Source organism: Chrysemys picta, chromosome 8 (genome assembly GCF_011386835.1).
Source record: "Chrysemys picta bellii isolate R12L10 chromosome 8, ASM1138683v2, whole genome shotgun sequence".
NCBI classification, from domain to species: Eukaryota; Metazoa; Chordata; order Testudines; family Emydidae; genus Chrysemys; species Chrysemys picta.
Window position 1 is genome coordinate 33,909,945 of NC_088798.1, and position 276,221 is coordinate 34,186,165.

General features: G+C 43.2%; 5 protein-coding genes and 1 long non-coding RNA gene across 23 annotated transcripts; 4 read left to right on the forward strand and 2 right to left on the reverse strand.

Annotated features, from left to right (window-relative positions):
• The first annotated feature begins 44,073 nt into the window (after positions 1–44,073).
• MTF2 (metal response element binding transcription factor 2) lies at positions 44,074–98,709 on the forward strand. Of its 2 annotated transcripts, none has more exons than XM_005311903.5 (15): positions 44,074–44,370; positions 65,637–65,835; positions 65,970–66,051; positions 70,491–70,586; positions 70,979–71,079; positions 71,462–71,610; positions 85,206–85,301; positions 85,582–85,650; positions 86,450–86,573; positions 91,526–91,593; positions 91,991–92,161; positions 93,952–94,060; positions 94,201–94,259; positions 94,378–94,482; positions 96,318–98,709. In XM_005311903.5, the coding sequence occupies exons 1-15, from the start codon at positions 44,366–44,368 to the stop codon at positions 96,673–96,675; spliced, it is 1,791 nt and encodes a 596-aa protein (XP_005311960.1). In that variant the 5' UTR covers positions 44,074–44,365; the 3' UTR covers positions 96,676–98,709. The 2 variants fall into 2 exon arrangements, with proteins under 2 accessions (XP_005311960.1, XP_005311961.1); XM_005311904.5 differs by having other exon boundaries at positions 44,145–44,370; positions 96,321–98,709.
• Positions 98,710–117,961: 19,252 nt separating this feature from the next.
• TMED5 (transmembrane p24 trafficking protein 5) lies at positions 117,962–128,837 on the reverse strand. Of its 4 annotated transcripts, none has more exons than XM_065555565.1 (5): positions 128,482–128,837; positions 126,372–128,055; positions 125,623–125,720; positions 124,410–124,587; positions 117,962–122,032 (listed from the first exon to the last, which is right to left on the reverse strand). In XM_065555565.1, exons 2-5 carry the CDS (start codon positions 126,474–126,476, stop codon positions 121,814–121,816), a joined length of 600 nt encoding a protein of 199 aa, XP_065411637.1. In that variant the 5' UTR covers positions 126,477–128,055; positions 128,482–128,837; the 3' UTR covers positions 117,962–121,813. The 4 variants fall into 4 exon arrangements, with proteins under 4 accessions (XP_065411637.1, XP_005311965.2, XP_042696518.2 ...); XM_005311908.4 differs by having other exon boundaries at positions 126,372–126,417; positions 128,482–128,834; XM_042840584.2 differs by having other exon boundaries at positions 127,954–128,055; positions 128,482–128,761.
• Positions 128,838–128,914: 77 nt separating this feature from the next.
• On the forward strand, positions 128,915–199,266 carry CCDC18 (coiled-coil domain containing 18). Of its 14 annotated transcripts, XR_010590008.1 has the most exons (29): positions 129,112–129,340; positions 133,551–133,701; positions 134,629–134,803; positions 134,999–135,169; positions 137,501–137,610; positions 139,587–139,715; positions 141,111–141,207; positions 143,048–143,169; positions 143,649–143,958; positions 148,889–148,992; positions 149,114–149,274; positions 150,571–150,791; positions 152,479–152,589; positions 153,559–153,690; positions 154,500–154,634; positions 155,633–155,710; positions 157,494–157,610; positions 162,675–162,842; positions 163,255–163,397; positions 163,892–164,055; positions 168,817–169,030; positions 170,925–171,024; positions 172,871–172,987; positions 173,443–173,586; positions 174,608–174,811; positions 177,336–177,473; positions 186,761–186,961; positions 191,500–191,597; positions 198,604–198,740. XR_010590008.1 is itself a non-coding variant. In XM_008165799.4 (28 exons), exons 2-28 carry the CDS (start codon positions 133,568–133,570, stop codon positions 199,129–199,131), a joined length of 4,428 nt encoding a protein of 1,475 aa, XP_008164021.2. In that variant the 5' UTR covers positions 128,915–128,934; positions 133,551–133,567; the 3' UTR covers positions 199,132–199,266. The 14 variants fall into 14 exon arrangements, 12 of the variants coding, with proteins under 12 accessions (XP_008164021.2, XP_065411631.1, XP_065411630.1 ...); XM_008165799.4 differs by lacking the exons at positions 129,112–129,340; positions 191,500–191,597 and adding an exon at positions 128,915–128,934 and having other exon boundaries at positions 198,604–199,266; XM_065555559.1 differs by lacking the exons at positions 129,112–129,340; positions 191,500–191,597 and adding an exon at positions 128,988–129,006 and having other exon boundaries at positions 198,604–199,266.
• LOC135973226 (uncharacterized) lies at positions 190,730–193,156 on the reverse strand. Its single transcript, XR_010590010.1, has 2 exons — positions 192,305–193,156; positions 190,730–191,369 (listed from the first exon to the last, which is right to left on the reverse strand). It is a non-coding gene; the product is annotated as an uncharacterized LOC135973226 (long non-coding RNA).
• Positions 199,267–205,979: 6,713 nt separating the features above from the next.
• LOC101936064 (retinol dehydrogenase 8-like) lies at positions 205,980–216,809 on the forward strand. Its single transcript, XM_008165798.4, has 6 exons — positions 205,980–206,225; positions 207,509–207,670; positions 208,982–209,161; positions 210,618–210,711; positions 212,439–212,622; positions 216,218–216,809. Exons 1-6 carry the CDS (start codon positions 206,129–206,131, stop codon positions 216,449–216,451), a joined length of 951 nt encoding a protein of 316 aa, XP_008164020.1. The 5' UTR covers positions 205,980–206,128; the 3' UTR covers positions 216,452–216,809.
• Positions 216,810–225,888: 9,079 nt separating this feature from the next.
• On the forward strand, positions 225,889–243,720 carry DR1 (down-regulator of transcription 1). Its single transcript, XM_005311917.4, has 3 exons — positions 225,889–226,946; positions 235,023–235,186; positions 241,538–243,720. Exons 1-3 carry the CDS (start codon positions 226,727–226,729, stop codon positions 241,682–241,684), a joined length of 531 nt encoding a protein of 176 aa, XP_005311974.1. The 5' UTR covers positions 225,889–226,726; the 3' UTR covers positions 241,685–243,720.
• The last annotated feature ends 32,501 nt before the right edge of the window (positions 243,721–276,221 follow it).

A 276,221-nucleotide genomic window follows, 5' to 3' on the forward strand; every position in this document is an offset into this window, starting at 1 on the left:
CGCAATGCAAATGTAGACGCTGAATGACCTATGTTGATCCTAACAGTCCTCCAGCAACTGTCCCACAATGCCTAACACTGACCAGACCAATCTGTCCTCAATTGTGAAATCCACTGCCTAGAGGTCACTGAGACTGGAAGCCTTTTCCTGATTGCCCAGCTTGGCAAGCACACCTAGCAGCTCTCCCTTGTTGTGCGCAACTGCTAACCTGATCAAGCCAGCTACGTGCTCTAGATGCACTCCTGCCTGGAATAGACAGGGGTATTGAATCTCCTGGGAATGTTGGGAGAAGAGGCTGTGCAGGCACAGCTACGAAGCAGTCATAGAAACATCAACATTTACAAGCAGATTGCCTGGGGGATGCAAGTGAAGGGGTATGACTGGGATCAGCAGACATGCTGTGTGAAAGTGAAGGAATTAAGGCAGGCATGCCAAAAGACCAGGGAGGCCAGCCATTAATCCAGTGCTGAGACACAGACCTGCTGCTTTTACCACTAGTACCCTGCAGACCACCGTGGATACCTCCAAGAAGCCCAAGCCACAGAGCCCTGCCATGAACAGCGAGAAGGAGAAGGATGATGGGAGACATGCAACCAAGGAGGTCCAGCTATGCCGCAAGCCAGAACCTGTTTGACGCTTGACCACAGTCCAGATGGTCCTAGCAGTCAAGTATGGGCTAGCGGGATGCAGGGAAGGAACCTTGGGTAAGTGCGTGAATGCATTTCCCATTAGTATTTAATGTACTGAAGGTGCCAGACTCTAGGGTAGTAGGACACAGCTATTGACTTTTCACCAATTTACTAGTACTAGAAGAGGCCACAATACCTGCTTTTCATTCCCTTAGAGTTAGTCTGGAGCCTGGAATGTGGAGCAATTTGTTTATGTACCCAGGGATGTCCTTTGAATCCTCATGAGAGATCTCAATGAAACTTCCAGGGAGGTACTCTGCAATCCTCTTCTGAAAGTTTCTAAGGTTGACAGCCTTATTTATCCAGTGCAGGTTCTACTGCAGTAAACAGGCTAGCAGCATACAGACCTGAATGGTTTCTGGACTCCAGCAACAGCTGTGCTCTCACTGCCTTTGTTACCCTGAGGAATGAGGTATCATCTAAAACAGAGGTGGGCAAACTACGACCCGCGGGACTGTCCTGCCTGGCCCATGAGCTTCTGCCCCGGGAGGCTAGCTCCGGCCCTCTCCTGCTGTTCCCCCTCCTCAGCAGCCTCAGGTTGCTCACTCCGCTGCCGGCACAATGCTCTGGGTGGTGGGGCTGTGAGCTCCTGGGGCAGCGCAGCTGCAGAGCCTGGCCTGACCCACTGCTCTGTGCTGCGTGGTGTTGGCAGCGGTATGGCCTGGCTCCAGCCAGGCAGTGCGGCTGTAGCTCTGCCAGCCACCAGTGCTCCAGGCAGCGCGGTAAGGGGGCACTGAGCAGGGGGGGTTGGATAGAGGGCAGGGGAGTTCGGGGTGGTGGTCAGGGGGAGGGGGTGTGGATAGGGGTTGGGGCAGTAGGGGGGGGGAAGGGGGCAATCAGGGGACAGGGAGTAGGGGTGGTTGGATGGGGCAGGGGTCCCGGGGGCGGGGCGTCAGGGAACGGGGGGGTTGGATGGGGCAGGAATCCTGGGGGAGCAGATGGGGGGGGCCCACGACCTCCTCCCCTAACTGGCTCTCCACACAATTTACGAAACCCGATGCGGCCCTCAGGCCAAAAAGTTTGCCCCACCCCTGACCTAAAATCACCACCACCTGTGGGAAATAGTGTTAGTACTCAGTGCCATTGCCCTATACTCATATCGTTTCATGCAACCGAACAATTCCCTTCTCATTTCTCCACCCCCCCCACTTTTGGCAAGCCATACTCCCCATGACTGGGACTGGAGAGCAGTGCTGTGCACAAGCGCTCTGAAACTGAAGTGTCAATAAGCATACAGTATCTTGTTTAAAACTTTAGGGGAGAGTTGCCTGATCTATTGATTATATATTAATTATATTGATGACTTAAGATCCCAGTTAGTGCTCTGAGATTTGACAGGTTCTTGTCCCATAATCAGGCCCGGTATTATTAAAATTACTGTTCAGTTGGGAACCCCAATGTGCACCATTTACAACACTCACACCTAGGAAAAACCCTCTGTATTTGTAAAAGTTTTATTAACACAGTTAGCAAAGTTGAAAACACTCCAACACAGCAGGGTAGATAGAGATAATATAGAATGTGCATCTGAGCATCCATATACTCACACCATCCCTTGCAAAACAACCTAAAGTATTAGTCATTATCTTCCTCATCAGACTCACCATTACCATCAACCAGTGGTCATCATCCTGGCATCTCCCAAGAGTTACATCTCCCAAGGCACACAGACCAGGTTATAACTTTTATAATGTGTTAGCTGACACCACTATGCCTAATGAATATTCAGTAGAGGTTTCTCCCCTTTTCCTTATTTGTATTTCCTCACCCTACTAATGTTGGAGTGCCATTCTCCCATAGGTTACTAATCCTTTTACCTCAAGCTTATTATCATAAACATCAATTAGTTACCATAGCATCTTTGTGGTTGGCCATCTGCTGATTTTCCTAACTTTAAAATATCTCAAACTGGCATAAACTAGCATCTTGTGGTTACCTGTCAGCAGTTTAGCAGCTGTCTATATTGTGATATCTTATGATCTAGGGTTCCTCTTTGATAGCTGCTTATGCTAAGGCTTTCTGGGCCTTATGCCTTGATTAGTTTAGCTCAACTATTATCTTACAGGCCTTGAGATTGTAGGCTCATTGCATTACTACTTTAACTTATACTTACGCCTTATGTATAGGCTACAAGTCCCACCGCCCCCTTGATAGGGTGATTATTAATAAACCCTATCACATAAATTTAGGGCCTTACTAGATTTCCATGAGAAGGCTAAGAAATTTTTTAGGCTGTGATTAACTGTCTGGGATGACTAGTTGCATAAGGGTGTTCTGGTACCTGCTATACATTTGCTGTAACCGCAGGCCAAATGAAAACAATTATTCAGTTCTTTGTATTGTTACCTGAGCTTGAGTGATTACCTGAGGTTGAATGGTTCTTTTGGTGCATATATAATTTGGGATTGATTTCCCACAGGAAATATGTGGGGTAGTACTTGATACCTTTTGCTTAAAGCCATGATTTTCTGATGCATACACCACCATACAGTAAAGATAACAGGTACAGGGGACATTGCCATATGATCAAACTATATATATGCCTTTTTGGTATAATACAAATTTTGAGTTTGAGATCTCGCACTTCAATTTACCATAAAAATACCTTTGATGGTTGATCACTACACAGTACTGGCCCTCTCCACCAGGAATATATTTTTTTCAACATATACATTGACACACTATACCGACACTGTTAGTCCAGGCTATAAACATAATACTGTCCCACATGTTGGTTATTGGTCTTACCCAAATTCAGTATACTGCCATCTAGATATGAGATCATACTGCTCCGTGTATGACACCAGTGCACCAAAGGGTGTTCTTACATTGGACTGGTTTCAGAGTAGCAGCCGTGTTAGTCTGTATCCGCAAAAAGAATAGGAGTACTTGTGGCACCTTAGAGACTAACAAATTTATTTGAGCATAAGTTTTTGTGGGCTACAGCCCACTTCTTCGGATGCATAGAATGGAACATATATTGAGGAGATATATACACACATACGGAGAGCATGAAAAGGTCGGAGTTGTCTTACCAACTCTGAGAGGCCAATTAAGTAAGAGAAAAAAAACTTTTGAAGTGATAATCAAGATAGCCCAGTACAGACAGTTTGATAAGAAGTGTGAGAATACTTACATGGGGAGATAGATTCAATGTTTGTAATGGCTCAGCCATTCCCAGTCTCTATTTAAACCTAAGTTGATTGTATCTAATTTGCATATCAATTCAAGCTCAGCAGTTTCTCGTTGGAGTCTGTTTTTGGAACATTGGACTGTTGCTGTTGTCTCCCAATAACAGTTACTACAATGTCAGAGTTCACACCAACTGACACAGGAGTCCATTTTCTCTATTTCCTCCACATGGGGGTCAAAGGGAAGGGAGCTCTGAAACTTGACTTTCGCTGTGACTGTACCGATAATGGTACCTCTGTGTGTTTGATTTGTAGCTGCTCCATTGTGGCCTTCTACACTCATGGAATGTGTGAGCCAGGTAAGGAGGGGAAAGAAGAGGACTCGGGATGACATGTACAGTGAGACCCTTCAAGCCGGTGCTGTACTGGGCCCTGAACAGAGGGCCTGGAGGATGAATATTTCAGACTGTATGAAGAAGGAAAGAGTGGACAGAAAACAGGCCCAGGAGCCCCAACAGGAAACGGTGGGATCGTACATCCTGTGTTTGCAATATTCATGACAATAGCGCGGAGCTTTATGGGTTCCATGTGTCTGCCATCTCTGACAGAAGCAAGTGACAAGCGGGTTTGTGGGATTTTAACGCAAAGGCATGAAAATTATGGCATAGGGATGGCATTATGGGATGGAAAAAGGTGTGTGATAGGAACTTGGTCTCTCACTCCCTGTGATCCCTGCCCCATCATGCAAAAGACTGTGCACTCAACAATGGCAAGTTGCACACTGGGATACCTACCCATGGTGCACCTCACTGTGCATCGTCTCAGGCACTCCTAGTGAGTACACGCAGCGCTAGTGCAAGGAGCCAAGTATGTATACTCACTGTGGTGGCTCTATGCTGATGTAACCTGCATCGACCAAAGTTTGTAGCGTAGACATGGTCTAAGAATCTCTCGATTTCACATTATTTTTCTCTAGTTGTATTAGTTTATATTTTTCCATGTTGAATCTCATTGTTACTTTCTGCCCATTTTTTTACTCTCTCTAGCTCCCTTTCTTTACTATTCCTAGGGTATATCTTCCCACGTGTTTGCTACGTCTCCTAATTTAGAGTCATCCTCAAATTTAATTAATGTGCTTTTGACTTTTCTTCATTGTCATTAGTGAAGATATTGAATAAGATGGGACCTTATACAAATCCTACAATTATCCCATTAGATACCTTCCCAAAACTTAATGCCATAATGTCTATTTATTATTTGGTGGGACAAATGATACTTTCAAGCATGTTTTTCAAAGTTTTAAAAAGGCATGGGTGCACATAGCAAACAAACAAAAAAACCACACACCAACAACAACCGTTTTTTTTAATGGAGGCAGGGGAAGCTATTCAATATTTTTATCAATGAACTGGAAAAAATACAAAATCATTACTGATAAGTTTGTAGATGACACAAAGATTGGTGGGGTGATAAATTATGTCAAGGATAGGATCACTGCTACAGAGCACGTTGGATCATATGGTAAGATGGGTGCAGTCAATCAACATGCTTCTTAATACAACCAAATGTAAGGTAAATCATAGGAGAACAAAGAACACAGGCCATACTTACAAAAGGGAGCGGGGGGGGGGGGGGGGGCGGAAAGACTGCATACTCTATCTCCCCTTGTAAGTATTCTCACACTTATTGTCAAACTGTCTGTACTGGGCTAGCTTGATTATCACTTCAAAAGTTTTTTTTCTCTTAATTAATTGGCCTCTCAGAGTTGGTAAGACAACTCCCACCTGTTTATGCTCTCTGTATGTGTGTATATATATCTCCTCAATATATGTTCCATTCTATATGCATCCGAAGAAGTGGGCTGTAGTCCACGAAAGCTTATGCTCTAATAAATTTGTTAGTCTCTAAGGTGCCACAAGTATTCTTGTTCTTCTTTTTGCGGATACAGACTAACACGGCTGTTACTCTGAATCCTGGAAAGCAGTGACTCCAAAAAGGACTTTGATAACCAGATGAACACCAGTTCCCAGGGTGATGCTGTGGCAAAAAGGCCTAACATGATCCCTTGATGTATAGACAGGGGAATATCAAGCAGGAGTGGAAGATGGGCTTGTTGGGTTTAGTGTGTGGGTGCTTGGTGGTGTCAGTGGCCTATGATATACAGGAGATCGGACTATATGATCTGGTGATCCTTCTGGCCTTAAACTCTGGGACTCCAATTATTTTTGTATATGGCATTCATGAGACCACTAATGCAATATTGTGTCCAAGGATAATGTCCACATTTTAAAAAAGATGTTCACAAATTGGAAAAGGATCAGAAAAGAGCTATAAGAAATTTTCGCAGTCTGGAAAACACACCTACAGTGAGAGTCTAATCTATTTACAAGAGATTAATCTATTTAGTTTAGCGAAGGGAAGGTTAAGAGTCAACTTGTTCACAACCTACAAAGAGGGAAGATATCAGATATTAAAGGGCTCCTTAATCTAACACACCTAGGCATAGCAAGGTCCAACACTGGAAGCTGAAGTCAGCAAAGTTCAAACTAGAGATAAGATGTAAATTTTTAACACTGAAAATAATTAAGCATTGGAATAGATTACTAAGGGGTGAGGTAAATTCTTCAATATGTGGATTTGTTAAGTTAAGACTAAATCTTTGTAAAATATAAATATTTATAAAATATACATTCTAGTTCAACCACAATTTCTTGGGCTAGATGCAGAAATCACTAGGTAAAATTCTATGCCCTATTTTATGCAATAGGTAAAATTGGATCATCATAATGAACCCTTCTGGCCTTAAAATCTATGGACCAACTCCTCAACTGGTATTAATCTGCATGGCTTCATTGATTTCAGTGGAGCCACACCAATTTATGCCAGCTGAGAGTCTGGTCCTATGAATCCATGAACAAGAGTGAAAGCATGTCCCAGGGCCTTGCATAACACATCCTTTATAACACTTGCACTAATGATTGAAAATAAAATAATCTTACTCCACTTTTGCCTTCATGTATTAGTCTTCCATCATGCACAGACCTTTATGTAAGGAATGTAAGAGTTCTGCAATGAGTAATCTGAGGTTTCTTATCAGCATCTTGCATAAGCAATAAAGATCAGTGAGCATGCTTAGGAAATAACTCATCCCCTTCATGGAGTATCTAACCTCAAGATTTAAAAGCTTGTGTGTGTTAGAGCAATGTAATCATCTGTTGGTTTTTAATATTTTCTTAAAACCTGATAAATCTGAGGTTACTTGTATATCATGTTAATTTTTCTCTGAAAAATCCCACATTCTGCAGAACATGTCAATGTTCTGGTTACATTCTAAATCAGATATCAATATTTACAATCTGTCTACTTATATTTTCATTGTGGTTTCAATTTGATATGATATTCTTCACTTCTTTTCAAAGTAATAGTTAAGTAAATTTCTGGCATAGAATAGCTGCTGTGTTTCTTCCCCAGAGGTAGCTGCATTTCAATTATAGATTAATTAATTCCTGTACACACTTTCTGTAAAGCACTTTGGGATCTTTTGCATAAAAGATGCCATAAAGAATTAATAGAGTAACTGCAATTTTCTGAATATCTGAATGCAAAATCACACTCAACACTTCTCTTAGAACACCATAAAAATAAACAAAGTAGATAGAAAAGGACAGAATGTGCAGGGGGAGTCTTGTGATGTGTTTTCCTTTATATATACTTTTGCACAATATGTATCTTTGATGCATCTATACGCTAGTAATGTTAAGACATTAACTTCTTAGTATTTCAGTTTCTATTTGTTCTTTATTGCACTGAATAACAGCAGGTAATTTGGGGTCAGAAGCACCTTAGAAATTGCCAATCTATACTATGGTATTATAATATACAATATTACTGTACTTAGAGATTTTAGTTTGATAAAATTATGTATCATCACTGTTGTAGCGTCATAGGCTACTGTTTTATAGTGGTTTGGCCAAAGTAGTTATAATTATACTGTGAGTAATAAATTATATTTAGAGGTTTTTTTATATTTATTTGTGTCTAAGTGGTGTATCCAAATTAGATGATATATATGATGATTTGTTTGGATAGAGACCAGCTCAGAATCATCCCTGCGATTTAAGAGAAATTAAGTGATTACTAGGCTGGGTTTGCTTGTATCCTGCGATTTTGTTTTGCACCTTACATTTTAAATCTAACCTAGTCTTCTGAAAAATAACTATAATTAAATTAGTGTATGTGTAAAAAGGACACACAGACAGCCCAGCTAAATGAAAGCTTTTATTCTCTTAAATGTAATACATGAATCTCTGAAAGAAAAGCAATGTAGGCATGAAAATCCGAGTTAATTTATCTTTTATATAGACAATCTATCAGCCCAAGTTTACTGTATCTATTGTTATGACCAGAGTTGCTACTGTCATGAAGGTCATAAGTCATCATTGTATAAGGACTCATGAACAAACTCACCAGACAGAGAAAGAATTAAAGTTACCCAATGCAGTACCATGCCCAGACAGTGGTTGAAGGGATTGTATGAGTTCAAGCACTCTCCTTTGTCTGAATGGGCAGTCAAACCTTTTCTAAAGTTCTTTTGTTTTGCAGAGCAGCTGCACAAAAGGAGTTAATGCAAGTCAAACCTGTCTGTGGTAGAGCGCCCCCTTGAGGAGCTACAAGGGGAGCACACATGTGAGTCCAATTATTCCCCACCCTAGCAGGTGTTATAGGGTGTCTTTCTAGCAGGCCTCTGGAGTCTCGTTCCCTCCCCTCCCCGGATCCCAGGCAGAATCACAGAACTTCTAGCAGTCAGTAAATGGGTTAAACAAAAGAATGGAAAAGAAAACCGGTAAGCAGCTCTCTCCAGGATATGTGCCTGTCCTACTTCAGAAAGGCCCTTGGGAGTATCACCATCCACTCCAGAGTTCCCTGGGGTTCCAGTGTAAGTATCATACAAACGGCCATACTGGGTCAGACCAATGATCCATCTAGCCCAGTATCCGGTCTTGCAACAGTGGCCAATGCCAGGTGCTGTAGAGGGAATGAACAGAACAGGTAATCATCAAGTGATCCATCCCCTGTCGTCCACTCCCAGCTTCTGGCAAACAGAGGCTAGGGTCAGGGCCGGTGCAAGGATATTTTGTGCCGTAGGCGAAACTTCCACCTTGCGCTCCCTCCCCCCACCCCCTGGCATCGCTTATTAAAATTTTTCAAAAATGAATACTGCATAATGTGGCATTGTTCATTAGAATTAATACACGTTCAGCTTGAAAATTTTTTAATTTAATTATTTAGTCTACATATTTAATGAAAATAAATGAATAACATGACAGTGCTGACATTGTTATTGTTTTCACTTTGCACAACATAACATGGATCTTAAAATAAATCACATACATTATACACAATACACTGTCACAGAGTAACACGTTATAATTTAGAATTTATTTTTCTGCAGAGAAGGGGAGCAGACTGGGTTCGGTCAGTGGGGGTTCGGGTTTGGCTGGGGAGGGGAGGGGAAGGGAAGCAGACTGGATTCAGTCAGTGACGGTTCGAGTTTGGCCGGGAGGAGAAGGAAGCAGACTGGGTTTGGGTCCCATGCAAAAAGCCCAGGGGCTGCTGGAAGTAAAGGAAATAGTGTGTCAGGAACAGCTATGCCAGGATGTCGGTGTAGGAACCCCACCTCCCTGAATGACATTAGTTACACTGACAGAAGCACTCTTCCAACACCATAGCTGTGTCTATACTGGGAGTTTTGTCAGCACAGGGGTGGCAAAAGGAGCAGAACGTGGGACCGCCACTCCCAGGAGCCAGCTCCCCATGCCGGCAGCTCCTTTGAAGCGGGTGTACCGCCCTCAGCCCTGCCCCCAGCGGGGCTGTACAGACCCCAGATGGGAGATGCAGCCGTGCCGGAGGAGCTGCTGGCACGAGGCGCTGACTCCTGGGAATGGCGGCCCCATGATCTGCTCCTTTCACCTCTGCAGTTCCTGGGAGGGCTCTGCAGTTCAGCGGATACTAATTTCTATCTGTGAATATCCGCTTCCACAGGGCTTTAGTCAAGGAAAACAATGTGGGAGGGGGAGGAGGGGAGGAGTTGCGGTTGGGGGGTCGGTACTATACCAGTAAGAGTTAAAATCTACTTGCACCACTGGTTAGCACTCACTGCAGTACAAACATACCCCTTAACTTTTTAAACGGAAGCAAAAAAATGTTTAACATCCCTTCAGGACAGAGTTACGTAGCAGAGTATTGCTGTTTTATCTACAATAAAAATATCTCCTGGACATCAGTGTGGTTGCAGGGAGAATTAATATAGCATTCGTTCTCCGCTCCCACCACCTGGAATGCAGCTTTGGTCTTTTTCCCCCTCAACCTTTCAGCAGACCTGCCAAGTCCCACTCATCTGCAGACTCCCTCGTTTTTCATTAATTTTAACAAGTACTTTTTATGGCATCTCTCTCTTATGAAGATGGAAGCACAAAGGTCTTATGATTGGGACATAATTACAACAAGATTCTGCAGGCACTTCAGCAGTCCCCCCTGAGTTCAGTGGAACTACTCACATGTTTAAGTGTTTGGAGGATCAGGGCTTTGGACTGTCAATTTGCTAGTAGATAGTCTTTTTCAGAATAAATTGATAATCAGATTCTCAATTGTCTAATGGATTGTAAAATCTTTAGGGTATGGACTGTCTCCATTTTGTGTTCTGTACTGTACCAAGTACTTAGTTAGGGCTTTAAAAGTGCATAATCACCAAAGAAAACAATACTTGGAATCAGGAGACTTGTCTTGTAATCCCAGATTTTACAGTGTTATCTTCTGGTTATGTTATCTTCTTTGACAAGTCACTTAACCTCTATGTGCCTCATTCGCCTATCTGTAAATGGGGTAGACACTTTCCAAGTTTGTGAACACTGAGAATCTGGGATAGAAGGTGCAGTCTAAGCATTTTTGTCTTGTTGAAACACAATATTTAAAACCTCACTCATACTTTGAATCTCTTCACATTCGTACCATATAATCTGACAATCCTGATTCTGTTCTAACACAGCATTGCTTCTTTGTATTTGGCCAAAAAGCAATCTAGAAGCAGGATTAAAATCAATTCCCATTTCATCAGACATGTTTAACTTCTGTTTTCCATTTTTGGCAGTCTTCCCTCCAGCACCATGTATCCCCAGCCATAGATTCCTGGCTCTGTCCTTTGAGCCTGGGGCCCTCTTTTATGTTATTTTTTTATGTGAATTTAAATAGCACTCAAAATACTGCCTGCCCTGGGCTCTATGTGCCCTTGTGAGTTGTTAAAAATATCATGCGAAAATCATTATGAAAACGAAAGCAGCAGCACATTCCCTACACTCATAACAGCACTAGCTAGCAGAAATACGTTACAGGCCAAATATAAATTCTCTTACCCCTCACATATCCAAATGAAATGCGAGACACCATATCCCTCCCCAAGGGCCTGCTCAAGAAGAAGATAATTTTTCAGCTTGCCCGAAAGACCAACAGATTTGTGGAAAGGGAGTGAATTTCAAAGTCAAGGGGCCAGGTGCGCCTTATCTTATATACCAAATGTGTCCCAGTTTGAGCACCCCTGCTAACCTCAACTGTGGCAGAGAATGGAAAAGCAGTCTATTAAGCAGGATGATCCCAGGAAATTGAGAGCTTTGTTGTTCAAAACTACCACCTTAAACAAACTCCTCCTTGAAACCAATAGGTAGCCAGTGCAGATTTTGGAGCACTTGTATAATGTATTCCTGGCAGACACCCACTTAACAAGCATCATGCTACTAAGTTCAGCACTACCTTCCAGGGGTGCTGGAACAATTAGTATAGTGGCGGTGCTGAGAGCCACTGAATCAAACTGTAAACCCTGTATACAATGGAAACCACTTCAAGCCAGGGGGCAGCACCCCAAGTTCCAGCACCTATTCTACCTTCAGCTTCTGACAAGTATCAGGGGGTAGCCGTGTTAGTCTGTATCTACAAAAACAACAAGGAGTCTGGTGGCACCTTAAAGACTAACAGATTTATTTGGGCATAAGCTTTTGTGGGTAAAAACCTCACTTCTCATCCGAAGAAGTGAGGTTTTTACCCACAAAAGCTTATGCCCAAATAAATCTGTTAGTCTTTAAGGTGCCACCAGACTCCTTGTTGTTTCTTCAGCTTCTGTGTGAATTTAAGCTGTAGCCTGCTATAGATATGTGACAGGGACTAATCAGTACATCTTCTATAAAGAAAAAGTGTGCCTCACTAATCTATTAGAATGCTGTGTGTCAAAAAGATAGTGGATAAAGGAGAACAACTTGACATAATTTATTTAGGCCTCATCTATATACAGATGTTATAGTAATATAACTTATTCCCTTCCCATACTGGAATTAGCTATACAAGTATAAGGCACCTTTACACTGGTATAACTGTGTCCATATGAGGGGTTGTGCTGATGTAAATACATATCTATAACCCAAAATACAAATGTGATTATCATATTTGGCAAATTATAACATTTTTGCTGATCTTACATGGCATATCTGGCATAACTCATTACAATATCGGTATTCATAATATCCTCAAGGGTCCCCCAGATTTCATACAGTGTCACAGTCATCACCTGCCCTGTAAAGCTGGGTGCCTTAAAATGCTCTGCTGTTTGTGTAGATGCTCCCAGCCAGCATACAGGTATGCACTCAGTGTCAATGTGATAAGCAACCCTGGACCAGCAGCTCTGACTCCAGCAGCCTGCTAGTTATACCACAGCTACTCTTTGGCCTCCATTAGACCTTGGTTACACCTGGCAAGATGACGCCAATACCCTCCAGTCCCGAATTTTTCCCAAAACCACATGCTCTCCAATGTCCAGGCCTCTCCTGCACCATTCAGAGGAATAATAATGTTCATTTGCTCCTCTAAAGAGACAAATTGCACACCTTATCACTCCAACTGGCATTAATTCAAACATAGCATTGGGTTGGTTTAGATTAAAAATAAAACAAGTTCACTAACAAAAGAAGATAGGATTTTAAGTGAGTTAAAGTATGAAAGATTGGTTAGAAATGGTTACAAGTGAATAAAAGTGAAAAATGCTTGTAGAGCCTAAGACTTTTAACACAACTAGAATCTTGGTTCAAGGGCAAGATTTTTCCCACACTACCTTCCAAGAAGATAGCTGACCACCCCTCTAGTCAAGATTGTTTATAGTCCAGAGAACCTTTGAAAAGAACTCTTTTGAAGATTACTCCCCAAAGTAAACTTAATCATAGGCGCCGACTCCAGAGCTGGAGCACCCATGGAAAAAAATTAGTGGGTGTTTAGCACCCACCTGCAACCAGCTGCCCCATTCCTCCTACAGTGCCTCCCATCCGCCGGCGGCCCTGCCAATCAACTCCTCACACTCCCTCCCAGCACCTCCCGCCTGCTGTGATCATCTGTTCTGTGGTATGCAGGAGGTGCTGGTGGAGAAGCGGGGATGGGGTGCACTTGGGGGAGGGGGTGGAGCTGAGTGGGAAGAGGCAGGGTGGGGGTGAGGGCTTGGGAGAAGGGATGGAATGGGGACGGGGCCTGGAGTGGAGCAGGGCTGGGAAGGGGGGGAAGGGTGGGGGCAGGGCCTGGGGCAGAGCGGGGAGTTGAGCAGCCCCAGGGCCTGGAGGAAGCAGACACCTGTAAAGTTAATTCAAGCTCTGAGGAAGGAGACATGAAGTCTTAAGGTGAAGGAAGTTCCGTGCAGATTTCTTCCCCTGATAGTATTTGCTAAAATACAGATGTGTTTCTTGCAATCTCCTCCCCTTGTTGGCTTGATGATTGTTTACCTTTTGTGTAAATTACATTCCCACTGTCTCTTAATGTACCTTGGAAGTACCTTCAAGGTGGCAGAATCACATTCCTTTGTCTAGGGTGGGATAACTTCAGCTCTGCCAACACACTTTAAGAACATAATTACCAGTATGTTTGTAATCTTGAATTTATCCTCTATGCCTACACCACACAACAATATTCATTATCAGTGTGTTATTAGCTTTCTGTTGATATCTTACATGATACCTTTTGGATACAGGTTATGAAATTAGTGATTTGGTATACACTGAGCTGATTGGGCCAGCTGAAACTCACTACCAGTGAGCCTCTTGCATTGGGATCCTGTTAGGGTCACAGCTATCATCATGCATGCCAGACATGATCAACCCTATCACTTTGTTTTTAATTTTACATCTCTTCCCCTTACCCCTCATCTTTCTTTTGTCTTTTATGACTGATTGCCTGTACTCTTTTCCAGATAGGAACTGGTCTCATTCTGTGATTGTGAAATACCTAGTGTACTTATAGGTACTATCTAATTTATGTTTATTATTTTAAACACCAAAACACTCTACTTTCAACTCTGATATCTGTTCTCTGCTTATGTTTACAGTAGAACATTAGAGTTATGAACAGCTCAGGAATGGAGGTTGTTCGTAACTTTGAACAAAACCAACAGAGAGTCCTGTGGCACCTTTAAGACTAACAGATGTATTGGAGCATAAGCTTTCGTGGATGCATCCGACGAAGCGGGCATTCACCCACGAAAGCTTATGCTCCAATACATCTGTTAGTCTTAAAGGTGCCACAGGACTCTCTGTTGGTTTTTACAGATCCAGACTAACATGGCTACCCCTCTGATACTTTGAACAAAACGTTACGGTTGTTCTTTCAAAATTTTAAAACTGAACATTGACTTAATACAGCTGTGAAACTTTACTATGCAGAAGAAAAATGCTGCTTTTAACGTCTTCATTTAAATGAAACAAGCACAGAAAATTCCTCCATATCTTTATTCACAATTTTACATGGCAACAAACCATATGTTTGCATGAACTCACATTTAAAAAAAAAAAAGGGGGGGGGGGGAGTGTCCAAACCAAAACCCTTTTACTAATGTGAGTAGATTGGTTGTCTTAAGTGGGACTACTCATATAAATACTGGGTTTACAGGATTAGACTCCTTATTTGGTCACCTCCACTCTTCTAGGAACAGCATAGTTCATTTAATTTTAGATTTCATCATAGGCAAATAGGTTTTCAGCCATCTTGGAGGGGTGTCTGAACTGCAAATTGAAGATAATTAAGCTTTTAAATTAGAACTATGTGAGAATTTAACAGCTGGTAAGTGTTTTCAGTTGCAAGCTACAGACCACCTGCTGAGCAAAATCTACATACAAGTGGAGGAAACTAAATTCAGTGATCTAGAATCTGGACTTCAATTTGTTTGCATAAATGTAGTAAGTGTATGCTATTATGCTGTCTGGAGTGGCTCATGAGCAAGAATAACTTCAGGGCTGATTTTAGAAGTGGGACAATCCCCAAACAGGTTGTGAGTTCTAGAATTAGATTTCATGAACCAAGTAACAAGTATAAACTCCTCAGGCACTATACAGCCTTAACATGGAGTTACAGACAATCCCCTTCAGCATTCCAATCTATCTTGCCACCCAGGGAAGCTTGACTCTGTAATGATGGTCATTTTACACCCAAGATTATAGAATATTCAGGTTACTCCCAGTCCTAGGGGACCAATCACTTACCCCAGGTCAATTTACATCTTTGATCTCACACCAAAGACAATGCTTATAGCCAATCCTTTAATAAAACTGACTAGAAGTTTATTAACTGGTAAAAAGAAATGAGACTTATTTACAAGACTTATTTAAAACAAATAGACATACACACACAAATGAGTTTCAGTTTTAGGTTTCAGATGCTGATAGAGAGCTGGCATATTTCAGCAGCTCTATGTCCATTAGCGCTAATCCAGGTTGGTCCTGGGGATCTCTTGCTTATGTTTAGTAAACTTTGACCCTTAGAGTCCAAACAGCCTGAAAAGACCCTAATTCCTTCTGGTCAGGGATTTTTATCCCCATCTCCCTGGAGTCCAAGATGATAGGATGAGTGCTTCTGCACATAAGCGGTTTGTGGGTGGGTGGGGGGAGCAATCAACAAAGTCTTTGTTCCACAATGGCCCATTCCAATTCAATAGTTCCCCATGACCAACAGGAGGAAATAAAACTTTCTGAAGGAATCCAGCATTTTGTATTAGGTGAAGCTTTTTTCTTATCCGGTGAGTTACAGCATTTCAGAACATTTTGCAGTTATAGAGTAACTTAAGTATTACCTTATAGCATGGGATACAGATATTATAAGTAGGATTTATACATGCAGCATCCTAAAAGCATTCCATAAAGTCTCAACACATTCTTATAACACAAATATCTATTTTAACTATACTAACCCACAGGTGAGCCAGACTGGTTTCCAGCTATGCATTTGTCAGTGTTCAGTGAGGCCTGGGGCCTTGCCATGAGCTGGCACCTGATCTGCCAGCGTATTAGGGACTCTAAAATTGACCTCTTATTGGATAGATATTTCTCAGCAATTTAAAATATGTTTGAAGTGCATTGTTGTTAGATCCAGAAGTACATTCGTTGCATTTTTCCTAGTAGACCTGACTTTGAAGTTTGGTCTGACCATGCCTGTAGAATGGTTTAAGGACACAGGTCACCTGGAATAATTGTTGCTACAATATTGACAACCCCTGACACACACAGCTAATGTACGTAGGCCCTTAGGGGTTATGTATGCAGGCCCTTAGGGGTTTATGATCCCATTGTTTATAATAATTGCAATAATTTGTATTCTGGTAATGCCTAAAAACCCCATTCTGCTAGGCTATACTAACATATGCTAAAACAACCCACACCTCAAAAACTTACGATCTATGGGTTTAACAAGACAGATGAAATGGGACAGGAAAGGATATAACATGTAAGCAGAATGATCAGGATTTTATGAGGACAAATATCATTAATTCTTCATTTGATTTGTTTTGTTTAACATAACAAGGTTAGCATCTGAATGGCTCCAATTAGCTTGAAATTAACCTTTCACAAAGATGAATGAAGGGAGAGTTTTTGATGATCAGTGTGGATGCAGGGGTGCTGGAACTAGGGATGCTGGAGCTGCAGCAGCACCCCTTGGCTTGAAGTAGTAATAACCAAATACATGGTTTCCATCATATACAGGGTTTACAGTTGTGTTCAATGGCTTTCAGCACCCCCACTATACAAATTGTTTCAACGCCCCATATGGAAATGCTAACTTTTACCTAGATCTACCTGTCATATGTACTGATTAATTCGTATTTATATTTTTGTACTATATGTGATTAAGTATATTTGAATTGTAAGGGAAATCTACAAGATTAATCCTGGAATGGGAAGTGATGGCTTTATTCTGGTCCAAGGGATCAAAATACTTGTAATTTGGCTAAGGATATAGTTACCCTATGTTAGGATATAGATATTTAAGCCTGTCTGTAAAGGCCTATACTTTAAGAATTTAGGTATATGTTTATTATTTAGCTAGTTCTAGAGATATAAAAGAAAGAATCTGTGTAAGGGCCTTTTCTTAGGCCAGTGCCTTTGGCTAAGAGACAGCCATAAGCTGGGAAGCGTGCGGTCACATCCTCACATTCCAAACTAGCCATTGAAATAAGGCCATCTGGGGCTGTTAGGAAGGTGATCCGATCTATCACCTCCAGAGAAAGGGAAGTGCCTAGAAGATGTCAAAGGAAATTTAGTTTGATAGTTTTCTGTCTGGACCCCTACCACCAGATCACAGGAAAAAACGGTTCATGTTGGTGGTAGTGGATGCTTTCAGCAGGTGGGTGGAAGCTTTCCCCACAAAGTATCAAACTTCCTGGGTAACTACTGAATTACTGGTAAATAAAGTATTCACTCACTGGGGGGGTTCCAAAGGTAGTTGACTCAAACCATGAAGCTGCTTTCCGGTCAGATCTGTTAGGGGAGCTATCAGCCCTCACTAAAATCACACAATTGGTCCATATTGCTTATCACCCACAGGCTGCGAGACAGGCTGCACCATTAAAAGTGAACTAAGAAAGGGAGTGGAAATGGGAGGGAAAAAAAAACTAGTCACAGTTACTGCCCTTTGTCTTAATGAGAATAAGTGCCCAAGAATCGAAGGGCACAGGGTTTTCTCCATACAAAGCTCTCATGGAAAGGCCCATGGAACGGTGGGTAAATCTACTTACCCCAGTACCTGGGGAAGTCATTACACACAGCTTAACACAAAAATGGATTTTAACTCTAATCGACCATGTGAAACAGGTACAGCAGGCGGTAGCCTGGCAAGACCAGCAAAAAGCAGCAAAAGTCAAGGCATGGTATAACCTGCCCAGGGAGCGCAATCTACCCTGGGGGGAGATCTTGTAATGCACAAAATTCCAGGTCAACACCATCCATTCCCAGCTCCTAAATAAAAGGGCTCCTATCTTGTCCTTAACCAATTAGGGCCCAGTCTGCTATTATTGGGCACAAAGAATAGAGGATGGAAGTGGGTTCACTGCACACAAATAAAAAGGTACAAACAGGGAATTGGAAAAGGGAAGGTGTAAATTTTGTGATGTGTGTATTACAGGTTAATTCAAAAAGAAAAAAAGAATAACGATTCCCTGGCCCTGGATAAAACAATTACTAGTGCTAATCACAATTGTCACATTTACAAATTCTGTTCAAATCCCACAATGTGAAAGTGTCAAAAAAAAGGAAACACATAAACAGCTACACGAGCAACCTGTGGTAATAAAGCTAATAAAGACTATAAAAATCTCCCCATAAAAAAATGGCCACTAATACTCCAACAAAAAATTGGCAGAGTCAATACCTGGTTAATGAATTAGATGGGAAAATCCCAACCCAGTGAAAAATATCAAATTTATCAGGAAATATTGCATGGTACTCCCTAGGTGCTGCCATAATTAATAATAGTAAAAAACAGTTACCCAGTTATGTGGTTTGTTACAAAGGGTCCAAAAATATAACTCTCTGGTCTCTTGGAGCAAATAAACCCTCTGAAAAAAATAGGGCCCCACATTTAGGGTGTAATGTTACCATATGTAACTACAATGGTACTTCCATAAAAAATAATCCCCAAAGGTGTAATTGTTATGTACATATTACATTGGGCATAAAATACCCTTTGGAACCCTGGGTGTATAATAAATTAACCATTTTACAAAATGTAATCCTACAGGTAATATAAATGCCAAGTTAAAAAATCCAAATTTAAAGTGGCCACAGCCTAAAGCCAAAAAATATTCCCCAACAAGCAAGTGTATAAAAGCCATTGTGGAAGCAGGAAGCCAGGACTTTTTAACATGTCCTTTCACTCTATTACATGGGTGGTACACCCCAAGAAATGGTGGGTGGACCAAATTCATTCTAATTGTAGTATGTACATAAAAGGATTAAGACAACAATTCAATTGGTGGGTGAGGGGACACACCTGGAATGATCGTCGAAAAAGGGGATTGTGGGCAGCGGGGAACACTATGCTGGGTACATGGAATCTGGGGGATAAGTGGGTAATCAAACAATTAGTAAGCCAAAATGTAAAATTTCAACAAAAAAATAATAAATTAATGGCACAGCAACTATCGGCAGTTGCCACAGGGTGGAGAACAGCAGTAGAGGTAAACTTTCAGTTAAGTTTAACTGGGCAGGGAACCTGGTGACATGGGTGACGGATGGCTTCAGAAGACTAACATGGGGAGAAGTGTGTGTAGGTATTAAAAATACTCAGTTAATAAAGTTAATAAATATTATAAAAATGCTTGGTCAAAACAATGGCCTTCAGTATTAAATCAGAAGGCTAGCCCATATTTATCCACAATTGCAAAAACATACCCATCTACCTGAAAAATAACATCCCCCACCTGTGGGAAGAGTTCTTGTGTAATTGTTACTATAATACCATGGGAAGGAAATGCATATAAGGTGGTCCCCTTAAACCCTATGGGAGTAACTAGGAAAGGGGGAGTGGGTTGGGAGCCACTAGGAAATAGTGGGGAGTGTGAAATGGGGTAAATTAAACTGTCATCACATTAAGCAGTTGTATATCCCTATATCTATCTATATATATATAAAAAATGTGCCCCTCTCCTATGACTATGGTGGAGCAGGATCAATGGCCTATTGCAAAGGGGGGGCATTTAGGGGTAATGTATATGGGGTATGGTGTAGTCTGTTGGAAATGTATGCAATCCTGCAATATCCTTCTAGTATATAACCAAAATTATAAACTTCTATACACTGCCACCTGGACTATGGTGCACCAATAAATCAGTAAACTTAATCGTTTTAAACAATCAAATCAGCACCTACTACCCCATACTGTACCAAGTAGTTAAATTGGTTTAAACAATACCAAATTTCACTGTGAATATTCAATGAACACACAATATAAACAAAAGTACACAAAGATTACAAAAGCAACTTGCTGCAAGCGCCAACAGTTAAACACACTTACAATACACACTACAAAATGACTCTAACAAAATTTTAACCCCATCAAAGGTGGAGAAGCAGTGTTTTTGGTGATGGCCAGAATGTTGGACCATACTGCAGTGGTCAAAACTCTCAGTGTGATCATAGCAGGTGGTGTATTGTTAACTGTATTTGTGTTATGTTGCATATAAAAACAATCAAGGGGGGCACAACCCCCTAGCCAACAGCCACTAATTATAACCTATAAGTAATGTAGTAAGCCCTCCCGCTCAGTGTACTAAACAACCCGGACCCAACCTTCTCGGGCCCACTATAATAAAAAGTCTAAAACACTAATTACAATAGGTGTGGTATGCCCATAGAAAAGAAGGTGCAGGGCACAGTGCTACACAAGGGGCAGTAAAACAAATGAAGCATCAACACTTCCACCTTGATGCCTGGCCCTATCAGGAAGTGTGTCGCCATATGTCCTATGCTTTTCCAGGGACACCTGGGCAGAAGAATCCCAAAAAAAGAAAAAAAAGGGGTGGAGTGTTAGGATATAGATATTCAAGCCTGTCTGTAAAGGCCTATACTTTAAGAATTTAGGTATATGTTTATCATTTAGCTAGTTCTAGAGGTATAAAAGAAAGAATCTATGTAAGGGCCTTCTCTCACTGTGACAATCTGAGGCCCTGTTCTTAGGCCAGTGCCTTTGGCTAAGAGGCAGCCATAAGCTGGGAAACGTGCGGTCACATCCTCCCATTCCAAACTAGCCATATTGAAATAAGGCCATCTGGGGCTGTTAGGAAGGTGATCCGATCTATCACCTCCAGAGAAAGGGAAGAGCCTAGAAGATGTAAAAGGAAATTTAGTTTGATAGTTTTCTGTCTGGTAAGAACTCACTTATCAATAGACACAGCTGGGAAATCCTTATGTCTGTATAGATGTAGTTGTGAAATCCTCACTTCTGTATTGTTTTATCATTATAGTTCCCACCTTGCTATGTTTATTTGCATGGTCTCTGTCTGGTTCTGTGATTGTTTCTGTCTGCTGTATAATCAATTTTGCGGGGTGTAAACTAATTAAGGTGGTTGGATATAATTGGTTAGCTAATCATGTTACAATATGTTAGGATGGGTTTGGTAAATTTTAGTAGAATGATTGTTTAAGGTATAGCTAAGAATATGACTATATAAATTAGGGGCAAACAGGAAGTAAGTTGGGATTCGAAAACAAGGAAAAAGGAACTTGGATTTAAGCTTGCTGAAAGTTCACCCCAATAAACATGGAATTGTTTGCACCTTCAGACATTGTTGCTCTCTGTTCATGCAAGAAGGACCCGGGAAATGGGAGAGTGAAGGAATAGCTCTCTAACACCCTAATGCAAGCCTCCACCCTGGGTAGATGCATTGCACCAATGTTAAGCTTGCATGAATATAACTCACACCAATTTCAAACCTAGTAGGGAGCCTTAGGGCTTGTCTACACTGGCACTTTACAGCACTACAACTTTCTCGCTCCAGAGTGTGAAAAAACACACCCCGGAGCCAGGGGCGGATCCAGGCACCAGCGCAGCAAGCGCGTGCCTGGGGCGGCAAGTCAGGCAGCCTTCAGCAGCATGCCTGTGGGAAGTCCGCTGGTCACGCCGATTCGGCGGCATTTCTGCGGGAGGTCTGCCGGTCCCGCGGCTTCGGCGGCAATTCGGTGGTGGGTACGCCGAAGCTGCGGGACCGGCAGATCACCCGCAGAAATGCCGCCGAATCCGCGTGACTGCCCGCAGGCATGCTGCTGAAGGCCGCCTGACTGCTGTGCTTGGGGTGGCAAAAAACATAGAGCCGCCCCTGCCTGGAGCACTGCAAGTTTCAGCACTGTAAAGTGCCAGGGTAGACAGTGCACCAGTGCTGGGAGCCATTCCCCATGTGGAGGTGTTTTTTTATAGCGCTGGGAGCTATGCCGTGACTACACAGCCACGGCCAGCGCTTTAATGTTGCTAGTGAAGACGTGCCCTTAGATTGACCCTGACAGCTAACATGTTTGTAAAGATGTTAAATCCTGTCTATAATAGTGTTAAAAATGTGATATTTAATTAGTAGTTCTAAGCACTCTAAAAATACTCATGAACACCAGAAACTGAGGTAATATGGAACAGATTTTCCCAGAGTGCACTGATATCTGATGCAAACATGGTTCTGCAGTGTGAGGGGACTAGAAAGGCTAGCATCAGAAAGAGTTCAATTGAATGGAAGCACTAAGCTGTGTTAGGTGCACCTATGTCAGATAGCATGTCAGAGACAGTTTACACCTTACACAGTTCTTCTGTAGTGCTGATAGGGCCCAAGGATATTGCCAAGGATATTCTATTCCAAAGTGAAAAAAGTATCTATCGAGAAAAGACTTAAAAATTACATTTAAGATTTGAAGTTACTATCCATCTATTAGTGGCCATTTCTGTTGTTTGATTTAAATTTACAAGAGGTTCATTACCATAATTTTAGAATTAGGACTGGTAGCTGGGGCTAAATTCCTTCTCTAATATGACTTCCCATCACCTGCCTTCTTAAATTTTAAAATTGAAGATAATATTTTGACCCTTCCATAGTAGATGCATCGTAAGTACACTATCTCACTGATGCTTATGCATAAAAAGATGCACCATATGTAATTTGTCTACAGGGAGATCCCAGGTGGGTTCCCTGACTGTTCCCATGCTTAAACAATACAGAGAAAGTAGTCTGAGATCTAATTGTTCCTCCTTGCTGAATTGTGGTTATAATGACCATCTGTACATGGATCTTGTTTAAGAGTATCATTCTGACACCATGTCTGATAACACAATAAGGTAACAGAAATGAATACTCTACAACAGTTGGTACCTGAACTTCCATTTATATTTTCTAGCATGTTAAATTAAAAAAAAAAGTTTCTGCTTATAGGTTGTTCTGGCAGCGTGGAAGGGGCATAACATTGGCTTTTAAAAACATTTTAACAGTCTAGATCAGCCCCAGACAACTTCACACTGTACTAAACATCTCCGGCAAGTTATACAGTCATTTTTAAGCCTTTATTTTGTACAGTATAAAATTATATTTTGGATATGGAATCTCATTTTTCCTCGCTGCTGTTAGGTACACGTAGTGAAGGGTAGAGTCACCACCTTCCCTACACTTTAGGCTATGCCTTCACCTAGTATGGTATTCTGTTACATTTGCAAATTAACCTTTTAGGGTATATCTTCACTGCAAAGTTAACCCTGGTTTTAGCTGGGTTTTAGCCCAAACCCTACCAACTGTTCATATACAAAAATCTCTGACCTCGGGGTTAGTTTACTAGGCTGAGGGAGTGGGTTAGAGTCCACTTTAACTTGGACTTGAACCTGCCCACATTGCAGTGAGGGGGCAAGATAAATCACTTGAATGCCTATAGTCCTCCAATGCCTTCCCACAATTCCCCTTAAAGGATAGACAAGTTCTTCCATGATTGACAGGGAAAGAATCCTAAAGCATTTCAGCACAGAAGAAACCAGAATATGCCCCCAGATACACATAGGTGAGATAGAAAAGGAGACACAGTAATGCAGGTAAGGCTTGCCCTCAGATTTAGCTAATCTGGGTGCTCAGACCCAGGTGCCAATCACCTGGGCTAATTCAGCATTATCCTATATGGGCCAAATTCTTATTTTTGCTAAAGACCCTTTACAGACCTCTGGCAGTATAAAACTTGTGACAGCAACAATTTACAAATTACATTTGTGACAGCAACAAAGAGTCCTGTGGCACCTTAAAGACTAACAGATGTATTGGAGCATAAGCTTTCGTGCGTGAATGCCCAATGCGTCTGACGAAGTTGCTTTTTACAGATCCAGACTAACACAGCTACCCCTCTGATATTTGTGACAGGTTCCCCCCCAGGGTGCCACTTGAAACTGAGGTACCACTGAGCCCGCCTGTCTCACGAACCTGGGTTCCCTTTACACTGTTTTGATAAGGCAAGCCAGTCAAGTCTTCCCTCAGGCTTCAGACTACACTTTATCAGCACACACACACACAGGTAGGAACACACCCAGCTGTTGTAACATGTAAACAGGCTTTCTGACTAGCCCCTGCATTGGAAGGCTTCAGCTAAGGAACTGCCCAGATACTCAAGTGCACACCTTCCTCTGGAGTGCAAACCCAAAATTACACCATCTTGCACTGCACAGAGAACCGTGCAGCATAAGCTCATGAAATTCACTCCCTCCCTCAATGTGGAAGAAGATATGCACAACTTTTTGCCTCCCAGTTATGAATTCCACAAACTGGTTTTAAAGAAAACAAAAAACAAGTTTATTAACTACAAAAGATGATTTTAAGTGATTATAAGGGATAGCAAACAGATCAAAGCACATTACCTAGCAAATGAAACAAATACACAAGCTAAGCTTAACATATTAAAGAAATTGGTTATAACTAGCAAATTCTCACCCTAAATGTTGTTTTAGGCAGATTACAGAGGTTCTTGAAGGAAAGTTGCTCTTGCTTTCAGCTTAAGACTCCAGGTATTTCTTTCACAGGCCAGACACACTCTAGCCTAGGTTCAGGCCTTTCTTCCCCAGTTCAGTCTTAGGTATTTACAGAAGTCATCTTTGTCAGGGATTCAGCAAAGAACCACTGATGATTATGTCACTCCCCTGCCTTAAATATGTTTTACATATGGTAGGAACCCTTTGTCTTCCAGTGTGATTGCCGCCTGGAAAAGTACTAATTTTATTATGGAGTCCAGTATCAGGTGACATGATCACATGACCCTGAAGCCTTAACTCAAATTCTATTTGCAGCATCCACAGGCAGGCTTTCCAGGAAGGTGGGAGATTAGCATCTTCAAAGACCTATTGTTTTTCCTAATGGCCTATCCAGACTGATTGCATTCTGTCTGGTGGGCATTCCCCAGGTGTAAACCCATTTGTAATTGATACATAGTCAGTATTCCTAACTTCAGATACAGAAATGATATGTACAAATAGGTTAATCACATTCAGAAAATCATAACCTTTCCAATGATGCCTTACATGCCTCTCACATGCCTTATCTTGCACAAAATATATCATAGTTGTACTATAATCATATTATAACTATCCATTGCCTGTGCACTGGTAAAGGAGCCATACTGTAAATGGGAATCAAGTCCAACATTTTCGTTTATGTGACATTCCTGAGAGAGTACTTGATAGCAGTCTGCAGTTTTGGGTTGTAATTTTGGATTCACAGCAGTGTTTGTATTACAGTTTACTAGAGTAAAAAAAATGAAGGATTTAAAATACAAATTTTGAGTTTTATTGTCCATTTTCATTATGTCACAGGTACCTGATGTCATAAACACAGGGCCCATCTACCTTGCAAAGTGAGCTGTATTGAAGAAACCACACTTACAACATGGCAGTTATCCCCCAAATTTAAAATATGGTTCCATCTTCTAACACAGATGAAAGTTTGGAGTATGATGTAGGGACGCTGATTAATTTTGTACCGCAGATGGTCCATCATTTTGAAAGTAGCAAAGTTGTGAGCTATTTACAGTTATGTTTCAGAACTTCTCCCCTTGCTTTCAATTCTACACTAACTTAGAGGCTTTTGTGAAAGCATAGTCATGGTTAAAGTTTCTTCCCTATTTACTGAAAGATTTGATGTAACAGAAAAGAAAGACATTGTACATGTTCCCAGTTTGTATGTTGTGACGGGGCAGCCCCGCCCCGCACTAGCCCCAGTGACGTCAGACCAGTAGCTCTGACAGAGGAAGTCCCGCCCCATTCGAACTGGGCATGCTCCAGATGCTCACTGAGTATAAAAGGAGGGAACTCAGCTCAGTCGGGGCTGGTGGCCGCAGGGGAAGGACCTAACTGGGAAGCTCCTGCAGAGGACCAGCCGACGCTCTTGAAGCCGGAAGGAACAGAGGCTTCTACAGGCCAGCACGAACCCCTACTGCGGGAGAAACCAGAGGAGGCGACGGATCCTGAGAACCACAGAGAACCCTGGGATCCGTGGGAGACCCCCAACTCCCCAGCCGGTAGGGAGCAACCCAGGGGAGGGGACGGACTGGTACCTTGACCCCGGTTAGCCTCAGCGTGTTTTGGTAGGACCCCCCGCTGAGCCAGTAGTAAGGTCCTACGGCCCTGCAACCAGGGGCGCTTGTATGGACTCTGGCCATTAGGCCGCGCTGCCCTGGAACTAAGGGGCTGCTTGTAGGGACTCTGGCCATTAGGCCGCGCTGCCCTGCAACTAAGGGGCTGCTTGTAGGGACTCTGGCCATTAGGCCGTGCTGCCCTATAAAGAGGGGAATGAACCCTCACACGTGGTGGAGAATGTGGGCACCGATCTGGGCCTTCTGAAAGGTCCATGAGAACAGGGTTTAACTGTGGGAACCCCATTAAACCCCAAGATGGAGACGGAGAAGCTCCTAAAGTGGATGCTGGACCGGCAGCAAGAGCAGGCGGCCCAACAGCAGCAGCAACAGGCGCAGTTGATGCGGCAGATGGCCAGCCAGCAGCAACTGCTGCTATCTCAGCATCAAGAGCAGCAGCAGCAGCTCCTCCAGGACTTGGCCATCCAACAGCAGGCGCAACAAGAACGCCTGGTGCAGCAGATGGCCACATTGCTACACCCAGCGGGAGCCACAGTCCCCGTACCTGCCGGGGCCAGACCCAGGGAGAATGTAGGGGAGTTGCTGGTACGCCTCACTAAGATGGGGCCAGAGGATGACCCGAAAGCATTCCTGGTGACCTTCGAACGGGTGGCGACCGCCGCCAGGTGGCCCCCTGAGCACTGGGCCACTTTATTAGCTCCCTATTTGACGGGACAGGCCCAGGCCGCTTACCGTAGCCTCGACCCCCGGGAGGCCCTAGAATACGCCCGGATGAAGGCGGCCGTATTGGACCACACCGGCATTAGTCCGGAGACCTATCGCCAGCGCCTCCGCAAAGAACAGTACCCTCCGGGGGCCCGACCCCGGGCTGTGGCCCAATGGATACGGGACCATTGTTGGAGGTGGCTGAACGCGGAAGGCTTAACCAGACCCCAGGTAGCGGAGATGGTGGCGCTGGAGCAGTTTATCCAGATCCTGCCCTCGGGAGGAAGGGCCTGGGTACGCCGGCACCGACCGGCAACCCTCTCAGTGGCAGTGGCTTTGATGGAAGACTACTTGTCTGCTGAGGGGACCGAAGCGACACCCCGGACAACAGGAAGCTACGGACAACAGGGCGGACAGGGCAAAGGGAATCCCCAGAGAACAGGGGCTCGGGAACCACCGTACGGCGCCCGTTCCGTGACCCTGAAACTCCCCAGTCCCGAGCCCAGACACTGGGCAGCCCGGGTAACGACCCACAAGGAACCACTCCCACGAGAGAGAGGGAGCCCACCGGGTAGAGGCCCGGGACCCGCCTTGGTCTGAGAGGGATGCTGGGAGTGCGGACAGGAGGGGCACTTTCGGCGGGATTGTCCGTTCATGGACTGTAATTATGGACAAGCCTGGGTCGCCGGAAGAAGGGCCCGTAAGAGAGAACGGGGAAAGCTTGTGGTCCCCGTCCGGGTCGAGGGGATCCTCACCAATGCCCTCGTGGACTCGGGGTGCAGCCAGACCCTCATACGTGAGGGGCTGGTCCCAAACCTCAAACTCTCGAACACCCAGATACATCTACAGTGTGTACATGGGGACATCCGCCCTTACCCCTCAGCCTGGGTGAAGATAGAAGTCTGCCACTGGGAGGGGGGCCTTCGCGTGGGTGTGGCCCCCATATTGGCCTACCCGGTAGTCTTGGGACGAGACTGGCCGGGCTTCGGGGAGATTCTCCTGAGATACCAACTGCCCAACCCACGAACCGACGGGTTGAGGCCCCCATGAGTGGGGCTGCTCGGACACACGCCATGAGATGACCGCGGAAAAGGGACATCTCCTCCGGGAGAGCCCCCCGCAACCAACCCCCCTGTAAGGGCCCGGTCCGTCAAGGACGCTCAAATGGAACTGGAATGGGATGTGGACTTCGTACAAGAACGGAGAGAGGACCCGACCCTAAGTAGGGCCTGGGAACAGGCTACCAGCCTCGGTCCTGACGAAGGCTCACCCCTTGGGCCCCCACAGGGTCCACGCTTTGAGATATGGAAAGATCGCCTGTACCAGGTAGTACAGGAACCGCAGGCCCAGGAGACATTCCGTCAGCTATTGGTCCCTCGGAGGCTGCGACAAAGCCTCCTCTGTCTAGCTCACGCTAACCCCTGGGCTGGGCACCTGGGGCGGGAGAAGACCCTCCAGAGGATAGCTCGTCGGTTCTTCTGGCCTGGCATACACCGGGAGGTGCGAGACTACTGCACGTCTTGCCCAGAATGCCAACGGGCGGGACCAAAAGGTGTGGCCCGAGTGCCCCTGATCCCTATGCCAGTCATCGGCATACCTTTTGAAAGGATTGGGATGGACCTGGTTGGACCCCTGGACAGAAGTAAGACAGGAAATCACTTCATCCTAGTGGTAGTGGATTACGCAACGTGTTACCCTGAGGCCGTACCCCTGAGGACGGCCACAGCGCCAACGATCGCTACCGAACTAGTGAAGATTTTTGCTAGAGTCGGGATACCGGCGGAAATCCTGACGGATCAGGGCACGAACGTGTCCTCTAAACTGATAGCGGAATTGTGCCGCCTCCTCCATATACGAACCCTCCGGACGTCGGTTTATCATCCCCAGACCGACGGCCTGGTGGAACGTTTCAATGGTACACTCAAATCCATGTTAAGGAAGTTCGTGGAGGAGGACCCTACGCATTGGGACACCCTGTTGCCAGCCCTGCTGTTTGCCATCAGCGAGGTACCCCAGGCATCAACGGGATTTTCACCCTTTGAACTCCTGTATGGGAGACAGCCCCGGGGGATCCTGGACCTCCTGAAGGAGGAATGGGAAGCCCAGGAGACCCAAGTCCTCGGGACCACTCAATACGTGTTGCAACTCCAAGAACGGCTATGAACGCTAGGGGCATTCGCCCGGGAGAACCCGATACAGGCACAAGCGAACCAAGAATGCCTCTACCACCGAGGAACTAGGGGACGGAGTTTCAGTCCCGGGGATTGTGTGTTGCTTTTGTTACCATTGGCCAAGTCAAAACTGCTAGCCAAATGGCAGGGACCATACGAGGTAATCCGGAGGATTGGACCAGTAGACTACGAGGTTCAGCTACCAGGGCGACGGAGGGAGATGTGCATATACCACATAAACCTTCTGAAGGCCTGGAAGACCAGGGAAGCCCTGCTCATCGGCCCATCCACCCCGGAATCAGAACTCGGACCCCTAGTAGGGGACCCCCCCCAGACCCCAGACCAGTGACATTAGGGGTACGCCTCGCCCCTATACAGAGAGAGCAACTACAGCAGTTGACAGGGGAGTTCCCCGACGTTTTATCCGCCCACCCTGGGCGAACTACTCTAATGAGCCATCATATAGCAACCACTCCAGGTCAGAAGGTAAGAGATCACCACTTGGACGGTATCCCATATCTTCCGGGGTAACGGCCAAAGGAACTGGAGACAACGCTGGAGATGGGGGTTGTGGAGGAATCAAAGAGTGAGTGGCGCAGCCCCATCGTCTTAGTCCCAAAGCCTGATGGGACTATCCATTTTTGTATTGATTTCCGAAAAGTCAATGCTATCTCCCGCTTCGACGCATATCCGATGCCACGGGTGGAGGAATTGTTGGAGCGGCTCGGGGGAGCGAGGTACTTATCAACCTTAGACCTAACCAAGGGATACTGGCAGATCCCCCTCACCCCAAACTCCCGGAAGAAGACTGCCTTCCCAACCCCATTCGGCCTTTTCCAATTTATAACTATGCCATTTGGGCTAAATGGAGCTGCGGCTACGTTCCAACGGTTAATGAACAAGGTCTTACAGCCTCATGACCAGTATGCGATGGCGTATATAGACGACATCGTAGTCTATAGCGACAACTGGGAGGACCATCTACGCCATCTGGATGGGGTGTTGCAGGCATTTCGATCAGCCGGCCTTACAGCCAATCTGGAGAAGTGTCACCTTGGGAAAGAGGAGGTAACCTACCTCGGATATACGGTAGGGGGTGGGAAACTGACGCCTCTAATCAGCAAAGTGCAAGCTCTCAGACGTACCCGTCCCCAAGACGAAGAAGCAAGTGCGCCAGTTTTTGGGCCTAGCTGGGTATTATCGTCGCTTCGTGCCAGACTTCGCAGCCATAGCTGTCCCCCTGTCGGACCTTACAAAGAACTCACAACCTCAGCAAGTGCAGTGGTCAGAAGAGTGTGATAAAGCTTTCGAAGCTCTGAAGGAACGACTCACGCGTGAACCAGTCCTGCGACACCCAGACTTTTCAAAAGAATTTATACTCCAGACAGATGCTTTGGAAGTAGGCCTGGGGGCCGTACTCTCCCAGGAGTTAGACGGGGAAGAACACCCGGTACTGTATTTAAGCCGCAAACTGTTCCCCCGGGAACAACAGTACGCCACAATAGAGAAAGAGGCCCTGGCAGTGAGATGGGCCATTGACGCCCTACGTTATTATTTGTTGGGGAATAACTTCAGGCTGATCACAGACCACGCCCCCTTACGATGGATAAATAGCATGAAGGACGCGAACCCCCGGATACTACGTTGGTACCTCTCGCTACAACCCTATGACTTCTGCGTATTTCATCGCCCGGGTAAGGCACACGCTAACGCGGACTTCTTTTCCAGACAGGAGGAGGAGGGGGCGGACCAACCGGAGGGGTCCCTCTTAAGGGGAAGGTGTGTGACGGGGCAGCCCCGCCCCGCACTAGCCCCAGTGACGTCAGACCAGTAGCTCTGACAGAGGAAGTCCTGCCCCATTCGAACTGGGCATGCTCCAGATGCTCACTGAGTATAAAAGGAAGGAACTCAGCTCAGTCAGGGCTGGTGGCCGCAGGGGAAGGACCTAACTGGGAAGCTCCTGCAGAGGACAAGCCGGCAGGAACAGAGGCTTCTACAGGCTGGCACGAACCCCTACTGCGGGAGAAACCAGAGGAGGCGACGGATCCTGAGAACCACGGAGAACCCTGGGATCCGTGGGAGACCCCCAACTCTCCAGCCGGTAGGGAGCAACCCAGGGGAGGGGACGGACTGGTACCTTGACCCCGGTAAGCCTCAGCGTGTTTCGGTAGGACCCCCCTGCTGAGCCAGTAGTAAGGTCCTACGGCCCTGCAACCTGGGGCGCTTATATGGACTTTGGCCATTAAGCCGCGCTGCCCTGCAACCAGGGGCGCTTGTATGGACTTTGGCCATTAAGCCGCGCTGCCCTGCAACCAGGGGCGCTTGTATGGACTTTGGCCATTAAGCCGCGCTGCCCTGCAACCAGGGGTGCTTGTATGGACTTTGGCCAATAGGCTGTGCTGCCCTGCAACTAAAGGCCGCTTATATGTACTCTGGCCATTAGGCCGTGCTGCCCCGCAACCAGGGGCGCTTATATGGATTTTGGCCATTAGGCCGTGCTGCCCTGTAAGGAGGGGCGTAAACCCTCACATATGGATAATACACATTTTCAGGGTATGTTTAACAATATAATGGACAAAGAAGAAATAGTCAAAGGAAAATAGGTGAAGACAAAAAACAAGAGACTATCACTTTCAAAAACTTTAAGGTGGAGGCACTAATACAGGTTTGTTCTTGTCTACACTTACAGCTAATTGTCGTCAGCCCCACTTCAGCTAAACCAATTACTGAAACAGGCTACTTCCTAAAGTATACAGAGTAAAGTTGTAGATATTAGACTAAGCAGAACCTGGATTTTGATATGACAGATTATCTAAATGTTCTTTCCCCTAAGCCTCTTCACAAGAAAAGGTTTTACTGAGGTTTCAGAAAGAGACATTTCAATTGGCAACAGCTTCTGTCAAGATATTTCTGTACGTAATGTGTCTGAAAGTGAAAACACAGCACTGTAAGTCAGGGATTTCCCTACCCCCCCCGAATTTCCCCAATACCTCCTCCCCCCAGTTTTGTGAATTAGTTACATGCAGTGTTGCCAATTTAGTGATTGTTTGGAAATTGAATTGAAATTGAAACATTAATACACACTTTAAAAGCATATAAAGTGTATGATAAAATACGTATATCTGAAAAAGTATAATAGATTTGAAAAGTATGAACATGGACTAGCTTCCTTATTCAGCTGTTGGTTTTTATGACAATGTCCGTGCATTCATTTCAGTGATGTTGGCCAACCTAATAATTTCAAATTATGATTTGTAAGCAAAATCTAAATGAGCTCTCCCTGACACCTAGTGATGAGCTGGGGGGAAAGACTTCAGGACCAGATTGTATTTACATTCACACCTAGTCTACCTAAAGCTCTGTCCTTATCTCCGTGGGTCCTGCGTTTCCTGGCAGATTTTGCTAGCCTCAGAGGTTCACTGTGACCCTCCATGTAGCCCTTCTCTCTCTCTTTCTCTAGAGGCAAGGGTCACAGCCTACTGAGCCATTTTCATCATAAGTAAACAAGGGAGGTGAGGAGAAGCTAACCTCCCTTGCACAGTCTCTGTTGTCTCCCAGTCTCGGTGATTAATCAGGGGGGCAAAGGAGGGAGCCCGGGCTCTACTCCAGGCTCCAGCCTAGGGACCCTAATAGTATCAGCTATGGTAGCTGACTTTTTAGAAACAGGACACGTACAATTCTCTGAGCCACTTCCCCACAGCAGCCCCCACTTCCTCAATATCCACTTCACCCTTACCTCAGGGCCTCATTCCTTGTGCCTGATATGGTTTGTACTGCTCAGTCTCTCCAACAGTGCAGCTTCCTCCTACAGCTCCTAGCACGCACCCCCACCTGACTAACTGGGAGGTTTTAAACTAGTTTCAGCCAGCCCCTGATTGACTTCAGGTATCCCAATCAACCTAGTTGTCCTCCCTGCCTTCTGGAAAGATCTTAATTGGCCCCAGGTGTCTTAATTGACCTGGAGCAGCTGCCATTTGGTTATCCTGGTCACAGGGATTTGTTTAGCCCAGGGGTAGGCAACCTTTCAGAAGTGGTGTGCCGAGTCTTCATTTATTCACTTTAATTTAAGGTTTCATGTGCTGGTAATACATTTTAATGTTTTTAGAAGGTCTCTCTCTATAAGTCTATATTATATAACTAAACTATTGTTGTATGTAAAGTAAACAAGGTTTTCAAAATGTTTAAGAAGCTTCATTTAAAATTAAATAAAAATTATAATCTTATGCCGCCAGCCTTCTCAGGCCACTGCCAGCCTGAGGTTCTGTTCACCTAGGCCGGCAGCAGGCCGAGCAGGGCCTACGGCCAGGACGCCAGCTGGCAAGGGGCCGGCAGCTGGGATCCCAGACCTGGCGGGGCGGTTCAGGGGTCAGGGCAGAGGGCTGGGTGTGTGTGCGGGGTACAGGGCAGAAGGCTGGGTGTGGGGGGTTCAGGGGTCAGGGCAGAGGGCTGGGGGTGTGTGAGGATACAGGGCAGAAGGCTGAGTATGGGGGGAAGTTCAGGGGTCAGGGCAGAGGGCTGGAGGTGTGTGGAGGTGCAGGGCAGAAGGCTGGGTGTGTGGGGAGATTCAGGGGTCAGGGCAGAGGGCTGGGGTGCTCGGCTCGTGGGGGTGCTCCCAGCCCCCTTCCCTGAGCGGCTCACAGCAGGGGGCTGGAAGGGATATGCCCTGTTCCACCCCCTTCCCCAAGGCCCCGTCCCTACCTCTTCTCTGCCTCCTCTACGGAGCAGCGAGCACGCTGCCGCTCCTTCCGCTCCCCCTCGCAAGGGCCATCAGCTGATCGGCACAGGGAAGGAGAGGAGATGGGGCAGGAAAGCACCACGCTCGGGGAAGAAGCGGGGGAGGGGGGAAGCTTGGCTGCCGCAGGAGAAGCTTCTGCCTCCTGTCCCCGCAGGGGAGAGCAGTGGGCAAGGGGGCTGAGTGGGGCTGGGGGCCGGGACCACGGCAGGCAGCAGCATGCAGTGAAAATCAGCTTACGTGCCATGTTTGGCACGTGTGCCGTAGGTTGCCAACCCCTGGTTTAGCCTATGGCTAATATATCTGTCTCCCACTACTTTACTGTAGCCATCTGGCCTTGCCCCGTCACACTAGGTATCCAGCAAACAGAGCTGTGTTGCCCAAATTATAGATTTTAGCTGGGGTTGGGTTATAAATCACTTGAATACGGGGAGTAATGAAATGTTGTTGTTCTTATTGTATGAGTAAAGGGCAGTAGAACTGTATTTAGCCTGTGCTGATTGAGGGCATCAAGAGAGAGGGTGGGGACAGGTGTTTTGCTTGATGGTCTGCCTGAGTCACAAGTACTATTTGACCTGTCCCTCTCCACTGTTTAAAGACAGAGCTGATTAGGCTCCATAGATAGTCTTTTGTTTTGTTAAGTGACCACTACAGCTGAAGTCACTGTTAATCAGGTTTAAGTGTTTAGACCTGCTGTGAGACAGTGTTTCTGTGGAAGAGACAGCCCAGCCTGCACTAGCAGTGAGGTTCCCCCCTGAGAGCTCAGCTGAAATCACTGAGAGCTGGGTGGAGCCTCAAGAGACCAACTCGCAGAGGTCACAGTGGCAGGTGGAAGCAGAAGGTCATGGCGCAAGGCTATTAGCAACCGATCGATGGAGTGAACGGTGGCACAACGAACAACAGTGGCCAGAGTGAACAGTGAGCAGCTGGAGGAACGAGCAAGGTGCCTTCTTGCCCTCCACCTGGGAGGTGAACTCATGTGAAAGCACCTTTGAACTCTGAGTTTCCATTGACCAAGGACAACACTGGTGAGTGTTAATGAGGCTGTTAAGAATGCTGGAGACACAACACAGTTCATGCGAACACACATGGCTGTGGCATCATACTTTCTATTTAAGCAAGAGATACCACACACTACAAACTGGAGGCCAATGTTAAGTTTATTGTGACTTGTTCATCCTGAAGTTGAACACTGGTTCTGAACAAGACCAGCAAATGCTCACTATCTTTCTGCAAGAAACTCAACTGACCGGCTAGAAGCATGTAGTGCAACAGTGAAAGACTTCACAGTTGAAAAAGTGAAGAACTCTCTTACCACATTCAAAAAATGTGCATACATGGCTGATGAATGCACCGATGCAAATGGGCATAAAGTATTAAGCCACTGTGTACGTTATCTTGATGTCAGTGGTAGGCCAGTAGATGCATTTCTAGATGTTCAAGTTATAGAAGACACATTGGCTGCATCTGTGACAACCCACATCTTAGAAGAGTTAAATGCTTGTCAATTGGACCCCAAACAGATGGCTGCTTGTGCATTTGATAGAGCTACAAACTTCTCTGGAAGACATGATGGAGTACAAGGTTTGCTCAGAGAAAAGTATAGCCCTAATCTCTCCTATACACACGGCAGAGGCCATCTACTCCAACTAGTGCTAGTACGAGCTGCAGACTCTTCAAAAGACATTAAAAAAGCTATAAATGTAATGTCTTCATTATATTCTTTTTTCGGCAAGAGTCCAAAAAGACTGAATATCTTGGAAAATATAGAAGATACACTGGGAATGAAGTTCAAATTAGTCCAACCTGGGAAAATCCTCTGACTTTCTCATGAGCGATCCTTGGCTGTTGTCTTAAAATTACTCCAGCCATTATTACTGACTTTGGAAAGTATCTACCAAGATGGGATGGATCTAAGTGGTGAGGCTGGTGGATTACTTTTGATACTATGTTAAGAGAAGACTATTGCCATTCTCTCTGTCTCTTGTAAGTCTACTGTTGAAACTACTTGGGTAATTAAACAATGCCATCCAGGCATCTGCTACAACAGTAGTAGATCTTTGTCCAGCAATAGAAGCTACATTTGGATCAGTCAGAGAGCTATCCATTGAAAATGTACTGGAAGAAGCAAAGACTTCAGTCCAGAAGTTGACTAATGAAGGCATTTATATTGAATCCTTTAAGTGAAGAGGACAGGAGTGTTTGTTAAGACAACTGAAAAAGTACACAGACTTGAGTCTTAAAAATCTACAATAGCGACTTCTAGATTCTACTCAACCACTACGTAGCATTTACAGATCCCTGTCCTACAAAACACTGACAGTTGAGTGGAGTGAGGCACTACCAGCAATGGGGCTGCCATGTGCTCAGGACAGTATAGAGAATTTGAACACAGAGTGGAATATCGTATGACGAATGAATAAAGATTTGACTTCAACTTCTTTTTTTCATCACTAGTGGTTCGACCCGATCTTTGTGCTATATTTCCTGGGATGAAAGAAGTAGGAATTCATCTCTTGCTACTCACAGTAACAACAGCTACAGTTGAGCATTTTTTTTCATAATTGAATAGAATTTTGTGTTCTGAAAGAAGTCGCCTTCTGTCTGATCATGTGAATGAACTAATGAGCATATCGATTGAAGGAATGGAAGTACCGGACATATGAGAAGACACCAAAGATGAACGCATTGCATTCAAGAAGTTCATTAACAGAGTTGTGCAAAATGATAACAAGAAACCAAGAAGGATGTAGATGTAGTGCTTCATAGAAGGCTTGAGTAGCCAACTTTAATTTGTGTGATGATTTTAAAACATGAGTTAAATCTAATAAAATGGTCATGAAACATTTTTCTGTTTTTACTATGGTGCCATACAGCCCACCTTTACCCTCACGGTCTCACCCCTCATCAGCCCTGACCCCCCCCCTGTAAATTCGAACACCCCCCCATCCCCCCTAATTTCAATTCCTGGGGAAAACACTGCTGTAAGTTGTTAAACTATACATTCAAATACTTTTGCGATACTATTAAAAACAATAGAAAGTGAGGCAGAAAGGTTCAATCACAAGGCATAACAAGCATGTAGACTTGACATATGTTACTATAAGGAATAATCGTCCCTGAGGTTTGAGTATACCCAAGGTGTGGCTCTGTTTGATTACTGTGGCTGGTCAGAAAGCACCTAAAGGCTTTTGTTCACTCAAAACCATGTTAGTTATACACGTCTCACATTACAGTAGCCACAACTGTGTAAAGAGTGTCTGAAACAGATTGAGTTTCAGTACTATTGTTGATTTCTCTACACTGCATGGGCCAATAGTGTTGGGAATCCTTTTTCCATTCACAGCCGAATATAGACTTCTGAGATTTTTTTTATTCCAGTTGTTTGTGCTCTCCAATCTGAAGACTAACTGCAGATGGATTGTTTACGCACTAGTAGTGAGATCCTCAGACTCACAGCAGGGCCTTCATACTTTAAAAAAAAGGGGGGGGGGAGGGGAGCCTGTCATAGCATGAATAGTTAGTCCTTTAGGGGCAGTTGGGTTCAGCCTCACCTATGCCTAGTTATTTACTTCCCACATGATGGTTTTGGGCTGGTGGTTGGGTCAGGTGACCAGGCATTACATGATAATAGCTGGGGAGCAGGGTTTTCTATAACACCCAGTCTGCTCCAGCAGTCAGGTGAGATTAGGTATGGTCTTGAATTGGTTTAGCAGGGTGCTAGGGTTTGATATGAGGGGAGAGAGTCTTTTGGGGGAACCAGGGTCAAAAAGGATTGGAGAAGAAGCTCTCCTTACCAGCCAGAGGGAAAGATCTGGCTGGACCCACTTCTAGTGAGGGGCAGGGGGGAAAAAATTCCCCCCAAGAGGGAATTAGGTGTTCAAGAGGAGGGATGTAATGGACTGGTGAGCTTGGAGAAGGAGGCTGGAAGAATCTAGCTTTCCCTTAATTATTTTAGGTAATAAACCAGTTCCCAGGAGGGGAGAGTAATTACAAAGCATTACTGTGATGGTTCTGTCTCCCTGTGGAAGGAAGGAAACTGAGGCAGTAGTAGGATCTGTCATTGAATGAAGTAAGACCCGGTTAAAGGACCCTAAAACCCCCATAACTGACCGGGCAGGATTTCCCCTAGTATAGACACTGTACAAGGGAGCTATCAGATGCATTGCAAAGACCCCCTTGCAAAGGTTGGTGTAGAAGTATGCGGGGGGTATGATGAGCATGCTGAATAGAGGCCATATCATGCAGGACTATGGAGTTTCTCAGCAATGCTGTGGCCCACGATGCTGCTGTAACTTATACATTACCCCAGGGCTGCATAAATTATGCTGGGGCAGCTCTAGCCCTCAGAGCAGCACAGGACTGGAAATGTGCAAAGGTAATTTAAAGCTGCCGTAGTCACTGCTGGGCAATGAGTTAGGGGCAGTCTTAGAATTGCAGCTCAGAATCTCACCCCAGGATCTCAGTTCTAGATAACTGTGTTTACACAATTGTGGCACAATAAGGCAGTAGAAATTTATATCCACCACCTTTGAAAGCAAAGTACTGGCCAAACCAATACATCCACTGTAATAAAGAACTAAGGGGTTATCTATCTGCAAATGTCATCACCTAAGATTTCCTAAACCATACCAAAGATACCAGAATAGCAGTTCAGTTTGAAAAGTCAAATATGACCTTGAAATAATGCGGGGGAGGGTGGGATGGTTACTAACACTGATTTGCCCAAGTCTATCCTAATACAAATAGAGAATCCTGATTTCTTAATCTTTAGTTAACAATAGATCTTACATTACTGTAATTAATGCAGTCTGAATTGAAAAATAAAACAAAAAACAAACACTTGCCTTTCTAGCAGGTATTTCCTGGGGCTATATTCTTTGAAGATTTAGAGAGCCGGATGTAAACAAAGGCCATATCTACACTTATATTTTCCTCACTGTTGATCTAACACTAATGAATCTCTACTAATGAAACTCCACTGGTGCAATAGTGGGAGAACTAATCTAGACCATCCAGTGGTCTGTGTACTACTCAGTGTTGTGCAGACCTGCTCTGAACAGTGTTGAATAATACCACATGGATGGTAAAAACACCATATGGTAAAAACATCTATATTAGCCACTGTTGCCACCACCAGTGCTAGATCAAATATAAAAGATATCTGTAAAATTCTCAGTGTATACGCAGCCTAAAGGTCATGGATTGTGAACAACAGATTTTGATATTGCCTGCCTTGTAATTGATATAAACAGAACCCAGCTTCTACAAGATAATGACTTGGAAGAATAGCAGAACACTCTTTCTTCCTTTAAAGATGACCTTCAAAGGGGGAAAAAACTGGATTGGAGCATTCTTTTATATCTTTGTTATGCTAAAGGATGTACTAATATATGGGCAATACTCTGTTTAGAAATAGATGTAAGGAGAAGAGATGAGGAACTTTAAAAGAAACTTATGAATGGCTCAAGCCCTGGAAGAAGCTACAGCAATCTCAGAAGCAGAGGTCAGTGTTATTCTTAATAGCCCATATCAGGGTATGCACTGACTCTTTAGAGGAGGTTATAGGCACAACTTGGTCCTGGTGCAGTCAGGGACAAAGGTATTCTGGAGGATTTGTCTGGAGGGGCTCATGAGTGATCATGTGCCAACCAAACTAAAAAAGGGCAGCCTGTGAAACACCAGAGAGCAGGGCCGGCTCCAGCATTTCTGCCGCCCCAAGCAAAAAAAAAAAAAAAAAGCCGCGATCAGCAGCAGCAGTTCAGCGGCAGGTCCTTCGCTCCTAGAGGGAGTGAGGGACCTGCCGCCCCCGAATTGCCGAAGGTGCCGCCCCTCTCCCTTGGCCGCCCCAAGCACCTGATTGTTAAATTGGTGCCTGGAGCCGGCCCTGCCAGAGAGAAACCAGATCTGCAGTATTTCACTACCAACATGGTTGGAGAAGCAGCCAGTAGGGCTGTGGGAAAACAGTATGAAAACAGGCATGAGTAGAAAAGAGAGATGAAGCAAGAAAAGGAAAAGGCCTGAGACAGTTCAGCAGAGTTTGGGGGTCTGATACTTCTTTCTATCTTTGTTTAGGGCCCCCAGCTTGGACTTTCAATAAGAGTGGAAAGAAGCCCCCACATACTGAGTTTAGAAGGGCTGATGGACCATTCTGCTCCTCCCGCCTACACAGTTTGTGTCAACAGGAAAATGGACACCTGGGCAGGGAAGAGCTGTTTAAGGACTATTTCAGCTCAGAGTGAGCTGGAAGATTGTGATGTTTGTTCTGAACTGTTTATCCTATAATGGGAGAGTTCTAGTCAAAGCACTAAATTACCCTACCATAAGAAGACTATAGACCAGAGTGGAAAACTGAAGCATTGAGTTAAGTTTCTTCATTCTGTCAGTCGTGTGCCTGTTATTGAATCTTAGCTGCTCACTGCCAGCAACCTAGTCTTCAGTCTCGTTTGGATCTTCTAAACAGTTATTTTGTAGACTTGGTAAATATTTGCATTACACAAATGCTTAGAGGCTCCAAGTCAGACTCTATTGACTATTAGACTATTTTTCTACCTGTAATATTAAATAGCCACAATAAACTAACATGGGCGAATCCTTGTAAGAACTATAATCTCATTGATTGTTAGAACAAATAATTTAAAAAGGTTTCAGTGCATAAATATGAAAGATAAAAATAAAAGCCACTTAGTAACACACTTCCATAGACCATGCTAAGTAATAATTATGGTCACTACTGCAAGGCGCTTCATTGACTCCCATCATGCACTTGGCAGCATAAGGGGGAAGACGAAAATGGCTTAACTGCTACCTGACAGGTTGTCAAGCCCGTCTGCTTCTTGGCCTGCTCACTTAAAGGATAAGACCTCCAGCCAGTTACAACACCACATTCTACAAGCCATTACCCTCTGATTCCACTGAGGGTTACCAAAAGAAACTACACCATCTGCTCAAGAAACTCCCTGAAAAAGCACAAGAGCAAATCCGCACAGACACACCCCTAGAACCCTGAGCAGGTATATTCTATTTGCTACCCAAGATCCATAAACCTGGAAATCCTGGACACCCCATCATCTCAGGCATTGGCACCCTGACAGCAGGATTATCTGGCTATGTAGACTCCCTCCTCAGGCCCTAAGCTACCAGCACTCCTAGCTATTTTCGAGACACCACTGACTTCCTGAGGAAACTACAATCCATTGGTGATCTTCCTGAAAACACCACCCTAGCCACTATGGATGTAGAAGCCCTCTACACCAACATTCCACAAAGATGGACTACAAGCCGTCAGGAACAGTATCCCCAATAATGTCACGGCAAACCTGGTGGCTGAACTTTGTAACTTTGTCCTCACCCATAACTATTTCACATTTGGGGACAATGTATACCTTCAAATCAGCGGCACTGCTATGGGTACCCGCATGGCCCCACAGTATGCCAAAATTTTTATGGCTGACTTAGAACAAGGCTTCCTCAGCTCTCCCGTCTCCTAACACCCCTATTCTACTTGCGCTACATTGATGACTCTTCATCATCTGGGCCCATGGAAAAGAAGCCCTTGAGGAATTCCACCATGATTTCAACAATTTCCACCCCACCATCAACCTCAGCCTGCACCAGTCCACAAAAGAGATCCACTTCCTGGACACTACAGTGCTAATAAGCGATGGTCACATAAACACCACCCTATACAGGAAACCGACTGACTGCTATACTTACCTACATGCCTCCAGCTTTCATCCAGACCACATCACATGATCCATTGTCTACAGCCAAGCTCTACGATACAATTGCATTTGCTCCAACCCCTCAGACAGAGACAAACACCTACAAGATCTCTATCAAGCATTCTTACAACTACAATACCCACTTGCTGAAATGAAGAAACAGATAGACAGAGCCAAAAAAGTACCTAGAAGTCACCTACTACAGGACAGTCCCAACAAAGAAAGTAACAGAATGCCACTAGCTGTCATCTTCAGCCCCCAACTAAAATCTCTCCAGTGCATCATCAAGGATCTACAACCTATCCTGAAGGACGATCCATCACTCTCACAGATCTTGGGAGACAGGCCAGTCCTTGCTTACAGACAGCCCCCAAACCTGAAACAAATACTTACCAGCAACCACACACCACACAACAAAAACACTAACCCAGGAACCTATCCTTGCAACAAAGCCCGATGCCAACTCTGTCCACATATCTATTCAGAGGACACCATCATAGGACCTAATCACATCAGCCACACTATCAGAGGCTCATTCACCTGCACATCTACCAATGTGATATATGCCATCATGTGCCAGCAACACCCCTCTGCCATGTACATTGGCCAAACTGGACAGTTTCTACGTAAAAGAATAAATGGACACAAATCAAACATCAAGAATTATAACATTCAAAAACCAGTTGGTGAACACTTCAATCTCCCTGGTCACCGATTACAGATCTAAAAGTTGCAATATTACAACAACAAAAACTTCAAAAACAGACTCCAACGAGAGACTGCTGAATTGGAATTAATTTGCAAACTGGACACCACTAAATTAGGTTTGAATGAAGACTGGGAGTGGATGGGTCATTACACAAAGTAAAACTATTTCCCCATGTTTATTTTTCCCCCCTACTGCTCCTCACACCTTCTTGTCAACTGCTGGAAATGGGCCATTTTGATTACCACTACAAAACGTTTTTTCCCCCCCTCTCCTGCTGGTAATAGCTCACCTTAACAGATCACTCTCTTTATAGTGTGTATGGTAACACCCACTGTTTCATGTTCTCTGTGTGTGTGTATGTGTATATATATATCTTCCTACTGTATTTTCCACTACATGCATCCGATGAAGTGGGTTTTAGCCCACGAAAGCATATGCTCAAATAAATTTGTTAGTCTCTAAGGTGCCACAAGTACTCCTATTCTTTTTGCTGATACAGACTAACACGGGTGCTACTCTTAAACCAGCCAGTAACAGTCTTTCAGCACTAGAGTGTAAACAGTGGTCTCTTGTTAGCAGCTCCCAGGATTGGTGGCTAATAAGTGTGATCTGCTTCCTTCTTGGGTCGTGACCCCTTCCAGATTCATGAATGAAACCCCAGGCCAGGGGGTTCGGAGGGAGAAGGAAGAAAGAGGCAGAACTGAGACCCTGCCTAGCTAAGCACCAGAACTGGTTACCAAGGAATCCCAATCATGGGCTGTTTTTCAGAAAAGGAAGGCAGGCACCCACCCAGGCATGATCTAGGTACAGTGGTCCTGCCTCAGCAGGGGATGGGGGAGTGGACTAGGTGTATATAAGCCAGTAAGTGAACACTTCAATCTCCCTGGTCATTCTATTACAGATTTAAAAGTCACTATCATTGAACAAAAAAAACTTCAGAAACAGACTTCAAAGAGAAACAGCAGAACTAAAATTCATTTGCAAATTTAACACCATTAATCTGGGCTTTAATAGGGACTGGGAGTGGCTGGCTCATTACAGAAGCAGCTTTTCCTCTCCTGGAATTGACACCTCCTCATCTATTATTGGGAGTGGACTACATCCACCCTGATTGAATTGGCCCTGTCAACACTGGTTCTCCACTTGTGGAGTAACTCCCTGCTCTCCAAAAAAATAACAGGAGTACTTGTGGCACCTTAGAGACTAACAAATTTATTAGAGCATAAGCTTTCGTGGGCTACTGCCCACTTCTTGGGATGCATATCCCTGCTCTCCATGTGTCAGTATATAATGCCTGCATCTGTAACTTTCACGCTATGCATCTGAAGAAGTGAGGTTTTTACCCACGAAAGCTTATGCCCAAATAAATCTGTTAGTCTTTAAGGTGCCACCAGACTCCTTGTTGTGGGTGTCCTCGGGGATCTCTCCAGGCCCATATTTCTTTGCATGCTGCTGGCTGTCGGACTGTGGGGACCTGGCACAGCCAGAGACCTGGGTACGTGGGAAAGCGTTAGCAGTTACGGGGGAAGGGGGGGGCTGCGACCCCTCCCCCCAGAAGCGTGACTGAAGAGGGGGAACAATAGGTAAATGTGGAGAACGACCCTCCCTCACTCTCCGCTCTGCTACAACTAGTTCCGAGGGGGAGGACTCGGAGGAGGGATTCACACTCGCTGCAATCAAGTCTAAAATAGTTCCTCTTTGTCCACCAGCGGCAGAGACTGTCTGTGGCATGTGTCCTTCCGCTGTCGCTCGGCCTCCTCCCCCACTCCCCGCCCCCTGTCCGGAGAGCTGCCGTGCAACGCAGGCGGGGCCCAGATGGGGCGGGGGGGGTGAGGCTCTTTGTTTTTTCCCACAATGCACTAGCTTCTCCTCCGCGGGAAACAAAAATGGCGAACGGCTGCGGCGGAGCCGGGCAGTGTGTGAATCGGCTCTGACCCTCCCCCACTCTCCGCCCGGCGAGGGCTGTCTGGGGGCGCTGCGCACGGAGGGCCCGGCCGCAGAGAGGCTCCGGGGGGAGGGTGCTGAGTCCGCTGATTTCCCTGCATGAGGCGGTTGGCACCACTGGAGAGACCGAATGAGGTGAGGGAGGCCAGGCTCTCCGCGGTGGGGGCGGGCGGCCGCCCCGGAGTCTGTGGGGTGGGCTGTTAGGACCCCTCACCCGCCCCCCCCTAGAGGGCTCCCCGAAAGGGGGCGGGGAGGGTCGAGCCCCAGCCGGGCGGGGAAACCCAGCCCAGCCCTCCAGCCGCTCTTCTCCCTTCCCCCAGTGCTGTACTCATTGTGGGCACACTTAGGTCTTGTGGGGCATATTTAGGGACCAGAGGACTTCAGAAATAAGGGCTGTCTCCGAAGCTGACTTTAACAGCCAGATGATAAGGGGATTTGCAAGTGCCCTGTGGAGACCAAACAAAGGGGAGAACAGGAATAGGGTCACATCACCATCTTGGGGGTTCTGGAGGGAATCTGGGTGGTGTGGGGTGTAGTTGAGTGTTTAGATGGTGGCTTTCCTTATTAGACAACTGTGTCTGACTATCGACAAAGCTGCTAAAGTATAAAAAGTAAAATCAACACAAAGGGAGAGAGGGCAGGCTTATTTGAAGGACTATTCACTTTTTGTGCAGATAATGTACCTTTTACAATAGCACCTTTCATCTCAAAGATGGATGAATTATAACAAATTTAATATGTTGTGTTGTACTGAGAAACTTTAGATGTTTCTTCCCCAAAACTATGGAAACTGGTGGTGGTTAGTGTAACTAGAAAGCCATCGCAACACCCCCTTTCTTAGCACTTGAATCACAAAAGAAAATGGGTTGATGTTTTCCTTGTTTTAATAGGAGATAACAAGATGCTTCTTTATACTTTCAAATTGAGACCAGTGTCCACTTGGCAACATTTTAAAGGACTGGAGTTGCACTTAACCAGTTGGCGCATTTGGGATACAATTTGAATGAAAGAGCCTAAATAAAATTATAATTACAACATTCTTTCTTTAGGATAATATGTATCCCATGAGTTTCTGAAAATTTGGCCCTGTTTATAATTTTAAAAATGTCAAAGCATGTTAGCAATGCATTTAAAACATGATCTGTCTTTGCCCATAAACGGGAGACTGGCTGACTATGCAGGGGGAAATGGTGACAGTAACTATACACAAACTAATGTCAAAAACACCTAAGTAATCAATAGAGAAAATAGTTTCTTCTAATATTTATTACATGTAACCATAGTAGATGAAAATGTCGACAGAAATGATTTGTTGTCTATCCCTTTAAAACAGAGATTTCAGGTTACAATTCAGTTCAAAGGATTTGTTGAAGATGAAAGATTTAAAAAGCCTGAGTAGTGCAATATTGGAGTATAGGCTAATAAATTGACACTATTTCAATTTGTATGAAGAGAGAACTGGAGAGAGAATAAGGGGAAACAAAGAGATTGAGAGAGCGAAAGAAAGGGAAATGAGCAGAATGAGGCAGTGAAAGGGGGGAGGGGGATATCTGTAAGGAGCTGCAAGCTTGTGAGATGTGAACCTTTATTAAGACTATTCCGGAAGGAGTATTTTTGGTGTAGTGATGTTTTGTGTGGCCCCACAGGTTTGGGAGAACAGGGCTATGCTGATTCTCCTTGATAATATGTCTTCCATTGTGCTAAATCACATTTCCACTCTGTTTCTGAAAGGTTTGTTTAATCTGGCTGGTGTCCAGTAAAATATGTGGAATATTTTTTTGCTAAACTTGATGTGTAACAAGATGTACATTATACGCTGCACCACTTTTAATTCCAAAAGTTATCCTAGAAATATTAAGTTCTTTTCAGTTTTCCCTGGATTGGGAACACCCCCTGACCAGTGTGTGAGAGAAGAATAGTAGATAGCATTTGGCTAATAGTAGCATTGGCTAGTAAAGGGTGGGCATCCATATTCTTGGGAGACATTTGAGTGGGGGAGGTGTTACTGTTTTGGGTGCATCTGAGAATGGCTTTAAAGAGTGTTTCAATCGCACTTGGTCTGGTGGTTTGTTTTTTGTTTTGGTTAAAAAAGCATTAAAAGTAACACTTGATATTATGTAACAGTTTAGATTAATTTTTTCATTTGTTTGCATACTTAACAGCACTTTGTATTGCTAACCTCCTTAGGTAGCCAGTTTCACCTTGTTTGTGTGGGCCTTCCTCTAGGGAAGGGAGAGAGAAATGTCTTGAAAAAGCCTTAGGAGGATTGTAAAACCACAAACATTGCCAGAGGGTCCCTGGGCCAGCGTAATACCTGAAACAACTTTTAACATTTTGAAAAGAACTAGATTTCAAGCTGACAGCATCACTTCAGAAACGGATCATCCTATTGAAAAATACAGGTGGTATTTGTCAGGGAGGTTGAACTTAACCTTGAGGGAAGAAAATTAAGGATGGATCCTTTCTCAGTCCGTTCTGACACATTTCTAGTGTTAAATGACTTCCAAAGGTGTTGCGTCTGACGAAGTGGGTATTCACCCACGAAAGCTTATGCTCCAATACATTTGTTAGTCTTTAAGGTGCCACAGGACTCGTTGTTGCTTTTTACAGATCCAGACTAACACGGCTACCCCTCTGATACTTTTCAAAGGTCACTTTTTCTTCTGCTTCTCAGGTGTAGATTATTCCATAGAAAGAAACTTGGGGAAGATAAATTGCTCTTTTAAGGGTCACTCCTTTTTTAGGATGGCCTAGGAGGAAATGAAGACTGAGTTCTCTTTATGGTGTGTGTTTTTTTTAAGATCGAGGGTAGATTTCTGTTTCATAGGCAAAGTTATGCCCTTTTTCAATACAACTCAAATGGAAGTGTCTTGGACCTCATGACATACTTGCCCACCCTCAAGTATTTGTTTCCAGCAGTTCTAACAACATGGTAGGTACTGCACAAACACAAAAGACCATCCTTAACCCAAGGAGTCTGTACACTAAACATTTGAGGCAAAGGATTTAGGGAAGAGAAACAAACAAGGTGAGACTTGTTAATGTTCTGGTATCTTATTTTTTCCCTTTCCCTTTATTGCGCGCGTGTGTGTGTACACACAAGTTAACCTATAACCTTACTGTTCTAGTAATAGGTTCATGGAGACTAGTCCACCATTCTGTGATAACTCTTTAAAGACTTTGAGGCTTGATGGACTTCTTATGAGAAATGATACTAAAAATACTGTGAATTATGGAAAGTTAGGGTTTTTAGGATCTTCAGAGAGAATGTGATTACAAGATAAGAAAGTCTAGTGGCAGTATTCACTAGGATTTCTTCTCAAGGACTTAACCAGTTTTCCTATTTCTTCACTTCTGAGGATAAATCGTATATGTTAAGGGCAGTTGCATCTCTTTCATGTGTGGAATGAAGGAGATTCCTAGGTAGTCTTAACTATGATTGAAAGGGCCATAGGAATGCTTTTCTACCCTTTTTAAGAACCTGTATTCCATAACAAAGAAAATAGCTGTTTGCATCAAATGCCAACTATCATGGATGAGTTGACAGGATAAAACTACACCTCTACCCTGATATAACGCGACCCGATATAACATGAATTCGGATATAATGCGGTAAAGCAGCGCTCCGGGGGGGCGGGGCTGCGCACTCCGGTGGATCAGAGCAAGTTCGATAGAACGCGGTTTCACCTATAACGCGGTAACTTTTTTTTTTTTTTTGGCTCCCGAGGACAGCGTTAAATTGGGGTAGAGGTGTATTTGAAAAGCAATATGAACAAATGAAAAATGTTCTGTGGTTGATAAAGGTTTTCCCCAGGTGTCTAACCAGAGGAAAGAAGAACTCGGAGCAAAAATGACTGCCAAGATCTGATTTTTTTCCCAAAACATTTTAATAATCCTTTAGTGGGATAGCATACTGCATGATATCCTGTTATGATCACAGTTGGGGCTGAAGTAAACTGTAGTGTTCAAAAGTAGAATGAATATTGCCCTTGAAATGAGTACGAATGTTTAAAAAATAGATTTTTGAGAGGTATATATTCAGTCCGTTGGCTTACAGTAAAGTCTCTTAAACTATCCAACACTTGAAAAAAATTTCACAGAAAATGGAAGTGACCGCAATTATCAATATAAGAATATTAGAAACACACTGATATTGCATAACAGTAATACAGCAAAAGTGAGATGGTTTGTCTCAAAAACTAGAACAATTAATGTTACACTGCAAAAGCAGTTGTAGACCTTATAAATGAAAGTCCACCTTAATGTACTTTTCATGTTCAAAAAAGAGAGCCAGACTATATAAAACTGATTTGTCCTACTTTTGTCTGTTTTTCGTATACTTAAAGTATCCTTTTTTTATGCCAGATTCTGAAAGGTACTGGAAGAATCTGGCCTTTTCCAATTCTTTGGCAGAAAGACTGTCAGAAATTAAAGGTTCATAACTAAAGTAACTCTTCTTTACTAAGAAGCCTAAAAGTAGGACTGTAGACTGCTGTGGAAGGTTTTATCAGCAACATTATGCATTAGTTCTAATATTTGTGCCCTTTTGGACCCTTCTACTGAATATGAATTGAAGTACCTTTTTTCAGTATTCAGCACTTCTATCTGTATTTATAGGATTGTTCCTTCAGAACTGAGACTAAATATATTTTAATATTTTTCTTCATAATTTCTATTTTGGTTACACTTTACTGGTGACAAACTGTTTATTTCGGAGTGACAGTCTATTTGTGTCAGGTCTCAAGGTATAACAATCAAACTAAATAGGCTATACTTAAACATTCAGCCTGTAGTATGTCTCCATTTTCAGCGCTTCAGCAAAAAGCATTCTTGAGAACTCCAGAGTGATAGTGCCAAAAAACTGGGGTTACTTATCCCAATATAGATAAAATACACCAGAAATGCTGACTTTTTTGTACCTGTGAGCATGTTATAAATGCCTAGATTTAAGATCTTAACATTTGACACACTTGGGGTATGTCTGCACTTAGGGGTACAGCTGCGCTGCTGTGATGATTTAAGAGACATAGCTATACCAATGTAAATTCATAGTGTATACCAGGCCCTAGTTCTCAGAGAGAATAAACATCTTTGTTTGAAGAAACTCATAAGTAATCAAAAATGATCTATTGACCATGTCCAGTATTCTGCTTTCCTCTACTTCTTAGCACAAACTGTCTTAAGGAACTCCAGCTCGTGTGTGTGTGGGTGGGTGGGTGTTAAGTAAAAGTTGATATCTATTGTCTGAATTGTTTATTATCAGCCTCACTTGCTAGCAAGTAACACCCTACATGTGAGAGAGCCTCCCTGAAGGCAATCATAAAGAAAGGCATATTCTCCTTCAAATGATAGTTAAGACCCACTTCTGCTGATGCCTATTAAAAAATATCTGTCAATTAACGATGGCTTGCGTGGCAGATGGATTTGGCATATTATACATTTTCAAACTTTGATTTGATTGTATACTTAAAAATTGTATAAGACTGCGTTTCTACCTCTATCCTTTGTATGTTTCTTGGTTTAGGGCTGGTCTACACTGACCCCCCACTTCGAACTAAGATACGCAACTTCAGCTACGTGAATAATGTAGCTGAAGTCGAAGTATCTTAGTTCGAACTTACCGTGGGTCCACACGCGGCAGGCAGGCTCCCCTGTCGACTCTGCGTACTCCTCTTGCGGAGCAGGAGTACCGGTGTCGACGGCGAGCACTTCCGGGATCGATTTATTGCGTCTAGACAAGACGCGATAAATCGATCCCAGAAGATCGATTGCTTACTGCCGAACCCGGAGGTAAGTATAGACGTACCTTTAGAGTGAAATACACTTGTCTTCCAGGGTAGAGCCTATATCTTATGTGTTTGTACAGTTCCTGGCACAACTTTGGCACCAAGTGTTACTGTAATATAAAGTTCTGTAAAAGTCTGTGAGCTGATGGATGAAAACATTATCTAGTATGTGGGCTGGGACAGGAAGCTTGGAAATCAAAATAAATTTTAAATATTTATTCTGCCATAAAAGGGTAGAAAATACTCAAATATATACTGTTATGTACAGTAACCTGTGTTGCAAGCCAGTGAGAATTTGATTATGATGGAAACGCACAATTTACCATTGTTGTATAATATGAATGTATTGTGTAATAAAGTTCTGCATTTAGGAAGTTACTGATTTTTATTATCGGTCACAAATCTGTTTTTCTTATGAAATAACAATAGAAAGTGAATTTAAGCTTATTTTAAAACTGCCTTAAAAGACAAAAGATTGCGGGGGAGGGGGAAGCTTATACCTTCTTGGGTTTATGGTATATAAAGAAGGCCTGGGAATTGTGTGTGGTCCATTTTTTTTTTTTTATTATTTAAAGCAGGTAGATGTTTAAAGCTTAAATATCAAGAGTGTAAAGTCTGGTCTTCCCTAGTTTTGGTAGCAAGAATTTCAATGTGTTGTGAGCGCTCAAAGCTTAGGGCTTGTCGAGAAAGTTTTTGTACCACTTAATTACATCTATTTCTATAAACCAATATAGTTAAGTGGTACACATGCATATCCCACAGTTATATTCCTATAACTGGGCTTATATTGGTATGGCTTATATAAGTGCCTTTATAGTGATATAACTGTGTCCACACTAGCAATTGCACCACTTTAAGTATAAAATCACACCCCTCATCAAAATAATTAAATGGTACCAAAATGGTGTGTAGATTAGGCCTTATATGAAGGCCAGGTGGTGGTATATCTTTTGGACTTTGTTTTTCCAAAATATTGGTCAGTGAAGTTAAATAGAAGTAAACACATTTTAGTGTGTGACTAAAAATAACTTAACTTGTCAATTCGTTAACTTTCATTCTTGTCATAACTTTATTACTTTTTTGCTTGTCATATCCATTCACTTAAGACCTGCCCCTTCTTTCCACTACCATTTTTTTTCAATTCATATGATGCTACTCAGTGTTCAAATTGGTGGTAGGGGAAGTTGTGCCCAAAAAACAACCTCTGTCCACTTGAAACACATCTCTTGAATTGTGGAGATGTTCAGAATATGATCATGTATGCTGAATAGTTTCTACATTGGTCCTTGGGCTTGGCTTCTTGCCGCTACAGCCATGGGGGTTTGTTGGGCTCTTTTAATTGGGCTTTCCCTTGGTGAGGTGCAAATACCCCTTTATCTCCCACATTAGTTTAGCAGGGTATTCCTTTCCCAGGCCTATTTACTTGTGGTACCAAAAATGAGTTGTTGCTCAGATTAGATCATAATGATACTTTCTTTTTCATATTTTGAGCAGTGTAATGTTAAGTGTTGAATTTAAAATCATTATTGGCATCTGAGTAAATATTTACTGAAATGAGTAAAGTAATTCTCATCTCAGCTATTGGTTCAGGTTCTGCAAACTCACTCAGATATGTTTGTATCATTTTGTACATTCAGGTCCAATTTTCCAGGGTTTTTCTACCTCCTTGATAAAGTTGTGGGAAGGAAAATTGTAATCCAAATGAAGTATTTTATGAACCTTTAATATATCTCAACCCTTTTTTTAGTGTGAATATATTAAGTTGTTTTTTTATTACAGCTATCTTAACTTTTTAAAGTTTAAGAAATTTCTGGAAAAGAGAGCCACTGTGTAAGTTGAACATCAAGTGTACCAGTCTTCACTACTGTATTGTATCATTCCACCATGTACCACTAAGATAGTCTACCCACAGGCCATTTGCTGCTATGAAATGGTTGTGTGTGTGACAGTGGAATTATAGACACAGATACAAAAACAAGACTAACAATGCTCTTCCTCATCTCCATAGAAAATAAGGCTATGTCTACACTTCACTTTTGTTGGGCAGGGGTGTGTGCGTGTGGAGGGGGGGAAACACCAACAAAAGTTTTAATGACGAACAGCACCGGTGTGGACAGTGCTTTGTTGGTGGGAGACGCGCTCTCCCTTGGACAAAGCTACTGCCCCTGGTTGGGGCTGGTTTTATTTTGTTGGCAGAAGAGCTCTTTCCTGCCAACAAAGAGCGGCTACACTGCGTGCCTTACTGTGCTGCTGTAAGATGTGCAGTGTAGACCTAGCCTAAGACTGGAATAAGTAATAAAGATAAAGTGTAATACACAAGATGAGAATTGGCATCAATGGGTGATAAAGAAGTGATGATTTACTTATCCATTCCAAGTTCCTCATGCTTACTTGACAGTGTGCACTGAGTATTTTGATTTGGTCGACATGCTGACTACATGTTAGAATAAAGCCTGCAACAGCATAGCTTGTGTTTTCAGCTCTGCAAACAGCTACATTAGTGTGATGGTTCTTGTAGGACCCAGGCCGGGGAGTCACCTTGTTAACCCCTGCCTCTAATGACAAGGGTCTTTCTTGTGGTAGCTGGGTGTCAGCTCCCTGACTGCTGCCAGCCCTTCAGCCCCTCAAAAGCATTCTCCTCTGGGTTTATGGCCCTTCCTTGTCTAGGCAGGTTAACAAATCCCAATGAATCATTCCTCTGTGATATTCAGCCCCGACACCGGCTACTCTCATACATTCCAGATGGTCTGCATCCCAAGGTGCGGTGTACCCCCAATTTATCAGTTTTCCTTAAACCGCTGCTCCTATAAACCACACAGCATTTGTGAGCACTTTGTTAAATCTTTATTCCTAGTAGATTTATTTAACTAGATATAGTGTATTGTAACTACTTGTTTGCACCACAAAACAAAATCATAAGTTTAGACCCAGGTTCCCATTTTATCAATAGTTATCTTTCCAGTCTAATAAAGTGAATTCTTTCTCCCTTCTGCCCCCACCCAGAGTTCAGTGTATTGCAGAGCTGGCTAGTTTCTCAATAGCCAAGGTCCAAGATGTCCCTGAAAGCACCCTCACTCCCCAAGGAGTTTCCTCAGTGAAAGGATCCAGAGTGTCTTTCCCTACACTCCCAATCCCTCAGACAGAGACAAACACCTACAAGATCTTTATCAAGCATTCTTAAAACTACACTACCCACCTGGGGAAGTGAGGAAACAGATTGTCAGAGCAAGACTGGTATCCAGAAATCACCTACTACAGGACAGGCCCAACAAGGAAAATAACAGAACACCACATGCCTTCACGTACAGCCCCCAGCTAAAACCTCTCCAGCACATTTCCAGGATAGGTTGTAGATCATTGATAAACAATCCCTCACTCTCACAGACCTAGGGAGGCAGGCCAATCCTCGCTTACAGACAGCCCCCCAACCTGAAGCAAATACTCACCAGCCACTACACACCACACCACAGGAACACTAATCCAGGAACCAATCCCTGTAGCAAATGTCGTTGCCGACTCTGTCCCCATATCTACTCTAGCAACACCATCTGAGGACCCAACCACATCAGCCACACCATCAACAGTTCATTCACCTGCACATCTACTAATGTTATATATGCCTTCATGTGCCAGCAATGCCCCTCTGCCATGTACATTGGCCAAACTGGACAGTCCCTACATAAAAGAATAAATGGACACAAATTGGACATCAGGAAAGGTAACATACAAAAGCCAGTAGGAGAACACTTCAATCTCCCTGGACATTCTATAACAGATTTAAAAGTAGCTATACTTGAACAAAAAACTTCAGAAACAGACTTCAAAGAGAAACAGCAGAACTAAAATTCATTTAACACCATTAATTTGGGCTTGAATAGGGACTGGGAGTGGCTGGCTCATTACAAAAGCAGTTTTGCCTCTCCTGGAATTGACACCTCCTCATCTATTATTAGGAGTGGACTACATCCACCCTGATCAAATTTGCCCTGTCAGCACTGGTTCTCCACTTGTGAGGTAACTCCCTTCTCTTCATGTGTCATTATATAATGCCTGCATCTGTAATTTTCATTCCATGCATCTGAAGAAGTGAGGTTTTTTACCCACGAAAACTTATGCCCAAATAAATCTTAGTCTTTAAGGTGCCACCGGACTTCTTGTTGTTTTTCCCTACACTGTTACACTGAAAAGTCTTTTGTTTCTATTCACAGCCAGAGTGAAGCTCTGTTGTAATGTTCCTTCAAGAAGTTTTGATGGTTGGGTAATGCCTCTGGTTTTCCATTGATAGTTTTGGGAGGGAGCAAGGCCGGTCAGTTGAGCCTTGTGTTATCTTGCCTTCTGATTAGGAGGAATGCTTGGATGGGCATTCTGGGTGTTGCCTCTTGATGATTATGCTTTTTGAACTTGGAGTAGTAATTACTTTGAGTACAAATACACTTCCTTAAATATTACTTGAACGTACATGTGCCAGTGATTGAGTTTTGACAAGTTATGAGCTTTCTGTAGAAAGCTCACCTGATATAGCTTAAGGATAAATATCCTGCAAGATGTGTTCAGTGTAATGAGTTAACAAATCCCAACTGAATCATCCAAAGGTGCAGAGGATCCCCAATTTACCATTCCCCCCCACCCCCCAGAGGCCTTGGCTACACTTGCAGATGTACAGCGCTGTGAGCTAAACCTGACTTTGTGCAGCTGAGTAGGGAAAGCACTGCAGTCTGTCCACACTGACAGCTGCCCAGCGCACTGTCGTGGCCACATTTGCGGCAATTGCAGCGCTTTTGGGAGCGGTGCATTATGGGCAGCTATCCCACAGAGCGCCTTTTCCCATTCTGGCGCCGTGGGTTGTGGGAAGGGGGCGTGGGTGCGGGGGATTCTGGGTCCTGTACCAATGCCCCGTGATGCATCGCTTCGCATCCCAGAAATCCCGTTGTTTTGGTCCACCTTTGGTGCCATCTTTCAACTGTTTCTGTGCAGCGCAATCTATCTGTGGGAAATGGAGTCCGAACTGCTGAGGCATATGCTGACGAGTCTCGCCAGCACGTCACGTTTGGCTGTCGAACTATTCCTTAAGATCCAAAGTGACAGTGAGTGAGGATGAGGAGTCAGACGATGCTATCGAGCCGCGTAACGCGTATGACACGAAATTGCTTGTGGCATTCACGGACATGCTCAGCACGGTGGAACGCTGCTTTTGGGCTCGGGGAAACAAGCACCGAGTGGTGGGATCACATCATCGTGGAAGTCTGGGATGGCTAGCAGTAGCTGCAGAACTTTCGGATGAGAAAAGCCACTTTCATGGGACTGTGTGAGGAACTCGCCCCCACCCTGCGGCGCAAGGACATGAGATTGAGAGCTGCCCTGCCAGTGGAGAAGCGGGTGGCTATTGCAATCTGGAAGCTGGCAACTCCAGACAGCTACCGGTCGGTTGCAAACAGTTTGGAGTGGGAAAGTCGACCGTTGGAATCGTGTTGATGCAAGTTTGCAAGGCCATTAATCGCATCCTACTCAGAAGAACCGTGACTCTGGGTAATGTGCAGGAAATAGTGAACGGCTTTGCACAAATGGGGTTCCCTAACTGTGGAGGGGCAATAGATGGGACGCACATTTCTATTCTGGCACCACCCCACCTCGGATCTGAGTACGTTAATCGGAAGCGGTATTTCTCTATGGTTCTCCAGGTGCTTGTGGATCACCGTGGGCGTTTCATTGACATTAACACAGGCTGGCCCGGAAAGGTGCATGATGCACGCATCTTTCGGAACACTTGGCTGTTCAGGAAGATGCAGGCCGGGACTTTTTTCCCAGAGCGGAAGATCACGGTAGGGGAAGTTGAAATGCCCATTGTGATCCTTGGAGATCCCGCTTACCCGTTAATGCCGTGGCTCATGAAATCCTACACAGGGAGCCTTGACAGCAGCAAGGAACGGTTCAACTATAGGCTGAGCCTGGGCCGAATGACTGTGGAGTGTGCCTTTGGCCATTTAAAGGGCCGCTGGCGATCTCTGTATGCGAAGCTGGACTTGGCCGAAAACATCATCCCCGCGGTTGTAGCCGCGTGCTGTGCCCTCCATAATATTTGTGAAGGGAAGGGTGAAAGCTTCACTCAGGCATGGACCTCCGAGGTTCAACACCTGGAGGCTGAATTTGCACAGCCAGAGAGCAGGGCTATTACAGGGGCCCAGCGCGGGGCTGCAAGGATTAGGGATGCCTTGAGGGAGCAATTTGAGGCTGAAAACCAGCAGTGATATCTGGTGCCCTGCATGGGAGTGAAGTGCAGTAGTTCCAATCTTTAGGAATCAGTGTTTGCTAAGCAGACTTGCAGTGCCTGTTTATTTCCTGGGCTAAGGAGTCTTTTAGTTTATGCAATAATAAAGAATGTTTTCAAAGCCAAAGAATCCATTTATTGAAAAGAAAAAAAAATTATTTATTGAAAAGAGTCAAGAGGGTGGAGCGGGGAACAGTACAATCACAGATTCGTGTATGTCCTGTCTGGTGTGCTGTGCAGTGAGTGCTGCACTTCAGGACAGCTATACTGCATGGTGATGGGGGTTGAGTGCAGAGGGTAAGGGTCGTGGTTTTCAGGGCTGGGTGGTGAAGATACTGGTGTTGGAGGCAGCGGGTGGCGTGAAGAACACGGAAGTTGGGGGAAGTGGGTTGGAGGTGACAGTGGAGCACAACGGAAAGAGTTTTGGGACAAGGGCTGTGGGGGGGGGGGGGTGGCGTTTGCGGTACTGCTCCTTTTTCTGCATGGCTACCAGCTCCTGGATAGCATCTGCTTGGCGCTCCAGAATACTTATGAGCCTATCAGTGCTTTGCTGCCGGTGCGCTGCATTTTCCTGGCGAATCCTGCTTTCTCTCTCCCTCCAGTCCTGTGCTTTCTCATTTTCTAATAGATTGCCGCATCACTTCTTGCAGCATGTCGTCTTTGCTTTTTCACGGTCTCTTCCTGAGTCTTTGCAGTCTCTGAGCAGGCGATAAGAGGGACGGCTGAAGTCTCAAGGTTGATGCAGCTGTATAGGCAAAATGCAACATTTAACAGAGGCAGCATTGTTTACACCAGACAGAGTAATGATTCCCCCCGCACTTAAGGAGTAGAAAACACACAGGGTCTACACAATAGCATAATTTTCCCATCCGAAACAGAGCACACACATCCCATGGGAGCCTCAAAATGGTGAGTAAGGGGGACTGATTATTTCAGGGCTGCACTGTTCTCTGGGTTTCTGTGCCTTGGGGAGAGCCAACAGCTTCAGGGTTACCTACACTGAACACTGTCCCAACATTTTCCATAGGAGTTCGTCCTGGACGATATCTCGCTGCTGAGGGTGACCTGGGAAGCAAGGGAGGGTCTTCTACTGCAATGCGGCTTCCGCCCTGGCCCATATGCAGCTTGCTTGTGTGCAGCAATGGTCCCCCCTGCCCCTCTCAGCACAGTGGCGCGGACACGTTAGCCTGGCTGGGACAAGGACCACGGTGGCTCTCCCGATAAACCTGTGCAAGCGCATTGCACACGTTCTGGATGAGACATTCAAGGAGATTACCGAGGCCGATTACCGCGATGTGATAAACCACATCAATGCATTATCCCGCATCTAGGCATGCATGCCTAACCCTCCTCTCCCAAAGAGCCCGCACCGAAAAAATTCCTTCCCGGAGGAAAAAAAACAAAAACGCTCACTGGGAACCTGCTCTTCTGTTTGTCCTCCACCAAGTACCGGCCGCTGTGACTGGCTACCTTCCTCCTGGCTTGAGAAGAGCTCCTGGCTGCATGGCTCCAGGGATTCCGGGGTTTCTCCATCTGGCCCACCACCATCACTCCCGTTTTCCTCTTCCTCCTCCCCTCCCCCCACACCGGCTCTGAAATGTCCATGGTGGTGCTCAGAGTGGAGGTGGGGTTAATCCCAAGTATTGCATCCAGCTCTTTGTGGAATCGGCAGGTTGCGGGGGGAGCACCCGAGCGGCCGTTTGCGTCCTGGGCTTTGCGGTAGGCACTCCGCAGCTCCTTGACTTGAATCCTGCACTGCAGGGCGTCCCGGTCATGGCCCCTTTCCATCATGTCCTTTGATACCTTCCCGAAGGTATCTTAATTCCTACGGCTGGAGTGCAGCTGGACCGTACAGCTTCCTCCCCCCAAACACTGATGAGGTCCAGCAACTTGCCATTGCTCCATGCTGGGGCTCGCTTGGCGCGTGGAGGCATGGTCACCTGGAAAGATTTGCTGATAGCACTCCACACCACGCCGGGCTGAGTAAACAGGAAGGGGATTTTTAAAATTCCCAGGGAATGTAAAGGGTCGGTCAGATGGTTGGTTATCTGAGGCCAGGGTAGTAGAGTTTGAACTGATGACCAGAGTGACTAGAACAGGCATTGTGGGATACTGCCGAATAATTCTGGAGGCCATTCACAGTGCATTGGGCGGCCACACTGGCGCTGCAGCGGCAGCGCTGCACTTGCTATTCCTCTCGGAGAGGTGGAGTACATGTAGCGCTGCAACCACAGAGATACAGCGCTGCAAATGCCTTGTCAGTGTGGGCGGGGAGTGAGTTACAGCGCTGGGGGCGGCTTTACAGCGCTGCAACTCACAAGTGTAGCCAAGACCTTAAACCGCTGCTCCTATAAACCACATAGCACTTGTGAGCACTTACATCTACTTTTAGCCTATTTAACAGGTCTGAGGTGAGAGTTGTTTACAAAGAACTGGATCTTTTGCCAATATGAATCCTATGTCACAATTAGCTACTGAACAGTCATTGTGGGCTAGACTTTCTCTACTTTTCTTTCAGTGTCCTAAAACCACTTTACCTCCACTTTGCACCTGCTTAATGTGTAGCTGAATTGGCATAATTCCCAGACATGTGTAAGCAGGGCATGGTGTCACTAGACATGATAAAAGTGGATATATAGCATCACCTGCAATTATGTTGAGAAAGGGGGCAGCATGAATGTCAATATTCAGTGGGAATCGCGTCCCCTGCTGTCCATTTTTGAAGAGCAGAGGATTTTTCTAGAAAAATCTTGGTATCAGGCCCAGCCACCCTTAGAGGTAATGAGTTTTTTGTTTTGTTCTAGGAGATTAGGTGGGGAGAGTGGGTAAGAGTTCCCTCAGTAGTTCTTGCAGAGTTGAAAAATCCTAATAACTTTAATTTCTTTCACTTGCTCATCATCTTGATCATATGCACATACAACAAAGTATATACTGCTATTCAAACATGCACAGCTACTCACATTGGACTTCAGCCTGGTACATAGCTTAATATCTTGAGTAGATTGATTTCACTGGATGATTGCCATTCTCTTTGCCATGAAGAGCAGTGATCTATCTTTGTGGTGTAATGCTTCTATACCAGGCTTAGTTCATCAGTCTGAAGTTTTGCAACTGCCTCTATTTGTCTGAAGAATAACTGTCTGTAGTTAAAGCTCCAACCACTGAACATGTTCAGTACAGTCAGATTCTGCAGGATTGAGTGGTGCATGCCCATTGAACTTCTGATTTCAGTATATCATGCCCCGACTACACTGGCAAGTTTGTGCGCGGTAAAGCAGCTTTGAGCGCTGTAACTCCCAAGGTGTACACACTGCCAAGCCACTTAGTGCGCAGAAACTGCACAGATGCAGTGCTCTTAAAAACCACTTTGATGAGAGGCGTAGAACTTTCTGCGCCATGGCTACAGCGCTGCAGTGCCAGTGTAGACACCGTGGTGATTGCAGCGCTGCGATTAGCCTCCAGGAGGTGTCCCACAATGCCTGTTCTCACTTCTCTGGCCATTGGTTTGAACTCTACTGCCCTGCCCTCCGGTGACCAACCATCAGCCCCACCCAATACATTCCTTTGCATATTTGAAAGTCCCCTTCCTGTTTGCTTGGTGATGTGTGCAGTGGTCTCAGCGCATCTTTCCAGGTGGCCATGCCTGCTCCAAGCAGCAGGTGATCCCCCCACTTGGAGCAATGCCTAGCTGCTGGACCTCATTGGCATTTGGGGAAAGGAGGCAGTGCAGTCACAGCTGCGCTTCAGCCGTCAGAATTGTGATACCTAAGGACAGATTTCTAGATGCATGATAGAAAAGGGCCATGACCGGGACACATTGTAGTGCAGGGTCAAAGTGAAGGAGCTGCTGAACACCTACCACAAGGCGTGAGAGGCAAACCGCCACTCGGGTGCTGCACCCATGAGCTGCCGGTTCTACAAAGAGCTGGACGTGATACTCGGTGGGGACCCCACCTCCACTGCGAAGTCCCCTGTGGATACTTCATTGGCTTTGTTGCCAGTCGAGAGTGGACTGAGCCAGGAGGCGGCAATCTTGGATGAAGAGGGGGAGGGGGAACCAGAGGTAGAGGATGACTCGGAGGCCAGAGATGCATGCAGTCAGGAGCTCTTTTCTACCCCAGAGATGCCTAGCCAGTCACAACAGTCAGATCTTGGTGAAGCACAAAGAGGAGAGGAGGCCCCTGGTAAGCGGATCTGATTTTGGGAATTGCTGAAGTGAGTTGTTGGGGGCAGGAGGGTTGCAGAAAGCAGGCTTGTCTCCTACCTCATGCCTAGTTTGAGCGGTGAACAGGCTGTTGATGCACTCCCTCACTTCATGGGAATCTCCCTCAGAGATCTCCAGGAAACTCTCATGGTGATACTGGGCAATCTGCTCCCACAGATTCCTCGGAAGGGCTGCTTTGTTTCTTGCCCCATTAACGGTAACTTTCCTGCGCCACTGAGCCATCATGGGGGTGGAGACCATTGCTGCACATAGGCTAGCCACACTGGGGCCAGGGCAGAAGCCACAAGCTTGGAGGAGACCCTCCCTTAATTCCCTGCTCACCCTCAGCAGCGAGATATCTTCCATAATGATAGCCTCCTGTGGAAAGTGTGGGGACAGGAATGATTATCAGTCCCCCGCCTCCTACAGTGCTGGCCTCTCCCCAGGTGCCCAAAAGCCACGTGCCCAGTGTACAGTAGGGTCTGGGAACAGTGATTTACCCTGACCCTGTGCCCAATCACCATTTTGGGGGTCTTGTGGCTTGTGTGCGCTTGCCTGGGGTCAGCCAGTTAGTGACAGGTGTGAGAGTACTGGCTGTGTTTTAAAGCACTGAAACAGTGTTGTCTGTGTTGTAAACAATACAGCTTCTGTAAAACGTTGCATTTAAACTTCACAGAGATGACCTTCGGAGCACAGCCTCCCTCTTTGTTATTGGTGGCAGAACGATTGCGAAGAATTAGAAAGCGTCCAAGAACTAAGGAGTTTTAGGGGTCACCTAAAAAGAAGGCGTATGATAGGGGGACACAGCAGTGCTGTTCAAAAATCAAGGAGTTGAGGCAGGCATACCAGAAGGCAAGAGAGGCTAATAGTCGCTCTGGTGTGGCACTTCGGACGTACTGCTTCTAGAAGGAGCTGTATGCCATCCTCAGCGGCAACACCACCTCAACTGTCAAGAGCCCTGTGGATACTTTAGGGGGGCTGGAGTCAATAGCCAGTGGAGTGAACCCCGAGGATGACTTAGTGGACGAAGTGGAGTTGGAGGAGGATGGGGGACAGGCGACAGGGACATTCAATGGCGTGGCAAGCCAGAACTTCTTTTTAATTCCGGAGCAGTCTAGCCAGTCCCAGCACTCCGGCTCTGGTGCGCCTAATGCAGGAGACAGAAGCTCCGGTAAATTCATTGTGCTTTAATTCGGCAGGGACACATGCTGCTGATCTGGTTTGTTAACCAGGGTAGAAGAGGGATTGAAAGAACCAAGACAAGTACAGTTTATATCTGGTTCTCATTCCCCTGTGCAGGTAGGCAGAGGGGCCCTGTGGAAAAAATAGTTTATGCACACTGGGATGTCCCAAGAATCATCCATAGAGAACTCTAGAAAACTTTCATGGAGGTAATCTGCAATCCTCTGCCAAAGGTTTCTTGGGAGGGCTGCCTTGTTTCTTCCCCTGCAGTAGGAAACTTTGCTGTGCCAATCGACAATTACTTCTGCAAGCACAATTACGTAGCAGCACATAGGAGAGCAGCATACAGACCCAGTCTGCATCTACATGCATGCAGGAGCTGTACTCTTGCATCCTCTGTTACCCTCAGGAGCGAGATTCCCACGCTGTCACCCTCATGTTGAACTCGGCATGGCTGGGGCTACTGCCGTGCTATATACCTGCCATGGGAAAGTGAGACAGTTGTGTTTCTAACTTGTTTGGCTCAAGGGTGTGAGTGCACTCACAATAGAGCTTCTGTCTCTGTTGTTTCTTTAGCATCAGCAGAGGTGCCCTTGAAGGTCTTCTCTTGCACATTGGCTGAGCCTCTCCATCTGATAAGGAGACAAAACAAGAGGAATAAGGAAGATGATGTGTTCCAGGAGGTGATGCAATCCTCTGGTGCTTTGGATTGGGAGCAGACAGCATGGAGAGAGGTTACCAGTGACAAACTGCAGATGGATAGTCAGGATAGGAAACAGGCAGGAGCAGATGATAAAGCTGCTTAGGGAGCAAACAGATGTGTTGCGGTCCCTGGATGAACTTCAGGTGGAACACATCCATGCTCACTTCCTCCTGCAGCCCATACTGAACTGCCTTCTAGGCCCTCCTCACACACGCCTCACATCTTCTAGGGCTGTCATACCCAAGGGAGATTTTTCACGACTGCTGGACATACATCCAGCGGTGAGAACCTCACTGGCAATTGTGCTTTTGATTTTCATGTTCCTACCAAACATAGAAATGTTTGCATGAGTGTGGAATAAAAATGTATTTACAGAAAGTGAATGAATCTGTCTCCTATATACAGTGGTTGCTGCTAAAATTCAGACCATGCCAATAGGTGCATTTGCATTGTTTTAAATTACTGCGCGCGCACAAATCATTACAAGATTCATACTAAGATGCAAGAAAACAATGCCTGGCTCAATACATTACAGCGGCTTATTGTCAAAATGCTCTTTTAAAGCTTCCCTGATTCGAATAGCTCCCCTTTGAGCCCCACTTAAAGCTCTGGTATCTGGCTGCTCAAAAGCAGCAGCCAGCTGGTCTACCTCAGCGCTCCATGTTGTGGAACCTCCCCCTTTAGCTTCACAAATGTTAAGCTGAACACAGCAGGCTGCTATGACCATGGAAATATTTTCCTTACTGAGGTCTAACCTGCCAAAGAGGCACTGCCAGTGCCCCATTAAGCCCTGCGCCTGCTGAGCCTGTTGTTGAAGTGCTCCTCCCTGCAGTCAGGGTTGCTGATGTAAGACTCCCAGGATCACAGCTGGCATTTCCACACTCCCCCTGGTCTGGAAAGAAAGTCCCGGCTTGCAGCTTTCTATACAGGCCAGTGTTCCTCAAGATGCGTGTGTCCTACACCTTAATCAGCCCGTGTTGATGTCAGTGAAATGCTCTTGGTGATCCACCAGTGCTTGCAATGCCATAGAAAAATAGTACTTTCTGTTGATGTACTGTCACAAGGTGGGCTGGGGCCAAAATGGGGATATACGCGCCATTTATTGCCCCACCACAGTTAAGGAATCCCATTGCCACTGTTTCACACCTGTTGCGTAGAGTCACAGTCCTTCATAGTAGGAGACAAACAATAGCCCTGCACGCTTGCATCACTGCAACCCCCAAAGTGGACTTTTCCACTCCAAACTGGTTTATGACTATTGGGTAGCAGTCTGGCATTGCCAGCTTCCACACTGCAATCACCACTGGCTTCTTCATTGTTAAGGCAGTTCTCATTTTCGTGTCATTGAGCTGGAGGGCATCCACACACAGGTCCGGGAAGGTGGCTTTGCACATCCGAAAGTTCTGCAGTCGCTGCTCATCTTTCCATACCCACATAACAATGCAATCCCACCACTCAGTACTTGTTTCTCACACCCAGAACCGTCGGCTGCTCTGTGAATGCCAACAGCAATCTTGAATTGTTTCTGTCCATGGCACACAACAGGGCAGACACCACAGTGTCCTCATCAGTTTGCAGCTCATGAAACACTGCAGAATCAGGTATCAGGGGGTAGCCGTGTTAGTCTGTATCTACAAAAACAACAAGGAGTCTGGTGGCACCTTAAAGACTAACAGATTTATTTGGGCATAAGCTTTTGTGAGTAAAAACCTCACTTCTTCGGATGCATGGTTTTTACTCACGAAAGCTTATGCCCAAATAAATCTGTTAGTCTTTAAGGTGCCACCAGACTCCTTGTTGTTTTTGCAGAATCAGGTGCATTCTGTTCATAAGGCTCTTTGCAGTACTGGAGAGCTGTGCAGGATCCATGCTTCCTGACAGAGAACTGTGGGTGCGCAGTTTACAGGGTCTGTTGAAAAGCAGTGCTAAATGTACTAGGAAGCCCATGGAATGATGGGACAGAGAAATTTAGGTTGACTTATCCTGGTAGTGTACCAACTTTAATCCCCTATGTAGATTGTGTTTTGTCATCAGAAGAGCTTCTCCCATGGTCATAGCTATCACTTCTCACAGAGGTGGAGTTATTAAGCCGAGAAGAGCTGTAGCTGCGCCAATGCAACTTTGTAGTGTAGACCTGCCCTAAGCTATTTTAAAGTTTTGTTTGACTACTGTCTTTTTAGACCAATTAAGAAAAAAACTTGCTAGGAAAACTGAAACCCTGATCTAAATGAATGGAACTTTATTTGTGGCTGCTGTACTAAGTGTTGCACTTTATTTAAATTCTGGGTATATAAATTATCCAAATTTATGTGGAAAATGAAAACTTGCTTCCCACCTCAGTTTCCTCATAAATGCCACCAAATTATAGTTGTATTACATAGCACAGTGGTCCCCAAATTGTGGGGTGTGCCAAGGAACTTTCGGGGGGGGGTATGTGGCTAGGACTTAAGTAAGCTCCTGGGGGGAGGGCACCACTCAGCTCCGCCCCTGGCCCTGTGCCTGGGGTCCTGGCTGCCAGCCTTGCGGCCTCATCTCCATTCCCGCCCATGACTGTGGCCTCAGCTCCCTTGCACCTGTCTGTGTCCTTTCACCCCCTGGAGCTGCGTCCCTGGCTCCATAGTGTACTTTGGGGACAATCTGCCACATGCATTCTCTGTATAGTTTGTAACTCAACTCTCTGAGTGGAGTCAGAAGAGAAATGTAGCAAAGTGATGGTCTGGGCATGCAGAATGTTTCTTCTGCCTTTCAATGTACTCGAAAAATGAGAGGGGAGGTGTTTTCGTTTTCAGGATGAAGTTAGATGTGCTGGGTCAGCTAGAGCATCCAGGGGATCTAAATACAGGTAGATGAGCAGCTTGTCCTGGAAGAAGGGACAGTTTGTTCTAAGAACTGAGTTGTAACTTTTGAGCTACTAAAATGACAATTTTCTTATCTAGAGCCACATTGCCCTTAAACAAGTAATTTCTATCACTATAGAATAATAACAATGATTATATAGGTCACCTTACAAATTTGTTTTTATGGCCTCACATTGAACCAGTCTCTCCTCCTTCCTCCCTTTTCCCCCTTAAGTATTGGATTCCCTTGTTTGGTTTTGATGCTTTTTGAATTTTAATGGCAATGTGTTTTAGTTATTGACTTATTACACAGTTCTGGGGATTAGCAGAGAGGCTTTTCTTTGTAAGTGCTATTAAGGCAGACTGAAGTACAAGTGACAGGTTTAATACATTATCCTAATTTAGTTTGTTCTTTTTCTTTTAGAGACTCTACAGGGGTGGGTAATTCACTGGTCCAAAAGCGGTCTCCTTTACCTCGAAACCAAAAGACACCAACATCCTTGGCCAAGCTGTCCTTACGGGATGGACAGAAAGCCAAAAAGCCAGTGTGTAAATTTGAAGAAGGTCAGGATGTCCTAGCGAGGTGGTCAGATGGCTTGTTTTATCTTGGAACTATCAAAAAGGTAACTAATTTTTAACATGCAGGAAATCCTGTAGCATCATATGTTAAGCTTGACTACAATGTTAAATAAAGCTCTTCCTTATTTTTAACATTTCTACATATTCACAAAATCATAATTGTATCTTTATTTTTCAGATAAACAAATTGAAACAGAGCTGCTTCGTTATATTTGAAGACAGTTCCAAATCCTGGGTTCTCTGGAAGGATATACAAACAGGCAAGAACTTCAATTAAATTATCAATATTTTATTTATTTAGAATAATTTAAATGCTAAAGTACAGTGTCCTTAGTAGTCTCTTGAAATGAGTTAAAAACACATCTTAAATGCAAAAAGAACAGGAGTACTTGTGGCACCTTAGAGACTAACAAATTTATTTGAGCATAAGCTTTCGTGGGCTACAGCCCACTTCTTCGGATGCATATAGAGTGGAACATATATTGAGGAGATATATATACACACATACAGAGAGCATGAAGAGGTGGGAGTTGTCTTACCACCTCTGAGAGGCCAATTAAGTAAGAGAAAAAAACTTTTGAAGTGATGATCAAGCTAGCCCAGTACAGACCGTTTGATAAGAAGTGTGAGAATACTTACAAGGGGAGATAGATTCAATGTTTGTAATGGCTCAGCCATTCCCAGTCCTTATTCAATTCTGAGTTGATTGTATCTAGTTTGCATATCAATTCCAGCTCAGCAGTCTTTCGTTGGAGTCTGTTTTTGAAGTTTTTCTGTTGTAAGATAGCCACCCGCAGGTCTGTCATTGAATGGCCAGACAGGTTAAAGTGTTCTCCCACTGGTTTTTGAGTATTATGATTCCTGATGTCAGATTTGTGTCCATTTATGCTTTTGCGTAGAGACTGTCCGGTTTGGCCAATGTACATGGCAGAGGGGCATTGCTGGCACATGATGGCATATATCACATTGGTAGATGTGCAGGTGAACGAGCCCCTGATGGTATGGCTGATGTGATTAGGTCCTATGATGATGTCACTTGAATAGATATGTGGACAGAGTTGGCATCGGGCTTTGTTACAGGGATAGGTTCCTGCGTTAGTGTTTTTGTTCAGTGATGTGTGGTTGCTGGTGAGTATTTGCTTTAGGTTGGGGGGTTGTCTGCAAGCGAGGACAGGTCTGTCTCCCAAGATCTGTGAGAGTAAAGGATCCTCTTTCAGGATAGGTTGTAGATCTCTGATGATGCGCTGGAGAGGTTTTAGTTGGGGGCTGAAGGTGACAGCTAGTGGTGTTCTGTTATTTTCTTTGTTGGGCCTGTCTTGTAGGAGGTGACTTCTGGGTACTCTTCTGACTCTGTCAATCTGTTTTTTCACTTCAGCAGGTGGGTATTGTAGTTTTAAGAATGCTTGATAGAGATCTTGTAGGTGCTTGTCTCTATCTGAGGGATTGGAGCAAATGCGGTTATATCTTAGAGCTTGACTGTAGACAATGGATCGTGTGGTGTGTCCTGGATGGAAGCTGGAGGCATGTAGGTAAGTGTAGCAGTCAGTAGGTTTCCGGTATAGGGTGGTATTTATGTGACCATCGCTTATTAACACAGTAGTGTCCAGGAAATAGACCGCTTGTGTAGATTGATCTAGGCTGAGGTTGATGGTGGGATGGAAATTATTGAAATCATGGTGGAATTCAGACTCCAACGAGAGACTGCTGAGCTGGAATTGATATGCAAACTAGATACAATCAACTCAGGATTGAATAAGGACTGGGAATGGCTGAGCCATTACAAACATTGAATCTATCTCCCCTTGTAAGTATTCTCACGCTTCTTATCAAACTGTCTGTACTGGGCTAGCTTGATTATCACTTCAAAAGTTTTTTTCTCTTACTTAATTGGCCTCTCAGAGTTGGTAAGACAACTCCCACCTCTTCATGCTCTCTGTATGTGTGTATATATATCTTCTCAATATATGTTTCACTCTATATGCATCCGAAGAAGTGGGCTGTAGTCCACGAAAGCTTATGCTCAAATAAATTTGTTAGTCTCTAAGGTGCCACAAGTACTCCTCGTTCTTTTTGCAGATACAGACTAACACGGCTGCTACTCTGAAATCTTAAATGCAGTACAGTTTAAAGACCCAACATCAATAAACCATCGCATGGGGAGGGAGGCAGGCAGTCTTGCCAATTGGTAAATCTTAAATCCTATAGGTCAAGAACAACACATTAAACTTCTCCAGAAACACACAAGCAGCTGCTGTAGATTGTGCAGTGCTGATTTAATATGCTTGCAGTGAGAGAGTGCACCACTGGATTTTGCAACCATCTTCAGTTTTCAGATGGCTTTAAGGTATTGTTTAGAGTGCATTGCTGTTGTGTAATCTTGGTGACCAAAGGTGTGGATGACAGTTGCAAGGTCTGCGTCAGAGAGGAACAGTCACATCTTCCTGGCCAAATGTAAATAATGGTAAACGGACCTGGTCATTACTGCTACCTGTTTGTTAGGCCAAACATTTTTCCTGCCATCTTAATGTGAAATGTCCTCATACTTGTATCAAATTTTAAGAAAAACAAAATCTCCATTTTAAAAAGTCACATTCTTGTTTGTGTGGAGTGCCTATGGGGCTTCATCTGCAGCAGCAGCTAAACTTGTGCTAGTATGGTCTAGCCAAATGGACATGGGGCTAAACTAATGCTGCACACTTATGTACATGGTTTTATATAAATAGTGACTTCCCCTCTCACAGGATTTTTGAGGATTATTTAACAGTGTATTTACTGTTAAGAAAATGCAAAGCACTATGGGCAAATCTTTCAAAAGCTATGAACATAAATTGCATATAAAAAAATCTGTATGTAAAGACACAATAAATTACTGAACATAATGTGTTTCTGCATACAAAACAAAGCTCACAGTTGCCTATCTAGAATTTTGCAGATGCATCTCTTTGATTCTGCACCTATATTAAATAGCAAAATAATTGTTAATGCAGAGTTAAGGTTGCCAGTTATCGCTCATGCCCCTCCAGAATGTCAGGTTTAGCAAAACTCAAACTTCTAAGAACCCAGGAAATAGTCAAGGTAAGCACTCATACAACCTTAATTGTACCCCCCTGGAGCTGGCAATAACCACTAAGAATTAGCTGCATACGCTCCAGGTGCATTCACTTTGTTGGGTGCAGCTGTATTGAGTAGTGAAGGAAAAAATTGGAGCAGTTTAGAAGAGCTGGGATTGTAATACAAGGAGATTTGGGTCTGAGTCACCCCCATTCCATCCCCCTCCCCCCATGTGTATTATCAAAGGGTACGTCTTCACTTACCGGAGGGTCCGGCGGCAGGCAATCGATGTTCTGGGATCGATTTATCGCGTCTGGTTAAGACGCGATAAATCGATCCCGGATCGATCCCGGAAGTGCTCATCGTCCACGCCGGTACTCCAGCTCGCCGAGAGGAGTACGCGGCATCGACGGGGGAGCCTTCCTGCCGCGTCTGGACCCGCGGTAAGTTCGGACTAAGGTACTTCGAATTCAGCTAGGTTATTAACGTAGCTGAATTTGCATACCTTAGTCCGAAGTGGGGGCTTAGTGGGGACCAGGCCGAAGAAAAGAGGTGCATATATATACCTTGAGGTTCCAGTTTGCATTGCTTCCTACAGAATTATGGAGGTTGTCAGTAGCAGGGCTCTGGGGTCTTGTGAATACTGAGGTAGAATATGAGAGCACTCTGTGGATCTAATGATAGGGGAAAGTATAGATTTAGATGGTATCTTAAATTTTACAGCTCCTTCACATTTGCAGTCAAGTCACTACACTTGTAAATGGGTAAGAAGTATGTCGGGGCAGTAATTGGGCTCAGTGTTTGAGCATAGGACAAGTGTAGGTAGCACCTGTCCATTATAGTGAAAAGCCCCAGAGTGGGCTTGTCTGTATATTGGGGCATTGCTCAGAAGGCAGAGTTAAGGAAATGAGGCTGTTTAACTTAACTATGTGTTTTCTGGTTTTCAGAAGTTTGAGTTTTGCTGACCTCAGCATTCTAGAAGGGCACAAGTTATCACTGGACATACTTATGTCCACATTAATGAAGTCTTTTTGCCATTTAACTAACTTCCTCGTTTTTTAAACAGAAAAATGTTTGTTAGAAGTTAGCGACCATTTAGACAGTTGTATTTCTTATCTGGGTGTGTAGTTGATATGCTATTGAGGCTAGATAATAATCAGAAGACCTAACTTGTATAGTGCTTGTCATCATTATCCTGATTTTTCAGAAGGGAAACTGAGACAGAGCGGTGAAATGCCTTGTCCAAGGTCATCCAGCTAGGAATAGTCCCAGTAGTCTTTTCATTACGCCACACAGTTGCTATGTGCTTCCTCAGTGCTTCTATCCCCTCCTGTACGTTTTTGTTATAAGGGAATGGGGATAATGGTCGTGCTTTGAAATGTTTGCAATGTGTTGTTGCTAACAGTGCTGGTGAGATCTGGTCTATGTCCCAAAACCAAACAGGAGTGATGAGTATCTTAACTATTTTGTGGATTACTCCGTATAGCATGAATCTGCTCCCTGCAATCCACACACACGTGACTCAGACTACAAAAAGAAAAGTAATTTAATGATCTTCCCAACTAAAGATTTTAGTTAAAAAGAGATTTAACTGGGAAAATTCAAAATAAATATATAAAATGAGTTACACTTTTTTGTCTATTTTTAGGAGCCACTGAAAGTGGGGAAATGGTCTGTACGATATGTCAGGAAGAGTATTCCGACGCACCTAATGAAATGGTTATATGTGATAAATGTGGCCAAGGTAACTTCTGTTTCTTGACATTTGTTCCATTTAAGACCTTTTGGTTTATTCTCAGCTGTGGCCAATGGAAAGGCAAAAAAGCCAGAACAGGGGTGAATGCTTGACTGCTTTTCGGCTTGAGTTTTGTAATCTTTCACAGTTCTTGTTTATTGTAAACTGACTTACAAGGTTTGTTGTTTTGTGAATATAGTTTTTACCACAAGAACTTTAAAAAGAGCATTTGGAATACTATTGAGCTTATTACCTGATCACAATCTTCTTACTTAAATGAAGGATATTTTACTTCGTTTTAAACAATTTTTTTTCTTTCTAAAACTTTTTAATTCCTGTAAATATGGGTAAAGTCTTTAATGGGTTTCTTTATAGGAGTAAAATCTGTATTTTGAATTCAGGTTATCATCAGCTGTGTCACACACCAAATATTGATTCCAGCGTGATTGATTCAGATGATAAATGGCTCTGTCGACAGTGTGTTTTTGCAACAACAACAAAGGTGTGTTATGGAAACAAATTTTTGTCTATCAGGCTGACCTAACTTGTACATCTACTCCTCCATAGTATTTGTATGGTGGTTAATGTAAACTTTTAAGTGTGAGGTTGAAAATGACAAATAAAAACTAGTGCTGTTTGAGAGATTTCCCACAGTTCCTGGCTTTGATCTGGATGGGAAATTCTTGTGAGTAAATTGGAAGCTATGAAATTTGATTATATTTTTTTCAAAGGCTATTTTGAATAAAACAGCTGGTATATCAAAATTGCAGGTAAAATTCTTAAAGTATTTTCATAACTATATACGCCTTTGTGTTGAAAGATTTTGTAATTTGCATAACTACACTTATTGTTTTTATAAAAAACATTGATCTGTTTTGCCCCAGAGGGGTGGTGCGCTGAAGAAAGGCCCAAATGCCAAAGCGCTACAAGTCATGAAGCAAACATTACCGTACAACGTAGCAGACCTTGAATGGGATGCAGGCCATAAAACCAATATCCAGCAATGTTACTGCTACTGTGGAGGCCCTGGAGAGTAAGTAAATATAAATTCCCATCAAAAGCTTTTTCTCCTTCATGCAGCTCTACAAACTTTGGCCCTTATTCTGAAAGCACTTAGGCTTGTGGTTAACTTTACTTAAATGTTTGCGGGATCAGGGCCTAACTATTTTTCTTCAGTACTCAGTGTACGCGATGGTGGGGTGAGGCGCAGTTAATAAAGCATTGAGCTTTGAAATAAACATGTTTTCTTTAATGTATCTTGTGGTAAGCATATTCCTTGGAGCAAGGACTATATCTTTTTGTTCTAGCACCTGGCACAATGTGGTTCCGGTCCATGACTAGAGTTCCTAGGTACAATAATACAAATTGATGCATTACGTTGTTGCATCAGGTCTTCACATGTATCTAGCTATCTGTTCAGGTTTTATCATGCCACTAATGAGAGTTGTAGCTGTGAACGCCTTCTACAAAAATCACTGCTTTCATGACATTACTTCTGGTCTATATTTGAGGTCAAAGATAGAGTAGTTGGTGGCATTGCAGTTATAGGCAGTGGTAATAATGGAACTGTGATACTGAGGAAGAAAATGGTGGAGTTGAATTTTGATATTGGCACAGTTGACTTTAAGGCAAATGTACATATTTTTAAGTTATCTGGAGGAGTAGTGAATGATGTGCCTAAAATGAGATTCTGTTGAAGAAATTACTTGATTTGTAGCTTTCAAAAATTAGGTTTTCTCCAGAGGATGTCTAGAGGCTATTACACTGAGGTAACAGCCTCTTGATTTAGCCATTTGGTTCTTGTTTCAACAAACCCTTATTCCTGGGAGTATTCTTTTGACGTTAGCATAGGGCCATGTCTACGCTACTAGCTAAATTGGCACTGCTGCAATTGATGCAGTGGTGTTGATTTAGCAGGTCCGGTGAAGACGCACTAGTCGATGGGAGAGCGTCTGCTATTGACGTAGCATGGTGTAGACACCACTGTAAGGAGACCTAACTTACGTCAAAAACTTACAGCATTAGTGTAGACCAGCCCTAAGACTACTCATGTGAATAACAGGAGTACCCCGCTGAATAAGGGTTTGCAGAACTGTGACTTCATGTGAGGGCCAAATTAAAGCAATCTGGGGTAATAGTAAGCCATAACATGGGGCATCCTATGACTCTGCCTCCTTACCATGCCCAGCCCCTCACTTGGAATGGTTGTGGCAAGAGGACTCCTTTTTGTCCCAGAGCGGCATCAGGAGGCCCTCTTCTCCCGTGAGCAGGAGGTGGTCCTCTCTCGCCACCCCGAGGGGAGAGGGTGAAGCTGAGTGCCTTCCTGTTCCTGCCCCAGCAGCTGTGGTATCTCCTTGGATGAGTGGATTGGGCTTGTTTTGAATGGGGCAATTCACACTTCTCAGGCCATGTCTACACTACAAACTGGTAGCATGAAACCGGTGCAGTTAGTATAATGCTCCTGCATGCTTTGCTGCTTGGATCGCTGCTGTATGTACTCACTGGGTGTGCTTGTGGTGACAAAGTGCAGTGTACCATTGATAGGTATCCCAGTGTGCCACATACCACCCTCCAGGGAAGTGCCTTGTAGGGAATTTTCGCAATGCGTTGTGGGGCATGCAGGGGTGACTGGGAGTAAGGAGTCAAGTTCCCATCATGCAACTTTTTCCATCCTCCTTAATGCCATCCTTATCCCGTGATCTTTTGCTCCTTTTTAAAAATTCCACAAACTCTCGCAGCACTTGTTGCTGTCTGCCATTTCTGCCAAAAGCCTGGAGCCTGGACAGCTCTGCGCTGTTGTCATGAATATTGCAAACAGAGAATGAATGATCCTCCGGTATTTGCAGAGCTGCAGGAGATACTGCAACAATGGGGAATCATGATGATTTGTTTCAAGACATATTGTTAAGGGACATAGCGAAAAACAATTGGAGCTTGGTGATGGTCATGGACAGCTGCAGACAGGGCTGTTCTGGGCCTGAGAAACAAGCACTGATTGGATCACATCATACTGCAGGTATGGGAAAAAATGTAGCTGCAGCACTACAGGATGTGAAAGGCCACATTCCTGGATCTGTTAGCCGAATTTGCCCCAGTTCTCCAGAGCATAGACATAAGAATGAGAGCTGTACTGGCAGTTGAGAAGTGAGTAGTGATAGCACCGTGGAAGCTTACAGCATTGTATTGCTGCTGGTCAGTGGGGAAATCATTCTGAAGTTGGAAAATCCAGTGGGGGCTATTGTCATGCAAATATGTAGGGCTATTTATCATCTCCTGTTAGCAGAACTGTTATGCTCTGCAATGTGTAGGATATTGTGGATATATTTGTAGCTATGGGTTCCCGAACTGCAGTGGGGTGGTAGATGGCACACACATCCCTATTTTAGCCCCACACAGAGTACGTCAACAGAAGGGGCTACTTTTCTGTGGTTATGAAAGCATTGGTAGATCATCAGGGATGCTTCACTGTCATTTGCGTGGATTGATTGGGGAGGGTTGCATCTTTAAGAACACGGCTGTTCATGAATCTGGAAGCAGGGATGCTTTCTCCTGACCGGCAGATTGCTGTTAGTGATGTTGAAATGTCAATGATCTTGGGGGACTCAGCCTACCTCTTGCTCCCCTGTTTTACAAAGCCAAACACTGGCCACCTCAACAGCATCCTGGAAAGATTCAGCTACTGACTCAGTGGCACAGAATGGCAGTTTTGAATGTACATTCATCAGGTTGAAAGAGCACTGGCAGTGTTTACTCACCAGATTAGATCTCAGTGAGAAAAATAGCCCAGTGGTTATAGCTGTCTGTTGTATCCTTCACACTACCTGTGAGTCGAAGAGGAAAAGTTGCTGCTGGAGTGGAGGCAGAGGTAGAGTGGCTGTCTGCTGACTTTGAACACGTGGGCCATTAGAAGAGCTCAACGTGGGTCTATGTGGTTGAAGGAGACCTTGACAGGAGCAATTTAATGGTCAGTCACAGTAATGTGCTGTTCTTCGAATGGAGTCCTAGTGGGTGCTCCACTTTAGGTGATTGTGCGCCCCTGCGCCTCTAGTCGGAGAACTTTGACAGCAGTACCTGGCTGGGCCACACATGCTCTCCTAGTCTTGCGCTTGCAGCAGCAATTAACTAGTGCTGTGCGGCTGCTGCCCCCATCTCATCCCCCCCCCCCCCCCCCCCCAGTTCCTTCTCAACTGCTCTTGGTCTGAGTTGGAGCTCTGACAGTGCCTTGCTAGTTTTACCTTCGTGTTAGCAGTACATAACAGCTAGATTAGTGTGAGTCTAGAATAGTTAGGGTAGTTTATTAAGACCCTCTCTCTCTCTCTTTCTTCCCTGTTTAAAAACAAAAAATCCTTTATCATTTCATCTTACTTGGGATATTTTCTTCAAAATGCCAGGATCTCCAGACTTTAAATGTTGCCTCTCCTGCCACGAGGAAGTTCCACTTTCAGGTGGACACTCAATATGTCTAGTGCTTGGGGGAAACACGTACCCCAAAAGTGCACCCCTTGCCACAACTTTGAGGCTCGTACAAGAAAGTACATCACTTAACTTAGATCGATTTCCCCCCCCCCCCCGACCCCCAGTGTAGACCAGACCTAAGAGGAAGCATTCCACGATTCGGGCTCCAGCATCGGTACCAACCGCACTGTGGCAAAGTACCTATGGGTGGGCTGGGACTTCGGTACCGTCAAAGCCACAGACCCTAAGCGGGCAGGCTCTAAAAAGGAAGGAAGAGAAAAGACTGCCCATTCCACCATGGCACCGGCAGCAACAACTAAACACTCAGTGCCTCTGCAGTTTCTAAGGCATTGACACCACCTGCTAGCTCCTCGCCACATTGCAAGGATGCATCAGCAGTAAAACTTGCTCCCTCCCTCTCAGTGCAGTTGATGTTGGCACCTATTCCTCAGGCGCCACAATACCTTCTGGTACTGCAGCAACTCTCGGCACTGCTGCAAATGCAGACGGCACTGCCAGTACCAAACTTACAACAGTTTCTTGCACCTACGGATCTGTCAGTGGCCCTGGCACCTGAGTCGCCTCTCTTTGGTACCAATAGTGTCTTGCTGTTTTCACTATCACCGTCCCTTCTTCAGAGAGGAAGACAAGCAAGGGGAAGGTTTTTTCGTCCCAACACTTCTCACCTTTGCAAGGCAGTATCAGATCTGAGCCACAAGTGCAGCCTAAGCATCACCCCAGATCAGATTTCCAGGGGCGGTACAGATACCCATGGGGACCTCCACCAGTGCTTTTATCACCACAATGGCCCTCTGGGACCCATGGGCAGCCTACAGCCAATACTACTCTGAACGCCCGCGGGGTCCCAGGGAAGCTCATAGAGTAGGGGTGGCCAACCTGAAACTGAGAAGGAGCCAGAATTTACCAATGTACATTGCCAAAGAGCCACAGTAACATATCAGCAGCCCCCCATTAGCTCCCCCCGCTCCCAGTGCCTCCCACCCACTGGCAGCCCTCCCCACACCTCCCAATCAACTGTTTGTGGCATGCATGAGGCTGGGGGGGGAGAGAAGAGGAGCGAGGGCACGGCAGGCTCCGGGGAGGGTGTGGGAAGGGGTGGAGTGGGGGCAGGGCCTGTGGCAGAGCCAGGGGTTGAGCAGTGAGCACCCCACAGCACATTGGAAAGTTGGTGCCTGTAGCTCCAGCCCCAGAGTCGATGCCTATACAAGGAGCTGCATATTAACTTCTGAAGAGCCGCATGTGGCTCCGAAGCCACAGGTTGGCCACCCCTGTCATAGTCTCCTCACCAGCCTCAGCAGCACCATTTGACATTTCCCATGAGCAGTCTTTCAAAGAAACAGAGGAGATTGTGCACCAGGAGGCTATTCCTGTCACAAACCGTCCTCCCTCGCCTGACGAGACCATCATGCCTCCGCCACCTACTGCCAGAGATGAATTCAAACCATTTCAAGATCTATTTAAAAGGATGGCTGACATTCTCCAAATACCCCTCAAGGAAGTCACTAAATCACAGCACAAGCTCTTGGACATACTCCGCACAATGACCTCGTCTAAGATCTCACTGTGGATTAATGCCGCAATCATGGAGTCTGCCACAGCTTTCTGGCAGACCCCTGCCACAATCCCACCTATACATAAAAGAGGGAAGATAAAATGTTGCATCCCTTCGAAAGGGCTGGACTTTTATTCTCTCTCTCTCTCTCTCTCTCTCTCTTCCCCCCCCCCCCCCCCCCAGCCAAACTCTCTGGTGGTAGACTCAGTTAACGAACGTGGCCAGCAACATTATTCCAGGACCACCCCGTATGACAGTGGATCTACTCAGCTGCAAGGCCTAGTCATCAGCGACTTTACAATTTAGAATCACTAATTATTAAGCCCCAATGGCAAAATACAGCCACATGAATTATTCCAAACTCTCTCTCAATTTATTGACTGCATACATGAATTAAAAAAGAGAACCATTTGCATCACTCAACTCAGAAGGACACCTGTTGGCCTGCACGGCCCTTCAGGCATTGTTGGATTCCGCTGACATGGCAGCTAGGTCCATCGCTACTGCCGTTGTAATGTCCCGAGCCTCCTGGCTTCACCTGTCGTGGTTTCCGAGGAAAGTGAAATCCAAAGTAGAGGACCTCCCCTTCGAGGGTCCAAAACTGTTCACGGGTAAGACCAATGAATCCCTCAACTCACTAAAGGATTTGAGAGCCACTCTCAGATCTCTTGGCATAGATACACCTGCAACAAAACGTAAACAGGACAGGTATTACATCTCGCTACATCCTAAAAAGGCTCCCTGTACGTAGACCCAGAGACAATACAATCCTCAGTGGCGCAGACAAAGGCCACCCAAGTGTAAAACAAACTCTTTTCAACCCACTGCACAGCAACCACCTATCCCAAACATCAGATTTGAAGGTTTGGTCAAGGGCTTAGCAGACCTCCCCCCCAATTACCAGTGCTGACACCACTGTCCATCAACCATCCATTTACAGGTCGTGTAATACCATTCTACTCAATATGTCAAACCATCACTTCCAACAAATGGGTATTGAAAGTCATCCAAAACAAGATACTCTATCCAGTTCTTCTCCATCCCCCTCTACCGACCCTTCCTCCCCATCTCTCCTCAGGGACCCCTCTCACGAGCTCCTTCTGAGACAGTGCAGCTACAACACACAGTGAAAGAGTTCTATTCCAGTTTATCTTTTAACCCAGAAAAAGTCTGGGGGATTGAGACATATTCTTGATCTCAGGAACCTAAACAAATTTGTTATAACACAACAATTCTGGATGGTTACTTTAGCAATAATCATTTCAGCTCTGGAACGAGGAGATTAGTTTGTAGCCCTCTACCTGCAAGATGCTTATTTTCACAGCACTATTCATCCAGCACATAGACTATTCCTCTGATTTGTACTTGGGCAGGATGAATATCAATACCTGGTACTGCCCTTTGGCCTTTCCACAGCTCCCCGAGTGTTTTCCAAAGTTCTGGCAGTAGCCACTTACGCAAACAAGGGTTCATGATGTACCCATATTTAGATGGTTGGCTCCTACTTGGAAAGAAGCCATCGAAGCCACACACAAGATGTCTCTCTTCACAAACCTTGGCCTGCAAATAAACTTTCAAAAGTCAACATTAACACCAGTTCAGAGATTTGTCATCTTCTTTACCATTTCACAGATTTGTCGCAATACCACAGTGAGCAGTCCACAAACATCCGTCAGGACCTGCCTCTGACTACTGGGACACATGGCGGTGACCACTTATGTCGTCTGACAAGCCAGACTCCATTTGCTGCCTGCAAGGGTGGCTCAGGATGGTGTACCTCCCACACAAACAGTCTGAAAAAACTTTTAAATATGCCAACAAAAGTCAGACTCCCTTCAGTGGTGGACCCACTTGCACAATTTGTGTGTAGGTGTCCCTTTTCTACAGACTCCCCCCCCCCCCCCCCCACCGAACTGATAATCACAACAAATGCCTCCATATTGGGGTGGGGCACCCACGTAGACAATCTCACCATCCAGGGCAGATGGTCGTCTTCGGAATCAACACCGCACATAAACGTTTTGGAACTGTGAGCCGTTCACAACGCTTGCGTACATTTCCTGCCTCTGATCAAAAACAAGGCCATGCAGAGCATGACAGACAATGTGAGCTGCATGTTCCACATAAACAAGGAGGAGCGCGGTCACACTCCTATGTACTGAGGCCATAATGCTGTAGACATGGCGTATTCAACACACCATCTCCATATCAGCCACCTACCTACCAGGATTTCAGAACATCACTGTGGACATGTTAAGCTGAAAGTTCTCCCATGACCACAAGTGGGAAATAAACACCTCAGTAATTCAGAACATATTCCAACAATGGGGCTTCCCTATAATAAGTCTATTTGGCATGAGTCAACAGCAAATGTCCAATGTTCTGTTCCAGGGCAGGCCTTGGGACCAAGATCCAGGGGCGACACCTTCGTCTGATGGGACGTGCCTCTCCTGTATGCCTTTCCCCCGACCCTGTTGCTGGCCAGGGTTATCCACAAGATCAGAACTGACCAAGCCAAAGTCATCCTGATAGTCCCAGTCTGGCCCAGACAAACCTAGTATCCATACTCACAACAGATGGTCCTCATGCCCATCTCGTGTCCGCCCACCTCTTCCGAACCTCTTGTCACAGGATGCAGGCCAGATCTTGCAGCCGAACCTGGAGATACTGCACTAGAGAGCTTGGCTCATCAGTGGTTCCAAAGCTAGGAGATGGTCTGTTCTGAGGAAGTTAAAGACATCTCGTTGAACAGCAGACACTTGACGTACCTCCGCAGGTGGAAGAGATTGCGCATGTGGTGTTTAAACAAAGGAATAGAAGCCACTACCTCTACCCTGCCAGTAGTCCTGGATTACTTACTCCAATTTAAGAAATCAGATCTCTGAATAAGCTCTATACGAGTTCAGCTGGCAGTGATCGCAACCTTCCACCACAAAGTCGATGAGGTCTCAGTCTTTGCACATCCGATTACCAGAAGATCCCTACAGGGCATACGTAACATCTACCCAGAGTCCCAACTCCTCCATGGGACTTCACTCTAGTGCTTCAATCCCTTCCAAGTGACCCTTTCAAACTTTTGACTAAGTGCTCACTACTACACCTGTCCATGAAAGTTGTTTTTCTCATTACCATCATGTCTGGAAGACATGTAGAAGAACTTGGGGCCCTTATGGGGAAGATTGGACAAATGACCAGGGAGGAGTATAAAAATATTGCTCAGGCATGCAGGAGTGAAATCAGGAAGGCCAAGTCACACTTGGAGTTCCAGCTAGCAAGAGATGTTAAGAGTAACAAGAAGGGTTTCCTTCAGGTATGTTAACAAGAAGAAAGTCAAGGAAAGTGTGGGCCCCTTACTGAATGAGGGAGGCAACTTTGTGTCAGAGTATGTGGAAAAAGCTAATGTACTCAATGCTTTTTTTTTTTTCCCCCTCTGTCTTCACGAACAAGGTCAGCTCCCAGACTTCTGCACTGGCAGCACAGCATGGGGAGAAAGTGACCAGCCCTCTGTGGAGAAAGAAGTGGTTCAGGACTATTTAGAAAAGCTGGATGAGCACAAGTCCATGGGGCTGGATGCACTGCATCCAAGGGTGCTAAAGGAGTTGGCGAATGGGATAGCAGAGCCATTGGCCGTTATTTTTGAAAAACTCATGGTGATCAGGGGAGGTCTCAGATGATTGTAAAAAGGCTAATGTAGTGCCCATCTTTTTAAAAAAAAAAAAAAAAAAAAAAGGAAGGAGGATGATCTGGGGAACTACAGGCCAGTCAGCCTCACCTCAGTCCCTGGAAAAGTCATGGAGCACGTCCTCCAGGAATCAATTCTGAAGCACTTAGAGGAGAGGAAAGTGATCAGGAACAGTCAGCATGGATTCACCAAGGGCAAGTCATGCCTAATTGCCTTCTATGATGAGATAACTGGCTCTGTGGAAGAGGGGAAAGGAGTGGATGTGTTATTCCTTGACTTTAGCAAAGCTTTTGATATGGTCTCCCATAGTATTGCTGGCAAGTTAAAGAAGAATGGGCTGGATGAATGGACTATAAGGTGGATAGAAAGCTAGCTAGATAGTCCGGCTCAATGGGTAGTGATCAATGGCTCCATATCTAGTTGGCAGCCAGTATCAAGCGGAGTGCCCCAAGGGTCGGTCCTGGGGACCAGTTTTGTTCAATGTCTTCATTAATGATCTGGAGGATGGCATAGACTGCACCCTCAGCAATTCTGCAGATGACACTAAACTGGGAGGAGTGGTAGATACGCTGGACGGTAGGGATAGGATACAGAGGGACCTAGACAAATTAGAGGATTGGGCCAAAGAAATTCTGAGGTTCCACAAGGACAAGTGTAGAGTCCTGCACTTAGGACGGAAGAATCCCATGCACTGCTACGGACTAGGGACTGAGTGGCTAGGCAGCAGTTCTGCGGAGAAGGACACAGGGGTTACAGTGGATGAGAAGCTGGATATGAGTCGACAGTGTGCCCTTGTTGCCAAGAAGGCTAACGGCATGTTGGGCTGTATAAGAAGGGGTATTGCCAGCAGATTGAGGGACGTGATCATTCCCCTCTATTTGACGTTGGTGAGGCCTCATCTGGAGTACTATGTCCAGTTTTGGGCCCCACCCTACAAGGAGGATGTGGAAAAATTGGAAAGGGTCCAGCAGAGGGCAACAAAAATAATTAGGGGGCTGGAGCACATGACTTGTGGGGAGAGGCTGAGGGAACTGGGATTGTTTAGTCTGCAGAAGAGAAGAATGAGGGGGGATTTGATAGCTGCTTTCAACTACCTGAAAGGGCGTTCCAAAGAGGATGGATCTAGACTGTTCTCAGTGGTAGCAGATGACCGAACAAGAGTAATGGTCTCAAGTTGCAGTGGGGGAGGTTTAGGTTGGATATTAGGAAAAACTTTTTCACTAGGAGGGTGGTGAAGCACTGGAATAGGTTACCTAGGGAGGTGGTGGAATCTCCTTCCTTAGAGGTTTTTAAGGTCAGGCTTGACAAAGTCCTGGCTGGGATGTTTTAGTTGGGGATTAGTCCAACCCCCTGCTCAAGGCAGGACAAGATGACCTCCTGAGGTCCCTTCCAACCCTGATATTCTGTGGCACGCCCACCATATATGATCTTTAAGAATAAGGATACTCTAAGGCCGCACCAAAGTTTCTCTCTAAAATCCCTTCTTCATTATACATTAATCAACCCATTCATCTTCTCATCTCCTTTCCTAAACCTCACAAGAACAAACAAGAGGTGGCAATCCACACCCTGGATGTCAGAAGGGCACTAGCCTTTTATCGAGGACGGACCAAAGTGTTCAGAAGGACTCCTAAATTGTTTCTCTCCATGACTGAACGGTCCAAAGGCAAGCCCATATCTAAGCAGAGACTTTCCAAATGGATTTCTGGCTGCATCCAGCTTTGCTACATCCAACATGAACTGCAACCTCCATCATGGATCAGAACACATTCCACAAGATCCAGAGCCACATCGGTAGCCTTTTTGAACGACATGCCTTTTATGAAGGACATGCTTATCACCGACATAGGTAAAGCAGCCACTTGGATAGCCTCTCACACGTTCATACAACACTACGGCATTGACCAGGACTCCGCCTCGGACACTCGGCTGGGACACAGTCTTATTGTCCATTCAGACCTAATTCCGAAGCCCTTCCTTTCCCTTGAGTGGCACTGCTCTACGTCACCTAAAGTGGAGCACCCGCAGGGACTCCACTTGAAGAGAGGGTTACTCACCTCGTGCAGTAACAGATTCTTTGAGATGTGAGTCCCTGTGGGTGCTCCCCTACCCACCCTCTTCCCCTCTACTTCAGAGTTCTAATTTAGTCCTCTGCAGTAGAGAAGGGGCAGGTGAGGGTGGCTGCACAGCGCTAGTTAATCGCCGATGCAGGCGGGAGATGGGTTGTGCACATGTGTGGCCCAGCCAGGTACTGCTGTCGAAATTCTCCACTTGCGTGCCCCTGCGCCTTTAATCACCTAAAGTGGAGCACCAACAGAGACTCACATCTCGAAGAACCTCTGTTACTGTACAAGGTGAGTAACCCTCTCCATGACCGTGCTCTCTCTTCCCCTGAAGTTTGGGGGGTTGTTAGAAATTGTCGTGCTTGGTGTACATTCATTATTAGTCTCTTATTGAACCTGTGAATTATGCAGTGCTTGCTGTAGGTTTATAGTTGTTTAACTGTACCTATGAATTCTATGATCCTGTTCTGTTACAAGTAATGTGCACTTTAAGTAGCGCTAGGTATTCTATATGAAGTAAAAAATCCTTTTTTTATTTCCAAAATATAAACTTATTGCATACCAAAAACAGTGCAAAACATTAGTGGGCAATTATAAACCAATACAGTGTAAACTAATAAAGTAAACAGAACAGAAATTTAAAATTGAAATGAGGGGGTAAGAGCTGCTGAAATTGAGTTCTTCGTTGACTGCAAAGGGAGGGAGGCGAGTCTGTGACTGGACCTGTAGGCCAACAAGAATCTGCATCGGTTGTATCTGCTGTCTGAGAAGCCCCATTATGTTCTGATGCAGCTCCCTCTTGTCTTCCTGCTGGGACTCCTGGGCCTTTCTTCTGTCTGCTCTTTTCTTCTCTGGGCTCTGTGGTATGTTCAGTCTGATGCAGCACTGGCTTGCAGTATCTCACTGAACATGTCATCTCAGCAAGGCTTTGGAGCTGTGCTCCAGCTCCAGGCAAAAACCTGCAGCTCCACTGCTCCGGAGCTGCTCTGCGCTCCAGCTCAGTCTGCATCTTTCTTCTCCTGCTCATGTTGTGTGCGCGTGGAGGGGTCTCACGCACTCCAGGCCTCAACAACAGCAGCTACAGATAAAACAGGCAGATGTATCGTATTTACAGCCACAATGGAAAGCTGACTATAAGTTTCAGAATTCCCTTCCCTTATTCTGTTTTAATTAAGACACGCTTATTCATCTTTTGTGCCCCACTGCACTGCTCTCCAGCTGCAGCCATTATAAGTATGGCCTGCCAGGGGGAAGAGTGTGTGTGTGAGGGGGAATGAGGGAATTGTTCAGTTGCAAACAAAATTTTGGCCCGTGTTCCAATGGCATTGAGTACTGGTGCTATTTTCTGCAGGCAGTGGTGTTTTTTAGATATTTCATTCCTGAGGGTAACAGGCACAGAGAACAGACCTGCGACTGGTGTCCTCATGCTGCTTGTGCCTCTTTGCTGTTAATGTGTCTATTGCAATGGTGCATGCTGAAGTCATCCTAGAGTAGACTCTAAACAGTCCACTTTGAAAATTATGGAATGACTACGGTTATTATAGGTCTGTTTGCTAACCTTACTCATTTTTATACTAAGTGCTACCTGGAACGGTGCTTAGAACTTTACATAAAATCTCACTACTTTTACTGGCACTAATGTTAAGGTTGGGAAAGTTGTGTTGAGAAAATGGGCAGAAGGATCTCTGGTTTATATAAAAGTGGTATCTTTATAGAATGAACCTGGTTTGTTGACATTTGGAAGAGATGTAGCTTTTTCTTTCAAAGGTATTCAGCAATGTATCATTTTCTTTATATTACAATAAAAAAGACCCCCCCCCTTTTTTTTAAAGAACCAAAATTACTTATGAATAGTCTAGAGCAGTTGTTCCCAAACTTTTTGGCATCACGCCCCCTTTTTACTTCTTGAGAAACCCTCACGCGCCCCCCCTGCATTTCTCCTTTACCATCATCCAACCCCCCCGATCCTTGTCCCCTGACCGCCCCCTCCCAAGACCCCCACCCCCATCCAATCCCCCCCGTCTCCTGACTGCCCTGACCCCTATCCACACCTATCCAACCCCCCCGCACTCCCTGTCTCCTGACCGCCCGCTTCCCCCCCCGGAACCTCCACCCCATCCAACCACTCCCTGTCCCCTGACTGCCCCCCAGGACCTCCTGCCCCTTATCCAACTTCCCTTCCTCCCACTCCCCGCCCTCTTACTAGGCTGCTCAGAGCAGCAGGACTGGCTTCTTAGAAAGCCTGGGAGGTGGGCAGGCGCAAGCCGCGCTGACGGCATGGCTGTGGGGACGGAGGGACAGGAGGGGAGGGGAGGGACCGGGGGCTAGCCTCTTCGGCTGGGAGCTCAAGGGCCGGACAGCCTTGCACCCCCCCCTTGGAATTTCTTTGTGCCCCCCAGTTTGGGAACCAGTGGTCTAGAGTAATAAAAGATGTTGGTCCTAATTAACTGCACAGTTTTCCTTGAAAATTTACTGAGTATTTAAAGAGGATGTTATCAGAATAAAAATGTTTTCCTTTAATTTTTAAATAAATGGCCGTACATATGCAGTAAATAGTTCACATTATAATAATCAGAATTTTTTATTCTACAGTTGATTTGCATTTCTTCTATCTGAATAAACAAGAGCAGAGTCAGTTTCCCTTGTTTGTAGACAGTTTCTAGTCATTTTCACCATGGAACTAAAATTTATTGAAATATCTCTATTGATGACACACTTAATAAAAATCTTTTTTAAATTTTTGGTGAACTTTGACCTAATAGTCTTTCTAAATATAAGATGACCACATTGTATTGGGGAAACGTTTGCAGCAGTTTATTGTAACACTGGTCTTATTTTTATTTCTGTTGGTGAAGCTGGTATTTAAAGATGCTGCAGTGCTGCAAATGTAACCAGTGGTTTCATGAGGCTTGCGTGCAGTGTCTCCAAAAGCCAATGCTTTTCGGTGACAGGTAAGAAGCTTGAACTAAACTTTGATTTATGGTTTGTTTTTATTTAAAATGTGGATTGTTTTAATCCTCTATTTGTATTTAAACATAAATTACTACTAAAATAGTCATAACTCTGAAAGCATTTTAGAATGCAGTTTGTAAAGAAGACAACAAAATAAGTTTATTTAATTCTCTGGCTATTTAACTGACAGCATCTAAAGTGTGTGTGTGTGTGTGTTTTTTTTTTAAGACAAACGTGAGAGAATGGCTTTTAATATCTTAATTTTATTTTTTGTTTTAGGTTTTATACATTCATTTGCTCAGTTTGCAGTTCTGGACCAGAGTACCTCAAACGTTTACCCTTGAGATGGTAAGTACACCTTAAAAAAGAAATACGTAACCCTCTACCCACTTTTCTCCTGGACATCTCATGTCTCTTTGTAAACCTGAGGATCATCCACTTTATATTTTGATCTTTGTGAGTGATACCCACTGCTTCTATAAACAAAGGACAGGTCTTCTTAGTCATGTTGTTAATGCATGATATCTAGGGTCCTCTTCCTTGGACAATTCAATATTACAAACCACTGCTGGCTTGGGTATGAGAAACTTAAAAGTCTAAACAGGATCTGTTACCCAAGTATAGAGTACTGCCACTGGGCAAGTCAAATACAGTGTGCACATTAACAAGTATTATGACATACTTTGCAATAGAATTTCCTAGTTGAGAATTAGAAGTGAGTTGTAGTTTGAACCTTGTGAACTTTAGCTCTTCTATACAAATACCAAATAATTTGAATAAGTTGCAACATGAATAAATATTTTATGGATACTCATTTGATGTTAATTTGCCAATGTTAAATTCTTGTATTTATCTTGCCTCAATTAAACATTCTAAGATCTAAACAAAATTTGGAGCTAAAAGGGCATAATGGCAGTGGGGTGAGACCTAGGGAGAAAACAGAACATACGTCAGAAAAGGGGGATATAATGCAGATTTTATAAGAATATTGTTTTGGAAATTTGAGACTGTTTCTAATCAGGCTTTGTACACTCTTAGCCATATTGTGCTAATATTTTTGTGCAAAGCTATTTCAAGGACTAATGGTTTGTAAAAAATTAAAGAAATAAAAACTTAATGTTTTTGATTAAATATTTCTGAATTCTAGGGTAGATATAGCACATCTATGCCTTTACAACCTAAGTGTTATTCATAAGAAGAAATACTTTGATTCAGAGCTTGAACTTATGACATACATTAATGAAAACTGGGATAGATTGCACCCTGGTGAGGTAGGTAGTTGAAATATTCTTTTCTTGTTTTTGTTTCTCTTAGCAGTCAATACATTCACAAAACTACTGGTTGAGTGTGGCCTGCAGGAGGTCAGACTAAATTATTATAATGGTCCCTTTTGGCCTTAATCTGTGAAACCAAAGTAATGAGACATATGGTTTTAATAGACTCCTAGAACTATTCAGCATAACTTTTAAGTGTCATAGACTTTTTTGAGCTATAAAATTTAGTGTGATCCAGATAACTATTGCATAGTTTGTTTTTCAGATGACCACTTTTCATTGTTTATACCCAAGCACTGAACTTTGTTTGTTTTTGTATCTTCCATTTAGAAATATGACAACTGTAAGGCATTTTCCTGCCCACTGACCAGGCAAATTAAGTACCCAAGAGGTTAAATAGATTAGTAAACTGTTAAAAGTAGCTGTCAAAGTAACACACTCTGTGTGAAACCCTGAACACAAGCTTATTAGCAGCTTTGTGACAACTAAAGTAGAAAATGTCTGTGAATTGATTTTAAAATAGTCCTTAATAGGAAAATGTTAAGGGAAAATGAAGAGAAACTGAAATCTGCAAACATTTTCCATATATGACCGAAGCTTTTAATTAAAAACCACCTAAACAAATGCTGTTCTTGTAAGTGTATATACTTAGTGCTTCAGAATAAAAGTGAATCGTAATATTTTCCTTCTGTATCTCAATAATTAAAAGAAATTTTAGTGTTCTAAAAAAACATTTTAAGTACTACATTACTGCAGATGCATCTAAACATAACCTACATAGGATCTGTCAATTAGTATTTTGAATCATTGAGGTGCTGAAATAGAATGCTTTTTGCATTCTAAGCACCTCAAAAAAAATTAATGTTACTATTAATACTTTTGCCATATTTGGTGCTTTGAAAAATGTTGGCTGACATCTATAAATTATGGGATAGAAATCTTGAGCTTTTTTTTTTAATTAGAAGCATCTTTCCTTAAATTGCAAGCTTTTTTGTAAAATTTAGCAAACAGATTTTTCACAGAAAGTCAGCATGTCAGTGCCCACCTACTGTTATCATTAGACTGTTTTGACTCTTTTCCAGTGACATGACAAGACAACCTGTTGCTGCACCACTGTGCTGCTTATTTTCAAGCTAGTTCGTTTGCTGGATAATTGCCTGGGGATTAAAGAAATTCAGTTCCCTAAACAAACCTACTCCCCAATAAGTCTGATTAGGAAGAACAAGTGTTAACACATGGGGTTGTAGTTCTGCATGTAATGACAGACATAATTAATAGCTAAACTAGAGTTGACAAAACGCATGCAAAGTAATTTTTTTCTTACAAGAGAATCATTTCAGAAGGTTTTGAATTCTTTAAATACAGACAGGGCTGTTCCTAGAGGGGTGTGGGGCCCGGGACAACCTCCCCCTCCCCCACTCAGCTCCAGGCCCCACCCTCACTCCACCCCTTCCCCCAAGCCTCTCCCCCCACCCCTTTCTGGCTTCTGCCCCCTCCCCGAGCAATGCAGGGCAGGCTGGGTCGCTCGCTACTGCCAGCGCCAGGCCCCCCGCTAACCTCCCAGGCTGCCCTGGACCCTATTTTCCCCCTGAAGTGTGGAGACTCTCAAAGCATGGGATTGCCCCAGTCCATCCTATGGACGGGACGGCTCTGAATACACATACTGTATTTAATTGACTTTAACACTTTATATCCTGATTATGCCCTAATTTGATGTACTTTGTTTAATAAGTTAATATCTGTGTAGTCATTTTTGCCTAAGCCAAAGTAAACGTGAGACACAATTCAGGTTATTTTGATCTCAAACACCTGTTATTTGTCACTATTTCTGAATTCTGGAAAAACACTCAACTATGTTCAAAAACTTTTGGGTGTGGATACTTTTATTTGAGTCTAATTATGACCCATCTTAAATAGCAATAATTAAACAATTATTGTGATCGAGGTATCTGGATTAATTAGAATCTGATGTATAGCATGTTTGCTAATTCTGAAGTTGATTAATCATTTGTAGGAATTCTCATGTTGAAGAGCCTTTTCTATAAATAATAAAGAACAGGTCAATGTATTCTATGCTTTTTCTTTTTTCTGAGTCTATTCACAAATATAACTTATTTTAGCAAAAGTAAAAATGTGTTACTCTATAATGAAATACAGTAGCAGATTAGTAGAGAATGTGGTGAGTCCTCACTTTTAATGGCATTTCAATAAGTTTAAAAAACTGAATATTCCAGGAAGTGCCATGACCTTTTAATACATTGCATGACAAGTGGACTGGATATCTGGTTTTAATTTCTGGTTTCTTACTATTAGGCCAGAAATGCTGCAGAAGTAAACCTTCTTTTATTTATAACTATCCTCAGATATAAACAAAACTTGTTGATAAAACCATTATGGCATAGAGAGAATGAAAACAGGATGTAAAGCAGGAAAAATCACTCATATCTGTTAAGTGGCGCTTCCAGCTGGTTAAGCTGCAGCATTTGTAAACTTCCAGAGGAAGCTGTTTCCTTTTCAACCAGAAGGCCAAATTCTGTAATGAACTAGGAGAGTATAGATAGTGTTGTACAGTAGAGGAAAAGTGGAGCGGGAAGGATCTTAAAGATTTGGGCATAAATATGATAACCTCAATGTCTCTATTCCACTAAGGGAGAAAGGAAAAAATAGTGAAAAATTGTATGCTAGTCAACTCTGTATTTTGATATTGGTGGTAAATCTTGGGTTTTTGCAAAGCAGTGATTTATCAGGAATTTATAGAGTATAAATGTTTCCTAGATCTCTCCTTGCATTGCTGAGGAGTCCATGGTGTTTAGAAATAACGTTTTGATTTTCCTTCAGACCAGTGCATTTTTAAATTAATAAGAGGCTAAGTTTCTTGACATTTATGTAAAATAGGAGGAAGGTGCTGGACTGGAACTAGGGCTCCTAAAACTAACGTTTCAGTGTCATTGTTTTTAGAGTGAAAGAATTGTGTTAGAAGTTCTGTATTGATTCTGTAGCTCAGGTCCTGCACAGTTGCAAAAATTTGGCTAAATTAGTTTGAACGCTTTCCCTAGGGTTACCATATTTTGTGCCTCCAAATGGAGGACACTCCCTGGGGCCCCGGCCCAGCCCCGCCCATGCCCCCACCCCAACTCCGCCCCCTCCCAAAGTCTCCGCCCCCTCCCCTGCTTCCTGCGAACATTTGAGTCGCGGGAAGCCTGTAGCAGGTAAGGGGGGTGTGGGGGGAGGAGGCGCGGCCCAGGCTGGCCCCCGGCGGCTCCAGCCTGGGTCGGCTCGGGCCCTGGGGTGCCGGCCCCGGCCGACCACCCCTGGCGGCCCGGCGCGCCCCCCGGGCCCGGCCCGGCCCCCGGCCCGGCACCGCGCGCCCGGCCCCGCGGCCCCGGCACCGCACTGCCGACCACAGACAAAGAGGCCCCGGCCGAGCCCTCCCGATTTTCCCGGACATGCCCGGCTTTTGGGGATTTCCCCCCAGACGGGGATTTGAGCCCCCAAAAGCCGGACATGTCCGGGAAAATCCGGACGTATGGTAACCCTAGCTTTCCCTACCCCTGTTTTTAGTAATTCATCCCGGATATGGGTTCCAGTAGCACTTTTATCTTACACCGTAGTGGGTCACTTTTGTGGGCTTTTTTAATACTAATAAAAATTAAGTGTTAAATGTGGTATCTTGCCCCTCTGCCACAAGTTTTACAGATGTGGGGAAATGGTAAGGATTTAAAAAATTACCTTTTGCTTTTCTCCTTGATTTCTTTTCCTCTTCCCTTTTTTTAATTCATTCCTCACTTTTTTGTATTCTTTAGCGGTATGAGTTTGTAATTTGTTGCAAGCTGTAAATAATCAGTCAGCCTTCAATTACATTATATTTGTCCTGATCATGAATTGTGGTAAATTATGGGCCCTGACTATATAGTCAAAGGTCCACATACTCCACAGCAAGCTGGATGTAACTTCTATTCTGGAAACCAGAATAGAACGTGTGTTTAAGTTCTTTGATAGCTTCCTTGAAATTTAAAAAAGTTTATATTATGTTAAATATGAAAATGAGTAGCCAATACTATAGAGCCTGTTCCTTATTTAAATAGTGAGTTGAATTTATTTTATGTTGTCCCCATATCTTCAGTTCTTAGGGTTAAGTAGGCTTTTGTATTGGCAACTCATGAATGCATTCTATAAGCTTTAAGGGGGAAAGAAGCAGATTTCAGTAGCTGGGAAGAAACCATTTGGGACTTGTGGCATCATAAGAGGACATTTAGGATTGTGGGGTAAACACTTTGAGCCTAATTCTGATTTACACTAAACCCTATTTACACATTTCTGATAATGAAAGGAAGTTTAAAGGGTGTGTGTGTGGGTAAATATTTTACCTCCACTTTAAGGCTCTATTACACTTCCTGAGTGGTGTTGAGCAACCTTAAATTAAATAATAATTAGGCCCCTCAGCAGGATATGTCTGCTAAAATGATGAGCAGTTAAATAGTTAACAATATTGATATATAAACTGTTTTGTACTTTCAGGGTTAACCCATTCATCTCAGTGGAATATTTAACACCACAGAGTTCTTGTTCCAAGATATCTGCAGGCTCATGAAGACAACACTGCATCAGTTTATAGTCTATATTTATATTGTATTTATAAGTTTTGGTTGAGGTTTTCTAAAAAATTGTAAGAGCTACAAGAAACAATTTTCTTTTAAAATGAAAGCTTAGATTCTCTGGCAAGGATGGATTCTGCAGAAAATCGCACAACCTAGACTCATGGAATACATTGGGTACTAAATGTAATAGCCCATGCTTGGGGTAAGGCAACTTTCACCATAAATTATACCTTCAAGACATACTATGATCCCAAACCAGTAGGCTTTAAACAAGCAGAGCTCTGATCTAGGTCATTGGACCTTTATTACTGAAAATTCCAGTAAGTTAAATCACTTCTTAATACTTTACAGCTGGCAGACACACCAAAATCTGAAAGATATGAGCATGTACTGGAAGCATTAAATGATTACAAGACCATGTAAGTTGATGAAGGTTTTATTATACATTTCAAATGCTCTTTCTACGTCTTACTTTAATGTAGATTCCCCCACCCCTAACCCCAGTCATCTTAGAAACTTTACCCAGAATTAACTACTGGTGGCTGCAGGTGGCATTTTTACAGAACTCTTTCTATGTTGAATATTTTGTGGTGATTGAGATAGCTTTGGAAGTCAGATCACCAGCAAAACTTGATTTAACTTCCATCTTTTCCCCAGCCTTGGCATTACATATTGGGGTGGAGTGGGGAGAACAAAATAGGATACACACACATAGCATTAGAAAGAGGATTCTAGTTTGCTAACTATTCAGTTTGTGTACTTTTAAGATACTCTCTGCTTTCTCCAGTGTCTGAATTTTAATTCTTAATCACTTAGGTTTATGTCTGGAAAAGAGATAAAGAAAAAGAAGCATTTGTTTGGCTTGAGAATTCGTGTTCCTCCTATGCCACCAAATGCTGCTTTAAAGGCGGAGAAAGAACCAGAGGGAACATCTCATGAATTCAAAATTAAAGGCAGAAAATCATCCAAACCCATACCTGATGCACGGTAAAATAAATCAACAGCATAGTGACTTCAGGACTTTGTAACGGAACTGAAATCATGCAAAAATAGCTGTCAAAAGTACCAATATTGCCTTAATGTTGTATCATGCTAAAAGTTTATTCACCCATTTTAGTACAACCCTAGGATTAATGTGTAACTAATTAGTGAGGCAGAGGTAGCACATACCTATTCTGTAGATCCCAGCTACTTTATTTTTAACTTCTAAATGACAGTAGACTTCCCCCCCAGCAGACTAACTTTGCATTAGATTGAATTTTGGGTCTAAAACAGTATTGATTTCAAACTTCTATAAATATTTTAAATCCTCTTATCAGAGAGGGTCTCTCCCCAAAAGGTTTTAAGTACATATTATGCATTATTAAACATGTACGTAGGTGAATAACTTATTTCTTCACTTTGAGTGCAATTGCTTTAAGAATATAGAATGATCTGTACATTTATGCACTGATCTTTTGAGATGGTTATGAAATCAGGATGTTGAGTTTAATCTACTTAACCTTTAGAAAGACCTCTTTGAAAACAGTTTAATTTAGCAGCACCGAGAATAGAACATAGATACTAGCTAACCAGACCTTGCTGCTCTTTAGTAAACAAAAAACATTGCTTTTCCTGTTACGCAACTGTCTGAACCAAGATTTTAAACAGGAGATGGGATTTCAAGTTGTAAATCAAATTACTAGATTATCTACCTTTTTTTAAACAATTGATTTTAACACTATCCGAATTCTACATAAATTGAACATTCTGTATTGTGGTGAAGCATTGACTCACCGGCACAGCGCCTCCTGCTGGATGTCCAGGGAATTGGCTCGCCAGCCTCACTCTCCCTCTGTCGGCTGGTGACTTGCCTGTCGCTGGCTCCCCTTGTCCCTCCTGGACCCCAGTGCCCTTTTCCCTTGGGGGCTGCCCCCTGGTAGTACCCCCACAATCTCTGGGTCTCCCCATCCAGGGGAACCCCCAACCCTCTATCCCCACCTCGCCTCAGTATGTGGGTATTGCCAGTCACCATCTAGCTCCTGCTCATTGGGGTGGACTGCAGTGTACATGCCATTCATCATTGGCAAAGGGGGGTTTGGACCTGCTGCCTTTGCCTACGCCAGGCTACCTCTCTGTAGCCCCAGTACTTGTTCTGTCCTTTATCAAGGCCTGTAGCCTGGGGGTTCTCCAGGCTGGAGCTCCCCAGCTCCTCTAGCCTTTCCTCAACCCTGCTCCACTCTAGGTACCTTTGTCCACAGCCAGGCCCTTCTCCCTCAAGAGCTAGAGGAAGAGTCCTACAGCTCCTGGTTTCCCTGGCCTTTATAAGGCCAGCTATGGTCTGATTGGGGTGTGGCCCCAGCTGTGGCTGTTTCCCCAATCAGCCGAGGCTTGCTTCTCGCCCATGTCCTGGTACTCAAAAGCAGCCCTCACGCAGCCTCAGCCCTGTCCCCGGGGCTGACTTCAAGCCCTTCAGGACCGGAGTGGGTGACCACCCCGCTACAGTATGAATGTTCAAACATTCAAATATGCGCTCTTCTTAAACCATTGAGTTATGGCATATGTCCCTGGAAAGGTTTTAGGTTTTGTCTGTTATCTTTATGTTGCCATATTACACTGCAGGCAAAGATCTGCAACTTTTTGTCAATTTGGCAAATTTTAATTTACAAGGATAACCTCATTTAGCATAACTGACCTGGAGTAAATGTCCAAACTGTTATTTATTTTACACTGATTTAATCTTTTCCTTGGACAAGTCACTCCAATATTTTTAAAACAAAATGTCATCTTTCTTCTAGGGAAATAAGTAATGGCATTGAAAAACAGGGGAAGAAAAAATCAGTAGGTCGTCCACCTGGCCCATATACAAGAAAAATGATTCAAAAAATTTCAGAGCCGCCATCTTTGGTATGCGTTCAAATAATTCTCTTTCTATACTTCATAATATCATTTCTTAGGATATGACCATTAAGTTTTAAGTTGTGGTTTTTGAAAAATTGATAGTTTCAATGGAAACGATCATCTGAATTTTTTCCCCTACTTCTCAGGATAAGGAACCAGTCCCAGTGCTAGAGAACCCGGCCTTGGATTTACCCTGCTCTGTTGGGTAAATGAAAAAACTAAACCATTATAATAGCATCTCATTTTTGCTTGTCAAATGTCAGATTAATTGATTTAATGTTAGATTACTTTCATTACATGGCAACTGTGTTCTTATGTCTCAGGAGATCTGATGGAACTGCTCATTCATCCAATACCTCAGATGTGGAATCCACAGGTGCTGCCAGTACAAAAGAAACTACCTCATCTAGCATTTCCAGGCATTATAGGTAAATAGTGAATTATCCATTAAAAGGAAACATGCAGAAACCTCTCTTAATCTTTGATTTTTCTCTAGGTTAATTTTCTGAAGGAGGAAAAAGAAAATGGTGCAACAATACTTTATCATTAATTGACAAAGCAGCACTAATGTTGCAGGCATCCTACAGAGCTTGCACTTGCAGAACATTGAATTTTCTCTTTTTAAACAAAAGCTATTTTAAGGAGAAATTAGCCCAATTTCTCTTTGATTACTAGCTACTGTTTAATGTTGAGATACAGTCTGCACTTGAACTGTTTACAGCAAAAGGAACAACTGTATGGCCATTTCTTCAAATTAGACTTCTAATAAATGTTAATTGATACAAAACTCAGTTTGGTAGGACTAACTTGCACCCCACATTCATTTCACTTTAACAGCCTTTGTTTTAATAATTTCTATTCATGTTAAAGAAAATTAAGTACCCAACTTGTATAAAATTATCAAGTACAGTGTATTTTCCACTGGGATTGAATCATCTTGACACACATTTGATAAGTTAATCAGATACTTAAGAAAAATGTGGCCTTCTGCATGTTCCACAAATCTGTTGGACAGTTTTCTGCCTCATATTTAATATTCCTAAAGAATCTCTGTCAAATTGAGAAACAGTTTATAAGGGTCTTGATTCATGTCTTGCAAGCTTTGTCCCAATTTTGTAATTTCAAATACATTTGATATGACTTGTCTTTTTTTTTCCAGTCTAAAGCTGGCAAGTGTCTTCATCTGTGGAATGACCAGGTTTTTACACTTCTGCAGTTTATTTTTAATGTTCAAAACACACTGAATGAAATGGTGTTTTTTACAAACAAGTCACTTCATTTAAACAGTGTCTTGTGGGCACCAGTTTAGGGTCATAGCTTTATTTTTAACTTACCAAGTCCATATTATGTCTTAGCGCACCAACCATTCCAGTGTGCAAAAATGTAGGTGTAAATATGCCTTTTTCAAAGACTTAAATCTCTCACCCCTATAATATGACACTTAAACAATGCTACATCTTGTTCTTGTTCTTCTCTAGTCATCAGTACATCTAGTCTGTGAATTTTGCGCATAGACCTTTTTTCCCCCTGTGTAAAATGTCCACAAGGAGTCAGAAATTTCTCTCTATTGAGATTAACTACTGATAGAGGAGACCATACAAAGTTTTTGTTTGTTTTTCTTTTTTTGAAAAAAGAACTGAGGTGCACTCGATTTAGAAAATACGATATTTTCTGTAACTGAGGGCTTGTCTAAATGAGAGAGTAGCACCTGGTTTAGTTTACGGTGTGAATTTAAACAGATTAAGTGAAACTGGTGCAAATACCTGCCGCACCTTTATCCATTTAAAAGGGCAATTAGGAACAGATATAAGATAAGCCAAAAGAAAAGTCACTCTTAAATAGGGTGACCAGACAGTAAGTGTGAAAAATCAGGACAGGGGTTGGGGGATAATAGGAGCCTATATAAGAAAAAGACCCAAAAATCAGGACTGTCCCTATAAAATTGGGACATCTGGTCACCATACTCTCAAACCAAAATAAGGTGCCCATACATGGGCTTGCACCTGTTTAATTGAAGTTGGTTTTTAAACCAATTTAATTAAACTAGTGTAACTTTCTCATATAGACAAGCCCTTACATTGTAAACTCCCTGAAGCAGCCATTTATCTTCTGTATGTAAAGCACCTATCGCTCTATATTGATATCAACAAATCATAACTAATGAGTTGTACAGATACTACTAAAATAGTAAAGCAGGAGGCAAACTTTTTAAATAAACAGTATTGCTAGGACTTAATGTTGGTGTCTTTTTTTTTTTTTTAAGTAGCTTATCAGACTCCAGAAAAAGGACTCGTACAGGAAGAACTTGGCCTGCTGCAATACCACATTTGAGGAGAAGAGGTCGCTTTCCACGAAAAGCACTCCAGCCTCAGAATTCAGAAATTGTAAAAGATGATGACAGCAAAGAAGATTATCAATATGATGAACTCAATACAGAGATTCTTAACAATTTAGCAGATCAGGAATTGCAGCTGAATCATCTAAAGAACTCAATTACTAGTTATTTTGGTGCAGCAGGTAGAATAGCTTGTGGTGAAAAATACCGTGTTTTGGCTCGTCGGGTAACTCTTGATGGAAAGGTGCAGTATCTTGTGGAGTGGGAAGGAGCAACTGCATCCTGACTGTAGGACTCAACATGTTCACTGCACTGTCATCTGTAGGTACAGTTTATAATCCATGGCTCTGAAGGAGACATGTCTTTACTGTGTTTCTAAAAAAGAACCAATTTAGCCTTAACATGTACTTGTTAACATTACAAATATTGTGATAAAGATTTTTCTTAAAATCAGATCTGATACTTAAATTTTTTAATGTGACCATTGTTAGATTGTTTTAGGTTGGGATATTTTGAGTTACAATTGCTTATAATGTGCATGGTGTTTAAAAAAAGACTTTTTTTCTAGATAACATTCCATGGATACAGTCTTTTGTGATTAGGGAAAATACCTAGATAGCACAAATCTTTGGAGAAATCTTTGTCTGTTTTCTTACCCAGATGTTTGCAGAAATGTATTTCTATTTCAGTACACTCTAGATTTCATAAAGTGCAGTGTATATAATGCCTACTGTAAAATATTGAAATTTTCTTTCAAGCAAAGTGTAAAAAAATATATTGAGCCTGTAAATTGCTCTTTGACTAGACTTCATTGTCTTTTTAATATATTCTTTCCGTGTGTGTGTGTATAAATACGCACTATATATATATACACACGAGTGTGTGTGTGTGTATATATGTGTGATTGTGACCTATGCAATACAAATTATGGGATTGGGCAGCTTCTGAGTATATGTCCCATAATTCTTTTATCAGGAATAGTTGCAGTATTTACACAGCAGCATTTCTTCTCAGGCTTTATTGGATGCTGTTGCTTTCTATGTACTAAGGAAAAATGTCAAATCAGTGCAGTGTCTCCTGGCAATGGGTGCAGTCATTGATGTTCATATGCTCTTGCTAATACAGTCAATTATTTTCCTTGTAAATCAGCCGTTCAAAACATAAAGCAGGATTTGAAAATGTTGAACATGAACTCTATTAGAAGTAACACTTTAAAGTTTTTGTGGCACATTGATTGTAAATTTTGTCTCCCAGTTATAAAAGTAAGTCAACAGGAGCCACACACAAGATTCCTATAATGTCTGTAGTAATTGTTAGTCATGTTTGATAAATGTAGAATGAACAAAGTATTTTATTGCACAGGGTCAACAAACAGTATGTTGCCATTTGAAGTAACAGTACTGCTTTTATAACAACTTTACCTCTTTTGTTTTTATAAAATGTACCAAGTTTTAAATTGATAACTTTATTTTACTTGTAAAGAGACAGTTTGTCACCAGTGTTAGATGTATTTTTCTTTGTCTGCTATTTTGAGGGTTTTTAGCCAAAGAGTAAACAGAAGAATATTGTTGTTTTGGTGGTTATTCACTTTACTGTCTTTCTTACACACTTGGAGTTTGCCACCGAAATAATGTTATGTAATATTTGTTAATTACATAGTGGTTTAAATGTACTCTCTGGTTTAGTACTTATTTATTCCATTACTACTTATTTGACTTTTTTTTAATTTACTGCCTGTCTTGAGCATCTTCAAAAGATGATTTTTCTGTCACCTTATTGCCAAAGGAAGCAGAGAAAACTTTGTTGCCCTGTGCTTGGTTCATTGTTGGCCAGGTAATAAATGAGCTTTACAAAAGTGCTAATTAAGAACTGCCACTTCTGTTTACCTTCACTAAAGTGTGGTTTTTCTCTCACACACCCTCAGCTATTAATTTAAAGATGCCTTGCCTGTAGCTGTAATATTTTGATAAAAGCAAGTTTGTTAATTTTTTAATTTTTATATCTTGGGGTAATCCAAAATGTAAAGCCTTTGTAACCCTACTCTCACATCTGTATCTGTCTTATTTCACTTTATCCAAATCTTTTAATTCTAACTGAACACCAGCAGTATTCTCAGTAATGCTTCTTTTTGAAGATAAATATTGGAATATACATGGGGGAAGGGAGAAGGGAAATAACAATTGTCACACTTACATTGTCCATAGTCTTAACTATTGTGAATGTCTTTGTTTCATTTTATTATGGTGGTTGACACGACTCTGATGTTCAGTTTGTATTTTTGGAGTTGCATTTCTTAGAATTAAAAAAGACCAACATTAAATGTGTGTATTTTTTATAGGAGTTTTGCTTCTGTATTCACGTGAAATACATACTAGTACTTTGAATTTTTTTCCCCTATGTCCTCCCTCAAACTATAGCCATCCCTCTAACTTTTTTGAGCTTGTCGCCCTGCACATACTCACAGAAGCAATAGATCCCTGAAAGTGTTCCAGTACACACAGGGAATGTTTTGGTCATAAGAGTTTGCATGGTGGTACTATTTGCAACCTCCTTATGTGAATACAAATATATTTATGGTCATGGATTGTTAAAAGAAAAAGACAAGATCACTGTTTAACAACAATTTGTGTATCATTGTTTTGATTTACATGGGTCTAAGCATGAACTTTCATACCCACTGATTTTGCAGCTCTTTACCCAGGTGTCTAATACTTTGTCCTTATTTATTTATTCATATTACTGTATTGCCCAGAGATCAGAGCTCCATTGTAGTAGGCTCTGTACAAACATAACAAAGGCCCATCTCTGAGATCTTACAATCTAAGTGTAAGGTGGATAAAACAGACCAGGGGAGCACAAGGACACAATGGAAGTATATTGGTCACTGTGAAAAACAATGGTCACAGCAAAACAGCTGCCTAACCATTGTCAAGTTTTATGTAGGCATCTCAACAGAGAGGAGTTTCAAGGAGAGATCTGAAAGAGTACTTGGGGGGGTACTTTGCAGATATTTAGGGGGAGTTCTTCTCATCCATAGTGGTGGTCAAAAGGGGCTTGTTGGTAAATTTTAAAAATGGGCAATCAAGGCTGGTACCATTTGTGGAATGAAGGCAGGGATTGACATCTTGCTGCCACATTAGAAATTATAGGGCAGAAATAAGTCATAAAGAGCCTTGAAAGTGAAGACATGTAGCTTGTATTTGCAGTGAAGGACAAGGAAATGGAGGAATGCAAAGAGAAAGTTGATGTGGTTGAAGTAATAAGCTAGGAAAGATTTTTGCAGTAGCATTTTGAATGGAGATAAGTGGTGCAAAATGGGATTTGTCAAGGTTGGAAAGGAAGAGGCTGTAGTAGTCAAGGCACAGATGAGGGCTTGGACGAGAACTAGCTGTGTGCATAGTGAGGAAAGGTTTGATCTTACAGATGTTATGTAGGATGAAGTGTCAGGCTTTAGACACAGACTAGGTATGTGGAGATGGTAGAATTAAGACAACACCCAATGTAGTAATGTAGTTATACTGACTTAAGACCTGTTGTAGACAGCACTACGTTGACAGAAGGGCTTCTCCCATCAATATAGCCACTGCCTCTGGGAGGTGGAGTACCTATTCTGACAGGAGAAGCTCTCCCATCAGAGTAGGTAGTCTTCGCTAAGCACTACAGTGGTGTAGCTGCGCCGCAAGTGTAGGCAAGCCCTAGGAGTTTTTGGACAGAAGGAGACAGGTTGGGAGAAAAGAAGTAGGTTTGAGAGTTGTCAGCATAGAGATGATACTTGAACTTGTTCTTTCAAATTAGATCACCCAAAGACTAGGTATAAAGGAAAAAGGAGAGGGCCAGGGATGGAACTCTTTGGGACCCATTCAGAAAGTTGGCGGTTGAATGAGAAATATCCACCAAACAAAACTCTGAAAGAGCAATTAGAGAGGTAGAAAGAACCAAGAGGGAACAGAATCATGGCAGCAAAGGAAAGACAAGATTTTGAGATGAAGAGAATGGTTGAAAGTATGTGTGACAATTTGGGGAATCTCTGTGGTACAGTTTATTAATTTCGGTTGATATGAAATTGCTGTATAATGGAATCTCGGGGTCTATGAAATCAGTCCTGTGCTGTCAGGGCTATTACATATTCCCAATACTAGAGACAGTGGAGAGCCATTTAACCTCAGTGACTGTACTTTGAAGATGGGTACGCTAACAAGAATTGCCTGATGTGGGAAACCAAGGTGACAAAGTTTGTCTGCATGACTGTGGTATGGAGATACCCAAACAGGACAACAAAAGTCAACTGTTAATGCTGGGTCTTAAAAACCACAGAGCTTCAGGCTGTCTACGCTTAAAATGCTTCGGCAGCATCGCTGCAGCTGTGCCACTGTGGAGCTTCAGTGTAGATGCTACAAGGGCTTCTCCTGTCACTGTTAATCCATCTCCCTGAGAGGCAGAAGTGAAGTCATCAGAAGAATTCTTCTGTTGATTTAGCACTGTCTACTCCAGGGATTAGGTTGGTTTAACTACATCCCTTCTTTTGGGGGGGAGGGATTTTTCACACCCCTGAGAGACATGGCTATGCTGATGAAACTTTCCAGTGTAGACCAGTCTTCAGAAGTTATGGAGTAACTCAGAGGGGCTCAGACACAGGAACCTTGGACTGGAAAGAGGAAGAGACAGGCATGCTTTTGTAGCAGATGGTCTTGTTTTACTGTTGGGACTACCTGAAGAAGAAGGAAGCTCGCTGCACAGAAAAGACAACTCCATGGTTTGGAGGAGAAGTCATGAGCTTTATGAGGGGAGATCCTGGATGACTTTGATCTAAGCCCAAAGAGTGCTGAAGAATGGTGAGGAAATTGAGGCAGGGCATTTTTTTTGTCTGGATCCATGTCGTGCTCATGCTAAGTAAAGCGTAATTGGGTTTAGAAACCTTTGAAGTGTGTGTGTGTGTGTGTGTGCTTAATCTATCATGTGCCCACAAGGCAGGAGTTTTGGGGGAGTGTCCTTAAAGTTACTGGAAAGACTGGGAGGTCAACACTGGTCTTGGGACCCACGGCAGCTTAGCTGTGAGGCCCAGTATCCACGAAGCCTTTGCCCAGAAAGCATGCTAGAAAGGCCAAGGAAAGAGTGTTGTGGCCTACTCAGACCACGAGAAGCTTAAGAACACCGGGCTCTCTACTGGGCTGGGGACTCCAACACAGCGGCTGGTGAGTATCCAGCGGCTGGAGCTTTACCCAGGCTGCACATGACATTGGAAGTTTGAACTTTGGCCAGGAAGAGGTTGCTAGTGTATAAAGAACTGGATCAGTGGAATGGAAGGAGCAGAAGCCACATTGGAGACCACCTATGATGGAATTGGAAGAGAGGAACTCCAGACATCCATTGTAGACCGCAATTGGAGGTGGAAGAAAAAAGATGGGAGTAGTAGGGCTAAGTGTGGGGAGGAGGGCGTGCATGTTAAGACAAACTTTCTTGTAGTGTGCAGGGAAGTAGTTGAGGAGAGGGAGATGTTGGGGAGGGAAGCACTAGGGAACACTGAAGCAGAGGCTACAGGAGGAGACGAAATGTGAAACTTCTGCATCAATAATGGAGAAGGGGAGTGGTGGGCAAGAAAGCTTAGATGGGCCTGGGAGAGGGTTGTTTGTTGTTCTGCTTGAAAAAGCAAGATTCTGTGCAGGGGGAAAAAAGTCAAATGGGTGGGGAGGATTTGGAAAGGGGAGAGTAGAAGATGGCAAATTAGGAGTATGGGTGTGGGAGTCAGTCAAGGTGGAAAAGTAACTTGTCAAGGAAAATTGCAGAGTTTGAGACTTGGGGGGGAAGAAATCTATATGGTCATGGAATTTCTGCTTGAGATCCTCCACTGCATGAGAGCAGAAATAGATACTGGCATGAGCAAGGCTAGGGGTTGGCAGAACAGACCTTGTGATGGGGAGAGGGATGAATGAGTCAAGGGTGGAGGAGAGTGTAGAATGGAGCATCTACTCCTGGGGCAATTCTGTGCCAGTGCATGTGTGCAGAATTCATGTCCCCCGCAGGTGTCTTACTTTCTGACCGGGAAGCAAAGGGAAGTTGCAAGAGCAGTCATGCACCACTCCCTAGCAGTGCAGACACATTGTTTCAGGCACCCGGAACAGCCGGCAGAGCAGTAAATCACTGCAGGGCTGGGGACATGTCAGCCAGTGGCTCCTACCTTCAGCTGGGATCAGCTGCTAGACCTGGCTGGGCTGGAGGCAGGAGAGGATAGGACTTCCTCTTCCCTTGCCAAGGAGTGGTTGGGACTGTCAGAGCCACCCTCAAAAACCTCCCCCAGCTGCAGGAAGCTTAGCATCCTCTCCTGCCCCCATGGCTTCTCAGCTGCGGGGGGAGCTGCTTCCCATCCGCCCAACACCCATGCATCTAGACCTCCCATACCAACACCCCTGACAAGACTCACACCGTACACCCAGAACCTCCCTAGCCCTCCATACCCAAACCCCACCCCACTGAACCTCAACCCCTGCATCTGGAGTCCCCTGCACCTAGACCCCCTGCCTCTGGACCCCTGCACTGGTAAGCCCCATCCCCCCTGCACAACTGTTGGGAGAAGAGGATAGATGCTATAATGCAAAAAGGGGTGTAGTGAGAGCTTGGTTGAATAGTAGATGGACATAATTAGGGCATGGCTACCCTGGAAACTTCAAAGCGCTGTCGCGGGAGCGCTTTGAAGTGTGAGTGTGATTGCGCGTGGGAGAGCTTTCCCAGCGCTCCTGGTAATCCACCTCCAAGAGGGGATTAGCTTCAAGCGCTGGGAGTGTGGCTCCCAGCGCTCCGAGCCTGTCTACACTAGTGCTTTAAAGCGCTCTGACTTGCTGTGCTCAGGGGGTTGATTTTTCCCACCCTTGAGCGAGCAAGTTAGTGCTATAAAATGTAAGTGTAGCCAAGCCCTTAGAAAACAGTTGAGTAAAGAATCACTAAATGGGAACCAGTTAAATCAATAACGAGTCAACTGATTAATCTTGTATCAGATTAACAGCAAGCTATTTATTTTAAGCAGACAGACACACAATGAGTGGAGATGCAGCTGTAGTGGGGTGGGTGGCAGCCAGTGAGGAGTAGTGTTGGATGTGCAGGTTCACTGAAAGGAGGAGCTGGATGATAGCAGACAGTGAGGGTTTGGAATGAAGCAGGGGAAAATAGCAGCTGTGCATGGCCTCCATAGGGATAAGATAGGGCCTGGGTCACTAAGAACAGCCCTTAATATGGCAATGTGGCCAGTCATGTGGGGAAGTCAATGGGAGTGAGGGGAAATTAGATGCCAATCCTGAAGGTGGCAGTGAACTATGGATAGAGACCCCAGTATGCTGGGTGACTGCAATGTGTTGTCCCCATCTTGGGAAGAATGTAGATCAGGCACCAGTACCAGGAGCAAGAGAGAAGTAACTGGTGCTTGTAGGATCCCTCTCCCTCCCCCACAATCATTTACAAAATGTCGCTGCCAGAGGGTATAGAGGAGGTGTGTATATGTGTACATGAGACTGTGTGAGTGAATGCAGTACTGAACTATGCTCATGACACTGAGTTGTGCACCTTTCTCATTTCAATTGGATTGTGCAGTCAGTTTTCCCAGTGGCTGGCCCAGGTTTTGGCTTGATTAAGAGCTAGTTGGCCAGATCAAATAATGAGGCTTTTTTCCTGTGCTATTGGCAGACTTGTTTCACTAACTCCTCCCCACCCCTCTGTTGTTACATTTGGGCAGATTGGAAAAAGGAAACTTCTTCTTTGAGTGATTGTTCACGTCCGTTACACATTAGGTGTGCGTGCGCCGCGTGCACGGACGTTGGAAACTTTTTCCCTTAGTGGCTCCCATCGGGTTGGCAGGGCCCCCCCTCCCGCCAGAGCGGCGCCCCGCTCTAGGGTATATATATCCCTGCAGACCCGACCCCTTCAGTTCCTTCTTACCGTCCGTGGCGGCGTTGGAACAACTCTGTCTTTCGTCTGAGAGTGTCCCTTAGCATAGTCATTAGCGTTATCTGCAACAGTTATCAGTTCTTTAGTTGTTAATGTTAAGCTTAGTAGTTAACAGTTCTTTAGGAAGTACTTGAAGTTCTTGTTGTGGGTGTTTGGTCAACCCCGGCACCAGCCCTGGGCGGCGGGGCATGCTGCACGCCCAACGCTTCAAGGCTTGTGCCACGTGCCGTAAGCCTATGCCATTGAGCGACCCCCATGACTCGTGTCTCCACTGCCTGGGGGAAACTCACCAGAAAGAGCGCTGCAAGATCTGTAAGGCCTTTAAGCCCAGAACTAAGAAAGAAAGAGACTTTCGCCTCAAGCAGCTGCTCCTGGAGACGGCGTTACAGCCCTCCACTTCGACGGCACCGTCTGCCTCAGTGCGGAGCGCCCCGGCATCGGTTCGGGAACTGGCGCCGGCGGGTCACCTGAAGCCCACGGCACCGACCCAACGGGGGCATTTACGGGACCGGTCATCTTCGCCGGCAAAATCGAAGGGCCAACCCAAGGCCCGAGGACGCTCCCCATATAAGAGGGCAGTGCCAGCGAAGACCTCGAGTGCGCCTAAGGCCGTTACGGCCCCGGCACAGGCCCTGGCAGTGGCTCCGGCACCGAAAGGCCCATCGAGCCCCAGGATAGGCGCGTCGAGTGAGGAAGAAGGGCTGGAGGAGCTCTTGGAACAGCCCTCCACTCCGGACACATTTGAGGCAGCAAAAGACCTCATTGAATTGTCCGTTGAGGGCCCTCCACAAACTAAGGACGCTCCGCCGAGACTGCCATCCAGAGGCAAGCCGGCGATGGTGCGCCCATCACGGTCGCCATCTCGGCACCGTTCATGGCACCGGTCCCGGTCGAGTTCCTCCTCGGTGGACTATCGGTTGCCCTCCGCGCAGAAAGCGCCACAGCCGTCGGGCCTCAATAAGCGGTCGGCACCGACTCAGCAGCCATACTTGAGTCGGCACCGGGATGCGTCGGCTACCCGTTCCCCGAGACCGACCACCCGTAGTCGTTCCCGGTCCCGTGGTCACCGGTACCGATCCAGGTCCAGGTCGGCGAGACGCTACTCCAGGTCCTGGTCGCGGAGACACTACTCTCCAAACCCGGACCGGCACCGTTTCATGGCACCGCTGTGGCCTTCAAGATCACCGTCCATGGTGTTGGAGACTGACTCCCGCCGGTACGGCGGGTATGCCCATAGGACACAGGCTAGTAGAGACTACGAAGCCTCTGGTCATCCCCAATGGGGCCAGCCAGGCCAATGGCCATTCTGGACACCCTGGGGCTACCACCAGCAAGGCCCCCCATCTAGGGCCTCGAGATCTGGGCCATCAGGGTACCGATCCCGCTCTCCGCGGTGCCGCCCGCCCTCTCACAAGGAGGCAATGATCTCTAGACCACAGGAGCGGGAAGGAGTGGACTCGGCACCGAGCACGGTACCGTCCCAGTCCCACACCGTGGGACAGGCCCCAGAGGAACAACCAGTCGATGACAGGTTGCAGGAAGGCGAGGATGGGCAAAAGGCCCCGACCTCTTCCTCCTCGCCGGACAAGGCAGTGGCGGGCACGACCGTGTCTGGCCCTCCCCCGATTGATCATCGGGCGCACCAGGACGTGCTCCGCCGGGTAGCCCTCAATCTGGGCTTGCAGGCAGAGGAGTCTGTAGAGCAGGAGGACCCCATGGTCGACATCCTGAGCCCGGAGGGCCCCTCCAGAGTCGCTCTCCCGATTATACGGACAGTCCAGTCTAACTATAATATGGTATGGCAAACGCCGGCCTCCAGTGCACCAACTGCAAGAGGCGTGGAGAGAGAATACTTCGCCCCATCTAGAGGGTTCGACTTCCTCTTTTTGCACCCGTCTCCTTGTTCGCTGGTAGTCTCTGCGGTCAACAAACGAGAGCGTCATGGCCAGCAAGCCCCTGCGCCCGAGGGCAAGGAGGCGAAACGCTTGGACTTATTTGGGAGGAAGGTCTACTCGTCTGGGGGCCTCTAGCTGAGGATCGCTAATCAGCAGGCGATTCTAAATAGACACAACTTTAATTCTTGGGCATCAGTATCCAAGTTCAAAGAATCCCTACCTCCGGACGCACATCCAGAGTTCACGGCCCTAGTGGACGAGGGGATGGCGGTGGCCAAAACTTCGTTGCAGGCCTCCCTCGACTCAGCTGACGCAGCGGCTAGGACAATCGCGTCAGGGGTAGTGATGAGGTGCTCGGCATGGTTACAGGCTTCAGGCCTTCCGCCAGAGGTGCAGACCACCCTGCAGGACCTTCCGTTTGAAGGGTCAGGCTTGTTTTCAGACCAAACGGACGCCAGGCTACATAGCCTCAAGGACTCGCGAGTGACCCTAAAGTCGTTAGGAATGCATGCCCCGGTGACACAGCGCAAGCCCTTTAAGCCTCAACCACCACAGAGGCAGTACCACCCTCGCCCTCGGCACGACCCGTACCGCCGTCGTGGCAGGGATAACAGGCGAAGACATAACAATACGCCTAACCAAGGCCAAGGTCATGGCCAGGGCAAACCGCAGCCAGGGAATAAACCAGGCTTTTGAAGTTACGCTCGAGGACAGCGTATCACTTCCCATTCCGGATCCACCTCTAGGTTTCAAGGACCGCCTGTCCCATTTCTACTGTGCATGGTCACGCATAACATCGGACTGCTGGGTCCTGCGCACAGTGAAGGCGGGCTATACCCTCCAGTTTTCCTCATTCCCTCCCTTCCATCCCCCTTCCCCGTCCCTCTTCAGGGACCCCTCTCACGAGCAACTTCTCATGCAGGAGGTGCAGACCCTCCTCACAGTGGGAGCAGTGGAAGAGGTCCCACCAGACCTAAGGGGAAAAGGATTCTACTCCAGGTACTTCCTGATTCCCAAGGCAAAAGGGGGTCTCCGTCCCATTTTGGACCTGCGCGGACTAAACAAGTTTCTGGTCAGGACGCGTTTCCGTATGGTCTCCCTTGGAACTATTATCCCATCCCTGGATCCGGGGGATTGGTACGCTGCCCTCGATATGAAAGATGCGTATTTTCACATCGCCATCAACCCAGCCCACCGGCGATTCCTGCCCTTCACCGTCAACCAGCGCCATTTTCAATTTACGGTCCTGCCCTTCGGCTTAGCATCGGCAACGCGAGTGTTCACGAAATGCTTGTCCGTGGTAGCAGCCTTCCTTCGGAAAAGAAGGATGCGCGTGTTCCCGTACTTGGACGACTGGCTCCTCGCGGGCAGGTCGGAGGCCGAGGTCCGCTCTCACGTGACGCTGGCCTTACAGATGTTCGGCAGGTTCGGCCTACTGGTCAATGTGCCCAAGTCCACGTTAACTCCCACACAGAGACTGGACTTCATAGGTGCAGTCCTGGACTCGGTGACTGCGCGGGCAAGTCTCCCAGAGTCGCGGTTCTTGGCAATTCAAGGGGCCGTAAGCTCCGTCCAGAAATTTCCCACGACGACGGCAAGGTGCTGCATGCACCAGGGAGCTTTTGCGAACAGGGGCTGCTAACAGGGAGTTTCGCAAGGGAGTTAGGAAGGGGAGCAGGAAGGGGGCGAGGGTCCCTTGCCGGTTCTATCTGTTTTCTCTTTATTCCCCTTAAAACCTATAACCAACTACATTCAAAACTTCTTGCTTAAACAACCCTTTCAGCGGACAGGGGGCTGCAGAGGGGAGTTTGACAGAGGGAGGCTTACGATGGTTAGGAAGACCCGCAACACCTGTGCCAGCACTGCTTCTGTCTCCTCCATCTGTGCCTGTAGCCAGACAGAGCACCTGAGCATGGATGCTTCTACCCAGATCCTGGTGTGGTTTTGCAGAGACTGTAACTTGCAATTTCCACTTACTGATATCCAGGCTGGGGGGACCATCCAATGTGAGAGGTGCCTGCTGGTGGAATCTCTCAGGCAGCAGGTGGGAGAGCTACAGGAGGAGGTGGCTAGGTTGAGGAGCATCCGAATCCACGAGCAATTCCTCGCCAGTGTCCATGTGCCAGGGAAGATAATGGAGCAAGTAATTAAGGAAATCATCTGCAAACACTTGGAAGGTGGTAAGGTGATAGGGAACAGCCAGCATGGATTTGTGAAGAACAAATCATGTCAAACCAATCTGATAGCTTTCTTTGATAGAATAACGAGCCTTGTGGATAAGGGTGAAGCGGTGGATGTGGTATACCTAGACTTTAGTAAGGCATTTGATACGGTCTCGCATGATATTCTTATCGATAAACTAGGCAAATACAAATTAGATGGGGCTACTATAAGGTGGGTGCATAACTGGCTGGATAACCGTACTCAGAGAGTTGTTATTAATGGTTCCCAATCCTGCTGGAAAGGCGTAACGAGTGGGGTTCCGCAGGGGTCTGTTTTGGGACCGGCTCTGTTCAATATCTTCATCAACGACTTAGATATTGGCATAGAAAGTACGCTTATTAAGTTTGCGGATGATACCAAACTGGGAGGGCTTGCAACTACTTTGGAGGACAGGGTCATAATTCAAAATGACCTGGACAAATTGGAGAAATGGTCTGAGTTAAACAGGATGAAGTTTAACAAAGACAAATGCAAAGTGCTCCACTTAGGAAGGAAAAATCAATTTCACACATACAGAATGGGAAAAGACTGTCTAGGAAGGAGTACGGCAGAAAGGGATCTAGGGGTTATAGTGGACCACAAGCTAAATATGAGTCAACAGTGTGATGCTGTTGCAAAAAAAGCAAACATGATTCTGGGATGCATTAACAGGTGTGTTGTGAGCAAGACATGAGAAGTCATTCTTCCGCTCTACTCTGCTCTGGTGAGGCCTCAGCTGGAGTATTGTGTCCAGTTCTGGGCGCCGCATTTTAAAAAAAGATGTGGAGAAATTGGAAAGGGTCCAAAGAAGAGCAACAAGAATGATTAAAGGTCTTGAGAACATGACCTATGAAGGAAGGCTGAAAGAACTGGGTTTGTTTAGTTTGGAGAAGAGAAGACTGAGAGGGGACATGATAGCAGTTTTCAGGTATCTAAAAGGGTGTCATAAGGAGGAGGGAGGAAACTTGTTCACCTTAGCCTCTAAGGATAGAACAAGAAGCAATGGGTTTAAACTGCAGCAAGGGAGGTCTAGGTTGGACATTAGGAAAAAGTTCCTAACTGTCAGGGTGGTTAAACACTGGAATAAATTGCCTAGGGAGGTTGTGGAATCTCCATCTCTGGAGATATTTAAGAGTAGGTTAGATAAATGTCTATCAGGGATGGTCTAGACAGTATTTGGTCCTGCCATGCGGGCAGGGGACTGGACTCGACCTCTCGAGGTCCCTTCCAGTCCTAGAATCTATGAATCTATGCAGCTCCTGGGACACATGGCAGCCTGCACACACATAGTCAGACATGCCCGCCTAAGGCTCAGACCTTTGCAGTTGTGGTTTGCCCAAACGTACCGCCCCAACAGAGACCCCTTGGATCTGGTGGTGACAATCCCGGCTCGGGTGTTGAGCTCCCTCCGCTGGTGGCTCGATCAACAGCAGGTTTGCGAGGGGATCCCCTTCGCTGCCCCACAACCCACTCTGACGTTAGTAACAGATGCATCGGACCTGGGTTGGGGGGCGCACCTGGGGGAACTGCGGACCCAAGGGTTGTAGTCCAGGGAAGACAGGTTGCTTCACATCAATCTGAAGGAGCTGAGGGCGGTTTGCCTCGCCTGTCAGACCTTCCACGCCACCATAGAAGGTCACAGCATGGCAGTTCTGACGGACAACACTACCGCCATGTTCTATATAAACAAGCAGGGCGGGTCCCGGTCCTCTCTCCTCTGTCGCGAGGCACTCCATCTATGGGACTTCTGTATAGCCCATGCGGTCCATCTTATCGCAACGTATCTCCCAGGGATCCAAAACAGGTTAGCGGACCGCCTCAGCCGATCCTACCACATGCACGAATGGGCTTTGAGGCAGGACGTCCTGCATTCAATCTTCCGGAGGTGGGGTTTTCCCTTGGTGGATCTTTTCGCCACCAAGGACAACAGGCATTGCCCTCAGTTTTGCTCTTTCCAGAACCTCAGCCCGGGATCGTTGGCAGATGCCTTCGCAATTCCGTGGGGAGGGAGCCTGAGGTATGCCTTCCCTCCATTCCTGCTCATCCACAAGGTCCTCCTCAAGACCTGCAGGGACAAGGCAACAATCATCCTCATCGCCCCGGGGTGGCCACGACAGCATTGGTTCACGACCCTGCTGGAATTGTCCATAGCCGACCCGGTTACCCTCCCCCTCCATCGCGACCTAGTCACACAGGACGGGTCGCCTGCTCCATCCAAACCTATCGTTGCTACATCTCACGGCGTGGTATCTCTCTGGCTGAACGATGCGGAACACAGGTGCTCTAACCAGGTACAGAAAATTCTCCTTGGTAGTAGGAAGCCCTCCACAAGAGCGACCTACCTGGCTAAATGGAAGAGGTTCTCCCACTGGTGCAAGCCTCAGCACATACAGCCTCTGCAAGCCTCAGTTCCATCGATCCTGGACTACTTACTGCACCTCAAGCATCAGGGGCTTGCCCCCGCCTCGATTAAAGTGCATTTGGCTGCCATATTGGCGTTCCATCCGGGGGAGTTGGGAGTGTCAGTGTTCTCCAACCCCACAGTAGCTCGATTCCTCAAGGGGCTGGAGAGGGTGTTTCCCTACTCGCGCCCACCGGTCCCTGCGTGGAGTCTGAACCTAGTCCTGACTAAGCTTATGGGGCCTCCCTTTGAACCCCTAGCCGCTTGCTCCCTCATGCACCTCTCGTGGAAGGTGGCGTTTCTCGTGGCCATCACATCGGCCAGGAGGGTATCAGAATTGAGGGCCCTCACTTCAGAACCCCCTTATACAGTTTTCCATAAGGATAAGGTGCAACTGAGGCCGCACCCCAAATTCCTTCCAAAAGTGGTCTCGCAGTTTCACATGGGACAGGACATTTGTCTACCGGTGTTCTTCCCTAAGCCCCATGTGGACCCTAGCCACCGCAGCCTGCATACCCTCGATGTTCGGAGGGCATTGGCATTTTATCTGGAGCGGACCAGGTCGTTCCGCAGAACACCTCAGCTGTTTATTGCCGTTGCGGAACGTATGAGAGGCCTGCCTATCTCGACACAACGCGTGTCAGCATGGATTGTGCATTGTATACGCACGTGTTATGAGCTCACCAACGTACCGGCCCCAGAGATCCGAGCTCACTCGACTAGGGCCCAAGCGTCCTCGGCAGCCTTCTTGGCGCAGGTTCCTATCCAGGAAATCTGTAAAGCGGCCACCTGGTCGTCCGTGCATACGTTCACAGCCCACTACGCGATCCACCATCAGGCCAGAGAGGACGCAGTGGTTGGACGGGCTGTGCTACAATCAGTTGTACCTTGACTCCTACCCACTTCCAATGGTAAGCTTGTGAGTCACCTAATGTGTAATGGACGTGAACAATCACTCGAAGAAAGAACGGTTACATACCTTCTGTAACTGTTGTTCTTCGAGATGTGTTGTTCACGTCCATTACACTTCCCACCCTCCTTCCCCTCTGTTGGAGTCTCCGGCAAGAAGGAACCGAAGGGGTTGGGTCTGCAGGGATATATATACCCTAGAGCGGGGTGCTGCTCTGGCGGGAGGGGGGGGCCCTGCCGACCCGACGGGAGCCGCTAAGGGAAAAAGTTTCCGATGTCCGTGCACGCGGTGCGCGCACACCTAATGTGTAATGGACTTGAACAACACATCTCGAAGAACAACAGTTACAGAAGGTAAGTAACCGTTCTTTCTTTGCTGCAAAAATAAACTGTGAATGCAAAACTTGAATTGAAATCTTAGAGAACAGACATATGCTTATGCCCAACTATGCCTCTGTAAATCAATTTTTAATCTATACATACATAAATTATACTAGTCCCAGGTTGAGTAACAGTCATAACTATTTAGAATTAACTCCTGTATTGTACGATGAACTCTACAATAAAGGTAGAGACATATATAGCATTGCCCTATGATGGATTTGGAGCTGCTCTGTGATAATTTATGAATACTGCATGTAGGTATATGAATACCTGTAGTTTTGGGATGTTTATGAATATATTTTAATGCAATAGGGGGCTGTTGGGGAAAACCAACAGGAAAGGAAAGAATGGTTCAAGATCAGCCACTTCACAGCAATGGCTTGAAAGTTGTTAAGAATCACTGCCAGGTCGGCAAATGGCCTATGCACACCAGAGATCAAAAGAACTCTAGCAGCTCTGAAAGGGAATCCTCTCTTGAGAGGTGGGAGTTAAACTGAAACACAATCTGCTGTGAGTGTGTAAAGAAGTTAGGCCTTCCTAGGTTACTATTAAGGGGCAGAGGGGTGGTAGCTGAATGGTTAAGATGCTTAGCTACAAACCTAAACATCATGACTTTAAGTCTTGCTCTGTCTCACACTGAAAGATCATCTCCAGTTCACTCAGCTGCAAAGTGGGTGCCTGATCCAGCAGGTTGGGGCAGTCAAAGGTGGTCAGATATGATATTGTGCACATGGAACTGCTGTGCCTTAACTGCCTCAGCCTGATAAGCCATAGGCTTGTGAGAAACTCTGACTTGGATGATAAGCCTTTAGGCAAGATAGACGTGCATAGACTGTTTTAAAATCCCGCTTCTCTCAATGCTTTGTTCCTGCTGTAAATTAATCAGTACTTTGTTTTTTAGAAGGCTGACTGATCACTGTGCACCATTGGTCTCAGGCCACCAAAGGGAAGAACCACAGGTGACTGAACTCAATAGGATCTGCAGGGTAGGAACGGATGATATAGAGTTCTGGTAGTCAGGGGCCCAGTCTAAGAGTAGGAGAATTGTGGAATTCTACCCCAGGCAAGGTAGAGGCACAAGGCTTGACATCTGAAGGGATGCAGTCGGAGGGCCGAGGTGCAGGTAGCCCTGTAACTGCGACACCAGCCTACAGTATATTGCCCAAAGTTAGATACAAATTTTAGGTTGACTTCCCTTTTATGTATACATTTTTTCATTAGAATAGTTTATTAATTTTAGTTGCCTGAACTCACTGCTAATTACTGTATCTAACAATATCACATAGTACCTTAATAGTGTGTGTATATATATATGTGTATATATATATGTGTATGTGTGTGTGTGTATATATATATATATATATATATATATATATATATATATATATATATATATATATATATATATATATATATATATATAATTAATTCTACTGGGATTCTACTCCTAGTTTGCCTCTGCCTCTTTGTGACACCATCAGCCTGCAAATGTCTACTGAAGTTAATCAGTAGCTTGATGAGGATTTTTTTTTCTTTTAACTGATGGGCAAGAAGTTAAATGTTTGTTCAGTTACTTCAGATGTTCTCAGTGCTTTATATTCCTTCTGAGGAGAAGCTCACTAGGCAGGCAATTTAAGGCAATTGATAGCTGATAGATTAGTGGATTATTGTTGGCATCTGGAAAATGGAATCCTCAAAATCAGCTGCTATGGAATGGCAGACATTTATAAAGTTATGAAATATTAAAATAAATATTAAAATATGTAAAATTACTTGTATAGTATCACTACAAAAGCAAATTAGTTAGCAAAAATACTCCAGTGTTTATTACATACACAATGGATCAAATCCTGATGTTTAATATAGTGGTATGTCTTTAACGTGGACAGGATTTCAGATGGCCAAGCAAATAGAAACAAAAGACAGGCACTACTTGGAAGTCTTGCTCAGCCCAGGTATCCAATGAAGAAGATTTCTGTGGTGAGTGAATACTGTCTTAATATTCATTGATATTTTTAATAAGGAGAATCCTGGGTACAATTCCAAGTTCTGAAGGGAAATGTTCTTCAGTGTTTAGACTTTCCACCTCTGTTCCATCTGCCCGTCTCTCTCTCTCTCTCCCCCCACACCGTCCCACATCCCAAGGATGATCCCCTCCAGACTTTGTAAGTCCTCAGAGCTCCCAAGAAGTTCTTTATGCCTTTAGTCTTATTCTATATCTGCATCCCCAGTCTTTCCCCTGCCTTCCCCAGCCCTGGGTACCCTCCCCCACCACTTTTGTCTAATTTTGAGGTCTCCTCTGCCACCCTTCCCAATGTCCAGTTCCAGTCCAAGGAGTTCTCCTCTATGTTGGCTCCTGTCTCCTTTCCTCCTCTCCAGCTCTGGTTTCAATCTACCTCTCTCTATGCTGCTTGCCTCTGTATTCCTGTCAAGCTTCTTCCTGCTGCTCCACCTGTCCTGGATACTAGCATTGTGGGCACTGAAAGCCCAGGAGAGAGAGTTTCAGTGCTCTCGCTTATGGTGCTCAGTGCCACAGTGGCCTTTGGCAACTGTCAGAAGCAATTGCAGGAAAAGTTCTGCTCTGCCCTTGAGCCCTGGGATGGAACATGCTCAGTCAGGACCTGCAAACTCTACAGGTTTTCTTTGTGGACTATGGGTTTTCAGATCCTGTATAGGTCTATGGAGAAAAGCCCGACCTAGTCTGTGGGGAATAGTCCTCTGATTCCTGTCCTTTTCCATTTTGGAGACAGTGGTGTTGGCATTAAGTTAGTGGATGTTCAGAATCTATGCTGGACTTGCACATTGCCAGATTTAGTTGATCGGGCTTGAGGAGCCCCTCTGCTACCCGTGTTTCCAGACTCTGCCTGTGCCAGATGGGCATGATTTTTCCTTTCTTTTTACTACTAGAGAAACCTGTACTTACAGGCAATCTAACTAAAAATAAAAAGAGCTACAGAAGAAAGGAAACAGCAAATGAGGGAAGACTTGAGGACACAGTGTGTGATCCAAGCTTGTTGTTCTTTGCAGTTAAGAAAGAATGGGGAGCAAGTGGAGCTGTTCCCTTGTCAAACCCTCTGTGAGGGAAGAGGAGGGTCAAATGACCCCAGTGGACACTGTAGTCTAGAGGATTCCACAGCTCAGTACCTTGTGGCACCACTCTCACAACTAGGAATATGTAGAGACTACTGGAAGAATTTATTATTTTGGAAAACATTTTAGAGAGAGGATATATGTGAGATTTTCCTCTCTCCTCTTGGGAACGTATTGCATCCATAGACAGGGATCTTACACTTTACATTGGGCTGAACAGTATAAAGCAAGCAATTTGACTGTGGACAAGAATCCTGATTTGGCTTGTGTAACTGACCTGGCAGGATACAGGCCCTTTGTTCATACAGTCCATTAAATCCTTAATAGTCTAGGATTTTAGATATTTAAAGGTGCATCTTAGGTTTTTGTTTCCATAAGCAAAGACCAGTAGCATTTTCCAGACCAGCAGATTAGAGGCCTGCTCCCATTAACACTGCATGTGAATGTATAACAGGATGTATCTACAGGCATGGCACTATAGAAGAGGCTGGATAACAAGGCCCCATCCATGGAAGGGAATGGTTGAATGAGCCTGCCAGGATCTAAAGCAAGTTACCTAATTCTCTTGAGAAAGGAGAGTAGTTTTTTGCCTCTGGTAGATTATGGTGGTTTTTAACTATTACTTTCTTTTAAATAATCTTTAGGTTTCAATGAAATCCTTTAGTCAATGGCCATGTGTTCTAGTGATATCTACTAACGAACAACCAACCTCTTTTCAGTTGCTTTCTGCTAGACACTGAGTGTGATTTCAGAAGCTTATTTATTCTTGCAAATAATTAGAAAATTGGACTAATATCTTCCTCCCTTCCCTCCCAAAAGCTGGCCTAGTCCTGCTGCCGTATGGCCCACTGATTTTTTATGATCACATAGGATCAAATTCTGCAGTCCTCACTCAATCAACATTAAACATTTAAACATTCAATTAAATCAATTAAACATTTCAAATTTATTTAATTGAATGTTTAAATGTTTAATATTGATTGAGTGAGGACTGCAGAATTTGATCCTATGTTTTGCTCCAAAACACCAGGAGTTTTGCCTGAATAAGAACTGTGGGATTCAGCTCTTCATTAGAAATCTGACTTTTAACAGCTCAACTGGGAATCCAGAGCTCCTTTGTCATCTCCCCCCGGCTCCGCCCACTTCTCCCTAGAAGAGAGGCAGGTTGCTTTATGGAGGTATAAAACATTTGTTCTTGAATACAGTCTCATAATTGTCTTTGCAGACTTTAAATATGCAGCCCTTTTTGTCTTACTAAGTCCACCCATTTAAGTCTATAACACACATCCCCTGAAACTTGGCAATAAGTATTTAACAGATGGAGAATTGCCTGCTTTTGCATGCATACAAGCTCATGGTAAAGAGAAGCTAGAACAGTAGGAGAGGCATTTCCACAACAGATGGTAAATGCTATATTGCCCCTTTTTGAAGAGAGAAAATACTTTGTCACATGCAAATTCCTAGCTCATGTCAGGATGTTTCTGCATTCTTTCATGGCCAGGGGAACAGAATAAAAGGTCAGTGATTATTTCTGTTGACACGGATTATGGTTGTGTAATGTAATAGTTTGTCAAAGTGAGACTGTATCTTGCAATAATTGAGACACATTGTGTAACCTCCATGACCACTGTATTACAGAATCATTTAGTTACGCTGGTTCTTAACTGTGTTTTGTCTGCTAGCAATCTTGAAACTAGACTAAGCCAATTGCAGTAGCATTTATGAACCTTACCATAATTTCCTTAAGATTGCACATACTATCTTTCCTAAACCCTATTCTATCCTCCTTACACGTAGTACTGAAAGCTTAGAGTTCCAAAAATTGATTGCATTTTTTCACTTTCCTTTCCCCTAAAATATTGGGCGAATTTTGTGTTCCAGAGGCAGGATGAAATTAACACACACACACCTGGCAACTTTCATTTCACAACATAGGCTTGCTTTCATTGTGCAGTGTATGATACCCTAGTCTTTTATGAAAAAAATATAGTGCTGCTCCTACTATTCAGTCACATGCATATGTGGAAGATTAACGTTAATTAAGATGTAAAAATTTAAAGCTTTAAGCATGACTACAATAGGGATTTGTAAATGACGTAGGTTCAAAACTAAGCTTCCACCCCTACTGTTTAAAGAATTAGAGGGCAGGGGTCAAATTCTGATCTCACACCATTGTAACTCTGGAGTTGTGGTCACTGTCAGTTTGCTTCTGCACTAGAGTAACTGAGAGCAGAATTTCACCACTAAATTTGGAGGAGACCTCTCTTAAGGAAAGAAATGTCACAAGGGAATATTATACACTGGAGAAGAAATGTGGTATATATTTCAAGCAAGGTAGAAACTCAAAGGTCAATTGATCTTACTTGAAAATAAATTATAATAATCTTTTGCACAGGTTTCATTCCTAATCCTTTTACCATTAAACTGAATTTACAGGTGTTACCATCTACGGTTATCAAGTGAAACCTGATCTCTTAAAAGAACAAGAAGTTTTGGAAATTCAGTCTTTGAATGACTTGCTTTGTGACATTGTGGAAGTCATGAAGCTTTGCTGCATGCTACACTATCAGGCTATGTTACAGTGCTTGCTCTTTTTATGGCTCTATCCTGCAAGATACTGAGCAGTTGTGACCTGTTGTGCACCCTCAAATCCTGTTGAAGACAGTAGGAAGTGTGGGTGCTTAGCCCTTTAAAGGATCAAGCCCTTAGGGTAGAGTATGCAAAGATGAAGTGTTATAATTAGAGTGCATAAACACAAGTTTAGCCTTCTTATTTATTGTAAAATCTCTGCTTCTGGCATATAATTTTATTCAACATCCACAGACCTTAACCATTTATTACTTAGCACAGAATAAAAACAGTTCATCTTACACACTAGATTTGTTTTCCTTATTTCAGTTAATATTTGATTTGTACCTTTTATACAAAACACAAGAACAATTTACTCCAATATCCCATTAAAAACATCATTTATTGAGTCTAAGTTTGAACACCATATCCTTCACCCATGATGGCCACTGATAAATATTTTTCAGTTGACAAAATCTCATACAGCTGCATCTATAGTATATCCTCTGTTTAAAACTTTTTGTTATGGAGAAGAAGTTACAGTAGTAAGGGTTGTTCTAATAACCGAGCTAAGAGCAAGAATACAGTAGCCCAACATCAGAGGTAGACTTTTTAGTCACAGCTTCATGGAAAGAATGCAGCATTTCACAGCTGTGGTATAGCATCACATTTGTGGTACTACATTTAAGGCTGAATCACTTGTCTTCTATTAAAAGGACAGAGCTCTAGAAATGGGGGTCTGCCTGTACTCAAAAAAGCCTGAGCCAAAGCCTACTGAAGTCAGCGGGAGCCATTCCACTGAACGCCTTCAATGAGCTTTGGATCAGGCCTATAGATCTTTTTACCACTTGTCCCTGCTCTGCAACTACTTTAGGTATAGGGCATTAAGTCCCTGGAGAAATGGAATACCCCATGCTGCTCACCACTGCCCCACTCATCAATTAAGGGAGAAGAGGTAACTTGTTCTGAAGGGAGTCCTACCCAGAAGAATGATGTATCCCATGGTTCCCAACCAGGGATACATGTACCCCTGGGAGTACGCAGAGATCTTCTGGGGATATGTTAACTCATCTACATCCATTTCTCAACCTGGGATCATAGCATAGGCTTAGGGGAGTTGCAAGTGCAGGGCTGACGTTAAGGGGTGGCAAGCAGGGCACTTGCCCAGGGCCTCACACAGCTAAGTTACATGTTTCAGCCTGGGGTGGCAGGGCTTGGGCTTCGGGAGTATAGTAGTCTGGAAAGGGTGAGAACCAGATGTCTCCAATTCTGTATAGGAGTATGTGTAATTCTGTGGACAAGTTAATGATAGGAAGGTAAGGATGGTGTAATTCAATTTGTAAAAATCTCCAGGCTCGTAAGTTCAATAGTGTCACCCTCTGCAACATGGCAGGAAGGACTTGATACACCCCCACACTTGGTGGAATTTTAATAATACCAAGTCATTTGAAATGGATTACGGGTTGGGTATTGTTTGAAAGCCCTTTCTCTCACGAACACAATGGTATCAACATGACAAACCTAGAACAATTATGTAGATATATATGTGAGAAAATGTTTTTAAAAAATCAATTTTTTTAAATTTATGCTTTAACACAGGGATGCATTGCTTAAGTAGAGATTGATTTTCGGTAATCCTAAAGAATCTAGCCTTGACACTTATAACTGAAAACATTTATTCCTCAAAGTCACCATCAGTGTTGTCTCAGTCTAGGACAGTACTGCTAGACATGTCACACTGATCCTTGTCTGTGCCACTCCCACACGTCTCTGTACAAGGCAGGCTGCTGGCCAAACATTTGCAGATGGTGAGCATCCGGTCTTTGCACACAAGCATTTGATGAGCTGCAGGATTGATTTGGAAGCGCATGGTATTTCACATAACTGCTATAAAGTGATTCCCAACTTGACCCATTTCCAATGACACTATGATCAAAATGTCCACCAATCGGAGGACCTGGGAGGGGACGAACAATGAATCCTCCCTGCCACACCACGGAGGGTAGCACCTTGAAATTATGATTCTGCAAATTTTTACAGATCAATTGACACCTCCCTTAGACCTTTCTATCACTAACTTGCCCATCGAATGAGATTTTACTATATTATGTACCCAGACTAATAGAGGGCAGGTACAGCAGCCCCTGAAGTCATACAGTCAGCAGCACCTTTTAAAATCTTTTTTTCTTAAAAGCAATAATTTAAAAGGGTTATTGCTAGGCTTCATTCATACATCTGAAATTGAAACTAAAGTGTAATCTCTGATAGCCCCTGCTAGAGAAAAATGGCCAATGCACCTATGCCACAATGACTGCATTTTAATGAGTCAGTGCACTGAAAAATGTTTTCCCATCCTCTTCTAGGGGGATAATGCTGGGCCCTCCAGCATAATGACCTTCAGACCGATGTGCTCACAAAGCAGACAGTCTAGTTGTAGTGTTTCAATTCTTAACACCAAGTTCAAATACAGGCAGTACACTTGTTTACCTAGGCTGGAACAAATGTTTTAAATCTTTTTTAAAGACAGCTGATGTGAACAGTGGTACAGCCCTAGCAGTCTTAACAGGGACTTTCAGAGCTAATACAATTTCTATGGGCACTTCTACGGGCTTGGTACTTGGCTTGAATCTAGGCTGATTACAAAATACTTAAAAACTGCACTCTAAAATACTAAGGTTAGAACAAAAGGAGACAAATGCACAGATGAGACCTGTATTTTTCTACTCCCTCGGCAGAAAGAAATGGTAGGTTTGATGCAAGCCATCTGCCTTTTTATTGAGAAAGATAGCAAACTGCTTCTATGATTATGCAAGGTAATGCTCAATCAGTTCATACTGCAAATAAATCTCAAAATTTAGGGCCAACTCCAGTTTGTTTGTTTTTAAATGCAAGTAGTCCCATTAATTTACTAGGAGAGCTCATAGGAGTAGAATGGAAATAGTTACGTGATGACGGATTTGTTGGGGTTTTGTTGTGGGGAGGGTTTAGCTAAACAACTTTAGCTCTGAAGTTCGTGAACTGCTACAAATTGTGGCATAACCCTGCTTGACCTCAAAGAGCAAAACATCTTAGCAAAATTAGTAATATAGAAAGAATTCTGGAAGTCTATAAACATTTAATGTCAAGTTAATGTTTCCAAACAATTTTACCTAAAAACTATTAAAGGAAGACCATCATCTGGAAAAAAACTCACTTCTGTCTGAATGTATCTACTGTTATGATATCCAAGATTACAATAACTAAAGATTAAATAATTCCATTTTATTTTGTGCATCTGACTGTACTTTGTGTGGTCAATTTCACTGTTCCAGTGGACCTTTCACACAGCAACAACCAACTAAACAGGAAAATGGGATTGTACAATCACAACAACTGGCAGGAGGACTTGGACCGATATAGTGCCTGATGCTACTTTTAATTAGTTTATAAATTGACTAAATTTTACATTAACTGTCTCTTTAAAGTGCTGATTTATATAAAAGTGAAAAAATAACTTCTCATTTTAACCACTTCACAAATGTTAACCCAGTGTTTCTGTATTATGCTGTACAATAAAGACTCAAGGACATTTTATACATTTACATTTATAGAGAACTGACAATAGCTATAGCCTACATAGGTGGGCCTCAATCCTTTGGCACATCTGTAACTTTTCTCAATGCTTATTTAAAAAATTGTAAAAAAAACCGCCCAAATTATTTAGGCAGACATAAAAAGGTTTAAGTGACCATGAAAAGATGACTATATGGCAGGTATTAACATTGGCTTGCATTTGATACACCATTCTGTGTTATGCATAATCTAGTAAGCGTCATTACAAATGCAACAAACCAACAAATAGACACACCAGTAAGACTGTTAGTAACGCTTGCAGAGATGGAAGGACAGGGGAAAGGTATTCTGTTCATGCTAGTAACATGTGAATCAAGAACCTGATTATGATGTCTATTCAAAACAAGTGGCAAGGTAATATGTCTCTTTTGCTGTAGCAGTTTATTCCATTTTCCCCTCCTCTCTGGTTATTGCTATGATCACACTAGCTGTTAAGTTCTACTTTTCCTCTTATCTTCAAAAAGACTTTTCAGCATGTAAACCTGAACAGCTGAAACCACCACCATGACTCCCAAGTTGACCATGGACCAAAAATTCACTGTGTCAAAGTTGTTTTCTTGTATATTTCGATCACGAGCTTCAAATGCTCTGAGCAGCGTCTGAATCTGGAGGCTTTTGCTTAACCTGGCTTTGACATTGTTGATGGATTCCTGGTAAGGAACAGAATAGTGGTTTTTTAGACTGTAAAATCATTTGGAAGGAAAGAAGTACATTTTCTGCTAATATCAGTACATATCACACTTCTCACTTTAAAAAACACTATTATTCACATTGCTGGTTTTTATTTGTGCATGTGTCACTACCACTTTTTCATTTTGCAGTTAGGTGACCGTTACTTCACTTATGAATGTTACACATTATGAACTTTTCATTATTTTTTGTTAGCCTTATTGTGTTTATTTTCATGTGTTTGAATTTAAATACATAATATTTATCCCAGGCTCTGATCATCTTAACAAATCAATTAAAAAGAATCCACAACTATTTAACAAAAGAAGACCCCACCCGCTGAACAAAGAGACACTTAGAGCAGAATGCCCTAAAGGTAAACAAATTTGGGCTATGTTAGACCCATGTGGGACATGAAGTCCAAAGATGAGGCGCTCAAACAGCCCTCTATCTAATGACCTATGGGGGGGAGGGATAGCTCAGTGGTTTGAGCATTGGCCTGCTAAACCCAGGGTTGTGAGTTCAATCCTTGAGGGGGCCACTTGGGGATCTGGGGCAAAATCAGTACTTGGTCCTGCTAGTGAAGGCAGGGGGCTGGACTAGATGACCTTTCAAGGTCCCTTCCAGTTCTAGGAGATGGGATATCTCCATTAATTATTTAAAAAAATAATTATAATGTACTGTGTCAAGCAAGTATCTGATATGGCAACTACAATATTAGAGGAAAGACACCACACTGTTGGCCCCTGAAAGTTTAGATTAAATTTTCTAAACCAGCACTCTACTTTGTGTAGAACTAGATGGACATAAACCAAAACTGTTATATTTAGATTTAACAATCAAAATTAGTCAAGTCATTTCACAATGTACAGCTTCAAACCAGCATCATTGCAAATCTGTAGCTTTAAGATATCGCAGTGGTCCATTATCTGTATCAGATGGCTCATGAACAGTTCCATTCTGCACTACTGGACTGCAAAACAAAGCTAACTGTTCTCAGCTGGATTATCTGACCAAGATACCCTTTAACACAAAATGAGCTAGCATTAGCGTACAATGTTGTTTTTTATTGATTTATAAAGCACCTATTGACACAGTCAAACTATGTTCAGGTAATAGGTAACTATTTCTTGAGAGTGTTCTTTTACTGCTTATTCTGTTGACTGTTTTCTCCTATGTATTTGTATGGCCTCCAGTTTAAAAAGGAGGACTGGCAGACTTTGTCTGAACGTGAACTCAGATTCTGTTTTCTGCTTGTAAAAGTTGTTGGCATTAACACCCCCCCTCTGCTTCTTTATCCTCCTTTAGAAATTAAGAGTTAATATTTCTAATTATAATCTTTAACGTCTGTTGGGAAGTGAAGGATAATCTAATTTTCAATATTTTAAAATGTATTTAAAATAAATACAGAAAGAATTTGGCATCTTAAACATTCTATTAAGTGTTGGTTTGTGTTAGGAAAAAGATCTGTTTTTTCATGTATTATAGGAAATAGGACCTGATACACAAACTAGATCATTTTCTACATGGATGAATAGTCTGGGGGACAGCAGATGGTATGTAAATACATTTTTAGTGCATGCTGATTTGCTTTTTTGGCAGGCCTTTATTTTCTCTGTCTAACTCAGTAATTTCAGGACTCAGTATTGTAGCCTGCTAAGACTACTGAAACAAGCACAGGCATAGCCTTATTGTCCAGGACTCAGTATTTGCTTCAAAATTTGTGTAGAGGAACTTATACAATAGTATGAAAAAATTGGCACAGCAATGAGTGCAAGCTTCTACACCTACAGTGAACTGAATGCTGTTGCTAGGGAGGTGGAAAAGGCTATGACTGGGATGCAGGCAGTGGAGATAGCCAGTATATGGTTTTAGTGATACCACTTAAAGCAAATGATGTATGGAGTGCCCGGAGTTAGGATTTTCAGTTATTCTGATTTCAAACTAGGAGCAGGCTGACTCAAGTGTGCTTATGAGTCCAAACACCTGCACCACAATTAAACAGCCTCTTAGCCTGAGTCAGCTAGCACGGGCCAGCCATAGGGGTCTAACTGCAGTGTAGACATAACCAGTGAGGTTAAATCACTTGCCGTGGGCCACACAGGAAATCCATGGCAGAGCTGGAACTAGAATCCAGATCTTTTAATTCCCAATGCTGCTCTTTAACCACAGGCTCCCCTCAATATGGGACAGAGTGAACATAATGTCCTATGAGGAGCACAGCTGATCACACTGTTTCCCAGCTGCTCAGGCCCTCACATAGAACAAGACTAGGCATATTCCCATGGCAGAATGATTATATGAGTTTTTCAGATACTCAGACCTTAACCATCTGATGCTGTAGAGCACAATACTTACCAGAATATCTTCAAGTTTCATATCCAACAGGTCTGTGCCTGTAATGTACTTCTTCCAATCCTCTAGTTCTCCTTCTCCCATATTATCTAGGATCAATTCAAAGAAAATCACCTTCTCTGAAATGGTGCTGAATGTGTTGTCAAAGCAGAACATGTAATCTCCATCTTCTGTTTCCACCCTGTATATGAGCAAACATACATCTTTAAACTACAGTGTATTTTTAATGTTGGCTCTAAACTTACATTTTTTAATATTCTTCCTTATGTGATTATGACAGTTATGCAAACAGAAATAATTAGATATGCTATACATAAATACAAATAAATGAAATGCAAGGACACACTAGGGAATGATATAGCACAACCAGAAATTACATGTAAGAAAACAAACTCAGATAATGTTAAATCTTAGTATGATGAGTAGTAGCTTTCCTTCACTTTATTTTTAAAAAATTAAAGCTTGAAAGCTTAATGCTCACAACCACTTTTAAAAATAAGACAGCAGCCACTTCTAGCTATGGAAAATAGAAATACCTTTTAAAAGTTTAAATTGACCACTGGCTGCAAAAGGAGCAGAGGGGATAGAATCTTCATCTTTACAAATGGTCCCTGCTCCACTGAAGTTAATGTTAATTGTATCAATATTAGCCCCAAATATTTGAGAAAGTAAATTTGGTATCATTGTTTAAAAAACAAAAACAAACCCTGGAAAGAGATCAGACTGCCAGTATGCCAAATAAACGATTACTTGAAATAGTGAACAGTTTACTTTAGTACAGAGAAAATACCCTGGCACAAAGACCTTTTGGAACTCCACAATAGGGAGTGCTTGGCTGTTGACTGCCAATAAACAGACCATGGCAAGTCAAACATCCTTCACTCCTGGAGGAACCTATCTATGAAGTATTAATAGACTAATACAAAATTAAGAGTACTTATATATGAAATATTTGTGTGCTCAAGCTGCTTTGTAAAAAAGCCTATAATATAAAAATTAAATAACAAGCATGTGAATTTATCAAGCATTTATCAAGCTAACAAGTTTCTTATATTCTACATTCAAGGAGTGATTTAGGTTAACAATACAACCAGTTTTTACAACTGTTAAGAACTATGATTTAAAATACTCAATTCTAAGTTTTGTATTTGTTTGAAGCAACTATAATACTGCTGTATATAATACTGAGTTTCAAGTTTGGAGATTTTAGACTTACGTGTGGACTCCATCTGATTTTCTCTGATGAAAAACTAGGATTTCACCTTTTGGAGATTCCAAGTAAAAGTCAACATCTAATCCTGCTCCGTCTAAAACCTGTAAAGTCAGCAAAAAAAAACAACAAAAAAACCCACACTCTTGTCTGAGTTGTTGAAAAGAAACACTTTATGTAAAGGAATCGATACTGGGAGAATTTAAAGGGTGAATTCATCTACCCTAGAGTTCAAACCAAGTTACCTAGAACCAGGTTTTTGCCAGAAAGATGCTACACATTTTCAAATTCCAGTATAGTCATGACTAATCACGTTAGGAAAGGAATAAACTGAGCTTTTTCCTAACACTTTCTATTATTGCTTTCTCTAATGCAATTCTACCAATGGTGGTAACAGTGGGAAAACTAGTATAGACAAGGCATTGCAGGATATTTATTCACTGTGTCACCTTGAACTGCTCTGAGCAGGCTTAGAAAGCATGGTAGTAAGAATGCCAGCACATGGTCTACAGTAGCACTTCCATTATAGATATCACTGGTGGAGCTGTACCAGTGTTGGTTAAATGGTAGGAAATTTTAAGTAAAATCTCAGTGTAGATAAGGCTTTATAATATAGATCACACCTAGAACTTTTCTAACAAGAATAGTATTTAAAGATGGTTCTGTCTAACAAGGTTTCAACTCATGTAGAAACATTCTAAGGGCTTTGTTGTTGGAGGATCAGAGTTTGTAGTGCAGGAGACATGCCCACTCACCACGCTAGTTACAGCCATAGAAAAGGGGATTCCAGTGGTTTTCTGCCTGTCGGGAAATACTGCAGATTTAGGATCCCAATCCAGCAAGATGCTGAGCATTCTCATCTCTCATTAAAGTTAAAAGGAATTGAAGGCATTTAGCAGTCACAGGATCAAACCCTTTGAGCTTGTCAACACTAAAAAGTTGTACTGCTTTAACTATACCAGTATGAATGCAGTTATATTGGTATAAAGGTGCTCTTTATACTGATATAGCTATTCCCACATGAGAAGGAAAATAAATATACTGGTATAAGTTATCTTTATACTGGTATTACTGGTCCATACTAGGGCTTTTATCATTATAACTATTTTGGTTTACAAAAAAAAAAAAAAAAACACCATCTTTACTCAAAACAGTTAAACTGGTACAACTTTTAAGTGCAGACTAGGCCTTTCTCACTCAGGACCCAATCCTGCTCCTACTGAAGTCAATGGCAAAACTTGCAATGACCTCAGTAGGTGCAAGATTGGAGGTTTACTGAAAAGGAGGAGGAAGAAAATAATTAAGGAAAAAGATTACAAGAATGAAGAGATAAGTAGTAATTTAACTTTGATATACAGAAGCAATATGATCTGAGCACACTGTATCAGACTCTCAATTTCATATTGGTTTACTATATTGTGAGTCAAAAAGAAACTATTCTTGTCCTTTATCCATTTATTGTGTCAGTGCATCTGAAAAAATATAGAAATCTGAAGGCAGGTGAGAGGATTGTGAGAGTTTTTTTCACATTTCAACGTACCTTTGTATATAGGAGAGTTTGCGAATCTAATTAAAAATAAGCAGTCCCATCTATACAGAAGAATTGTGTTAGCCTGAATTGCAGCCTGGCATTTGTGTGATAGCAAGGTTAAAAGATGGTACAACCACACAGTTAGGAATTACCTACTGGTGAGTTGTGGGTGGACATAAACAGTGTGTAAGGAGTCAACCGTGTTAGTTAGAACCTAGTTGCAAACAGGGTAAAAATCTGTTGTGTAAACAGTTCCTATAAGTCAACAGCTAATTTAGTATAAAAACAGTGCCTGGCAAGTTATAAAGGTGATCATACAGACAGCTGGGGGGGGGGGGGGGGGGGGAAACAATAGAAATGGAGCGAGAACAGAGAACACTACATATTCGCATGGAATTGCAGGAAGCAGATTACTTATTTTAACTCTGCTGGACTATAGATCCCAATCTGCTGCCTAAAACAGACCCTATCATTGTTTTGCAACAACAAACTTTTAGACTCAGACTTTAAGGTCAGAAGGGACCACAATAATCATCTAGTCTGACCTCCAAACATAATTGCCTCATCAGCATAAAACGGACCTTAACTTTTTGCCTGCCTGCTACCATCTGCTTGGTCCTTCAAAATCTGGAAGACAGACATAGTTAGGTGGGGAAGTGTGCTGTGTGAGGATCTTTTGCATAACATTTGAACCTGAGCTCCTGGCAGTCCTATGTGGACATTAGAGGCCCATCTAGCATTTTCCATGATTTTGCCCCTTGGCCAAAAGTTTCCATCCTGTGGTGGGGGTTGGTTTCCAGACGCACCTCTGAGATCGCTGAACTAGGGTTGCCAGTTTTGGTTGGACTTATTCCTGGAGGTTTCATCTCATGTTATAGTCTTTAACTCCTACAGACTCCAGGACAATCCTGGAGGGATAAAACCCTAGGCTGAACCTCACTGTTCACTCTGCCTTTCCCAGGCCTATTTGCCCACCCAGCGCACTGAGTAACTTCAGTGACAGGCAGGAAAACTCCTGCGTTCCCCCTTCCCGTTACTGCCAATCGCTGGGGTGCGCGGTCCCGGAACGAGCTTTGTGCCCGGCTAATAAATCTTCCTGACAATGGAGCCAGGTGGCCTATACAGGCCGCGCTGCGAGAGCACCCAGCCCTCCTCAGCCTACCGGCTGTGCATGCGGGCAGGGCCCGCTCCTGCCTGGCGCCGCGGGAGGCTGCTGCAGCGACGGCGGCACATCGAGAAGACCGGGCGGGAAAGCGGATCTCCGCCACGCGCGCAGCGGAGGATGCAGGGCCGGCTCCGCCCACTGTCGCTAGCCCCGAGCCAGGTCCCCTCACCTGGTACTCGACCTCCAGCGAGGCCCCGTGCCGCATGGGCTGGAAGAAGCACTCCTTGCGGCCGGCGGGCAGCGTGAAGGTGAAGTCGCTGTCCAGGGAGGAAGCGAATCCGAAGGCGCCGGGCGGCAGCAGCAGCAGCAGCAGGTTGTGGAGAAGGAGGAGCAGGCGGGACGCTGTCCCCATCCCCGCGGGCAGTGCTGGGCCTGGCACGGCGCGCTCCGGCTCTGCCCGGCCGACGGGAACAGGATGTTCTCACGGACACGGATGACTCCAGCCTGTCACAGCGCCAGCGGGCTGGCTGCGGGCGAGAGCAGCCGGCCCTGGGGAGGAGCAGCAGCCCGAGCCCCCAGCCCAATGGCATAGCAGCAGCCACGCCCCGGAAGCGTTCTCAGCATCGCCTTGCTAGTGCACACACCTCCACCGCCCCATAATGCTCCAGCAGCCGGGAAGAAGGTATTGCGCTGCCAATAGGAAAAGGAAGGGATGATTTTCTTCAGGGACTGCCCCGAACGTTCATTTTCCGGGGTATGGTGGGAAATGTAGTTCGATTCCGGTAGCAGTGGGCGGATGTGCCCAGACATCAGACTACCATTCCCAGGGGGCCAAGAGGGGAGGAAAAGGTAGGGGGACGGGACAGTGAAATGCGCATGCGTAGTAGGAGAATTAGGGCTGTTGCTGTCTCTGGAATTCAACGGCCCGCGCAGTTCGAACGAACCGGCGAAGACGGGGCGCCTTTCGGGACAGCTTTAGAGCGCGAAGAACCCTCGATAGAGATCAGCTGCGCGCCCCGAGGGGGTGCGCGAAGAAGCTGCTCTACAGGGGCTTTTCTGGCGGTGCCAACCCCCTTACTTGGGGGAAGGTAGGCGGGGGGCTCTGGGCTGCACGGTCATGGAGCTCCCGCAAGATGGGCCCGGGTCTCTCTCTGCGGCAGTTCTGAGGGGACAGTGCCAGCCCGGCTCGGCGGGATCCCAGGCAGGGCAGGCGGCGGCGCCGCTCTTGCTCCCGCCTAGCCGGGGGCTGTACTGGGAAGTGGAGAGCCGCGTTGCTGAGCAACGCGAAGTGCTGTTCCCCGTGGCCGGGATAGGTTTCCGGCTGGTATCTGACTGGCTTGCCTGGGTTTTTAATGGATTTGCCCGAAAAATAACGTAATCTGCAGGGCTTTTTCCGTGGGTGGAAAGATTGGCATTATTAGCCCAATACACTGGATAGCTCATGTAGGGTTACCATATTTCAACAATCAAAAAAGAGGACGGGAGGAGCCCCACCCTAGCCCCGCCCCTGCCCCTTCCACTCCCTCCCACTTCCTGCCCCCTCAGAACCCCCAACCCTCCCCCCCACTCCTTGTCCCCTGACTGCCCCCCCAGGACTCCACACCCTCCCTAAGCCTCCCTGCCTCTTGTCCCCTGACAGCCCCCCCCCCCAGAACTCCTGACCCATCTAAACCTCTCTGCTCCCTGTCCCCTGACTGCCCCCGCCTAGGACCCCTGCTCCTAACTGCCCTCCAGAACCCCACCCCCTACCTAAGCCTCCCTGTTTCTTGTCCCCTAACTGCCCCCTCCTGAGACCCCCCCCACCTGTACCCTGACTGCCCAAAACCTTACACCCCCAACCCCAGACAGCCCCCACGAACTCCCTGACCCATCCAACCCTCCCCCCTGCTCCCTGTCTCTTGATTACCCCCCTCCCCCAGAACCTCCCTGCCGCTTCTCTGACCCCCAGCCCCCTTACTGTGCTGCAGAGCAGCGTGCTGGACAGCGGGGGAGGGCAGCAGGGTCAGAGCTCCAGGCGAATGGCCGGCGATCTGTGAGTGCAGGGAGGGCGGGGGAGGGAGGGAGGGAGAAGAGGGGAGTGGTGTCAAGTTTCAGGAGGGGGGAAGTGCAGCTCTGGCTTTGGCTGTCGGAGCCCCGGCTGCTCTGTAAGCCGCGCGCACGCTCTGCATGGGGAGGGGGGGAGGAGGGGAAGTCCGGACATTGACAAATTCCCCCCAGTTGCTATTTTTAACCCGAAAAAGCCGGACATGTCCGGGGGAATCCGGATGAATGGTAACCCTAGCTCATGTTAAAAGTCCCGGTGTCCAGCTAAAGATGCTGCAGTGTTCCCACTTCTGCAGTTTAAGCGATAACAGATGGTAATTGTTGATAATACTGTAGCTGTGGGCCCACCAACACGCAAGCCCACCGTGTGTGTGTGTGTGTGTGAGAGAGAGAGGGTTTGAGTTAGCTAGAGTGAGGAGACTGGGATCTTCTCAATCTTATTTATGTGTTATCTCTTTAGATACTATAAGTGGCTGTTGAAGCGGGGGTTGCAGGGGTGGTTGGGGGTTGAGGTTGCAGCAGGCTTGCCTTATAGTGGGGGTGCTGGGTTTTTTGCATTTGAAAGGTGGTAAACCTACGCAGTGGTCACCAACCAATCTATCACAGTCTCCGGCCGCTAAAAGTCCGGCCGGGCCAAGGCAGGCTCCCTGCCTGCCCATACCCCACACCGCTCCCGGAAGCAGCTAGCATATCCCTGCATGATGGGCGTAAGGGGTCTCCATGCGCAGCTCCTACCTGCAGGCACCATCCCCGCAGCTCCCATTGGCCGGGAATGGGGAACTGCGGCCAATGGGAGCTGCGGGGATGGTGCCTGCAGGAAGGGGCAGCGCACTGAGATATGTGCCTGACCCCCCAGGGGCCCCAGGGATGTGCTGGCAGCTTCCAGGAGTGGCGTGGGGCCAGGACAGGCAGGGAGCCAGCCTTAGCCCTGCTGCCTGAGGTAAGTACCACCCAACGGGAGCCCACACCCCAACCCCCTGTCCCAGCCTTTAGCCCCATCCCGGAGCCTGCAACCCAAGCCCCCTCCCACACCCCAACTTCCTGCCCCATCCCAGAGCCCCTTCCTGCACCCAAGCTTCCTCCCAGAGCTTGCACCCCTTCATCCTGCCCTGCACCCCTGCCCCAGGCTCAGCCCGGAGCCCCCTCCACACTCCAAACCGCTTGGCCCCAGCCCAGAGCCCGCCCCCTCCTGAAACCCCTGCCCCAGCCTGGTGAAACTGTGAGTGAGGGTGTGCGAACGAATGATGGAGGGAGGAGGGGATGGAGGGAGCGAGGCAGGGTCTCAGGGAAGGGGCAGGGTAGATCCTGGGTTGCACTTAAATTCAAAAAGTGATCTTGTGCTATGGGCTGGGTAGGAGGGGTTCAGTCCTAGAGGCAGGGCTGGCACTGGGAGCAGAAGATAAGGGACAGGACACAAGGGTAAAGAAAGCACCAGGCCAAATTAAAACAAAATCTTTGTGTCAAAAACCAAGTGCTAATCTGATCTGAAAAGAGGTCATTGGAAACTCAAGCAACAGCCAGCACTGTGCAAGAACGTTTCTCTCCTCTCTGTTGCTGATACTTGTATAAATAAAGCTTTCTTCCTCCTCACCCACCTGCTTCTGTTTGCCTGTGTAATGTGTGGACGTGTAGTAGCACTGAGCACGCTCGCTGGTGAAATGCGCAAGCCTATTGGAATAGGGGAGAGTGAAGGCCCCTCTCCCCAGAATTCCCTGCCAATGTGTCTTGAGCCTGACTGGGAGTAGCCACTTTAAGGGTGAGATGAGAGTTCAGTCCCCTATACCCATTCAGTGCTCTTTGCAGCAATGGTTAAAGGTGATGTTTGTGATAAGGATAACTGTCCATAAGCTGAAGAACTCATTAAGTGTAGGCCATCAAACAGCTAATCTGGGCTGTATTTGAACTGTGAGTCACAAATCCATGCTGTAAACCAAAGAAATCCCATTGATTTTACTGGGAGTTGTGCCTATTTGCTTACTAACAGGTTAGGTGAGAACATGTATTTAAATACTGCTAGCAGATTTGGGAGTGAACATTGCTTAAATGTAATTCCACTTTCACATGAAGCTCAGTCCAGGCATGATTGAAGTGTTGCTGGCACAAGATCCAACTAGAGAAGGAGGAAGATGTAATAATCTGCTCCTTCTGTTACAGGAGTATGTTTGCTTATTGTTAATTCAGTTCACAAGGTGGGGGTCCTCTTGATCCTAAAATTTAAGTAGCAGCAGTAGCTGAATCTGTCTCCAAGGGAACAGTCTTTCCTTTTGAGATGGGGACCTCATTTTGCCCTGGACTACACTGGTGCACTCTGTGTGGGGCTACTATTGAAGATCACATGGAAACTTCAGCTAGTGGAGAATATGACATCTTGTTCCATAGTGGTGGTGTTAGGTGTGGTGGTACCTGGGTGATAAAAGCATCGTTAAATATACTTGCATGAGAGACACACAACAACTGTACTGTGTAGACTGTACTTGCTATCAGGTTTTTTTTCTGGTCTCAATGTCATGCATGGGTCTTCACTTATAAACTCCTATGTGGTTTGGGTTCTGGCTATCTTTTTAGATGATTCTCTCCTTGTGTAACATTCTGACCATTGAAAGTAGTTGCTAACTTGCTAATGGTCCCCCATCTGAATTGTGAGAGCTCAGGGCATTGTGTTTTCTATATGGGAGGTCTAGGTTCTGAAATTCACTTCTGCCTTGGATCAAAAAAAAATTAGGGCACCTCGCAGTGTCCATCTTCACTCAGGCCTTTCTTAAGTAAGTGAGATGCACTGACAGTTAAATATTTATTTCTATTGTGCAGTGTTTCTTTAATTGAAAAGAGCAGATGTGCCTAATGACTATCAACAGTACATATTTTATAGATCATAAATAAGCCAGTTCTTCATTCTGTACTATTCCTATTCTATTTCTTTTATAGAAAATAAACCTATTCTTCAGCTATTTGTACATAGTACCCTCGTATGCTTATTCCCGTGACTTCTCAGGCATAGGGAAGATATGCTTATTAAAACACAAATATATTTGTTAACAAAGAGAATAAAGAAATAGCCAAGTAAAAGCAATTGTATATAGCTATGCTTTCAAGTTTTTATTGGTATGAAAGGAGGCAATAAGTGAGACTTTGCATGTATGTAAGGAAAACAAACATACATAAAACCTTTTAAAATGTTGAAAAAATATCTGCTACTTTCTAGAAATAGTGTACAATGCTGTTAAACTAAATTTTAGTATTATAAACTTATTTTAGACAAATGTAGAGTACCAATGGAATCCAACTTACGGATTTACCATAAAAATGATGATGATGAGGAACTTTTGCTTGCAAATGTAGAGGCATTAAGGAATCAACTGAGGAAAACCGAGAGAAATCTACAAAATCTAGGGGAAGAGCTTTCCAGGTATGTGTGTATTTAAAAACAAGAAGAGAACTAGGCCTTAATTGAGGGACGGGCAAACTTTTTGGCTTGAGGGCTGCATCGGGTTTCGTAAATTGTATGGAGGGCTGGTTGGGGAGGGGGTTGTGGCTTGGCCCCCACCTCCTATCTGCCCACCCTAGGACTCCTGCCCCATCCAACCCACCCTGTTCCCTGATGGCTCCTCTGGGACCCCTACCCCATCCACACACCTCCGTACTCTGTCTCCCGACCATCCCCAGACCCCCACCACCCCATCCAACCCCTCCTCTCATTCCTGACGGACCCCCTGGGACCCGTTCCCCATCCAACCACCCCTTCTCTCTGTCCCCTGACTGCCTCCAGAACCCCTGCCCCTGACTGCCCCCTCATCCAACCCCCCCTCCTTCCTGACTGCCTCCCGGGATCCCTGCCCCCATTCAACCCCCTTTCCCCCCCCCGACCACCATCCACACCCCTGCCCCCAGACCACCACCCCGAACTCCCCTGCCCCCTTACTGCACTGCTTGGAGCACCGGTGGCTGGCAGCGCTACAGCCACCTCAGCCTCACCACCGCTACAGCCACACCACCGCCACCTCAGCCTCCACCATGCAGCACAGAGGACCGGATCAGGCCGGGCTCTACAGCTGCACTGCCCCAGGAGCTCACAGCTCTGCTGCCCAGAGCATTGCTGGGGGTGAGCTTCCCGGGCCAGGAGCTTGGGGGCTGGGCAGGACGGTCCCGCGGGCCGGATGTGGCCTGTGGGCCGTAGTTTGCCTGCTCCTGCCTTAAGTCTTTCCAGTTGTTTAAATCTATATTATTCACTATATTATTATAACTCATTGTCTTTATTTGTGTTTTGTTTCTGGTATATTTGATAAAAACACTACTGGGGGGGGAATGCTTATTATTGTTTTGTTTTGTATCCTAGTACTAGTTCGAGTGAGCAATCTGTCCACAGCTCTCATTTCAGTGAGTTTGTCGGACTAACACTGGAAGATCTTGTTGAGCCGAGTTGCACTGAATTTCAAAATTATTTAGCTCATAAGAGTGCTGGTAATATGTCCCACCAGAGCAGGGATTCTCAAAGAAAATCCCAAACCAAGGTATTTATTTATATTTGTTTTGTTTTACACACTTGTGATTATGAACGTTTGACTTTATCCTTTCATTTGTAGGCTTCTCAGCTAATATATAGCAAGCACTGGGGAGTTAGGCATGGTAACATATTATTTCTATGACTTAAGTAAGATTGGCCTACAAAGATTCATTGCTGATATACATATATTTTTTACCTCAAGTCTTACCCAGTGTCCACTCCTTTTAATAAAAGTATGGAACAAGAAAATGAGCATCTTAGAGAGAAGCTGAACACACTTCGAGATCAAAATGCCGCTTTGACTTCCCAGAACCACTGTCTAATGAATAAAATTGAAACTATCAACTTTGAACTGACTCAGTCAAAAACAAGAGTAAGTATTGTAGAAATATTACTTCTGAGGAAATTCTGCACCAAAAAATTAAAAATTGTGTATAATATTTTAAAATTCTGCAAATTTTATTTGTCAAATAAAAGTGGCTCCAGCATGGCCGTGGGGAGCACAGGCCACTGGCTGCACTGAGGTGGGAGATCACCCTGAACCCTCTACCTCCCCCAGTACAGGGACTCGGCAGCGTGGTTGCTGGTTGCACAAGGGCTGGACCTGCCCCAGAAACACCTTGGGGCTCTGTGCCAGGTGTGGGTGGGCAGGCTCAGCCGATCAGGATTCAAGTGTGGAGGGGCTTAGTGTGTGGGGGATCCGGGTGTGGGGTGAGAGGTTTCTATGTGGAGCAATCTGGGTGCGGGTGGCTCAGTGGGAGATCTGGATGCACAGGGGCTCACTGGGAGGTTCTGGGTGCAGGGGCAATGGGACTCTGCAGGAGATCCAGGTGAAGGTGGTTGGGGCTCAGCTGGGGGGTCTGGGTGTGGGGGGCTCTGTGGGAGGATCCAGATGCGGAGGAGTGTGGCTTGATAGGGTGGGGGTCCAGGTGCAGCTGGTTGGGGATCAGTCGGATGGGGGTCTGGGTGTGGAGGGTTTGTCAGAGGGGTGTAGGGGAGTAGGGTTTGTCAGGATGAGGGTTCGATGGGTCTGCTTAAGGGGGGTGCTTCAGCTGCCTGCGGAGGAGATGCTGCATGCCGGGCTCCCACTTCCCCCCCATGATTCCCCATCCCCTTTTCTTCTCCACCCCCCTGCCCTCACTCCCATATTCCCTTCCTTCTGCCCTATTCCACCCTCTCTTCCTTCCCCACTGCCTCTCCCGTCCCCCCCAACCTCCATTCCCTCACTTCCCCGCTTACCTGGCCCCACCGTGGGCACTAACTGTTGCACAGAAAACAGGGAGACGCCCGGCATACAGAAGGGGAGCACAACTGGCACTAGGAGCCAGGAGTTGGCGTTCAGCCGCAGAGTCTGGAGCGGAGAGGCATCCTCCTTCAGCTGGGCAGCTCTGCACTTGCAGAAATGGGGGTGGTGGTCAGTGGCACACAACCCCATGTTTCCCCCCCCAAATGACTGTGCCTATGGTCGTCCCCGCATGCGGCTTCCCGGCTGTTTTCTGCAGGGAAGCATAGGAATGGAGGGGGGGAGGGGATTTGCGGATTTTCTGCAGGCACCTAGTCACGTAGAATCTCTCCAGGAGTAAAGGATGAATATGTGGTCTCTAGCAACACAAAATATCTTAGAAAAATAAATCCCTGGTAACTGTATTGTAGTTTTGAGTAGAATATGTCTGTTCACCTTGGATTAATCTATTTAAAATCTATAAATACTCAATCATTATTATTTATTTATTTATTTGTATAGTAGTAGCACCTAAGAACCCTAGTCATGTACCCATTGGTCTAAGTGCTGTACAAACAGAACAAAATGATACTCTGCCCCTAAAAGCTTACAATCTAAGTATAGTAATAAAGATGCCCTGTAACCTATACAAGAAGTAACTTGGTAAATTTTTTAGCATTATACATAAATATATATTCAGTACATCTGCCTGAGATAAATTGGGCTCCTGTATACATATTAACAATGAGAACTGAAGAAGTCTGGTCTTGTTTCCAAATAAAGAGCAATATGTCTGATATGTAGAGAAAGTGAAGATGAGTTATGAGGGCATATTGCAGACCATGGAGAGAGGTAGACTGTTTATATAATTTACACATATATTTTAAAAATTCAGGTACTTGAATTAAAGAAATATTGTTTTGCTTGTTTTTAGTTTACACAGAATCTTACTAAAATCTTTGCAGACTACAGCACTGCAGGAATAGCGTGAAACGCGGTTACTGAGAAGTAAGCCACTCTATTGTGTGCATGTTGGTCTGCAGAATAAAGATTATAGTATATTATAATATTCAACAGTGTTTCTCAGACTCCATCCAGAGGACAAGTGATGTTGGAGAAAAAACAAAGAAGAGATTAACAGCTAGTGGGGGTGAGAGGGCAAAGAACAAACTCCCGTACAAACCAGAAAAATGAGTAAAAATGGAGGAATATTAATTTTTGGAGGAAAAATTTGAGACAACTGTAAACAAATTCTTTTTTAACATACCAAAACAGAGTGGAATGATACCGATGACACTGGCAATGTGCCAACCCGAAGGGAAAGCTTGAAGTCAGTGAATGTGGTGTGGAAATGTCCTGGCAATTTCTATAGCAGGGTTAGGCAGACAACGTCATTCAATTATGCAACAGACCTTTTGGCACAATTCATTTTAGGGTATGTTTGCAAATTTTAATGAAGTCCCAAATATGTTTATATTTCAGATCTCTTTTCTTGAATCAGCTCTAGGTACCCATTCAGTCAGTATTCCTATGTTAGAAGAACAGATTGCAAATTTGGAAGCAGAAGTTACAGCTCAAGATAAAGTCCTGAGGTAATAAGTGTACTTTTCCCCTCCCTTATAAACCTTTTGGTCTACTTGTTTAATTCACAGTTTTCCCCAGGAACGGGAAATACAGATTGCTTCCAAATCTAGTGCTTTTCATCAGAACTATTATGAAGTTTTGAAATCTGTCCTTGAGAAATTGCCGATTATGTGTGTTATATTGGTGTTTTATGTTAGTGTATGTAAGATATGATGATAATGTGTTCTAAGAATTTAAAGTAATTAATGAAGATTTGGTAAAATAAACAAACTAAAGAATTCTAAAATAAATTACTAGTTTATAACGTGGGGTAAACATAAATGATTATATATACATTGCAGAAATATAGACATTTGTACCCATTGTACAATGAGCAAACTTTTTGTTTTCTCAAATATATCCACTTACTACACTAGAATCAATCATGGCTGTCCAAATAAAGCTTACCCCCAAAAGTTGTCTGTCACTAAAGCTGACAGCCATACACCAGTCCACACGTTGACTTACATGCTTCATTTGCTTAGTTATACTGTAAGAGCTTGATCTCCCCACTGAAACAGAATTATCGTTGTGTAAGTAGCATTTGATTTAGCCCTTTTGGACACACATGTAATCTTCAAGACCATAGAATACTTTAAAAAACAAACAAAATTTTCTCCTGGCAAACAAATACGAAAAGTACTCCACTTTCGCAATAATATTTTCATCTTGTCATCCGCGTGAAACAGACTTGCTTAAGCAGAGAGATACACAGCTGCTGCATACCCTGTTATGGAAGCAAGTTGAAACACTTTCTTCGCAAATATATTTTACATTAGTTAAAAAGACCCACAGATATATAAAACAATGTAATGATTCATGATAGAGCACTAAGATCTCCTTTGCACTTAGGGTGGCAGGAATAGCACAAGGATACACTCAGTCCTCTGTCCCCTGCATTGCTAAGGATAAAACAGATATTCCACTGGTCACTACTACGTATCTCTATAATGATGATATACAAATAAGGCAGTGTCTTACAAATAGATTTGGAAGGATCAGATTTTTATCGATAAATGTTGGTAAACATCAATTTCACTATACACATACAAACTACCAAAAAAATATTTCCATAGATGATGATTGAAATTTACTGATAGGCAAAGTAAGAAAAATGTTGCTTGAGAACTTAGAGTCAAAATCCAGTGATTTAGACATTTGAATTAGGCTTGTTAGAAATGGGCTAGGAAATGAATAGTAAAAACAGGTATGATTTGTTGAGTTAAGGATATTTGACATGTGACGTTGACAGTTTGTGTGTTAATGGTTTATAAAAACTTCTAACTTTTGAATCTCAATGTCTTCTGTCGTTAAATAATTGTCTGACCTCCTCCACGTAATTTTCTGCAAAATTTCTGTGAAATTTAAATAAATAAAAGTCTGAGAAAGTGCTTAAATATTTATATTATCCCTCAAAATTATAATCAAATATTGAATTCTGCCAAGCCTGCTTATAAATTCTGACTCTGAATTTTGTGTAAGGTGACTTTCCTGATTATTATTTTATTATATATTTGTATTGTGGTGGCACCCAGAGTCCTGGACCAGGGTAGGGCCCCACTGTGCTGGATGCTGTACAAACAGATAGTAAACAAAAATTCCTACGCCATATTGATTAAAATGTCAATACACAGTTTAATAAGGATGCAAATAGGCAAAACTTGCTTTACAAAATAAGTAACTTTATTAATTTTAATATCTTTAATTGGTTTAGTCCTTATTGTATTAGCTCAAATACAGGATTGTCTCTTTCTTTGGACAGAGGCTGGCAAAATGATTTCCCATATATCAGACTAGCTAGTCCTCCAATTGAACTTCATATATGGAAAAGAAAAAAAATGCTATTTGATATCTATCCACCAAACCAAATGCTTCTGATATAAAAAGCTCCCTGTTAATTTAAAAAAAAAGTTGTGGTCTAATAATTCTTAATTTCTTTTTCTAGAGATGCAGAAGATAAATTAGAGCAAAGCCAGAAAATGGTGGTAGAAAAAGAACACATTTTGCAAAGGTTTAAAGAAGAATATAAAAAATTGAAAACTGATTTAATTGAACGAAGCAAGCAAGGGAAGAGGTGATTATATAATTAAAGACAAACCTTTTTTAGTAGAAAATATTTTACTAATGAGTGACAAAGAGTCCTGTGACACCTTATAGACTAACAGAAGTATTGGAGCATGCGTCTGACGAAGTGGGCATTCACCCACGAAAGCTCATGCTCCAATACTTCTGTTAGGGTACATCTATACCTCCCCCCCTCCCCGACTAGTGTAGCCCAGGCCTTAGTCTATAAGGTGCCACAGGACTCTGTCGCTTTTTACAGATCTAGACTAACATGGCTACCCTCTGATACTTTACTAATGAGTAAATACCTCTCTCCCATTATTGAATATTATTTTGTGCCACCGAGTTGTCTTTTCTTTATGGGTGTATTGTAAAAGAAAAAGGGAGGAAAATCAAGTTTGTTTAAAGGTGACCTACAAGATTTTTTTTAAAAAATGGAGCGGTGTCCTTTTTTGTTTATTTATTTATTTTTGATCCTGGCAATATCCAATGATCCCTGTTCCAGTATCACACATTAAAATACACCTTTATTTATGTGATAGGTTTATTTAGCTAACCCTTTTTTTTTTATCCCCTGTACATATTAAAAGAAAAAAAAAAGACCCTGATGATGCAATGCTAAGGTTGAGATTTGAAATGCATGTTCAAAGTCTTTTTTTGCTACAATAATATTAACTCATCCACTGCACTTCTATGGAAGCATAAATGTAAAAACATAGGCCCTGAGCTTGCAGAGACTTATGCATCCGCTTAACTTTACACACTCAGAGTAGTCCCAGTGAAGTCATTAGGACTACTCACAATGCATAAAGTTATTTACAGATGAAAATCTTTGCCAGATTGGGATCATAAAGAGTAATCAAAAATACCACTTAAGTGTAATGTGACAGTCAGTCTTGCTGTGGGTATAATATCTTTTGAATTTCCAGAGGTTTGGAAGCATCTCTCAGGCTTAACAGTGCAGTAATAGTATTTTGGTTTTTAAAGACAAAAGAGAGGAAGAAATAAAACAGGTAGGCACTAATCTGTTTATATAATTGCATGTTCACAATCAAAGATGTATTTGAATTTAATGTAGTGGATGCCAGCTGGACCCAGGAGAGGGCTTGAGAGGGTTCAGCAGTGATTTTGCTTTTAAATTCATAGCCTTATTATTGCTTGGATGTAGCTTATTTAAAAAAAAAAAGGCACATCTGCAAATATTTTAAATATGAAGCAGTAATTCATATGATAAGTTAAAGTCCATTTTATTTAAAAAGTTGTATCTAAAACAACTGGAAAGTTGAAAGGCAGGTCAGTTACCCTATGTTATTAATTTATTCTTTGTATTTCAAGTTTGCGTAATTTGGGGAGATAGTTCTACCACTTTTGTACCAGTATTTAAAAATATGGCACTTTTTTGTAGAGCTGAACAGCAAAGAAATGAGGCTCTGTTTAATGCTGAAGAGCTGACGAAAGCTTTTAAAAAATACAGAGAGAAAATAACTGAAAAACTTGAAAAGGTAAGACTTGATTATCTATAGTTTTTGGCCACACAATTAGGATTCAAAATGGAAACTGGAATCCATTTGGTCATATCTAAATGCTAAATGTCAACAGTCTTGGTTCTATTATATTAGAAATGGGGTAGAAGGAAGCTACTATACCTTATTTTTATTTATTCACACACTTCAGAAATGTTGGCTAAAACATATTTGTAGCCAGCCCCACATTTGAAGTGTTAGCAAAAGAAATTTTTATTTATTCTTTTTTAATCACAAAGGCTTCTTAAGGGAATTTGCTGCATCACTGTACCCATGGTAGAGACAGATGATTAGAATAAATATTCTGTGCCATGGCTACAATGGGAAAACAACTCTCATAAGCAGCATTAACAGTATATAGGGAGGTCTGGGAAAAAATTAAGTATTGTTGCCCCTTTTGACCCAAGTGACTAGCAAAGTTTGGGGCCCTGTGGATTGTTCCAGTTGGGTGGAGAAATTGACAGTGGTCTGGTGCCTTTGATGTAATCTTGTTTATTTACAAAGAATGTCCAAAGTCCTGTTTCTCTCAACACCGGAGGAACAAAATAAATGAGATGGCTTCTTTGCTCATAGCACCAGACTCTTTCAGACAGCTTGTTCAGGCTGTCTGTGTCTGGATTTCTTTCTGCTTCTCTCTGTGGTCCTTCAGTTTGAACTGTGTGTGTGTGTGTGTGTGTGTGTGTCTCTCCCTTCCCCCCCCCACACCTATCCCTTTAGTCAGAGACTATATGGAGCCCTTCATTCACTACGTTCGCTTACTGTGTGGGCTCACGTACCCCCTTTGTCTTAGTTGGAGCTCCATAGCTGTCTTTCACAGGTATTTTAAATGAGGGGTGGCTGTCACAACAATTCAGATGAGGTTTAACCCATCAACAACCGTATCCTACAAATATATTATCACACAAAACTCATCTTTTCTCCTTTTAGCTATAAAGTAAGTTCTGAACTCTTGCAATCAAGCTTTTTCTTTTTGTTTCAAGAATACGCCTTGAAAATTCTAAGTAGATCAGTGCAAAATTAGGATGAAGGGAAACCTAGGTTTGACTAATTCATCCCATGCCTCCAACAGGAATACCTACTTATTCATTATATAGCTTCCATAGATAGATTATATGTCCACGGTGTGTTTTAAATTAAAAAATAGTAAGTATGGCCATCTTGCTAGGTAGTCTATTCCTCATGTGGTATCTGCTAGCTGAAAACTCCTTTTATCTGACATGTAAACAAAACTATCTTATTCACGTTCCCTCCATTCTCGTAGCTGGGAGTACTAAATTAGGGTAGCCACTTTTTAGTCCCTCCTGGTTGTCTATAAATCATCCAGAGGAACCCATGCCGGGAGCAAAGTTGGGGAGAAATTGAGCAAGCACTATTTTTCCCAGTTTTATTTTTCACAGCTATTACGGTGTAAGTCTGTAACTTTTTCTCTTGGGTAGGAAAAAGAGTCAAGGAATCACATAAGTCTTCAGCAGTTGCCCCGGAAGGTGAATTTGCCACTGGTTAAGCTTCTTTGGTCATGGAGATTGGCAAGACTATACTGCATACCTTGACATCACTGCTGACCAAAAGTAGGCCCTAAAATACCAAAGAGATTCTTACTTTTTATTCTTGTTAACCAAAGAAAAAGCTTTTTCCCTGCTCTCCCATGCCTCAGAACAGCAGTCAGTATTGTTACCTTTCTGTGCACTATAAAGGAAGTGAGATAGTAGCAATCGTTGCAATATAAAGCAACTTAATTTGTTTATTCTTTGTCAGAATACTCTGACTATTTGCAGCTTAAATAATTGTTTTCATCATTATACAACAACGTGTTTTTAAGGTTCAAGCTGAAGAAGAAACTTTAGAGAAAAATCTAATTAATTGTGTAAAAGAAAAAGAAAAGTTGCATGAAAAATGTGTTGCCTATAGAAATGAACTTGAAATCACAAAGGAACAATTAAGGTAAAAGTCTTTCTTTCTTTCTTTCTTTCTTTCTTTCTTTCTTTCTTTCTTTCTTTCTTTCTTTCTTTCTTTCTTTCTTTCTTTCTTTCTTTCTTTCTTTCTTTCTTTCTTTTAATTTATATATCTTGTTCCTGGATTTCTCTATCTTCAGAATAGTTACAGTGGCATTGGCATATCTCTCAGCACCGTGACAACATTTCAGTCTTTAACTGGAGGGACCAATCCTAGGAATGAGAGGATAATTTAGTCTCCATGTTGTTTTAGTCCTTAGTTTCTCTGCTTTTGACACTGAGAAAAGGCTACTAAGAAGTTAGTCTCTTTTAGACTCCCAGATGAACGAAGATAATTAATCAATTTTTGTGGGGGCTGCCTTTCTGCCAGTATATCTGATAGCCAAAGTCCTACCAAAACTCCAACCTCCTAGAGTTTTTGTTGAACTAGCCTTTAGATTGTATATATTTGTTTGTTTGTTTTTGTAGACAATTAAAGGATGAGAACCGTAGTGCAAAAGAAGAGATGAGGAGTCTAGAGGCAAAAAACACTGAAATTGTGTCACAGCTAACACAGTCTGAACAGAAGATCCTGAAGCTTGAGAGTGAACTTAATGACAAAGTAGTAGTACTTAAAGAGAAAAATGCCCTAGTAAGTGAAAATGCAGAGCTAAAAGCACTTATTGCACAGCAAAATGATCGCCTAAAATTATGTCATCAAGAAATTGAGGATTCAAGAGAAGAACTGAGCACCTTGGAAACTATTATCTCCCAGTTGTCGCTAGGTACATCTAAAGAGGTACTATAATTGATACATCATTATAAATTTCGCACCTTGTAGAATCCTAACCAGGTACTATCTGGAAATGTTGCTTAGCTTATTAGTATACAGGTCTGTCTCATCTTATGCGGGGGTTCCGTTCCGCGGTTAGCAGGTAAAGCGAAAACCGCGTATAGCCAAAACCCCATTGAGTTCAATGGCAGGCGGAATTGCCCGCACTACAGGTACAGTATTAAATTTGTTATTTTTGTTTTTTGTTTTTGCCGACGGCGTAAAGCTGAAATCGCGCACGTTAAATGCGCGTAAGATGCGACAGACCTGTACAGGTTTTGCTGCTTCCAAAATGCACTGATGAAGATACAGTAATGTTTAATTAAACATTTTACTTTATCTGAATGAAGTGTGTGTGTGTGTGTGTGAACTCTCAAGAATGTAAAAACTGCAGTACTAGAGCAGTTTAATAAATGTTCATCTAATTTTGTACCCTGCCTCCCTCTGTGGCCTGCATTGATTCTTCAGAGGCAGACTTACTTTCCAAAACACCACTAAGTAATACAGTGTGATACTGGGGCTCCTGTCTGTTGAACAGCATGAGGTTTACCAGATGGTGAAGGTACAACCTCTGTAATAGTCTCAACAGGGGGCATGGAGCAGTGAGAGCAAGGGAGAGACTTGCCGACAGAGCTTGTAGCTACTTTTTCTGAATGGCAAACTTCTGGTGTCTGTGCCTTGTCATGGCGGGACAGCTTGCGTGCTCTAACAATCCTCCACATATGTGTCGGGGGGGTGGGTGGGAGGGGGGACTTTTTGTTCCTGGTAGGTTCAGCCAGGCTGGATTGGTCTGTAAGGGAGGAGCCAGACAAAACAGACACCCTGGTCCTCCGGGTTGGGTGTTAGGCACAGGGCTAACAACCCTGTCCCGCAAAAAAACAAAATGTTATGGAAACAGCAATGGAGAAATTGAATATTACTGTGTATGATGGCCTTCAGGAATCAATGACCCGTATGACTGCCGGTGGTGAAAGCCAAAAGGAAGCCACTGGCATGAAGACTGAAGTGCTGAACACCAAAACAAAAACCAAACTTGCTTTTTGGAACGTACAGACAATGTATGAAATAGGAAAGCTAGCTCAGGTCACCGCAGAGATGAGATGCTACAGCTTACGCATTTTGGGTGTCAGCGAGAGCAGACGGATGGGATCAGGAAGATTAACAACCGCTTCGGGAGAAACTTTGCTGTATTCTGGATGGGATAATGGACAACACCATGGGAGTGTAGCATTCCCTGCTTGAATGGAAGTCCATCAGCAGCAGACTTATGAGAGCCAGACCGAAAGGGAAACACAGTAATATATCCCTGATTCAGTGCTATGCTCCGACAAATGACAGTGACGAAGAAGTAAAGGACAAATTCTAACTTGCATTACAGGTGGAGTTAGAGAGAGTACCACGCCATGACCTAACTATCGTCAAGGGAGACCTGAATGCCGAGGTCAGTAAGGACAACACAAACAATGACAGAGCAATGGGAAGACATGGGTATGACACCATGAATGAAAACGGAGAGAGGCTTGTTGATTTCTGTAATATGAATAACCTAGACTTCAGCGAAACTCATTTCAACATCGTGAAATTCACAAGCTGACATGGTGTTCTCCAAATGGCAGAGATAAGAACCAGATTGACCATATGATGATAAATGGTGACACTTACTGACAGATGTGAAAGTGAGAAGGGGTGCAGATGTTGGCAGTGACCACCACCTTGTGATAGCCTCCATCAAGCAAAACTGAGAAGTGTGGGCCCACCAAACAAGGGACATAAATGTTATGACATTGACAAGTTAAAGTCCCCTGAAATGCAGAAAGCCTTCGTTCTGCAGTTAAACAACAGGTTTCAGGCACTTGCAGACCTTGATGAAAAGGAGGGGAATACAGATGAGACAATCAACAAGAAGTGGGATAAAGTAACAGCAATTTATAAACAGAGCAGTGAAGCCTGTCTAGGCTACAGGCAGAAGGAAGGAGTGGATTACACCCAACACGTGGAATGCCATAGAAACCAGACAAGCCCTGAAGAAAAAAGTTTTAGACACAAAATCCCAGAAGCTAAAGGACAAATACTGCGAACAGTATAGCAAGGCACACTGGGAGGTCAAATGCCTTGTTAGAGCGGACAAACGACATTATATTGATAATCTGGCAACACAAGCAGAGGATGCAGCTGCTTGTGGTGAACAAGGAACCGTCTATAAAATGTGGCTTATTAGTGGTAAATGGCAGACACCAACAAACACTCTCTTCAGGGACAAACAAGGCCACATACTAACACCGGAAAAAGGACTAGAAATGCACTGGATTGAGCATTTAAAAGAATTGCTGAACAGGGAGCCACCTAAAGAGGAAGCAAACATCCAAGAGGCAGAAGAAGATCTTGATATCAGCACAGACAGGAAGAGATCATTCAAGCCATCAAATCCTTGAAAAATGAGAGCGCTCCTGGCAAGGGTAACTTGAATGCAGAATTGTTCAAGGTAAATCCTGAGTTAGCAGCATCTATCCTGGCCCCTCTATTTAGATCAGTCTGGGGAAGGGAAAAAGCGTTGGATGAGTGGACCCAATGGGGTTATAGTGAAGACACCAAAGAAAGGAACGATCAGTGATTGTAATAACTGGCATGGTATCGCATTTTTATCTGTGCCAAGCAAAGTATTGTGTAAGATCATAGTCCAGCATATATCAGAGGCAGTTGATAGCGTTCTCAGAAAAGAGCAAGCTAGTTTTCAGAAAGGACATGGATGCACAGACCAGACCTTCACTCTATGAAAAATAATTGAACAATGCTTAGAATGGCAACGGCAACTCTGCATACATTTCATTGACTTTGAGAAGGCTTTCAATAGCATTCACAGGACCAGCCTATGGTGCATTCTGCAGGCATATGGAATCCCTCTCCATATAATCAACATAATTAAAAGCTTTTATTTCAATTTTACATGTGTTGATCACAGTGAGCTCAGTTTTGAAGTCAAAACAGGAGTATGTCAGGGGTGTGTCATGTCTGCAATCCTTCTCAACATTGTCGTCGACTGGGTAATGCAGCGTACAACAGAAGACGTGCCAAGAGGCATTAAATGGATACCCTTCTAATCCCTTGAAGACCTGGACTTCGCAGATGATTTCGCTCTGCGATCACATACCCAACACCATATACAAAAAAAACCAACTCGACTCAGCGCATTCAGACAGCAAATTGGACTGAAAATCAACCGCAATAAGACAGATATCATGACCTTTAATATTGCCTCACCATCACCAATATGGATAGAGAATTATGTTCTCACCAATTTAGAAACATTCACATACTTGGGCAGCACCATCAGTCAGGATGATGGAACAAGCCAGGACATTCAGAACAAAATCAGTAAAGCCAGGAACACCTTCAGGAGCTTAAATACAGTCTGGAAATCATCAAAATACAACACCAAAATCGAACTCAAGATTTATCAGAGCTGCGTACTTTCAACATTACTTTTATAGTGGAGAATGCTGGGGAATGAGACAGTATGACATGTCCAAAGTCCTCCATATTTTTTGGTCGTGAACAATCTCAAACCAGGATCTATTGACACAGTGCAGCCAAAAGGATCTGAGCACTATCATTTCCAGGAGGCGTTGGAGATGGATTGGCCATGTGTTGCAGATGGAAACTGATTCCATCACCAGAGTAGCAATAAGATGGACACCTGAAGGCAAGTGAAAACAATATGGTGAAGAGCCGTGGAAGCTGAGCTGAAAAACCTGGGGCATAGCTGGTGAATCATTGAAAGACTTGCCAGAAACGCACAGGAGTGAAGGAGCTTTGTCGCTGCCCTAAACGCCAGAGGCATAATGGGAACATGATGATGATGATGATGAAACTTCATATGGGTCACCATATGAAGTCCATCAAACTGGGACTTGCACTTGTGAACTTTATCGGGTCTGCAAGAAATTTGGTGGGTAGAGCATGGATGGGAAGGAGTCACAAAGAAATCCAAGATCAGGTGCTGTATGGAGGGTAACTTTGATGAGCAGAGCTAGGGAGGTGGACTGGGTAGCAGGGCCAGAGAGGCAGCATTGGAGAGCAGGAGTACATGGTGGATGTTGATCTCTCCATCTGCTTTTCGTTCCATAAATGTAGAGGGTTATTAGGAAAGTTGAATAACACTGTTTGTAATTTTTGACGCTCCAAAGTGGGCGCTCAGAAATGTTGTAATCATGCCAATTTCAAACTGAGTGGCTATTAATCGATTTCCCTGTCCCCCTTCCCCGCCCCCCCCAGGAAAGTTAGTAATTATTTTATCCAAATAATTTAATAGAAAATTCTGATGTCCTCTCAACTGTAATTGGAAAAATTGGGAGATGAAATTCACTAATTGAAATAAAGCAGAATTAACGTTCCTTTAAGTGAAAAGTTCAAAACAAGCTGGCAGGAGGGAGATCACTTGATCATTACCTGTTAGGTTCACTCCCTCTGGGGCACCTGGCATTGGCCACTGTCGGTAGACAGGATACTGGGCCAGATGGACCTTTGGTCTGACCCAGTACGGCTGTTCTTATGTTCTTCGGCTCAGCTTTGGAGTCATTACTAATACTTCATAAGTGTGATATTTAATGGCTACAATTTTCAAATTTGAGTATCTAAATTTAAATTTAGGCATCTAATAGTATATGACCTGAGTTTCAAGGTGCCCATTGCCCACAGCTCCATTTGATGGGACCTCTGATGCTTACCCCCTCCAAACATCACTTTTTTTTTTTTTTTTGTTAGGACTGTATATATAGGTACCCACTCAGGCCAGGATGTTCAAATCTTTGTGCCTTGAAAAACATTCTGCTTGTACAGTATGTGAATTTATCATAGAAAAAGTTGAAATTTTTATTAGTTCTTTTTTCTTAACTTGCAGTTTAAATTGCATCCCTCGAAACGTCAGATGGCCAGTTCCTCTGCAAAGGAAGCTATGTATGCCTCTTGTTGCGAATCAAACAAATCCCTGATTGCAGACTTAAGGTATATTTTTAAGGGTCCTGAACTCTAGCAAGACTTTAGAATAGTATTTAGGAGGTATTGCTACTGGCAAAGAGAGAAAAATGCTTTCCCATAACATTTTATATCTTTTTCTTTGTGCTAGAATCAAACTGGCAATGAAAGAAGCAGAAATTCAAAAGCTTCAGGCAAACCTAACTGTCAGTAAAGTAGCTCAACATCTTTCTAATGATTATGAGGGACAAGAAAGTGGCAGATTACATGGCCTAGAAACAGAACCTGTAAAATTGATTGGAAATCACACAGGTGAGCATGGTGAAAAATAGTGCACTTAAAAACTATAAAATGCATTCTGACATAGTCATTTAAAAATGACTGCAGAATGCGAGTTAACATTTTTGTGGGTTTTAATTTTGCTATTTTAATATTTTCTGTAATAAGATAACAGATGTCCTTATGGAGAGCAAGGGTTTAGCTACTTTGGTATTTATCATAGTCTTGAGTCTCAATATGCATTTTAATTTTTGTGTACGCCTCTACCCCGATATAACGCGACCCGATATAAAATGAATTCGGATATAACGTGGTAAAGCAGCGCTCTTGGGGGCAGGGTTGCGTGCTCCGGCGGGTCAGCATGTCTGGCTCCGACATGCTGTTCTGAGCGGCGTGTTAAGGGTGGGAGGCAGGCGGGTGGGCAAGCGGGGTGAGGAGGCGAATGGGGAGGTGAGCGGCAGGCAGGAGGGGGGTGAGGTGGCAGGCGGGCGGGAAGATGGCGAGCAGGAGAGCGGCTGTTGGGCGGATGTGGGGAGGCGCACTGGACAGATGGTGAGGAGATTAGCAGGGAGGTGAGCGGCGGGCGGGCAGGTAGGTGGGGTGAGGAGGCAAGTGGCAGCCGGGCAGGCAGGAGCGCTGGGCGGATGGTGAGGAGACTAGTGGGGAGGCTGATTTGTCCCGGGCCCCGCACCCCTCTAGAGACAGCTCCAACATGCTGCTCTGAGCGGCGTGTTAAGGGTGCTGGGCCAGGGCCGAGGGGTTGGATAAGGGGCAGAGGGGCTCGGGGTGTGGTCAGGGGACAAGGAGCCTTCCCTACCCGATATAACGCGGTTTCACCTATAATGTAGTAAGATTTTTTTTGGCTCCCGAGGACCGTGTTCTATCTGGGTAGAGGTGTGTGTATTTATTTATTTAAACACTCTCCATGGCTTCCCCTGGCCCCAGACTCAAAATATGTTAAAAATGGAAAACTTGGATTTCTCCCTTTTCTGGTATGATGAGGTCTCCAGTTATTCATTTTTTCCTTTGTTCTTTATCTACCGTCATTAGGGCACTTCAGCTCTAGAAAAGTAGGGTTGTAGATTTCTGATTGTACGTTCATGGCAGTGCATTTTGTGCTTTTTCTCCCAAAGCCTAAATGTAACCTCCACAACAGGTATTGACTACTGAGGGCAACATTTTCTGAGGTTACTCTTGAGCCTGGGGCTCATGTGGTAGCTTAACATGCTGCTGTCAAACTATTCCTTGTCTTCATCAGGCATGTCTTTTTACAACTTGATTATCTCTAATTTTAATTGTCATCTATAAATAAAACTTTTTTTAAAAAAGAAGAGAGAAAATGTCAACAATTGGAGCTCATCAGTAAACAGTTTGAAAAGGAGCGTCGAAGATTCACAAGAGAGATAGAAGAGTTCCGTGCTAAGCTGTCAAAAGCAGAAGAGGAGAATTCTTCTTTAAAGACCAGCATGGCCCAGAGAGCCAGTCAGTTTCAACTTATACAGGAAGAACTACTGGAGAAGGCTGCAAAAACTACTAACTTAGAGCGAGAAGTAAGTTGTTAAGAGGGCTGAAAAGTGTATAATCTTTGATCACTGAATTAAATACAACAGTTGACACAATTCCCCTTTTTCGAAAACTTTCCTTGGCATGTTTGTTTTCTGATGCAAGACTATTTGGAGAGAATATGAATTAGTAAATTTATTGGGGGTGCAGGAAAATCTGAAGGTAAAACTCAGACCTTAATATGTTAATAACATCAGAAATTCCAGATTATAAAGCTGCTGTGTAAATTGCTGCTATTTAGATTGTCAATGTGTACCCTCTTGTGGTAGGGTGTGTGTGTGAGATTGAGATTGAGAGGGGGGGAAAAAAAACCCTACTAGTGCAGGGGCAGGCAAACTTTTTGGCCTGAGGGCCACATCGCGTTTCCAAAATTGTATGGAGGGCTGGTTGGGGAGGCTGTTCTGCCCCAAACAGCCAGGCGTGGCCTGGCCCCGCCCCCTATCCAACCCCTCCCCCCCCCGCTTACAGCCCCCCCGGACTCCTGTCCCATCCACCCCCCTCTGCTCCCTGTTCCCTGACTGCCCCTGAACCCCCTGCTACCCCATCCAACCCCTCCTCTGATTCCTGACTGCCCCATCCAACCATCCCTTCTTCCTGACGGCTCCTGGAACCTCTGCCCCTGACTGCCCCCTGCCACCCCTTCCAACCCCCCATCTCCTTCCTGACTGCCTCCTTCCCCCCCCCCCCCCCCCCCCCCCCCCCCCCGGACCCCTGCCACCACGTTCCCCACCTCCTATCCACACCCCTGCCTCCTGATCACCCCCAAACTCCCCTGCTCTCTATCCAACCCCCCCCCCCCCGCTCCCTGCCCCCTTACCGCGCTGCCTGGAGCGCCGGTGGCTGGCGGCGCTACCGCCATGCCACCCAGAGCACCAGGACAGGCAGCTGCACTACGGTGCAGCTCAGAGAACTGGGTCAGGCAGCAGCTCTGCAGCTGTGCTGCCTGGCTGCCCAGAGCATTGTGCTGGTGGCACGGTGTGCTGAGGCTGCGGGGGGAGGAGGAACAGCACGGAGGGGCTGGGGGCCAGGAGCTCAGGGGCCAGGGAGGAGGGTCCCGCGGGCCAGATGTGGCCCACGGGCCATAGTTTGCCCACCTCTGTACTAGTGGATACCCAAATGCTGAGTATGTATTTAATGAGAAATATGCTGTATATTTCCCAGAGACCAGAACTATTACTGGATAATCACAAGAGAAATTTAGGCAATGAAAGCTATAACTCACCAATGGCATTAAACTGCATTAGCATTCAAATTCCTAACATGTATATCCAGTTTCAGCATAATTTGTTTTATAATGGCTGTTTTAATGACCCCAAATATTATAGATGTCTAACATTTGACTCACTGTTGTGGCATTGTAATTTATGATAAATTGCACACATTGAAGATAAGTTGCCTTAAAATTTCTTTTCTCTGTAACTAATAAAAAGTAATAGTTAATAACAAGTCAGTTTTCAAGAAAGCATTCACAAATAATTGAACAAACCTTAAATCAGTTGTCCTACATAATCTTTACCTACCATACTGCTCTTAGCAGGCTGTACTTACACTACATATGCACCATTATATAAACATCACAGTTAGAAAAATATACACATGCATAGGTCTTTATTTTTCTTTCTTAAACATAAGATTATAATCTCTTTTAATGGTTTATATTCTGTTTATTTTCAGATAACAAAGAAATCCTCTCAGCTTTCAGTACTTGAAAAGCAGTTGGAAGAAAAGACAGTTGCTTATTCTGCTGCTGCTGCAAGATGTTCTGAGCTGGATCAGGAGCTCATAGTAAGAAATTTTCATTGAGAAATCATAATTGTGTAAAATCACACAATGTTGGTGTGTTACTATATATTTTTAGTTATTGTGCTGGTATTATACATATACAAACCAGATAGAGTGCAAGATCTCTTAGTACAGATCACACAATTTTAATAACCCAAATAATCTTGCTTTAAACAGAAGTTCCTGGAATTTTTTACCCTTGAACACCCATAAAAATTCTTAAATGGATATAAATAATTTTCTTTATATTACATATGGAATGAAATCCAGGCCCCACTGAAGTCCATGATGGTTTTGCCAATTACTTCAGTAGGGCCAGGATTTTACTCATATTTTTTAAATCCAAGAAGCAGTCACTTTTGTAAGTATATAGAAATATTTTTTTAAATGGTCTTTCTGCAGTTTTTTGCAGTATAGGAAAATATTTGTCAGTTAGAAATATTTAATGATTGAAAATCCAGCTCTTCCCTGTACTGTTACATTTGAAAAAGGATAACTATTGCAAAGTATTAAAATATTTTAGTTTTTACACTCTTAAGATTGCTCTCTTCACTTCCTTCATATTTAATATTCACTGCAGTAAAATTACTTTATTTTCCTTTCATGGCCTCATGACATTTCTTGTAAGAGTAGGGGTTTGCCTTGGTGTCCTTGGCCAACATTTTCCTTCACTCAATACTGTGTGCTGTCATCTGTGCCAACTGTCCATCTGACAGCTGCCCTCCATGTCTGAGATGGCTGCATTTCAGTGATGCTCCATGTTTACACTGTACTTTGTAAAATGCTTTGAGATTTTACAGGGTGAAAGATGCTATATAAATGTAAAACATTAATATTAAATTCCAATTTTATCTATTGTTCTTATGAGTCTGAGGCTTTCATACTTCCTTATTGCTTACACAAAAAATAACTCATTACTTGATATCAAAAGATCTATATATTCCGATTAAGGATTTTAAAAAATATTTCCAGGAAAAGAATGGCCAGATTCGCAACTTGGAAGCAAATATCAGTGAAGAACATGAGCAAGTAACTATAGCTTTTGAAAAAGCAAAGTTAATTCATCTTGAACAGCACAAAGAGATGGAAAAACAGATTGAAATAGTAAGAGATTATGCACTAATGTGTGTGTCATATATATCTCTAATGTTTTCTATGTAAATTTAATTTCCATATCTTCATTCCTCAGTAACTCTGGGGTTAAAAAGTTCATGGTATCTCCTCCATACACTCCCTCTCTTTAGCATTCTGCATTATAAAGACTGTCCCCTGGAGACTTGTGACTCTCTTCTCTGCCATATAGAAGTGAAAGTCAGACACCTCTATAACACCATCACCCCACTTCCCTGGACCCCAGGAAGACCTCTTCCCCAGGGTCCTTAATGTGGGGAGAAAGTGGAGACTGACTTGAGCATCTCTCCTCTGTCCATGAGAAGAATCCCCAGCCAAAATAATACAGCCCCAGGCAGTATTTTCTTTCCCACTGAGACAGGGTGATCTTTGATAACGTTCCTCCAATTTTTTTAGAAACATTTAATAACTTTCAGATGACCTTTTTTGAAACTGAAACCCGTACTGCTTGCAGTCATGGAAGATTTCATGTCATATTTTGCAAAAGTAGAGTTGTATGTCTTGTTGTCTTGACCAATTTCAGCATGCAAAGTAACTGTATTCTGCCTATGTTCTCCGGTTGCTTTAATCAGTAATGTAATTTTTATACCTGTTCCTAGGTTGTACAGTGTTGCTGATGGCATCAATATGATCATTTTGTGTTCACTCTAGGGGTGACTGCTTTTTGGTGGTAAATAAACCAAATGGAACCATATGTGTAGATAGTTTTTAAATCTCAAGAGGCTTGTATAAGAAACTACATTAAAACAATAAATAATGGGGTTTTTTTTGTGTGTGTATAGCTTCAGACTCAGCTGGCTATGAAACACCAGCAAATTAATGAGTTAGAGAAGACAATGTCTGTTTTACAAGAAGATATTGTATGTAAACAACGTCACCTTGAATCATTGGATCGGCTGCTGATAGAAAGCAGAGAGGTAATATTGACTATTAATTCTGTCTAATAGCAAACCAAATGTTGATTGACTTGTTTTTAGAGATGAAGGGCCGGGTTCTCTTTTTTTTAATTTTGCTGGGTACAGGAAAGATAGGGGTAGACAAAGGTGGGTGTTTTTTTGTTTTGTTATTGTTTTGTTTTTTAAAGCCATCTTTGCCTGCTCCCTAATTCTGGCCTCTGTATCTGTCTAGGCCAGTCCCAGAGCTGCACTAAATTGCCCTGACTTTAATGACCCTCCATGGCTTTTATTCCAGCACAGAATAGCACTCGGGTCACATCCTGGCTTGCATCTCAATATGCCACCTCCACTAGGGACAAGGAAGGAGGCCAGCATAGAGCCTTACATCTGCTCTGTCAGGTGGAGAACTATCCTATAATTAAGGCCCTATGAAACTTGCGATGTTGCGGATTCTACAATATTAGGCTTCCATTGCACTTTTGACAGTGGGAGCCTGGCCACTCCGGGGCTGAAAGCAGGAGCCCCTGCTGTCAGCCCAGGGTGGCTGCTGTCAGCCCCAGGCCCCTGCTCTCAGACCTGGGTGGTCAACAGCGGGAGTGCCCACTCTCAGCCGACAATGGAAAATTGCAGAACAGTAATAATGGGCTTTATTATAGCAAATAATAAGGTCCATTATTACTTTTCCGCAATTTTCCGTGGCTTGTCTGCAACTCAGCCGCAATATTTTTGACTATCATCCTGCAATTCAAGTAGGGCCTTACCTATAGTGAGTATATTCTGCAGGAGAGGGCTACACTCTCTTTATAGCCGCTTTCTGCCATTGGGGAAGTGTAAAGGGACCACAATGTGACAGAATCAGGGCCAAATTCACTTAGAAGTAAAATGCATGTTAATACAATATAAAGACAAACATTTTTGTCACTAACCAAATATTTTTTCGTTTTCTAGTATGCTGGCTTCCAGTAGTATAACTTTTATATATGCAGTTATATTCACATCTTGTCTCCTTTGGCAAACAGGAAATGGAAAAGCAAAATACCAAGAAAGAAGAAGCTTTGAAAATGTTGCAAAGCCAATTAACGGAAGAAACAATCAAAGTAAGTATGATTTTTGTTGTTTTTGATTAATACCTTTTTCTTTTTTGAATTGCCATATTTATGTAGCTCTTTTTCATTCCCTCTGATTGAGACACCTCCAAGTTACTTAGAGCTCATGTGAATATTCCAAAAGGTGTCATTACTTTCCAGTCCTCCTTTCAGCCTTCATTTAAGAATGAACAAACGAAAGATAAATATTTTAGTGAAACCTGCTCTAAGTGACTGCTGTAAGACAAAAATCATTTGCCTGGCTAAGATGCTCTCGTAGTACAAGTAGAGCAGAATTGGAATCACTACATTTGGAGATAGTTTGGGGAGTCTCTAAAGACAAGAGAGTGACGAATAAGGGTCTCTCTCTTTTTTTTTTTTTTTTTTTTTTTTTAAGGTTTCACTATAGATGCAATATTTATTTTAGGCTAAATAGTAATTGTAAAAGTAAACTGACTTCTTCAAACTCTTTAGCCCGTCTACTTCTCCTACTAGTGTCTGTCTGGCAAGCATCTTCAATGCAGTACTGGCAACACTAGTTTTGCCAAGCAATGCCATCTTGTGCTGTAATACCATCTGAATTCATAACCTAAGATTGGTTGGGATGAGAAGCCATCCAAGTATCGTCTAGGTGCTTTAAGAAGTGGCGTTGGTGATTCAGTAGGTGGCTTGCTTCCGTCTGAGTTTGTACTGAACCAGTGGGCTGTTATAGTGTTACAGGGTACTGCTGCCAGTGGTGTTTTTCAGGTGAAATATAAAATGAAAGTCCCTGACTACTTCTAATCAGAGATAACTTGAAACTTTTTTTCCCCTCCCTTTAATTAAAAAAAAAAAAAGTGTGTGTGTGTGTTAACCTCATGGTCTAGTAAAATTCTAGTGTGGAAAACTGCAGACTGCCTATCTAAATTTTCCACTGCTGTTGCAATTTGATATGGAAATCTTCACTTCCTGCCCAATGCTGTTTAATGTTACAATTGCTGCATTTCACCCCAGAGATAGTTGCGCTTCAGTGTGTGTGGGGGAGAGGTCCCTAGTTATTGTTGTATATAAATTGTATATCTAAGTTTGTGATTTCAGGGTGCAAGTCCAAATTGGTAATAATGTAAATGTAAGATACATTTGTTAAATTGTCAACATCATCATCATGCTATGTTGTTTTATGTTTACCTTGTCCTTTCCGTCCTGATTAAACTCAGGAGCTGCAGTCTCAATGCAGAAAATAAAAGTGGATCTGCTATTTTGTAATAGCACAATAAAATATTTTGGTTTTAGATATGGATCTACTTTTCTGAGTGTTGACTTGTCATAATTTACATAAGAATGTACCTTATGAAGGTATCCCATACATAAAGCTGGAATTTTATAGCCTTTTTATCACTTTCTCTGTAAATGATGCGTAAGTGAATAGCTGACTCAGTAGTGTGAATATATATATATATATATATATATATATATATATATATATATATATATATATATATATATATATATATATATAGTCCTTAGACTGTAGCTGATGACAGGTATTGTAATGTCTTTGCATAATTGATAATCTCTTATGACTTAAAAGCATAAATTTTGTAAGTTTTTGTATGAATTTTTCATTATTTAAATGTTATGTTAAAAGTAAATTTCAGAGAAATTAAAGATAGTTTTTTTTAAATCCATATTTGTAGTTATATCACACAAAATGTCAGAATTAACAAGCAGGTTTTAATGAATTATTTTAGACTTCTTGACCAATTCTGAACAACTAGTCATTACTTATTTTAAATGGTCTCTTACACCTAACTAGGTCCGACAACTAGAGTCAGCACTAGACATTTGTAAAGAAGAACTTCGATTGTATCTGAGTCAATTAGAAGAAAATAAGGAGTCATTTGAAAAGCAGCTAAAGAAGAAGTCTGAAGAGGTAAACTTTAATTTGTTTTATCAACTTAGTTTTTCTTTGTTACAGAGAAAACTGGTGTTATCCATTATGAAATATTAGAATTTGTGTCTAAAAGAGGATATAGTAGGCAAGGAGAGAGGTGAACAAAATTTTAGCAGTAGGGATTGTGAAAAGGGGCAAATTTTTGTGACAAAGAGGGAGAAGCAATAAGACTTTGAGAGTGAATGTGGTAGGTGAAAAGTAGTAGTATCCAGTAAAAGGGAGTTGTTAATAAAGCCAGAGAAACAGGATCAGGAGGAAGGATACATTCAGTTATGGAATGACTGAGATTGAGAGGGCTATGGCGGTTGTGTTAATGTTTAACTAATGAAAAAGAAGTTAGTGAGGTGACTTGATTGTAGTATAGGTATAGGGGTACCTTCATGGAGGGAAAAAACAGGTACTAAATGGCTCTTCAATTTTGTGATGAAAAGCCTAACAAGAACTAGTCGTTGGAAATTAAAGCCAGACAAATTCAAATTAGAAATAAAGCACAAAATATTACCAGTGAGTGATTAATTATTGGATCAAACTGCCAAGAGAAGTGATGGATTCCCTATCTCTTGGATGCCTTTCTGGAAAATATGCTTTAGCTAAACACACGTTATTTGGCTCAGTATAAGAATAACTGGATGAAATTTTTTGGCTTGTGATACACAGGATGTCAGACTAGATGGTCTACTCATCCCTTCTGCCCTTAAAATCTATAACTGATAGTTAGAGATGGGGAGACTGGATAGTGGGGCAAGGTTAAAGGTAAAGATTGGTAATCATGGCCAAGATATTCATCAGTGACTGGTGATAATGGGTGCCTCCATTTTTGGGTGTGCAACTTAAGATGCTTTAAAGGGGCATGACTTTTCAGAAAATGTTGAGCATCCACCCCCTGAAAATTAGGCTCCTTCAACGAGTCTCAAGTTAGGTACCGAAAGCCACTAATCATTGTTGAAAATCTTGGCTCATTTGCATATAGGTGGTAATTAAAGGAGAGGGGAACAGATTGAGGTTACAAAAATAGAGAAGAGCAGAGGAACCAGGACAGAATGTGGAGGGGAGAATGAGCCGCTAAAGGAGTAGGATAGGAAGAGAACCAGGAACCACAAAATTGCAAAGCCAAGAGAGAATAGGAAGCGGAAGAAGAGTGATCAACTGTTAATTTTACATTACCTCTTTTTTTTTATATAGGAAAGATAACCTATAGATAAGACTCTGTGGAAATCACAGATTATTATTATTTTTTTTTAAATTCACAGCAGTGTCATGGGTAAGTGTTTTGAATTTCATGGAATGTGTACAACTGCCACGCCTCCTGCTGCCCCTGAGAATTGCTGCAATTTTTTCCCAACGGCAGGGAGGCGGAAGTGGCCATCTCAGCTTCCACTTCCTACTAAGGCTGCTTGTGGAGGGTTAGCAGGCTGGGAGGTGGCAGTGCCAGTCCTATCCTTGGGAGTAGGAGGGATGGTAAGCTAGAGGGTGTTGAGGGGAGGTATCTCATCAGATGGCGCCAGACATCTGGCCCAGCGTGGTCCAGGGCAGGGATTGTAAACCTGGCTCGCTCTGCACCCAGGCTTCTGCTGCTGCTTCCTGGCTGGCTGGCTGGTGGGGAGAAAGGGGCAGGACGGACAAAGTGCAGTTCTTCTTTGAGTGATTGTTCATGTTTATTCCACAGTAGGTGTGCGTGCTCGCACGTGCGTGCTCCAGCACGTGCACCGGTGCTGGAAGTTTTCCCCCTAGCTCCCCGTAGGGGAGCGCTCCTAGCGACCTCTGGAGTTGCACCTCTATGGTGCAGTATAAGGGGCGCTGCGCGCACCCCCTAACCTCTGTTCCTTCTTGCCGCCAGTGAAGATGCATCAGAACTGCTCTGCTCCAGCTTGTCTGCAGCTTTCCTCTAGAACTCTTGTTCGTTCGTAGTAGTAGTAGTACCTGTAGTTGTAGTAGTTTAGATGAGTGTTAGTTTAGTTTAGTGCACCCGGGTCGGGGCATGCCCCGGGCTTTAAGTCGTGCGACACTTGCAGGCGGCCGATGCCAGTGAGTGACCTGCACGCGGACTGTTTATGCTGCCTGGGGGAACCCATCTTTGCTGTCGCTGCAAGATTTGCAGATCTTTCAAGCCTCGGACCAAGAAAGAAAGAGACATTCCGCTCCGAGCCATTCTGATGGAGTCAGCATTGACCCCAACTCCAGTGCGCCGCTCTGAGTCGGCACCGGGCATCGCGGTGTCGGTGTGCGGCGACCCTTCGGTGCCTTCCACCAGTCGGCACCGCTCCCCATCCGCGGGGCACACCTAGAAGGCTAAGAAGAGGTCTTCTCTGCCGAGGCACCGGAGCAAGACCAGGGGAGAGACTAGACCCACGTTGGGCAGTTCTCAGTCCCCATCGGCCTCCAGGCCTCCAACTCAGGTTGAGCGGAGTAGCCTGGCCCAGTCAGCGCAGGCTTCCCTGGATGTCCGGGTGCCCTCCACGCCGGAGGCCCTGCAAGCAACCTGGGACGTTATGTTCCTACCGGTACCAGGGGCACTGCCACCATTGGCTTCCTGGTCCAGAGGCAAGCCACTGCTTAGATCGCTGCAGTTGCCTCTTGGTCAGTACTGTTCGAGGGAATGTTCCTGATGCTGTTCGCCGCTCAGTGTAGTCCACACCGGTCACTGTCGACCCCCACCAGGTTGCCTGCCTGGGTTCTGACTGACTGGGGTTCCAGACACCGCTCTGCCTCGAGGGACCATAGACCTTGCGAAGGGAGTGGGCCCCGTCGAGACCGAGGCAGACGGCACCGGAGGTCTTCGCCTGTGAAAGGCTACCGTAGCCCATCATGATATGGGCATCAATGCTGTTCCTGTTTGTCGTCTCGCTCCAGGACCCCGCTGCAGCACCGCTCCCGCAGTCCCGGGCGTCGATCGCTGGCGCCCGCCGGAGCCAATTGTGGAGCAGCTGCTACCGGCGGTATCGTTCCTCCATGTTGGGATCATGGTTTTGTGGTCGGCACCGTTCCCGACGCCATCGCTCCTCCCGGTCCAGGGACAGCGGCAGATCGTACGCTAGCCTGGCCTCCCTTCGTATCATCAGTCAATGGGACAGGCTAGTTCAGGCTGAACAATGGCACTGGGCTCCTTGGCCAGCACCGTGGTACCTGTGGGCCCCATGGCCCCTGACACAGCCCCCGGTGGGGGCTCGCTTGGTGACCGGAGCATCGGAAAGACCGTCGGCCTCCCTTTCCCAGCATCCCAGAAAGGAGTCGGTGGGACGTGCATTTTCGGTTCTGTGCCCAGAGGGTGACCAAGTGGGGGGACCTCCAGTACTGGTCGGTACGTAGAGTACCATGCCTGCATCCTCACCCTCCCCTGATGAGGCGATTACGAACTCTCCTTCCTCTGTTCCGCAGGAGGACTCTAAGGCCCACCAGGAACTATTGAAAAGAGTGGCATCAAGTCTCAACCTTCAGGCTGAGGAGGTGGAGGAACCCTCGACTCCCTCTTCAACGTCCTATCGGCCTTGGTACCAGGCAGGGTGGCCCTTCCAGTCCACGAAGGGGTGGCAAAAATTTCAAATGCCTTGTGACAAACCCTGGCTTCCTTGCTCCCCATCTCTAAGAGGGCAGAACGGAAGTACTTTGTGCCCACCAAGGGGCATGAATACCTGTACACCCACCCTGCCCCCAACTCCCTGGTGGTCGAGTTGGTCAACCACAGGGAGAGGCAGGGCCAACCAGCCCCCACTCTGAAAAATAAAGACTCAAGGAGGCTGGACTTCTTTGGGAGAAAGGTTTATTTGTCCTTGAGTTTCCAGTTAAGGGTGGCGAACCATCAGGCTCTTCTGGGTTGGTATGATTTGTGGGGCTCTCTACCCAAATTCGAGGACTCCATCCAGGAGCGTGATAGGAAGGAGTTCAAAGCTCTGGTGGAGGCGAGTACAGCGGCTACCAGGGCAACCCTGCAGGCAGCGTCGGATGCTGCGGATACAGGTGCAAGGTCCATGGCCTCTGCAGTGTCCATGAGGAGGGCGTCGTGGCTGCTGCTGTCTGGGCTGTCCAGTGAGGCACAGAACTCCTTGCAGGACCTCCTGTTCGACGGCAAGGCCCTGTTTGCGGAACAGACGGATGTGAAGCTGCATGGCCTGAAAGATTCCTGCACTACGCTTAAGACACATGTCCCAGCTCTGGCTAGGCCCAAGTTTAAGCCGCAGCAGGCTCCCACTCAGGCCACCCACTCTAAATATGAGCCCCCTTATAAAAAGTCATGGGACTATAAGAAATGCCCGCAGAGGCAGTCCTGGTCTGCCCCCCAGCCTGGGTGCTCCAAGGATAAACAGGTGGGGAAACGTCAGTTTTGACGGGATGCCCAGGGGCAACCTACCAGTTCACATCAGGGATCCACCCGCAATAAAGCTTCCCTTCACTAACCGGTTGTGTGCTTTTCTCCCGGAGTGGTCGTGGCTGACTTCGGACCGTTGGGTCCTCAACACCGTCCCCCGGGGCTACACCCTCCAGTTTACCTCTACCCCACCCCAACAACCCTCCGCCCCCGTCCCACCTGGGGGACCCCCTCCCGAGGCTCTGCTAGAGCAGGAGGGGGGGCGGCTCCTTGGCTTAGGAGTGGTGGAAGTGGTGCTAGCAGAGTTCAGATGCAAGGAGTACTACTCCTGCTATTTCCTTATCCCGGAGGCCAAAGGGGGGCTCAGGCTCATCCTGCACCTGCAGAGCCTGAACCAGTACATGGTAAAGTTCAAGTTTTGCATGGGCTGTCTGGCCTCCCTCATCCCCTGGATCCCGGGGACTGGTATGCTGCCCTTGATCTGCAGGACGCATACTTCCACATTCATATATTCGAGGGGCACAGGCACTTCCTCCGTTTCACGTTTGGGTGAATAAAATAAAATAGAGTTGAGAGCTTTTTTTTTTTTTTTTTTTTTTTTTTTTTTTTGGTATGTTTGTTTTTGCGTTATGGGTCTGATCATCCTCTCACGAAGAACATCGGATCACCGACTTAAATGGAAGCAAGATAAGGCATAAATATCTTTGTTTCATTGTAAAGAAAATTTAATGTATTTTCAGGTGCACCGGTTACAAAAAGAAATAAAACAAAGAAATCATAATCTTCAGGACACCACTGAACAAAATGTCCTCCTACAGCAAACTCTGCAGCAGCAGCAGCAAATGTTACAGCAGGAGACAATTAGAAATGGAGAGCTAGAGGATAGCCAAATTAAGCTTGAAAAACAGGTAAAGTACATTCATAATGAGAAGAATTAAATAGTATAGGTAAGCATAAATATTTAAATGTATTTATATGGAATTGCAATGTCTGTCTATTTGATAGCTTACTTTGTTTATAATCTTTTAATTATCAGATGTAATTGATATAATTATTATAGTAGCCTGAGTGAATAATGAAATGAAATGCCACTTAATTTCAGGTGAAGTTACTTTTGTAGCACTTATTAAACCGATAAGAAATAATTTGTTCTCTAAAAGTACCTTTGCAGATTTCTATTTGATTTTTATGTGCAATTTTAGGATCTAACCAAAGAAATTAAATATTTTTAACCCTTTCATATGTGATTTTTCAAGAGGGAGATTTCTGTTCTTTTATAGAAATTTTAACAGTATAGATACTAAATACAACTTTAAATAGGTATCAAAACTGGAGCAAGAGCTTCAAAGACAGAAAGAAAACTCCGAAGAAGAGTTGAGAAAGGCAGAAGGGAAGCTCCGTATAGCCTCTCAGGAAGCAGATTTAAAAAGACAGAAGGTGGCTGAACTTACTAGCACAATTGGGTATGTGTAGAACATTTTTTTTCATTTTGGTGTATTCTGAAGATCCAATATTGTAAAACTACTAAAAAATTGTATTACAAAATGTGCTGCTTTTATTGAAAGGAGTATGTTTTACAGATACATGTAGCTTTAGAATAGTACTTTGGTCCTGATTCAGCAGGTCCTGATTCATACTTGAATATTTGCCTATTTGTAAACATGTTAATAATCCCATATACCTTGTTGAATTCTGGCCTTTATTTCTAGCTTAAGGACACTTCTATTTTTTGTTAATTTACTTAAATTAAAGTAAATAAATGAAGACTCGGCACACCGCTTCAGAAGGTTGCCTACCCCTGGCCTAGTGAGTGAGAACTGCAGGGAGCAAGAAGGCTCCTGCAGGAGTCTCTGGGATAAAGCAAGGACCTGGAGGGGCACAAAGAGGTGAGGGAAATGCTGTCTTTATTATTCCAATTGTTATTTGTTAATTCTGTTTCCTTTTGTGTTTTGTTCAGGCAGATTAAGCTGGAGATGGATCAGTGCAAGGATGAGCTAATTGGTATGGAGAAAGAACTAATGCATTTAAGACGAGATGGTGAAACTAAAACAGTGCAGCTAAGTCACTTAGAAATGACTTTGGAGCACACTCAGTCAGAACTAAATAAAAAAACGCAACGAGGTAAATGATTTACTATGTGTAAAAAATTTCATCTTTAAGGCTTATTTGCTTATGCTTTATATATTAAAATGGATTGTCCCCTCTCCCCCCACCCGACTTGTTTTGTAGTTAGTTGCAAGGGACTCAACGTATGACTATTTTGACTTTTCATAATCTTGCAATTTGAAAAGATCTGGGTAGTAAAATGTTACTTGGGCTTCTTCATTTTAGATGGCCTCTACATATTCCCACTTGTGGGGTGTTCCCTTCCCCCATGGAGCCTCGGTTACATTGAGAATCAATGTCACCAATTATCAGGCTATCATGGCCTAATATCAGCTTCAAATTCTTTCTCATTCCAATAAAGAAATGCCATCATGGACATGAAGATATTGAACAATTACATCAGAAAGTTCAAATTCCTACCGTATCCCTGTAAGACTGGCTCAGGTCTCTCGTCACAATCTTGGTCCAATCTCATTCTCTGAATGGACACCAGTTTCTTATGATTGTGTCCAACTGCTGAATCCCACGTGCTTCTATGCCCCCTTCATCTGAGTAATGACTGATCACTGCTTGTAGCTCTGGGTCGCAGGCAGTCCCAGGTGCCTACTCATGACTGACATGCTTCTTGGGCAGTGGTACCCCACGCTCTGGCTAGACCCTGTAACCAGTGCTGCAGCCCACCTGAGCCCCCATTTGCTTAGACATATTCTCCCCCAGAGTTCAACTGCCTGTGGGACCTCTGGTTTCCTAGTTACACCCTTCAGGAACAACATAGTAGTAAAGCAAGGCACGCAGACTAAACAATGGAATTTTTATCAACAAACACTTTGCTCTTAAAAAAGGACAAGAGGGCTATAGATAGATGGAAAACAACAAACACTTAAATGCAATCCATCTCAGTTGATTTCACCACCCTTGTAAGTCCTGGGTGTGGTCTGAGTACTTAGGCCAGGCAGCCCTTCTGGCCTTCTTGGCCTGACTATCTTGCTTCTGGATTTCCTTAGAGAATGACCACTTCTTAAAACTGACTGTGTCCCCTGAGTCCCCATATGCTGCAAGCTTGGGATGGGGAGACTCCAGCTCCCACCCCCATCAGCTTTTGCGTAAAGAGAGAAATATTCTAAATCAATGGCCCTGCTGGTAGAAAACCCATTGTTCCTTTAGGGAAGAGCCGTTCAATATCAATGGCACTTGACTGCTCTGTCACAGCTTCCCAGCCATCATCTGTCCACTAGGTATCAAATCTCAGCTACAAAATGGATGCTTTAGTCCACAATGAAGGTTACACTCATAAATGGCATTCACAAAACAGAATGGAATTCATAAAGTATATCTGGTTTTTTTTTGTTTTTGTTTTTATGTGGGAGAAAATCACTACCAATGCAAAGTCTCATCTTTAGATTTCTATACAACATTGATAGGTTAACTGAGATATTTAGGAAGGCACCTAAACTGTTTGTAACCAGTGAGGATCAGTGTGAGAGGAATGCCATTTCCACTTAGTATCTGTCAAAATGGATTAGATTATGTACCAAGATGTGTTGGGCTGGAGGACATAGGATTCACTCTGTTAAGACGGTATTAATAGCCTGCTTCTGTAATATTGTCATCATAGAAATCTGCAGGAAATTTTGTTGACACATTTATGCAATACTGCATACTCAACAGCTTGGTATTTAGATCAGATACATGCTTTGGGAGGGTAATTCTGGAGCTCCTGCTTAATTAGAACTTCTGAGCCTGCCTTCTTAGGGGTTATACTGTTTACTAAACTCCCACATTTAGGAATATGCAGAGGCCAACTCAAAGAAAGGTAGATTTCTTAACAATAACTGGTGGTTCTTTTGAATGTCCGTGTGGGTCCCACTGTAGGGGCGTATGAGCCTATGTACGCAAGCTCAGAACCTTTTGAAGAGAATGTCCATCATAGCCATCCATACATCCTATTCCTTCTCATGCCAGGGCATAAAGGGCAGTGCAGCTGTGACCCTCCCTCAGGCCTGGTCTACACTACACAGTTAGGTTGACATAGGGCCGCTTATGTCGATCTAATTATGTCAATATATACACTACAGCCTTGCTCCCACCGATGTAAGTGCCCTACTGCGCCAACATAATAACTCCACCTCCACAAGAGGCATAGGGCTTGTGTTGGTGTAGTTAGGGCAACACAGAATCTGTGTAGATGCTGTGTTTCTTACATCAGCTGTTGGTGATCTTGTCAATTTCATGGCAGGAGCCATGAAATTGACAAGAAAGCCAAGCTGCCCCCCATTCCCCTGGAGAGTTGGGCAGCTGGACCCCCCTCTGGGGTGAGAAGCCCTGGCAGTTGGATCCCTGCCGGGAGCTGGGCAGCCTTGTCAGCTTCATGGCTTCTGGAGCCATGAAATTGACACTGCTGCCCACCTCCCGCTCCCCAGGGGCGAGAAGCCTCAGGCAGCTTCCCCCCTGCTCTCGGCAGGGAATGGGGAGCTGGGTGGGAGCAGTCTTCTGGGAGCCTGTGGGGCAGCTGGGCTCCCAGAAGGGAGCTGCCAGCAGAGCTGAGAGACCAGGCTCTCCGCTCCGCACACTCCCCCTCTTTGGATGGTGGAAGCGCTTCTGGTGAGGACGTGCACCACACACCCAAGGAGAGTAGTGTGGACATGCACCACTGTAGTAATTTCTGCGGTAGATGTAAGTCGACCTAATGAAAGGCAAGTCAACCTACTAGTGTAGACATACCCTCTGTTCCCTCTTGTTGCCTGTGGCATCAAGATGGCACATTGAGTCTGCTCTTCTGTTTCAAATGCAATCTTTTTGTGAAGAAATCCTCTTCACCCTATTATTAAAAATTATTTTCTTGTTATTTTAATTGGATCGTCTGTCCCTCTGCCCCCCCAAAAAGAAAAGAAAAGAAAGATGGAGGAGACACCCTCCCATATTTCCTTGAACAGTTGAGCAAAGCACTTAGTTAGTAATGGCAGACTCTAAACCCACAGGGTTTATAACCTGTCCTTTGTGTGATGCTCTTATGCCCTTAATTGATGGGCACAACAGATCTCTCTTCTGCCTCAGGGAAGGACATATCCCTAATAGATATTTTTAAGCATTCCTTTGAAGGTAGCATCTGATCCCAGAGAAAAGAGATCCTCCAAGCTGGAGTCAAGGAGACTATCTTTAATAACTGTCCTGGTAACTGGGTAACAAGGCACCATATCTCTGGTTCTACCAGGGAGAAGAGGCCTAAAAAGTGCCAGCATCATTGGTACTGGTGTTGGCGTTCTCTCTGACCACCTCATCAGCACCAATGACCTCAGTGCCAGCACCGACTCCAGGACAGAGAAACCTTATGCCATCCACTTTGGATGCCAAAAGACATACAGTAACTCCTCACTTTAACGTTGTAGTTTGTTCCTGAACAATGCAACTTTAAGTGAAACGATATTAAACAAATCCAATTTTCCCATAATATTTAATGTAAATGCGGGGGGTTAGGTTCCAAGGAAAAAAATTTTGGCCAGACGAAAGGCATTATATACTGTACAGTACTGTACTGTGGTTGGGAAGTGCCCCTGGCTTACCCCACACATGCACAGCCCGCTGCATGCAAGGACGCTAGGAAGCACCTTTGCAGCAGCAGCGGCAGCTTCCCCGGAGAAGAACAGGCACTGACTTTGCCGGGAATGCTCCAGGCCTGCCTCTTCCAGTCCCCACTCCACTCCAGGCTCACCTCTTCCCACCCCCACGCCACCTCCTCTCCGGAGCATGCCGCATCCCCACTCCTTCCCGCCCCCCGAAAGTCCTAAGCGCCACCAAACAGTTGTTTAGCAGCGCTTAGGACTTTCTGGGAGGGAGGAGGAGCGGAGACGCGGTGTTTCCCCACTCATCCCCCTTCCTCCCAGCGCTTGTTTGGCGGCACTTAGGACTTTCTGGGAGGGTGGGGGAGGAGTGGAGACTCAACACTTCCCCGCTCTTCTCCCTCCCTCCCAGGAAGTCCTAAGTGCCGCATCGCTGGGAGGGAGGAGGAGGCGGCGGAGAAGAGGAACTTGTGCAATGCTCCCTTGTAAAGTCACTGCTCTTCCACAGAATCTTACAAGCAGTGGACAGAGCAGGCAGCCAAATGACGTTATAAGGGAGCATTGCACAACTTTAAACGAGCATGTTCCCTAATTGAGCAGCGACGTAACTTTGAAACAGTGTTAAGCAGGAGGACGTTAAGTGAGGAGTTACTGTACCTGCACCATGTGTAAAAGCAGCTCAGAGCAGAAAATGCACCCATTCCTCAAGGAGGGCTTGAAGTTTTTTCCCTCTTTGATATCAAGAAATCTTTTATGCTCTTTTACAGGAGCACAAGGAGCCACAGGGCACATGTATGCCCCAAAGCCCCAGAACATTACTATTTAAAATATTCTGTGTTTGCACACAAGACATGCGCACTGACAGTGGGATCCACACTTACTACAACATCTCTGTCAGTAGAATAACCATTCTTTCTTTGAGTGTTGCCTCTTCATTTTCCCACTATTCACCTACTTTCACTTCTTCCTCAGAATTCAACTCTCTTAAAGACCAAGTTTAGCAAAAAGAAGTGAGGAGGTTGGGGAGTGCACAACCTTCATAATGTCACAGAGGGATTGGTCATGCAGTCTTGAATAGGACTCTGCTTTTCTAGAATGTCCTCAAAGCTAGTGACATTGGGGGTGGGTGCATACTGCAAGTAATGATATGTAGAGGCGACACTTAAAGAACCAGTTATCGGTGAGTACCCTTTCTTTTCAATTTCTATTCACATAACAGTGAGTGATCTGGAAGATAAACTGCTTCAGAGTGAGACTGGGCAAAAGGATGCTTTACATAGAATAGAAGAGCTAGAAGCTGAACTACAGAATGCCCATGGAGAATTAAAAATCACTTTGAGACAATTACAGGAACTGCGAGATGTGCTACAGAACGCACAGTTTTCTCTGGAGGAGAAGTATGCTGCTATCAAGGATCTAACAGCTGAACTTAGGTGAGCTAACTCCTATTCAGGTCTTGAAGACTTAATCCCAGTGATTTTTTGTTTGTTTTAGGAACAGTGAAGCATGTTTCTTGGTTTTGATGGTGCTTTCCACCTTTTAGCAGCCCCCTATAATCTGGTGGAGATATCTATCTATCTATCTATCTATCTATCTAGATAATTAATTCATGGTCCTTGGATAACTTAAAGTAGCTCTTCAGTTTATTTTGTTTAGTTTCTAAAAGCGAAAATACTAACATTTAAAGTACTTTTTTGGGAATGCCTTAAAAATAATAGTATAGACGCTCCCCGACTTATGCAAGCATTCCGTTCCAGAACGCCTTGCATAACTCGAATTTTGCGTAAGTCGGAAATGTATACCCAACAATTACGCAAAAAAAACCCCAAACCTCCTATTTCTAGCTTACAGAACTTTTTCTGTAAGTGCGCCTTTGCTTAAGTCAGGTTTGCGTAACCCGGGGGGCGTCTGTAATAAAAAAAACCTGTTAATATGTTGCCTAAGTCCAAAGCTGTTAAATGCAAGTAAAAAGAATGACTGTCTTGTACAGTACAACTGTTTAACCTTTACTATAGCAAATTAATGAAACTTTCTAATATACACGTTTTATTGCAATGTAGTTCTGATAATGAGTGAAATAATTTTAATAGAAAAGTTACTGTGAAATCTCCATTGTGAAGATGGTCATGAAATGCATTCAGGTTTTTTTACTCAGTTCAAAGTTTACCTATATTTTAAAATAATTAAGCTTGTAATAAAGAACAGAGGCCAACATTTTTAAATGTGTGTGCTTAAAGTTACACACACAAATCCACATTTAAGCACCTACAACATAAGTGGCCATATTTTCAGAGTTGCTAAGTAGCCAAAGCATCCACTGAAGTAAGTGTCCAGCACTCTGAAAATCAGGCCACTTACGTTTTAGGTTCTTAAATGCAGAATTAGTTACCCAACTTTAGATAACCAAGTTGCAAAATTTTGGCTGGCATGGTGTATATTCAAAGAAAACTTAATTCAGTTTGCTCAGTCAAGCACTCTAAATGCTTCTATAGCTAAGAAATGTGTCACACCACGAGTACACTATAAAATGTATTTTAAAATAAAGTTTTAAATTAACAGCTGTAATTTCAAATTCCTGGTTGAGAAAGCGTCTGCCTGGGTGTTGCTTTGCTGATATAGAAGGTAACACTTAACATCAGCACTACTCTCTGTCTGTTGCTAGGGGAAGGAGCCTTTCATTTCCTGAGGTACCTACCCTTTCCATCTGTTTATCTATCACAGTTGTGGCTTGTAAAGGCTTTACTTAATTGTTTTCCATGTAAACTGCTCTTCCACTCCCCCCATTGGACCATTTGCTGCTGCATGCTCCATCCTTTTTCTTATCTCCTCTCCACTGACCCAGACAAACCATATGAAAGCAGGAGTGGAGCATGCAGCAGCACCTGACACCAGTTTGGGGATAAGGAGGCTGGTAAATAAAGCCTGAAGAAGCTACCATTAAGGCAGGCAACAGAGAGAAGCAAGGGCCTCAAGAGATAAGGAAGATCCAGATAAGACAGTGGTGGGATCACTCTCTTCTTTTTCAAGTATCCATGTGTCGCACCCACTTTCAGATTTCTCCCCTCCAAGATGTACAGTCAGAAGCAGGGAGTGCCCTATGTCATCAGAGCAACACCGAAGCAGAAACTGTTCAACCAGGAAGTTGGGATTGAGAATGCTAAGTATGATCAAAATTAAATTAACAAACGTTTTAAAAGAAAAAGCATTTGGAGTTTTAGAATACAACATTTATCACTTTTATGAAAACTTGATTTTTTGGAATCTAGATCTAGCTTTATAAAGGAGAGAGAACATCTACATTGTTTGTTTGTTATATGGAAATTGCAGGCATTGTAAGGATGAAATTGAGGACAAAAAGCAAGAACTTCTTGACATGGACCAGGCATTGAAAGAAAGGAACTGGGAACTGAAACAAAGAGCAGCTCAGGTTAGATCTTTCTAAGCATATTACCAGAATATCCTATTGAGTGTTTGTTTAAAGTTATAATAAGTCCAGCATTTACTAATGCTCAAATGATCACTAAGATCGCTTGCTACATTTCAAGAAATGAGGACTTTTTCAATATAGTTCATTTATCCTAGGTGCATATTGTGTTCCAGTTCAAGGGATTCTATATCCGTTTGCCTACCATTGAGGCATTTGTAAAGGATATGTCTAAATTTTTTCTGTTTGCCTTTGTGAGGCTTCAACCTAGTGCTGACCAAGCTGATGGACTCTCAATTAGAGCCTCTGGAGGAATTTTCTCTCTGTCACATGCCCCAAAGACTGTTTATCATGGCAGTTAGATCAGCTAAAATGGTCTGTGAGCTTCAAACTTAAATGGCTTGACTTTCCTCACCCAACTTTATATGAGGGTAAGGTGGTATTGTATACTCCTCCCATATTCATTCCTAAAGTGGTCACTTTCCTCAAGCTACACCCATTACCAGGGGATGGTCAGATGACACACTTTGGGTGCGAAGAGGGCCTATAACTACTACTTTAATAGAACAAAACCCTTCTGTAAATACCTAAGGCTTTTTTTCATTTATAGTAATAAGGTTATGGCACAGGCAGCTTCCTGTCAGAATTTGATAAACTGGATTAAGATCTGCATTGAAAAATGCTATCAGTTAACCGGTATCCCTGTCCTCAATAGTATCTGAGCACATTTGACTAGATCAGGGGTTCCCAAACTTGGTTCGCGGCTTGTTCAGGGTAAGCCCCTGGTGGGCTGCGAGACACTTTGTTTACCTAAGCATCCACAGGTACGGCCACTCGCAGCTCCCAGTGGGCGTGGTTCGCCGTTTCTGGCCAATGGGAGCTGCGGGAAGCGGTGGCCGGGCCTGTGCCGCTTCCCGCAGCTCCCATTGGCCAGAAACGGCGAACCACGCCCGCTGGGAGCGGCTGTACCTGCAGATGCTCAGGTAAACAAAATGTCTCGTTGCGGCCCGTCAGGGGCATATGCTGAACAAGCTGCGAACCAAATTTGGGAAACCCCTGGACTAGATCTAAGGCAGTCTCTGAACATGCTTTTGTAATGTTCCTATTGTAGAAATATGTAGAGCTGCTGATTGCAGGTCAATCCATATCTTTTCACAACTTTAGTCTTGATCTGCCTTCAAGATCTGATACCCAGTTTTGGAGGGCAGTCCTACTGTCATTGTTTAAATGGTCTTCTCAAAGCCTTCTCTATAGAGAGTTGTTACTGCCTGTCATTCTTCCAAAAGTGGGGATTTTTACTGACAGTACTCAAAGGAGAAAAAGAAGGGTTACTGCAGAGTTTCAGCTGGAATCTGAAGAAGTTGAAGGAACTGAGGGTGCATGAAGGCCATGCATAATATTACCTGAAAAACTCTGTAGCTTGAGATGAAGTCCATATGGCTCCTAGTAATCAAAGCATTTTTTGCTTTAGTGCTTTATGCAGGCACATTCCAAGAATGAGGATCTATACTGACAGTCTACTCAAATAACTCAGTGTAAAGCCGAGTAACCATTCTGTCTTGTGTTCTCTGTGTTGAGGTATGGGCAAGATGTGTGAGATTATGGAATTAGAATTGTTTCTCCCTTTTCTCTATGTACTTGGCCTCTAAGAATAGATTTCTAAATGCCAGACCGCTAATCCATTCTTAGGTCAGTTTTACTGATTATACTTGGGACCACATTCTCAGGGCCAAAAGGGATTAGTTTCATTAGGTGTGTTGAATTCTTTTATATTCCATAAAATAATGTTTCTAAAATTCTAAATACTACTTCAAAACAGTGTTTTTTTTTTTTTCTTTCTTATATTTAGGTTACCCAGTTGGATATGACTATTCGTGAACACAGGGGAGAAATGGAACAAAAAATAATTAGATTAGAAGGTAGTTTGGAGAAAACTGAGTTAGAAATTAAAGAACGCGATAAACAGGTATTTTTATTAATGATTTAAAATAAAATCCGGCTAGCATGGTAGAATGAATAACCTAGTGCGTGCATGAGATTGGGGCATGGATGCAAGCAAGAGCTGGCCTAGGATAAGACCAAAGTGATGTTAATAGTTTGGGGGTTTCTTAGTTTTTTGGGTGTTGGTTTTTTTTACCAGAGAAATTATTTAGAGTTCACCAATTAAAACCTAAAAAATGTGGGGGAGGGGGAAAGCTCTATAGTAAGAAAAGCCAGCCTTGTTACTTCATAAAATGTGCACCTTAAATCATTCTTTAAAATAGGAAAATGTGGTGGTAAAATTATCAATTGGTAAGGGAACTCAATGGCAGATGTAGTATCTAAACTACTTCTAACTTTTGAATTTGTCAGGATTTCATGGTGTCCCTTAAGAAGGAAAAAAAAGCTGTTCTTCTGACTTTAAATGTATTTTGTATTTAGATTGAGAGCTTAGATTGCAAGCTACAGCATTCTAAAGATGAGCTTCGTGAAAAAGAGTTTGAATTGCTCCAGAGAGATCAAGAAATAAATCAACTAAAAAAGGAAATTGAAAGAAAACAACATAGAATAACAGATATTGAAAAAGTAAGTTGTTTTCTTGGATAAATGTGTTTTTTCTAATTAATTATTGGTTTACTAACTGAACATTCTTTGTCTCCAGTCTAATGGATTGTTTGGTTTACTAAGCAATAAACAGCGGAAGAAAGTTGTCTTCTCATTTAATGTAATGCTTTCAAGAAAGTATGTTTTTTTCATACTGAAATTACTTGCTGGAGTTCTTGGCTGAAGTTTATTATATTTTCATTATTGGATTGTGATGGTATTGGTGTAACCAGTTGTTTATAAACAGTTGTGTATAGATCTTCCTTGTCTCCCTTCAAAAATAGGGTTCTATACTTTTCTCCAGGTATTTGTCTGCAGAATCATGAATCCCATAAATTAAACCAGGATTCCAAAGCGCACACTCTAACTTTGCATTATGTGGGAGTTTTAAGCCAATCTTGCTGCTTGTTTTAGGCTCTAGTAACCTTCAGACTTAGCTAGGGAAATGGGCTTCATTGAAATGCAATTGAAAAGGCAAAACATAAAAATAAAAAATATTACTTTTTACATGCTGCATAATTAGCTTGTGGAACTCATTGCCACAAGATATCAATGAGACCAAGAACTATATGGGATTCAGAAAAAAATAGACATTTATATGGATAATGAGAACACAAATATTGTATCCTATCTAATTTATTTTACAAGGGATATAAACTTTTATGCTTCAGGGTATAAACCAAGCACTAACTGATGTGAGTGAGAAAGAAGCTTCTATTATGGGCAAGTTACTTCATAAATGTTCACTGTAGGTTTTCTTGTACCTTCCTCTGAAGATCTGGTACTGGCCATTATCGGAGAGTCAGTACTGGAATAGATAAGACTTGCCATAGCAGATCAGAACTGTGGTCTATCTTCTTTTGTAATCTCCAAGAATCAATAGAGTCAAAAAGGGTTGCTGCATTGATTTTTTTTTTTTTTTTTGATTAAAAAAAAAGGGGGAGGAATACAAATCATTCAATATCTGTTTTCTTTAAGAATTTAAATTATTTACTTATTACAGACAGTGAAAGATCAGGAGAAGTGCATTGCAGACCAGTACAAGGAAGCATTAGATTTAGGTCAGCAGTTGAGGCTAGAACGAGAACAGATGCAGCACATTCATTTGGAGCTTTTGGAGACTCGACGGCTGTTGGTTCAAGCTCAAAGAGAAACGGACAGACTCTCGCAAGAACTGGAAGAAATGAACCATCTGTCTCGAGAAAAGGTGACCAAACATATAACGTATTCAAAATAGCTTTGGTTTTAAGTGGCAGTGGAATTACCTTTGACAAATGTTGATTTTTGAGAGTGGACTATACTGTTTATTTGGTGTATAAAGTTGTCAGCACAGATGCACATATTTAGTTTTGGAGTGACAAGGAAGTATTGTGATAATTTTTATTATAAAATTAAGAAAAAAGACAGATTGTTTAGTTGTGTTTCAATTCCAAAAAACATACTTTCAATAAGATTTCAAATATGGGTGTCTGTGAACCCCAAATTCCCTAATTTAAAAATACCGATGACTGGATATTTTTTTTGTAAAATCTAAAATCTAGGTCTCTTTGGTACATAAAACAAAAAGGAAGTAATTGAAATATTTACATATGGAAACTAGATACTAGGAAGTAGATTGAGGCCGACTCTTGCAGTAGAGCCTTTGACTAGGGTTACCATACGTCCGGTTTTTCCCGGACATGTCCGGCTTTTCGGCAATCAAACCCCCGTCCGGGGGGAATTGCCAAAAAGCCGAACATGTCCGGGAAAATGCCGGCCGGGCACTTCCCCTCCCGCGGCTGCTCTGCTCCTCCCCTGACTCTTCGGCTCTGTTTAAGAGCTGAGCTGCCCGAGCGCTATGGGCTTCAGGCAGCCCCCTTGCCTCCGGACCCCAGCCGCCGGCCGGGCACTTCCCCTCCCGGGCTCCGATGGCACAGGGTCCAGAGGCATGGGGGCTGCCCAAAGCCGGTAGCGCTCGGACAGCTCGGCTCTTAAACAGAGCCGAAGAGTCAGGGGAGGAGCAGAGCCTCTGGCCGCGGCAACTCTGCTCCTCCCCGACTCTTCGGCTCTGTTTAAGAGCCAAGCGCTACAGGCTTTGGGCAGCCCCCATGCCTCTGGACCCTGCGCGGCCGGAGCCCAGGAGGGGAAGTGCCCGGCCGGGGGCGCAGGGTCCGGAGGCATGGGGGCTGCCCGAAGCCCAAGCGCTACCGGCTTCACGGTTTGCCGGGCAGCCTCCAGACCCTGCGCCCCCGGCTGGGCGCTTCCCCTCCCGGGCTCCAGCTGCGCTGGGGAAGCGCCGGCCGGGGGTGCAGGGTCTGGGGGCTGCCCGGCAAACCGTGAAGCCGGTAGCGCTCAGGCAGCCCTTTCCGCATGGCTGGGAGTGGGAGGGAGGAGGGGCGGAGTTAGGGAAGGGGCAGAGTTGGGTGGGGTTGGGGTGGGAAATGGGCGGGGCCAGGACCCCATGGAGGGTCCTCTTTTTTTATTTGTTAAGTATGGTAACCCTACCTTTGACCCATCTTCCTCCTTTTTTTTTTTTTAATTCTCCTTGCACAGGAATCAAACTCAGATACAGTTCCTGAACTCTCTTGAATACGATATTGGTCCCTCTTAGTGCCCCAAGGGTATTAGTCACCTCAAGGTGGATGGGGAGGAGGGGCGTGCATGCTGTATCCTCCTAAGAGGTAGTCATGCACCATGTATATTCCCCTACCTCTCTCCCACCATGCTCCAGAAGGATTGTGCTTCACTTAAGCACATTAGCATCCTTCTGCTTCTTAATCACTGTGTCTTGCTTTGCAATAAAACTATAAAAAAAAACTACTGTATGTGCATGAGGCTGAGTTATAACTTTTAGCCTCTGCCCCACACTGAGGACAATTCAGGAAGGGATTATTCTAAAAGCTATAACTGAGCATTGGGTATACAGTAGAGGTTTTTTGTAACTTTACTGCAAAGCAAGACACAGCAATTAAAGAAGCAAAGGAGCTCTTGTGCTTGAGATGTTCTGAGATTCAGGAGATCTGGATTCTGTTCCTGAATCTTGCCTGTGAACTTCATCTCTCTTCCCCATTTGTAAAATGAGTATAATGTTTACCTCATATTTATCTTCACAACATCCTTATATCAGTGTTTGAGAGATGCCCAGATACTACAGTGATGGCGGCCATAGAAATACCAAGAGAGTGAACCTTACAGGTCATGATGAAATATTTGCAACAAACGTGACATTTAATTTACTCCTGTGCTAGTCATTAGTCTCTGGCAATAACTACTTGCACAGCCACACTGTTTTGTCTGAATCTATTACCACTGCTTTGGATGAACAGTAACACAAGAATTTTTTTTAAAAAGTTAATTTGTAAAGAAACTGATTTGAATAATAAATAAAACCTAGTTTCTAATGATTTAATAATTGTTTGGGGGTACTGGCCATGGTGACACATAATGTGACCACTTGTATTACAAATAAATCCTAGTCAAATGAATATAAATATATTCTGGTACTATTCAATTGGCTTGGATTTGCTTTAGAAACTACCAGTAGATAAAAAGAAATTGGTTGTGGCTTTCTGGCTCCTGGTTCTGTTTCTTGCTCTGCTACTGACTCAGTGTGGACAAATAAGGTAAATGTTTAAACTTTTCACTGCATAAAATGGGAAAATAACATTCAGTCTTAATTCATATGTTTGGATGTAAGGTGCCATATAAGTGCAAAGTGCCATTAACATTATTTATTATATACTGTCTTACAGGAAGCTCGTGCAAACTGTTTGGCAGAAGAACTGGGTGCTGCCCAAGCACGTGAAGCTCAGTTACAAGCAAAAATGCAAGCAGAGATAAAAAAGCTTTCATCAGAAATAGACTCATTAAAGGATGCTTATGAGCAGGAGGTAAAAGATGAAACTGAACTGACCCTAGCATTTTTACTGTATTGTGCTACATGGGTGTTTTCCTCCACTCAGACCAGACTAACTACAGCCTCTCCAATGCAAATATCAAAGGCATTTGAAATTTGTCCCAGGCCTCTGTGGCTTGGCCATGTCCTTTCTCCCAGTCTTCTGCATCCATCAGTGCAGACAGAGCAGCAATTTGGCACTCCCACCGTACTTGTGCTCAACAGCTTATTTTAGAACAGTAGTGAATGATCATCCAACCACCAATGCACACATTATTTCCAACTCTTTCTATCCATCTTGGGGCATTTTCTGAATGGTACCACTTATGGAACTGCTGAGTAGCCACTTTCTCCCCCTCGTATTGGAGTAAGCAAAAGAAAAACCTAAGCTAAAATGGTATTCCATTAGAGAATAAGCATTCTCTGGAGCTGCAGATGGGGAACTTTGCCACAACTGCTCCCAATCTGGTGATCCTTGCTTAGCCAGGGGAAGAGGTTCTGAGTCTGGAAGGCAGATTTTGGCCTCTGTTCCTTGGCATATGAGCTGAGACTCCCCTGGAGATGCCCCCAAAACCAAGTAAGTCCTTTTCAGTACTCAACAGGCAGGTCCATCTAAGTTCCCAAGGAAGTCTTCACGGGTATTCAGGATATCCCCTCAAACCCTAAGGCCTAGCCCTGGTCTAAAAGGGAAATCTGAAGGGGATCCCTTCTCACATACTTTAATGAGTAATTGAGTCATTGGTGAAAGAATCCAACATACTATCAGACATCTACACCTTTTGGGAATAAGTGAATTCTTACGAAGACATTTGCTTGCAATATCTCTCAAAATATATTTTTGATAAAGGGGAAGATTTAAAGACCCTCCCTTAGACTAGACCTTACAATTGAAAAGCCTTAACCAGAAGAAGGGGATACTGTTTCCAGAAAGGAAGATCCCCCCCAAAAGTCCAAAGAAAAGTAAAGAATCCAAAGCGCGCGCACACAAAAAACAAACCCACTAAGAAAATGTCCAAGAGACCAACTAGGGCCTCTCTCCCTTTCCTCCTATTCTCTCTTCTGGGAAGCATGGTACAAAAACCAAAGATAATACTCATCACTCCTAATTGTCAGGGAAGGCTGTTTTCTCTTTACAGGGCCTACCCAGTACATCTTCCCTGCCAGCAGGATCTCCTATCACAGGGTCTGCTCTGACATCCAAAATCCAACTTAATTGACCCTGACAGTCTGTGTATTAAAAATCTAACCCAGATGAATACTCTTCCAAGGTGATTAAATACTGTCGTCCTCTCCTACAGCCCATCCACCTGGTCTACCTACACAAGTCTGGACAAAGTGCTCTTGGTAGTTGTTAAGAAACAGAAATTAACTCAAAGAAACCAGGCATTTCAGTTCATTTTAGATTTTCTTCTTCGATAGTCTGGACTTGAGTCTTAATTGCTTCACCGCGATGTCTCAGATCTTGAGATTTGACAGTGTTATAAATACAGGCTTATTCAAATCACTAGTGGACCATCTCTGGGGGTCCAGTTTTGTGAACCTATCCAAAACATCAGTCAGATCTATGCTTCTGGAATTCACCCTCCAGACTATAAGCCCTTGCACCTCACCCCTTTTAGCTAGAGACATCAGTCTCTTTATCATTCTTAGCTAATAAAAACTGCTTCCTAATAGGAATCACATCAACAAGGCAAGTCTCAGAAATCTGTCTTACCAAGATATAAACCCTGCTACATATTCCATAAGGACAAGATTGTGTTTCATACTCACAAATCATTCTTAGCTGGAGGCAATACAGGCTTTCATCCCACACAGGAAGTCACACTGCCATCACTTTTGCCCAAACCCCAACACCAGAAAGAGAAAACATGGCACAAAATTGATGTGAGGAAAGCAATGAAGATATACTTGAAGTGAAAAAACCAATTCAGGAAATCATCCTCTATGTCCTTTCATCACAAATTTCTTGATTTAAAAAAAAATAATAATTCCACTGTTGCAATATGAATAAAATATGGCATCACAGAAACATTCTCAGCAATAGGGAAAGCTATTTTAGAGAGAATCTGAGCCCAGTCAAAACTTTCTATGGCTGCTGCTTCGTCTGAAAGAATATCAACCACCATAAAAGAAATCAATTAATATCTCTATTAATATGGCTGTCAGATACTGCAAACTGATTTGATATTCCACAGAGCCACCCTTTGGCAAGAAGCTGCCCAAGTGGGGATTCCTAAATAATCTGTTTTACTATGTTTGAGGAAAGGGATTTTTGTGTCTGTCTTATCCTTCTCACCATACTACTTTTTCCTAATTGCTCACTACATCCCATATAGACTGGGCTGGGGACGAGATCTGGATGCAGAGTGGGAAGTTGACTTCTTTTTCCCCCCCCCCAATCCACCCCACCCGGAATACATTTTCTGAGGATGGGTAAAATCATCAGGTAACAATTTTTTCTTTTTAATATTATTGCTTCTTTCTCTGTGGAGATTGGTGAAGGTCTAGCTACAATTGTTAGAAAAATAATTCCATGCAGAAATTAGGAAATATGGGACTGTAGTTAAAGTTAAAGGGTTGAAAAAAAATTCAAGAAAACTCAGAATGGCTTATTTATTTTTTCTGAAAATGTGAAAGGGGTTCCAAAATACAGATTGGCAGACTTTGCTTCAATTCCAAAAGTAGATTGCATTATTTCTGGGGGCAAATGAAACCTTCATATCCCTAGTTTCTTCTTTTTTTTTCTTCTGATTGCACATGTGCACCCTGAGCACAGTTGCTCAATTTTTTTTCCCTCAGTGGTACCCATTGTGGCTGCTTGAGTGCCCTCTGCTGTTGCACGCTGATAGCACCGGTATAAAGCACCCAGCTGATCCCGCGCCCCCTCAGTTTCTTCTTACCGCCCGTGACGGTTGCTGGAACTGCTATCCTTGTTTTTGCAAGCTTTCTCAGTTGCCTTTTCTTCTTTCTGTATCTAGTTAGTTTTAGTCAGTTTTAGCTAATTTTAATGAAGTTCTGTAACTTTGTGTTGTCCATTCCCCTATGCCAAGGCATGCTTTGATGACTGGGCTTTACGCTCTGCACCTCCTGCAACTAGGCATATGCCCCTTGCACTCAAGCTGCCTGAAGTGCCTGGGAAAAGCTCACTTTGGGAACTGTTGCCACATCTGGAAGAACTTTAAGCCTTGCACGAAGGACCATGAGGCCAGGCTAAAATTTTTGCTCATGGAGGCAGCACTGAGACCTCCATCTGAGCCAGGGCGGTCAGACTTGGCACCAAGTGGCTTGCCGTTGGTAAGGAGTGCGCCTCCTACCATATTGGAGTCCCGGCACTGAAGATGGCCAGGCATGGGGATTAGAGTAGAATGCAATCTAAACCAAATACTCTTCTGTCTTGGTACCGCCGAAGTTAGCACCATTGACTCTGGCACCTATGCAGGCACTGTCAAGTCCAGTACTGGAAGAGCTGTTTACATCTGTGGCACAGCACAGTACTGATACTACCTCGGTACCAACCACATGGCGTGTGCTGCTGCCAGAGAATTTCTTTTGCAGTTGGTACTGGTATTACTGGCAATACAAGATTCAGTGTTGCTGGTGCCTAATGGACAGGAGGGAACCCACTAGATCCTGTCATCGTTTGGTACCATGCCCTTCAGTACTGTCAAAAGGGAAACCATGGCACCGGTCTCTGGCACTGGTAGGAATGGCACCACCATGGTCACTGGGGAGAGAGACTGAATCGGAGGTTGGGTCTTACTCCTCCAAGAAGCCTCTTTCTAGCTACTCCTCCAGGCATTTCCATCCTTCCATGCATCCAGACACAGGAGTACCATCGAGTGCATGGTCAGGAGGTCACTGGGGACCTACGCCAGTCCAGTGGTCCTTTTGGAACCCTGGGGTTTTCCCCAGTTTCCAGGGCTTATTCCAGGGGCACCTGTTGGGTGACCTCGGAAAGAAGGGCGTTCTCATCCTTTTGGACAGCGCCTGGTCTGGACTCCGGTACTGACCCCGGAGCCAAACTGCATGAACCAGCTCAACCAGATCCTGCTGAGTAAGAAAGAGAAGAAGAGCTTCATGCAGAAATGAGGAAATATGGGACTGCAGTTAAAGTTAAAGGGTTGGGGAAAAAAAAAAAAAACTTCAAGAAAACTCAAAATGCTGGTGTTGGCCTCCTCCCCTGATGAAGCAGTCTCAGGAGAAGGTGTGTTGCCTCCCCTGAATGATGATAAGGCTCACCAAGAGTTATTGAAGAGGGTGGCCTTAAGTCTGGGTATACAGGTAGAGAAAGTCCTCCCATAGCCTGGTTGACATTTTAGCCACTGCGAGCCTTTCAAAAGTAGCTCTGCCTCTCAATGAGGCCATTATGAAACCTGTTAAGACCTGGTAGCAGACCCCCATGTCCCTTCCCCCCATGTCAAAAAGGGTTGAACAAAAATACTTTGTTCCTGCCCAGGGTTATGAGTTCCTGTACACCCTTCCCCCCCCCCAGGATCCCTGATGGTAGCTGCTGCCAATGAGAGAGAAAGGCAGGGTCAACAGGGTGCAACCCCAAAAATCAAAAGACTCAAAGAAATTAAACTTGTTCAGTAGGAAAGTTTATTCTCCTGGGGGGTTACAACTCAGAACTGCAAACCAGTAGGTGCTGCTGGGAAGGTATGATTTTAATATGTAGGACTCCTTGCAGAAGTTCAAGAACTTGCTCCCACAAGAGACTATGCAAGAGTTCTCACTGGTGGACAAGGGAAAAAAATCAGTGATGAGGACCTTGTTGTAAGCTGCTTTGGATGCAGCTGACTCAGCAGCCAGGTCCATGGCTTTGGCAGTGGTCACATGCAGGAGTTCGTGGCTACAGTCCTCAGGACTCCAACAGCACCTATCTTTCGAAGGAGCTTCACTCTTTTCAGAATACACTGATGCGAAATGGCATGGTCTGAAAGACTCCAGGGTGACCCTTAAATCCCTTGGATTATACACACCTGCTCCTTCAAGGAAGCCCTACAGACCTCAACAGCCATCTGGTATGACATCCTTGGCTGTATGTCATGATCTGCAGAGAGAGAGAGAAGCAGAGATTTTAGGCATAGGCCACCACCCCCTTCTACCTCAGTGTCAATGCCTGCCCCACCCAGTCATCCAGGGGGTTCTAAGCAGGCATTTTGATGGGATGCTCGAGGACACCATACCAGTTCCCGTGATGCCAGACCCTGTTTCGCCTTTATTTGCAAATTGCCTTTTCTCAGTGCTTGGTCCCGTATCGCCACGGACCATTGGGTGTTGAACACTGTGGGATTGTGATGCACCCTCCAGTTTATTTCTACCCTTCCTTCCCACTTTCCCTTCCTGTTTCTTCAGGGACCCCTCTCACGAAGAGCTTCTGGTTTGGGAGGTTCATTCTCTTCTTCGGCTGGCTGAGGTGTGGAATTTAAAAGTGAAGGGGTTTTATTCCTGTTATTTCCTAATCCCAAAAGCTAAGGGCGGTCTCAAACCCATTTTAGACCTGCGGCGGCTCAACAATTATCTCAAGAAAATAAAGTTCTTCCTGGTCACCCTTGTATCCATTATCCCCTCCCTGAATCCCAGGGATTGGTACGCCGCCCTTAGGAGATACCTGTTTTCATATATTGATATACCAAGGACGCAATGTTCCTCAGATTCGTAGCGAACCACTCACACTACCAATTCACAGTTCTCCCATTCGGTCTGTCTGCGGCTCAGCAGGTGTTCACAAAATGCATGGTGGTAGTGTCAGCTTTCCTCAAGAAGTTAGGGGTGCAGGTCTACCCTTATCTAAATTATTGACTAGTTAAGGGCCAGTCCAGGGCTCAGGTAATATCCAACGTTCAACTCATTCAGTCAACCTCGGTCCCTAGAAAAATCATGCAACAGGTCCTCAAGGAATTCAATTTGAAGCACTTGGAGGAGAGGAAAGTGATCAGGAACAGTCAACATGGATTCACCAAGGGCAAGTCATGCCTGACCAACCTGATTGCCTTCTATGATGAGATAACTAGCTCTGTGGATATGGGGAAGGTGGTGGACGTGATATACCTTGACTTTAGCAAAGCTTTTGCTATGGTTTCCTACAGTATTCTTGTCAGCAAGTTTAAAAAAAAAGTATGGATTGGATGAATGGACTTTAAGGTGGATAGAAAGCTGGCTAGATCATCTGGCTCAACGGGTAGTGATCAATGGCTCGGTCTAGTTGGCAGCCAGTATCAAGCAGAGTGCCCCAGGGGTCGGTCCTGGGGCCAATTTTGTTCATTATCTTCATTAATGATCTGGATGATGGGATGGATTGCACCCTCAGCAAGTTCGCGGATGACACTAAGCTGGGGGGAGAGTGAGATAAGCTGGAGGGTAGGGATAGGGTCCAGAGTGACCTAGACAAATTGGAGGTTTGGGCCAAAAGAAATCTGATGAGGTGCAACGAAGATAAGTGCAGAGTCCTGCACTTAAGATGGAAGAATCCCATGCAATGCTACAGGCTGGGGACTGGCTGACTAAGCGGCAGTTCTGCAGAAAAGGACCTGGGGATTACAATGGACAAGGAGTTGGCTAGGAATCAACAATGTGCTCTTGTTGCCAAAAAGGCTAACAGCATATTGGGCTGCATTAGGAGTATTGCCAGCAGATTGAGGGACGTGATTATTCCCCTCTATTCGGCACTGGTGAGGCCACATCTGGAGTATTGCGTCCACTTTTGGGCCCCCACTACAGAAAGGATGTGGACAAATTGAAGAGAGTCCAGCTGAGGGCAGTGAAAATGATTAGGGGGCAGGGGCACATGACTTATGAGGAGAGGCTGAGGGAACTGTGCTTATTTAGTCAGCAGAAAAGAAGAGTGAGGGGGGATTTGATGGTAGCATTCAACAACCTGGAGGGGGTGGAGCTAGTCTGTTCTCAGTGGTGGCAGATGACAGAACAAGGAGCAATGGTCCCAAATTGCAGTGGGGGAGGCCTAAATTGGCTATTAGGAAACACTATTTCACTAGGAGGGTGGTGAAGCACTGGAATGGGTTACCTAGGGAGGTGGTGGAATCTCCATCCTGAGAGGTTTTTAAGGCCCAGCTTGACAAAGCCCTGGCTGGGATGATTTAGTTGGGGTTGGTCCTGCTTTGAGTAGGGGGTTGGACTAGATGACTTCCTGGAGTCTCTCCCAACTATAATCTTCTATGATTCTATGAACATTCAAGGCCGTATGGCTTCTGATAAATGCAGAAAAATCTACCTTCACTCCAGTGCAGAGTTAATTGGGGCAGTGTTTGATTCTACTCAAACCAGGATCTCCCTCCCAGAAACTTGGCTGTTCTCACAGACAACACTGCAGCCATGTTTTACCTCAACTGGTCAGGGGGAGCTCGCTCTTCCCTCTTCTGTCATGAAGCAATGCAGCTATGGGACTTTTGCATAGCCCACTCAATCAACCTCGAAGCCTCTTACCTTCTGGGAATGCAAAATGAGTTGGCAGATCACCTCAGTGGATCTTTTCCAGTCACTACATGTGGTCTTTGTGTCCAGATATGGCAAGAGACATTTTCCAGTAGTGGGGGACTAAGACAGGTCTATTTGCGAACAGGTACAACAGGAGTTGTCCCCAATTGTGCTCCTTATAGGAACACAGTCCAGGTTCTATCACGGATGCCTTTCTACTATCCTAGATGGAACATCTTTATTATGTGTTTCCCCCCCTCCCCCCCTTTTCCGCTGGTGCACAGAGCTCTGCTAACGATTAAGCAAGACCAGGTTAATCAAATAGGCCCATCATGGGCGTGCCAATACTGGTTCTCCACTCTTCTAGATCTCTCAGTGGCAACTCCAATTGTGCTTCTGTTTCACCTGGACCTGATTTCCCAGGACCATGGTCAGCTGCTCCACCCGAACCTGAACTTTCTTCATATAATGGCTTGAAAGCTTCATGGCTAAATCCCAGAGAGCGGGATTGCTCAGAGCAAGTTTGTCAGGTCCTACTAGGTAGTAGAAAGCCCTCCAACAGAGCTACTTAACCTCTTGAAGTGGAAATGATTCTCTGTTTGGGCGTCCCAACATAGTGTCTTACCACGCGTTCGTCCATACAAGACATACTTGAGTATCTACTACACCTGAAACAGCAAGGCTTAGCAATCTCCTTTATCAAGGTTCACCTTGCAGTAATATCCAGCACTTCAGCCAGAAGGGTCTCAGAACTCTATGCCCTCACATCGGAGCTTCTGTACACAGTCTTCTTTAAAAATAAGATGTATTTTTGTCCTCACCCCAGTTGCCCCCCAAAAGTGTTTTTGTAATTTCATAGCAATCTGGCAGTCTGTCTACCTGATTCTACCCGAAGCTTGACATTAGACAAGCCTTAGCATTCTACATTAAAAAAGAACTACACCATTCGGAAACTCTACCCAACTGTTCATAGCTGTGGCTGACAGGATGAAAGGCATCCCAATCTCTTCACGGAGAATTTTATCCTAGATTATTTAATGCATTTGCTCTTGTTACGATCAGGCAGATGTTTCGCCAATAGCTGTCCTGACTGCTCATTCCACAAGGTTGCAAGCATCCTCCGCAGCATTCATAGTTCAGATCTCCATTCAGGACATTTGTAAAGCAGTGACCTGGTTATTGGTGTGCACACCTTCTCCTCCCAGTACACCATCCCTCAGCATTCCAGAGATGATGCCAAATTTGGCCAAGCTGGGGGTGTGTGGGTGTGTGTGCGCGAACTCTGATTCCTCCACCTATTCAACTGCTTGCGAGACACCTAGTGTGAAATGCATGTGCAGTCACTCGAAGGAGGGAAAAAAAAGTTACTAACCTTCCATAACTGTTGTTTTTCAAGATGTGTTGCACATACACATTCCATGACCTGCCCTCTACATTGGAGTTTTTTAGAAAGAAGGAACTGAGGGGGCATGGGATCAGCTGGACGCTTTTATACTGGCACTAAAAGCATGCAGCAGCAGATGGCGCTCAAGCTGCCCTGACCAGTACCACTGAGGGGGAAAAAATTTCTGGCAACTGCTCGGGGCATGCACCTACCTAGAGTGGAATGAACATGTGCAACACATTTTGAAGAACAACAGTTAATGAAGGTTAGTAACCATTTTTTCTTAGTCAAATCCTGAAGGGCTGTCAAACACCCTGATGTGTTAATGGTGATGAGTTTTGAAATTGTTACTTGGACCCCTTCCAGTCTATACATATATTACGTGAAATGAGAAAGAATAGTATTAAAGTTGGCATAAAACAAAATCTGTATAATGTTTTCACTTTATTTCTTAAAACTTCTAGAAGCTTGCACATCAGACAGATCAGGAAAGGTGGCAGATGTCAACAGACAGCCAGAAATCTGGCTCTCATCATCTAAGTGGACAATTGCAGCAGCTGAAGCAGGAGTTAGAAGAGGCTCAGGACACTGTCAATAATCTTCAGCAACAACTTCAGGCTAGAAATGAAATGGTTCAAGCTGCAAATGAAGCACTGCTTGTGAAGGTGGGTTAACATAGCAATGTGTTGTACGTGAGACATATTAAGGCGTCGGGGGGCAAAAACAAAGGCTTCCTTATGCCAACAAATTAATTACCCTCTTTTGCCTCATTTGTTTTTACAAGGAATGAGAAGTACCTAAAAGAGTTATTGTATAGGCCTAGAGTTTTACTCTGCCATGTGGAAGAACTGGATTTGAGAGCAGCAGGTGGATTACACAATGCTGTATGAGTGGATTGTGGCAGAGCAGTTCAGTCCACAATGAATTAATATACATCTACATATCTTATAACTCAGCCATTTTGTTTTATGCAAAAATGTCTTTATAAAAGACCAATTTTGTGTTTTACAAATGTAAAAATTCTTAAGGAAATACAGTATTGTGAATATATACTGTAATAATAATAGTCCATGTAACCCTGTGACAGGGTGCGACTCACCATTGCGGCGCCTCTTGTTGGCTATCTTGGGAATTAGCTCTGTGCCCTCTTCTGGTGGCATCTTGCCACCATCACTTCTGCTGCGGGGACCCAGATGACTCCTAGGTCTGCGGCATCTTCTTCATTACACAGCCCTCTGGCTGTGCCGCACTAGCTTCTGCCCCCTTCTGGGGGAACAGCAGTCCGTTGTGAAGCCACTTCCTGAGTAGGGACAAGGGGGGACCTGGGCCCGCCCACTACTCCAGGTCCCGGCTCAGGGACCCTGTAGATGACAGCCATGTGCTGCATCCACTCCAACCTCTGTCTATTTCTCTGGGTCACTTCCCCACAGTCTTAGCACCTTATCCGCCGTTGTGTCAGGCCTCAGCATGCCAGCAGTCAGCTGGGAACTCACTCTCGCTCCTCTGACCCCGCCCAGCACTGCTCTGTCCAAGATATTCGCTTCTTCCTCCTGCAAGGCAGCCAGTGCTCCCTCCTTGAGCTACAGGGAGCTACTGAAGCTGCTCTTTTCTGCAGTCCTCCTTACATGGGCCAGCCTGACCCTGACTGGCTGCTCCTCGCAGCCCCTCTCTGATTGGCTGACTCCTGTGCAGCCTCCCAAGGGCTCTATTAACCCCTTATGGGCCAGTCTGGGCTAGATGCCCAATCACAAACCACCATCTCTTTTAATTAGCTATAAAAAGATCATTCAGCTATGCCATACAGGGTGTGTCTACACTACGAAATTAGGTCGATTTTTTAGAAATCGATTTTATACAGTCAATTGTGTGTGTCCCCACTAAGCGCATTAAGTCGGCGGAGTGCATCCACAGTACAGAGGCTAACGTTGACTTTCGGAGCATTTCATTGTGAGTAGCTATTCCACAGTTCCCGCAGTCTCCGCCGCCCATTGGAATTCTGGGTTGAGCTCCCAATGCCTGATGGGGCAAAATCATTGTCGCTGGTGGCTTTGGGTACATGTTGTCAGGCCCCCCTCCCTCCGTGAAAGCAACAGCGAACAATTGTTTCTCACCTTTTGTCTTGGGTTACCCGTGCAGACGACATACCTCGGCAAGCATGGAGCCCGCTCAGCTCACTGTCACTGTATGTCTCCTGGGTGCTGCTGGCAGACGTGGTACTGCATTGCTACACAGCAGCAGCTCCTTGCCTTCATGGCAGCTGACGGTGCAGTACAACTGCTAGCCATTGTCGTCGTCGTCGTCTGCTGGGTGCCTGGGCAGACATGGGCGCTCTTGGCAGACCTCAGTGAAGTTGGTCAGGGGCACCTGGACATAAATGGGAGTGACTTTAGGTCATTCTCTTCAAGTTTTGTCTCATGGAGATTCAGTCCTGCCTGGAATATCATACGAGCTGGAGGCTTCTGCTTCAGGCTGTTCTCTCAGCCAGCAGCACCGCACAGTCACACCTACCCCAGCCTACCCCTTGCTCCCATGGCTCATGAAGCCTGTCAGTAGTAAGGAACAGTTCAACTATAGGCTGAGCAAGTGCAGAATGGTGGTAGAATGTGCCTTTGGACGTTTAAAAGCTCGCTGGCGCTGTTCACTGACTAGGCTGTCTGTGATTAGAAGAGCAAGCAAGGTGCACTGCGCATCACAGAGGCTTTGAAAACCAGTTTCATGACTGGCCAGGCTTCGGTGTGACAGTTCTGTGTGTGTTTCTCCTTGATGCAAACCTGCCCCCCTTTGTTGGTTTTTAATTCCCTGTAAGCCATGTCATCACTCACCGTGAGAGCAACGGCAGACAATCATTTTACGCCTTTTTTCCGCGCAGATGCCATACCACGGCAAGTGTGCAGCCCGCTCAGCTCAGCCGCTGCTGTTGTGTCCTGGGTGCTGCTGGCAGCAGACGGTGCAGTAGGACTGCAAACTGTCGTCATCGAACGACCTGCTTCCACTGCCACTCTGCTCTCCTGCAGACACCATACCACGGCAAGCATGGAGCCCGCTCAGATCACCGCAGCAGTTATGAGCACTGTAAACACCACTCGCATTATCCTGCAGTATATGCAGCACCAGAAACTTCAAAAGCATGCGAGGTGGCAACGGCAGCACGGTGATGAGAGTGATGAGGACATGGACACAGACTTCTCTCAAAGCACGGGCCCTGGCAATTTGGACATCATGGTGGTAATAGGGCAGGTTCATGCTGTGGAACGCCGATTCTGGGCCCAGGAAACAAGCCCAGATTGGTGGGACCGCATAGTGTTGCAGGTCTGGGATGATACCCAGTGGCTGCTAAACTTTCGCATGCGGAAGGGCACTTTCATGGAACTTTGAATTGCTTTCCCCTGCCCTGAAGCGCAAGAATACCAAGATGAGAGCAGCCCTCACAGTTCACAAATGAATGGCGATAGCCCTCTGGAAGCTTCCAACGCCAGACAGCTACCGGTCAGTCGGGAATCAATTCGGAGTGGGCAAATCTACTGTGGAGGCTGCTGTGATCCAAGTAGCCAACGCGATCACTGACCTGCTGCTATCAAGGGTAGTGACTCTGGGAAATGTGCAGGTCATAGTGAATGGCTTTCCTGCAATGGGATTCCCTAACTGTGATGGGGCGATAGATGGAATGCATATCCCTATCTTGGGACCGGAGCACCAAGGCAGCCAGTACGTAATCCAAAAGGGGTACTTTTCAATGATGCTGCAAGCATTGGTGGATCACAAGGGACGTTTCACCAACATCAACATGGGATGGCTGGGAAAGGTACATGACGCTCGCATCTTTAGGAACTCTGGTCTGTGTGAACGGCTGCAGCAAGGGACTTACTTTCCAGACGAGAAAATAACCGTTGGGGATGTTGACATACCTATAGTTATCCTTGGGGACCCAGCCTGCCCCTTAATGCCATGGCTCATGAAGCCATACACAGGCACCCTGGACAGTAGTCAGAAGCTGTTCAATGATTGGCTGAGCAAGTGCAGAATCGTGGTAGAATGTACATTTGGACGTTTAAAAGCTAGCTGGCGCAGTTTACTGACACGGATAGACCTCAGCGAAACCAATATTCCCATTGTTATTACCGCTTGCTGTGTGCTCCACAATATCTGTGAGAGTAAGGGGGAGACATTTATGGCGGGGTGGGAGGTTGAGGCAAATCACCTGGTTGCTGATTACGCGCAGCCAAACACCAGGGCAGTTAGAGCACAGCAGGGCACGCTGTGCATCAGAGAAGCTTTGAAAACCAGTTTCATGACTGGCCAGGCTACGGTGTGAAAGTTCTGTTTGTTTCTCCTTGATGAAAACCCACCCCCTTGGTTCACTCTACTTCCCTGTAAGCCAACTGCCCTCACCTCCCCCCCTTCTATCGCAGTTTGCAGTGGCAATAAAGTCCTTGTTTCAAATTGATGCATTCTTTATTAATTCGTCACACAAATGGGGGGATAACTGCCAAGGTAGCCCAGGAGGGGTGGGGGAGGAAGGAAGCACCGGGTAGGGTGGCGGAGGAGGGAAGGACAAGGCCACACTACACTTCAAAACTTATTGAATGCCAGCATTCTGTTGCTTAGGCAGCCCTCTGGGTTGGAGTGGTTCTTGGGCGTCTGGGTAAGGAGGCTATGGAACTTGGGGAGGAGGGCGGTTGGTTACACGAGCTGCAGCGGCGGTCTGTGCTCCTGCTGCCTTTCCTGCACCTCAGCCATACACCAGAGCATATCAGTTTGATCCTTCAGTAGCCTCAGCATTGCTTTCTGCCGCCTCTCATCATGCTGACACCACCTATCATCTTGATCCCGCCACCTCTCCTCTCGTGAGTCCCTCCTGTCCTTGTGTTCATTTTGTGCTTTCCTGCACTCTGACATTGTCTGCCTCCACACATTCTGCTGGGCTCTTTCAGTGTGAGAGGACTGCATGAGCTCAGAACATTTCATCGTGAGTGCGTTTTTTGTTGTTGTTGTTGTTGTGGTTTTTTTTTTGCCTTCTAATTTTCACTAGCCTCTGGGACGGAGATGATAGAGGGAGCGTTGAAACATTTGCAGCTGCGTGAGGGGGAAAAAAAAGGAGTAGAGAGTAGTATTTAAAAAGACACATTTTAGAGAACAATGAGTAGACTCTTTCACGGTGAACCAAGCTGTTAACATTACATAGCACGTGTGCTTTCTTTACAAGGTCGCATTTTGCCTCTTATATTGAGGGCCTGCCAGTTTGGTGTGAGAGATCACACGCAGGGCCGGCGGGCAACAGAATTCAGCTTGCAGGCAGACATGGTAAGCCACAGTCTTTTGGTTTCTTTAACCTTCATAACATGTCGGAATGGTTTCAGCGCCCTCATTTCCCATACCAAGCACCTGTTGGGTTGGCCATTTAAAAAGAGGGGCTGCGGTTTTTGGGTTAACGTGCAGCACACACCCAACTAAACCCCCCATGCACAACCAGTTCTCTGGGATGATCGCTTCATCCCTCCCCCAACTGTGTGGCTAACAGCAGGGATGATTTCTGCTCAGCCAAAGGCAAACAGCCCAGGAGGAATGGCCACCTCTGAATGTCCTCTTAATAAAATTCCCCTGTTTCAACCAGGTGACCATGAATGATATCATTCTCCTGAGGATAACACAGAGAGATAAAGAACGGATGTTGCTTGAATGCCAGCAAACACCAGGACCATATGCTGCCATGCTTTGTTTTGCAATGATTCCAGACTATGTGCTACTGGCCTGGCATAGTAAAGTGTCCTACCATGGAGGATGGAATAAGGCTGCCCTCCCCAGAAACCTTTTGCAAAGGCTTTGGGAGTACATCCAGGAGAGCTTCATTGAGATGTCCCTGGAGGATTTCCGCTCCATCCCCATACACGTTAACAGACCTTTTCCAGTAGCTGTACTGGACGTGAATGCATCCCAAGGCTTCAGGGCAAATTAATCATTAAACACGCTTGCTTTTAAACCATGTATTATATTTACAAAGGTACACTCACTAGAGGTCCCTTCTCCACCTTCAAGGTCCGGGAGCCCGCCTTGGGTGGGTTGGGAGGGTACAGGTTCTAGGATGATAAACAGTTCCTGGCTGTCGGGGAAAACGGTTTCTCTGCTTGCTTGCTGCGTGCTATCTTCAACCTCCTCCTCATCATCATCTTCCTCGTCCCCAAAATCCGCATCCCTGTTGCGTGAAAATCCATTGACGGAGTCCATGCAAAGGGGTGGGGTAGTTGTAAGGGCCCCCCTTAGAATGGCATGCAGCTCATCATAGAAGCGGCATTTCTGGGGCTCTGACCCGGAGCGTCCGTTTGCCTCTCCGGTTCTTTGGTAGGCTTGCCTGCGCTCCTTAAGTTTCACGCAGCACTGCTGCGGGTCCCTGTTATAGCCTCTGTCCTTCCTGCCCTTGGAGATTTTTTACAAATATTTGGGCATTTCGTCTTTTGGAACGGAGTTCTGATATCACAGATTCCTCTCCCCATACAGCAATCAGATCCAGTACCTCCCGTTCGGTCCATGCTGGAGCTCTTTTGCGATTCTGGGACTCCAGGGTCACCTCTGCTGATGAGATCTGCACGGTCACCTCTGAGCTCGCCACGCTGGCCAAACAGGAAATGATATTCAGAAGTTCGCGGGGCTTTTCCTGTCTACCTGGCCAGTACATCTAAGTTGAGAGTGCTGTCCAGAGCGGTCACAATGGAGCACTGTGGGATAGCTCCCGGAGGACAATACCGTCGAATTGCATCCACGCTACCCCAAATTTGACCCAGCAAGGTTGATTTCAGTGCTCATCCCCTCGGCGGGGAGGAGTACAGAAATGGATTTTAAGAGCCCTTTAAGTCGACAAAAATGCCTTTGTCGTGTGGACGGGTGCAGGGTTAAATCTATCTAATGCTGCTAAATTCGATCTAAATTTGTAGTGTAAACCAGGGCACAGATATAGGTGCAGGATGTAAATAGCTAGATGGCCCCACTCTTTTTAAAGGGAAAAGCTAAAATACAACAGGTATCAGAGTGTCAAAATTCCAGTGTTACCACCTAGTGTATAACTAGCAGGAGTAGCTCTGTATGGTGATGTCTAACACTTCTTCAACAGGTTTATTTTTTCTAATGTGCTATGTTAGATAAAAGTTTCTTCAGTAGATGTTCTAATTTACAGGTAGACCGTCCTGCTCCTCTGGGACAATGCAGATCACAAAGTCCAGAATAAAATGCATAAGAATCAAGACAAACTATTCTCAATTGAAGGGATCCAGCTGTAGAATGAACTTTCAGAGGAGGTTAGATTAATCTGATTACCTTTAGGAAATCATAGAAATGTAGGACTGGAAGGGATCTTGAGAGATCACCAAGTACGGCCCCCTGTGCTGAGGCAGGACCTACTAAATCAAGACCATTCCTGATAGGTGTTGGTTCAACCTGTTCTTAAAAACCTTCTTTGGCAGGAATTCCACAACAGCCCTTGGAACTCTTTTCCAGAGCTTAACTACCCTTATAGTTAGAAAGCTTTTCCTAATATCTAATATAAATCTCCATTTCTGCAAATTAAGCCCATTTCTTTTTGTCCTACTTTCAGTAGATAGGGAGAATAATTGATCACCATCCTCTTTATAATAGCCCTTAACATATTTGAAGACTGTTATCAGGTTCCATTCAGTCTTCTTTTCTCAAGACTAAACTTTTTTAACCTTTCTTCTTCGGTCAAGTTTTCTAAATCTTTTATCGTTTCTGTTGTTCTTCTCTGGACTGTTTCCCCATCTTTCCTGAAGTGTGTTGCCCAATATGATACAATACTTCAGCTGAGGCCTTTCCAGTGCCGAGAAGAGTAGGACAATTACCTCCCATGTCTGAAAATACAACACTTCAGTTAATGTACCCCAGAATGTTAGCCCTTTTTGCAAATGCATCACATTGACTCAGATCAATCTGGTGATCCAGTATAACCCCCCAGATCCTTTTCAGCAGTTCTACTGCCTAGCCAGTTATTCCCCATTTTGTAGTTGTGCATTTCATTTTTTCCCCTCATAAGCGTAGTACTTTTGCATTTTTCTTTATTGGATTTCATCTTGTTGGAGAATTGGTCTAAGGCTTGGTCTACACTAGCCGCCTGATTCGGCGGGTAGAGATAGATCTTCTGGATTGATTTATCGCGTCTCATCTGGACGCGATAAATCGATCCCAGAAGCGCTCCCCCGTCGACTGTGGAACTCCTGCTCGCCGAGAGGAGGAAGCGCTGTCGACGGGGGAGCTTGCCTACGCCACGTGGACCCGCAGTAAGTAAACTTAATTCAATCTAGGAAACGTCGACTTCAGCTACGTTATTCTCGTAGCTGAAGTTGCGTTTCCTAGATCGATCCCCCGCCCCAGTGTGGACCAAGCCTGAAATCAATTTGTTTAAAGTTGTTTTGAATTCTAATCCTGTTATCAAAAGTGCTAACAAACCCTCCCAATTTGGTGTCATCCACAAATTTTATAAGCCTGCTCTCCACTCCGTTATCAGATCATTAATGAAAATATTGAATAGTACTGGACCCAGGACTGACTCCTGCAGGATCCTATTAGATAGGGACCCTTCCATCCCCCACCCAGCTTGTCAGCAAATCATGGATAACTACTCTTTGAGTATGGTCTTTCAACCAGTTGTGCACCCACCTAGTAATTTTGTCTAACATGTTTCCCTAGTTTGTAGATGAAAATTTCATATGGATTGTGTCAAAAGCATACTAAAATCAAAATATAGTATAAACCTCTACCCCGATATAACGCAGTCCTCGGGAGCCAAAAAATCTCACCGCCTTATAGGTGAGACCGCGTTATATCGGGTTCGAGCCGGTAAGCCATGCCGGACTGGACCGGCTTCCCCAGCGGTGATTTAAAGGGCCTGGTGCTCCAGCTGCAGCGGCTGGAGCCTCTGGCCCTTTAAATCACCACCTGAGCCTGGCTACCGGAGCCCCGGCGGGGATTTAAAGGGCCCAGTGCGCCTGCCGCTGCGGGGAGCCCCGGGCCCTTTAAATCACCGCCGGAGCTCCGGCAGTGGGGCTCGGGCAGGGATTTAAAGGGCCTGGGGCTCCCCGCAGCAGCCAGAGCCTCTGGGCCTTTAAATCACCGCCCGGCAGCCGGGCTCGTGCGGTGATTTAAAGGGCCCCGGGCTCCACACGAATTTGGATATAATGCGGTAAACCAGCGGGGCTCGGGTGGCGCTTTAAAGGGCCCGGGGCTCCCCGCTGCTTTACCGCGTTCTATCCGAATTCGTATTATATCGGGTCGCGTTCTATTGGGGTAGAGGGGTATTATCTGCTTGCCTCCTATCCACTAGGCTAGTAACCCTGTCAGAGAAGGAATTAGGGTGGTTTGGCATTATTTGGTCTTGACAAATCCATGCTTGGCTATTCCTTATAACCCCATTATCCTCTAGATACTCACAAACTGATTGGTTAATAATTTGTTCTGGTATCTTTCCATGTATCAAAGTTAAGCTGACCGATCTATAATTCCACAAGTCCTTTTTGTTCTTCTTTTTAAAGATAGGTGTTATGTTTGTCCTTCGCCAGTCCTCTGGAACCTCACCCATCCTCCATGATTTCTCAAAGATAATGCCAGTTACTTTTTGATGTAGCTTTTCCGCCATAAGCAGAATGACATTCACAACATCAATCATCTGCTTTTCCTCTTCGCAGGAAAGAAATAGAAAACCTACCCCAAGTAGAGTTCCCATTCCCCAGTAAGGGAGGAAAGCCAGAGACTCCATGAAGCCTACTGAGGACATAACTGTTGCTAAATCTAGTTTACGTAGAAGGCACTCAGATACTCTAGTGGTGGATGGCAGTGTAAAACCCTGAGAAAGAAGATGGTACTTTACTGCTAATGCCTATTGCTAGTACACTGCCCACTCCACTAGTTACAACTTTGACATTTGAGGTACTGCTTCTCAAATTCTACTTCTATACTCATCTTAATTTTCCCAACTGTCTCAAACCTATGATTTTGATTTTCTTTATTATAATTTTTGCAGTGACAGCTGGCAAGAGACTCATCTTTTATACTGATTTTTTGCTGCCCATAGTATCTTTTTAAAAATGCGAGTTTTTCAGACTTTTCTCTCCACAAGTATTCACATTGTGCTAGATAGATTATGGAGTTCCTCAGTCCCAGTAGTCATCTTTTTCTCTGAGAAATTTTATTGATGAACTATTGATGTCACTGAGGATTGTCAACTCTAATAAAATTTCTGTTTTTATGGCAAACATTACTTCTGTCTCCTCTTGTACACTCCAACTCTAGCTGAGGGCTTCCTTCGTGGAAGTGCTGAGTGTGGGTGGCAGTTAATTCCCCTCCCCCCAATTTGGGTATAATTTTTTCCCCACTGTTTTATAGCATGTCCCAAATGGGCCATCTTGGTGTGAATGTCTTGTTCTGGAAATTTAAGATGGCAATCATTCTCCATTTTTTTCTAATGTCCTTCATTTTGGAAATTGATTTTTTTCAAAGAGTGAGTTTTTGAAGCCAGAAAAATGATAGCACACTTTTCTAATGAGATACGCTTACAGTGAGATTGCCTTCCACATGATATTCCAGGCATTGATATGTTGGAAATATCGTAACTCTGCCCTTTTGTATGCTTTTGATCATATTGCTGATATGGCACCAAATAAAAATTGACCCTGATGTTGGTACTAAGAGACTTTGCAGGAGAAACATCATTTTATTGTTTGTATAACAGTAATGCCTAAGAGTGCAAGTCATAACCAGGACCAGTTGTGCTATGCACTGTACAAACACAGACTAAAAAGACCCAGAAAAGTTTACAATCTGTTACTCTGAAACCTATCTACAGACAGATTGTTGGCTGGAGGAATACAAGGAAATGAGACAGTATTGGTCAGCATGAATGGCAGTGGTCTCAGCACATTAGTGGCCTAGCCATTCAGGTTTTTTGTCGGCATCATGGCAATGGAGAGTTTTAAGGAGGGATTAGAAGAAAGATAATGAGATAGCTTCGTCAACGTTTGCAGGGGAGCTCCTTACAAGCATGAGGGGCAGTATGGGAGAAAGCATGAAGGAGCTTGTTTGAAAATGTGACCAGTGGATGATGGTGGCTGGCATCATTTGCCAGTCAGAGGCAAAATTTGACATCTCTATAGTGAGTGAGAGATGATAGGTAGGGTGGGGATAGGCCCCGAAGGGCCTTGAAAGTGTTTGATGTAATAGAGAAGGGGATGCAAAGAGGAGGTGTTAATGATGGAATGAGAAAATTATCTTTGCGGCAGCATTCTGAATGGATATGAGCAGGGCAAGACTGCAGTTGTCAAGGCCAGAGAAAAGGATATTGCAGTAATTGAGACATGAGGCGAGAACCTGGATGACTGTTTTAGCCACGTAGATGCTATGCAGAAAGAATAGGCAAGATTTAGACATAGGCCGGACATGAAGACCTAGAGAGAGTTCCAAGTCGAAGATGATCCCAGGTTATGGGATCGAGTGAGAGGCAGGATTATGATGTTTCCACAGTTATTAAGGAGATAGTGGGAAATGTATTTACACATGGCACAGAATACAGAGGATAGTTCTAATGGACTTTAGTGGGGCAGCTCCCCCACTCCAGCTGAAAAGGGGAAAGTCAGCCCTGGGAGAAGGTTGTGGCTGAGAGCTGCTAAGCTGGGCTGATTAGGGAAGTGGCGGCAGCTGGGTCATGCCCTAATCAGGCCACAGCTGGCCTGTATAAAAAGGCTGTGAGCCAGAGGCCCAGGAGGCTCTCTCTCTAGTCTTGGAGGGAGCAGGGCCTGGCTGCCTGCAGAAAGGGTCCTGGGAGTGAAGCAGGGCTGGGGAGAGCCAGGGGAGCTCCAGGCTGGCAATTCCCCAGGCTGCAGGGCCTGGTCCAAGGCCCACAGAGGTACTGGGAGGCAGGCAAAGGCAGCAGGTCCGAACCCCCTTGCCTATGATGAGTGGCTTTTACATTGCAGTCCGCCCCAGGGAGCGGGGGCTTAGTGATGACTGGCAGTAGCCCAGACTGAGGCAAGGTGGGGATTAGAGGGTTGGGGGTTCCCCAGAGATGGGAGACCCAGAGGCAGAGTGTGGGGGTTATTGCCAGGGGGCAGCACCCCAGATAAAAGGGCACCGGGGTCCGGGAGGGACATGGGGTAGGAAACAAGCAGGACACTGGCCTTCAGAGGGCGCCCAGGCTGGAAAAGAGCTAATTCCCTGAGACGACCAGCAGGAGACGCCGCAGGGGTGAGTCCTGCACGTTTACATGGACATTAGCATTTTTTAAAAATGCAAAATATTTGTTTTTATTGCATTGTAGGAATCTGAAGTAACGAGATTACAAACAAGAATTGCTGGGCATGAAAGAACAGAAGGCATCAAGAAGCTACCAATCCCGCTTGTATTATCAGATCATATGCTCTTCGATGTTCAAGAACAAGATTCTTTCAGAAATTCTCATACGTCATACTTCAAACATAGAAAACTGCGTCGTTCTATAAGTGCTAGTGACCTAGGTGTTAAAGATGATGATTCTCTAGATCTATCAAAAACAATGTTAAAAGACTTCAAACAAATGCTTACATTAAAGCCCTCAATGATTCCCGAGAGTCAAAAGGATTTTCTTCATACTCCACCAAACAGTTTGAATGAATCTTCATTCGATCCCCTCACATACATTGTAGATGAAGATGCGACATCGGACAGTAATGACTTCCAGACACTTAGTGGAATGCTAAAATATATCAACAAAGAAATGAGGCAGTCTGAAAATGCTTCTGTACAAATATCATGTGGTACAAACTCAAAGGAGAATCAAGAATCTGGTTTGTGGTACAGTAATTCTTAATTTAATTGTGACTGTTTATATAGGGATGAGTCATTAACATTTGTCTTTATTTATGGCAGCAAGTTCCCAAATGTATCCAGGATGTGGATCACATTTTAGTGAGACCATTTCATAGATCACCCAGGGGTATTTTTAAATTAAAGATACACTGTCAAGTAACGAAAGCTCAAAATTTAACACTTTGTTTAAACCATTCAGACGACATAATATGTCAAGTTCTGCTCTCAGTTGTACCAGAATAATTCCACTAACTTTAATGGAACTACTCCCAGTTTATATTGGTGTAAATGACAGCAGATATTTCCCCCGTGTCAATAGAAATATTTCATAATTCATATATTTTATTAGCATTTCAATAAATAGAGTGTTTTTTTAAAAATTCCCCCTACAATACTGGGGACTTGAATACAACACTCTTTGAGGTAAAGTTTTTGTTTGCCTTTACTTTGGTGCCTTTAAAGTCTTGCACAACATAACTATTCCTAGTAGTGACTCCTAGGAGCTAACACTACCTTATGGAAAGTGAAACAGATTTATAAACCAAATGAAACTGACTAGTTCACTTTCACTATTGAAGCTGAGTGAAGTGCAGAATACAAATGGCACAACTGGAGAAAAATCTGATTTTTAAAATTCTTACAATTTTGATAGAGTTACGGTAATGTTGCTAATGACATTATTCCTTTAAAATGTATAATCTTTATGAGTTTAATAGGATTATAAATGAGTATTTCTTCACAAATCATTCTGCTTAATTTGTTTCCTTATTTACAAGATTACCATTTTTGTATTCTTATCAAAGTACTGTATAAGTCAGTGTGGAGTCTGAGCAACTGTTGGATACCTGTAGACTATATATAAATATATTTAATTATTAAATATTGAGATATTTTAGTCTATGGGTCTTTTGTATTATATTATGTATCTAAATGCTGGCATTTATGGATTTCCAGAGAAGTTGTCTCTTATTGTGGTAGAAACTATTATAAAGCAACACCTATTAACATTTCTAGGCCAGGCTGCAGGATGCGAGAAAGAGACTGTGGACATCAAACCTGCTGTAACTAGTTTACTTTAATGTTTGATCAGTTCCATAAGAGAGAGCTTATTTAAGAGAAAAACCTATAAGAGATATTACTGCAAGACCACCCTCAATACAAATGGATTTTGATCCGGAAAATTAAACAAGGAAGTTGAAAGTAAGATTCTGACTACAAATACTACTTTAATTAGCATACGTATCTATTTCAGGGACAAAGATTGTGAAGAAAGACTATCACCCTCTGACAAGCAATAAACCATCAGTGGAATTGTTGCAACACAGCATAGCATTCAAAAAGGAAATTTTAATTTAGTAATGATGAACATAGTTAAATATATTTACATTGATTGTAAATCCCAATGCTCTTGTTTTTCCAATTTTAGTTTTAATATTATTGTTTTGAAATAATTTGTATAGTAACTTTTGGGGTTTTTTTGTTTTTTGTTTTTTTTAAGTTTCCTTAAATTATAGGGATAAATTTGGGTGGTCCTTTGTGACTAGGATTTTTAAAATCAGAGTCCTTACTCTTTATATCTAAATTCTACCTAAAAGTGTTCCTGAGTCATTGCTTCATTCTCAGTTTTTGTTGAGAACATTTTATCTTTCGTGTAGTGCGATTGTACTGTTGCTGACAAAAGGGGCTTTTCTTCAAACTGTCAAATATAAGACAATTTAGAATAAAGGTTGAGCATAATATTGCGTCAAGACTTTAAACAAAATCTTGCTTGTCTCACTTCCACAAATAAGCTCATTCATCTTTAGGGGAAGGAAACTCAAGGCCTCATCCAGCTCTTTTTGAAGTCCATGGACAAGTTTCCATGTGCTTCAGTGGAAGCAGAATTGTGTATTTAAGTTGTTTTATTTTAAATTGTAAATTAATACATGAAGTTATGTCATTTGGTTTTTGGCTTCTCAAAATCTGACTCAACTTAGCCCTTAAAAATGTTTTCACTATGCCCCAGTCTCTAAAGTTTAAAAAAACAAAACAAAAAGACAGATGTGTAAGGATCATATACAACAAATCCAGGAACTAGGTGGACTTAAGGGCATGAAGTCTGAATCCCCTATGCAATTCTGAATCTACACAGTTGAAATTCCAAAGCTTTAAAGTATTAAATCACTCAATGAATCATGCTAAAAATGTACTTGCTTGAAAAATGCATCAGCAGGGCCACTCAGAGAATTCAGGGGGCCTGGGGCAAAGCAATTTTGGAGGTCCCTTCCATACAAAAAGTTGCAATATTATAGAATACTATTTTCTTGTGGGGGCCCCTGCCGGGTCTGGGGCAAATTGCCCCACTTGCCCCCCTCTCCCCCGTGCGGCCCTGTGCATCAGCAAAGCTATTAGCAATGAAAGTATTTCGGAAGAGCAGAAAATAATATAATGCTGTTAAGGATTAAGGCCCAAATGTGCATATTTAGAAATCATTAAGGGTGCATCTCAGCCAGTAAAACTAGCACTTGTATTTCAGCAATTGTGCAGATGAAATTGCTATATAGACTCAGAGCTTAGGCATTTTTACAAGTGTCAGGAAAACCTGCTCCGCCAGTGCAACTACACATTGCTGGCAGCTCCTGAAATACATGTATAGATTTTGCTCACATAAACAAGGCCTAAATACACAAGGTACATGTTCCTACAGCTCCAAATAATGTTTAACTGGTTGTTTTGTCTGTTTGGAAAGATTTATGTAACGAAAGGACTTAGTTTACTTTTGGGAATAATTACATTTTACATTTTTTTAAATCAAGCCATTTGTTTCCCTACAGAATAACAATAAAATCTATTAGAACTGTCTTGGCCAATGTAATAACTGAAAAACAGTTCAAACGATTTAAACCATTTTTTCTCTAAACAAACCAGTAGGCCTCTAGGCTAATAATGTGTGTGCCAAGTTTCAGACAGATCTCCTTTAAAACAATAGAACTTTAAACATTTGACCTCTCAAACCAGGATTTCAGACGAAAGCTTAACCTGCCCTTAATTAGAGTTACATTACCACATCATTGGAATTTCATCATCGTAGGTTGTATAAAGCCTAGCTTGCCCCCCTTACATGTGCTAAATATAAATGTGCATGAACAGCAGAAGCATTTTTGTCTAATAGCTGAATCAGCTAAATAAGTGTGAGCTGAAATTTTTTTATCTGACCATTTGGCTTGCCTAGTGAAGTCAGGATCAAACCTGATAGCCAAGGTTAAATTATAATTACATTTATCTCATTAATTTTAGATGTCATATTGTGCCTTGTTTGAAAATCTAATTATTCTGCTTGTTACATTAGCAAATGTATTTTTATTGGTTTGGAAAGTAGGGAAAGCCTTTGTGCCAAACCATAATTTCACTTTAGTAGGGATCTAAACAAGCCGTTTCTTTATATGCCTATATAAAATGGTTATTAACAATACTGGAACATTGAGTGCACTTTTCCAAACTGTATTAGATAAGATGGGATTATTGATTCTTGGAAAATATTCTTGTTCTGTGTATATTGTCTTCCTGAATGCTATTTAGAAGTGTAACTGTTAGTATCACTTTATGTAGCTCTAAAGTTGCAAGAGACTCACTCAAACATTTCTTACTGAATTGTAATTTATCTATTTGTTAACCATGTATATTGACATATTGTAACATTAAGGGTGGACCCATACCAAATTCCCAGCTCTAACTGTCTCCAAATTTTGGAGGAATTCAGATCTAATCCAAACTTTTCAGCCAAACTGTGTGTGATCTTCTTTTCTTAGTCAAAGGTTTTGTTTTGGTAGAAAGATCTCAAGGCATCTGAGTTCTTTCAGCCTATTTAGTAAGCAAAACGTAAAGGGCTCTTGCATCTGCGTGACTCTTAGAACTATTCTACTATAGCTCTAGTCTTGTAACCTCCTTTCCTCCCCCCTTAGGATATCTCTTTATTTTCATTTCCTGTGGGTGTGGCTCTTCTCTTCTTTCACTGATGAGAATAGAGGGAAATTAATCAGAGAGTTACTTCCCCAATCTGATTCTGCTGCTATTGGGGGACTATCACTCCCCTAATCAAGTACCCCAACAATTACTTGTGTTAGTCCTGGTGCATTGTGAACTCCCTTTCTTACAATTCCCTCTGAAATGGTGTCTTTATTTGCTTAATTGCTATTTATTCACTCCCTCTATTCACTTAATAGCTCTTTGAGTGGCCTCTACATATTTCCACTCATGGGATATGCTGGCCAGGTGTGGTTTAGACTGTGGAACTAGCAATTAAAATATCTAATGTGCCCCTCTCCTCACCATTTGTGAATGTTCTGAGGGCTAGGTTATAAAAAGAAAGTGTGGCACTCCAGCTGAGCTCCCTACCTTCCATTCTATCCTGTCCAGTTGACAATTCAGAAAATGCTCCATGCATCAACCCAATCCTTCTCTTCAGTGCCTTTCAGACCAATACTTCAGTAGGTTTTAGATAGAGTTTTTTGGTACATTTAAAAAAAATCTTAGTGTACTCTCCCTTATTAGGCAGAAAAAAGGGCCAAATAATTTCTAAAAGTGTTTAATTATATATCCACGAAGTTTATAATTTAGCACCAGTCTCTCTCCCTCAAGGGATTAGAGCCCATTCCACTACAGCCAAAGCAGCATCTATGGATTTTTTTAAAAAACATGCCCCACTCATTGAAATACCTTACAGATTCAATTTTACAAATGCCAGTCTTACAAAAGACAGCGACACAAACTATTTTTCAAAGCAGAGATAAAAAAAATCATAATGAAAGTGATGTTGATGAAGAACAAGTCAACATCGCTTCACATTCCAATGCCTTCAGTTTATTGGAAATTGCTTTGCAGTGATTTGAAGGACAAGAAAGTGATGCAGTGCACCATATTGCAACTTATGCACCACATTTACTGTAATTTTGAGATGTTTAATTTTATGAACTTTTCCATTTTAAATTTCTCAATCCCTGATTAGTTTGTAAAACATGGCTATTACTATATGTAAGGCAGCAACCTTGGGTTCTATTCATACTTTCACTAGACATTATTCTCTAGATTTGGTATCCAAATCAAATGCTAGATTTGGCAGGGCAGTTCTGCGGTCTCTGTTTAATTAGGACTCCATATCCTTCCTTTTGGGATAGTTTAGCAAACAGTAATCTCATGAGTGGGAATATGCAGAAGTCTCTCACTAGAGGAAGAAATGAAGGTTACTTGCCTGTAACTGGAACTCTTTAAGATTTGCTGTGCGTATTCACTTTCCCTACCCACCTTACCCTCTTCCTTGGAGTCCTAATTTCTAAATGGAACCTGACGGAGTGGTGGAAGGAACTGAGGTGGTTGGAGTTCTATGCCCCTTTTCATAACTTTGCACTCAGGATGTTTGCAAACATTGATGGGAGTAAGAAAGGGGGCAGAGGAGTGTTCCAACAATCATTGCTTAAGTTCCACTAAGCTGCATGCAGTCGGCACATCCCATCAGCGTGAATAGAGTCCATCTCAAACAACTCTGGTTATAGGTGAGTAATCTTTATATTTTAGTGAAAGACTAAAATTTATGACTATATGTGACTAAATTAAGCTTTTCTCCATATGAGTATCATGTTTTGTTATAAATTAATAGTAATATAAAAATTTATTAAAAAGGAAAGGTAAAAGCATTGGAGACTCTAATGGGGAAAGGAGGCAAACTGCAAATAACAAGGGAAAGCTGCAAAAATAGGGAAAAACAATAAAATGTTTTGGATGGGAGCGGAGGCAAGTGGAACATTGGGGAAACTCTGAAGAGCGTTCAGTCATCTTTCTGTCTCTCTCTTCAAAGCCACACTCCTTTTTCCATTTCACTTCTTCCAGATGTTCTATTAGGACAATAGTTCTCAAACTTTTGTACTGGCGACCCCTTTCAGATAGCAAGACTCTGAGAGTGACCCCCCCCTTATAAATTAAAAACACTTTTTTATATATTTAACACCATTATAAATGCTGGATGCAAAGCAGGGTTTGGGGTAGAGGCTGACCGCTTGTGACCCCCCATGTAATAACCTTGTGACCCCCTGAGGGGTCCCAACCCCCAGTTTGAGAACCCCTGTATTAGAACTTTTAGTTGCAAACGTTCAATAATATGTAGTCAATTGGCACTGTGTGGTTAAATCCTTGTGTGCCTCTTTGAGGGACAAAATCTGACCCCACCACTGTGGCTGTGGAGAGATCTGATTATAATTTGGATAAGTGTTGTCCTGTTACACAAACGAACAGGGAGGCAGCCGGTACCCTGGCACAGGAGGCCTGAACAGCAGGGAGCTATGCTCCATGTGCACCTTTTGTACCCTAATGTGGAGGGCAGAGTACAGGTGGATGGTTTATCTGTGACGGCATGGATCACTAATCATCACTCTCTTGTGCATGATTGGTACTCCCCCATGGGGGCTGTGATAGAGGCAGCAGAGTATGACAGGAGGGAGATGGTGACTCCTTCTTCCCCTGATGTGCATGGCCTAATTATTCAACTATTTAAAACTTTTTGGTACAAATGTTTTGCAAGATTTTAAAATGGATGTACTATTTCTGTTGATATACTGTACATTGATGAGCCATATCAGAGGCTGTTCAAGACAATCTTCCACCCTAAGCAAAATGTCAGTGTGCTGTCCCCTGTGCCACTCAAATTTGGCCCAGTTGCCCCTGCATCCTGACAGAGGGGTGGCCATGCCAAATCTACTGCCCTTGGCAGCTGCCTAGTTCTCCTGTACATAGAGTAGCCTCTGATCCAGATTATGTATCCATGCAGAAGCATCTGCTATTTATTAGTGTCCAGTTGGAGATTATCCCCCTAATTATACAGTGTCCAGGTGTGCATTTTGTTGGCTCAGTGAAGCTGTAGATAAAGCATAAAGGGCCAGTAATACTCAGCTGTAGCCATGATATTTAGGTGATTGTTCATCAGAGTGGCAAGACTTCCTACTATATCTGCTGCCATCCAGCTGAAAATAATGGCTCAGAAAACTGTACTCATCACAGGTTGCTCCTCAGGAATCGGCCTGGCCTTGGCTGTAAAAATGGCCAGAGATGAACAGAAAAGATTTAAAGGTAATATTTCTGAAATTAAATATATCACAGTACTGCATCTTCCATGTTGTTAGTCACTTTCATTTTGGGGTGTGACAGAGTGGACTGTACTAAGTGCTGGGTGTCTCACCATCTGATGGATAGATTTTCATCAGTCTGTACCTGAATTCTGTTCAGCTTCTCTTCTCCTCCATTCTTATTAATTCTCCCTTTCCTGACAGCAAGATATTATGCAATCAAATGTACTAATTTCTATGAACAGATGGTGATTCTGTGACTGTACTGAAATGAAATGTTTATCTGAAATTAACATAAATGTGGCAGTAGTATAAAAAGGGAAACTTTTTAAATTAAAAAAACAATGATGCATTTGCAGCACACTAAATAAACATAGCTTTTTACAGGTTAGTCCTCACAGCTGCAGCTAGCTTTACTTGGCACTTAGCAAAGTCTTGTTGGTGTAAATGCAATTGCTAATTTTAGGAGAAAAAACATTGTGTCAGGGAGCCCTTAATTAAATTAGCAATTTGTTTCTGAGAGGCAGGATTCAGTATTTCTTCCTTGCATTTACTCCCATAAGGGAGGAGAGGGAAAACTTGGTTCCACTGTCTGCCTTACAAAATGGAAATATTTGCTGCAATTGTGTGTAGCTGACTCAATGAATTTAGCAATTCAGATCAGGTTTACTCTCAGCAAGTGTCTTACTCACCAGGGAATGATTGTATGGATTTATGGAAGTTAGAGTAATTAGGCCACAGTAATATTAAAGCTGATCTCTACATCGATAAATATCTTGCAAAATCCAACAATTTTGCAGTCTGAGGAATCATTTGTTTCACTTCCATGTAAAATTCTGGCTGCTTTTCTAAACACAGTGGCTGTGATTTTCAAAAATGGGTGCCTAAATATAGGCTTCTAACTCATTATTTAGGTGCCTAAATGTGGACTTAGGAGTCTAACTTTGGCACCCGTTATTGAAAATCTTTGGCTTAGTTTTTCTACCGTATCTTCCCTAACTGATATAGAAATAAAAACACATAGCTATGAACATGGCTGTATAAATGGTTTATTTCTCCATTTGCTCTTTCCCAAAATCTGATTTAAGAAAGTTAGAAGCACTATAAAAAAAAAATGAAATGCATACTCTCTGTTTTAGGTTATCAAGGCCCTATCACCAAAATATCTAAGCACTAAAATATGGATTTAAAGGTTGTATGCACTGTAACTTGTGTCTGCTGTCATTCTCAAAGGAAAAGCTTTCTCTGCAGTTACATTTCTGGTTACTTATTTATGATTTTTTACAGTGTATGCTACCATGAGGAATCTGACCAGGAAGGACAAACTTGCAGAAGCTGCAGGCAGAACCTTGGGTAAAACCCTGGAAATTAAACAACTGGATGTCTGCAGTGAAGAGTCTATTAAAACATGCGTCAGTAGCATCCCTGACAGAAGGATTGATATCCTAGGCAAGTAATGAACACAAATGAAAGATGGACGTAAAGTCAGGATACAAGATTTAATTTAAGGATCCTTTTAAATATTTCAGAGATGTTTCAGTAATATTCTTTCTAAAAATGTTTATGGATTTAAGTATAAATATATGAATAAAACCAATAATACTGTACACTTGTACAGTATAAAGTCTTCCATTCAAGGTTCTCAAGCCATTTTACAAATACTAATTAATTGAATTCAGGCACAAAGAGATCAAATGACTTCTACAAAATCACACAATATGTCTGTGGCAAGGTTGAGAACAGAACTTGGATCTCCTGACTCTCCATCCTGCACTTGAGACCTAAGACCACCTCTACCCTCTGAACACAGTAGACCCCTATTTATTTACACTAACAATCGGCTGATCCTTTGTGAATTAGCAAGTAAGTGAATAAATAATTGAGATACTAATGCATCATCAAATGCACATGGTTAATTTCTAATAAGTTATAGTTTCATTTTATTTGATACTTTACTAGTAAATTATCTGTAATATATTTTGTAAAAATAAATATAACATAATATGGCAACTAACTACACCCTCAGTTTTTAAATCTTGGCTAAGAGGAAGTAGAGCCTGCCTTTTTGGGGGAGATGATGGAGGAGCAGCAGAACAGCAAGGTGCAAATTAACATGATTTACTGCAAATTGCACTATGCTCCAATTTGACATTCTACTTCTTACTACGGAGTGCTCATATTATGGCATGACCATTCTGCATTTCTGAAACCACAAGCACTCAAATGGAATCTTCTCTTGACCACCACATAGTGGCAAAGTTCTCAACCGATGCCAGTTCATTTAAAAAAAAGAAAAAAAAGAAACTGACATTATGAGGTGCTAAATACAAAGTAGACCAAAAATATCAAACAAACATACTAAGGCCTGATCCAATACCCAGTGAAGTAAACTGAGACTCGGTTTGACTTGATTGGGCCCCTAATTCTTAATACTGAATAAGCAAATATAGAGAAGTTTTTGCTCATTTTTTCCCCTTCCCCTTTCCTGATTTAAAGAAAAAAAGTAAGGCATAAATCAGAAATAAACAAGAAAAACTTCAAAATAGCAGATATTTTAAAATGTATTAGAGTAAAAGCAAAGACATTCCATGTCAAATGTAATCTCAGGGTTTCAGTAAGAAGCTGAATAACTAATTGCTCTTGTGTGTTTTAATCCCTTATTCCAGTCACTCATTTTTACCACCATGTGTTTTCCAGTGAAAGTGCCAAGTTAATGTTTATTGCAGTTACTACTCACTACTGTGTTTTGCATCTGTACAGTTAGCAATGCTGGAATGGGGCTCATTGGACCTATTGAATGCCAGACCATAGATGAGATGAGAACTGTGATGGATACAAACTTCTTTGGATTGGTTCGACTCTTGAAGGAGATTTTACCTGATATGAAGAAGAGGAAGAGTGGACATATAGTTATAATAAGTAGTGTCATGGGAATACAAGGCAAAGTATTATTATGTACTAATTATTCATAATTTGAAGCTTGCATTTTTCTGAAGTGAAAAATGTAAGCAATCTAGTATATTAAGCTATTGTTTCCAGTTTACAAACATGGGCTTCAGTTCTACATTCTTACTCACGCTGAGTAATACATTGTCAGTACTCTCATTAATTTTAATGGGACAACTTGCAGAGTAAAGTACTACTGCTTGTGAGTAAGGCTGACAGATTTAGGACCATAACAACTATGTTTGAGTTTTCTGGAAAGTAGCATTTTGCTCTTTTCACAAAGTAAGTTCATAGGAAACTTGTCTCTGTGTCTCGCTTGAAGGGACTATGGAGGAAAGACCAACACATTTTTATACACTTTTTTATGCACAGATATTTTGTGAAACTAGCTTTATAAAAAGCTCTGCCTTAAAAAGATTTAGTACATATGCAGTCTGTTAGTAATTCACATATTTGACACAGGAAAGTATTCCAAGCAGTATATACAAAGTTGGTCTTCCAATACTGCTCGCTCTCTCTCTGCCCCCCCCCCCAAAAAAAACAGAACAAGAAGATGGAATCAACAGTTCCACACTGAAATACTCTCTGATTGTTTGATCAGTGGGTCCTTTCCCACTTCCATTGGAGTCCTCCAAGTCCTCCATATCCCAGACTGTCAAATCAGTATTTCCTTTCTGAAAGGCTTTCCCTTTTACTAGGTATCCTGGTGTTGCCACTAACTCCCAAGGGCAGCCATCAAATGAACCTCACTTTAGAGCCAGATAGTGTTGCTTTTAATTTGGTGCTCCACCCTACATAATCTTACTTGTATAGGTTGTCTCAATAACTTTACTGGGCCTCTCACCTATGGATTATTCATGTGAGTGGGCAGTTGTAATGTCAAGACCTTGGCTACTAAGAGTTGCTAATGAGCAACATGATGCTCACCGTCCGTCTTAGAGGGTTGTATATTGCCTCCTCCGAGTCATCAAGAAGTTTAAAACCAAATCTTTTAAATCTTATATATCTTAGATGCATTGCAACACAGCTGACATGCCAAATGATAGATTGTATTACACATATAGATCGCTGTATTAGACCACAAAATATCTAACATAAATACCATGTGCGAGAGTCTCAGCTATGGCCAAGGAACAGCTCGAAGGCTGTTCTAACCTGCGCCAGTTGCCAATGGCACCTAGGGATCATAATAGCCAGGGTGCAAAGGAGACAATCACTGCTCAGCAGGCATCCCCCCCACCCCCTCCCCCCCAAAAAAAAGGTTTGGTCACTCCAGTGCATTTAGTAGGAGTGTTTTTAACATCTTCATAACTTGAATTAGCCCAACATAAATCATGATGATTTTTTTTCATGCTCTCATAACCACAAACAGCTTATACATTTTTTTAGGAAATATAAGCCACTCAAAAACTCTTAACATGATCTGTAACAATTTTGTTTTTGTCTTCAGGTATTTTGTTCAATGATGTTTATGCTGCATCTAAATTTGCTGTGGAAGGATTCTGTGAAAGTTTAGCCATACAAGCACTCAAGTTTAAACTTCAGTAAGTGTTGACCCAAAGGTGTGGGCTACATATCAGACTGTACTTTAAAATATATCTTGAGCTAGTAGTAGCAGTACAGCCATTATATTGCAGGCTACTGTGCCGGAGAAAGAGGATGAAGAATTTTTCCTCTTGAATTGAAGCTATACATTCACAAGAAGCCACTGAAACCTTCTTATAGAAGTTCCCTTGCCCTCCCCACCAAAGTACTACAAATGTTTAAATGACAAAATAAATATGACCTACAGCATTCAGACTAGGAGTATGTATAGCTTTCATATACATCCCTGGAAATCTGGACTCTCATCTACAGTACTGTTGGGATGTGGTCATGTAATATGTGTACCTCAAAGAGAATGTGTTCTCTAATCTGTAGTACCCAGATACATTAGGGAAAATGATCAATAATGACTTTCATTATGATTATTGGAGACATTTATATAACAACATAGTGGTATGTAGCACTTTCAATAGTGAATAAAAACATGGGCCTTGCCTCAAAGAGTTTGCAATGGAAATCAAGCAAAGCAAGACAGAAAGAGGAGATGCCTACAGTCTAAGTGAATAGAGCGTGAGCAGGAGGGATGCACAAAATAAGATTGTGAGGTAGTTTACATGGTAGTTCATAACTTTTGTATATCATTACTTACAATTTAATTTTATTAGTTTTTAATGAGAATGTATTAGAGAATTACTGTATGTGTAAATAGGTGGGCTCTGAGAAGGGGTTTAAAGGAGATAAGAAATGTTTGTGGCATAGAGGGTTAGAGGGCATTCGAGGCCTAGGAGGCAGCATGGAAGAAGGAAGAAGAAAAAGGTTGCATGGAGAAATGTGAAATTGGCTAGTGACCAGTGATAACGTAAGCAGGGGCAGCACTGTGCAGAAGTTTTAATTTGAAGTTCTGCTTAAAAATCAGTAGCGTGGTATAGCCCTTAGGAATAAGGGGCAAAGTACAGATATTCATTAACAGTCTAACCCAGCCACAGAACTGGCCAGAAATCTGCTATACAAAAACCTTGTTCAATAGATAACTACGGTTGTAAACAGGAAGGACTTGGCATACTTAAAACTTGAGAGTGGAGCTGGAGAAGGAACCGGTGCAGAGACCTTAAGTATTTCTAAGCTTTACTATTATGCACTTCTGGGCAAATCCTGCTCCTCAGTAGGTCCACCGAGCTCAACAGCAGCATAAGTCTGGGAAGCTGGACTTTCTGCCTAAGCATTTATACTGTACTTTGTGGGTACCACAGAATAAGAGTGCCTTCCAGAATTATATACACCCAAGAGGTAACCAAAGAGATCGCTCTCTTTCTTTTAAATACTTCTACTATTATTACTATGTAGGAGAGATGGCAAGGAGATCCATCTAGCACTTCGTCCAGAAGGCGGTGAGGTTTATGATAATTTAAGTCTTGTTGCAGAGATCCACAGCTGTGAGCCAGCAGCTGAGGGGGCTTTGTCTCCTGCTTCCACTTGTCATAGACTGATAATTCCATTGCTCCTCAGCAGTGCAGCCAGTGTTCTTCTCCCACGGAAACCCCCAGTGCCTGTCTGAGATGCTCAGGGCAAGAGCTGTGGTATGGATCTCCCCCTTAACATTTTTTAAATAGTAAATTCTTTAACAAGTGCTCATTTATTTGCAGCCACTCACTACCTATATAAAGGATAGCGTTACACATTTCCCATATAGGAGGACAGATCACCAATGTTATTGTTCTTGTAACAGGCTAAGTCTGATTGAGCCAGGCCCAGTGATCACAGAATTTGAAAAAAAGGTGTTTGAAGATGGAATGAAAATGGATCTTTCGGCTGCTGATGAAGAAACTGCTGACATGTTTACTAATATTTACCTTAAAAATTACAAACAGATTTTCCAAAGCCTGGGACAGAGTGCAGAGGACATAGCAGAGGTAATTAGTCAAATTATTTTGTGCAGTCTTAGAATGATCTGTTTGGTTGTCGACCCACTAGACTTCATTAAGCACAACCTCAAGAAATTACTGGATCTAGAATTTAGAAAGAACATGAAGTTCTCCCAGTTTTAAAAGGCAACTGTGACTTTTAATCTGTAATACCATTGAGTGGATAGTTGCAATGTGATCTAACTACCCAGTGAAGTCAGAATGACACTAATGTGCATGGTCACCAGAAATCTAGATGGGTTACTACCATTGTTTATGGCCCCTCTCTTGCTCAGATTCCACTAGTGCAAACCCCTACACCCATGTGAAGTCCAGCAGACGATCCCAGGAACCAACAACAGAAATGCACCAGCAGGTCACAGCAGAACATAGCTGGAGGCAATCTCTGATATTTGAGGGTTTACAGACCACAACCAACACCATGAACTGCTTCTAGAAGCAAATAGGTAGACAACATAGAGTATGGAACATCAGTCTTATAGACTTACATCTCAAATTTAAGCTGTTGCATTGTGCCAGCTGACATGCTCTTCAAAAATAGGCCAGAGTAGTACTCTAGGGTAAATGAATGCTTGAGGTTACAAAGGCCTGAATCACTGTGGAGAGGTGGAAATACAGGAAAGTTTGCAGCCTTCAGATCAACCCTAAGTTAAAAATGACAGTGTGTGATTGAGGGCATCTTGGAATCTAAGAGCAGAAATGGATTCTAAATGTTTACGAGCAGCATTAGTGAAAGTCAGACACACAGTCCACCTCCAATATACGAAATACTAGCTAAGGCCCTGATCCTGCAACTGGTTTTGTGCACACAGATTTGTATGCATTTACACAGCCATATTCACTTCAATAAGACTCTGCCTTGGCATAAGGATCTGCCTGTGCGGGATCTGGAAACCTACATGGAGTCCCAGTGATTTTGTTTGTGTCTTACCTTAGACCTATAGGGTGTGATTCTTAACACTCTCAGCATTGACATAGCACTGCTCCCACTGAAGTTAATGAGAGCTTTACCGCTGACTTCAATGGGAGCAAAGTTAGGCCAACACTGAGCACTTTTGAAAATCCCACACAATATATTTTTTTAATTTGTATTTGATTTAAATAGTGTCAGGTTCCTGAATTTAATGTTGTTTGTAAACTGGTAAATATGAAACATCCTGATTCACACATTTGATACCATATCTGTGAATTCAGACTTGTTCTGTATTTAATATTTTATTTTTAATAATTCCACATTTAATCACTTTCTGAATGATAAAGCACTTTAGTAGCTTTTATTTACAGCAATATACAGTTGGAAAACTTAGATGCATGCAATTAATTCTTCCAGATAAGTGAGTGCAGCTAGAACTTTACAAATTTAAAATTTTTATTAAGATGTTAAAAAAAAAAATATTGAACAGAGTTTGAGCATAGAACTTTCTGGTTATCAGGGAATAATGTACAGATTATCAAGGGTGCAAAGCTTGGTTTAAGATCAGGTGGCATAAGGAATACATAATCTGCAATATCCCTGATTGGGGGTAAAAGGTTGATTGGTCAAAGTACAGGCACTGAGTGTCATACAAGGATATGTGTGGTACTCCAATTGAAATTGAGGTAACTCGCTCTTTGCCTGCCAAGTTGAAAATATATCTCTGTCTTCAGCTTCCTAGACAAACACTTGTAGTTTGAACAAACAGTTCTTCTAAGCAAGAGCTTCTAACTCGGAATCAGACTCCTGCCCTCACTTCAACCTGCATAATATGTCTTCATTGCAGAATTTACCCAGTGGATCAACATGCAAATTTGCCTAGCTTGGGTGTGAATGGCCATGCTGCAAAGCCACTCTTGAATTGAGTTACCGTTGTACTCACCCACTTGAGAGGCTAAAACTTCTGGGATTATATCCCATGGTTCTTAGCACTGCAGTACACTAAGCCAGTCTGAATTGTGGGAAAACTTGTCTGTCCTTTGGGTCACACACAGGGAATTGTGGGAAAGCACTGGATATTTATCAGCACTTGAGGGGTTCAGTGTGTGTCCTCACTGCAAAGTGGGCAGTTTACCAGCCTGAGTGAAAGTACCACTCTGGCTTTAGTGTATAGCCCCAGATGAGCCAGGTAGCTTGGGTGCAAAGCACAACCAAACTTGGGTCAGAGGGGTGGGTGCGTGTGTGTGTGAGAGAGAGATGGGATGGGGAAAACCCAAACAAGAGCCCAAGATAACTCTGCTCCCTGGGTTTCACCCTGCACTTTCTCTGCTTCACCCATGCTTATCTGACCACCTCCTTTCTCTCCTTTGCCTACATCTAATTTCATGTCCTCTTTCTTACCACCTCCATACATTCTCAACTAATGTTTGAGAAGTTTCTCCTTGACCCTCAAAAATATCCTGAAAACCTGCTCCATGAGGTGCTCCTGCTTTACTCACTACTTGCTTACTCTACTTTTCTTTTGTTTTTAGACTCTTAAGGTCTTTGAGACAGGAACTTGTCATTTGTTCAGCATGCTTTGCATATCATACAACACTATGTATTGGTTTAAAGAACACAGACACACAAGCCTTTGGGCATGAGCACAGAACTGCTAACCAGCAGTGATCATTGGAGTCACAAACCCCTTACATATAGAACCCTATACAAAGCTATCAAAGAGATGGAAAGGAATAAAGGTAGGAGACCCAAGTTCAGTGCTGCAGTAGATTGGAGCCAGCTAGCAATTTTTTTTTTTTTTTTTTTTTTTTTACTGTTTTGCACCAAATTGGGAATTAGTATTAGAGCCTTTTTGGGTAGTTTACATAGTAGTTTTTAGCTTTAGTCAAGAAACCACTCTGTGCTGAAGTTCCCTCAATACACATTTGGAATAAAAAAGAAAAACCAAAATGCTTAACCCTTGGAGCCCCACTGAAGTTTATGTGTTTCATAATACCAAACTGGAGACATTTGGGCCAGAATTTAATCATTATGACGCTTTTTAAAGAATAAAAGGGTCAAGCAAACATACTGATCACCTCCATGCTGCCTGCCCCCTACTTCCAAGAGCAGGAAATGATTGTACTCGGAAATAGGACTGATGTTGGCACTAGATGCAATATTAGTATTAAAGATGCTCTGAAAATGTCACTGATACATGTCTGTGTAGCTCAAAAGCTTGTACCTTCCACCAACAGAAGTTGGTTTAATAAAAGATACCATCTTACCTACCTTGTTTTATTGCTGCACATAGCAAGTTTTAGAGAAAAATCCCTGTGGGTGTAAAAAACAGATTTCTGGTTTTCTAATCACATATTTCATCACTGATCTCAAATTCAAATGTTCTAAATAGTAAATATATTCCTTTTGTTTAATATAAACTTCCACTATATTTTCTGATAAAGTTTGAAAATAAAATTATGTTGATTAACCTCAAAGAGAAACATGTTTTTTGAGGTTTCTAAATTATCCTAAGAAAATCTTAATGGATTAACTGCCTGATTAAAATGTGATCAAATTTCCTAAAGGATTTTACAAAGCTATCTTTGCTCAGTCATTCTGTTTGTTGATTCTTGCACATCTATTTGGATAAATGATGTTCTCTAAAGATCCCATTTCTCATTCTAACAGCATACAGTAAAGATAATTCTTGCAGAAAATCCACCTTTTCGCCATCAGACCAACACCCTGTATACACCAATGACAACCTTGAAATATGCAGATCCAAATGGAGATTTACCTATTGATACCTTCTACAAAATGGTTTTTCAGCATGATAAAATCTTCAGTGCAAGTCTTAACTTCATCAAACTGCTAAGGTGGAGAAGCAGAAAAAGCTTTGATTTGGGACACCCTTCACAATGAATATATGTATGCTATTGTGTGCATTTGGATCACTGGTTCTAGTCACTGCTGATATACTGTTTTGAAAAATAGCTTTGCAATATAATTGATTACAAAAAGACATTCAAAATGTTTGGTTAGTGAGCTTAATTGAGGTATTAATGTTGATTAACTTCTATTTTGAACTTCAAGTTTCCAATGCTTTGAAAGTAAAATGTTTGACCTATGTCAGTTATTGTCAGTAATCTTGGCTGTATATTCTATTTCCAGAGTTGTTCCTGGTAGAAATTTATGACCACTATTTTTCTGAACATCAACAAACCAATTATCAAACAGTCCCTTCAGTATTTATTAGAATTAAAAAGAAAAGATATTGAGATTAGTACTCTATGTATATCTTATTTGTAGAAAAACTTGATTTGTTAGTATTGTAAAACATATTGAATTGCTTTGCTAATGTTCTAGTGATTTTTAAATCACTTAACACCTTGTTCTATAGTTCTATACTTCTATTTAAAAGGATTAGAATAAACTACTTGTTAGAAAGCTAAGAAGTGCAAGCATTTTTATAGTTTTAAAATGTATTGAAGATGCCTAAAATATGGACATTCATATTATAGTCAACTTCTATGATAGTGGTGAATGGCTTATGATTATTTCTGTGGTTTCTTAGGGAACACAAATTAATACAATCAAAATTTTCAAACCCGAGGGCCTAAAGCTAGGCTCCTAAATCCATATTTAGACATCTAGATAGAAGTGATCTGATTTTCAATGGTGCTGTGCACCTGCAGCTCCCATTGAAGTCAGTGCGAGTTACATGTGTTCAGCACCTTTGAAACTCAGAGCACTATCTAAATCAGTGGTGGACAACCTGCAGCCCGTCAGGGTAATCCGCTGGCTGGCCACGAGACAGTTTGTTTACATTTGCACGGCCCCCCCGCAGCTCCCAGTGGCCGCAGTTCGCCGTTCCCAGCCAATGGGAGCTGTGGGAAGTGGAGGCCAACACATCCCTATGGCCTGCACCACTTCCCACAGTTCCAATTGGCTGAGAACGGCGAACCCCGGCCACTGGGAGCTGCGGGCAGCCGTGCAAATGTAAACAAACTGTCTGGTGGCCTGCATGCAACCCGTGGACCACAGGTTGTCCACTACTGATCTAAATGTCAAAATGTGGATTTAAGACACTGGCTTTAGGCACCCACATTTGAAAATTTCATAGGAGTTGGCTAGACATCTAAAATGTCTTTAGGCTTTCAGGTTTGAAAATGTTGGCTTGTAGCTCCACTTTATTTACAGCTGTATTTGAGTGTCTGGAGGATGGGTGTTTGTATGTATTTATGTAAATGTATAGATGTACCAGTAGCTTTGATAAGGTTGGCAGTGTTCTTGGGAATAGGATTTGCTGACTGCTATATGACATGCTTGGGTTATATATAGTGGGTTTTTTTTTTTAAATATCTTACCAACACAGCACTTTTTTTTTTATATTTAGAATTCAAAGAATGTTTGTCATCAGACAGAATAATTTTAAAGCTAAGTCAAATTTTAAACTGAATGCAATAGTATTCCTTTAAATTTCATGTTGCTTCACTGAAATGGGTATGAAAAATTTGGTTTCCATATAACAGAATCAATCATAACAGAATTTAAATATACAAATTACATATTTAAGATCAAGACATGCTATAACAACACTTGCTTTTCATAAGGTCCTGCTTTTTTGAAGAACTTTAACTATATAAACATTGTCAAAAACTAAACATAAGAATGGCCATACAGGGTCAGACCAATGGTCCTCCTAGCCCAGTGTCTTATCTCTGACAGTGGCCAGTGCCAGATGCTTCAGAGGGAATTAACAGAATGGGGTGGTCGACTGATCCATCCTCTGTTGTCTAGTCACAGCTTCTGGCAGTTGAAGATTTAGGGTTGCATCCCTAACTGTCTTGACTAAGAGCCATTGATGGACCTGCCCTCCATGAACATCCTTTTTTTTTTTTTTTTTTTTTTTAAGCCAGTTATGCTTTTGGCCTTCACAACATCCCATGGCAACAAGTTCCACAAGGTTGTGTGAAGTAGTACTTCCTTTTGTTTTAAACCTACTGCCTATTCATTTCATGAGGTGACACCTAGTTCTTCTTTTAGGTGAAGGAATAAATAACACTTACTTTCTCCATACCATTTATGATTTTCTAGACCTCTATCATAGCCCCCCTTCTTAGTTGCCTCTTTCCTTAGCTGAGCAGTGCCAGTCATTTTAATCTCTCCAAATGGAAGCTGCTCTACACCACTAATCATTCTCATTGCCCTTCCCTGCCTTTTCCCAATTTTAATCTCTCTTGAGTAACTTTTGTATCATCTGCAAATTTTGCCACCTTACTAGTCACCCTTTTTTCCCAGATCAATTATGAGTATGTTGAACAGCACAGGTCCGAGTATAGATAGTTGAGGGACCCTGCTATTTATCTCTCCATTGTGAAAATATTTATTCCTACCCTTTTGTTTCCTAGCTTACTTAACAGTTGCTGATTTATGAGAGGACCTTCTGTCTTATCCCATGACTGCTTAGTTTGCTTAAGAACCTTTAGTGAGGGAGCTTGGACTTTGAGAAAGCTTTTGACAAGTACACTATAATCCACATGCTTGCTGACTCATTCAAAGAATTCTAATAGGTTGGTGAAGCATGATTTCCCTTTAAAAAGGTCAGCCATGCTGACTTTTCCCCAACTATATCTGATAATTTTTATTATAGTTTAAACTAATTTGCCTGGTAATAAAGTAGACTTACCACCCTGTAATTGCCAGGATCAGCTTTGGAGCCTTTTTTAAAAACAGGCATTATGCTACCTATCCTCTAGCACACAAGCTAATTTAATCAGTAGGTTACATACCACAATTAGTAGCTCTATAATTTAATGTACGAGTTCCTTCAGAATTCTTGGGTTAAAACCATCTGGTCCTGGTGCCTTATTACTGTTTGTTTAATCAATTTCAATCTGGAACAGTTCCTCAGATTTGTCTCCTAAAAAGAATGGCTCGGATGTCTGACTCTCTCCAATATCCTCTGCTGTGAAGACTGATGCAAAGAATTCATTTAGCTTCTCTGCAAAAGCCTCATCTTGAGCGCTCACTGACTGTTTGGCAGGCTTCCTGCTTCTGATGTCCTTTAACAACAAATTGTGTTTTTTTTTTTTGTTTGTTTTTGTGTCCTTAACTAGTTGCTCTTCAAATTCCTTCTTGGCCTGCCCTATTATAGTTTTACACTTGATTTACCAGTTTCTATTTTCCTCGGACTGGGCTTCTAATTTTTAAAGGCTATATTTTTTAATCTAACTGCTTCTTTTACTCTGCTCTTTGACCATTGTTGAATTTTTTTGAGCTGGGGTATGCATTTAGTTTGAGCCACTATTATGGTGTTTTTAAATAGCCTCCATGCAGGTTGCAGGCATTTCATCCTTGTGACTGTTCCTTTTTATTTCTATTTAACCAGCTTCCTCATTTTTGTGTAGTTCCCCTTTTTGAAGCTAAATTCTACTGTGATGGGTTTCTTTGGCATTTTCCCCCCTACAACAGTGTTAAATTTAATTACATTAATCCTATTATCTTGTGGTTCACCTATATTCACCTCTTGAACCAGATCCTGTATTTCTCTTAGGACTAAATCAAGAATTCTTTCTCCCCATGTCAGCTTCAGAAAAAGCAGCTCCAAGAAATTGCTGAAATATTCTAGGCTAAGTATTGTCGTACTGATATTCACAGAATTACTTCTGACACTTGGCAAGGTTATAGGGGAAAAAACATTAAATGATTCTAGTATACACACTCATGTATCATATTCAGGTATGGTGACTTGCCTGCCTGGTGCGAAGGTTGCAGATCTCTTGAGGCATCGAGATAGACTTATGTGTCGTGCTGGGGAGGAGCCGGTAGTCATGGTACATGTAGGTACCAATGACATAGGGAAGGGTAGGAGAGATGTCCTGGAGGCCAAATTTAGGAAAGAGACTGAAATCCAGGACCTTTACGATGGCATTCTCAGAAATGCTTCCAGTTCCGCGCGCAGGGCCAGGTAGAGCGTCAGCGTCCCAATGCGTGGATGAAACGATGTTGTAGGGAGCAGGAGTTTAGATTTATTAGGAACTGGGGAAACGTTTGGGATGGGGGACCCTATACAGGAACGATAGCTTCCACCTAAACCAGCGTGGATCTAGACTGCTGGCACTTAACATTAAAAAGGTTGCAGAGCAGTTTTTAATCTAAGAGATGGGGAAAAGCCGATTGCTGCAGAGAAGCACGTGGATCGGACAGAGACTTCTCTTAGAGGAGAGTCTATTGATAGAGATTCTCTAGGTTTTAGTCAGGAGGAGAGGATAGAAGAGGATAAAGTATGGGCCAGATCAGACAAGAAACATTCACATAAAAAAGAATCTGACACATCAGAAAAGGGCAGACAAACAGTGACACGTTTTTAAAGTGCTTGTACACAAATGGTAGAAGTCTAAATAATAAGATGGGTGAACTAGAGTGCCTCGTGTTAAAGGAGGATATTGATAAAATAGGCATCACAGAAACCTGGTAGAGTTGGGACACAATCATTCCAGGGTACAAAATATATTGGAAGGACAGAACAGGTCGGCGGGGGGGAAGGGAGAGAGTGGCACTATATGTGAAAGAAAATGTAGAATCAAATGAAGTAAAAATCTTAAATGAATCCACATGTTCCATAGAATCTCTAGGGATAGTAATTCCATGCTCTAATAAGAATATAACAGTAGGGATCTATTACTGACCACCTGACCAGGACAGTGATAGTGACTATGAAATGCTAAGGGCTATTAGAGAGGCTATCAAAATAAATAATTCAATAATAGTGGGGGATTTCAATTATCCCCATATTGACTGGGTACATGCCACCTCAGGAGGAAATGCAGAGACAAAATTTCTTGATACTTCAAATGACTGCTTCTTGGAGCAGCTGGTACAGGAACCCACAAGGGGAGAGGCAATTCTCGATTTAGTCCTGAGTGGCATGCAGGATCTGGTCCAAGAGGTAACTATAACAGGAATTAGTGACCATAATATAACAACATTTAACATTCCTGTGGTGGGAAGAACACCTCAGCAGCCCAACACTGTGGCATTTAATTTCAGAAAGGGGAACTATGCGAAAATGAGGAGGTTAGTTAAAAAGAAATTAAAAGGTACAGTAACTAGAATGAAATCCCTGCAAGCTGCATGGACACTTTTCAAAGACACCATAATAGAGGCCCAAATTAAATGTATACTCCAAATTAAAAAACACCGTAAAAGAACTAAAAAAGAGCCACCATGGCTTAACAACCATGTAAAAGAAGCCGTGAGAGATAAAAAGGCATCTTTTAAAAAGTGGAAGTCAAATCCTAGTGAGGTAAATAGAAAGGAGCATAAACACTGCCAAATTAAGTGTAAAAATGTAATAAGAAAAGCCAAAAAGGAGTTTGAAGAACAGTTACCCAAAGACTCAAAAGGTAATAACAAAATGTTTTTTTAAGTACATCAGAAGCAGGAAGCCTGCTAAACAACCAATGGGACTCCTGGACAATTGAGATATAAAAGGAGCACTTAAAGACTATAAAGTCATTGCAGAGAAACTAAATGAATTCTTTGCTTCAGTCTTCATGGCTGAGGATGTGAGGGAGATTCCCAAACCTGAGCCATCCTTTGTAGGTGACAAATCTGAGGAATTGTCACAGATTGAAATGTCACTAGAGGAGGTTTTGGAATTAACTGATAATCTTAACAGTAACAAGTTACCGGGACCAGACGGCATATACCCAAGAGTTCTGAAAGAACTCAAATGTGAAATTGCAGAACTATTAACTATGGTTTGTAACCTGTCCTTTAAATCAGCTTCTGTACCCACTGACTGGAAAATAGTGAATGTAACGCCAATATTTAAAAAGGGCGCTAGAGGTGATCCTGGCAATTACAGACTGGTAAGTCTAACATCAGTACCAGGCAAATTAGTTGAAACAATAGAAAAGAATAAAATTGTCAGAGAGATAGAAGAACATACATTGTTGGGCAAAAGTCAACATGGTTTCGGTAAAGGGAAATCATGTCTTACTAATCTATTAGAGTTCTTTGGAGGGGTCAACAAACGTGAATAAGGGAGATCCAGTGGCCATAGTGTACTTAGATTTCCAGAAAGCCTTTGACAAGATCCCTCACCAAAGGCTCTTACCTAAATTGTCATGGGATAAGAGGGAAGATCCTTTCATGGATTAAGAACTGGTTAAAAGACAGGGAACAAAGGGTAGGAATAAATGGTAAATTTTCAGAATGGAGAGGGGTAACTAGTGGTGTTCCCCAAGGGTCAATCCTAGGACCAATCCTATTCAACTTATTCATAAACGATCTGGAGAAAGGAGTAAACAGTGAGGTGGCAAAGTTTGCAGATGATACTAAACTGCTCAAGATAGTTAAGACCAAAGCAGACGGTGAAGAACTTCAAAAAGATCTCACAAAACTAAGTGATTGGGCAACAAAATGGTAAATGAAATTTAATGTGGCTAAATGTAAAGTAATGCCCATTGGAAAAAATAACCCCAACTATACATACAATATAATGGGGGCTAATTTAGCTACAACTAATCAGGAAAGAGATCGTGGGAGTCATTGTGGATAGTTCTCTGAAGTCGTCCATGCAGTGTGCAGCGGCAGTCAAAAAAGCAAACAGGATGTTAGGAATCATTAAAAAAGGAATAGAGAATAAGACGGAGAATATTTTATTGCCCTTATATAAATCCATGGTATGCCCACATCTTGAATACTGCATACAGATGTGGTCTCCTCATCTCAAAAAAGATATACTGGCATTAGAAAAGGTTCAGAGAAGTGTGGAAGCAGAGAAAGAACTGACAGGAAGGGGATGCAATACATGACAGTTCATTAGCAAGAGTTAGGCTAACTGTAACCCTGATAACGCGAGATTTGTAGAAGCGAAGAATGTGTAAAGCAAGTAAGAAAGAACTGTGTAAAAAGTTGCTGCGACCTTGTGTAAATAATATAGAATGTAGACTAAGAGTCTACATTAGTGAGCAAAACAAGATATCAGAATGACCTATGTATAAACAAAATGCAACTGTTGCTCATTATTGTCTGTAACAAAAGGTATAAATGCTTGCTGTAATTGTTTACCTGTTGAGAGACCTGCTTAGCTCTCTCCCTCTGCGCAATTGTGAGAGTTAATAAAGCATCTGACTTGCTATACCTAAACAAATAGTGAGAACTCTGTTTTTCTCCGACAGAAGGGCAACTAAAATGACTAGGGGTTTGGAATGTGTGCCATATGAGGAGGGATTAAAGAGGCTAGGACTTTTCAGCTTGGAAAAGAGGAGACTAAGGGGGGCTATGATAGAGGTATATAAAATCATGAGTGGTGTGGAGAAAGTGAATAAGGAAAAGTTATTTATTTGTTCCCATAATATAAGAACTAGGGGGCACCAAATGAAATTAATGGGCAGCAGGTTTAAAACAAATAAAAGGAAGTTCTTCTTCACACAACACACAGTCAACTTATGGAACTCCTTGCCTGAGGAGGTTGTGAAGGCTAGGACTATAAGCGAGTTTAAAAGAGAACTAGATAAATTCATGGAGGTTAAGTCTATTAATGGCTATTAGCCAGGATGGGTAAGGAATAGTGTCCCTAGTCTCGGTTTGTCACAGGGTGGAGATAGATGGCAGGAGAGAGATCACTTGATCATTACCTGTTAGGTTCACTCGCTCTTGGGCACCTGGCACTGGCCACTGTCAGCAGACAGGATACTGGGCTGAATGGACCTTTGGTCTGACCCAGTATGGCCATTCTTATGTTCTTCTTATTCTGGGGAGAGGTCTGAATTTTATTTTTAATTATGGTTTTTACCCAGCCTATATGTTTAGGACTAAGTACTCCTCCTAAATCCACAGCTCTCCTAGGGATGTCAATGGGTAGTTTGCATAGTGCTCATGAGTGGAATGTGGTCTTTATCTAATAACTGAACTTATTTATTCTGTACCTAATTATTACATTCAGCATCATTCAGTGGCGCAAATATGTTCATCTTGGAGGCCACTATTACTTCTGCCCTTCATTTCTTTCTTCCCTATCTTCATTTTTGTTTCTTTCCCCCTTTAATGTTTTTGCGTCTCTCTGTTTTTTCTTAATTTCCTTTCCTCCTCCAACTCCTGGTTCCCAACCCCTGTTGGAGGATGGGAGATGTCTGGAATAGATTCCCTACCTCTATGTGACCATGCTGCTACTTCTGTGAAATACATGGGAGGAAAAAAAAGTGTAACTTTGTCCACTAGATGCTCCTATTACTTGATTGCTCAATAAAATGCAACAAAGAGAACCAGAAGTTGCCATCTTATTCAGCTTTCTAAAGTCAACATATCATTTGTCTGACATAGAATACTGTGCAACTTGATGGCTAAAAATTGTCTTAAAGATGAGTCAAACTGTATTAACAGTGACTGAAAAGTTTTATAAAGACAACTGCAAAGTGTCTCAGAAATGCATATTGAAATCTAGGTTTACTGTAGTACCTGCTGATGAATCCACCAACAGGTCTGCAGTTAAAGGCTTGTTACCTGGGAAGTCATTCCAGATTAGTCATTCCTGATTAACTATTTCTAAGCAATACATCAGATATTACAGGGTGGGAAACTCTCTCCTATTTGCTGAAATAGTAGACCTAAAATACGGAATTGCTGATGGTATCACATTGGGGATAAAAATAAATGTTGGAGCTGTGGGACTAAAAGTAGAACAACAATCAAACCACTAGGTTAAATTGAGATTGTGTAGCAATGTGGGTTAGTCAAATGGCCCAAACTTAGACACAGAACACTGCCTGCTGCATCAAACTACAACCTTGAAACTACTAACATAGATATCAAAATAGGTTATTCTTATTTTTAAGAGGATTGAATTTATTTTGAAAGGCATTTTTCATTGTAAGTCCTGAAAAACTATAGTAATATCAAGCTCTTGCTGATGCCTATAAAGTACCGGGAGAAGCAAACTATTCTGAAGGTATTGACCATGCACACCAGTCTCCTAGTCAGGTCACAACACTGAATGCAAGGAAAACAAATTATCATGTCTTGTCACCTTTTGGAGATGTACTGCAGACAGTGAAGTAGGGCCTGCTGTAGCCCGAGCTACGGACACTGTTAACGAGTAAAGGTGTGCCCACACTGGGAAAAAAGATGGGTTTTAGCACATGTCAGCGCACATGGAAGTGGTAACAAACAGTACAATCCGCATGCAGACAAGGCAGGGGTAGTTCCTGCTCATGTGTGTTAAACTACCCCCGCCTGGTCCACAGGGGCCTTCACCACGTCTTGTCCACCACATTAAAACCCACCTTTTCTGCTAGAGAAGAAAGGCCCCAGAGGTAACACAGGGCGCATCGCGCCGGCTGCACGTGTGCGCCCCCCCGCCCTGGGCAGGCACCGCTGCCTGGGCTGCGTACACAGCAGCGCCACGAGGCTAGTGAGCACGCGGACCCAGCCTTGCCCCTTTGCTCCAGCGCCGTCCGCCCAGTGCTGCCCCACTTCAGATTCCGAAGCCCGGCTGGGCGGGGGGAGCGCGGGGTGTGCGTGCCCCAGGGTGGGCGCGGGGCTTGTGCCAGAGCGCTTTCCGGGGAATGGGGTCCCGGAAGCGGAAGTGTCAGAGGACGGCTTCCGGCGGAAGTGGCGCTGGTCGCTGGTTGTGCTCCTCGCTGGCTCGTTTCCCCCTCCCGGCCGCTCTCGGTTCTGAGGGAACGGCCGCCGCTGGGTGAGTGCAGAGCCGGAGCCGAGCCGTGCGCGGGCTTTTCGGACGGCTTCCTGCGGCTCCCGTTCACAAGGCGGCGGCCAGTATGGCACGACTACCCGGCGGCGGCGCGTGAAGGATGTGGCGGAGGCTGTAGCCGAGGGAGCCCTGAACTCCGGGCAGCGCCTCCCACGGCTGCTCCCAAGCTCCTGGCACCGGCTCTGGGGAGCTGGCAGCGGGCCCCGCGCCGGCCCCCGCTAGCGCTCTCCCGCCTTCGGGCGTGAATCTGATCCCTCCCTTTCTCTCCCAGCGCGCGGTCCCCTCAGCACCCGCCCCGCACCCAGCGTCCTCCAGCCCGCAGACTCACAGCACCTGCTCTCATCCCCTGCTTGGTACCTGCCCCGGCAACACCGCCCCGGGTCTCCCTGAGCAGCGGGTCTCTGGTGCCCTGTGGGTCTTGCTCTGGATCTGAAGATCTGAGTTCAAAGAGTCTCGGAGAGTGAGTGTGAAATATAATGGCTTCGTCGTCTGGAAACGACGACGACCTCACCATCCCTAGAGCTGCTATTAACAAGATGATCAAAGAAACTCTCCCCAATGTCCGGGTGGCTAATGATGCCCGGGAGCTGGTCGTGAACTGCTGCACTGAATTCATCCACCTCATCTCCTCGGAGGCCAATGAGATCTGTAACAAGTCTGAGAAGAAAACCATCTCCCCAGAGCATGTCATACAAGGTGAGTGCCTCGGGGGCAGTCGTCTGGTAGATGACAGACCATTTCATTTAATGCGGTGTTGTTGTAGCCATGTCGGTCTCGGGATAATAGAGAGAGAGGGTGGGTGAGGTAATATTTTTTTAGTTGGCTAACTGCTGTTGGTGAGAGAGGCAAGCTTTCCAACAACACAGAACTCTTCTTTAGGTCTATGACCCTACAATTTATTTCTCTAAAAGTACTGGCAGAAAAAGTCAATATTTTTAAGAACATGAGTAAGATTATTTGTTGCCTTGCATTGCAAGAGGGAGGCTACTTTTGTGGTGAAGGGGGCAGGAGTTTTCAGTTCCTGCCCTTGTTCTCTTCCTGTGTGACTTTGGGTGAGTCACTTATATTTCTGTGCTTCAGTTTCCATACCTGTGAAATGAGGACTATCTCTCAGGGTGGTTGTGCAGATTACTTCCCTGTTTCTTACAGAAATAAAATAAAATACTAAGCACTTGCAAATGAGAGGCTGATACGCTATATAAGATGGGGATGGAAGGTGGGCTTTACGAGAGAGTTCCAGGCTCTTACCCCTGATGATAAACCAATCCCCTAGCTGATGTAAGAAGAAAGGTACTGGGATTCCTACCAAACTGTTCCTGGACTTGCTTTGTGGCTTCATCTTTTGTATCAGTTCTGGTGTAATAGGTGTGTACATTTAAAAATATGCCATTGCACCCTATTCTGGCTGTTGGCTCCCACCTTCTGTGGCTGCTTGATGGAAAAGTTTTCTGGTTCTTTTTTTGTTCTCTCTCGAATCTCGGAGCCTCCTGATTTTGGTGAGTATCTGCTATTCTAGGTCTCTCCAGCCTTCTTTTTTGTGAGTTCCTTCACTGTGAATAGAACCAGTGCCTGACACTGCTGCTCATAGTTTTCTCAAGCAGTAACAAAATGAAACTAATGACTTGGGTTACTTCCACAGCTGCTTCTGAAAGCCACATGGGCTGCTCCTATCAAGAATCATGTTCATTTTTCTCAGATACTTGAGAAAGCTGCCACAATTCTTGACAGTTTCATTGCTGCCCACAAAGTTGTGAATTAAGGTAGTAGTGAAAGTGATCAGAGTTTTAGTTTTACTCAGCTGCTTGGCAAGTCAGTGAATAGCAGCATAAGCAGTAGAACTTGAGGCTCAGGAAAACAATCCAGCATTAGTCTGTATCAGTTCACATGGAAAGTTGTTTTTGAAACTATAAGTACTAAATGCTCAATTAATTAGATTCTGCAGACTTTGATGAGGTATGCTAACTCCACTCACCAGAAAAAGTTTCCTATTTGCTATATATAAGTGGATTTTTCAAGCTCTGGTTATTATGACTTATAATAAAGAGCAGTATAAGAAAATATGAACCATATGTAAACTTTTGTTATAGTTAACATTTTAAGAAAATGGTGCCTTGCAGTAAAATTGCTTCTTAAAAATCCTCTCAAACTCAGACTTTAAAAAGTGAAATGATTACCACAGACAAACTGTATCTGTCATGTGTTGTCTACTAACAAATATTTTGTCAAGTTATAATTGCTAGTATGTTCAAAGTTCTAATTTTTTATATAAAGCTCTTCTTGAATTCCAGGTTGTCAGTGTTAATCACATTTTGTTAAATGAATGTTGATGTTTATCCATTTATATGGTCAAATGTGGTAAGGAGGATGTTACTGTCATAAAATTTTATATTCTGCGTCTACCTTCATTGCTATCCTTATTATCCTTCAGAAATACATAGGTTAGGAAGGAATTAGTACCATATCAGGTGATTTCTTGAAGCATGAGGGTTAATATCACTATTTTAAAGAAAATTATTTGATTTATGTGGTGCATATAACTTTAAATATTTCTATCCCATTCCTGTATTCTAAAACTTATTTTGCTTTTTTTGACTACTATCTTTAAGTTGTCTACAATGACTTTGTCAAACGCTTCCTGAAAGTTCAAATACATTTCAGTAAGTTCTCCTTTGCCCACTATTTTATCAATATACTAAAGGAAATATTTCTTTGATATGCTCAATTTTTTAGTAAGTAAGCTGCAGTTTGCTCTTTCTGTCATATTCATCTAGATTTTTATAATTGTCACTTAAATCAATTTACTTGGAACTTAAATGAGCCTTACTGGTTGGGTATTCCCAGGATCGCCCCTACTTGTTTAAAATTTGCTACTTTCCAGAGCACCAGTATAGTAGATAATCTCAATGAGAGATTACATCTTTTTATTGGCAGCTCAGCCCATTCATTCTTACATTCTTTCAGAGATCATGGTCCATACTATATGGCTCTTGTTTCTGCACTACCTTTTTTTGACACATCAGTATGTCAGTTGAATACCTGAAAAGAGTACGTCTAGGGTAGGTATCACCAACATCCTTTGTGGGAAAAAATTTAAAAAAATAAATAATTTAGCTTCTCTGCTTTTTTTAAATTTGAATTGCTATATGGTATTTTAGAAGATCACCATTTCTTCTGTAACCTTTCTGGTTCATATATATTTAAAGAATTCCTTGTAGCTTTTTTTTATGACTTTGACCATTTGCTCTTCAGAATCCCTTATACTCTACTAATTTTCCCTGCCATAGTTCATGCTTTCTTTCTGTTGGCTTTACTGGGGTTAGATTTGCATTTTCTGAAAGATACCAATTTGGTTCAAGTAACATCTTGTGCATTGCCATCTTGTAATTGAACTATTTTTTTGTTTAGGTCCTTTTTGTTTAGATGCCCATGACTTTGTTATGGTATTTTTAAGTGGCTTCCATTGAGTCTAACGATTCTAATGTATTTACTTTCGATTTTAATGTCTTTATTAATTAATTTCCTCCTCTTTTTTGAAGTCTCCTTTCTGAAGTTTAATGGAACACTACTAGCTTTTGGTATGATTCCTTGCCCAAAGCAATTTTAATCTGTTTCTTTCAATTAATGGAAGTTCTGATTTAGTTTTTAAAGCAAGATCCTGCAACTGCAGCGGTTCTCAAACTGTGGGTCGGGACCCCAAATTGGGTCTTGACCCCATTTTAATGGGGTTACCAGGGCTGGCTGAGACTTGCTGACGCCTGGGACTGAAGCCTGAGCCCCACCACGCAGGGCTTCAGCCCTGGGCAGTGGGGTCAGGTTACAGGCCCTCTGCTTGAAGCTGAAGCCCTTGGGCTTTGCCCCCCAGCCCGGGGCGGTTGGGCTCAGGCTTTAGTCCCCCGGCCCCTGGAGTCATGTAGTAATTTTTGTTGTGAGAAGGGCGTCATGATGCAATGAAGTTTGAGAACCCCTGTGCAACTGGATCTATGTCGGCTGATCCCTGTTGTTGCTCAGAGCCCCACTGAAGTCAATGGCAGATATGCTATTTGCTTTACATGCTATTGTACTCAATATTGACAGTATAATCTCTCTTAATTTCAGTATGCTGTGGTAAAATATAGTTGTTTTGTTGAATAACAGGATACATTTAAAAGTATTCAAGTTTCTACCTAGCCTAGAAAAAACACTTATTTGGAAGATTTCATTGTTGTATTTCTTATTCTAAATAATGCATTGCATAAGTAGTATGTAAAATGCAAGCCCACACATGATGATGTATTCTTTATTATATTTCTTTAGATTTAATAAAATACTTAAGACATTGATTAAAATACAAAATATTTAATATTTTTAAAATAAAATACAAACTTTCAAACAGGCACTATGCACAAGGTACCTTGTATTATCACATATCCTACCCATTACATAATACAACTGTAAAATAAAAACCACCATAAAGAATACGGCTCCACAACTAAATTGCCTCAGATCCAAACTGGTCAAAATTGATGCTGAGACTCTCAAACTCACTCTTCTGAAAGAGTTCTTTCAACGTGCAGACACAGAAAAGACTAAGAGTGAACCTTTTACATAGACTATCTCTAATCAACAGTAAGATTCCAGGGTTGATTCTGAGACATCTCTTACCCCTCTAGTTGGCAGAACAATTCAATTGTATCTGTGGAGCAGAGGCCAAACTTAAAGGCCACAGGGGACGAGAGTTAGTTATCAGTTTTCTGAACAGGTAGAGTATCAGTAATGAGCTCTTTACGAGGCTTTTTTGTATAATTCAATAAAATGAGTCACCTGACAAATCTCTGAAGGGGACGTGATCTAAATTGTCTATCAATCACTGCAAATTGACTGCTATTTTCTGTATATGACAGGAGGGCAAATCTGGACACACCAGTAATCTTAGTCACTGAAACAACAAGCTTTGGTCACTTAAATGTTGCTGAGATGTCCAACATGACCAAAAATGGCCATCAGACACCACTCTAAAACCAGTAGATAATTCTTAAGTCAGACTGCAGTCTACATAGGCTACCACCGGTGTTCAAGTGCACTTGAAACATCAAAACCACAGCCTTCTGAATCATATTCCCTTAAAAGAAAACAAAGTTTGAGAATGGGCTCTAATTGACAAAAACTCTAGCCTACAGACATGGCTTTTTGAAGATATTGACCTTTACACTTTTTTAAGAATAGCAGGCATTCTCCCTATGGTGTAAAGCAACAGAGTCCTGTGACATCTTTAAGACAAACAGATGTATTGGAGCATAAGCTTTCGTGGGTGCAATATGCATGCGTCTGACGAAGTAGGTATTCACCCACGAAAGCTTATGCTCCAATACATCTGTTAGTCTTAAAGATGTCACAGGACTCTCTGTTGCTTTTTACGGATCCAGACTAACACAGCTACCCCTCTGATACTTGTCCCTATGGTGAGGTATTCATGGTGACTGACCGTAATTGTATTAGTGAGTTATGACAAAACTGGGCCTAAAGCTTCCTCCAGGTCTCGGTATATTAACCAGATCTGGCACATACCACCAAGAGAAGCATGAAGTCATACATTGCATATTCAGACCAAAACTGGCATCACAAAATCAAAAACTCATGCATGTTACCTGTTCTGTCTTGGTTGCATAGTTTTTCATAATGGGAGCCAAGGTTTCTTTGGCAAATTCAAAACTTAGGTAATGGGATTCAGAACCTGAGCTCCAGCCTGAGCTGCAACTTCAAAGTGCTGTATATGCAGCTGTTTTTAGAGCATTAGTGTGAGCCCCACTTACCCAGTTCTGTCAACCTGGGCTCAGAGGCTGTCTCCAAAATGCTGTGTAGATGTATCCTGACTGTCTCTCTCTGTTTGTACTTCAGTTGAGACTGTAGGTGCTAGTGCAATACAAATATTAAGAATAAGTAATAAACTAAAATTAGTGCATTCAAATTTTAAAATCTGGTGATTTATGGAAACTTTATTATTTGCTAGAAATAGAATGTCAAACCTGTTTGCTTGGCTTTGAAACTAAGACATCTGGTAGATATTAAACCTGTAGCATTTAAAGTAAACCAAATAGGTCAGAGCGCTGATATCTACATGTGCAAATACTAATAACAAAGCTGTTGAAGGCTGTGCCATTAACTTCATCAGAAAATATTTGTCAGTGATAAAGTAATACTGGTATGTCAGTTGGCCTTTTCTACAATAGGCTTTAAAACCAATTTTGAAAACAGAATATAAACTTTATTAAAAAATTAAATTTAGATAAAAGATGCAGTCAACTAAATTTGCCAGTTTAAAAGTGAAACTGACAATAAACAAAAGGAAGACTGACTTTATGGATTTTCATTGTCTAAGATTTGCAAAATGTACAAAATAACTAGAGCATGTCACAAGTAAATTCTGTTTTTACAATTTTCATTTTTTAATAATCAAAGATTTTACTAATAACTTAATAAGACAAACAAGTACATTTCTTTAACTGTTGCTTAAAATTAGTTTTCAAACACTTTTTGTCTGGTAAAGAAAGGACCATACCTTTTCCTCTTATTTTTTTAAAAATAAAATTCAAGTCGGGGGCTATTTATCCAGGTACTTATGTGGCCACCATTACAGTAGTTTTGTAATGCTTCCAAAGTATATTAAAAACAGATAATCTATCTTCCTAGTTTAATTAATCGGAGACCTTTTGTGTGTGTGAAGCACTAAGCTTTCTCCCAGTAAATTGAAGAAATTAGTTTTACACTGACTTTTGAAAGTGGAGAGGTCCATAGTCATTCTTCTCATCAAATATAAGATCTTTCCCAACAGCTGGTCTATCTCTCTCACTTCCAAGCCCACTGTTCATTTGTCATCTGTTTCTTTGTTCACTGGAATGTTGCTGTTGTAGATGCTCATGGAGCTGAGAGGCAATCTCTCAGGTGTCTTGGTACTCAAAACCCTCAATGGGATTAGTCTAAAACAGACTAGGATCCAGAATAGAGTCTGAGAGCAGAATGCTAGGGTGGAGGTGATAACGGGGAGGGTCTTTGTAAAGCAGATGTGTTTTATACCTCAGGGAGCTTTTTCTGGGTTTGACTTCATTCCTAGATATGTGGTGCAATAATCAAGCATAGAGGTCCCTAATGAATCAATCACTGTCTGCTAAAATGGGGTTTAATTTTCTGGCTAGTAATAGATGGTTGTTACTGCTGCTGTTTGGGCATCTAATAGCATTGAAGAGTCCTTAAGGAGCCCATGGCTGCAGACCAATTTAGCAATCTAAAGACAGATGCTCTCTGTAGTACAGAGGCAAGTTCTTAAAAATATTTCTGTAGCTTTCATCCTATTTTCAGTGGCTAGCTGAATAATGTTTGAAACCAGTGTATCCAGAACCCCTTTTTCCAGTAGTTCAAACTACTTTAAAGCATGGTTCAAAGCTCAATGTGGACAAGAGTTGGATCATGTCTACCGTAAAACAACTTTTAGGAACCTGGTTACAACAGTTGTTCCCTGATGCTGTCTATCCAACCTGTTGTATATTTTGTGGAGACTATTAAAACCATGATTAGGTCCCAGCTATGCTACAAGATGGAATAGTGTCTTAGAGTTTTAGGGAGGGTTGGAGGACAGTTACTGAATTGCAACTAGGTATGCAACTATTATTTACATTGGGGGTGGGGTCTGAAATTAGCAATCCTTTCTTTCCTGAAATGGCCAAGTTGTTGCATATCGGTGCTAACTTCAGCCTATTAAGAAAATGTACTTTTCTGGTTGGTCCATTATGCTTAAATGGGAGAAGGATGGGACTTTGGGCAGATGTGGTGTGTATGGTACATGTTACCATATATCTGTTCTTAAGCAAAATGGGAAATATGGCACTGGTTCCATTCATTTGTCTGGTTTATATGAAATTATTTTAAATTTATAACTAAGAAATTAAACTGTCTCCTTGTCTTGCTGTTTTTCTCTGACTAGTTCCCTCACCAAATATAGCTAAGAAATTTAAAAGTACCAGCAAAACCAGAGAAGACCACACTTGATAGTCTCAAGTTTTGAAGATTTAAGACAGTGCACTTTTGCTGCAGGAAGGGAGTAGGGGAATATGACTTAGGCCAGTGGTTTTCAAACTTTTGAAGCTGAGCCCCTTCCCCTTCTTTCCCCCTATCCCGAGTTATAATTTTTGTTTGTGCTGCCCCAACCCAGAGAAATATAGACACAATACCTGCCTAGGGTGACCAGACAGCAAGTGTGAAAAATCGGGACGGGGTTGGGGAGTAATAGGAGCCTATATTAAAAAAAAGACCCAAAAATCGGGACTGTCCCTATAAAATCGGGACATCTGCTCACCCTATACCTGCCCCTTAAGTTTTCAGGGTGTGGGAAGGCATGTGTGACAGTCTCTGGGGGCGGAGCCAGCACTGGGCACAGAGGCTGCCAGGAGCAGAAATCAGCACAGCATCAGTGGATGTTGACACTGACCCACAGGCTGGATGGCTTGTTGATGTGAGTCAGGGGGCTGGAGGTAGTGCTCCCTTCTCAAGTCCCAGCCGCCTGGGGACACCGCTTGCCCCCCAAATGTTCCTCTGTGCCCCTCAGTTTAAAAATCTCTCGCTTAGGCCTTTATGCACTACAGAAGAGTAAAAAGATGCAAATTAAAAAAAAAACGGTTGTGGGTCGCTTTAAATAAGGAATCTATAGGACAGAACAAGTTGGTATCTTATTACAGGAAATTGTTTTGATGTGACTACAAATTTTAGTTATGCTAATTGATCAACATGTTTTCTTTTTTGCAGCACTAGAAAGCTTGGGTTTTGGCTCCTATATCAGTGAGGTAAAAGAAGTCTTACAAGAGTGCAAAACAGTAGCACTAAAAAGAAGAAAGGCCAGTTCTCGTTTGGAAAATCTTGGCATTCCTGAAGAAGAACTTCTAAGGCAGCAACAGGAATTATTTGCAAAAGTGAGTGAGGCAATATTTCTGACTAAGAAATCTAATGTGAGGTTGAATGAACTAGACACTCCCTGATTTAGTGCCACAGAAACATGCATAAGTCCAGAAGAATCCCCTGTTCTATGGATTCCATGGCCATGAAAGATTTTACTGAATCTGACCTTGCAAAGTTAATATATCTGGCAAGAAATGCAAATGGATAAATAAGATGCTGAATTTTCTTTGTTACTTCTGTGATCTGACACGCCAGAGACATTGTATAGAAATGTGTACGTTTTATTAGTCTGAGTTTTAAATGAATGTATTACTTTACCACTGGTGATATCAAAGCCATGCCACTCAATCATGTATTTCTATTTTACAGAAACTTTTACAAATGTTGGAGTTTTAAAAAATTATTTTCAACTACTTTTTGAATTCCTTTACTTGTATTACCAGATTTTCTTTAGTCCAATTGTATATATGAAGGGAAATGGCAACTAATATTTTAGAAAATGATCAATTTCTGTGAACTATAATCATAGAAATGTAGTGCTGGAAGAGACTTTGAGAGGTCATCTAATCCATCCTCCTGCGATGCGGCAGGGTCATGTGTACATAGGCCATCTCAGACACATGTCCTTAGAAACCACCAAAGACAGGGATTCCACAACCTCTCTTAGAAACGTATTCCAGAACTTAACTACCCTTATAATTAGAAAGTTTTTCTTAATATCTAACCTAAATATCCTTTGCTGCAGATTAGTCCGTTACTTCTTGTCCAACCTTTAGACCAATTTTTATAACAACAGTCTTCAAATATGTTAAGGCTATTAGGTCCCCTCTGAGTTGTCTTTTCTCAAGACTAAACATGCCCAATTTTTTTTGACCTTTCCTCATAGGTCTTAAACCTGCTATCACTTTTGTTGCTCTACTCTGGACTCTCTCCAGTTTATCCATTTCTTTCCTAAAGCATTGCACCCAGAACTGGACAGAATACTCCAGCTGAGGCCTCCCTAGTGCTAAGTAGAACAGGACAGTTACCTTCTGTCTTTTGTATATGACACTCTGTTAATATATCTTTTTTTTTTTGCAACTGCATCATGTTGTTGACTCATGTTTAATTTGTGATCCATTATAACCCCCAGATCCTTTTCAACAGTGCTACCACCTAGCCAATTATTTCCCATTTTGTAATTGTGTGTTTGCTTTTTTCCTTCCTAGGTGTAGTACTTTCCACTTATCTTTATTGAATTTTATCTTGTTGATTTCAGACCAATTCTTCAATTTATCAAGATTGTTTTGTATTCTAATCCTGTCCTCCAAAGTGCTAGCAACCCCTACCAGTTTAGTGTGCTCTGCACATTTTATAAGCATACTCTCCAGTCCATTATCCAAGTCATTGATGAAAATGTTGAATAGTACAAGACCTGAGACAAACCCCTGTGAGTCCCCCCAGTCTGATAGCAAATCGTTGACAATTACTCTTTGAGTAGGGTCTTTCAACCAGTTGTTCACACACCTTATAATAATTGCATTTAGACCACATTTTGCTAGTTTGCTTATAAGAATGTCAGGTGGACTGTGTCAAAAGCCTTACTAAAATCAAGATATGTCACATCTACGGCTTCCACCCATTCATTAGGCCAGTAATCCCATAACAGAAGGAAATTAGGTTGATTTGTCATGATTTGTTCATGACAAATTCATGTTCAGTTTTACTTATTTTATCCTTTACATGCTTGCAAATTATAGTTTAATAATTTGTTCCAGTATCTTCCAGGTCTCAAAGTTAGGCTGACTGGTCTATAATTCTCCATGTCCTTTTAGTTCCTATCTTTAAAATTAGGAACAATGTTGTTTCTTCTCCAGTCCTCTGGGACCTCACCATCTTCCATGAGTTCTCACAAATAATTGCTAATGGTTGAGATTTTCAGTTAGTTTTTAGATACCCTCAGGTGAGTTTCATTGGCCGCTGCCGACTTAAAAATATTTAACTTATCTAACTATTTTAACCTGTTCTTTCCTTGTTCTAGCTTGTTCCTTCCCCATTCTTGTTAATATTAATTTTCTAGTCACAACTTAATATTTTAGCCAAGACTGAAGCAAAATAGGGAACACCCCAGCCTCCTTGATGTCATCCATTATTAGCTCTCCTTCCCCACTAAGGGAGAACCTACATCTTCCTTCGTCTCTTTCTCCCTATGTATTTGTAGTACCTCTTTTTATTGCCTTTTATGTCCCTTGCTAGGTGTAACTCATCTTATGTCTTAATCATTTCAGTTTAAATGTCTTTCTTGGTTTTGGCTCCATCATTTCATGGGGGAAAAGGGTAATTTCCATCTCTCTGGTAGTTTGTTTGTCACAACAATGCTAAATCTCTAACGTGTCTCCCCAGCTGTTTTCCCTTTACCCTTGAGTGACACTGTATAATCATGTTGATTTACTATGAACTCTAAGATGATGATAATTCAAATATATTTCTCCATGCCTGACCTAATGTGAGACAAGGTCCTGCAACTCAGCCTTTCTTCCCAGCACTTCCTCTGAGATGGTTTGCAGATAATTCAAGTGTAAGTGGCTAAGACTAAATTTGATTATTTATCTTCCTAAACAGTCTTCTCTTCTCCCATTCTGTTACTATTGATACCACCGCTATTCTGCCAGACTCGTAATGTGGCAATCATCTACAACACCTCCCTCTTACACCACTTATATCCTGGCCATATGCAAATCATATTGCTTTTTTTGTCCTCTGCATCCTTTCCTTTCTTTCTGTTCCCATGGTGAAAATGCTTATTCAGGTCCTTGTGATCTCACATCTTAGTTGCAACCTTCTCCTCACTGGCCTTACTGAAACTCACGTAATGCTAAAACCCAGATAAAGTTTATTTTTGTATGTTGTAAAGTGCCAAGTACATTATAGCTAAATAGATGATGATGATGAGACAATTGAAGTTTTCACCAGCTTTGGAAATTTATCACACGGCTAACACATGTAATGGTATAGTCCTGTGATAAGTTAACATATAGATACTTTTTCCCCCCTTCATGCTAAGAGTAAAAAAGCCAATGTGGCTGCTGCAGAAGCAGTGTTTGGTTTTATAACAAACTGGTTAGTTTAAGTTTTTATTTTCTTTTAAGCTTAATGCAATGAAGTTTAATGTGGATAACTTAAATAAAACTGCACTCTACACAGGTCAAAAGAAGTAGAGGATGGGTGGGATAGGGATATTCTTACACTCCTGAGAGAGTAATATAAACAATGAGGAATTAAAATAATTAACTGACATTTCATTTAAAGAGGTATTATCAATTTAGACCTGATTTTTGACCTACTTTAAAATTGTTTAATCTAGTAGACACTGTCCTCTGAAGGTATGCATTTAATTTTTTAATTATTAGAGATTAATAAAAAATGCATTATAAAATTGTTAGTGCATTCAAGTTGCACTAGTCTGTGTATTGGATCAATAAATGAAACTTAAAATGGTCCTCATTTGATATTGTACAAAAAATCTCTGATCTGATTCTAAAACAGTGCATTTTATTTTATTCAACAATATATCAAAGTAGTTTGTGTATGTATTGTTGGAACAAGTGCTGTATTTGCACTCCAGTCCTGCAAATACTTATGCATGTGATTAGTCCTATTGATAATCCAGAATTTACCAGTGGTTATATGCAGAAGGAATACTGGCTGCTTAAATGACAATCACAATTCTTAAAATATTCATCTACACACCTGAGAAATTATGTATGTGTATAAGTGTTGGTAAGATCAGGGCCCTAGTTTTCCTTTATTTGTAAAAGTAACTTCCTTAATGAATGAATAAATCCAAATCAAGAGGCATCCTCATTCATTGTGAACGTTAGGTTGAAGTTTGTAGGGAAAAAAATTATGTTGTAATATTTGAGAAGTGACTTGATTTGTGCAATTAAAAGACTGACATACTGCATTATGGCATGAGGAGGCAGATTTAAAATTAAGGACACCTTAACTCTGGCAATTCCTGACTGAGTTCTTAGCCGTGCAACCTTATGGAGTTTCCTAGTATTTTCAAAAGAAAAAGAATGTAAAGAAGTGGTTGTATAATTTGGTGGCACCTAATAGTTCCAGAATTATCTGTCCAGCAGAAGGTGCACAGTCCTGTGGAGCAGTGTTTCTGGTCCCTGAGATCTCCCTGACACAGTTTTGGAAGGCAGCAAGCTGGTCCCTGGTATCAGAAAGGTTGAGAGAAACTGCTGTAGAGCCACTGACTCTTATGGAGCCCTGCCACATTGAATGTGTATCTTAGACATGTCCACTACTAATGTGTTCAGGTGTTGCTTTCATTTGTTTAGAACTTTGGTGAAAATGGCTAAAAGTGTACCAGAGTATCGACTGTGAATACATTGATTCTCTTTAAACCCTAGTGACTACATATGAATAATTTTAACTGAAACATTTAAAGCCTCTTTTCAGTGAGGGTTATTTCCTTTGCAGATGTCAACTTTTTTTAAATCTAGCACATTTGTGCTAGAGCTTTTCAAAGAATTGTCACAACTCTTGGAATAGGGCCAGTATCTTTTTGTACTCTTATTGACTGACTGAATTGTCCTTGCTGAAATGTTCCAAAATATTATCCTTAGGTAGACAGTAGGTTCAGAAAATTTCTGCCTGATAGGCCAGTTATGGAAAATTCAAAATGAAAAGGGGATTTGAATGGAAATGTGAACTTAACTTTAAAAGTGTCCTATATGGAGGGGGAAAATGGGCTTTTGCTTTATTTTGCTTTATCTATAAAGAAGACCTGATTTTTGTTTCAAAAGATTTTTTTCTGCTGGTTGTGTGGTTTTTTTGTTTTGTTTTTTTTATACAGTGCAAATTCAGGTTTTAAGTGGACTTGGCAAGCTGTTCAAGTAATCACCTGTATGACAACTGTTAAATCGTCTCAAATATTCCTGCAAGCATACCCTGATTTAGGCAGTGGCCTACTTTTTTGATTGCACCATTGTACCATTCTTTCATTTTTTAGAATTTCATTTATTTGTGTTCCGCATTTTTCTGAATTAAAATATCTCAGTTAAGAACTTTTGTTGTTGTTGTAATTAGGCATAAGTGTCTATCAAAGGTTAAGCTGATTGGAGACCATAAAGGCTTACTATTTTTTCTTACTGTTATTACTGTTCTAATAAATTAGTGCTTTAAAATATTTGGCCAATGTTTGACTGGTCAGTTGACCAATTATTTTTGGAGGCGACTATAGTGACTAAAGTACTAGAAAAAATATGACATCACAAGCAAGTGAAAGCTGACAGTTGAGAGGAGAAGGGACTTCTAATAAAACTCTGTTTGCACTTTTTATACTCTCAACTTCAGTACCTAACAATCATTTAACAAAGACTTCCTATCAAATGTCAAACATCCCCTCTCCTTGAATTGAGGAAAATTAACTCACAATAAACTTCTGAGAATCTTGAAAATTCATCTAGCAAAACTAGACTTAACATTCCTGATATTTATGTAACAAAACCAAGCAATCTTTTGGAGATGGTGAAATCTTTGATACTCTTATTTCAGAAAGAAGCAAAGATGGTGTTGGGAGGTGGAGGATGATAGGGCTGAATTTAGGTTCAGCTGCAAAGGTTAGGCCCTTATTAAATAAGAATATTGTTACATTACTTCACTAGTTCTGACACTTCCAAACTATAACATATTGTGCATGTTTCACTTTCCTCACCCTCCATTTTTCCTTTTAATTTAATTTCATGCTTTGTTTAGGACACACGTAACAAACATATATTCAGAGTGAATTCGTTTCTAAACATGTGAAGTATTAGCACCATCCTAATCCATGTGCACTGCATTTAAGGTCTAAAATGTCTTAGTTAGAACTACCATTTTAATAATGTCTTGCCTAAAGTAAGGCCTGGACTTCCTGGTCAGTATTTCCTAGGCAGTGTGGGTAAGTGGTGGAAAGACTTGTTAATGCTAATTCTAGCCACTCTGCAACATTCCTGGTTAATTTTTCATTTGAAAGTGGTGCCTCTCTGATCCTGTGCAACCCCCAAAATTGAGGGTTTTTTTCAAGTACATTTTTATTACCCCAACCTCTTTGGTTTTCTGAGTATAAATGCTCCAAATGACGATTGTACAGCATACCATAAAAATAGGTTATGCCAACATGAAGAAAAAATGTTAATATCAATGCAAAGCATTGCAGTATTTTGAATACCCTTTATGTACAGTGATTATTTTTAGGTATAAATCTTGTACTTTGCACCTGCAGTTTCTGCCAGACCATTAATGTAATCTTTGCCCGTGTGCTATACTAATTCCTTAAAAGGATATTGGAAGTCTTGGGTTTTGTTAACAATTTAATTTTTGTCTGTCTTCAGGCTAGACAGCAACAAGCAGAACTGGCCCAGCAGGAATGGCTACAGATGCAACAAGCAGCCCAACAAGCACAGCTTGCTGCTGCGTCAGCCAGTGCATCCAATCAGGCAGGATCCTCTCAGGATGAAGATGATGAAGATGATATCTGAAATTCACCAGCTGAGTTTCTCTTCCCACTGAGAAATATCTTTCCTGCACAATGAAAACAGTGAAATGAATGCTTACCTGTAATTTTGTATGCATCTTGGACTGGCCATGGTATTCTAGGGATGTCTGCTGTTGTGTGCTGTACATGTAAAAACTGTCTTTTTTTGAACTCTTAAAGATTTAAGGTTCAATATCATATCAACTTTGGATTTTTAATGGTGTATATGGAAATTTTAGATAGCAGTGCGTCATTGATCAATAAACAGTGTTAAAATAAACAACAAGTTTATAAAATAGTGAGATTTATACAGAAGCTCTAAATCCACATTTGCATTTCTCTTCCCTTTTAACTAAACTATAAAATCTTACATAGAGAATTTTTAATTGTTTTTCTTTTTTGGGGGGGTGGGAGTGGTTCAGTAGACACTTAATCTGCATAATGGAAACAAGCAAAGAGGTCAGCATAGTAAAGTCTGAATTCTTTGTCCTTTTAAAAATGAGGATATATATATATGGCAATAAATATTATATGTGCTCAAATACCACATTTGTTACAAATTTGAAAAGATACATTTTCACTAAGCTAGGAAAAGGTATGTTTAATAGGAGTTGTAGAAATTCTGTCTTTTTTTTTGTATAGGGGTGAAATAATAAACCCATGATTTTATTATGATATCTATGAAGAGTCCTGAACCAATGGATATTTCATTTCAAAGACTGACCAGTGTAGAGAACTAATAATTCTTATTATTTCACTCCAATTTAATGTTAACTGTTATTGATGGTATTACTTGCGTAGTCCGGACATGTTCATATTGTTCACATGTAAAGCTGGAACTTGGTGAACCAGAATTGTGTTAGTTCCATTGACTTAACTGGGAATTATTAAATGTTCAAGCCTACAAAGGCAAAAGTTGAAGCTAATGAACCTGGTTTCAGTAAAAGAGGGATTTTTATTTAACCCTGATTAGTTAGTTATTGTTGTCAGCATAATGTTAACATTTTCCAGACTAGGTTACCCATGGATTCCTCAGCTACCTTGTGAAACAATAACATTTTCTTCATTCAAACAGGTTAGTAGGTGCAAATGATTCTGTCCAAGTTTAGTTAGGAAAGTATGCCCCAAGAGTAATCAGCACGATAAGGATCAGGAAAGAGAAAGGAGTCTTTTTGTCAGGTTGACTTTGAAAATTCTGTTTATATAAATGGACGGGCAGCTGTTCTTTGTGTAGAAATACACCACAGTTGTGTCCATTATAGAATTTTAATGTTGAATGAAGAAATGTTGGCCTATGTTCTGGTACTCTTGTTTCCAGCAGAATGGAAAAGCCACTTGCATACTAGTGAAAACGATCAGATCAGATAGCTGTGTAAGAATGCACTCTCTTTTCTTTTAGTATGCTCTTGACAAGTTTCTCTAGTAAAAATTTTTGACTAAAAGCTGTGGGTGCAGCAATCTGTTTACATAGCGAAATAAACAGAAAACAGTGTGCCCATTTTAAGTAGAGATCTGAACAAGTACAGTTGGCATATATTCAGATCTGCAAGGATCGCCCAGTGGCTTTTGATTTCAATTTTAGAGTCGTTAGGTTACATATTGAATAACTTGCACATTTTCTAAATGCATCCGTGCAGTGATGGCTCAAAAAGTAAAGATTAGTATGTTGAATGTTAAGTTGAAAAACTTTCATGAAATATGTTGGACAAGATTTGACTAAGTAGTTTTCTGTAAAGACTTAAGTACCAAAGGTAGTAAATCTAGTCTAGTGAAACAATGTTAATGTGCAGTGTTGGCTTTTCTAATTTGTACTGTAACACCTTACACTTTCTATTTTAAATGAGTCTTTTTCTTTTAAGTAAACAAAATTAGGTATTTCACACTTGTTTTTTCTGATGCAGAATTCAGGTTAACATTTTACTGCATCTGGTATGTATGGGATAGTATGTTTGGTTCCTTGTGACCTTTTCTTTGGACGTTCCTGTGCTTTTTTCATATGCTGTATTCTTCAAGCAATAAAATTCTGATGTGTTTTTTAAATGGTTTTATATTTAATGTTGAATAGTCACTTTTCTTCACTGCATTTGCAATGTTATAAGGAAGAAATTTAAGGTTATTTAAGCCCTGCTGCCATTTTGACTGGTGAGCAATTTTTGTGACAAAGATAATGCTACCCAAAATCTGCTGTATGATATTCCTGCTCAGTTGAGCTAATTATATACTTGCAAACAGTATCTCTGTTTTGTCATGTTGACTCTCCTTCCAGGAAGTATATTTTCCCTATTTGCAATATTTGCATTTTTGTAAAGTGAACAGGTTCACTTGTTTAAAAACTACATTTCCAGCTTTTCAGTGCTAAAGGGACAGTCAAAACCTCTAGAGTCAAATACACATTACTTATTACATCTTTTAGAATTTTATGGTGAGAAGAAATTTCTATTGTTTGTTCAAATTAAAAAATTCACTAGCCATTATTTTTGTAGGACTTACTGCATTTATGTCTTGCCTCCTTCTGCTGGGTGGCAAAGACAAAGCTATTTCTAGAGCTATGATACTACTGATGCTGGTACACAAATAATAAATAGGCATAAGACATTATAAATTTAAGTTTGGTGAGTAAATCAGATGTCACTACTTAGTCTCTATTATAAATAGGTGTGTCAGGAAATCAGTGCAGTCCTAGTGGGAAAAGAAAAGGTGCAAAGAATTTTGCAAATAAGTTACATTACAAAAATTAGTTGTTCTTTTTAAGCTTATCATCAAATATAAATCTTCAATGTTCCATAGGCAACTTTTCATTCTCTCATGTCAGAATTAGGCTCTCTATTCAGTATCCAAAATACAGTTCAGGAAGAGTGAAACTTGAAATTAACTTCAGTACCAAATGTGAGGCTGTGACACTTTCTCAAGGTAATCTTATAAGAAACTAGTAGAAAGAGGGAGCAAAGTTATTTGCTACCTAGTCACTTGTCATATGTGTAGCAGATTCTTTTCAAGCTTGGCATAGCATTAAACTGACACAATATATCTCAGCAGAAGACATTCATTGCTGAGTAACGCTTTCAATTCAAGGCTGTTATGGAAGTTGAGTAAAGCTCTTGTTTTCTGTCACTCCAATGGAATGTGTATGCATGACGTTTTACATGGTGAATAAAGTAGTTCCTTTTAATACTGCTTTTCTGGGATAAAATGAACAGTGAATTTTTAAAAAAACAAAAATCTTAAGCTGGAATCCCCCTTAAAAGTATATTTGAATGTCTCGTGTTCGTACAGAAGTGCTTGTTACAGGTTTGTTGTTAATACGTTAAAAAAAAAATCACATTTCTAGGAATGGCGAAAGCTCAAGAGGTAGATTGTGCATGTCAGATTTTGTAAAAGTGCCTTCATTAAAGAAGATTCTTCTATATGCATAATAGTATATGTTCGTTAATCTTCAAATTACTTTGAAACCGTGTCAAATTAAAAAAATGACTTACTGTAAATTCTTCATTGTTTATGTGCAGAACTCGATTACCTCTAAACGGAACCACTTGCACAACTTTCGTAATCTTACGTTGTAATGTAACATTGAATTTGAAAGCAAAAACTAAAGTTCCATAATGTTGCCTTAAGATTCTGAAATGAAGAATAATACTGAATGTGTAATGACTACAGTATGCAAAGGCTGCCAAGACTGACTTGAGTGCTGTAGTTCAACTAGCTAAATAGTAACAGTTTTAGTTTCAATATTGCTTTATTATCTTCTGTGAATCATTCTTTTTGCTTTTGACAATTTTTAACAAGTGTCCCTTTAAAGGGAGTGGGGAGTAAAGTTAAGATGAGGTTCCAAAATTCATCTGTTTGGGAGATCTATCTAGTTGTTAAAAATTTAGGATTTCAGTGCTGGGTAGAGACCTGTCAAGTAAATGGACCATCCACCCACACTGAACATAGCCATCATTGCTGAATGTTCCTGGCATAACTCAGTGGAGGAAAAAGGTATGGCAGTAAGTTTAAAAGTTGGTCTGTTAAGGTCCACTTGTAGTCAGAGAAATGGCAATGGCCACTTAATCAACAGATGCTGTGTGTGCATTTTGTTTACTTTATTGATTACGCTTTTATGGTACTTTTGTCTTCCAGCATTGCAGAGCTAACACAGGTACTGAAGTGAGCTGAATTCTATTCTGGGTCAGAGATGAACAACAAAATTAGTTGCATCCTGTCTCATCTCTCGGTGCACAAAGTTCTAAAAGCAGGAGAACTGAGGCAGTTTCACTGGACAGAGAGACAACCAAGGCGAGTTGTTATAGGGAGAGAGAGTTCTATGCTGGGGCCCTCTCCCCTATGTAATGTTAAGCCACACCACTGTACAGGTGCTTAACAAGTGGAAGTATAACAGCATGGGGGAATGGAAATTGGGTTTATGTAGATCCCCCTTCAACAAACTTTTGTGTATTGGCTCGGCTGCAGAGGCAAGACTAGCAGAAGATGAATAATCTATTGTACAAATGTACAACAATTGTACAACATCAAATCCAAACTTATGTAAATTTAATTGTACATTTGAGTAATATTAAAACAAACACAAGTACAGTGAAGGAGCTTTACTTACAGAAAACATAACTTGAATGTAGGATGGACTACTTGCTACAGTTTATTTAAAAATTAAATAATTTCAAGCTTTAGATATGGTTGGTCACATCTGGTTGTGTGATGATAGCCATCTTAAATATAAAATTGATAATCGGATACTATGACTTACGTACTTTTTACTGTCTTCTCTGTCTTCTGATGCAGCCCTACCAAGTCTATTGCTAATTTTCCTAACATTTGAACAGCTTCACACAGCTTGTACTTTTTAAAATAACCTATTAGATACACGTATTCTTCCTAACATCCTTAATAAACCAAAAATTATATTCTCCCAAGCCCTAGTGTGGGCAATATGTACAATCTGTACCAGTGATGGCATTAAGGGCTGATTACATGAAGCTGCCATGCGCTAGAGGGAATTGTGAGAACTGATCTAAAAATCACTTTTACTTCAGAACTTTTAGATACACACATTTAAATGTATATAGTAACTTTTCCAACAGGACATTTTTATATCCCTCTCATTTTAATATCTAATACTTCAATAATAGTATGATGAACATTCTTTAATTTGCATGTTTACAGAAACCAGTAACAAAACTACATTTATTTCTAATTTATGGAGATAGTTTTTCATTGAATGCAATTTTGTTTCTTGTTTATAAGACTGTAAGCTCTTTTGGGGTAGGGGCCATATTTGTATAGGGTGCACCTCTTGCAGGATGGGCGCTATGTGTCTTTTTATTTAATTATATGCCTGAATTCTTTTTCTAAATGCTTTTTTTAATGTAAAATGTTTGAGGATTTTTTTCTGACTGCATAGAAGTGGTGAACACTCACCTGCAATCACAAATAGATTTTCACCTGCTGCTTACGATAAATAGTACAACCATATTGCTTAGGCAAATATATCTCCCTTTCCTGTCTCTAGGTGAATTATTATGTACATGTTTAAACATTAATTCTATGTCATTGTTAATCTCTGGGCAGAGATCATATTTTTATTATTGCTGCTAAGCAGCATACAGGCTGCAGCGAGGAAACAGATGGAGATAAAAGACTAGATTCAGAGATCCCCTGTGACATGTTTGTGGCAGTACTGCTAAAGAGCCTCAGCAGCACAAATGGCCCACACAACATGTACAGAGCCACCTCTGTGCTGCCTCTGTAGAGTGGGCTCAAGGCAAATTTGAAACGGTGTGTCTGGGGCAATTTTGCACCTCTGCAGTTGTTGCAAACTATTGTAAGAGGCCTGTCTATTAGGTCAGTTCTCAGTTACTAAACTCTGTAATTATGGTGGTGGTGCGTGAACTAGGCCATCACACTCCTTGAATTGAATTGGGGAGGCACAGGTATTTTCCCCTGTCCCTGCACCAGTGGGCTGAAGTCCCCGTCGGACACTACAAGGGATCTCTATAAAAGCAGTTTCCTGGAAGCCAGAGGGAAGTCTAATTTCTGAGTAGGCAGCAATACATACACAGTTCTTGGGGCACCAGGCTATACGCAGAGCTGGGCTGCTTCTAATTGTCTAAATCTTTTGTGGCGCTTCTGCACCCTAAATGGAAAGACTATTAATTCTCAGGGAGAAAAACTCAGTAAGGCTATGTCTACACTACAGACCTTATAGCCACACAGCTGTACTGCTGCAGCTGTGATGCTGTAAGGTCTCCAGTGTAGCCACTCTATGGCAATGGGTGCTGTCAATAGAGGTGCCTGTCCACACCGGCGCTTTTGTTGGTGAAACTTACGGTGGTCAGGGGTGTGTGTTTTTTCACTTTTTGGCTGACAAAAGTTTTACCAAAAAAAGTGCTAGTGTAGATGTAGCCTTAGTGAAAGATTAGTTTTGTTGCTGGAGCAGTAGCTCACACTGGAACAGTACTGCATTGCATGAGTAGAGGAATTTCCATGCCTGTCCATGGGAGAACCGTTTTGCTGTACTGTGAAGATTTTGAATTGGGTGTTAGATATTACTACTCAGCACTTACACAGAGTGTTACATCTTCAAAGCACTTGACAAGGATTAATCGGGCAATGTTATACTGCCTAGCATAATGTCCATGTTCCCAACTAGGCTTTGAAGTTGATGCCTATTCGCATACTAGGGAAATAAATGGGGGTGCTGGGTGTAAAAGATCAAGATGTTAGCATTCCACAGCTTGAGATCCAGATGACTCATCTAAACAACATGTCATAAAAAGCTTTCTCTAAAGAAATTTGAAACCTTATTAGAAAAGTAATTCTCTGAACTGAAAGCATTTGTTGTATTCTTCGATGCCTGTAACCTAAACAGTGAAAAGTGTATTTCCCCAATGACACCCAGAACAGAAAGCAAAACTAAATCTCTCTTCAGTACAAGAACTGAGCTTTCCGCATTCAGGCAAAAATATAAGCCAACAAAGAGAATTTCATCAGGATAGCAGTCCTTGCATGCGAGCAAGATGAAGAGCCTGACTACTCCATTCCACCCCACAACCAGATTTTCCAGTTCAGGTCAAACTTCCAGATTTTGTAACTGTTTGGAGAGGATGATTAAGGAGATGGGTATAGGAGACAATCAATGATGGCTATCCCATGTAATTCAGACAGCTAGCTGCTATGATTACTCTTTAGAGACAACCACTTCCCAGACAAATCTTTGAAATATAAACTGTAGAAAATGAATCTTTAATGTAAATATGAAATGTACATTTACACAACTCCACCCTGGCCCTTAGATCTTATATCTTTACAGTGTTCTTCCTCATTCACTTCCTGCTGCCAGCTGTGCCAGTCTTGATGCCTCCTTGTTACCTTTTCTCAATCTCATTTTCATATTTTCTTTTGCTGCCTCATTTATGGGAACACACTCCCAATCTCAATTCACCCTACTTTTATTATTCAAATTCTTCAGACTCACTGCTTTCATGAGGCCTGTAGACCAAAAACATACAGTGCAGTTCAGCATATTGTGATAGACCCAGACGAGTTGGGAACAGCAGAGTAGCAGAAGGGAGATATACTGGTCACTGGATAAGCAGTTTTCTGTTCCCTGAGTGACCAGAGCAGGGGCTGCTCCAGGCTAATAGACCACCTGACTCCAATTAACCTGCTAAGAGTCAGGTGAGGCAATTAAGCACCTGACTCTAATTAAGGCCCCTCTGATGCTATAAAAGGGCTCACTCCAGTCAAGCCAGGGGGAGCCAGAGGAGAGGAAGTGTCTGTGTGAGGAACTGGGAGCAAGAGGTGTGCAAGAAGCTGAGAGTGAATAGGCGTACTGCTGGAGGACTGAGAAGTACAAGCGTTATCAGACATCAGGAGGAAGGTCCAGTGGTGAGGACAAAGAAGGTGTTGGGAGGAGGCCATGGGGAAGTAGCCCAGGGAGTTGTAGGTGTCGTGCAACTGTACCAGGAGGCACTCTAAACAGCTGTAGTCCACAGGGCCCTGGGCTGGAACTCGGAGTAGAGGGTGAGCCTGGGTTCCCCCCATGCCTCTCAACTCCTGATCAAACACAGGAGGAATTGACCTGGACTATAGCTTCTACAAGAGGGGAAGGTCTCTGGACTGTTTCCTGACCTACAGGGTGAATCTGTGAAGTGAGCAAATCGCTCAATAAGCGCAGGACCTACCAAGGTAGAGAAGGAACTTATCACAATATTCATAGATGATCTGGAAAAAGGGGTAAACAATGAGGTGGCAAAGTTTGCAGATGCTACAAAATTACTCAAGTCCAAAGCAGACTGCAACAAAGGGATCTCACAAAACTGGGTGACGGCTAGGGTGACCAGACAGCAAATGTGAAAAATCGGGACGGGGGTGGGGGGTAATAGAAGCCTATATAAGAAAAAGACCCCGAAATCGGGACTGTCCCTATAAAATCGGGACATCTGGTCACCCTAGTGACGGCAACAAAATGGCAGATGAAATTCAATGTTGATAAATGGAAAGTAATGCACATTGAAAACATAATCCCAACTATATATACAAAAGATGGTCTGAATTAGCTTTTACCACTCAGGAAAGAGATCTTGGAGTCATTGTGGATCATACTCTGCAATACATCTGCTCAATGTGCAGCAACAGTCAAAAATGCTAACAATGTTAGGAACCATTAGGAAAGGGACAGAAATAAGAAAATATAATGCCAATATATAAATCCATGATATGTCCATGCCTGGAAAACTGCAGGCAGTTCTGGTCACCCATCTTAAAAAAGATGTATTAGAAATGGAAAAGGTACAGAGAAGGGCAACAAATTATTAAGGGTATGGAACAGCTTCCATATGAGGAAAGATTAAAAAGACTGGGACTGTTCAGCTTGGAAAAGAGATGACAGAGGGGAGTATGATAGAGGTTTATAAAATCCTAAATGATGTGGAGAAAGTGAATAAGGAAATGCTATTTATCCCTTCACATAACACAAGAACCAGGGGTCACCCAATTAAATTAATAGGCAGCAGGTTTAAAACAAAAGGAAGTATTTCTTCACGCAATGTACAGCCAACCTGTGGAACGCATTGCCAGGGGATGTTGTGAAGGCCAAAACTATAACTGGATTCAAAAAAGAATTAGATAAGTTCATGGAGGATAGGTCCATCATTGGCTATTACCCAAGATGGTCAGGGATGCAACCCCACGCTCTGGGTGTCCTTAAGTCCCCAACTGCCAGATGCTGGGAGTGGATCACTTGATGATTGCTGTGTTCTGTTCATTCCCTTTGAAGCATCTGGTATTGGCCACTGTCAGAAGACAGAATACTGGGCAAGATGGACCATTGGTCTCACCCAGTATGGCCGTTCTTATTTAAAATTAAGATGAGAGGAATATGAGCATTTTTAATCTTAACTTAAGGTAACTTTCCTCTGGATCTCCCAGTGCATCTTATTCTTTTGTCCATTACCTAGAGATTGCAAATTCTCTGTAGCAGGGACTTCAAAATAAGTAATAGTAATGACAATAATAATTATTACTGGTTGAAAAGCAAAAAACTAACTTTGTGAAAAAATTTGAAATTGTTTCCATTGTGCAGGGTTCAAAACACATATTTCAATTTTTTGTGAAAACTTCCACAATTTGTTCTTACTGGAATTTACCAAAGTAGAAGATTTGAAAAATGACATTTAATAAAAATCTGGCTTTTAGTACGAAAACATGGGTTTTGGTAAATGTAAAATTTCAAAAACAATTTTTAAAAAATTCAGTAACTTCTGTAATAAAAATCAAGGACATTTTGTGACAAACAGAAGATTTTGATAATTTTGAAAGTTGCATTTTTAAAAGTTTGGGTTTTTTTTTTTACAAAGAACATTATATGCAAAAATGTTGATGTGCTGTACTACCTATGTATTGCAACAGAATTAAGTGGTTTCTGCTTACTCACTGAGGATGGTGACTTGTTATCCCACCAGAATATGAGAAAGAAAATATGGTTATGTGGGTGTTGAAACTGCTCTACTTATGCCATTTGATGCTGCTCCCACAGAGTAAACTGCTGCTCCAACAACAAAATTAATCTGTTACTGAGTTATTCTCCCTGAAAACTAAGTGTTGTCACTTAGGGTGCAGAAGCTTCAACAGAAAGTTTAGACATGAATAGAAATAACCCTGCTGTGGGTATAATCCAGCCTGGCAAGAACTGTGTAGGAAGAGCTGCCTACTCAGAAATTTGGAGGAGAAGGGATCTAGGGTGAAGGCTGAACAGTCCTGAGGGAGGAACTATAGGAGCAGCCAGGCTGGTGGAGAAAGTTTGAGTTAATGATTTTGTTATGTTAGTGTTTTCTCTGTTGTTAATGCCAGACTCCAGAAAGAAGGTTAGTTTGGACTTTATATATGGAATGTGGGTGTTTTTTTTCACCCTCCCCAGCAGGTTGCAAAAGGTATCTGCTTACTATATTGAAAGAAGCATCTGAATACTGAATTTCTCTGATTCTCATACATGTACAGTATGGTCAAAAAACAATATAAGCTGTCTCAATAATGTGCCTTAAATGTGCCCCAGAGGGACCACATGCAGGTGGTGAAAAGATAGTTCAGTCCCCACATGCAGTTAAATCTTGGCCGTTGTGTTGAGGCTGCCAACAAGTCCCAGTTTTGATGGTGGCTTTTTCTGCCGTAGGAAATCGGTTCCTTTGACATGCTAGCTACTGAACAGACTTAAGAGACTGGGACTTTTTGGTCATTAACAGCCTGGTTTGCATTTAAACAAGCAATGTATAGGTGAAACACTCATTAAAGGCTCTAGAAATCTACTTTTAAAGCAATCCAGTCTCCCAAACTTGGCATGTTTTAGCTTCATGCTTTGTGTTAAGATTAACACACACACTAAGGCCTGGCCTACGCTAAAAAGTTAGGTCCACATAAGCCAGCTTGCATCGACCTTGTGTCTACACTTAAATTTGTCTCCCACTGATATAAGCTCTCCATTATGCCAACATAGTAACACTACCTGTCTGAGTGGTGTTGAGCCAGGGTCAATGTATTGAGGTTGGCAGTGTGCAAATGTAGACATTGCATTAACTATGTTGACCCTAACAGTCCTCCAGCAGCTGTCCCACAATGCCCAACACTGACCACTCTGGACACAATTGTGAACTCTATTGCCCAGGGATCATGGAGATTGGGAGTGGAGGGGAGGGGGGTGGAACTGTGCCTGGCTGATCATGCCAGTTACATGCTCCAGATGCTCTCTGGCCTGGAGTAGACAGGAGATATTGGATCTCCTGGGTCTGTGGGGAGAAGAGGCTGTACAGGCACAGCTCCAGACCAGTCACAGAAATGTGGATATCTAGGAGCAGATTGCTTAGGGGATGCAGAAGAAAGGGTATGACAGGGACCAGCAGCAGTGCTGTGTGAATGAAGGAACAGCGTAAGGCATATCAGAAGACCAGGGAGTCCAATAGTTGAACTGATGCCAAGCTGCAGACCTGCTGCTTTTACACAGAACTGCATGTCATACTTGGCAGAAACCCCACCGATACCCTGCACATCACCATAGATACCTTCAAGGAGCCTGAGACAGAGATCTCTGCCATGAACAGTGAGGAGAAGATGGAGGAGGAAGAAGGGAAGGATAGGGGACATTCAAATGGAGGGTCCAGCTATGATATGAGCCATGACCTGTTTGAAATTCCACGTCAGTAGAGCACAGGTAAGCCCAATGCAAGGAAAGGAACCTTGGGTAAGTGTGTAAATGTATTTCTTCTTCTAGTGCTTGCTTATGTCAATTCCATTCTAAGTGTGTGCACGGTCACCGGAGATTTTTGCCTTAGCGGTATCCGTCGGGCCGGCTGTGGCGCCCCCTTGAGTGCTGTGCCCATGTGCTTGTATATCAGATGCCGCTGGCCATATGCCCTGCTTCATAGTACGCAGGAGCCATTTCTAGTTCACGGCGCTGCCTTTTGACTGGACTTTGTCCTCAAGGGTGTTCACAAAATGCATGGCACCAGTGGCAGCTTACCTGAGAGGTCGAGGGGTCCAAATTTTCCCATATCTTGACAATTGGCTCATCAAGGGCAGGTCTCAGGAGCAGGTGCAGAGGAGCCTTGATCTGGTTAATTCCACCTGCCACGATCTGGGCTTGTTAATAAACATAAAGATGTCCACATTAATGCTAGTCTAGCACATAGAATTCATCAGGGCGGTCCTCAACTCCATGCGAGCCAGGGCCTTTCTCCTGGAGGCACGTGTTCAGGCGATGTCGGACTTGATCTCCCACTTAAAGAGCCACCCACTCACTATGGCCCACACCTGCCTATGTCTGATGGGCCACATGCACAAATGTAGTCACCTATGCTCGGCTCTATCTACAACCTCTGCAAGCGTGGCTGGCCTTCGCCTATATCCCCAACAGACACGGGTTGGACCAGGTGGTCAGGGTGCCGGACCACGTCCTGTTGTCCCTGCATTGGTGGTTGGACCCCAAGCCAGTGCTGCAGGGAGTTCCCTAGCAACCCTGTCCCCATCGCTGACCCTGGTCTCCGATGCTTCGGTTTTGGGCTGGGGAGCCCACCTGGGTGAGCTGAGCACCAGGGATGTTGGCTGCGGGATGATCTCGCCCCCTATATCAATGTCAGGGAACTCAGGGCGATTCACCTGGCTTGCCAGGCTTTCTTGCCCCATCTGAAGGGCAAGGTGGTGCAGGTTCTGATAGACAATACCGCCATGATGTATTACGTCAACTGGCAGGGCGGTGCCAGGTCCTCGGCCCTTTGTCAAGAGGCACTCAGTCTTTGGGAATTTCGTGTGCAGCATGCCATTCATCTGGTCGCCACCCACCTGCCAGGCACCATTAACATCTTGGCAGATCGCCTCAGCAGGACCTTCTTGTCTCGCCAGGAATGGTCGCTCCATCCAGAGGTGGTCAACGTAATCTTCCAGAGGTGGGTGGACCTGTTCACGTCCAGACAGAACAGGAAGTGTCATGTGTTCTGTTTCATTTGGGGCCTGGACAGAGGTTCCCTTTTGGATGCCTTCCTCATTCCATGGTTGGGAGGACTGATGTATGTCTTCCCGCCAGTGCCGTTAATTCACAGGGTCCTCATGAAGGTCAAGCAGGACAGGGCAACGGTTATCCTGGTAGCCCCTGAAAGGCCCTGTCAGCACTAGTTCGACATGTTGCTGAGTCTTTCGGCAGCCGCCCCTCTTCCTCTGCCTCTTCGGCCGGATCTGCTGTCCCAGAACCATGGCAATCTGCTGCACCTGAACCTGGCAGCGCTGCACTTGATAGCTTGGCTACTGTGAGTGGGCGTGATCGAACAGTGTCCAAAAAGTCTTGCTGGGTAGCAGGAAACCCTCCACCAGGCAACCTACCTGTCTAAGTGAGAACGGTTTGAGTGCTGGGCCTCAGAGTGGTGTCTCGTGGCTGAGCAGGCCTCACTGCAGGGCATATTGGATTATCTGCTGCACCTCAAACTCCAAGGCTTGTCCTTCTCTTCGATCAAAGTCCACCTGGCTGCCACTTTGGCCTTGGATCCTCTGTTCCAAGGCTGGTCTCTCTTCATCCACCCTATGATGGTGCCTCTATCCACACATCCGGGACCCGGTCCCGCCCTAGGACCTGAATCTTGTGCAGTCCAGGCTCACGGGACGTCCATTTGAGCCTCTGGCTTCCTGCTCCCTCCTGCTTCTCTCCTGGAAGGTTTCATTCCTGGTTGCCATAATATTGGCTCTCAGGGTGTCTGAGATCACAGCACTCACTTTGGGGCTGCCCTATATGGTCTACAAGGCCAAGGTCCATCTGTGACCGCATCCGGCATTTCTGCCCAAGGTCATTTCTCGGTTTCATACTGGCCCATACTTACCGGTCTTCTATTGGAAGCCCCATGTTTCGGACGAGGAACAAAGGCTTCACACCCTGGACGTCAGGAGAGCGTTGGCATTCTACATAGATAGAACGAAGCTGTCAACGCAGTTGTTCGTCGCAGCGACGGACAGGATGAAAGGTCATCCGGTGTCTACTCACAGAATCTCATCCTGGATTACGGCCTGTATCAGTTACTACTATGATCTGGCAAAGGTGCCCCTGCCGGTGATCATAATGGCACACTAAACAAGGGCACAGGTGCCGATCCAAGAAATCTGTGGGGCCACTATTTGGTCATCTATCCACATGTTTGCATCGCATTACGCACTGACCCAGCAGGCTCGAGACGATGCTGGCTTTGGCAGAGCTGTGCTGCAAGCTGCAAGACTGAATTCCGAGCCCACCTCCATTGATACTGCTTGTGAGTCACCTAGAATGGAATCGACATGAGCAAGCACTCAAAGAAGAAAAAATGGTTACCCACCTTTTGTAATTGTTGTTCTTCAAGATGTGTTGCTCATGTCCATTCTATTACCTGCCCTCCTACCCCTCTGTTGGAGTTGTCGGCAAGAAGGAACTGAGGGCATAGGGCCAGCGACGCCTGATATACCGACGCACGGGCACGGCAGTCAAGGGAGCGCCGTGGCCGGCCCTACGGATACCGCTATGGCAAAAATCTCCCATGACCGCACACATAGGTGCGCACACACACCTAGAATGGAATGGACATGAGCAACACATCTTGAAGAACAACAGTTACAAAAGATGGGTAACCGTTTTTTCCCATTGCAGTGATGGTATCCCCAACTTAGCAGGATATAGGTATTGACTTTTCATTAATTTACTTGTGCAGGAATAGATAGTGGTACAACGAACAGAGGTGGAGCCATCTGCTTTTCATTTCCTTGTAGTTAGATGGGGGGGGAGGGGAACAGGGACATGCGGAGCACTTTGTTTATGTACACAGGGATGTCCCTTGAATCCTCCTGAGTGATCTTGATGAAACTTCCATGGAGGTACTCCGCAGTCCTCTCCCAAAGGTTTCTAGGAATGGCAGCCCATGCCACTCTGCAGTAACTTCAGCAGGCTCCATGGCAGTAAACAGTCTAGTGGCATACTGGCCCAGGTGGCTTCTGGACACCAACAGCAGCTGTGCTCTCTGTGCCTTTTTTACCCTCAGGAGTGAGATATCAGCTAAAATCACCATAGTCTGTGGGAAATGGTGCCAATAGTCAGTGCCATTACCCTATTGATACCAGTCAGCTCTGTGTTCTTGGGGAACCAGGGTGCAGTATCCAGCCTGACTCATGAAAGACACTCCCCACCCCACCCCAGCCTCTGCTTAAACCAAAACTCATCAGAGGAAAAAACTTGCAGAGAGCAATGAAGGGCGGTGGGAGACGCACCTAGACCCCTCCTGACAAGTGTGACAAGATTAAGACATCTCCATTAGCATACAAAATGGAGAGCACAGACAACTCCCCTAGCCTCATCTGCATGAAAGATGGGAAACATCTCAATTTGCATACAGAATGGAGAACAGAGAATCGCACTGAACTCTGGGACCAGAAAAAGCAGGGAAGCACTGCATCATGGGAATCTCTGCTCCAGGTGCTAATGAACCTATGCCCGCACACACCCAGCTCAGCAATTATCAGACCAATTCTAGTAATGAATCGTTGATTGATATCCAAAATACTGAAGCTGCCTAGTTGCCTTGTGAGCTCCCTGGAAGAAAACACCACCCATAGCCAAGAGTGATCAGCTCCTATTGTCTAGCCTAAAGAAAATTCTTGAGTCATCAGCTTATCTATAAACAAATCTAGTGTTCTCCCTTGAACTATTGTATTTTCTCTACAAAAATCCCTACTCACCCTCCAGTCAGTGTTCTGATGCTTAGATCCAAACTATGCATCAGTTCCACTGGGACTCCATTTTCTCCTGACTGATCATACTGGGGGCTCTGCCTGTCTCCAGCACTCAGGACCCTGAGCGACCACTATCACCTGGGAACCCCGACCAGTTCAAGTCTCATGGAGTGGGTGAGATCTCCCTCTTTCTCTCTCTGTTTTCCTTTCTACCTTAGGTATTAACCTTTAATAAAGTATGTTATGTTGGTTTAGCTGTCCTTGTGTAGTTATCACTATTATTCAATAAATAACTTTTATGATTAAGTTGGTTGCTTCTTTATCTTGCTGAACTTTACTCTTGTGTTTTTAGCTTCCCCCATTCACTCTACAGCAACGCTTCTTTTACCTAAGGTAAAGATCCCTGCAGTGCCCAAAATACTGGGGGGTTTGCTCATCAAGTAGGTTGCTGCCAGTACAATTGTGATGTGAGAGTGGGGATAGGGACGTGCTGAATCTAGGCCGCATAAGGGTAACAGCTTGAAAGTGCTGCTTGACCATGGAGCCCAGGGACATATAAGGAGAGGCAGCTTGAAAGTGCTGCTTCATCCAGCCCAGTGAGTCCAGAGACATATAAGGGGTCAGCTTGACAGTGCTGATTGACCCGGTCCACTCAGACTTGCTCTGTTAATGTGTGTGTGGGTGTTCGTCCAGTTCTGGGGCTGGAGAAATCCTGCAGGATAGCTCCATTGGGAGGGGACTTGCAGAAGGGAGAAGTAGAGCTCCATATGAAAACACAAGTGACACAAGCAATACACTGATAGAATTACAGGATCCCTTCCCCTAGAAGAGTAACCCAAATAAATGAGCATACCCCAAAGTACCGGGCAAATCTGGTAACACTATACTCATAATTTCATGCAACCAAGCAGTTGCCTCCTCATTTCCTTCACCCCGGCGTGTCATACTCACTATGGCTCGAGCTATGAATAGTGCCTTACGCACACATTCCATAGCAGAAATGTCAGTGTCTTGTTTAAAACTTTGGGGGGCAAGGGAAGAGAGTTCTGAATCTTAACTTTTGCTTTCCATTGTGACTATACTGACAATGTTATCTGTGTGTTTTATCTGTAGCTGCTGCTGTTGTGGCGTGAAGGGGTTGCCCCTCCACACCCGCAGAATGCCTGATCCAGGCATGAAGGAGAAAGAAGAGGACTCAGGATGATATGTTCAGTGAGATCCTGCAAGCAGTGCTGTGTCAGTCTGTGAGCTGAGGGCCTGGAGGGTGAGTACTGCAGACTTTATAGAGAAGGAAAGAGCAGACAGGAAGAAGGCCCAGGAGTAGGAGAGGAAGATGCACCAGGACACAATGGGGCTTCTCTGGCAGCAAACAGATGCTGCAGACGCTTGTGGACCTATAGGTTCAACATTCCTGGTCTTGCTTCACTTTGCAATCCATGGAGAGCTCCAGTATAGTACCCTACACCCTCCCTCAACATTCCACGTGGCATCAGGGTCTGCAGCCCTACCCCTACCACTCCATACCAGGGGACATTAAGGACAGCCACAGCTTCACATGCAGTGAGCGTCATGGTTGATGTATGTGTGACGGGTTGGATCACAGAAACCCCCTTGGGACTACCTCTGATCCTGTCTCAGCACATCAGGTGGCAGTTTTCCCTGGCAGCTTGGGACTTCAGTCCCTTGCCCGGTTTGAGCCAGACATGCTTGCTTGCTGCAAACACAGATCCAAGTCTGAACCACGTCCCCCACAAGCTGCAGGCTTAACTGAAAACAGCTTAAGAAGTGCTCCTGTCTCCGGCACTCAGATACCCAACTCCCAATGGGGTCCAAACCCTAAATAAATCTGTTTTACCCTGTATAAAGCTTATACAGGGTAAACTCATAAATTGTTCGCCCTCTATAATACTGATAGAGAGGAGAGAGATGCACAGCTGTTTGCTCCCCAAGGTATTAATACTTACTCTGGGTCAATTAATAAGTAAAAAGTGATTTTATTAAATACAAAAAGTAGGGTTTAAATGGTTCCAAGTAATAACAGACAGAACAAAGTGAACTACCAAGCAAAATAAAACAAAACACACAAGTCTAAGCCTAATACAGTAGAAACTAAATGCAGTTAAATCCCACCCCCAGAGATGTTCCAGTGAGCTTCTTTGACAAACTAGCCTCCTTCTAGTCTGGGCCCAATCCTTTCCCCTGGTACAGTCCTTGTTCCAGCTCAGGTGGTAGCTAGGGGATTTCTCATGACTGCTGCCCCTTTTGTTCTGTTCCACCCCCTTATATATCTTTTGCACAAGGCGAGAATCCTTTGTCTCTCTCTGAGTTCCCATCCCTCCTTCTAAATGGAAAAGCACCAGGTTAAAGATGGATTCCAGTTCAGGTGACATGATCACATGTCCAGGGCCGCCCAGAGGATTCAGGGGGCCTGGGGTCTTCGGCGGCGGGGGTCCTTCCACTCCGGGTCTTTGGGGCACTTCGGCGGCGGGTCCCGGAGCGAGTGAAGGACCCGCCGCCGAAGATCCGGAGCGGAAGGAATCCTCGCCACCAAATTGCCGCTGAAGACCCAGAGCGGAAGGAGCTCCGGGTCTTCAGCAGCAGGTCCTTCACTTGCTCCGGGCATGTTCGGCGGCACTGAAGGACCTGCTGCCAAAGACCCGCCGAAAAACCTCGTGGGGGCCCCTGTGGGGCCCGGGGCCTGGGGCAAATTGCCCCACTTGCCCCCCCTTCTGGGCGTCCCTGCACATGTCACTGTAAGACTTCATTACCCACTTGCCAGCACACATGTATACAGGAAGACTTACAAGTAAACAGAACCATCTACAGTCAATTGTCCTGGTTGATAGGAGCCATCAAGATTCCAAGCCACCATTAATGGCCCACACTTTGCATAATTATAATACGACCTCAGAGTTATATTTCATATTTCTAGTTTCAGTACAAGAATGATACATTTATACAAATAGGATGACCACACTCAGTAGATAAGCTTTGTAATGATACCTTATAAGAGACGTTTTGCATGAAGCATATTCCAGTTACATTATATTCACACTCATTAGCATATTTTCATAAAATCATATAGAGTGCAGCATCACAGTATGTGTAGCTAAAATGGACATGAATGTTCCTTCCCATTCTTTAAGCTCTGTTCCATACATTTATTAAGGTTTTATATGCATTTGCTTTTAACTTGCACAGAATTTTTTTGAAGTATTTTCATTACTCAGTAAAACGTTGTTTGGAAAATAATTCATCTTTATCAGTTTCCAACATATGCTGAGAATGCCTAGCGGTACTGAAACCACCCACTTAGTTATTGTATGCTGTGACACAACTCATAAGATCCGTAACAAATGCATTGTAATCATCATAAATCTAAGGCAAGCACCACAAAATTAATAGGTGCGTTATCAGTGTTACATTCATAGATGTGCACCAAGCATCACACTATTCCAACAGGCCCCCAAACAGCGGGGCCAGGTAGAGCACAGTACACCACAACACATTACTGTGGTTTACTGTTAAAGTGCTCTTTCAAAGCCTCTCTGAGCCATATAGCTCTGCTTTGAGCTCTTGTTATAGCCCTTGTGTCTAGCTGTTCAAACTCAGCAGACAGTCTGAGCCGCTCCACCTCCACCCTCCACACTAGTGGCAACTTTTCCACCTTTGCTTCACAGATATTATGCACAACATAGTAGGCAGCTATAACCATTGGAATATTTTTCTCACAGATATCCAGTCTTGTGAGTAAACAATGCCAGCGTCCTTTCCATCTACCAAAAGCACATTCAACTGTCATTCAACACGGGCTGAGCCAGTAGTTGGATCTTACCTTGGTTCTGTTGAGCTGGCTGGTGTACAGCTTTATGAGCCAGGGTATCAAGGGGTAGGCTGAGTCCCCCAGGATCGCTACTGCCATTTCAATTTTGCCAATGGTAATCCACCAGTCCTTGCTTATTATTTTTAAGAACAGTCCTGTGTTCTTAAAGATGCAAGAATCCTGCATCTTCCTAGACCAGCCAACATTAATGTCAGTGAAGCCTCCCTGGTGATCCATCAGCACTTGCACAACCACAGAAAAGTAACCCTTTCTTTTGATGTACTCTGTGGCAAAGTGCTCTGGTGCCAAAATAGGGATACACATGCTATCTCTCACTCCACCGCAGTTCTGGAACCCCATTGCTACAAATCCATCCATTATGTCCTGCACATTGCCATGAGTCTCAGTCCTGCATAGCAGGAGTCGATCGATGGCCCTGTACACTTGCATGGCAATGGCCCCCACAGTAGATTTTCCAACTCCAAAATGATTTCCCACTGACCAGTAGCAATCTGTTGTTGCAAGTTTCTACAGTGCGATCAGCACTTGCTTCTCCGCTGTCAATGCAGCTCTCGTTCTGATGTCCCTGTGGTGGAGGACTGGGGCAAGCTCAGCACACAGATCCAGGAATGTGCCCTGAGCATCCAAAAGTTCTGCAGCCACTGCTCCTCATCCTAAGCTTGTTCAGGGCTTGTTTCTTGGGCCCAAAAGTGGTGGTGTACCATTTGCAGCTGCTCTGTTAATGCTACCAACAACCTGAAATTGGTTCTCGCTATGTCCCACAGCAATCCATCCTCCAGGAAATCATCATGTTTCCTGCAGTTCTTGCACCTCTGCAAATACTGAAGGATCATGCATCCTGTGCCTGGACCACTCATGACAATAGTGCAGAGTTGTGCAGGCTCCGTGCGTCTGTCAGAGATGGCAGACAGTGACAAGTCCCGTGTGGATTCATGGGATCTTCAAAATAGGCAAAACATTATTGGATAGAGATAGCATTATGAGGTGGAGAAAGTTACATGATGGGAACTTGACCCCACAGTCTCAGTCACTCCTGTGCGACTCGTTACTGCCCCATCGTGCATTGCCAAAACTTTCCAAAAGACAGGACACTGGACGATGGCAAGTTGCACACTGGGATAACTACTTAACAATGGTGCACCGCATCGTGCATCAAAAGAAGTACTCCTGGTGAGTACACAAAGCACTGACACAAGGAGATAAGTATGGATGCACACAAGCGATATACTAAGTGCAGCGGCTTTATGCCAACATAATTTGAGTTGGCAAAAAGTTGTAGTGTGGACATGCCCTACGGCTTTGTCTATGCTTAAAATTTATACTGGCATAGCTAGGTCAGTCAGGCATGTGTGAAAACCACACTCTCTTAGTGACATAGTTGTGCTGACAAACCCCACTGTGTTGACGCAGCTATGCCAACAGAAGAGTGCTTCTGTTGGCGTAGCTAATGTTATTCGGGGAGGTTTCTGTCTGTGTTCCGACACTGGCAGAAAAACTCCTTCTGTCAGCGTCTCCTTCATCGACACTAGGGGGCTATCCCAGCATAGGCTCTGCAATGTAGACATTGACTATATTAAATTGAATTTTTATTACAGATTTCATACTATGATTTAACACACATACTTAGGACTTTGTGGCTCTTACCTACTATCAATTTCTCTTAGTGAGAATTACAAAGCTTCTATTGCATTCATAAAATAATATGGGCTCCCTCTAGTGGTCAATTTAACAACTGAAAATATCCATAATCTATTAATTGAAGACTGTACACCAGAGGTGGGCAAACTACAGCCCGCGGGCCACATCCGGCCTGCGGGATCGTCCTGCCTGGCCCCCGAGCTCCTGGCCTGGGAGGCTAGCCCCCGGGCCCTCTCCTGCTGTCCCCCCTCTCCCGCAGCCTCAGCTCGCTCGCTCCGCCACCAGCGCAATGCTCTGGGCGGCGGGGCTGTGAGCTCCTCGGACAGCGCAGCTGCAGAGCCGGGGCCTGACCCGATGCTCTGTGCTGCGTGATGGTGGCGGTGTGGCCCGGCTCCAGACGGGCTGCACGGCTGTAGCACCACCAGTCCCCAGTGCTCCAGGAAGCGCAATAAGGGGGCAGGGAGCAGGGGGGATAGGATAGAGGGCAGGGGAGTTTGGGGTGGTGGTCAGGGGGAGGGAGTGTGCATAGGGGTCGGGGGGAATGGGGTTGAATGGGGGCAGGAGTCTTGGGGCAGTCAGGAAGGAGGGGGGGTTGGATGGGGCGGCAGGCAGCAGTCGGGGGACAGGGAGAAGGGGTGGTTGGATGGGGCAGGGGAGTTTGGGGTGGTGGTCAGGGGGCGGGGGTGTGGATGGGGTCGAGGGAACGGGGTTGAATGGGGGCTGGGGTCCTGGGGGGGCAGTGAGGAAGGAGCGGGGGTTGGATGGGCGGCAGGGGGCAGTCAGGTGCAGGGGTTCCCGGGGCAGTCGGGGGACAGGGAGAAGGGGTGGTTGGATGGAGCAGGGGTCCCGGGGGGGCTGTCAGGAATGAGAAAAGGGGTTGGATGGGGCGGCGGGAGTCTGGGGGCAGTCAGGGGACAGGGAGCGGGGGTGTGTGGATGGGGTACGGGTCCCAGGGGGGTTGGATGGGGCAGGAGTCCCCGGGCAGGGGCAGATAGGAAGTGGGGGCCGGGCCACAACCCCCTCCCCTAACCGGTCCTCCATACAATTTATGAAACCCGATTCGGCTCTCAGGCCAAAAAGTTTGCCCACCTCTGCCGTAGCGCCAAACCAGGAGAAAATAATTTATTACTTTTCCATCACATGATGTAGGAGGCTCCTATCACTGTTGTAGTTAAAAAGCCCGTTTGACCCCATCGCTGCTGTGTAGGGTACTCTCTGAGTATCAAAGTGGGGATTTTCCTTCTCCCCTTGATTGTCATTTGGTGGATGTGAGAGAGGGTTGGAAAAACAAGAATATGGGGCCCTATATGGCAGATTACCATCTGGCTAAGCATCCACTTTTTTTGAAGCTGTTTCACTAAAAGCACTGCTAGTTGCTTGATTTGAACGCCACATCATTTTCACTTCTGACTCTATGATTCAGCTGATCAAGAAAGGTGACGATAAAGAAGCACTTTAAGACAGATATTCTGTCTCTCTCCCTGGCTATCAAATGTGATTGCAAAAGTGAGATGGACAGGGTAGAATTTTTTCTTATCAAGAAAAGATTTCTTCTTCCCCAGATTTTTCACTGTTGCTTCTAAAAGGGAGGGTAAGCATCACTGTAAGACCCCGCCCCACCAAATGGCTTATATAGTCACACTGAAGGTAGTAATTGAAGTGCATTGTCCATCTTAGAATCTCCTGTAGTTGGAAAATACAAAAAAAACCACCCGTTTTCCTCACTGAGGAAGGTATCACTTTTTCAGTTCAGCAGTTTGCAGGGGGAGATGGTATCCTTTCTGGATTTTTCTCAGGCAGATAATTATCTGCACTAAGTGTTTTTGTTGATTCTTCAAAATTGTTCAATGTTATACACACAGTAGAGTTGGAAAATGGTCCTGCATTTCAGACCTACACATCACTGTATGCTAGGATTGTTTCCTTTGTACAGCGCCTTTTAAATATAAGATGGCTATCTGCTATGGAGGCTGGGATGCGAGGGGATTCAAGATAGAGGATCCAGACCTCTCAACCTGCCCAGGCCAGAAAGTAAGATGTAGTGTGTGACAAAGACCCTAAATGAGGGAAATAAAATGTATGAATGCAGGAAACTTAAAATGATGTGGGATTTATGTAAATAGGTAACTCTTTTTATGACCTTGTTTACCTTGGGCTTTTAGCAACTAGTGTAGGTGCACTGGGACAAACCCCTAGCATAGATACGATTTGCACCAGGGCTCCTTACTTCAATTTCAAAGCAGGGTAAGCTGCACCAGTATGAATAATCCTGCATTTGTGCGAGTCAGGTCTGTACAAAAGTGGTCCACCAGCAGGGCCAGCCCACAACATTTTGGCACCTGAAGTGGGGAGCTCAAATGACACCCCTGTGCTCCTTCGCTTGGGCCAAAACTTTGAAAGGTCTCAATTCTGCCTTCTTCCTGTTCTACTCCTCTCATGGTACTGCTCTGCTACCTACCTCAATAAAGGAGAACTAACAACTTAAAATGCCTTGTTCAAAAATTTTAAGTAACACAACTTTCAAATGCCTGAACAGCAAATGTAACTCTTCTTGTCTGCATAGTAAACGCTGGAATTTTATCTGTTTGAATAATCAAAGTGGTGCTTTCCGTGCCTTCTTGGTTGCAAAGATTTGAACTTCTTCCTGAAGGTCCACAGTCTGGGCCAGCTCATGCTCTATTGAGACGGTTGCAAGGCCGACCAGCCTCTTCTGTGTCATTGTGGAGCGTTGATGTGTTTTTATTAACTTCAGCTTGGAGAAGCTGCGTTCTCCACTGGCAACTGTTACAGGAAGTGTTAGAAGTATGCGTAGAGCAACAAAAGCATTTGGAAAGAGAGTGGACATCTTATTTGTGCATATATATTCCAGAACAGCCTTTGGAGTTGATCCTGCTGAAATGTATCTTGAAAGAGCTTTCAGTTCATCACCTAAATCACTCGTATCAATATCGCACATGTCATCATGTGTCAACACTGTCTCCAGTGCCCTGCATTGCTGGTGTAGGTCTTCTTCAGGTATAGTGAGGAGTTTTGGAATATCATACAACATCCCAAATATACTGCTGTGTTCCTTGAGCTGCATGAAATGTTCTTCAACTGACTGTATTGCACAATCTAGCACCTGGTTAAAGAATTCAATTTTGAATTGTTGTTTGGGGTCTCTTATGGGATTATCCCATGCCTCGTAATCAAAATGTTGTCTTCTTCAGTGACTCTTGTATTCTTGAGTGGGTGGGATAATAGCTTCAGTGTGAAGTTCCTCTGCCAACTTCCGTGCCCTCTTCAGAATGTTTTGAAATCCCTCATCCGACCATAAGACTGTAGGTATGACTTTGCTTTGTCCAGTTGTTCCATTGCTCCAGATATATCAAGATCAACACCTTGGAGTCTCTTGCTTACAACATTTATTTCAAACAGTATGTCATGCCACAACACTAAGCCACACAGAAATTTGAAGTTACGTATGTTTCTGGTGATTCCATTTCCCTCTGCCACTGTTCTCTCATGAACAGTTCCTGTCATAGCATTATCCTCCATAATGGCAACTATGGCATCATCTATCTTCCCCATTTGGTGTTTGATAGGCTTTATTGCCTCCACTCGACTTTCCCATCATGTGGTACTTAGTGGTTTGTGTCAGAGAGGATGTTCCCAGATGTTGCTTCAAAATTTGCCATCGATGAGTTGATGCATAGAAAAATACATAGATGCTTTGAATTACATTAAAAAATTCAGCAGCCTCACTAGAAGCTGATGCTGCATCACTGACCATCAAGTTCAATGTATGAGAACTTCATGGGACAAAAAAAGCTCGAGGGTTTAACTCTCGGATCCGTGTCTGCACTCCTCTGTTCTTTCCTCTCGTGTTGGCACCATTATCGTAACCCTGACCTCTCGTGTCAGTATTTGCAATTCCCGTATCTTCCAGCTTTTTAAGAAGCACATTGTCATACCAGCTCCTGTAGTATCATCAATGTCAATAAATTCTAGAAAATGCTCTCTGACAATCACCATTGCAGGGACATTTTCACTAGGTTCTGTTGTTGTTACAAAACGCACCATTAAGGTCATTTTGTTCCGTATGGCTAATGTCAGGTGTGCAGTCCAGAATAACAGAGTAATATCTTGCTGACTTCAGATCTGCCACAATCTTCTGTTGAACTTTTGTTGTCAGTAACTGTATGATCTCATTTTGAATTGTTTTTCCAAGGTAGTGGTGTGTGTACATTTCTTGGGTGGTGACTCTTCTTAGATGCTCCTGGAGTACAGCATCAAACTCAGCCATCAGCTCCATAATGTTAAGGAAGTTTCCATTGTTTGGCACATATAGCTGATCTGAAGTGCCACGCAGTGCTAGGTTTTGGGTAGCAAGCACTCTCACAATGGCAATGAGCCTTTTCAGAACATTTTGCCAGTAAAGAGACTCTGATTCAATCTTCTCTGGATGCTGATCATCTATGGTGGCCTTTAACCCTAGTCTCATCTCAAGCTCTTTCCACATATGGAATGCTCTCTGGTGATTTGCTGCCTTCTCATGGCATGCCAGATTTTTCCAGTCCTTTGTTCCCGTAGAACCCAATGTGGCTGGAACATTAGACTGGAAAAGTTTGCAACAAAAAACAGTATGCAGCATTCTGGGTTTTTGAGTACATAAGCCATGGCCTCTCCACTTTGTCACCATTGGGGATTTCACGCCAGTAATGTGTTGGATGGAAACTATTGTCATTGTCTTTGGGGAACATGAAGTTTTTCACAAGGAAGTCTCTCAGGCTGCTGCTCAAGTGGGTTCACAGTCCTGGATCATCTAGACTTAAGGAACTAAACTCAGCAGCAGCTGTTTCTTGCGCCTCCACCACACTCTTCTCTGATCTACACTTTTCTTCAGGAATGTGCATGTTACATCCATTTGAGATGAAGATATGGATACTGCAGTAGCTGCCAAGTCACCTGCATCTGACTAACTGGAAGATCCAGCATCTCCTCACCACTCACATCCTCACTGGTGTCGGAAGGCTAAGCGTGAACATTTGTGTCTATGTATCTCAGGAGAGCTCCTTCCTGCTTAGGTAGAAAAGCTTCCTTTGCTTTCTTTCTTTTTCTGAATGCTGCCCCAAAGGGGCGTTTTCTTCTTTCATTCATGACTGCTGTTCTGTGCCAGCTATAGTGGCTCTCAACACTCAATTGAAGGGGACAAATAAGCAGGCTGGTAGCAGGGCCTGAGTGAGGGAAGATATCAGCATCTTAAGGGCCTAACTGGCTCCTACTACTACACTTGACTGTCTGTTCTCCTCAAGTGGGTTCAGGGAAGCAGCAGGAAACAGAAAACTCCCTAGAAGCTGGTGTTAATCAGTCCAGGCTCCTGGGGGTGTTAGAGAGGTACATAAGAGGCTCCTCCTCCTCTCTCTCCCTGCAGCTCCTGCTGCTTTCTGTTATTCCCTCTCACCTTTTCTCCTGCCCGCCTGTTATGTGTCTTGTGCCCTCCTTCCTCCAGCACAGCAATCCACCATCTCTTTGCATCTAGAGCGGAGAGAATACATATGCACCAGCAGCAGACACAATTTTCTACACTCTGGGTCCTAGTGGCACCCCCGCACAGTCTGGCATCTGAGGCGGCTGCTTCAGTTTGCCTCGTGGTAAGGCCAGCCCTGTACACCAGTGTAGCAACACTCATGCTTAAAAATCCAGTGTGGGAAAGAGGAGTCCTAAAAACCTCAGTTTCATGATTTTTTTTATATTTTTTTATAAATAATTTCCAACAGCAAAAGGGAGGGGACGTCAATTGTGTGCACAACATAGCTAACGAGACTAAAATGAGGGAAGTCCTTTTGAAATTAGAAACATCTGAGAGGAACTTTTGCAGCAGGAGGAGATACTCTACTTTCTCTTAGAGATTTTATATTCATTCTTTCTTTATAGGTTTCCTTCATCTAAATGAAATGATCTAGAACAAGGTTTTCAACCTTTTTCTTTCTGAAGCCCCCTCCGCAACAAGCTATTAAAAACTCCACGGTCCACCCGGGGCCCCACACCACCGGGGTCCCTGTGAAGCTAAGTTGCTCAGGCTTCAGCTTCAGCCTGGGTGGCGGGGCTTGGAACTCCAGGCTTCAGCCCCATGCAGTGGGGCTTTGGCTTTCTGCACTGGGCCACAGCAAGTCTAAGGCCAGCCCTGCTTGGTGGACCCCCTGAAATCTGCTCAGGGCCCCTCAGTGGACCCTGGACCCCTGGTTGAGAACCACTGATCTTGACTAAAGGGCCATGCTCTGCTCTTTGTATGACACATCCTCTTGGGAGTGTATCTTTTTTTCTTGGTATGCTGTACATATGTCAGGGAATCAACTCAAGTGAACTGAGTAGAAAGAATGAGGTGGGTGGCTTATACTCCTGAACTTTCCTATTTTATTCTGCCCATTGGTCTCATACGTGTAAAGGAAATGTACATGTTATGTTAAGGAATTACTTTACCGAGTAGCGGTAACACTAGGTTTGATCAATCACTATAAAGTAAGATCGTAAATGACATTATGCTCGAGTGTAGTTGCACTAGATATTAACATTGCACCAGAATTTGGCCTTTGTGTGGGCAATCCTGCAGTCTTCCATACTCTCCTAGTTCTAGAAATTATTGTAGGGTTGTTGTTGTTATTATTATTAATAATTATAACTGACACCACTGCAGGGAGCCATAGTGAGCATTATAGATATCTGGTAGCATACTCTGCGTACCATGAGTTTGGAGACCAATGCTAGACGCACTCCGAGCACTAGGCTGTATTAACTCTATCCCTTATTGTGAAATGGAAGAAATCCTATAGTCAGTCCTTCTCCAGACAAAACTCCCGTTGAAGATTATTTAATCTATTTAGTGTATCTGGGCATTTATATTATGTTCAGCACTGTAGTTTGTGCATACAACAGGACTGGTTCTGTGTATTTGCTGGAGGCTACACCAAGTACTGTAGATGGCATGAAATATTCCTTTTTTGTTATCATATATTAATATTATTGCTAATTTCAAACAGATGAATTGCAAGCTTCTGCTGGTGTTTGCTTTGCATTGTCAACCGTATTTCCTGCCATTTACCATCTAGACAGAGCCATCCCCAGGCTACAGCGAATCGAGGCGACTGCCCCGGGCCCTGCGTTTTGGGGGGCCCCGCGCTTCGTGAGAAGGCGGGCGCCTGGAGTGGAGCGGAGGCAGGCGGGGTGAGGAGCCAAACGGGGAGGTAAGCGGTAGGCGGGTGCAGGAGGGGCGAGGAGGAGCCCCCCAACAACCTCTCCCTCCCCCCCAACGCCTCCTGCCTGCCGGTGGGCCCCGCCAATCAGTGCCTCCCCCTCCCTCCCAGCGCCTGCTGCCTGCCGTGGATCAGCTGTTTTGCAGCATCTGGAGGCGCTGGGTGGGGTGGGGAGAGGAGTGAGGGCGCAGCCCATTCGTGGGAGGGGGTGGAACTGGGCAGGGAAGAGGCGGGGTGGGAATTGGTGGGGCTGGGGCGGAGCGGGGGTGGGAAGAGGTGGGGCATGGGTGGGACCTTGGTGGAAGGGGTGGAGTGGGGGCGGGGCCTGGGCAGAGCCGGGATCGGGGGGAGCACTCCACAGCAGATAGAAACTCGGCGCCTATGTCCCCGGCCCTGCAACCCTCTAGGGACGGCCCTGCATCTACAGTATAGGTTTTTACACCTCTTTTGGTACTCAGAGGAGTATGTATGTAGCTGATAGAATGAAGGAATATATATTTAACTTTTGTCCAATATTTACTGGTATAATTATGTGTCTGCTATTTTTAAGTCATTGTAACTGGGTAGGATGAGTGGTTCTTGTCCTAGTCTAAGTCAGATTATTTATAATGTCATTGGCAGTGCAATAGCAGGTTCCTGATGGTTCCTATGGTATGATATACGGTAGGTACCTGAGATGTTCCTGTTCCAGGGGGTTTTATGGGCCTGTGATTCCTTTCCTTTTTATGGTGGTATATTTATCACGTATCCATCTTTATGTGACTTGATATGAGCAGACTGGCTAGCACCATTTGTTCTCTTTATGGCATAGAGTAGGGATTTTACTGTGCAATAACTGATGATGGGCAATTTATTTTATGCTTGGGGGTGAATGAATCTTCACTGAAACTGGTGGGTGACACTGCTACCCTTCATTCAGAATAAATGTCAGACACAGTCAAGCTCTTTTGTGGAACCAGAGAGCTGAAGGAATAGGAGCCATTACCCAAAACACAAACATGTAGCACAGCTAGAGTAGATGCTGACTACATGTTGTCCGAGGGCTTGCCTTGGAGACTGATACAGTAAACTGTGGGTCTCCGGGACAGATAAGTGGAACTGTGTGTGTATCTATGAGTGAGAGACGCAGGAGAAACAAATAGAAGGAGCAAAGAAATCTAGACACAGCCAAAGAAGAGCAGGTAGCATGACCCTGAGAAAAAAAGCTGAGGGGGAACTTTTGGGTACAGTGGTGGTTGAAAAGAGGCCTAGAACTGTGAGCAAAGAAACTCTTTCCTGTTTTTGATTCCAAATATGTTCAGGGAAACAGGACTGTGTACATTCTTTGTAAAACCTTGTAAACAAGATGGCATCAAAGAATATACCTTACTCCATCAATTTCTCCTAATGGAAATGAAACCCTGAAAATTAGCTAACTACTCAGGTCAAAAAGGGGTAAGAGTATGTGTGACCAGGGTCCCAGTGGGGGCCAGCTGAGGTCACTCAATTAGGGTAAACTGCAATGAATGGGGCAGACAAACCCCAAAGCTGGTGGATAATTCATACTTAAATTTACCAAGCCAGCATAAAACAGCTTATTTATTACCTTGCTGGTTATTCAGAAGTCCAAAACAACACCCTTCAATTAAAGCACCCAGCCTCAGGCCCCCATCCAGGTACCTAAGTCAAATATGATGATGATTCCTGTAAATCTTATTTCATCATATAAAAGAAAAGGTTCTACCAATCCCAAAGGATCGGACACATTACCTCCCAGGTTAATGAATATTCCAGGTCTTACCCAAATACACGTATACAGACAATTCTTATTAACTAAACTAAAATATATTTAAAAAGAAAAGAGAGTGAATATAGGTTAAAAGATCAATACACATACAGACATGAGTTCAATTTTTGAAGTTCAGATACATATAGGGTGACCAGATGTCCCGATTTTATAAGGACAGTCCCGATTTTTGGGTCTTTTTCTTATATAGGATCCTATTACCCCCCACACCCTGTCCTGAATTTTCACATTTGCTGTCTGATCACCCCAGATACATAGCAGAGATGGTGAGCTTTGTAGTTGCAAAGAGTTCCTTTAGAATTTAGTTAATAGGTTATAGTCCAATGTCCAATATCTTATCCAGGGCGTTCCAGCTTAGGACTGGAATCTCAATCCGTATGGCTTAAGCTTCCCCTATATGAAGTGAAGCCTCAAGCAGATCTGAGATGTCAGAATCAGGACCCAACGGTCTTTGTTGTTCTAGCATTCACTTGACCACACAGTCCTGGGTACACAATAGGCTTTTGATGTAACCTTCTGTTTTCTAAACACCACCAGTAATTAGTTAAACAAATTAACTTAGGGCAATTTATTCATTAGGCAGTTTATCACAAACTTCAAAGAGACATATAGACCCTGACATTACTTCACCCAAGATCAATCTAAGTGTTAATATTTCCTGTTGATCTCTGAATTAATAGTTATAGTGACAGACAGGAATTGTCTATTTACATAAAGAACAGGAGTACTTGTGGCACCTTAGAGACTAACAAATTTATTAGAGCATACTGTTCTTTTTGTGGATACAGACTAACACAGCTGCTACTCTGCAACCTATTTACATGGTTAGCTTCTAAGATACACACAATTAGTATTACTTCTAACAATATAGGTTTGCATTTCAAAGTTCTAGCCTATTTAGCATACAATGGCCCTAATTATCATTCGCATACCTTTCTAACATGTCTTTAAAGGTCGGCTTTGGGTCATTCAACCTGCAAGCTGTTTAACCCTTTCTGGCCATGAGTTATATTTTGTATAAGATTTGTTGCAATTATATAACAGTGGTAGCAATAATGATTTGCATGGTTATATTTTAATTAGACAATGTCACAGTATGATACAATCATTTTGTATATAAAGTAGAGTAATTCAAAATACTGTCAAGATACAGTACAGAGAAACAAAAGCTGACATGTACAGGATGCAAACAACTATACTCCACTAGAGATGACCGCAAACCACAAAATTCCACTATGGATCCAGAGTTCCAGCATCCCAAAGCTAGAAAATGTTCACACTTGAGGTTTTGGTTTCGTTGCAACGTGGTTCACTGGATAAGGCACAGTGAACTTGGAGTCATCAGACTTAGGTTCTACTTTTTGTTCTGCCATTGAGTCTTTATTTGACATTTAATAAGTCACTTGGGGCCTGATTCTGCCACTGTTTCTCTTGTAAAGTAGTACCTTTCTATAGAAATAGTTTTATGGTACTATGCAACATGGGAAAAACTAAGCAGCAGCATCAGACCCTTAACCTCTGTGTGCATTTTCCAAAATCCTTAGGTTTTGGGGATCTGGGCCCAGGCAAATGAGCAGTCCCAAGGTAGCAGTGAGTCAGTGAGAAAATTAGATTCTTTCAGAGCAACTGCAAAATGTGTGTGTGGGGGTGTCTTCCTGAGGAAATGTGTGAAAGAGAAAGTACCCTAGTGAGAAACAAAGAGCCAAGAAGAAGAATACTTACAAGGGAAGAAGGAAGAGGACAATCTTTGTTTGAGAGATCAAAAAGTTGGGTTTATCTGGCCCTCATTTAATTTTAATCTGATACTCTAGATAATGAGTTTGTCAGGAGTTACTCTGTATTCATTCAAAGCCCTAAAAAAACCCCATTGTAATCCTTTCTTCAAATTTTATTTTAGTGTTTTTATGCTATTATTTCTATGGAATTATTTAAAACTGTCTAATAACAAAGTAGCTTCCTTATCAAGATTTAACACAGAGACAGAGCTATAGGTATATCCCTTTAGATGAGATCATTGTTTTGATCACTGAGATACACAAGTTCCATGTACACAATATGTCTTTACTATACACTATTTCAGTTTCTATTGTTGGTTTATTTAATGAGTCCTATTATCCTTTTGATGGGATAACAGCAAAGACAGAGAAATTAGTTGTGTCTCAGTTGTAATGCAGAGTACATGGATTTCCTACAAAATACCTCAAACCAGAAAAGTTTCCAGTGGGGACACTTTTCAGACTGTCAGTTTCGGCCTTCTTTGATGCTAGAATGGAGTCTAGAGAGGAAAACTTCTGGCTATTTATTGAGTTCCTTTGAGTATTGTGGGAAAGGAGAGAAGTCACAGGATCTGCAGCGCTGTAGGGGTTTGGAGGCTCAATCCCAGTGACAAAAAGGGATTGGGCCTTTCTCAGGTCCCACCATTTTTACACATTACGCCTGATTTACACTAGAGTAATGAGATCACAGTCAGGCCCATTGTTCCCAGATATTATTTTCTTTTGTCATTGTTTGTTTTGGTGTTAATGCAATAGGCATTTATGTTCCGTTATTTGCCAGTAGGTGGCTGTCAAGTCCAATACAATAATTAATTGCCTCCTGACTTCAGAAATGCATTATGCAAAAATCACTGCTTGAACCTCCTGTTACACTTTGAAGTTTAGTTAGCATGTTAATTAAATACACAAAAAGAAGAACAGGAGGACTTGTGGCACCTTAGAGACTAACAAATTTATTAGAGCATAAGCTTATGCTCTAATAAATTTGTTAGTCTCTAAGGTGCCACAAGTCCTCCTGTTCTTCTTTTTGCGGATACAGACTAACACGGCTGCTACTCTGAAACTTTTAATTAAATACACATTTATTTAAAAAGTTCCACTATATAGATTAACCACCAAGCTAGGATACTTGTCACACTGAGTAATTAAAACATTGAGCCGAGGGTTTTTAAACATCAGTTGTGTGCAATTATATAGTAGTATAATAATCGCCATCAGGAGTTCTGTGGAGCTCATTGTTAAAAAATTACAAAGCTCTGTACACTTCTTACAGCATTAACAACAATTGTTTCAATCCATTAGTTAACTAAATTTGTTTTGAATTTGTTAATTTAAATGTTATAGACAATCTACAGCATAGTTTCTCATAATATTTAATAAAGCTGCTTCTGGACTTGTGATTCTGCTAGAGAACAATAACTGGAAGGGTTTTACTTTTTAGAAGGGAAGTATCTTTCTCTGGTATGGTGGGTACTTTTCCATTGTATTGTCTTGTATTTTATCATATTTCAGTTGGACCTCTTGTGAATGTGCCAAAATAATTTAATATAAATATATATACTTTGATAGTGTAGATGTTTGTGTTGTGTTACTGAATGTAGTTCAGTAAATGTCAGATTAAACTGAAAGGGAATTGTTTTAGCCTGTCAGAACACAGGGATGCTGTACAGTTACTGATCCATAGCTGCACATGCTTCAGTTATGTATTCCCCTGTGGTTTGACTCAGCAGTTTGAATTTGCTATATCCAAACAGTATGCAAATCCCTATATTCTGGTTGTAAGCTATTAGCCAGTGAAAGCAGAAGGATTTGGATAATCATTGCACTGTTCTGCTTTGATTGGCTGATTGGCATTGGTGCTCTTCATCCTTTTGTTCGCAGCAAATAGGATCATTAAAACTTCTGGCCACCTGCTGTCATCCAACTCCAAATATTAAATACAATTTGATTTTTAAAGGAATTACTCTTCAGGGCATATTTTTCAAGAGGTGTGAGTCTGTGTCTGGAGTTATGGGGAGTAGCAAGGAGAGGAGGATTTCAGAGTGGAGTTGGCCAGGCCATGGTGGTTGTGGGGAAGGCTATGCCAATCAAAGCAGAGGGATTTATAGTATTCATGCAGAGAATGCAGGTGTGAAGAGGTGAAAAGCACATTTCAGGAAAATAACAGCTTGAGGGAATTCCCTGCTAACTTGGTAATAACTACATCCAGGGTTATAAACACCCAGCCACCAGCCTTCATGTTAATTTAGCTCAGGAGCTGTGTCAACAGGAAGCACCCACAAATTATCATTTAAAAGGGTAATATAAAAATAAAGCAAGGAAAAAAACCTTTTTATGCTGTCTCTATACATCATAAAGAAGAAAAACTCAATGTTTTAAATGTCCATGAATGGAATGAAATTTCCTAGTTGTCTGTAAGGAGTGAAAATGCCAATTTAACACAGCAGAGAAACTACAGATTGCCACAAATTGGGGTAAATGGCATCTCATACGAAGACGGTGGTACCTGGAGAGTATATGTTTGATCCACTGGATTCCATAAGAGAATC

Excerpts from the sequence above, each read along its gene's own strand:
- MTF2 (XM_005311903.5), top strand. Across the intron at positions 71,080-71,461 it reads TTTTTGCAACAACAACAAAG|AGGGGTGGTGCGCTGAAGAA; the intron begins GTGTGTTATGGA and ends GTTTTGCCCCAG. Across the intron at positions 94,260-94,377 it reads GATTTACCCTGCTCTGTTGG|GAGATCTGATGGAACTGCTC; the intron begins GTAAATGAAAAA and ends CTTATGTCTCAG.
- TMED5 (XM_005311906.5), bottom strand. The coding sequence starts at position 128,664 with ATGGGGACAGCGTCCCGCCTGCTCCTCCTTCTCCACAACCTGCTGCTG. Across the intron at positions 125,721-128,481 it reads CGCTGGAGGTCGAGTACCAG|GTTTTAGACGGAGCAGGATT; the intron begins GTGAGGGGACCT and ends CTGACTTTACAG. Across the intron at positions 124,588-125,622 it reads AAATCAGATGGAGTCCACAC|GGTGGAAACAGAAGATGGAG; the intron begins GTAAGTCTAAAA and ends GCTCATATACAG.
- CCDC18 (XM_008165799.4), top strand. The coding sequence starts at position 133,568 with ATGGAATCCAACTTACGGATTTACCATAAAAATGATGATGATGAGGAA. Across the intron at positions 133,702-134,628 it reads CTAGGGGAAGAGCTTTCCAG|TACTAGTTCGAGTGAGCAAT; the intron begins GTATGTGTGTAT and ends TTTGTATCCTAG. Across the intron at positions 141,208-143,047 it reads TAACTGAAAAACTTGAAAAG|GTTCAAGCTGAAGAAGAAAC; the intron begins GTAAGACTTGAT and ends CGTGTTTTTAAG.
- LOC101936064 (XM_008165798.4), top strand. The coding sequence starts at position 206,129 with ATGGCTCAGAAAACTGTACTCATCACAGGTTGCTCCTCAGGAATCGGC. Across the intron at positions 206,226-207,508 it reads TGAACAGAAAAGATTTAAAG|TGTATGCTACCATGAGGAAT; the intron begins GTAATATTTCTG and ends GATTTTTTACAG. Across the intron at positions 212,623-216,217 it reads GTGCAGAGGACATAGCAGAG|CATACAGTAAAGATAATTCT; the intron begins GTAATTAGTCAA and ends TCATTCTAACAG.
- DR1 (XM_005311917.4), top strand. The coding sequence starts at position 226,727 with ATGGCTTCGTCGTCTGGAAACGACGACGACCTCACCATCCCTAGAGCT. Across the intron at positions 226,947-235,022 it reads CCCAGAGCATGTCATACAAG|CACTAGAAAGCTTGGGTTTT; the intron begins GTGAGTGCCTCG and ends TCTTTTTTGCAG. Across the intron at positions 235,187-241,537 it reads AACAGGAATTATTTGCAAAA|GCTAGACAGCAACAAGCAGA; the intron begins GTGAGTGAGGCA and ends GTCTGTCTTCAG.